Source organism: Halichoeres trimaculatus, unplaced genomic scaffold (genome assembly GCF_033239565.1).
Source record: "Halichoeres trimaculatus isolate MK-OKI-2021-1 unplaced genomic scaffold, fHalTri1.1 fHalTri1_scaffold_1, whole genome shotgun sequence".
Taxonomy (NCBI): domain Eukaryota; kingdom Metazoa; phylum Chordata; class Actinopteri; order Labriformes; family Labridae; genus Halichoeres; species Halichoeres trimaculatus.
The window spans coordinates 4,623,826-4,887,126 of record NW_027437179.1 but is presented as its reverse complement, the minus strand read 5'-3'; the positions used below and the strand labels follow the sequence as shown (position 1 = coordinate 4,887,126).

The window sequence follows — 263,301 nt, the reverse complement described above, 5'->3', positions numbered from 1 at the left end:
GGAAAAAAAAAAGAAAGTTGACACTGAAACCTGTAGAGCTACTTTTTGAACACAGAAAATTCACAGGTGGAATTGTTAGAGATCAGATAAAAAACCCAATCGATAAGCAAAATCGATAAAGGCACTGACCGGCTCCAGTCCTTATGCCTCTACAAGTGTCAGTAAAAAACACAAACATCTGCACTGAACATATAAATAAGAGCAGAGCTGATAAAATATGAACGCTGGAGTCTGTTTGTGAGGCAGTGGAAACGTACAAGGATGTGAGGGGTGAGCATTGTTATGACAACGTGACACGTCTTTGCGGAAAAGGTGTTTCCATGGCACTTTTGCGACAAAGTTCAGTACCAAAATTTCTGAAAAACCACCTCACGAGAGCATAAAAACTTTTCATTGCAATTTGAGAGGTTTTCCAAAATGTGATGTTTCCATTAGCATTTTTTTATTGCGATATTTAGGTTTTGCACAATTCTAGGTGTAATGGAAACCCAGCTAGTGGTTAATAAACAAATCATAATGATAGCTATCTAAGTGAACTTTGTGAAACTTGAAGTGATTTACATGGCTCTACTAATTTAGGCAGCTTGAATATATATATATATATATATATATATATATATATATATATATATATATATATATATATATATATATATATATATATATATATATATATATGTGTGTGTGTGTATTTAGCTATAGACTAAACAATAAAAGTTTGAAAGCTGATAAATGTCATTTATAAATTTTGTTTCACTTATTTTCATGCATGTTTGTCATATCACCTTCCGTGGCTTATCCAGGTCTGGGTTGCAGGGCAGAAATACCATCAGTGAAGACCAATGACCCCTGTCCCCAGCCACTCCCACCAGCTCTTCTGAGGGGATACAAAGGCGTTCCCAGGCCAGTCAAGAGATATAATCTCTCTACTGTATCTTGGGTCTACCCCTGGGTCAGCTGGACAAGCCCAAAACACCTCCCCAGGAAGGCGCCCAGGTGGCATCTTCACTAGATGCCTGAACTACCTCATCTGGCTCCTCTCGATTTGGAGGAGCAGCGTCTCCGAGCCTTATCTCCGAGGCTGAGCCCAGACACCCTGTGGAGAAAGCTAATTTCAGCCGCTTGAATCTGCAATCTTCTTCTTTCGGTCTCTACCTACAGATCGTGGCCATTGGTGAGGGTTGGAACGTTGGACAACAGACCAATATGGCGTCCACATCACTGCCGACGGAGCCTGATCTGTCTGTCAATCTCTCGCTCCATTTCCCCCTCACTCATGAACAAGGCCCCGAGATAATTGAACTCCTCCACATAGGGCATTTTCACCTTTGCAGTGTCATTTGAATTATGTCCAGTACTAAGCAGACCATTTCTTGAAACACAAACACCCTTTTCATTTTAAGATGGATAATGTTACATAAAGTATAGTCTTGAAGATGAAAAAGATAATTGGATATTTGACATTCAATTTTAATTTTGACTGAAATATTGCACCTACATTCCTGAAATAAAAACATATTTCCTGTATTGCATTTAATTTTCATGGTTGCATTTTCATTTGAATTTTGTACTTAATACACTTCAGCAGGCGTTGCAATAGTGTGCAGGAGTAGAAGAAACATGTGAAACTGCTGAGTTTTCTGAGGTGCTGCAGCCAACTCACTGGCTCGTGGTTTCCTCTTTACTTTGTTTCTATGACAAGTAAAGTAAGGCAGATTAATACGAGGAAACACCACAAGGTGGCACTGTAACACAACAGCAAGCTATGTTTTTAAACATGAGGGCTTAATGGGGTCTAATTATGTATGAATATGTATTAATTAACAGACATTCTACTTTTTTATTTCCACTCAGAAATCTATTCAAATTCATACTAATTACCTTTATCAGCATTATAGAGGTAAGTAACATGAGATGGCTTATAACGTAAAACTGATAGTCAATAACCAGTTTTTATTTTGAGATGTGTTGCATGTATTTCCTGGCTGGCCATGGAGACCATGCTCTTTAGAGGTCTGTAGAGGTTGGGGTCTGACAGTGAAGGTCTGTTGTTTTGACCGTCTCTAATTTTCTGCAAATAAATGTTGTGAATGTCAACATATTTATTTTTTTGTCTGGGGGGGGGGTCAGGGAAAAGTGATTATTATGTAGTGTCTCTTACATTTTTCAGAGCTGTATTTGGATAATTATATAATGTAATTGTATATAGACTGTCTTTTAAAATCAAAACTGCAGATGTGTTTATAAAAAGAAGTCTCAGTTTATAGGTGATATATCTACTTGTGCCACTTTTCTGTAGTTTTTTGCCTCACTTCCTGTCACTCTCCTGCTACAGTTATTTAATTAAAGGCCAAACTTAAACAACAATAACTTTTTTCTAATAAAAACAGACCCCCTGAAACCTTTGCAGCTCCCCTTATGTTGTAATGAAGGACTCTTTTTTAGTGTAAGATAGGACTCTCGAAACCTGATCCCACCACAAACCACCTCTACAAGGAAACACCAAACTGACTTATAAATGAAGACATTCACATGCGTCATGTTTACAGTAACAAAATTATTTGAGAATTTTATACACTTTTCACAAACCTTCAATAAAGCTTATTAAAAAATACTTTTTGACTCTGAAGAACAAAGAAAATCTGCTTCATTCAGAGCAGATGATGAGGTTTACCCCCAGAGTGTGGGTTACCATGTAAAGCTCCAAAGTCAGCTTAGGGGGAATCTAACACCACACTAAAACAGCTGAGTAAATCTTTCAGTTTCGAACAAACATGTGTTGTCAGCCTGATTTTGTGGTAAAATCCTTTTCCACATTCAGAGCAGCAGAAGGGTTTCTTGTCTGAGTGAACAAACATATGCCTAGTCAGAACAGGTTTTCTGCTGAATCCTTGACCACATTCAGAGCAGCAAAAAGGTTTTTCTTTTAGGTGAACAGACATATGTGCAGTCAGATTATATTTTCTGTTGAATCCTTTACCGCAATCAGAACAGCAAAAAGGTTTTTCTTTTGAGTGAACAACCATATGTGTCGTCAGATTTCCTTTTTGGTTAAATCTTTTCCCACATTCAGAGCAGCTGAAAGGTTTCTCTTTTGAGTGAATCATCATATGTGTCATCAGATTTCCTTTTTGGCGGAATCTTTTCCCACATTCAGAGCAGTGGAAAGGTTTCTCTTTTGAGTGAATCATCATATGTGTCATCAGATTTCCTTTTTGGCTAAATCTTTTACCACATTCAGAGCAGCTGAAAGATTTTTCTTTTAGGTGAACATACATGTGTTTGCCCAAATCTGCTTCAAGAGTGAAACCTTCTCCACACTCAGAGCAGATGAAAGGTCTCTGCTCTGTCGGGGAAACCACATGATTGGTTTCACCAAGATCAGAACTGTGTGACTCTACAGTCTCTGCTCTTTTATTTGTGGCAGATTTCAAAGTTTTAATACAGTCTCTGGTCTCCTTCCAGTCATCTTCCTCATCTTCAGTCCCTGATCCAGAATCTGAGGAGGCTTCGATCTTAACCTCAATCTCTGGTTGTAAATTTCTTTCTGGATCTGAGCTCCTTGCTGGTTCTGGTCTTCCACAGTCCTCTCCACCAGCTGCTGTTTCCATATGGTTAGTCAGTCTGTGATGAAGCAGTGAGGACTCAGGTTCCTCTTCATCATTTTCACTCTTCATATGGACTGAAGGAAACAGGACCTTGGTATCAGCCTCCTCCAGTCCTTGAAGCTGCTCTCTCCTCTGACCGATCCACACTTCCTCCTGTTCCTCTTTAATGAGTGGGGACTCATTCTCCTCCTGGTCTGGATAGGGGCTCCTCTCCTGCTGCTCAGGGGGAAGCTCCTCTTTCTTCACCATCAGTAGCTGAACATCTGCAGGACACAGAGAACAAATATTAATGATATATTAGATCATCAACAAGCAAAATTTGTTAGTTTGTAGTTTGGTCGCTGGCTATATTTGAGGCTACTGACAGTCCTGCCCTACCAATCAGAGCTAACGTAACCTCACTCTTTATTTTATTGATAGACTCTCAAGTTTGAACAGAGCACTGCAGAATAACTGGAGACTGTGGGTTGGAATGAACATTAGCACAATCAGTTTAGCTCCTGTGTTAGCCTTTAGCTCGTGCTCTATCTCTCTCCTGTTTATCTTTCTTCTGCTCTTCTCTCTTTTTTGTGTCTGTCAGTTAAGCTCCAGTGTCCACCATCACCACAAAATTAATCACAGAAATTGTTTTCATTAACTTGCATTTTGATGGATGGATGGATGCAGAAATACTAGCTTAACAGTTCATGAAGTCCACTTTATCTTGATGGTGTTAGCTTTTGTGCTCAACTTTGTTTCATGCAGCTGACAAGACGGGACTTTATTTCTACATCAGTCTCAAAAGACACAGTGTAACATGATACCCATTTTTTCACAGGAAGATTGATTTGATGGAGTCCACAGTCCATCACTCACCAGGACACCTGCTCTGTTCTGTGCTGGCTTTCCTCACACCTCAACTCCACTGCTCTCCTATGGCCGTTATTCCTTCTAATCCTGCCCTGTTCCCAGCCCCCATCTTCCCTAACAGACTCATAATTATAACCCTGAGGACCACCATATGGACAGGAATAATACAGATTTCCTCCCTCTTCATTGACAGGAATGACAGTCTGATCCATGTTTATTAATAGGGACATATCATGCTTGTTTCTCCTTTTCACTATGCCAGACTAGGATGCCTGTAAAGCATTTCTGCCCTCAGTACAAGTCATTTAGTTCCTTCATTTCCCCACAATAGCGTTCTCAATATCCTCATTTTAGGCCATTCTGAAGATCTCGTTGAAACGCTCTGTTTCCAGAATGACCTCCAGTAACCTCGCAACGTCACAGCTCTTTGTGCTCTGATTGGTCAGTTCTATCAGAGGGGCGGAGGGGGTAGAGCCAGGGGGCGGTTTTTGCAGCATGGCAGTATTTACAAAATCGCCACATTGGATGGAGCAGACCGAGCAAGTTTGCTGTTTGCCAAAACTTCACCGTAAGGCATTGATAGTAGGGCTGCAACGATTAGTCGACATAATCGACTACGTCGACGAAAAAAATTAATCGACGCAAATTTTAATAGTCGACGCGTCGTATTATTGTTTTTATTGTTGTTGTCACATGGTGAAATCAAATACCAGGGGGTAATACTCATTTGTAACTTCAGTTCACAGCATGAGGTGCTGTGTTATTGGACACTTTTATGGGAAAAGATCACTAAGTTCATACGTGAGGAATATTGATGAGGAAAAATCTCCACTCCCAGAGAGCGCTGTGCGCTGACGGAGGCTCTGCATCTCTGGTTTGGACAGCCTGACAGCTCCCGGAGTTTAGCGTCTGATAACGTGATTTAGAGAGTCTCCTTCACTCTCTGTTACCAACAATTTTTTAAGGTTCTAAGCGACAAACTAGTGTAAAAAATCCCCCTAACTTTTGAAAAGAGAGGAAATTTATCACTGTCAAGCTCACACTGCAGCGGTAACACTCAGCGGGGAGGAGGAGGGGCGGAGTGTGCATGAGCGAAGTGGAAGTCGCGCATGTAGAGAAACGAAACTTAACGCGTTGTCATGGAGAGTTGGGGGAGAGTCAGACGGGATCATACAGAGAGCAAAGCAAGCCCCAATGAGCAAATAAACATTAGAAAACGAGCCCAAAGTCACTAATAAGCGGTCTGTCCAACACTGCGTACAACAACTTAATTTCCCTGTTACCTGCTTCATTCAGTTTGAGATTTAGCCTATTTATTTTTTGTATAGCCTTGTACTTATATTTTTTCACGTCATCATGAATGAAATAAAGATAAACAAACAAACAAACGTGACACAGGGCTGACCAATCAGAGGTGAGAACCTAACTCTGGGTAAATGCAGTAAAAATGCAAAACACAGGTTGAATTATAAAGGTCTGCACCTTAAAGGCCAAATTAGGTTGAAACTCAAAATAATCGTGATTAATCGACTAATCGAAAAAATAATTGATAGATTAGTCGACACTAAAAATAATCGTTAGTTGCAGCCCTAATTGATAGCACTAATAAAATGGCAGAGTGTAGGATACGTCCTTTTGTATTGGACCCCGAGTCAGACCCGGACGGTTCTGCAGCTCAGGAGGAAGAAAATCCACCTCGACATAGATCATCTCAGGACGCTTCAGTGTGGTGAGTCAAACCGGTACTGTAACATCTATAGTTTATACTAGGGCTGGGACTCTAACCCGTTAATTAGATTAATTAATCACCGCACATTAACGCGTTATAAAAATCAACGCAAGATTAACTCATTAGATACCGACCATTTTCAGAGCATCTTGAACGATCTTTTAAGACCCAAATAATCTTGTTTTCTAAGACTATATAAACACCAAAGTTACTTAAGAAGAGTGGAATCTCTTCTTTTATGTCTCTCTTCCTATTTTTGGTCCAAAAAACAGACAAATCAAACTTTTTTGATCGCCTTCATCTCAGGTGCTCCATCCTTTGATCCTCTCCATGATCTCCGTCGTCTTTTCTCACGATGGCGCTGCTCTTTCTCTCTGAGCTACAGCAACACATCCTCAGTTGGAGCGTGAGCTGCCTGAACTTTTCTGACTTGCAGCGTCTCTCTGTGTCTCTGTCATCTCACATTTCTCCTCATATCCATGCTGAGCTCTCATCTGAAGAGCGCACCGCTGTCACCCACAGTAATTTACGAGCAGGATTTTGATTGGCAAGCTCTACCAGACTCTGCCTCCCTCCGCTGAAAAATATAATTTACTTCTATAAGCGTAGTAAACAGTAATCGAATGTCAATGGCAGGGAACACGGACATTTTAATTAATATTGTCCAGTTAAAAAAATAGGATTTACAAATCTTCTCTTTTTCGTGTATTCATTCGAATACATTCATTCGATCATTAGTCATGCACTATAATTTTGTAATGCCTTAGAATTCAAATTCTTTATGTGGGACCTTAAGCAAATATAAGATTAAAATGTGATTAATTAGATCAATTAATTACAAATCCTGTAATTAATAAGATTACTTTTTAAATCTCCTGACAGCACTATTTACCACATAACAGCTGATGAATGTACTTGAAAGTAGTGTCCTCAAAAAAACATCTTCAGAGCAAAATAAAAAGGATTTTGTGGTTTAAACTTATGTATGAGAATATTCAATGATTTAGTCTTCTACCAAAATCTGTTTGAATTGAAAAGTGTTGCTTCTAAAGTTGAATATTCATGTGATTAAAATGTGATTAATTACGATTAATTAATTACAAATGGCATAATTAATTTGATTAATTTTTTAATCAAGTCCCACCACTAGTTTATACGTTTACACTCAGTTCTTGGTGGGTGTATCCCTCGGTGGCGGTTGTGTGACTAACTGACATCACAGAGGAAGAGCTGCTTTATCAGATTACTCCAATAAAAAGAAAGGATCCTTGTGTCGTCACGACGGTCGAAATCTCGCGGCCAACTGGCAATGACCTATTTTCAGGGGCATCAAATATCGTTCTAGGATATCAGAAAAAATACAATATCTACTTTTTTGAAAATTCAGGGGGTGTAAGGTCTTGTTTTCAAATTTATTGTATTATATGGAAGTAAGTATTAAATCAGGGATCAGCATGATATGTCCCCTTTAATGTTAAACAGAGGGAGAAGCCGCTGGACTCCCCTCTGTGACCTCGCATTCAATTAACAGTTTTTAATGCAGAAGTAAAAAAATAAGCAATAAAATGCCTCCACAACACCCTGGGGTTTATTTATTTATTTAAACATTTTATTCAAAATATTGTGTTATTTTTATTTTTATTAATTTCTTAAGAGTTGTCTATGCATTATGCCCTTGAAGTAAGTGCTTATTTTTGCCTGATGTATGGTACGCAGTCTATTTCATTTGCTACTATTGTACTGTGTGAAGATTTGGGGTAACACTGAATATCTCCTGGGATTAACAAAGTAACAACGAAGGCCTGCCAGTAAAAATGACCCCATCAAAGGAACGGACAGACCGCCATCGTTGTTTTTAGCTCCACAGTTAGCCTGTTAGCATGGAGAATATTCAGCCTGTGCTGGTTTTATCGTCATGTATAGCTCTGCAGATGGATTTGTTGACACTTGAGACAAGACGAGCGCAAGTGACGAAGCCTTTACCGGATGAAGCCGTTTCCAGAAGTCAGAAACAGCTTCGATCGATGAAACACTGGACCGGTTTCCGCAGATGTGGGTTTTGCATGAATTAAATCGTACTGGGTCAAAGCTTATGTCTATAAACCTCTACTGGCTTTGACGGTTCCCTGAAACATTATCACACACGTGTTCAGAAACCAACCTGCTCTGTGCAGCTTTATCTCAGGGATTAAAACCACATCCAGTATTTCTCTTTGTCGCTGGAGCTCCTCTTCGTATCCACGTGTTGTCCTTTGGTCTACCATCCGCTGCTCGAAGAAATCTTTAAGATCCTGAAACCTGGACATCTCCTCACATCCAGGAATCAAAAAAGAAATTAGACTAAAGCCTAATGTCTTTCTCTGAGCGGATTTCCTCAGTTGATTGATGGGGAGTGTTCGTCTCTTCTTCTTGATGTATTTCCGGCAGTTCCGACGCTCCTGGGCGTATTACTGCCCTCCGCTGGTCAGACTAGTGCTGTGCTCCGCCGTCTTCTGCACTTACACTCACTTGATTTTCTCAGCTGGCGAACTCAACACAGTCAGACAGTTGGGTGGGGAACGCTGAACACTTCTCACACCCAGTGGTCACCATATAGGAATAACTGTTACCTGAAACTAGGAAACAAGAGAAAAGGTAGCTAAATATGCAGAAAATAATAGTACCCACAGTCCTGTTCTGAAATCCTGGCTTCATAAACATAACTATATTAGGAAGGGTTTTATTTTTAAAAATGGAGAGTCTACCAAGAGCTGTCTCTCCCACATTCACACAACAAATTTCAGACAAAATGATCCGACGGAGAAATAACATGAATCTTACTTTCATATAGGAATATAAATGCCACTAAGAAAAGCAGATGTTGTTTAAAGTGTTGCTCTGAATGTCGTATATTTTTCAGTTATGGTTGGAGCCATTAAATTAAAATGGTTAAAGTGCATGGTCAAACAAAGAAAGGAATTTTGGTTCAGCATCCCCAGAGCTGTCTTTAAATTTAAAACCTAGGAGGAATAGAATAGATTAAAACAACTCCTAGACTCGTGTGGATTTTGTGAGAAGGATATTGAAATTGTAGAGCATCTTTTCTTTCAGTATAAAATTGTAAATGATTTTAGGGTTGCATTTCAGGGGTGGCTCAGCTCTAAAGATACTGTTTTGCAACATTTAACAATGACGCCAATTAAAACAGCAGTATTTTAGAAGGATAAAATGTAGACTTTTTGGTAAATAATGTGATGTTGCTTGGAAATCATTTCATTCAGATTTACTTTCAGATTTAAAGATCACTTCAATGCATTCAGGAGAAGAATGGTTAAGAAATAAAACACACACACACACACACACAAATATATATATATATATATATATATGTGTGTGTGTGTGTGTGTGTGTGTGTGTGTGTGTGTGTGTGTGTGTGTGTGTGTGTGTGTGTGCAAGTGGTGGGACTTGATTACAAAAATTAATCAAATTAATTATGCCATTTGTAATTAATTAATCGTAATTAATCACATTTTAATTACATTAATATTCAACATCAGAAGCAACACTTTTCAATTCAAACAGATTTTGGTAGAAGACTAAATTATTGAATATTCTCATACACAAGTTTAAACCACAAAATCCTTTTTATTTTGTTCAGAAGATGTTTTTCTGAGGACACTACTTTCAAGTACATTCATTAGCAGTTATGTGGTAAATAGTGCTGTCAGGAGATTTAAAAAATAATCTTATTAATTACAGGATTTGTAATCAATTGATCTAATTAATCACATTTTAATCTTATATCTGCTTAAGGTCCCCACATAAAGGACTTGAATTGTAAGGCATTACAAAATTATAGTGCGTGACTAATGAGTGAATGTATTTGAATGAATTCACGAAAAAGAGAAGATTTGTAAATCCTTTTTTTTTCAACTGGACAATATTAATTAAAATGTCCGTGTTCCCTGCCATTGCCATCGTGACAAAAGACGACGGAGATCATGGAGAGGAGCAAAGGATGGAGCGCCTGAGATGAATGTGATCAAAAAAAGTAACTTAATATATATATATATATATATATAGACACACACACACATATGTGCTGGCCATGGAGATGATGCTCTTTAGAGGTCTGGAGAGGTTGGGGTCTGACTGTGGAGGTCTGCAGCCAGACTGTCTTGACAGCAATGTGAAAGACTGTTGGAGAGCAGCCAAGATTCATAGCTGTGATAAAAATCAGCTTTCTTCATGCAAATGTTGATACCTGAACTCATTTTCCTTGCACTATTTGAGTTCCAAAAGACTGCAAGTTTGTTTATTTTTTGGTTTGTATTTTATTGTTTGTTTTGATAATCTCTTATTTTCTGTTTATAAATGCTGTGAATGTCAATAATTTGGGGGGGGGGACTCGGGGAACAGTGATTATTCGGTAGTGTCTCTGAGGCCATGTCCACACTTAGCCGGGTATTTTTAAAAACGAGTGCCACCCCCGGCGGCTCGCAGCCCGAGGCATGTCAAACCTATAATGGGCAGTGTTTTCCAGGCGTGAAACCTGTGCCAGCCAATCAGAATGAGCCACTTTCCAAGATGCAGAGAAACTTGTCCATGCCTTTGTCTCCTCCAGGTTGGATTACTGTAAAGCTCTCTTTAAGGGGATCCAAAACAAGAGCCTCCAACTCACCCAAAACAGCACAGCTCGGATCCTGATGAGAGGTATGAGGAGAATGTGTAAATACCAACACATCGCACCCACCCACCTGCAGTCCCTACACTGGCACCTCACTAGGGATGTGTACCTTTCACATTTGAAACGATACGGTACCTGGTACCTGGCAATCGGTACCGGTACTCAATGCTACCAATTTTCGGTACTTTTTTGTGTTTATGTGGTAAAAAATATCAATTTGTTCAATAATAAAATATATAATTTTTACAATTTAAAAAACATATTCTTCAATATATAACCTTAAAATGCTGTGTTCATGTCCAGCATGGAAAATCACCTACTCTTCCACTCCCTCACAGTCACAAGGATGCATTTAGGTACCTAAACATGGTGCCTTTTGATTTTACATGAATCGGTGCCTGGTACTTCTGACAGAATTCGATCGGTACCTAAAAAAGTACCTAATTCGGTACCCATCCCTACTCCTCACTGACTTCAGAATTCAGTAAACAATCTTCCTCCTCACCCACAGCAATGCCCCACCCCATCCCAAGGAGCTGTTAACCACCAAAAGACACCTCTGATGCAGTAACTTGAACTGCCTCCTCATACCAAACACCAAGCTCCTCACAACGGGGGACCCTGCTTTCTGCTCCACTACACCCCGCCTCTGGAACACCGTCCTCGAACACAGAAAAGCCCCACAGACAGTCAATTCGTTCAAAAAACAACACATCTCTTCAACAAAAAATTTAACAAATAGCAGACACTGGACATTATGTCTCAAGCTGCCTCCCTCCCACAGCTTGGATCTGGCAGACCTTTGATGTCTTTTATCTCGCTGTTTTAAAATTGTTTTGTGTTGTACTGTACTGGTCCAGATTTAACTCTCAATAGATTTTACCCGTTATTGATTTTTACTGATTTTTAAGCTTCCAAATGTAGCACTTTGAGATTTCATTGACATGTAAGGTGCGTAATAAAAGTATTATTATTATATAAATGAAAATGTTCATATGCGTAATGTTTAAAGTAATACACATTTATTTGAGCATTTTATACACTTTTTACGTACTTTCAATGACAATCTTTAACAAATACTTCATTACTCTGAACACAAGTAGAATCTTATTCATTCAGAAGAGGTAAAGAGGTTTCCCCCACAACTATGGGTTTCTATGTAAAGCTCCAAAGTAAGCTAAAGGGGACTCTAACACCATACTCAAACAGCTGAGTCTACTTTTCAATTATGAACAATTATGTTTTGTCAGCCTGACTTTGTAGAGAAATCCTTTTCCACATTCAGAGCAGCAAAAAGGCTTTTTTTTCGAGTGAACATACATATGTGTAGTCAGAATACATTTTCTTTTGAATCCTTGACCGCATTCAGAGCAGCAAAACGGTTTTTCTTCTGAGTGAACAACCATATGGGTTCTCAAGCTGCCTTTGTTGTAAAATCCTTTACCACATTCAGAGCAGCGAAACCGTTTTTCTCCTGAGTGAACACCAACATGTGATTTAAAACTATCTTTACGGTGAAATCTTTTCCCACATTCAGAGCAGCTAAAGGGTTTAATTGTTGAATGGACAAGCATATGTTTTTTCAGATTTCTTTTGTAATTATATCTTTTCCCACATTTAGGACAGTTAAAAGTTTTTTCTTTTGAATGAACAAACATATGCGCAGTCAAATAACCTTTTCGGCTAAATCCTTTCCCACAATCAGAGCAGCTGAAGGGTTTTTCTTTAGAGTGAACAGTCAAATGTAGAGTCAGACTTACTTCTTGATTAAATCCTTTCCCACATTCAGAGCAGCTAAAAGGTTTTTCTTTTAAATGGATAACTGTATGTCTAGTCAGATTTCCTCTTTGGCTAAATCTTTTCCCACATTCAGAGCAGCTGAAAGGTTTTTCTTTCGAGTGAACAAACATATGTCTTGTCAGATTTTGTTTGTTGTATCTTTTCCCACATTCAGAGCAGCTAAAACATTTTTCTTTTGAATGGACAACTGTATGTGTAGTCAGACGCACTTTTTGGCTAAATCTTTTCCCACATTCAGAGCAGCTGAATGGTTTTTTATTTGAGTGGACTTTAATATGTCTATTCAGATGCACTTTTTGGCTAAATCTTTTCCCACATTCAGAGCAGCTGAAAGGTTTCTCTTTGGTGTGAACTAACATGTGTTTGCCTAAATATGCTTTAAGAGTGAATCCTTTTCCACACTCAGAGCAGCTGAAAGGTTTCTCTTTGGTGTGAACTAACATGTGTTTGCCTAAATATGCTTTAAAAGTGAATCCTTTTCCACACTCAGAGCAGATGAAAGGTTTCTGTTCTGTCAGAGCAACCACGTGATTGGTTTCTCCAGGATCAGGACAATTGTGCGACTTTACAGCTTCTTCTCTTTTATTTGTGGCAGAGTTCAATCTTTTAAGACAGTCTCTGGTCTCCTTCCAGTCATCTTCCTCATCTTCAGTCCCTGATCCATTATCTGAATCTGAGGAGGCTTCAATCTTAACCTCAATCTCTGCTTGTAAATTTCTCTCTGGATCTGAGCTCCTTGCTGGTTCTGGTCTTCCACAGTCCTCTCCACCAGCTGCTGTTTCCATATGGTCAGTCAGTCTGTGATGAAGCAGTGAGGACTCAGGTTCCTCTTCATCATTTTCACTCTTCATATGGACTGAAGGAAACAGGACCTTGGTATCAGCCTCCTCCAGTCCTTGAAGCTGCTCTCTCCTCTGACCGATCCACACTTCCTCCTGTTCCTCTTTAATGAGTGGGGACTCATTCTCCTCCTGGTCTGGATAGGGGCTCCTCTCCTGCTGCTCAGGGGGAAGCTCCTCTTTCTTCACCATTAGTAGCTGAACATCTGCAGGACACAGTGAACAAATATTAATGAGATATTAGATCATCTTCCTGATGGAGAATTTGAAAGAAAAAAACTCAGGGTCTTTATTTTCTGCTGCTGAACTGTAAGGACAATCTTATTTACTGAACAAATGATCACAGGAGCCTCCTGTTTGTTGACACATTGATCTGAAAGAAGAACTGAAGGTGGAGTTCACCTGTTTACACACATCTGTAAACCAAAGATATATTTCAATTAGAGCTGAAACAATACCTCGAATAATTCAAGGTACTAGAGTACAAAAAATGCTCGAGGGATTTTCTCCACCTCGAAGAATCGTTAATTTTTAAAAAAGATCAACGAGTGGTATTTCAAATAAAGCTGACGCTATATTTAGAGTTTTCATACCCCTAAAGCTACCTCTTTTTCAAAATAGCGACTGACAATAAATCTAGCTTCTTTTCTGGAGTTTGGAGACTGATATGAAAGCATATATTGATCTGCATCAGCTGCTTGTCAACCAGCCGCGCGTGCTGATCCCCTCCCCTACCCAAAATTGCTCACTCGTCAAAGACGGATATCTTGCTCGCAGCAGTCTCTCGTCACGGTCACACTGGCTATGTGAACTGTTTTCATGCACTCTTCAAAGTCCATTTTGTTTCACCAGTGTGACCCTATGTTACTAATCTAATTTCATGATGGGATGTCGTTTCTACATTGTTGGGTTCATATTAGGGCTGCACAATTATCGCAATCGCAATCGCAATTTCAGCACATGCAATTCAGATTTTTCTCCATGATAACCAAGAAAGCCTGTAGACTCATCATGACACTCCTTTTTTTATTAAATCGCAAGCACAATCGCAATCGCGATATTGTCCACCTAATCGCAAATCGCACCCTTTCCCCAAATCGTGCAGCACTAGTTCATATTTCTCCTCGCGAACTTTACAGTGAAAGAGCGTGTGATCTTTAGCGCACGGCGAAGTTCTGCTCCAACGCGTTCACAGACACACAAACACATGCGCACATTTACACACACAGACAAGTTCATTCCCTATAAAGGAAAAATAAACCACACCACCACAAGAAACATCTCCCAATGCTTTCTCCGTGAAGATGCCACACTCGTTCTCCTGCCCTCGCACCCCCCACGCCCCCTGCTGCCGACAACGTGGCCGCCCCCCCAAACTGTTAACCCAGGGGAAACACTGGTGTGATGTTATACGCTTCTGTCCCTCACAGTGTCCACAACCGTTACACACAAATGACTTGTTACGCAAATTAGTTGATTACTGATTTAGTGTTGTAGATAATCTACAAAACACAGCTCTGAAGAGTGAAGAGGATTAAAAAACAAAAACATAATAGAGCTAACTGGGCAGGTGTCAAGGGTAGAAGGGTACAAATATCAAGTAGTAATATATGCTATATGTGCTACAATACAGCAGGGATAATCATTTTAGTCTGAACACTGCAAAGACTCAAAATCTTTCAAAAATGTCTTATTCCTAGTTAAAATGTCACATATGTAGTCAGAATTTAAAATATATCACCCAAAGCGACTTGATTTTACACTTGCTTGAAACAAGTTTCCATGTGAAAAATAATTGGTGTTTAAGTATGCGAAAATGCGTATTATCCGAGTACTCGATGTAATTTTCAGTAGAATACTGGAATACTAAAATATTCGATAGCTGCAGCCCTAATTTCAATGTTACAAAGGACTCTCTCACTGGAGTCTAACTCTTAATTATTAATTATTTTTCTATTAATTTATTAATTGTATGTTCACATATGAAGTCTGCAACATGCTTTAACCTACCACAGAATATGGGACAATTTTATCAACATTGCATTAAATTTCATGTTTTAAAAAGTTTTCATAAAATAACTTGTTTGCTCTAGTCACATTTTGTAAAAGAAAAAAAGAAAAAAAAATTGAACAAATTGTTCAACACTTCTTTTGACTTTCAGCAAGCCCTGAATGATGGAAAACGTGTATGCATGCAATACAGCATGCTGAAATCACAGGCTGCCCTAAACCCATGAAGATGCCAGACTACAAACGTAAATATTAGACACCAAGGCTGCTGTCTCCTGTTACCACAGACCGTGCTGTTCAGCATCAGAGAAGCAGGCTGTTAAACCAATGACAGGACGTACCGTTTGTTTAAAGCCCAGAAACAGCAGTGCAGTCTTTTCTTGGTCATCGAGCTACGCTGAATGTTGTTTCAGGACGTTTTGGTCGTACTGAATGCCTCGTGAAAAGATCCTAGTGCATAAATATTGATTGTTTAATAGTTTGATGTATTTCAAAACTGCTGACGTTGAAGTCACAGAGTTGTAAATGCTAAGCTAACAGACTGTCCCTTGTTTGTTTGTGTTCATCTTTTCAGCCTTATGTCCCTGGGTATGTCTGTATGTCCCTGTAGAGTAATCATAGGGTGCTGCAAAGCAGATGCTATTGCTGTGATGTGTCTGATTGAGCACAAACAATTTTTTGAATAATTCGAGTAACTTGAATACAAAACATGATCAAGTTTTCTCCGCCTCGAGGAATTGTTGAATTTTAGAAAGAACCACTCAATCTCTGTCTCGTATTCGTTTAAACCACAGTATGACCCTTCCCTGAGTGTACATTCAGTCACAGAAGAACACAGACATATGATACGCCTGCAGAAAAAAACACATTTTCACCTGGCAGCGTCAGGTGCACCAGCGCGACCAAGAAAAAATACAAGTCGCACTCTTACCCCTAAATCCCACCATACGTGCCGCGCAGCGCCCTTGCGGAGCACTTAGGGTGAATCCGAATAGTCCTTCCTAAGTCCTTTCCTATCCACTTTACCTTAACCCCGATTAAAAAACGTCACAGGGTCAAGGGAAGGAGGGGAAAAGATGAGAGGAAAGGAGAACTGCAGCCAAAGAGGAATTCGACTGCAATTTCACTTTGATGTCACATTTATGTGACAACAATTACTTGTGACGTAGGTAAGCCACGACGAACTACAATGTTTCGAAAATGAACTACAAGAAGCGCATTTTTCCTCTGCCTTATCTCACAGGGTCGCTCCGTGTCTTCACCGGTTAACATCAACAATCCATGATCAGAGGGTTTACCTGTGATGGTGTTTTGTCTTTGGTCATGCAGTGTGTGTTTCCTGCTCACAGCTGTGAGCTTCGTGAGAGCATCTTTAATTGTTGACAGTCTGAAGCCTGATAACACAAGAGGACAGTGGATAATACAGCAGACTGTCAGTAACACTACACCCCCTGTTTTATTCACATCATTCATTATGAACATCATTTGAATTCATTATATTTGGGGTATTGTAAAAGTCCCTATTTTTCCTTCTTTTATTGATGTTAATAAACGTTATTACTTCTATCACTAGTGATCCATTGTTTCAGTTCGGAATTGCAACCAAACGTTTCGGGTTATAAATCTTTTTGACATTCATACATCGTGAACACAATAAACACATTCAGGCAGACACATGATGGGAAATGTTAGAAAAGCAACAGTCTCTCACATAATTTCCGCCCTTTCTCCACCGTAAGTTTCCGTAAACTTTCGGCAGGAGCCGTTTTTTTACACGTCACGTGCAGCAAGGCATTATTGGGCGTTTGCTTCTCCTTTCCTTTTGAAAAGGATGGTCCGGTGTTTCCTATGCTAAAGGAGATATTAAAGGAAGCAACGACCCTCCTTTCCTTAACTTTTAGAGAATTCGAACAGCACTTATCATGGCCGACGCTTAAATGCTTCCGGGTCATTTCTTCAGTTAGGAAGGTTCCTTGTCAAAAAAGGACTATTCCCGTCCCCCCCTTAGCTTCCATTGTAATCTATCAGGCAAATTCCACTGCCAGCGCTGCTGAAGCCCCGGCACACGCCCAGGCGCGACAAATACGCTTCAGGTCTATTTTCTGCACGGCCTCTTCCAAACCTCGTAAATTCACAGTCGATAAGAAAGCACTAGACAGGAAGTCGCTGTGTGAAGTACCCAGAAGATTCCAAATAAAACACAATGCACAAACTCTTGAACGTTAATTTCCCCAACATGTCATAATTACGTCACATCTGGACGCACGTGCATTATGGGAGTGGATGGTGATCCTGTGATATCACTATTCACACGAGAGCCTACGACTCTCCGCTGCGCTTGCGGTGGAATTTAGGGGTTAAAATTCTGGATTAATGAAGTATTTCTGGTTCTGATTCTAAAACAACAACGAAGGCCTTTCAGAAAAAATTACACAATCGAAGGAACAGACAGACCGCCATCTTTGTTTGTAGCACCACAGTTAGCCTGTTAGCATGGAGGATATTCAGTCTGTGCTGGTTTCATCGTCATTTATAGCTCTGCAGATGGATTTGCTGACACATGAGAGAACACAAGCGCATGTGACAAAGCCTTTACCGGAAGAAACCGTTTACAGAGGTCAGAAACAGCTTCGATCGACGAAACACCGGACCAGTTAAAGGCCTGACGCAAAGCTGATACATTTTTTGCATGAATTAAATAATGCTGGGTCAGAGCTTTCGTCTATGAACCTTGGGTACGGGTTCTATTTCCCGAAACATGATCACACACATGTTCAGAAACCAACCTGCTCTGTGCAGCTTTATCTCAGGGATTAAAACCACATCCAGTATTTCTCTTTGTCGCTGCAGCTCCTCTTTGTATCCACGTGTTGTCCTTTGTTCTCCCAGCCGCTGCTCGAATAAATCTTTAAGATCCTGAAATCTGGACATCTCCTCACATCCAAGAGCCAAAGATTATAAGGAACACTAGCTGATTTTCCGAGTTGGATGATGGCGCGTGGTCGTCCTTCTTCTTCTTCTTCTTCTGCTTCTTCTTCTTCTTCTTCTTCTTCTTCTTCTTCTTCTTCTTACCGCCACCTTCTGGCCCCGGAGTGGGCCAGGCTCCAATGACCCTACCTACTTATTTTCTTGTCCTACGTAAATAAATGGAAATTAACTACTAAATAACCAAAATAATATAATTGAATAAATAAACAAATAAAAAATACAAATAAATAAATAAATAGATAAACAAACAAAATAAATCTATTTAATTTGATAATAATATAATCAAATACATAGTAGTCACAATTAAAAATTTCCTAAACCCCTTATCCTTATAATCTATCATATATCCTTATCCTTCTTCTTCTTCTCTTCTTCTTCTTGTTTTACGGCGGTTGGCAACCGTTCCTTCGGTGCATTACCGCCACCTTCCGTTGGTTCTTGGCTCTGATCACTTCAGCTGCGTCTCAGAAAAAAAAAAAAAAAAGAAACTATACCTGAACCACACCTCTACCTCACATATATTCCTTAAATCCTATTATAGATACCCGTTTCCCTCAAATACTTTAGCAGGATTTTCCTCTGCTCCCTTCCTTCCTTGCTCAATAATCCTCCCAGTGTAATCTCCTCCACCCCACATTTCCTCAGCCTGTCCCTCATCACCCCTCTTTGCTCCTCATACTTCTGGCACCACTTTACTACATGTTCTATAGTTTCCTCCTCCTGACATCCTTCACATAGTCCGGTATCATGTTTTCCAACTAGTTTTGTTGTGCTATTCAATGAACAATGCCCCAATCTCAGCCTTACAATTACCACTTCATCTCTCTCTCTTCCTCCTTCACTTGACCCTTTCACACTAGGGTGACCATATTTTGATTTCCAAAAAAGAGGACAACGGCACTGGCCTCGAGGCACAAATTCAGACAGGCTTCTTATATTCTTAATATTTTCACCGCCCCGTGGTTACTCCCGTTTGTAGAAACACCACAGTACTGGATTTTTTTGAGTGCTTCATGAGTGACTTCAACTGAATGGGGGGCTATAACACCTAGAGATGGGTACCGAATCAGGTACTTCAAAAGGTACTGACCGAATTCTGTCAAAAGTACCAAGTACCGATTCATGTAAAATCAAAAGGTACCACGTTTAGGTACCTGAACACATCCTTGTGACTGTGAGGAAGTGAAAGAATAGTCGATTTTCCATGGTGGACATGAACACAGCATTGCAAGGGTATATACTGAAGGATATATATGTTAAATTGAAAATATATATAATATTGTTAAAAAAAATGATATTTTTTACTACATAACTACAAAAAAGTACCGAAAATTTGTACCGTTGAGTACCTGTACTGATTGCCAGGTACCAGGCATTGGTACCATATCGTTTCAAATGTGAAAGGTACCCATCCCTAATAACACCATTGACAATGGCGTCTGACTTGGTGCGAGCACTACTAAACTTTTTAGCAATGTCAGAGTCAGGAAATGTCTTTTTTTAGCAAGGCACTGGTGCAATCCATGGACCTGTAGCTGTTGTGGTGTTTAACAGTATGAAATGCCATTGCACCCTCCGCTGTATTTACAGTAACCTCTGTTTGCCCGGGTCTAACAAAGAACTCAGTCAACTTTGCAGAAGAACTCCACCTCGCACAGCTTTTTTATGTTTTTCGGTGTCCATGTGAGCTTTGAGATCTCCAGCACCTTTATTGGACACTGAGACATATGTGCCAGCTTTGCACACGGTTCACTCCGCCTCCTACTTGTCCGGGACGGTATGTCGGAATTTTTTTTGCAGTTCATCTGTGAAGCTGCACTTACGCTTAGGCATCTTCCGTGCAATACAGCTCCGCTGTCTAAAGATCCCCCTGTCTTCTCCGCTCTCCCTCTACGTCTCTCTCTCTCTCTCTCTCTCTCGCCTTCTCTCTGACCCTCTCACTCTCTATGTGTGTGTGCACGCGCAGAGCAGACCTGCCCACAAGGCAGCCTCTTGGTAAGTGATGCGCATCATAGTATTGTTTGCAAGCGCCGGTCAATTTACGTACGCGCGTAATGGTCCTATGAAAATCAGTGAACACCGGACATTTTCGTGAATTTAATTAAACCCGCCCGGACACCCCGGAAAGGACGTAAAAAGTGGACATGTCCGGGCAAAAGAGGATGCTTGGTCACCCTACACTATGCAGCTGAACTAGAGAATGGAATAGAATAGAATAGAATAGAATAGAATAGAATAGAATAGAATAGAATTTTCTTTTATTGATTCCCTGTAGGGGATTTTTTTTTGCCACAGCAGCTCACTGAAAAAGTGCAATAAATGCAACAACAATAAAAATAGAGTTGGAATATACTAAGAATAAGACATTAGAAATTTGAAGAAATATAGAAAAGTAGTACTAGTCATACAGTGGCAGATTTAAATCACTGCACCTTCTTTAAAAATTGAGAAAGAAAAGCATTCTTATTAAAACTATGCTTTGTGACTATGACTAACACAAATTACCTGTGAAACTCTCAGATTTTCACCTGCAAGCTCTTCTTTACTGGAACTTGTTGTACAAATCTAATGAGAGAAGCAGGGGAATTTCTAAACCTGCAAATGTTGATTTCTGAACTCTCCCCTTGCCAGTATTACTTCATTGATGAAAAAGTGAATATGAACTTCATTTCTTTGCATTATTTCAGACTAAAAGACTGCAAGTTTGTTTGTTTTTCACTTTTTAATTTTTGTTGTTTGTTCTTGTTTTGACCATGTCCAATTTTGCCTATCTTCTGTCAGTCCCCTGTTACAGTTATTTATTCAGAGGCCAGACTTTAATGAAAATAACTGTTTTCTAATAAAAACAGACCCCCTGAAACCTTTGGGCTCCCTTTATGTTGTTGTCCTTTCTGAGTCTCTTTCTCAATGATTGTTTTTGCACCTTTACATAAAATGAAGGAGTCTTTTCTAAAGTAAGATAGGACTCTAAAAACCTGACCCCTAAAACCACCTCTACAAGGAAACACCAAACTGACTTGTAAATGAAAATGCATCATGTTTAGGGTCACACATATTTATTTGACCATTTCATAAACTTTTCACAAACCTTCAATGAAGCTTATGAACAAATACTTTATAACTCTGAACACAAAGAAAATCTGCTTCATTCAGAAAGGATGATGAGATGATTTTAAGGTCAGTGAGTAGACATATGTCTTGAGAGATCCCTTTTTTGGGTAAAACTTTTCCCACATTCAGAGCAGCTAAAAGGTTTGTCTCCTGAATGAATCATCATGTGTGTTGCCAGACTTCCTTTTTGGTTAAATCTTTTCCCCAGTTAGAGCAGCTAAAAGGTTTGTCTCCTGAATGAATCATCATGTGTGTTGCCAGACTTCTTTTTTGGCTAAATCTTTTCCCACATTCAGAGCAGTTAAAAGGTTTGTCTCCTGAATGAATCATCATGTGTGTTGCCAGATTCCCTCTTTGATTAAATCTTTTCCCACATTCAGAGCAGCTAAAAGGTTTGTCTCCTGAATGAATCATCATGTGCGTTGCCAGACTTGTTTTTTGACTAAAACTTTTCCAACATTCAGAGCAACTAAAAGGTTTTTCTTTTGAGTGAACACTCATATGTCGTGTCAGATGTTCTTTTTGGCTAAAACTTTTCCCACATTCAGAGCAGCTAAAAGGTTTTTCTTTTGAGTGAACGCTCCTATGTAGTGTCAGACTTCCTTTTTGGGTAAATCTTTTCCCACATTCGGAGCAGCTAAAAGGTTTTTCTCCTGAATGAATCATCATGTGTGTTGCCAGACTTCCTTTTTGGGTAAATCTTTTCCCACATACAAAGCAGCTAAAAGGTTTTTCTCTTGAGTGAACAAACATATGTCTTGTCAGATGTCCTTTATGGTTAAATCTTTTCCCGCATTCAGAGCAGCTGAAAGGTTTTTCATTTGAGTGAATAATCATATGTATCTTAAGATATCCTTTATGGTTAAATCTCCTACCACATTCAGAGCAGCCAAACGGTTTGACTTTTTTGTGAGCTAACATGTGTTTGCCAAAATCTGCTTTAAGATTGAATCCTTTTCCACACTCTGAGCAGGTGAAAGGTTTCTTTTCTGTCAGAGAAACTACATGATTGGTTTCACCAGGCTCGGGACTATTGTGTGACTTTACAGTCTCTGCTCTTTTGATTTCAGCGGAGTTCAATCTTTTGGGACAGTCCCTGGTCTCTTTCCGGTCATCTTCTTCATCTTCAGTCCCTGATCCAGTATCTGAGGACGTGTCAGTCTGAACCTCAATCTCTGGTTGTGAATTTCTTTCTGGATCTGAGCTCCTTGCTGGTTCTGGTCTTCCACAGTCCTCTCCACCAGCTGCTGTTTCCATATGGTCAGTCAGTCTGTGATGAAGCAGTGAGGACTCAGGTTCCTCTTCATCATTTTCACTCTTCATATGGACTGAAGGAAACAGGACCTTGGTATCAGCCTCCTCCAGTCCTTGAAGCTGCTCTCTCCTCTGACCGATCCACACTTCCTCCTGTTCCTCTTTAATGAGTGGGGACTCATTCTCCTCCTGGTCTGGATAGGGGCTCCTCTCCTGCTGCTCAGGGGGAAGCTCCTCTTTCTTCACCATTAGGAACTGAACATCTGCAGGACACAGTGAAGAAATATTAATGAGATATTAGATCATCTTCCTGATGGAAAATCTGAAAGAAAAAATCTGGCAGGCTGTTTCTTCCAATCAAGCCCCTCTGGGTCACATCAGTGTTTCCCATCAATCAATGAGACTGTGGCGGCCTCTACAGTCTCATTTGGCCCTGCCACAGTCTCATATGGAGAAAAATACGATCCGTCACTCTGTTAGACCATTACACAGCTGCACCATAAAGAAGCGAGAACAAGAGCGTGCCCACTGGTCACGCTCATAGACGTCGCTCTTTACTTGATACGTTTGGCGCGAACCAGATTCCAGCAACAATGGAGTGGGACGTCTGACTCTGAGGTACGTGCAACTTCTTTTTTGGGCAATAGCGGCCATGCTAACTGCGGCCATGGACACAGTATCTCTCTAAGCTGTCTGCCCCCCTTCTCGGGAAAAGGAACGGCTGCACCGCGCACGTCTCGGTTCCAGAGTTTCAGTGACCAGAGCGGCCACACTGTTTCATTATCACCGCGCATTCAGAGTCAGAGCAGGCACACAGTACTATCACCTGTTACCATCCCAATGAGCTGATGCAGCTTATTATTTCATATTCTCCTCTCCTGGGGCCTCAATTTTTTACAGCATGTGAAAGTCCTCTCAAATTTCACTTACGACAAAAAGGCAAAACGTGCATACGACCAAATTATATACACTCTTTTCAGATCTATCAAACTCTCTATACACACGACTGCAGCTATTCCCCGTGATTAATCCCACCGTGCCGAGAAAAGTGTGAATGTGGTGACGCGAACACACCTCGTTTCCCGCCTTCAGCACGCCCGAACATGACCATATGTGGTCAATGCAAATCCGTATGTGCATATTAAGTAGCCATGTGTGCTCTGGGATTTTGTAGAGTGACGTCAGTGTAAGATGTGAACACAACAGACAGAGAGAGCATGGAAGAAGCTGAATTTCTCTCAAAGCCAGATACACAGCAATATCAGGAAATATCAGTAAGAAAATGATCTTGCATTGACTTAGGCTACATTTTGTGATGAAGTGGGCCTCAGCAAATTTAGGAATCTTTATTTATTTAGACTATTTTCTGCAGTCACTGTAGAAAAAAAAACAGAATGAAAACATAACGACGTTTGGAACGTGGGATCTATCTCCGGTGGGATGGACGAGCTAGCCGTGCTAGCCCAGCGGTAGAGGGGCTGCTGGAGGGCAGAGTGGCATCGTGCTGTTCACGGACGTGGCTGACGGAGCTGACATCGGACGCCGGCCCCACATTGGAGGAGCTTCACCTGCTGTGGGCAGACAGGATCCAGGAGACAGAGACTGAACAGACTGCTGGGGAGGCTCAGTCCTGGACCCTGTGGAGGTGGAGACTGGCTGGGCTGGAGAGTGGTGGACGGGATGTCGTCATCTATTTTCTTATGGACCATTTTGCTCTTTCTATACACTTTCTTACTTTTGTTTTCTTAAATGCTGCTGTGACTCCTGAATTTCCCCTTGGGGATAAATAAAGCATTTTCCATTCTATTCTATTCTATTCTATTCTATTCTATTCTAAATAGTGTAAATAACCTGTTGTTGAAATGTTGTTCAGTAAATTGTTCAAAATATTGTGAGTGAGTGAGTTTTTGGTTTTGTTTCTGAATTAAATTGAAAATATTTCTGATATGCCTTTGTAAGTTCTTATTTATTAACGTATGTTCATGCCCATGGTCCCAAACTGCACTTACTGTCAGGGGGAAACATCACGCTTAAAAACGTACACACACATTAAAACCACCGAGGGTCAGAGACTCTCTCACCACAGTCTCCTAAAATCCTGTGGGAAACACTGCTGTCATTGTCCACGTGAGTGTTTAAGTCCACTAGTAGCACAATGGAGTCCCCAGTTGGGCATTTCCAGCACCCGTCCTCCAAAAAGGGCGGATACTCTGAACTGCTGTTGGTGCGTAAGCACAAATAACATTCAGGACCTGTTCTCCAACCCAAAAAGGCAAAGAAGCAACCCTCTTCCCACCGGACAGAACAGCGACACATCAGCACAGAGCTATAAATAAGTCCCCACCTGCTCGCAGGGTTTGATAGAGAAGACATATAAACCAACACAGCCGCAGTCATTGCTGGTGTTTCAGTGTGACGTGTGACCCTGTTGTTGGGCTGAAGTTGCCAGTTAGTGAATAGACTTCAGAACGCTGGTAGCTCTGTAACGTTCAAAACTCCATAAACCGTACTGACTAGAGCCTGACCGATTAATCAACATATGCCAAAATGTAGCCGGTTATAAAAATTTTTGCTCCGTGGAGATTCTGTCACTCCTGCTCCTGTGTGTGTGTGTGTGCTGGGCTGCACGCTGCTCGAGTGCCCGGTCCCTCCTCCTCACACGCAGACCATGCTTTGCAGCCCCTCCTCTCCCCCACTCACACTCAGTCGGCTACAGAAGAGGTCAGCAACAATTTGATTTACTCCATCGTCAACTGTGACTTTGCAAAACAATGTAACTCTACTTTAAAGTGCTCCATGACAAAAAACACACTGTTAAGACATGCCAAGGAGTGCATACAAGTTTTTTTTCACGCAAGTTTTAAAGAGTGTGTAACAATGTTTAACGTTGTGTAAGTTGTACCTTTGTGAAATAAACAGTAAATTCACACGTCCATCATTATCTAATGTTAGACTTTAGAACGACTTTTTTAAGACGTGTAAGTTGCTCATTGTGTTGTTTACAGTTTGACATTTTCTTCTACTTACTGTGTTTAAAGTTTGACTTCTTTATTTATTATTGTGTTTACAGCTTGTTCTTATTTATCATTGGTTTACACTAAAGTTCTTATGTTGACAGTTTTATAGTTAAAGTTCCTTGTTTTAATTTAATAGTGTTCTGTCTCTATCTTGCATCATTAGGGTATTATAATAATTTGTGTTCACAAACAGTATATATCCTGTATGAATTTATTATTTATTATCATATAAATTGGTCGATATATCTGATATCGGATATCGTTTTTTCATGCCCCCAGTATCGGTATTGGCCCCAAAAATCCAATATCGGGCTCTAAATTGACCTGAATGTAGGATGACCCTGATAGTAAGGTCTTTTTGGACGTGTGGTCTTCTGACATTATGCTCCATAACTTCTCTTATTTTTGTCTGCCTGACAGCTGTTTGACTCCTCTGCTGTATTAATCATCGTTATCTTAAAATCAGCATCAAACTCTGCCTCAGTTTTCTCTTGACTTGCTAAACTTTTGGTCCACACTGCACCTCTCCGTTTCCCATATCCCGTCCATAGCTCCTGTCACTGTGTCTCTGCTGTGACTGACAGCTCACCACAGCCACAGTGAGGTCACTGGCTTTACTCCAAGCTGGTGCTCTCTGCTGTTGTGGTTGTGTGGTGACCAGAGACAACTTGTTGTTTTTGCTTGTAGTATGTTACGCAGTCTATTTTATTTCCTACTGCTGTGTTGTATGAACAGGAGGGGTAACACTGGATATTTCCTGAGATTAACAAAGTATTTCTGATTCTGATTCTACAACAACAGCAACGACGGACTTTCAGCAAAACTAACACCATCCATGGTAAAGATAAGCCTCCATCTTTGTTTGTAGCACCACAGTTAGCCTGTTAGCATGGAGGACATTCAGCCTGTGCTGGTTTTCATCGCAATTTATAGCTCTGCAGATGGATTTGCTGACACATGAGAGAACACAAGCGCATGTGACAAAGCCTTTACCGGAAGAAACCGTTTACAGAGGTCAGAAACAGCTTTGATCGACGAAACACCGGACCAGTTAAAGGCCTGACGCAAAGCTGATACATTTTATGCATAAATTAAATAATGCTGGGTCAGAGCTTACGTCTATCAACCTTGGGCACGGGCTCTATTCCCTGAAACATTATCACACACATGTTCAGAAACCAACCTGCTCGGTGCAGCTTTATCTCAGGCATTAAAACCACATCCAGTATTTCTCTTTGTCGCTGGAGCTCCTCTTCGTAGTGATGGTCCGCTGATACCCGAGGCTCCGACACATGCGCCGTAGCTCATGAAGCAAACGTTTCCAAGCACTGTGCCGGAGCGTGTATCGGTCACGTGCCGAGTGACGTATGAAAGAGTTGAGCGTATCGGACCACTGCTGTGGCTCGGACGTCAAAAGAAGCACCTGATTGACAGAGGTTCGGTTTGACAGTTACATTCAGTACTGAAGATCCAACATAACATGATAGACTACTCTGAGTAAAGTACAACAGTTATTGTAGGGCTAAGCACCATAATATGAGAATCATATATCACACAGAATCATGTCACATAAAGGTGCTTTGTAGTGAACTGCTACTATAATGGACTTGTCACTGGCATTTGTGAGTTCATTTCCTGTCCAAACATGCCATGATAATATATTTTAATTAAAAATATTAGACATCTGGCGTCAAAATCATCATCAAAATCTTTTAAGCTATGTGATATTTAAATTTGTTTTAGGATGTAATATGACTACTGTCAGGCTTAAGTATGGAGCTACTGAGAACTTCAATTAGACGTCACAATTAGGCTACATTGTCTTTATTTTTATTTTTCAAAATGTATTTTGTTGTGTGAGTGAGCGTTAAACCATTCATCCATGCAGTGTACGCAAACAAAAATGCATTAGCGGCTGAAATCCCAAATGACTCATGAAACAATGACTTCATCATCATTTCAATTGCACTTCATTTTATTGACCACTAGATGACCTATTCGAGCATTGTATCATTGAAGCCTCGAGCAATGAAGCATTTTTTGAATCAGGTGTCGGAGCCTCAACAAAGCCTCGAGCGCCCATCACTAGCTGGAGCTCCTCTTTGAATCCACATGTTGTTCTTTGTTCTCCCAGCTGCCGCTCGAAGAAATCTTTAAGATCCTGAAATCTGGACATCTCCTCACATCCAAGAGTCAGAGAAAAGGAAGAAAACTAAACGCTGATTTCCTTCTCTGATCTGATTTCCTGAATTGGCTGATGGCGCGCGTTCTTCTTTTCTTCTTCGTGTATTTCCGGCAGTTTCGACGCTAACAGGCGTATCACTGTCCTCTGCCGGACAGACTAGTGCTGTGCTCCAGATCGCGTTCTCATTCTCGTTCTCGTTCTCGTTCTTGTTCTCGTTCTCGTTCTCATTTCTGTTCTTGAAAGGCATAGGCGGCCAAATAAACCCAGACACCTTGTCCTCCCCGAGCCCAATGTCTGCGGTCGCGAGTTGTCTAATGTGTTGAAAAAAGTCAGACTGCTCCCCCTGAATAATAAATTCCCAACTATCAAAAGACACTATGCAGCTGAACTAGAGAATATAATATAATAGAGTAGAATTTTATTGATTCCCTGTTGGGGATTTTGTTTTGCCACAGCAGCTCACCGAAAAAGTGCAATAAATGCAATAACAATAAAAATAGAGTTGGAATATACTAAGAATAAGACATTAGAAATTTGAAGAAATATAGAAAAGTAGTACTAGTCATACAGTAGCAGATCTAAATCACTGCACCTTCTTTAAAAATTGAGAAAGAAAAGAATTCTTATAAAAGCAATGCTTTGTGACTATGACTTTCACAAATTACCTGTGAAACTCTCAGATTTTCACCTGCAAACTCTTCTTTACTGGAACTTGTTGTACAAATCTAATGACAGAAGCAGGGGAATTTCTAAACCATAGAGAATTTAACAAACATAATATGCAATGTTCTGTGAAAGAAACTGAAAAAGTGATAAAAGTCATCTCAGTTTCTGCTGAAACAAAGATTTCACAAACTTTAATTCACTCATGTAACTCATTTGAATTGAGACCGCTCTTTATTGAAGGTGTTAACCTGTGTAGCAAGCAGTTTACAAATAAGTTCACCAGAACGACTTTAACAGCAAATCATTTTCCTCCGCAGCTGAAAAGAAAATATGTTCTACAAGAATTCACAGCTGAAGAAGAAAAGAAAAAGGGGGAAAAGATTTTTGTCGTTTCAAAATCTACCTAAAGCCAAAGAAGTTATGTTTACAATTTTATATGACCTTTATCCTACCTTACAACTTCCTTCATGAGAAATTTAATTTTGAAAACAACTCGTGTGGTTTTTGTGAGAAGGATAATGAAACTGTAGAGCATCTTTTAGGGTTGCATTTCAGGAGTGGCTCAGCTCTAAAGATGTTGTTTTGCAACATTTAACAATGATGTTAATTAAAACAGGAGTATTTTTGAAGGAATGTTGTTTGGAAATCATTTTATTCACAGACGTCTCACTGACGTCACCCGTCTGTTACTGAAAAGGAAAATGACTTGCATCAGCTAAAGCGGCCGTATTGCTAGTGGCAAGGGCTTCGTCTACAGCCAGAGGGTGCCTGTCAGTCACATGACCCTCAGCTGTGCCTCTTATTGGGGGAGCTCGCAATCTTAATATCCTCTGAACGGCCAAGTTAGAAAAATATTTTGTATGTGAGTTCCAGTACTTCTAGGAGCCAGCTTCAAGCAGACACTCAAGAAATAGCAGATTTTGGCACTTCAGCATTGTCTCATATTCTTAGACCAGAGGTTGCCGCTTGATTTTAATACATAAAGATCAAACCAAATGAACTGAGACAGTTTGCAAAATTTAGTTCTTGTAGGCAGAGAAAATAGCCTTTGAATTTGGTACCGTCTCTCCCTGTTAGCGACTATTTCCTCGTCACCACTGATTACAGTTTGTGTCTTACTGGGGGAGAGGAGACAACTTTCTACTGTATCTAATGTCCTTAGTGGTCACATAGAGCTCATACAACCCCACTTCAAAAAAACTGAACTATCCCTTTAAGAGGAGTCTAACACCATGCTCAGTCTACCTTTCAGTTATGAACAAACATGTCTTGTCAGGCTTACTTTGTGGTAAAATCCTTTTCCACATGCAGAGCAGCAAAACCGTTTTTCTCTTGAGTGAATAAACATATGTGTTATCAGATTTTTTTTTTGACTATATTGTTTTCCACATTTAATGCAGCTGAAAAGTTTTTCCTCTGAATGAACAAACATATGGTCAGTCAGAATAGATTTTCGGCTGAAGCTTTTGCCACATTCAGAGCAGCAGAAAGGTTTTTCTTTTGAGTGAACAAACATATGTGAAGTCAGACTATCTTTCCGGCAATATCCTTTTCCACATTCAGAGCAGCAGAAAGGTTTTTCTTTTAAGTGAACAAACATATGTCTAGTCAGATTATCTTTTCGGCTCCATCTTTTCCCACATTCAGAGCAACCGAAAGGTTTCTCTTTGGTGTGAACAGACTTGTGTTTATTCAAAGATGCTTCAAGAGTGAATCGTTTTCCACACTCTGAGCAGGTGAAAGGTTTTTCTTTCGAGTGTACAAACATATGTCTGCCTAAATCTCTTCTACGGTTGAAGCCCTTTCCACACTCTGAGCAGATGAAAGATTTTTCTTTAGTGTGAACCAACATGTGTTTGTTCAAATGTGCTTTAAGAGTGAATCCTTTTCCACACTCTGAGCAGATGAAAGGTCTCTGTTCTGTCAGAGAAACCACATGATTGGTTTCACCAAGTTCAGAACAATTGTGTGACTTTACAGTCTCTGCTCTTTTGTTTTCAGCGGAGTTCAATCTTTTGGGACAGTCTCTGGTCTCCTTCCAGTCATCTTCCTCATCTTCAGTCCCTGATCCAGAATCTGAGGAGGCTTCGATCTTAACCTCAATCTCTGCTTGTAAATTTCTTTCTGGATCTGAGCTCCTTGCTGGTTCTGGTCTTCCACAGTCCTCTCCACCAGCTGCTGTTTCCATATGGTCAGTCAGTGTGTGATGAAGCAGTGAGGACTCAGGTTCCTCTTCATCATTTTCACTCTTTATATGGACTGAAGGAAACAGGACCTTGGTATCAGCCTCCTCCAGTCCTTGAAGCTGCTCTCTCCTCTGACCGATCCACACTTCCTCCTGTTCCTCTTTAATGAGTGGGGACTCATTCTCCTCCTGGTCTGGATAGGGGCTCCTCTCCTGCTGCTCAGGGGGAAGCTCCTCTTTCTTCACCATTAGTAGCTGAACATCTGCAGGACACAGTGAACAAATATTAATGAGATATTAGATCATCTTCCTGATGGAGAATCTGAAAGAAAAAAAAACTCAGGATCTTTATTTTCTGCTGCTGAACTGTGAGGACAATCTCATTTACTGGATGACCACAGGAGCCTCCTGTTTGTTGACACATTGATCTGAAAGAAGAAGTGAAGGTGGAGTTCACCTGTTTACACACATCTGTAAACCAAAGATATGGATTAGTATATTTCCATACCATATCAGTTTGATAGCTCTAACCTGGAATTTCCCATTGATGGAGATTTGATGCTGTGGTGCTGTTCTCATTGATGTTGGGCAGAAACTTTTTATCTCAGTCCAACAACTGATCACTGTTCTGGTTCAGATCTGGCAGACTGTTTCTCCCAATCAAGCCCCTCTGGGTCACATCAGTGTTTCCCATCAATCAATGAGACTGTGGCGGCCTCTACAGTCTCATTTGGACCGCTACAGTCTCATATGGAGAAAAAAATACAATCTGTCACTCTGTCTGACCATTACACAGCTGTACTTCCCTACCACCCATGAACAAGCGAGAACAAGAGTGCGCCCACTGGTCATGCTCATAGACGTCGCTCTTTACTTGGTCGATTGGGGTGAACCAGATTCCAGCGACACTGGAGCAGGACGTCTGACTCTGAGGTACGGGCAACTTCTTTTGTGGGCAATAGCGGCCATGGACACAGTATCTCACTGCGCTGTCTGCCCCCCTTCTCGGGCAGAGGAACAGCTGCACCGCGCACGTCTTGGTTCCAGAGTTTCAGTGACGAGAGCGGCCACACTGTTTCATTATCACCGTGCATTCAGAGTCAGAGCAGGCACACAGTACAATCACCTGTTACCATACCAACGAGCTGATGCGGCTTATTATTTCATATTCTCCTCTCCTGGGGCCTCATTTATTACAGCGTGTAAAAGTGCTTTTAAATTTCACTTACGACGAAAAGGCAAAACGTGCATACGACCAAACTATGTACACTCTTTTCAGATCTATCAAACTCTGTATACACACCACTGCAGCTAATCGCCGTGATAAATCACACTGTGCCGAGAAAAGTGTGAATGTGGTGATGTGAACACACCTCGTTTCCCACCTTCAGCACGCCCGAACATGACCATATATGGTCAATGCAAATCGGTATGTGCATATTAAGTAGCCATGTGCACTCTGGGATTTTGTAGAGTGACGTCAGTGTAAGATGTGAACACAACAGACACAGAAAGTGCGGATACTCTGAACTGCTGTTTGGTGCATAAGCACAAATAACATTCAGGACCTGTTCTCCAACCCAAAAGAGCAAAGAAGCAACCCTCTTCCCACCGGACAGAACAGCGACACATCAGCACAGAGCTATAAATAAGGCCCCACCTGCTCGCAGGGTTTGATAGAGAAGACATATAAACCAACACAGCCGCAGTCATTGCTGGTGTTTCAGTGTGAAGTGTGACCCTGTTGTTGGGCTGAAGTTGCCAGTTAGTGAATAGACTCCAGAACGCTGGTAGCTCTGTAACGTTTGAAACTCCATAAACTGTATTGACTAGAGCCTGACCGATTAATCAGGCCGATTATGCCATTTACTGATTGATCAACATTGGCCAAAATGTAGCCGGTTATACAATTTTTTGCCCACCCCGTGTGTGTAAATTCACACGTCCATCATTATCTTATGTAAGACTTTAGAACGACATTTTAACGATGTGTAAGTTGCTCATTGTGTTGTTTACAGTTTGACATTTTCTTCTACTACTGTGTTTACAGTTTGACTTCTTTATTTATTATTGTGTTTACAGCTTGTTCTTATTTATCATTGGTTTACACTAAAGTTCTTATGTTGACAGTTTTATAGTTAAAGTTCCTTGTTTTAATTTAATAGTGTTCTGTCTCTATCTTGCATCATTAGGGTATTATAATAATTTGTGTTCACAAACAGTATATATCCTGTATGAATTTATTATTTATTATCATATAAATTGGTCGATATATCTGATATCAGATATCGTTTTTTTATGCCCCCCGTTTGGTATTGGCCCCAAAAATCCCATATGGGGCTCTAAATTGACCTGAATGTAGGATGACCCTGATAGTAAGGTCTTTTTGGACGTGTGGTCTTCTGACATTATGCTCCATAACTTCTCTTATTTTTGTCTGTCTGACAGCTGTTTGACTCCTCTGCTGTATTAATCATCGTTATCTTAAAATCAGCATCAAACTCTGCCTCAGTTTTCTCTTAACTTGCTAAACTTTTGGTCAACACTGCACCTCTCCATTTCCCATATCCTGTCCATAGCTCCTGTCTCTGTGTCTCTGCTGTGACTGACAGCTCACCACAGCCACAGTGAGGTCACTGGCTTTACTCCAAGCTGGTGCTCTCTGCTGTTGTGGTTGTGTAGTGACCAGAGACAACCACCAGCATGTGTCAATGGTTAGACCCTGATCATAAGATTTTAGAACTGGCCTTGCTGCCTTCAGCCAGCCAATTTGAGGACCGCTGCCACCCGTAGCTTCATGAAAATATGAATAAAAAAACTTTGAGATATTAATATTAAAGAAGTTCATATTTGTTACCGTACAAACATACAAAAGTACCGACAATTGGTACCGTTGAGTATCGTATCGTTTTAAATGTGAAATGTAGCCATCTCTGCTCAAGTCCCTTTAAGTTAGTGCTTGTTTTTGCTTGAAGTATGTTACACAGTCTATTTTATTTCCTACTGTTGTGTTGTATGAACAGGAGGGGTAACACTGAATATCTCCTGAGATTAACAAAGTATTTCTGATTCTGAAACAACAACAACGAAGGATTTTCAGCAAAACTAACACCATCCATGGTAAAGATACGCCTCCATCTTTGTTTGTAGCACCACAGTTAGCCTGTTAGCATGGAGGATATTCGGCCTGTGCTGGTTTTGATCGCATTTTATAGCTCTGCAGATGGATTTGCTGACACATGAGAGAAGACAAGCGCATGTGACAAAGCCTTTACCGGAGGAAGCCGTTTTCAGAGGTCAGAAACAGCTTTGATCGACGAAACACTGGACCAGTTTGTGGCCTGACGCAAACCAGATACATTTTATGCATAAATTAAATAATGCTGGGTCAGAGCTGACGTCTATGAACCTTGGGTACGGGCTCTATTCCCTGAAACATTGTCACACACATGTTCAGCAACCAACCTGCTCTGTGCAGCTTTATCTCAGGAAATAAAACCACATCCAGTATTTCTCTTTGTCGCTGGAGCTCCTCTTCATCTTCTTCTTCTTCTTGTCAAATTTACGGCAGTTTTGACGCTGCTCGGCGTATTACTGCCATCCGCTGGACGAATTAGGTGTCACATTCTAGTCTCGTATTCTCGCGTACAGTCCTGTGTTTCGCAGGAACTGTAAAATCTACCATAATCTGCTGGTGGTTTTCATGGAGGCTAAATAGAGATTTAACAGAGAATGAATTTAATCCCAAGTCTGAAGCTTTTTTAAACAATTCTCTCCTCTCAACACTATATTTGCTGCATTCCATTAAAATATGCTTCACTGTCTCAGGGCTCCCACACTCACAAAGTCCTGAACTATGTTTCCCAATAATGTGTAAGTAACTTTTTAACCCACAGTGTCCCAGTCTTAATCTACAGATCTTTACTGAATCTTTTCAGTTTCCCTGATAGTAACTGATTCTTTTGACTCTTGGTTGAACAGAGAAATAGTGTCTTCCCCTGTTTTCCATTTCCCATTCTCTCTGCCATTCATTCTCCACACATTCTTTAATTTTTGCTCTTGCCTCAACTCTCCCCATAGGGATCTTCACGTCTATGGCTCTTTTCTTGAGAGCTGCTTTTGCTAACAGGTCTGCTTTTTCGTTTCCCTGTATCCCTGCATGCCCAGGAACCCAGCAAAACTTGATCTCACTGCCATACTTCACAACTCTGAACAGGACAGACAAGATTTCCAGTAATATTTCTGGACGAGCCTGTGATCTACCTCCTCTTATAGCCATAAGTGCAGCAGCAGAATCTGAACAAACCAGTGCTCTAGCCACTTTAGCATCCTCTATCCACCACAAGGCCCAGAGGATTGCCAGTAGCTCTGCAGTAAACACAGAGGTCTCATTAGAGATTCTATAATTAAATCCATGTCCAAGTTGGGCCACAAATATTCCAAATCCTGCCCTACCACTCTCTGGATCCAAAGAGCCATCTGTAAATATTTTTAGATAAGAACTTTCTTCTACATTCATCAGATATTCTAATTTAGGGCCTATCCCTTCACTTGGTTTATATTTTACAAAGGTCAGGTTGACATCTAAGTCTTGGATTAACCAGGGTGGCACAGGTGACCATCACAAATGTTGTGCTATGCTGTTGCTCCTTAGTCCCCGTGACTTTGCCCACTGACATATGACAAATAGAAATGGTCTGTACCGGACCCTGGGGTCAACATCAAAGGACTCCTGCAATGAGCACCTACATGGTGAGGATTGAGGGAAGCCATTAATTTTTGCCCAGTATTGCAGCCCCAGTTTGATGCGCCTTAATTGCAGGGGCATTTCCCCCATTTCCAGGAGCAGAGCAGGGACAGGGGAAGTTTTAAAAGCACCGCAACATAGCTGTAAAGCCTTAGCCTGAAGAACATCTAATTTATCAAGCACAGATTTAGAGGCTGATCCGTAAACAAAACATCCATAATCCAAAACAGATCTTATCATGGCTTGATAAATCAGCTGCATGGACCCTCTCTCTGCCCCCCAATCACACCCTGCTAAGCTTCTCATGACATTAATTACTCTTTCGCATTTAGTTACCATTTTTGCTATGTGAGTTGCCCAAGTTGTTCGTTCATCAAACCAAACACCCAGGAATTTAAAGTTTTTAACCCTCTCTAGAGGGTATCCATACAGAGATAAAATGACTGCCGACAGCTTCCTCTTAAAACCAAAAATCATGAATTTGGACTTGGATGGAGAGATCCTAAACCCCCATTTCTCTGCCCACACCTCCACAGTTTCTAGGACTCTTTGAACTTGTTTTGCAGTAAATTCTACATGTCTCCCTCTTCTCCATATTGCACCGTCATCTGCAAATAGAGACTGCCCAAATCCTCTTCCAACATTCATAAATATATCATTTATCATTATATTAAATAAAACAGGACTAATCACACTTCCTTGCGGGGTGCCGTTCATTATCTCAACAGTCTTTGAGGTTTTACCACCCACCCGCACTTGTATTGTTCTATGCATTAAAAAATCCTTGATCCAATTATACATCCGTCCTCTCACTCCCAAATCAAATAATCTTAATCATAAATCCTTCCTTCCACAAGGAATCATACGCCCTCTCAATATCCAAAAACACACTTACAACAACTTCTTTGTTATTGAAAGCTGCTTTGATGTCATGATCTAATACTGCCACAGACTCCATTGTTGATCTTTCATTTCTGAATCCATTTTGAGACTTCACAAGAAGCCCTTTACTTTCCAAAAAATATACTAACCTGTTGGTAACCATTCGTTCCATGATTTTACAGAGCACAGATGTTGAAGCTATAGGTCGATAAGACTCTGGATCCGATGCTTCTTTTCCTGGTTTAGGAATAGGAATAATGACAGCATGCTTCCACTCATATGGTAGATATCCCTCTGCCCACACAAAGTTGAACAAAGATAATATTTCCACTAGTACACAATAATCAAGGTGTTTAAACAATTCGTATGACAGCCCATCTCTCCCAGGATTGGTGTTAGCTCCTGAGCTAATGGCTTCCCTCAATTCCTTCATGATGAAAAACAAGTTTATTGGATTATCATTTTCTAAATTATTTTTCAGTTTCCACTGATTAATTAGCAACAATTCTGATTCAGTTCCCTGATTCTTAGAATTGTGGACTGCTTGAAAAACATCTATAAACATATCAGCCTTTTCTTGATTAGATACGGCCTCCACCCCCCCCCCCCCCCACCCCCCACCCCTTCTGTAAAACTGGGATTGAGCTTTTTTTATAAATTCCAGACATTTTCCTCACCGCTGTCCACAGGTGTTTTACAGGAGTCTCTGGTCCCAGGGTTTCACAAAACCCCCGCCAACTGAGTAATTTGGCAATTTTTATAACTCTCCTTACCACCACTCTTAACTTCTTGTATTCCATAGCATAACACAGCATTGGATACTTTCTTAACTTTCTAAATGCTTTATTTCTATTTCATTACATTACATTCTTGATTCCACCATGGAACCAACTTGTTCATTTTGAAATTCTGACTGAGAGGAATAGAGGCTTGAGCGGCCTTGTGGATCATTGAGCTAAGAGATTTATTCCACTCATCAATAGAGCCTTCAGAATTTATTTATTCTATTGAGTTACTAGATTCCTTCTGAAAATCATCCCATTTAGCAGAGGAAAATTTATACCTAGGCACCTTAACTTCTAATTCTATTCTCAGTTTTTGACCAAACCGACAAAGAAGTGGAAAATGATCACTACCTAGTGTGTATCTGTCAAGAACATCCCACTCTCCAGTTCTAGCTAGGCTTGAAGAAGCAATGGAAAGATCAATATGACTAGTCTTATTTCTACTAATATCAAACCTAGTCAGCCTTCCATCATTAATGACTGCCAATCCATGTTTTTCCAAAAACTCTTCCATGATCGTTCCATTGCTGTCTTTGTTGTCACTGCCCCATAGAGGATTGTGGGGGTTGAAGTCCCCTGCCCAGATAACAGGACCTTTAACACATTCCATTATTTTATCAAGTTCATGCACACTCAACTGTTTACATGGATTATAGAAATTAATAACTGTTATAGCTCTATTACCTGTCCAAACCTCCACACATATACACTCTAAATCAGTATTCATAATAATTCTCTTATACTGGATTCCTGATCTAATAAACGTTGCACAACCCCCGTCTGATCTATCAGACCTGTCTTTTCTCAGACTCACATAGCCTGGAATAACAAAGTCAAGGCATGGTTTTAGCCACGTCTCCTGGACACATATCAATTCTGGTTTTACCTTACATTCATCAACAAATCTTTTCAATTTCTGACCATTAGTAATCAAACTCCGGGCGTTCCACTGAAGAATGTAAAACATGAGGATGCTAGTCCACAGCATCATTGCTCTCGATCTGCGTCTCCATTCTATCAGACCTCATCATCTGAGAGCTATCAAGGTGCTGTTTCTGTCATGTATTCATGAAGCTTTTCTGGAGATAACTGACTTACACCAAAGAAACGTTCAGCTGCCCCAACTACAATCTTAATCATATCAGATCTCCTCGTAGTTGATTTAGCTCCAACCAAAACATCTGTGATAAAAGCCAGAAGGGCGTCTCTGCTCAGAACCAGCATATCAGAGGACATTACTGGCAGGGCTGGGAAAGCCTGCTGGCTCCTCAACACTGTGCCACTCATCTTAATGCTTTGAGCACAATCTCTCCGCTGCTGCGTTTAACTGCCTCCAAGTAAGAGACTTTATTTTGATCTCGATTGATCTGGATTTGCTTGGCTTGGATAAAATGTTCACATCCCCGAAATGCTGCCATATGGTCCCCCCCACAATTACAGCGCATGGAAGTCTCTGCCTTGCATTCCTTTATTTCATGCTCTTGTCCACACTTCGCACATCTGCGTTTGCCCCGGCAGGAGCTGGCTGTGTGTCCAAACCGCTGACAATTAAAACAGCGCAGGGGAGGCCGAATGTACTCTCTCACTCGGTAGGCCATACTTCCCAAATACACCACCTCTGGAAGAACACTACCCGAATAAGTCAGCAGCACTGGCGAGTCCCTTTCATCTCCCTCCTTACGTTTAAAGCGCATGACTCCGACCACACTTCCTCCTTTGATGTTGTCCAAGATCTCCTGCTCAGACAACCCAGAATACACACCATAAATCACACCTTTAGGACCTTTTTTCTCATTGGGAACTATTCTCTCCGCTCTCATCACTATTTTCCCAACTTCTTTTGTGCTGTCATATTGTTGTTGTTTTTTTTTTCCAACTTTATTTATGAAACATTTTTTAACCAAGGACAAACAGAGTGACAATCAGACATAGACATATATACAAAGAACATAATGTCCATCAGGCATCACATCTGCAAGTCAAAACAACCCCCCACCCCACCCTCCACCCTCCCAAGGCCTAACCCTTGAAAAAAAAAAAAAAAAAAAAAAAAAACACAATAAGTATAACAATAATAAAAGGAAGATAATAAAATAACAATAATAATAAGTATGAAAAATACATAAATGAAATAAAAAAATAAATAAATAAATAATAATGTTAATTAAAAAGAATAAATCAATCAATCAATCCTCAAGGTCAAAAGAAAAATCACTAGACAGTGCAAAGTTTATGAAGGGATCCCAAATTGCATGGAATGAGCTCACCGAGCCCTTCAATGAAAACCTGAGCTTCTCAAGCTTTAAATTGTATAGCACCTCAAGGACCCAACGAGAATGTGAAGGGGGGTTGGGGAGCTTCCAGTTAAGGAGGATCAGTCGACGAGCCAGCAAGGTAGAGAAAGCTAGAGCCTGTTTCAGTTTCTTGGGAGTATCTAAAGAAGGGGCAATACCAAAAATTCCAGATAGACTGTTAGGGGTAACCACATAGCCATATGCCCTGGATAGTGTATCAAATATAGCTTGCCAGAGCGGCTTTAATTTAACACAAGCCCAAAACATATGTACATGATCCGCAGGTGAAGAGTCACATCTACCGCAGGAGTTGCTAACGGTAGGATATATCTTAGCGAGTCTAGCATTTGTATAGTGTACCCTGAAGACAACCTTACATTGAATCAATCTGTGACGAGCAAAAATCGATGATTTATGGACGAGAGAGAGTATGGTGTCCCACTGTTGTTCAGTTAATTTAATATCAAGGTTCTCCTCCCATATGCTCTGGGTGGATGTGAAAGAGATCGAACAGGCTGACATGATAGAGCCATATATCGCGCATATATATATAGCGTTGCTAGGCGCTACCCAAGTAGCTGCCTGTTGCAGAAGCTCTCTCGTCTTTGTCCGTTTCTTGTAATTTCTTCGTCTCTTTTTCGTAATCTTTGTATTTGGAGTGGATCATCACCTTGTATGGTTCATTGTCGGTCACGGACACCAAACTTTTTGTGTCTTCAGTGATATTTTGACTACTTTTTCTCCTGTGTTTGTCTGGAGATCCTACATGGCTGCATTGTTTACATGCGAAATTAGCTGTTGGCAGCCTGTAGCATGTCAATGCTAACTAATGTAGGGCTTGATGATTTCCCTCGAGCTGAGGAGGAGGAGGTGAGGACGACGTGCTGGTTCTCGGATGTGAGCTGGGAGGTGACGACGTGGACCTGTCCTTCCATCCATCATTGTTGGGAACGTGGGATCTCGCTCCGGGGGATGGATGAGCTAGCTGTGCTGACCCAGCGGCATCGTGCTGTTCACGGACGTGGCTGACGGAGCTGACATCGGACGCCGCGACACATCAGAGGAGCTTCACCTGCTGTGAGCAGACAGGATCCAGGAGACAGAGACTGAACAGACTGCTGGGGAGGCTCAGTCCTGGACCCTGTGGAGGTGGAGACTGGCTGGGCTGGAAAGTGGTGGACGAATGGTGGACGGGATGTCGTCATCTAATTTCTTATGGACATTTTTGCACTTTCTATACTCTTTCTTACTTTTGTTTTCTTAAATGCTGCGGTGACTCCTGAATTTCCCCTCGGGGATAAATGAAGTATTTTCTATCTATCTATCTATAGAAGAGAGACAGAACGTTTGGCAGTAGGATCCATATTTAACAGAGTATCAACCAAGGTTTCTGGAGGGCGATTTGGAAAATAAGGGAACAGTTTTTTAACATAATCACGGACCTGAAAAAAACGAAAGAGATGATGACTTGGGAGACCATAAGTCGTCAGAAGATGTGTAAAAGAAGGGAAGGTATTTTCTACATAAAGATCCTTGATTGACTTTAAACCCTTACTATGCCAGACCTGGAATGCTGAGTCAGCTATAGAAGGCTCAAATGTACAGTTTCTGTATATAGAAGTTAAAGTAGATGGGGCTGGGAGGCCAAGAACTTTCCTAAACTGAGACCAGATTTTTAAAGAGGTTGTTACTATAGGGCTATTAGTTACACCCGACACAGGCAGAGGCAGTTGGGCACACAAAATGGAGCGCAGCGAAAACCGAGAATATCTATTCTCTAGATGTACCCATGCAGGAGGGGAAGTACATTTAAGGTTCATCCAAAATAAAAGCTTCTGGATATTGGCTGCCCAATAATAATATCTATACACTGGAAGGGCAAAACCACCTCTGTCTACTGGAGACTGCAGGACTGATTTGCGGATCTGTGCGGGTCCACCATTCCATAAAAAAGTTGAAATTTTCTTATCTAAATTGTCAAAGAAAAACTTAGTTAAAAAAACAGGGAGGTGTTGGAAAAAGTATAGAAATTTTGGGAGCACAACCATCTTAACCAAATTAATCCGTCCCACAAGGGACAGAGGCAATGCTGACCAGCGGGTAAAATCCCCCTCAGTTCTTTCAACCAGAGGAATTATATTGTAACGATAAAGATCCGAGAAAGAGGTTGTGATATGAATGCCTAGGTATTGTAGACCGCTACCTGACCATTTAAAAGGGACTATGGAATGAGGAAGCTGTTTAGCTAAATCATTAATGGGTAAAATAACACTTTTGGAATAGTTAATTTTGTAACTGGAGACACTACCATATTTGTCAAGAATGTTAAAAATTATGGGGAAAGAATTAACAGGGTCTGAGATATAAAGGAGGAGGTCGTCTGCATATAGGGACACCTTGTGTTCTGTGCCTAAACGGGTGATTCCTTGAAAACCACTTTCCGAACGCAACCAGATGGCCAAAGGCTCTATAACTAAAGTAAACAAGAGTGGGGAAAGGGGGCACCCCTGTCTTGTGCCACGACGCAAGGAGAATGATGAGGAAGAAATATTATTAGTTCGGACAGAAGCTTTAGGGGAGAAATATAAAATTTTAACCCAGTTAACAAAGGCCTCGCCAAGACCAAATCTAGCCAACACTTCATACAAAAAGCACCACTCAACCCTGTCGAAGGCCTTCTCCGCATCAAGGGAGACCACGACCTCAGGTGACGGACCACAGGGCAATGTTATTATATTTAACAAGCGTCTTGTGTTATAAAAGGACTGTTGACCTGTCATAAAGCCAGTCTGATCACTGTCAACAATGGATGACAGAACCGTCTGAAGGCGCAGAGCCAGCACTTTTGAGAGAATTTTAAAGTCTACATTTAAAAGAGATATCGGCCTATAACTACCACAAAGTAGAGGGTCTTTATCCATTTTAAGGAGCAGAGAGATGGAGGCCTCCGACAGGGTTCCAGGTAGATGACCTGAGGTGCATGCCTCATTATACATATCTGTTAAGTAGGGAGCCAGCAGGTTGGCAAAACATTTGTAATATTCAGCGGCCCAGGCGACTTGCCGTTTTGAAGTGATTTGATTGCGCTCAGGACCTCGGCAGTAGTGATAGGCGCACCTAACAATTGTGCCTCATTCTCAGAGACTCTGGGAAAAGCGATCTTATCCAGAATGTTATTTGGTGGGCAAGGGTTGTCTGACATATAAAGACAAGTATAATATTCAGAAAAGGTATCATTAATTGACTGCGGATCGGTAGATATATTGCCTGTGCTTAATTTAATAGCTCGAATTAGCCTAGAAGTTGCCTCTACCCTCCCCTGATGTGCGAGTAATTTTCCGGCTTTATCCCCCGATTCAAAAAATAATTGCCTAGCTTTAAAAGCAGTGAGGTACGAACTTCAGTAGTGGAAATAAGATCAAACTCGGTTTGTAGCCTAAGGTGTTCTTTAAACAAAAGTGGATCCTGAATAATAGCGTAATGCTCATCTACCTTTCTTAGATCCTGAAGCAGTCTGTCTGTTTGTAGATTTTCAATTTTCCTGGCATTTGAGATATAAGAAATAAGGAGGCCTCTAATGCAGGCCTTAGAGCCCTCCCACAGTATTCCTCTGCCTGTGTCGGATAAATCATTTAGTTCAAAAAACAAAGCGATCTGAGACTGTACAAATTGTTTATAATCATCTTCTGCAAGGAGAGCGGAGTTAAACCTCCAAGATCTAAATGGCTGGGGACAAGTAAACATATTCAAATCAAGTGAGGTTGGGGCATGATCAGATATAACAATGCTATGGTATACGTAATTACATTTGAAAGGAGCGGTACATCCAGTAAAAAAAATCTATTCGAGAATAGGTACGATGGACTGACGAAAAAAAGGAGTACTTTTTCGTCAAAGGGAATTTATGTCGCCATGGATCAGTAAGGCCGAACTGGTATGACAAGGTGGATAATGTTTTTGCAGATTTAGACAGCAAAGCAGTTTTATTAGAAGAACGATCAAGGCCTGTCTTGTACCAAATTAAAATTACCTCCTATGATTATGTGATGTCCTTCCAGGTCAGGAAAAGATGTAAATAGTCTAGTTATGAAAGCATTATCGTCCCAGTTAGGACCATAGACACATACAAACAGAATAGCAACATCGTGAAGTTTTCCAGACACCGTTACGTATCTCCCATTCGGATCCAAAACTGACTTATCAACTGAAAAAAGCACCCCCTTGCGAATAAGTATGGCGGTACCCCTAGCTTTACAATTAAACGTTGAGTGAAAGACATCGCAACCCAACCTACTTTCAGTCGGGCTGCCTCCTTATTAAGCGTGTGTGTTTCTTGGAGAAAATAAACATCCCCTTTAAGCTGCTTAAGATGTGACATCACCCTACCCCGCTTTATAATACTCCCCAAGCCCCTCACATTCCACGATATGAGCCTGAAAACATTATTTAACCTAGTAATTTTGTAAGACACCTAAAAGTTGTTAAGGATATGTAAACACAGTTAGGACCTGAGGTGCATAAAATTAATTTGGTGAGCATCTGCAAATGTAAAGAAAAAGAAAAATATAAAGTACAGAAAAAGAAAGGAAAACAAAAAGAGAAAAAGAAAGGCCTGTAGAACAACCCTATCCTCAATGGAAAAAACTTTGTGCCCATTGCACTGAGATGCATAATGCACCAGAGAACTTCCTTTGAACAAGAACAAAAAATAAAATAAGTCCTTCTCCCATATTAAGGCATAGCATTAAAAGAAGGTCATTTAGCAGCATTTTACAAGTATAAACGTCCATTATTAGTCCCATTTGCCATAAAGAAAAAGAATAAATAAAAAAAATTAAAAATAAAAAAACAAACACACAACAAAATAAAAGCAGTTACAGGTATCCTAAAAAGGCACCAAAATCTGATTAATCAGTAATAAAGATACGTGAACAGCGAGCTGAACTCAAGCAGTGACATGTCTCAACAAACTACGAACAAACTACGAACAAAGTTTTAACAGCTCCAGAGAAGCTAACCCGTCCATATTGAGCTAAGGCAACATTAGCATGGATAGCTAGAGGGCCTCCCTGGGCAACAGTAGGGAATATAACATTTCCAAGAACCAATTAAATCAAAAATCAGTCACCAACAGACTGTGTGTCCTGGAGACGGGATGAGACAAAGTCAGCGGCCTCCCTTAACGAGGAAAAAGGCTTCCTTGTTCCATCTTCAGCCACGATCGAGAGCCTGGCAGGGTAGCGAAGAGCAGGCTTAAGGCCCATGTTATACAGCTTCTTCATGATGTCCCGGTATTGAGCGCGCTGTTCTGCAACCTCAGAAGTAAAGTCCTCAAAGATGTGGATGGAAGAGTCTTTGTAGGTCAGCTTCCCTCGTAGTCTCCGAGCTGCACGTACCACACGTTCCCGAGTTTGAAACTGATGAAAGCAAATTAGCACAGCCCGCGGCCTGTTCGACGATCCCGGTTTAGCAGTTAGGGTACGGTGGGCTCGGTCTAGCTCCGGTGGGGACGTCAGAACTTCTTCACCCAGCACCTCCATCAGTAGTCGGGAGGAAAAAACGGTTGGTTGTGTCCCCTCGATACCCTCGGGGAGACCAACAATGCGTATATTGTTACTTCGGCTTCTCCCTTCCAGATCTGTTATCTTAGCTCGAAGCTTAGCATTCTCCGAAGCTCAGGCTGTCAGCCTGCCCTCCACGTCCCCCCGCCGAGTTTGCAAACTGTTCCAAATTACCGATACGTTGCTAGTGGTCATTCACGGTGGCTTGTATTGTGTCCAATCTGGCCTCATATTTCCCGTGAATGTCTTTTATCTCTACTAAAAGTACCTCCTTGTGTTCTGTTAGCTGCGCCGTTAGCAAGGCTGAGATCGTATTTGTGATATGCTCGTCTCGCTCCTGTTCCTCCTTCTTTGGCTTTTTTAAAGCAGTTTCTCTTGTGCTGTCATATTGTTTTTGATTTACACAGCAAACTCGGAATATCCCATTGGACAAAATCTTGGCTTGAAAGCCCTTCCCTATCTGGCTCGCTAAAGCCGCAGTCACTCTCAGGGGGTTTAACACTAAAAGACTGCAAGTTTGTTTTTTTTACTTTTAAATTTTTGTTGTTTGTTCTTGTTTTGACCATCTCTATTTTTGCCCATATTTCTGTCACTCTCCTGTTACAGTTATTTATTCAGAGGCCAGACTTTAATTAAAATAACTTTGTTTTTTAATAAAAACAGACCCCCTGAAACCTTTGGGCTCCCTTTATGTTGTTGTCCTTTCTGAGTCTCTTTCTCAATGATTGTTTTTGCACCTTAACATAAAATGAAGGAGTCTTTTCTAATGTAAGATAGGACTCTAAAACCTGATCCCTAAAACCACCTCTACAAGGAAACACCCAACTGACGTATAAATGAAGACGTGCATCATGTTTACAGTTACAAATTTATTTGACTATTTCATAAATTTTTCCAATACCTTCAGTGGAGCTCACTAACAAATAATTTATAACTGTGAACACTAAGGAAAAACCTGATTCATTCAGAGCAGCTCATGAGGTTTACCTCACAACTGTGGGTTGTCATGTAAAGCTCCATCGTCAGCTTAAGAGGAGTCTAACACCATGCTCAGTCTACCTTTCAGTTATGAACAAACATGTCTTGTCAGGCTTACTTTGTGGTAAAATCCTTTTCCACATGCAGAGCAGCAAAACCGTTTTTCTCTTGAGTGAACAAACATATGTGTTATCAGATTTTTTTTGAGTATATCGTTTTCCACATTAAATGCAGCAGAAAAGTTTTTCCTCTGAATGAACAAACATATGGTCAGTCAGAATAGATTTTCGGCTGAATCTTGTGCCACATTCAGAGCAGCCGAAAGGTTTTTCTTTCAAGTGAACAAACATATGTGAAGTCAGACTATCTTTCCGGCAATATCTTTTTCCACATTCAGAGCAGCAGAAAGGTTTTTCTTTTAAGTGAACAATCATATGTCTATTCAGATTATGTTTTCGGCTCCATCTTTTCCCACATTCAGAGCAGCCGAAAAGTTTCTCTTTGGTGTGAACAGACTTGTGTTTATTCAAAGATGCTTCAAGAGTGAATCGTTTTCCACATTCTGAGCAGGTGAAAGGTTTTTCTTTCGAGTGGACAAACATATGTCTGCCTAAATCTCTTCTACGATTGAAGCCCTTTCCACACTCTGAGCAGATTAAAGATTTCTCTTTAGTGTGAACTAACATGTGTTTGTTCAAATGTGCTTTAAGAGTGAATCCTTTTCCACACTCTGAGCAGATGAAAGGTTTCTGTTCTGTCAGAGAAACCACATGACTGGTTTCACCAAGTTCAGAACAATTGTGTGACTTTACAGTCTCTGCTCTTTTGTTTTCAGCGGAGTTCAATCTTTTGGGACAGTCTCTGGTCTCCTTCCAGTCATCTTCCTCATCTTCAGTCCCTGATCCAGAATCTGAGGCTTCGATCTTAACCTCAATCTCTGCTTGTAAATTTCTTTCTGGATCTGGGCTCCTTGCTGGTTCTGGTCTTCCACAGTCCTCTCCACCAGCTGCTGTTTCCATATGGTCAGTCAGTCTGTGATGAAGCAGTGAGGACTCAGGTTCCTCTTCATCATTTTCACTCTTCATATGGACTGAAGGAAACAGGACCTTGGTATCAGCCTCCTCCAGTCCTTGAAGCTGCTCTCTCCTCTGACCGATCCACACTTCCTCCTGTTCCTCTTTAATGAGTGGGGACTCATTCTCCTCCTGGTCTGGATAGGGGCTCCTCTCCTGCTGCTCAGGGGGAAGCTCCTCTTTCTTCACCATTAGTAGCTGAACATCTGCAGGACACAGTGAACAAATATTAATGAGATATTAGATCATCTTCCTGATGGAGAATCTGAAAGAAAAAAAAACTCAGGATCTTTATTTTCTGCTGCTGAACTGTGAGGACAATCTCATTTACTGGATGATCACAGGAGCCTCCTGTTTGTTGACACATTGATCTGAAAGAAAAAGTGAAGGAGGAGTTCACCTGTTTACACACATCTGTAAACCAAAGATATGGATTAGTATATTTCCATACCATAACAGTTTGATAGCTCTAACCTGGAATTTCCCATTGATGGAGATTTGATGCTGTGGTGCTGTTCTCATTGATGTTGGGCAGAAACTTTTTATCTCAGTCCAACAACTGATCACTGTTCTGGTTCAGATCTGGCAGGCTGTTTCTCCCAATCAAGCTCCTCTGGGTCACATCAGTGTTTCCCATCAATCAATGAGACTGTGGCGGCCTCTACAGTCTCGTTTGGACCGCTACAGTCTCATATGGAAAAAAAATACAATCTGTCACTCTGTCTGACCATTACACAGCTGTACTTCCCTACCACCCATGAACAAGCGAGAACAAGAGTGCGCCCACTGGTCATGCTCATAGACGTCGCTCTTTACTTGGTACGTTTGGCGTGAACCAGATTCCAGCGACACTGGAGCAGGACGTCTGACTCTGAGGTACGGGCAACTTCTTTTTTGGGCAATAGCGGCCATGGACACAGTATCTCACTGCGCTGTCTGCCCCCCTTCTCGGGCAGAGGAACAGCTGCACCGCGCACGTCTTGGTTCCAGAGTTTCAGTGACGAGAGCGGCCACACTGTTTCATTATCACCGCGCATTCAGAGTCAGAGCAGGCACACAGTACAATCACCTGTTACCATACCAACGAGCTGATGCGGCTTATTATTTCATATTCTCCTCTCCTGGGGCCTCATTTATTACAGCGTGTAAAAGTCCTCTCAAATTTCACTTACGACGAAAAGGCAAAACGTGCATACGACCAAACTATGTACACTCTTTTCAGATCTATCAAACTCTGTATACACACCACTGCAGCTAATCGCTGTGATAAATCACACTGTGCCTAGAAAAGTGTGAATGTGGTGATGTGAACACACCTCGTTTCCCACCTTCAGCACGCCCGAACATGACCATATATGGTCAATGCAAATCCGTATGTGCATATAAAGTAGCCATGTGCACTCTGGGATTTTGTAGAGTGACGTCAGTGTAAGATGGTGAACACAACAGACACAGAAAGTGCGGATACTCTGAACTGCTGTTTGGTGCATAAGCACAAATAACATTCAGGACCTGTTCTCCAACCCAAAAGAGCAAAGAAGCAACCCTCTCCCCACCGGACAGAACAGCGACACATCAGCACAGAGCTATAAATAAGGCCCCACCTGCCTGCAGGGTTTGATAGAGAAGACATATAAACCAACACAGCCGCAGTCATTGCTGGTGTTTCAGTGTGAAGTGTGACCCTGTTGTTGGGCTGAAGTTGCCAGTTAGTGAATAGACTCCAGAACGCTGGTAGCTCTGTAACGTTTGAAACTCCATAAACTGTATTGACTAGAGCCCGACCGATTAATCAGGCCGATTATGCCATTTACTGATTGATCAACATTGGCCAAAATGTAGCCGGTTATACAATTTTTTGCCCACCCCGTGTGTGTAAATTCACACGTCCATCATTATCTTATGTAAGACTTTAGAACGACATTTTAACGATGTGTAAGTTGCTCATTGTGTTGTTTACAGTTGGACATTTTCTTCTACTACTGTGTTTACAGTTTGACTTCTTTATTTATTATTGTGTTTACAGCTTGTTCTTATTTATCATTGGTTTACACTAAAGTTCTTATGTTGACAGTTTTATAGTTAAAGTTCCTTGTTTTAATTTAATAGTGTTCTGTCTCTATCTTGAATCATTAGGGTATTATAATAATTTGTGTTCACAAACAGTATATATCCTGTATGAATTTATTATTTATTATCATATAAATTGGTCGATATATCTGATATCAGATTTTTTTATGCCCCCCGTTTGGTATTGGCCCCAAAAATCCCATATGGGGCTCTAAATTGACCCTAATGTAGGATGACCCTGATAGTAAGGTCTTTTTGGACGTGTGGTCTTCTGACATTATGCTCCATAACTTCTCTTATTTTTGTCTGCCTGACAGCTGTTTGACTCCTCTGCTGTATTAATCATCGTTATCTTAAAATCAGCATCAAACTCTGACTCAGTTTTCTCTTAACTTGCTAAACTTTTGGTCCACACTGCACCTCTCCATTTCCCATATCCTGTCCATAGCTCCTGTCTCTGTGTCTCTGCTGTGACTGACAGCTCACCACAGCCACAGTGAGGTCACTGGCTTTACTCCAAGCTGGTGCTCTCTGCTGTTGTGGTTGTGTAGTGACCAGAGACAACCACCAGCATGTGTCAATGGTTAGACCCTGATCATAAGATTTTAGAACTGGCCTTGCTGCCTTCAGCCAGCCAACTTGAGGACCGCTGCCACCTGTAGCTTCATGAAAATATGAATGAAAAAACTATGAGATATTAATATTAAAGAAGTTCATATTTGTTACCATACAAACATACAAAAGTACCGACAATTGGTACCGTTGAGTATCGTATCGTTTTAAATGTGAAATGTAGCCATCTCTGCTCAAGTGCCTTTAAGTTAGTGCTTGTTTTTGCTTGAAGTATGTTACACAGTCTATTTTATTTCCTACTGCTGTGTTGTATGAACAGGAGGAGTAACACTGGATATCTCCTGAGATTAACAAAGTATTTCTGATTCTGAAACAACAACAACGAAGGATTTTCAGCAAAATTAACACCATCCATGGTAAAGATAAGCCTCCATCTTTGTTTGTAGCACCACAGTTAGCCTGTTAGCATGGAGGATATTCGGCCTGTGCTGGTTTTGATCGCATTTTATAGCTCTGCAGATGGATTTGCTGACACATGAGAGAACACAAGCGCATGTGACAAAGCCTTTACCGGAGGAAGCCGTTTTCAGAGGTCAGAAACAGCTTTGATTGACGAAACACTGGACCAGTTTGTGGCCTGACGCAAACCAGATACATTTTATGCATAAATTGAACAATTCTGGATCAAAGCTTACGTCCATCAACCTTGGGCACGGGCTCTATTCCCTGAAACATTATCACACACATGTTCAGAAACCAACCTGCTCTGTGGAGCTTTATCTCAGGGATTAAAACCACATCCAGTATTTCTCTTTGTCGCTGCAGCTCCTTTTTCATCTTCTTCTTCTTCTTGTCAAATTTACGGCAGTTTTGACGCTGCTCGGCGTATTACTGCCATCCGCTGGACGAATTAGGTGTCACATTCTAGTCTCGTATTCTCGCGTGCAGTCCTGTGTTTCGCAGGAACTGTAAAATCTACCATAATCTGCTGGTGGTTTTCATGGAGGCTAAATAGAGATTTAACAGAGAATGAATTTAATCCCAAGTCTGAAGCTTTTTTAAACAATTTTCTCCTCTCAACACTATATTTGCTGCATTCCATTAAAATATGCTTCACTGTCTCAGGGCTCCCACACTCACAAAGTCCTAAACTATGTTTCCCAATAATGTGAAAGTAACTTTTTAACCCACAGTGTCCCAGTCTTAATCTACAGATCTTTACTGAATCTTTTCAGTTTCCCTGATAGTAACTGATTCTTTTGACTCTTGGTTGAACAGAGAAATAGTGTCTTCCCCTGTTTTCCATTTCCCATTCTCTCTGCCATTCATTCTCCACACATTCTTTAATTTTTGCTCTTGCCTCAACTCTCCCCATAGGGATCTTCACGTCTATGGCTCTTTTCTTGAGAGCTGCTTTTGCTAACAGGTCTGCTTTTTCGTTTCCCTGTATCCCTGCATGCCCAGGAACCCAGCAAAACTTGATCTCACTGCCATACTTCACAACTCTGAACAGGACAGACAAGATTTCCAGTAATATTTCTGGACGAGCCTGTGATCTACCTCCTCTTATAGCCATAAGTGCAGCAGCAGAATCTGAACAAACCAGTGCTCTAGCCACTTTAGCATCCTCTATCCACCACAAGGCCCAGAGGGTTGCCAGTAGCTCTGCAGTAAACACAGAGGTCTCATTAGAGATTCTATAATTAAATCCATGTCCAAGTTGGGCCACAAATATTCCAAATCCTGCCCTACCACTCTCTGGATCCAAAGAGCCATCTGTAAATATTTTTAGATAAGAGCTTTCTTCTACATTCATCAGATATTCTAATTTAGGGCCTATCCCTTCACTTGGTTTATATTTTACAAAGGTCAGGTTGACATCTAAGTCTTGGATCAACCAGGGTGGCACAGGTGACCAGCACAAATGTTGTGCTATGCTGTTGCTTCTTAGTCACCGTGACTTTGCCCACTGACATATGACAAATAGAAATGGTCTGTACCGGATCCTGGGGTCAACTTCAAAGGACTCCTGCAATGAGCACCTACATGGTGAGGATTGAGGGAAGCCATTAATTTTTGCCCAGTATTGCAGCCCCAGTTTGATGCGCCTTAATTGCAGGGGCATTTCCAGGAGCAGAGCAGGGACAGGGGAAGTTTTAAAAGCACCGCAACATAGCTGTAAAGCCTTAGCCTGAAGAACATCTAATTTATCAAGCACAGATTTAGAGGCTGATCCGTAAACAAAACATCCATAATCCAAAACAGATCTTATCATGGCTTGATAAATCAGCTGCATGGACCATCTCTCTGCCCCCCAATCACACCCTGCTAAGCTTCTCATGACATTAATTACTCTTTCGCATTTAGTTACCATTTTTGCTATGTGAGTTGCCCAAGTTGTTCGTTCATCAAACCAAACACCCAGGAATTTAAAGATTTTAACCCTCTCTAGAGGGGATCCATACAGAGATAAATTGACTGCCGACAGCTTCCTCTTAAAACCAAAAATCGTGAATTTGGACTTGGATGGAGAGATCCTAAACCCCCATTTCTCTGCCCACACCTCCACAGTTTCTTGGACTCTTTGAACTTGTTTTGCAGTAAATTCTACATTTCTCCCTCTTCTCCATATTGCACCATCATCTGCAAATAGAGACTGCCCAAATCCTCTTCCAACATTCATAAATATATCATTTATCATTATATTAAATAAAACAGGACTAATCACACTTCCTTGCGGGGTGCCGTTCATTATCTCAACAGTCTTTGAGGTTTTACCACCCACCCGCACTTGTATTGTTCTATGCATTAAAAAATCCTTGATCCAATTATACATCCGTCCTCTCACTCCCAAATCAAATAATCTTAATCATAAATCCTTCCTTCCACAAGGAATCATAGGCCCTCTCAATATCCAAAAACACACAACAACTTCTTTGTTATTGAAAGCTGCTTTGATGTCATGATCTAATACTGCCACAGACTCCATTGTTGATCTTTCATTTTTGAATCCATTTTGAGACTTCACAAGAAGCCCTTTACTTTCCAAAAAATATACTAACCTGTTGGTAACCATTCGTTCCATGATTTTACAGAGCACAAATGTTAAAGCTATAGGTCGATAAGACTCTGGATCCAATGCTTCTTTTCCTGGTTTAGGAATAGGAATAATGACAGCATGCTTCCACTCATATGGTAGATATCCCTCTGCCCACACAAAGTTGAACAAAGATAATATTTCCACTAGTACACAATAATCAAGGTGTTTAAACAATTCGTATGACAGCCCATCTCTCCCAGGAGTGGTGTTAGCTCCTGAGCTAATGGCTTCCCTCAATTCCTTCATGATGAAAAACAAGTTTATTGGATTATCATTTTCTAAATTATTTTTCAGTTTCCACTGATTAATTAGCAACAATTCTGATTCAGTTCCCTGATTCTCAGAATTGTGGACTGCTTGAAAAACATCTATAAACATATCAGCCTTTTCTTGATTAGATACGGCCTCCATCCCCCCCCTTCTGTAAAACTGGGATTGAGCTTTTTTTTATAAATTCCGGACATTTTCCTCACCGCTGTCCACAGGTGTTTTACAGGAGCCTCTGGTCCCAGGGTTTCACAAAACCCCCGCCAACTGAGTAATTTGGCAATTTTTATAACTCTCCTTACCACCACTCTTAACTTCTTGTATTCCATAGCATAACACAGCATTGGATACTTTCTTAACTTTCTAAATGCTTTATTTCTATTTCATTACATTACATTCTTGATTCCACCATGGAACCAACTTGTTCATTTTGAAATTCTGACTGAGAGGAATAGAGGCTTGAGTGGCCTTGTGGATCATTGAGCTAAGAGATTTATTCCACTCATCAATAGAGCCTTCAGAATTTATTTCTTCTATTGAGTTACTAGATTCCTTCTGAAAATCGTCCCATTTAGCAGAGGAAAATTTATACCTAGGCACCTTAACTTCTAATTCTATTCTCAGTTTTTGACCAAACCGACAAAGAAGTGGAAAATGATCACTACCTAGTGTGTATCTGTCAAGAACATCCCACTCTCCAGTTCTAGCTAGGCTTGAAGAAGCAATGGAAAGATCAATATGACTAGTCTTATTTCTACTAATATCAAACCTAGTCAGCCTTCCATCATTAATGACTGCCAAACCATGTTTTTCCAAAAACTCTTCCATGATCGTTCCATTGCTGTCTTTGTTGTCACTGCCCCATAGAGGATTGTGGGGGTTGAAGTCCCCTGCCCAGATAACAGGACCTTTAACACATTCCATTATTTTATCAAGTTCATGCACACTCAACTGTTTACATGGATTATAGAAATTAATAACTGTTATAGCTCTATTACCTGTCCAAACATCCACACATATACACTCTAAATCAGTATTCATAATAATTCTCTCTGATCTATCAGACCTGTCTTTTCTCAGACTCACATAGCCTGGAATAACAAAGTCAAGGCATGGTTTTAGCCACGTCTCCTGGACACATATCAATTCTGGTTTTACCTTACATTCATCAACAAATCTTTTCAATTCCTGACCATTAGTAATCAAACTCCGGGCGTTCCACAGAAGAATGTAAAACATGAGGATGCTAGTCCACAGCATCATTGCTCTCGATCTGCGTCTCCATTCTATCAGACCTCATCATCTGAGAGCTATCAAGGTGCTGTTTCTCTGTCATGTATTCATGAAGCTTTTCTGGAGATAACTGACTTACACCAATGAAACGTTCAGCTGCCCCAACTACAATCTTAATCATATCAGATCTCCTCGTAGTCGATTTAGCTCCGACCAAAACATCTGTGACAAAAGCCAGAAAAGCATCTCTGCTCAGAACCAGCATATCGGAGGACATTACTGGCAGGGCTGGGAAAGCCTGCTGGCTCCTCAACACTGTGCCACTCATCTGAATGCTTTGAGCACAATCTCTCCGCCGCTGCGTTTAACTGCCTCCAAGTAAGAGACTTTATTTTGATCTCGATTGATCTGGATTTGCTTGGCTTGGATAAAATGTTCACATCCCCGAAATGCTGCCATATGGTCCCCCCCACAATTACAGCGCATGGAAGTCTCCGCCTTGCATTCCTTTATTTCATGCTTTTGTCCACACTTCGCACATCTGCGTTTGCCCCGGCAGGAGCTGGCTGTGTGTCCAAACCGCTGACAATTAAAACAGCGCAGGGGAGGCCAAATGTACTCTCTCACTCGGTAGGCCATACTTCCCAAATACACCACCTCTGGAAGAACACTACCCGCATAAGTCAGCAGCACTGGCGAGTCCCTTTCATCTCCCTCCTTACGTTTAAAGCGCATGACCCCGACCACACTTCCTCCTTTGATGTTGTCCAAGATCTCCTGCTCAGACAACCCAGAATACACACCATAAATCACACCTTTAGGACCTTTTTTCTCATTGGGAACTATTCTCTCCGCTCTCATCACTATTTTCCCAACTTCTTTTGTGCTGTCATATTGTTGTTGTTTTTTTTTTCCAACTTTATTTATGAAACATTTTTTAACCAAGGACAAACAGAGTGACAATCAGACATAGACATATATACAAAGAACATAATGTCCATCAGGCATCACATCTGCAAGTCAAAACAACCCCCCACCCTACCCTCCACCCTCCCAAGGCCTAACCCTTGAAAAAAAATAAAATAATAAAAAAAAAAAAAAACACAATAAGTATAACAATAATAAAAGGAAGATAATAAAATAACAATAATAATAAGTATGAAAAATACATAAATGAAATAAAAAATAAATAAATAAATAAATAAATAATAATGTTAATTAAAAAGAATAAATCAATCAATCAATCCTCAAGGTCAAAAGAAAAATCACTAGACAGTGCAAAGTTTATGAAGGGATCCCAAGTTGCATGGAATGAGCTCACCGAGCCCTTCAATGAAAACCTGAGCTTCTCAAGCTTTAAATTGTATAGCACCTCACGGACCCAACGAGAATGTGAAGGGGGGTTGGGGAGCTTCCAGTTAAGGAGGATCAGTCGACGAGCCAGCAAGGTAGAGAAAGCTAGAGCCTGTTTCAGTTTCTTGGGAGTATCTAAAGAAGGGGCAATACCGAAAATTCCAGATAGACTGTTAGGGGTAAACACATAGCCATATGCCCTGGATAGTGTATCAAATATAGCTTGCCAGAGCGGCTTTAATTTAACACAAGCCCAAAACATATGTACATGATCCGCAGGTGAAGAGTCACATCTACCGCAGGAGTTGCTAACGGTAGGATATATCTTAGCGAGTCTAGCATTTGTATAGTGTACCCTGAAGACAACCTTACATTGAATCAATCTGTGACGAGCACAAATCGATGATTTATGGACGAGAGAGAGTATGGTGTCCCACTGTTGTTCAGTTAATTTAATATCAAGGTTCTCCTCCCATATGCTCTGGGTGGATGTGAAAGAGATCGAACAGGCTGACATGATAGAGCCATATATCGCGCATATATATATAGCGTTGCTAGGCGCTACCCAAGTAGCTGCCTGTTGCAGAAGCTCTCTCGTCTTTGTCCGTTTCTTGTAATTTCTTCGTCTCTTTTTCGTAATCTTTGTATTTGGAGTGGATCATCACCTTGTATGGTTCATTGTCGGTCACGGACACCAAACTTTTTGTGTCTTCAGTGATATTTTGACTACTTTTTCTCCTGTGTTTGTCTGGAGATCCTACATGGCTGCATTGTTTACATGCGAAATTAGCTGTTAGCAGCCTGTAGCATGTCAATGCTAACTAATGTAGGGCTTGATGATTTCCCTCGAGCTGAGGAGGAGGAGGTGAGGACGACGTGCTGATTCTCGGATGTGAGCTGGGAGGTGACGACGTGGACCTGTCCTTCCATCCATCATTGTTGGGAACGTGGGATCTCGCTCCGGGGGATGGATGAGCTAGCTGTGCTGACCCAGCGGCATCGTGCTGTTCACGGACGTGGCTGACGGAGCTGACATCGGACGCCGCGACACATCAGAGAAGCTTCACCTGCTGTGAGCAGACAGGATCCAGGAGACAGAGACTGAACAGACTGCTGGGGAGGCTCAGTCCTGGACCCTGTGGAGGTGGAGGTGGAGACTGGCTGGGCTGGAAAGTGGTGGACGAATGGTGGACGGGATGTCGTCATCTAATTTCTTATGGACATTTTTGCACTTTCTATACACTTTCTTACTTTTGTTTTCTTAAATGCTGCGGTGACTCCTGAATTTCCCCTCGGGGATAAATAAAGTATTTTCTATCTATCTATCTATAGAAGAGAGACAGAACGTTTGGCAGTAGGATCCATATTTAACAGAGTATCAACCAAGGTTTCTGGAGGGTGATTTGGAAAATAAGGGAACAGTTTTTTAACATAATCACGGACCTGAAAAAAACGAAAGAGATGATGACTTGGGAGACCATAAGTCGTCAGAAGATGTGTAAAAGAAGGGAAGGTATTTTCTACATAAAGATCCTTAATTGACTTTAAACCCTTACTATGCCAGACCTGGAATGCTGAGTCAGCTATAGAAGGCTCAAATGTACAGTTTCTGTATATAGAAGTTAGAGTAGATGGGGCTGGGAGGCCAAGAACTTTCCTAAACTGAGACCAGATTTTTAAAGAGGTTGTTACTATAGGGCTATTAGTTACACCCGACACAGGCAGAGGCAGTTGGGCACACAAAATGGAGCGCAGCGAAAACCGAGAAGATCTATTCTCTAGATGTACCCATGCAGGAGGGGAAGTACATTTAAGGCTCATCCAAAATAAAAGCTTTTGGATATTGGCTGCCCAATAATAATATCTATACACTGGAAGGGCAAAACCACCTCTGTCTACTGGAGACTGCAGGACTGATTTGTGGATCTGTGCAGGTCCACCATTCCATAAAAAAGTTGAAATTTTCTTATCTAAATTGTCAAAGAAAGACTTAGTTAAAAAAATAGGGAGGTGTTGGAAAAAGTATAGAAATTTTGGGAGCACAACCATCTTAACCAAATTAATCCGTCCCACAAGGGACAGAGGCAATGCTGACCAGCGGGTAAAATCCCCCTCAGTTCTTTCAACCAGAGGAATTATATTGTAACGATAAAGATCCGAGAGAGATGTTGTGATATGAATGCCTTGGTATTGTAGACCGCTACCTGACCATTTAAAAGGGACTATGGAAAGAGGAAGCTGTTTAGCTAAATCATTAATGGGTAAAATAACACTTTTGGAATAGTTAATTTTGTAACCGGAGACACTACCATATTTGTCAAGAATGTTAAAAATTATGGGGAAAGAATTAACAGGGTCTGAGATATAAAGAAGGAGGTCGTCCGCATATAGGGACACCTTGTGTTCTGTGCCTAAACGGGTGATTCCTTAAAAAAACACTTTCCGAACGCAACCAGATGGCCAAAGGCTCTATAACTAAAGTAAATAAGAGTGGGGAAAGGGGGCACCCCTGTCTCGTGCCACGATGCAAGGAGAATGATGAGGAAGAAATATTATTAGTTCGGACAGAAGCTTTAGGGGAGAAATATAAAATTTTAACCCAGTTAACAAAGGCCTCGCCAAGACCAAATCTAGCCAACACTTCATACAAAAAGCACCACTCAACCCTGTCGAAGGCCTTCTCCGCATCAAGGGAGACCACGACCTCAGGTGACGGACCACAGGGCAATGTTATTATATTTAACAAGCGTCTTGTGTTATAAAAGGACTGTTGACCTGTCATAAAGCCAGTCTGATCACTGTCAACAATGGATGACAGAACCGTCTGAAGGCGCAGAGCCAGCACTTTTGAGAGAATTTTAAAGTCTACATTTAAAAGAGATATCGGCCTATAACTACCACAAAGTAGAGGGTCTTTATCCTTTTTAAGGAGCAGAGAGATGGAGGCCTCCGACAGGGTTCCAGGTAGATGACCTGAGGTGCGTGCCTCATTATACATATCTGTTAGGTAGGGAGCCAGCAGGTTGGCAAAACATTTGTAATATTCAGCCGTGAAGCCATCCGGCCCAGGCGACTTGCCGTTTTGAAGTGATTTGATTGCGCTCAGGACCTCGGCAGTAGTGATAGGCGCACCTAACATTTGTGCCTCATTCTCAGAGACTCTGGGAAAAGCGATCTTATCCAGAATGTTATTTGGTGGGCAAGGGTTGTCTGACATATAAAGACAAGTATAATATTCAGAAAAGGTATCATTAATTGAGTGCGGATCGGTAGATATATTGCCTGTGCTTAATTTAATAGCTCGAATTAGCCTAGAAGTTGCCTCTACCCTCCCCTGATGTGCGAGTAATTTTCCGGCTTTATCCCCCGATTCAAAAAATAATTGCCTAGCTTTAAAAGCAGTTAGGTACGAACTTCAGTAGTGGAAATAAGATCAAACTCGGTTTGTAGCCTAAGGTGTTCTTTAAACAAAAGTGGATCCTGAATAATAGCGTAATGTTCATCTACCTTTCTTAGATCCTGAAGCAGTCTGTCTGTTTGTAGATTTTCAATTTTCATGGCATTTGAGATATAAGAAATAAGGAGGCCTCTAATGCAGGCCTCCCACAGTATTCCTCTGCCTGTGTTGGATAAATCATTTAGTTCAAAAAACAAAGCGATCTGAGACTGTACAAATTGTTTATAACCATCTTCTGCAAGGAGAGCGGAGTTAAACCTCCAAGATCTAAATGGCTGGGGACAAGTAAACATATTCAAATCAAGTGAGGTTGGGGCATGATCAGATATAACAATGCTATGGTATACGTAATTACATTTGAAAGGAGCCGTACATCCAGTAAAAAAACATCTATTCGAGAATAGGTACGATGGACTGACGAAAAAAAGGAATACTTTTTCGTCAAAGGGAATTTATGTCGCCATGGATCAGTAAGGCCGAACTGGTATGACAAGGTGGATAATGTTTTTGCAGATTTAGACAGCAAAGCAGTTTTATTAGAAGAACGATCAAGGCATGTGTCTTGTACCAAATTAAAATCACCTCCTATGATTATGTGATGTCCTTCCAGGGCCCTGTTCTACGAAGCAAGTTCAGCCTAGCGAGATAGCCTTGGAGCCACCTCGCTGAACTGAGCGCGGTAGCCTGCGGTCTCGCTACACGGTTTTACGACGCTGGTTATCAACCTCATAAGTGGATCCAGCTAGGCAATGAGCGCGTGCACTCATATAAGGCGGAGCCCGCTGCATCTGACCAATCACGAACATGGAGCAGTCTGGAGTGTCAGAGCAGGCCGGAGAGAGAAGGAGCGCATACTTCACTCAGGAGGAGCAGGAGGTGATCATGAGGAAGTATGACGAGGTGAAACATGTAATATACGTTAAAAGCAACACTGTCGCCGCTGTTAAAGCACGGAAGGAGTGCTGGCAGAAAATTGCTGACAGCCTAAATGTGTAAGAGTAGTGGTGTAGTGCTAAACAAAAATCTATTGTGCCATTATCATACTGAAATTGCACTTTTACTGTAACATGCAACACACTTCTTGGATGAATTTATTTATTTGTTCATTCCTATCGTGTTAACATTTTTTTTGTGAGACAAGTAGCCCACACGAGCCCTACATGAATTCCTCTCACAATTTTAATACAGGCGATAAAATATTGTCATGGAACAGATGTGTTGGCAGTGAAGATCTTATTACGGCAATGAGAGTTCTTCATTCCCTTTAACTACCTGTAGAAAGTGTCATGTAGCCTACTACCAACCCCTCCCTGGAAAACCGGTAACTTTCATAAAGGTGGTCATCCGAAAAAGAGAGTGGGTCGGGCTCCGATGTCCACGGGATCCTCTAAGAACGGACAAGCCATTTTTTCATGAGGGCTCATTGGTCAGTGGGCGGGGTTTTTATAGTGCGCGAGTTCAATCTGGAACCTAACCTGCCCCAGAGCAGGTTAGCCGTTCAGCACATGTTGCCATGGAGACTCGCCTCGCTGAGGAGTGATCCTGTGTCGTAGAACAGGGAATCCTGAACCTATCCTCAAAGCTACCTCGCTAGGCAGTAATCCTGCTTCGTAGAACAGGGCCCAGGTCAGGAAAAGATGTAAATAGTCTATTTATGAAAGCATTATCGTCCCAGTTAGGACCATAGACACATACAAACAGAATAGCAACATCGTGAAGTTTTCCAGACACCATTACGTATCTCCCATTCGGATCCAAAACTGACTTATCAACTGAAAAAAGCACCCCCTTGCGAATAAGTATGGCGGTACCCCTAGCTTTACAATTAAACGTTGAGTGAAAGACATCGCAACCCAACCTACTTTCAGTCGGGCTGCCTCCTTATTAAGCATGTGTGTTTCTTGGAGAAAATAAACATCCCCTTTAAGCTGCTTAAGATGTGACATCACCCTACCCCGCTTTATAATACTCCCCTAGCCCCTCACATTCCACGATATGAGCCTGAAAACATTATTTAACCTAAAAGGCACCTAAAAGTTGTTAAGGATATGTAAACACAGTTAGGACCTGAGGTGCATAAAATTAATTTGGTGAGCATCTGCAAATGTAAAGAAAAAGAAAAATATAAAGTACATAAAAAGAAAGGAAAACAAAAAGAGAAAAAGAAAGGCCTGTAGAACAACCCTATCCTCAATGGAAAAAACTTTGTGCCCATTGCACTGAGATGCATAATGCACCAGAGAACTTCCTTTGAACAAGAACAAAAAATAAAATAAGTCCTTCTCCCATATTAAGGCATAGCATTAAAAGAAGGTCATTTAGCAGCATTTTACAAATATAAACGTCCATTATTAGTCCCATTTGCCATAAAGAAAAAGAATAAATAAAAAAAATTAAAAATAAAACAACAAACACACAACAAAATAAAAGCAGTTACAGGTATCCTAAAAAGGCACCAAAATCTGATTAATCAGTAATAAAGATACGTGAACAGCGAGCTGAACTCAAGCAGTGACATGTCTCAACAAACTACGAACAAAGTTTTAACAGCTCCAGAGAAGCTAACCCGTCCATATTGAGCTAAGGTAGGGTGACCAAGCATCCTCTTTTGCCCGGACATGTCCACTTTTTACGTCCTTTCCGGGGTGTCCGGGCGGGTTTAATTAAATTCACGAAAATGTCCGGTGTTCACTGATTTTCATAGGACCATTACGCGCGTACGTAAATTGACCGGCATTTGCAAACAATACTATGATGCGCATCACTTACCAAGAGGCTGCCTTGTGGGCAGGTCTGCTCAGCGCGTGCACACACACATAGAGAGTGAGAGGGTCAGAGAGAAGGCGAGAGAGAGAGAGAGAGACATAGAGGGAGAGCGGAGAAGACAGGGGGCTGTTTAGACAGCGGAGCTGTATTGCACGGAAGATGCCTAAGCGTAAGTGCAGCTTCACAGATGATCTGCAAAAAAAATTTCCGACATACCGTCCCGGTCGGGACAAGTGGGAGGCGGAGTGTACCGTGTGCAAAGCTGGCACATATGGCTCAGTGTCCAATAAAGGTGCTGGAGATCTCAAAGTTCACATGGACACCGAAAAACATAAAAAAGTTGTGCGAGGTGAGAGTTCTTCTGCAAAGTTGACTGAGTTCTTTGTTAGACCCGGGCAAACAGAGGTTACTGTAAATGCAGCAGAGGGTGCAATGGCATTTCATATTGTAAAACACCACAACAGCTACAGGTCCATGGATTGCACCAGTGCCTTGCTAAAAAAAAGACTCTGACATTGCTAAAAAGTTTAGTAGTGCTCGCACCAAGACTGAAGCCATTGTCAATGGTGTTATTAGGGATGGGTACCTTTCACATTTGAAACGATATGGTACCAATGCCCGGTACCTGGCAATCGGTACCGGTACTCAACGGTACAAATTTTCGGTACTTTTTTGTAGTTATGTAGTAAAAAATATCATTTTTTTTTAACAATATTATATATATTTCAATTTAACATATATATCCTTCAGTATATACCCTTGCAATGCTGTGTTCATGTCCACCATGGAAAATCGACTATTCTTTCACTTCCTCACAGTCACAAGGATGTGTTCAGGTACCTAAACGTGGTACCTTTTGATTTTACATGAATCGGTACTTGGTACTTTTGACAGAATTCGGTCAGTACCTTTTGAAGTACCTGATTCGGTACCCATCTCTAGGTGTTATAGCCCCCCATTCAGTTGAAGTCACTCATGAAGCACTCAAAAAAATCCAGTACTGTGGTGTTTCTACAAACGGGAGTAACCACGGGGCGGTGAAAATATTAAGAATATAAGAAGCCTGTCTGAATTTGTGCCTCGAGGCCAGTGCCGTTGTCCTCTTTTTTGGAAATCAAAATATGGTCACCCTAGCTAAGGCAACATTAGCATGGATAGCTAGAGGGCCTCCTTGGGCAACAGTAGGGAATATAACATTTCCAAGAACCAATTAAATCAAAAATCAGTCACCAACAGACTGTGTGTCCTGGAGACGCGATGAGACAAAGTCAGCGGCCTCCCTTACCGAGGAAAAAGGCTTCCTTGTTCCATCTTCAGCCACGATCGAGAGCCTGGCAGGGTAGCGAAGAGCAGGCTTAAGGCCCATGTTATACAGCTTCTTCATGATGTCCCGGTATTGAGCGCGCTATTCTGCAACCTCAGAAGGAAAGTCCTCTAAGATTTTGATGGAAGAGTCTTTGTAGGTCAGCTTCCCTCGTAGTCTCCGAGCTGCACGTACCACACGTTCCTGAGTTTGAAACTGATGAAAGCAAATTAGCACAGCCCGCGGCCTGTTCGACGGTCCCAGTTTAGCAGTTAGGGTACGGTGGGCTTGGTCTAGCTCCGGTGGGGACGTCAGAACTTCTTCACCCAGCACCTCCATCAGTAGTCGGGAGGAAAAAAAGGTTGGTTATGTCCCCTCGATACCCTCGGGGAGACCAACAATGCGTATATTGTTACGTCGGCTTCTCCCTTCCAGATCTGTTATCTTAGCTCGAAGCTTAGCATTCTCCGAAGCTCAGGCTTTCAGCCTGCCCTCCACGTCCCCCGCCGAGTTTGCAAACTGTTCCAAATTACCGATACTTTGCTGGTGGTCATTCACGGTGGCTTGTATTGTGTCCAATCTGGCCTCATATTTCCCGTGAATGTCTTTTATCTCTACTAAAAGTACCTCCTTGTGTTCTGTTAGCTGCGCCGTTAGCAAGGCTGAGATCGTATTTGTGATATGCTCGTCTCGCTCCTGTTCCTCCTTCTTTGGCTTTTTTAAAGCAGTTTCTCTTGTGCTGTCATATTGTTTTTGATTTACACAGCAAACTCGGAATATCCCATTGGACAAAATCTTGGCTTGAAAGCCCTTCCCTATCTGGCTCGCTAAAGCCGCAGTCACTCTCAGGGGGTTTAACACTAAAAGACCGCAAGTTTGTTTTTTTTACTTTAAAATTTTTGTTGTTTGTTCTTGTTTTGACCATCTCTAATTTTGCCCATATTTCTGTCACTCTCCTGTTACAGTTATTTATTCAGAGGTCAGACTTTAATTAAAATAACTTTGTTTTCTAATAAAAACAGACCCCCTGAAACCTTTGAGCTCCCTTTATGTTGTTGTCCTTTCTGAGTCTCTTTCTCAATGATTGTTTTTGCACCTTAACATAAAATGAAGGAGTCTTTTCTAATGTAAGATAGGACTCTAAAACCTGATCCCTAAAACCACCTCTACAAGGAAACACCCAACTGACGTATAAATGAAGACGTGCATCATGTTTACAGTCACAAATTTATTTGACTATTTCATAAATTTTTCCAATACCTTCAGTGGAGCTCACTAACAAATAATTTATAACTGTGAACAGTAAGGAAAAACTTGATTCATTCAGAGCAGCTGATGAGGTTTACCTCACAACTGTGGGTTGTCATGTAAAGCTCCATCGTCAGCTTAAGAGGAGTCTAACACCATGCTCAGTGTACCTTTCAGTTATGAACAAACATGTCTTGTCAGGCTTACTTTGTGGTAAAATCCTTTTCCACATGCAGAGCAGCAAAACCGTTTTTCTCTTGAGTGAACAAACATATGTGTTATCAGATTTTTTTTGAGTATATCGTTTTCCACATTAAATGCAGCTGAAAAGTTTTTCCTCTGAATGAACAAACATATGGTCAGTCAGAATAGATTTTCGGCTGAATCTTGTGCCACATTCAGAGCAGCTGAAAGGTTTTTCTTTCAAGTGAACAAACATATGTGAAGTCAGACTATCTTTCCGGCAATATCTTTTTCCACATTCAGAGCAGCAGAAAGGTTTTTCTTTTAAGTGAACAAACATATGTCTATTCAGATTATGTTTTCGGCTCCATCTTTTCCCACATTCAGAGCAGCCGAAAAGTTTCTCTTTGGTGTGAACAGACTTGTGTTTATTCAAAGATGCTTCAAGAGTGAATCGTTTTCCACACTCTGAGCAGGTGAAAGGTTTTTCTTTCGAGTGGACAAACATATGTCTGCCTAAATCTCTTCTACGATTGAAGCCCTTTCCACACTCTGAGCAGATTAAAGATTTCTCTTTAGTGTGAACTAACATGTGTTTGTTCAAATGTGCTTTAAGAGTGAATCCTTTTCCACACTCTGAGCAGATGAAAGGTCTCTGTTCTGTCAGAGAAACCACATGACTGGTTTCACCAAGTTCAGAACAATTGTGTGACTTTACAGTCTCTGCTCTTTTGTTTTCAGCGGAGTTCAATCTTTTGGGACAGTCTCTGGTCTCCTTCCAGTCATCTTCCTCATCTTCAGTCCCTGATCCAGAATCTGAGGAGGCTTCAATCTTAACCTCAATCTCTGCTTGTAAATTTCTTTCTGGATCTGAGCTCCTTGCTGGTTCTGGTCTTCCACAGTCCTCTCCACCAGCTGCTGTTTCCATATGGTCAGTCAGTGTGTGATGAAGCAGTGAGGACTCAGGTTCCTCTTCATCATTTTCACTCTTCATATGGACTGAAGGAAACAGGACCTTGGTATCAGCCTCCTCCAGTCCTTGAAGCTGCTCTCTCCTCTGACCGATCCACACTTCCTCCTGTTCCTCTTTAATGAGTGGGGACTCATTCTCCTCCTGGTCTGGATAGGGGCTCCTCTCCTGCTGCTCAGGGGGAAGCTCCTCTTTCTTCACCATCAGTAGCTGAACATCTGCAGGACACAGTGAATAAATATTAATGAGATATTAGATCATCTTCCTGATGGAGAATCTGAAAGAAAAAAAAACTCAGGATCTTTATTTTCTGCTGCTGAACTGTTAAGACAATCATTTACTGGATGATCACAGGAGCCTCCTGCTCGTTTACACATTGATCTGAAAGAAGAAGTGAAGGTGGAGTTCACCTGTTTACACACATCTGTAAACCAAAGATATGGATTAGTTTATTTCCATACCATATCAGTTTGATAGCTCTAACCTGGAATTTCCCATTGATGGAGATGCCGTGCTGTTCTCATTGATGTTGGGCAGGAACTTTTTATCTCAGTCCAACAACTGAGCACCGCTCTGGTTCAGATCTGGCAGGCTGTTTCTCCCAATCAAGCCCCTCTAAGTTACACTGTCATTGCCCTTGTGAGCATTAAAGTCCACTAGTAGCACAATGGAGTCCCCAATTGGGCATTTCCAGCACCCGTCCTCCAAAAAGGGCGGATACTCTCAACTGCTGTTTGGTGAGTAAGCACAAATAACATTCAGGACCTGTTCTCCAACCCAAAGACGCAAAGAAGCATTGGACAGAACTGCGACACATTAGCAGAGAGCTATAAATAAGGCCCCACCTGCACGCCACCTCTCACCAGGAGCAACGCCAGCAACCAAGTGAGTCCAACCCCTTTTGAGAGGGTTCATTCAAGAACCTAAGCTGGGTGTTGAGGTGAGCCCAACTTTATCTGGCCAGTATCCCTCTACCTCCCGCACCAGTTCAGGTTCCTTCCCTTCCAGAGAGGTGACATTCCATGTCTCAAATGCCAGTTTCCATTACTGGGGATCAGGCTGCCAAGGCCTCTGCCTTTGACCGCCGCCCAAATCCACGACGCACCATACCCCTATGGCTCCTCCTGCAGGTGGTGGGGGTAGTTTGGGATAAGGCTGATGAGGCTGATGAAGCCTCATGATTGAGAGAGAATCAATTTTCTATGCTCAGTTAGGCGCTGGCAATCATTTTTTTCAACATTTTTTGAGCCTTTTTTGTGTTGAGTCTAAGTAAACGACCAAACCAACAACATTTCTCATTTTACTAAGAACTGTTCAGCGATCTGCCGAGCTGGGCACCTACATTCAGGGAGGGCAGAATAGATTTCCATATCGGTATTATCAACAACTGTTTTTGAAGTGATTAACAGCCACGACATGAGGGACTGTCAGCAAGCACAGCTGCTGCTTATGTTTACATAATGTTATTGGGCTCACAGCACATTATTAGAAGTTGTAAGCTGTGGAAGGCTGGTAAGTTTGTTACAATTTCAGGAGACTCTGCTACCTTAACCTTGAAAACATATATCTGCTCCCTGTAGCTTTTGCCTCCTCTCCGGTGTGTGTGCGTGAGACAAAGCAGGCGAGACAGGGCATCCACAGCTTTGACTGCTTATTGGTTGTTGCCTGAGCCATGGCTCTGCTTGTAAATAATCAGATGGTACTGTGGGTGGGACATTGCTGCAGACAGAGTAGTGACTGCCGCCAGATTATAAAAAACACAATGACTCAAAGTGACGAATATCAGCCCGGATAATTGGCCTGGCCATAATCAGTCTGTCCCTGAACACAAATGATAAGAAGATAAGTTAAAACTCTGGATCACCAATACTTTGAATTCGCCAAAATCTGATACTGGAGATGGAGACATCCCTAATGTGTTCACTCTTTATTTCCTCTTCATAGTGAGTCTAAATTGGGCGTCATCTCGCCCTGAAACCAACTTTTTCTATTAAATTTACAAAGTGCAAACTGATTTTAGAATAACAGCAGTTAATATTGCTCATATATTTATATTTATATATATATATATATATATATACTTCTTTTCTTCGTCTTTTCTCTCCCTCTTTTCTTTGAATTAAATGAAATGAGAGAAGCCAGATATATACTCAGTATCAGATGCTAAAGGGATAGTTCCGTTTTTTTGAAGTGGGGTTGTATGAGCTCTATGTGATCACTAAGGACATTAGATACAGTAGAAAGGTGTCTCCTCTCCCTCAGTAAGACACAAACTTTAATCGATGGTGACAAGGAAATAGACGCTAACAGGGAGAGACGGTACCAGATTCAAAGGCTATTTTCTCTGCCTACAAAAACTAAAATCAAAAAGTAATACCACAGTTTAAGAGTATGATACATAAAATATTTTTTAAGTGCATTAAGTCTTCGGAAATATAAACATTTATCTGGACCTAACTAACTCATGTATCCTTACGCGCAGCGCTAGTGCGCTCCGTCCCCCCTCCTCCTTCCAGCTGCAGGGAATGTAAACAAGCTATGCTTCAAGCGCTGGCTTTAGCCTCGTGTAAGTTTGATCAAGTATCGTAATTCTTTTGTTTGTACTCTAAGGATTGTGAGGCAGCGTAGGAAATTCAAAATGAGTGACTATGACAGCGACGATGAAGTTTCATTCACTTTGGAACCAAAAGGATACCTGTATGAACCGGAGCACACAGAAGAGGAGCTGCTACAGATGGCGACTGAAAGGAATACAGAGGAAACATCCACAGACACTGGACATCGAGATGCTGAGTGTTACTGCTGCCATGACTGTTGTTGTTGTTGTTGCTGTTGCAGGACACTCCAGAATTCAGAAGAGCAGGGAAATCTGTGTGATGAGTTATACAGACGGCTTGAGAGTCAGCAGTGTCCTCTAACTCAGACAAATCCTGAAGAGTGTCTGTATCCAAGTTCCACTCGTGACAGCAGTAACACTCAGCATCCGTGGGCATTAAGTCACTGCTCAGACATTACACCACTGAGTATTTCCGACTCTATCTCGATGTCCAGTGTCCGCGGATGTTTCTTCTGTATTCCTTTCAGTCGCCATCTGTAGCAGCTCCGTGTAGCTACTTTGGTTCAAGCAGGTATCCTTTTGGTTCCAAAGTGAATGAAACTTCATCGTCGCTGTCATAGTCACTTATTTTGAATTTCCTACGCTGCCTCACAATCCTTAGAGTACAAACAAAAGAATTACGATACTTGATCAAACTTACACGAGGCTAAAACCAGCGCTTGAAGCGTAGCTTGTTTACATTCCCTACAGCTGAAAGGAGGAGGGGGGACGGAGCGCACTAGCGCTGCGCGTAAGGACACATGAGTTAGTTAGGTCCAGATAAATGTTTATATTTCCGAAGACTTAATGCACTTAAAAAATATTTTGTGTATCGTACTCTTAAACTGTGGTATTACTATATCAAATTTTCAGCTGCCGTCAGGTTAACTTTCCATTATGACAAACGGCTTTAATCTGACATCAGATGTGACGGGTCAGTTAATATAGATACAAATGTATATGCTGGTTCAGACAGTTATATTAAATAGTGATTGCTGTGATTGTTTATTTGATTGAGTTGATTGCCTCTGAGGCTTTGTTGATATGAGTGCACATGTGCGCCTGTCACCAAATTACAGCTGTGGAGCATGTGCTCCGCTTTGCGCCGAGAATAGACCAGGTTGGAGCTGGCAAGTTTTCAGCGCACTTTCTGCACTGTTTTTGGCCCGAAATTGTCACTGCGCCAACATGAATCTGCCAACACCTCCCCCTGGTGCGCCGTCAACCCCCCCTGGCGAGCGGTCACACCCATCTCTGCGCAGATGGTCTACCAAATAGTCAAATTGGCAGCGCATGGCGGTGCACCGCACGAAATTAACACAGCCCAGGTTGCACCAGGCTTGCGCCCCCTGCGCTGCGCCATGAAATTAGAGCCCATAATGTCTGAAAATGTCCTTTAATCCCTTTCCAAAAGTCCAGAATAACAGGACAGCCCCAGAACACGTGTTAGTGATTCGTATTTAAATGTCCACATTTTCTCCAGCAGGTTGCTGATATAATGAGATTTCTGGTAAGGTGTAATGAAATACCTTATTAAACATTTCCAGCCAAACTCCCTCCAATTTTGAGAACTAGTACATTGCAATGACACCTCCACATTTTTTTCCATTCTTCTTCAGATATGACAATCCCTCCTTCCTTCTCCCATTTTGACTTAATCTACATAGTTGAGTGTGGTTTGAAGTTCAGTAAACCTTTGTACAGAGAAGAAATAGTTTTACCTCCACTGTCTGAGTTGTATGCTTTCTTGATTAAATCCACTACAGTTGTATTTGATATCCATCTTTTTTTTTTTTTTTTTTACTTTTTTAGGACCGTAATGTCATCCTGCAGTTTATATTCTGTGATAACTGTTTTCCATATCTTGAGAGTCAATTTTACCCATGGATTTCCAATAACATGTATGTAGCCTTGTAAATTGCTGTCAGCTATGATTGCCTGTATGGGGATGGGGTGTATACTTTCCTCAATGCATTTCCACTGAGCATCATATGATGGGTTACACCAGCACACAATAGGTCTCAACTGTGTTGCCTGATAGTAGTCTTTAAAGCCGTGTTTCCACTAAGCAGAAAGGGTCGGTTCAGTACGGTTTGGTACAGTTTGGTTCAGTTAAGCCTGATCCCGTTTGCCGTTTACACAGCAAACTGTGCCCTCTTGTGGTAGGTGGCCTGTAAGCCGGATGCTAAAAGCCGCAGCTGTTAAATTATTGAGTGACGCCGTAGCAGCGCGACACAGTTTACCACGCTATAATAAATCCAACAAAGAAGAAAAACGTGACACAGTAAACAAAGAGCATAGATGGAAGACATGCAGCATTTCATCCTCCCTGTGATTGGCATGTAGCTCTTTGATGCAAAGCTTTGATTCAGGGACGTCTGTGAGGCGGCAGGAGAAATGCAATCAACAGTCTGCAGTGTTGTTGCTCCACCTTCAGAGAGTGGATCGGTTCAGTCTGGCACCCATACGAAAGGATCCCAAAAAGTGGAATGGCTCGTCTTAGTTATTTGGGGATCTGTCCCGGGATAGTTCAGTGGAAACCTACATAATGCGTGCCGAGACGAACTGAAACCATCTGCTCGGTGAAAACACAACTTAATACCCAGTACTGATTCTCTTTTATTAAAAGGTACCATGTTTAGGAACCTCAAAACATCCTTGTGACTGTGAGAGTGGAAGAGTAAGTGATTTTCCATTCTGGAAATGAACACAACATGTTAAAATTTAAAAACTATGATATGTTATTATTAACATAATTAATATTTATTGCCATATAAACACACAAAAGTACTGAAAATTGTGAAAAAAAGGACCCATCGCTATTCAAGTCCCTTTAAGTTAGTGCTTGTTTTTGCTCCTTTGTTTATTGTGTGATACACATTCTGTTTTATTTCCTACTGTTGTTTTGTATGAACAGGAGGGGTAACACTGGATATCTCCTGAGATTAACAAAGTATTTCTGACTGTGATTTTAATGACACCAGCGAAGGAACAGACAAGCCGCCATCTTTGTTTGTAGCACCACAGTTAGCCTGTTAGCATGGAGGATATTCAGTCTGTGTTGATTTTGATCGTCATTTATTGCTCTGAGATGAATTTGTTGACACTTGAGAGAAGACAAGCGCGAGTGAGAAAGCCTTTACTGGAAGAAGTCGTTAAAAAAACCCTGAAACAGCTTCAATAGACGAAATACTGGACCAGTGTGTGCCCTGACAAAAAAGCAGATACATTTTATGCATGAATTAAATAATGCTGGGTCAGAGCTTACGTCTATGAACCTATAGCTACTGGCTCTATTCCCTGAAACATTATCACACACATGTTCAGAAACCAACCTGCTCTGTGCAGCTTTATCTCAGGGATTAAAATCACATCCAGTATTTCTCTTTGTCGCTGCAGCTCCTCTTCGTATCCACATGTTGTCCTTTGTTCTCCCAGCCGCCGCTCGAAGAAATCTTTAAGATCCTGAAATCTGGACATCTCCTCACATCCAGGAGTTAAAGAAGAAAGAAAAGTACACAGTGATGTCTTTCTCTGAGCTGATTTTCTGGCTCAGTCCTAACTCACTTCCTGATCCGTCACTCCGTTCTGCTATCTCCTGTCCATTCACAGTACAGTCGTGCCAACCGCCGTCTCAACGTCCGCCTTCTCCTCTTTTTCCTTTTGTTTCCGTGACAGGAAGAGTAAGGTAGATGAATACAAGGAAACACCACAGGGTGGCACTGTAACACAACAACAAGCAACGTTTTTAAATTTGGGGCATAATTATAAATAAATATGTATTAATAAACATACATTTTGCTAATGTATTTATGCTCAAAAATCATTTGAAATCCCAATTTATTAGATTAATCTGCATTTTGGAGATAATTCCAGCAAATGTTGATATCTGACTGAACTCTTCCTAAGTCAAAACAGTATTACTTTATTGATGAAAAGTGAAAATGAACATAGTTTCTTTTGAAATGTTTTGCATGTTCTTCCTGGCTGGTCATGGAGACGATGCTCTTTAGAGGTCTGTAGACGTTGAGCTGTAATTGGGAAATTATCAAATAATGTAATTGTGTATAGACAGTCTCATGAAATCAAAGCTGCAGGTGTGTTTATTAAAAGAAGTCTCAGTTTACAGGCCATATTTCTTCTTGTGCCACTTTTCTACAGTTCATCACCTCGCTTCCTGTCACTCTCCTGGTATTAGAGGCCAGACTTTAATTAAAATAGATTTGTTTTAAGGAAAACAGACGCCCTGAAACCTTAGCAGCGGAGTCTCTCTTTCTTAACAGTTTTTTTTACACCTTAACATAAAATGAAGGACTCTTTCTAATGTAAGACAGGACTCCAAAAACCTGACCCCTAAAAACACCTCCACAAGGAAACACCAAACTGACTTATAAATGAAGACATTCACATGTATCATGTTTACAGTCACGCAAATGTATTATTTATATAAACTTTTTTATACACTTTTCACAAACTTTGAATGATGCTCACTAACAAATATAGCACTGACCCGAAATAAGACAAGGTTTTTTTTTAATAGTGTGAAAAGTGGGGGGTCTCCTTATAATCAGGGTCTAACCATTGACACATGCTGATAGTTGTCTAAGGATGCTACACGACTGTAACAGCAGAGAGCGCACGCTTTTTGTGAAGCCAGTGACCTCACTGTGGCTGTGGTGACCTGTCAGTCACAGCAGAGACGCAGAGACAGGAGCTGGGGACAGGAGATGGGAAATGGAGAGGTGCAGTGATTGTCCAGAGAAAAGTGGAACAAAAGTTGTGAGTTAACAAATAACTGAAGCAGAGATATGATGCTGATTTTAAGATAATGATGGTCAATACAGCAAAGATGTTCAACAACTGTCAGACAGACTAAAATATAGAGTTATGGAACACAGAGACATTCTGAAAAACGCAAACTGTAAAAGAAAAGCTTATTGTGGTCATCAAAGTGGCTGTAATCAGAGACAGACAGGAGTGTGTATGAGTTTATTACTGAGAAACCTAACAGAGCAGTTATTTGCTTTACATTTGAAACACTGTATTTATAGCCAGAAATGAAAGTAGTCTCTAAATGTTATTTCATGATTTTCTCAGAATTTCAATAAAAAATAATTACATAGTAATTTTTGGTTATCAGTCTTTTTCTGAAGATTGGTCTCGAAAAAACGGGGTTGTTTTATAATCAGGGTCGTCCTATATTTGAGTCAATACGTTACTTTATAAACTCTGAATACAAAGAAAATCTGCTTCATTCAGAGCAGCTGAGGAGGTTTACCCCCAACTGTGGGTTGTCATGTAGAGCTCCAACGTCAGCTTAAGGGGAATCTAAAGCCCTCACTCCACCAAATGATTCAGTTTGGTTTTTCTTGGTACGGCACACATTTTGTGGCTTTTCTACTTACTAACTGAGACAAGCCGTCCCACTTTTTTGGACCCATTCATGAGGGTACAAGACATACTGTTCTGACCCCAGTAGGTGGAGCTACAACTAGGAATGGGTATCTTTCACATTTGAAACGGTATGGTTTCGATGCCTGGTACCTAGCAATCTGTGTTGGTGCTCAACGGTACCAGTTTTCAGTGCTTTTTTGTTTTTATAATGGTAAAAAATATCATTTTGTTTAAAAATAATTTATATATTTTATCCATTTAACATATTTATTGTTCAGTATATAAACTTGCAATGCTGTTCTTCCTCACAGTCACAAGGATGCATTCAGGGACCTAAACATGGTACTGTTTGATTTTACATGAATCGGTCCCCAGAACTCTTAACAGAATTCAGTCGGTACCTATACAATAACCTAATTTACTCCCATTCCTAGTTACAACATTGCAGTCCGTTAATTGGTCACTTACCGTGCAACAGCCGCTGTATTTCTCCTGGTGGCACACAGACTTCTCTGAAACAAAACTTGACTGTTCTTTGTAACAAGGAGCCAAATACCCACCACAAAGAAGATGGTTGTCTCTCATTGTTGCTCTTTGTTTACTGTGTCGCGTTTTCATTCTTCATTGGATTTAACAGCAGGGTACACTGTGTCGCACTGCCGTAGTCATACTATTACACAACTAACGCAGCCATCCACATCCGGCTTACTAACCGCCTACAAAGAAGGGCACGGTTGGCTGTAGACACACAAAAAGGATCAGGCTTAACCAATCTAACCTAAAACCAAAATGTACTGATTTACCCCTGCTTGGTGGAAACAGGGTTTATCATCACACTCCAACAGCTGAGTAGTGCTTTTTATTAATGAACAATCATTTATTCTCAATCTTACTGTGTGTTAAAATCCGTTCCCCTATTCAGGAAAGCTGTATGGTTTTAATTTTGAGTAAATGAACATGTCTTGGCAGATTTCTTTTGTTACAAGATCTTTACCCACGTTCAGAGCAGCTGTAGGGTTTTCCATTTGAATGAACAACCATATGTGTGGTCAGATGTACTTTCTGGTTAAATGTTTTCCCACATTCTGAGCAGCTGAAAGGTTTTTCTTCTGAATGAATAACCATATGTTTAGTCAAATTTCTTTTTTGGTTAAATCTTTTCCCACATTTAGAACAGCTGAAAGGTTTTTCCTTTTTGTGACCGATCATGTGTTCAGTCAGACTTCTTTTGTGGTTAAAGCTTTTTTCACATTCAGAGCAGCTAAAAGATTTTTCATTTGAGTGAATCATCATATGTGAAGTCAGATTATCTTTACGGCTAAATCTTTTTCCACACTCTGAGCAGCTGAAAGGTTTTTCTTTTGAATGAACAATCATATGTGTCATCAGATTTCCTTTGCGGCTAAATCTTTTCCCACATTCAGAGCAGCTGAAAGGTTTTTCTTTTGAATGAATAGAAATATGATTTGTCAGAATTCTTTTTTGGTTAAATCTTTTTCCACATTCAGAGCAGCTGAAAAGTTTTTCCTTTTTGTGAACTAACATGTGTTTGCCCAAATATGCTTTGAGAGTGAATCCTTTTCCACACTCTGAGCAGATGAAAGGTCTCTCGTCTGTCAGATAAACCACATGATTAGTTTCACCAGGTTTAGGACAATTATGTGACTCTACAGTCTCCGTTCTTATGTTTATGGCAGAGTTCAATGTTTTAATACAGTCTCTGGTCTCCTTCCAGTCATCTTCCTCATCTTCAGTCCCTGATCCAGAATCTGAGGAGGCTTCGATCTTAACCTCAATCTCTGCTTGTAAATTTCTCTCTGGATCTGAGCTCCTTGCTGGTTCTGGTCTTCCACAGTCCTCTCCACCAGCTGCTGTTTCCATATGGTCAGTCAGTGTGTGATGAAGCAGTGAGGACTCAGCTTCCTCTTCATCATTTTCACTCTTCATATGGACTGAAGGAAACAGGACCTTGGTATCAGCCTCCTCCAGTCCTTGAAGCTGCTCTCTCCTCTGACCGATCCACACTTCCTCCTGTTCCTCTTTAATGAGTGGGGACTCATTCTCCTCCTGGTCTGGATAGGGGCTCCTCTCCTGCTGCTCAGGAGGAAGCTCCTCTTTCTTCACCATTAGTAGCTGAACATCTGCAGGACACAGTGAACAAATATTAATGAGATATTAGATCATCTTCCTGATGGAGAATCTGAAAAAAAAACTCAGGATCTTTATTTTCTGCTGCTGAACTGTAAGGACAATCTCATTTACTGGACAAATGATCACAGGAGCCTCCTGCTTGTTGACACATTGATCTGAAAGAAGTTTTATGTCAAGAACTATTGGAAAGTTTAATCAAGGTTAGCAGGTTGTATCAAGTGTTGCATTTCATCAGACAACAGTGAACAACTCTTTTATATAATAACCAGATTCCATTCCAGATTGAGAGCTCTGGCCTAGACTTTCCCATTGATGGAGATGTAATGCTGCAGTGCTGTACTTCATTGCTGATGGGCAGAAACTTTTTTTAATTCTGTAATTCAACTTTTTTTTTTTCATAAATTGCAATGTGAAATATATTAGAACATTAATATTTTTGTATTTTAAGATAACAATCAAGACTGGTTAACAGATTGATAATAAACCATAGTTTTATGTTGAACTTCAAATCTGTCTCTGTTAATCATAATTTATGGGTTTTATGGATGTCCCGGTCAGCTTTTTTTGCCCCGATCCTGGTTGTTTAATACTGTGTAGTGGCAGATACGGAGACCTGATCTGATTTTGGAGTTTGGAAACTTCCTGCCCTCTACGCGTTTGATGCACTCGGGGATGGCCCCCCTCCACCTCCTTCTATCTGATTGGTCACCTTCCATGCCAACGGTCAGAGGCAATCCCACACAACTCCAGTCACCATGATGACCTGCTACTCTGTGTTGATGCAGAAATAAAGTCCTGTCACAGAGTGACTTGCCAGACTCTTCTCCTCTGTTGTGCTGAAATGATGGAACGAATTACCTAACTCTATACGATCTGCAGAGTCCCTTAAGAGATGTCTGAAAACTCATCTGTTCAGGGAACACTTGTGCACTTAAGCTGACCCTTCTCCTCTTTTCCCTCCAGGGTAGAATGAGTCAGTAGGTCGAAGACTTGGCTCTTATGACTTTTCAGCACTACTACTTAATGTTGTTGAAGATTGAGGTATACCATTGCAGGTTTGTTGATTATTGCCCCCCCCCCCCCCCCCCCCCCAAAAAAAATGCACTTAATGGCAACACCTGCAGCCGAATAACTTGCAGCACTGTTGTCACACTAACTAGGTTTTCTTCTGTCTAAAATCTTGCTTATGTTGTACATCGCTTTGGACAAAAGTGTCTGCTAAATGAAACTGTAAACTGTAATGCATTTGAAAGGGTGTATTAAATTATGATGATCAATTATTTTTTTATTAGTGGTTAATTTGGTTTGAAAATAATATTGACTATAATTTAATGCAATAATTATTGGACAATATATTTTCCAGCAAAATTTGTTATCGGTCCAGGCCTAATTCTTGTTATAATTATGTAAGAAGAGCCAAATGATGATGAAGCTGAGGCTGTTGTCAAGGAGAAAGAGCCCACTGCTCCTGTAACTCCAGCAGCTCATTTAAATCAGCATAGCAGGGGATTTCTGGTATATTTAAACCTATTGTAGCGTCCCTCGCAACATAAACCTGTAATATAAGCTGGTTTCTCCATGCTTTATTAGTGAACAACCAGGTTCCTGTGGGTGGGCTGTAGCTAACACCAAAACAAGCTGAATAAATTCTGTTCTCGACAGTAGCTGACCAACTTTTAGCTGGAAGCTCTACTGCTGAGAGATTGACATGCTGCAACAAACCATCACTTTAAGAAAGTTAGGTGTATGTCAGCAAAAAATACTGACATTCATAATGTCAGAATGGTCATGTAAGAAACAATTACTTTAAAACATCTGTACCATTCTGTTACTAAAAGGTAATGCTAGTTATGGGTAGTTGTTTGTTAATTCTGTCAGATCCCTTTATACCAATCTTTAATCATTATTTAGTCTGTTTATTTTAATCAGTTTTGTTTTAAAAAGGTATTTTTATATCCTAAAAATCACGTTCTGCTGTCCTGTAAACTTTATTCAAACAGCATGCTTTGTTGTTAATGCAGTTTAGCTTAGTTTAGAGTCCCCTGGTGGTGTTAGCCTTCTTTGTACTCTCCTCTGTTCGCCTTGTCACATTAAGTTAGTGCTTATTTTATGAAACGCAGTCTATTTTATTCCCTAACGCTGCATTGTGCGAAGAGCAAGGATAACACTTGATAAATCCTGAGATTAACAAAGTATTTCTGATTCTAAAACAACAACAAGGGACAAAAATGACACCATCGAAGGAAAAGACAGGCCGCCATTTTTGTTTTTAGCACCACAGTTAGCCTGTTAGCATGGAGGATATTCATCCTGTACTGGTTTCGATCGTCAATATTGCTCTGCAGATGGATTTGTTGACACTTAAAAGGAGACACGCCCAAGTGGCAAAGCCTTTGCCGGACATAGCCGTTTCCAGGAGTCAGAAACAGCTTCGATCGACGAAACACTGGACAGTTTGTGGCCTGACACAAAGCGGATGAGGTTTTTGCATGAAATAAACACTACTGGTCAGATCTTACGTCTATGGACCTTAGCTACTGGCTCGGTTTCCTGAAACATTGTCGCACACATGTTCAGAAACCAACCTGCTCTGTGCAGCTTTATCTCAGGCATTAAAATCACATCCAGTATTTCTCTTTGTCGCTGGAGCTCCTCTTCGTATCCAGATACTGTTCTTCTTTCTCCCAGGTCTCTGGTGACCGCAGCGAGCAGCCGCCGCTCGAAGAAATCTTTAAGATCCTGAAATCTGGACATCTCCTGACATCCAAGACTCAAAGAAGAAAAAGAAAACTAAACGCTGATGTCTTTCCCTGAGTTGGCTGAAAGGGAGCGTTCATCTCGTCTTCTTTTTGTATTTTCGGCAGTTTTATCGCTACTGGGTGTACTACTGTCCTCTGCTGGCCGGACTAGGTATCACTCTCGATTTATATCTTCATGTGCAGCCACTTGTTTGGCAGGAACAGGAAAAAAACCGCTGCCATAATTTGACAGATTAAATAAAGAATGATTCTAAGCACAGTTCTGATAGTAATTTAAACAAATCCCCCTCAGTGCTATAGTTACTACAATCAAGCAGAACATGTTTCATTGTTTCAGGCTGACCATACCCACATAGCATTGTACTATGTTTCCCAATGAGATATCGATAATTATTTAATCCACAGCGCCCCAGTCTTAATCTGTATATATTAACAGGATCTATTCAGTTTCCTTGATTATTTATTTTTCGGGTGCAAAGATGAGTAGAGTCAAGAGACCCCTGTTTTCCTTTTCCCATTCTCTTTGCCATTCATGCTCCACACACTCTTTAATTTTTGCTCTCAACTCAACTCTTCCCATAGAGATCTTCATGTCCGTAGCTCTTTTCCTGACGACTGCTTTTGCCCTCCCAAAAAAAAAACAAAAAAACGCTCTTTCATTTCCCTTCATGCTCAGGAACCAGGGCTTTGCATTAACACCTGCCAACCCGCCAAATGCGGGTGACTCTCACCTGTGGCTGGTAGCCACTTTGACAGGTTGAATAACCCACCAAGCATTTTCCAGTCTAGAAGGCGTCTATTAGACGTCTAATGGTCCTTAGACATCCAGGTTAAAATCGGTCTACCAGCAGTCTAAAAATGAAAGTTTTTCAGCCATCGCTTAGACTAGACGTCCTATGAATGTCTAAAAGACGTTTACGTCTGTACGCCTCGCCTCATCTTAGAGTGTTTCAATAACCACTAATGAATGTCTATTTATAGACGTTTAAATTTAGCCGTTTTCCAGACTTTTACTTTTGTGCCAAATTTAAATCCCTTACAAAAACAACTCGTTTATAGATGTCGATGAAACGTATTATTAGGATATTCTAATAAAAATGCAGCCCATTACAATTTATTAAATTATTCACACACAAAAAAACATATATTGAAAGAAAAAGTTTAATCAAATGTTAAAACTTGTTATCTTCTTTTTGTACCATTAGTACTGTAATCTAAATCAATACATTTTTAATATCATCCAACCATCAAAAATATGAATGTACAAAAATATTTTTGATTTTCAATTTCAACTTCTTTTAATCTGCAATGTTTTATCCAAAGTCAAATCCGATAATTTGTGGTAAAAACGACCAACAATCATCTTAGCTTTGTTTCTGGTTTGTAATTTTAACAGAAAGTCCTCAATTGGAGTGGGCCCTAAGAATTTGTCCCATTCTTTATGTTTAGTCAAAACATCCTTCTCTGTAAATATCTAAAGAAATCTGTGTTATGACGTATGAATTCCCATTTTTCTGACCATTTTGAGTGAGCTGCTGGGAAATCAAAGCACACTGCGTTTTTCCATGGTGTTAGTGTGAAAACACTTATGCACACAAATTAGTGGGTGTAAATACAGAAGAACGCGGTTTGGGGTACAGCACTAGTCTGTCCAGCAGAGGGCAGTACTACGCTAATACGTAGCGTAGAAACTGCCGAAGAAAAGACGAAGAAAAGACGAAGAAAAGACGTAGAAAAGACGAACGCTCCCCATCCATAGACATTATAAAGAGGGTTAACCCTGGTTAACCCTAACCCTGGTTAACCCTAACCCTGGTTAATTTGGTTTGAAAATAATATTGACTATAATTTAATGCAATAATTATCGGACAATATATTTTCCAGCAAAATTTGTTATCGGCCCAGGCCTAGTTCTTGTTATCATTGTGTAAGAAGGAGCGTCAGTGAAATTATTTAGTCATCGTTGAGTGACTAAAAAACGTTTATCATTTTCATGTACCCTTTGGATGCACAAGGAGGCTTTTTTTTTTAAGATAAATGTTTTGAATGGTAATTTCATGACATATATCACCCATTGATTAATTCATTAAATTAGGTCTTCATTTCATTTCATATACTTTATTGTCCCCATGGGACATGAGTGTAGGAGTCGTTTCTAAGAACGAACAAAGAACGCCTCCAACAGCAACTGTTGCTCTGGAACTAGAGAACAAAAAACTTTCCCAACACAAACACAAAAAAACAGATGGTCACAAATAATCAAGAGTTTAAACCATGACAGTTTATTCATACATATTTTGGCACAGAGGGTCCAGTTCCAAACCAGAGTCAAGTTCCTTGTATTCTTCTGAAGAGAGTTGGCAAATCAAGGCATTGCTCTGTTATTGGTTTTAACCACAATATGATCCTTCCACAAGTGTGAGTTTTAGTCAATTTTGGTCGCATGTAAAAGAGCCCTGAACAGATTAATTCACATTTGAAACATATGGAAGACAAAGATCATAATTCTGAAGGCATGGCGGCTTTTATTTTGACATGGTGGTGCACCACGATCACTTCCATGTAGCGGAAACCCTAAATTGTATATAGACAGTCTCATAAAATCAAAACCACAGGTGCATTTATAAAAAGAAGTCTCAGTTAACAGGCGATATTTCCTCTTGTGCCACTTTTCTATAATTCTTTGCATCACTTTCTGTCACTCTCCTGTTACAGTTTTTTAATCAGAGGCCAGACTTTAATTAAAATAACTTTGTGTCCTAATAAAACAGACCCCCTGAAACCTTTGCAGCTCCCTTTATGTTATTGTCCTTTCTCAGTCTCTCTCTCAACAGTTGTTTTTGCACCTTAATGTAAAATGAAGGAGGTTTTTCTAATGTAAGACAGGACGCTAAAAACCTGACCCCTAAAAACCACCTCTACAAGGAAACACCAAACTGACTTATGAAAACGTTCATATGCTTCATGTTAACAGTCACACAAATTTGAGTATTTTATACTTTTCACAAACCTTCAATGACGTTCAATAAAGAATACTTTATAACTCTGAACACAAAGAGAATCTGCTTCATTCAGAACAGATGGTAAGGTGAAGAGCATGGCAACCCCATGGTATACCTTTCAGTTTTGAACAAACGTGTTGTCAGCCTGACTTTGTGGTAAAATCCTTTTCCACATTCAGAGCAGCAGAAGGGTTTTTCTTTTGAGTGATCAAACATGGTCGGACAGAAAAGATTTCCTGCTGAATCCTTTACCTCATTCAGAGCAGCTCAAAGGCTTGTTGTTTTTCATTTGAGTGAACCATCATGCAGTCAGCTGTGGTTATCAGGTAATTTCTTTTCCCACACATAGAGCAGCTGAATGGTTTTGCATTTGGGTGGACACTCATGTGTAGTCAGACTAATTTTATATTCAAACCTTTTCCTACATCCAGAACAGCTGAATAGTTTTTCCTTGGAGTGAACACTCATATGTGCAGCCAAATGTTATTTACAGTTAAATGTATTTACAAATTCAGAGCAGCTGAATGGTTTTTCTTTTGTGTGTACAAATAAATGTCTTTCCAGATGTGCTTTTTGGTTAAATCTTTTTCCACATACAGAGCAACTGAAGGGTTTTTCTTTTAGATGCACAAATAAATGTCTTTTCAGACTTACTTTTTGGCTAAATCTTTTCCCACATTCAGAGCAGCTGAAGGGTTTTTCTTTTGAGTGTACAAATAAATGTCTTTCCAGATTACTTTTATCATTAAATTTTTTCCCACATTCAGAGCAACTGAAGGGTTTTTCTTTTGAGTGAACACTCATATGTGAAGTCAGATGTGCTCTTTGGTTAAATCTTTTCCCACATTCAGAACAGCTGAATGGTTTTTCTTTTGAGTGCACAAATAAATGTCTTTCCAGACTACTTTTGTGGTTAAAACCTTTTCCACATTCAGAGCAGCTAAGAGGTTTTCCTTTTGGATGACCCATCATATGTGTAGTCAGATTTTTTTTATAGTTAAACCTTTTTCCACATTCAGAGCAGCCATAAGGTTTTTCTTTTGAGTGTGCAAATAAATGTCTTTTCAGACTTCCTTTTTGGCTAAATCTTATCCCACATGCAGAGCAGCTGAATGGTTTTTCTTTTGAGTGCACAAATAAATGTCTTTCCAGACTACTTTTGTGATTAAAACCTTTTCCACATTCAGAGCAGCTGAATTTTGTGGCCGAGTTTAATCTTTTGGGAAAGTCTCTGGTCTCCTTCCATTCATCTTCCTCATCGTCAGTCCCTGATCCAGAATCTGAGGAGGCTTCGATCTTAACCTCAATCTCTGCTTGTAAATTTCTTTCTGGATCTGAGCTCCTTGCTGGTTCTGGTCTTCCACAGTCCTCTCCACCAGCTGCTGTTTCCATATGGTCAGTCAGTCTGTGATGAAGCAGTGAGGACTCAGGTTCCTCTTCATCATTTTCACTCTTCATATGGACTGAAGGAAACAGGACCTTGGTATCAGCCTCCTCCAGTCCTTGAAGCTGCTCTCTCCTCTGACCGATCCACACTTCCTCCTGTTCCTCTTTAATGAGTGGGGACTCATTCTCCTCCTGGTCTGGATAGGGGCTCCTCTCCTGCTGCTCAGGGGGAAGCTCCTCTTTCTTCACCATCAGTAGCTGAACATCTGCAGGACACAGTGAACAAATATTAATGAGATATTAGATCATCTTCCTGATGGAGAATCTGAAAGAGAAAAAAACTCAGGGTCTTTATTTTCTGCTGCTGAACTGTGAGGACAATCTCATTTACTGGATGATCACAGGAGCCTCCTGCTCGTTTACACATTGATCTGTTAACACTCATCTGTGAACCAAAGATATGGATTAATACATTTCAAAGTTTCAAAGGACTCTTTCACTTGAGTCTAACTCTATAATATTAACCCCACCAATCCAAACAATACAGACATTAAATAAATCCAGTGGTGTAGTCTATGTAATACGCAGGTATACCCCTTTAGTCTTGGGGATGAAAATATCCATTTGTTTAAGTCACATTTTGGTCATTTCTATATTTGACAGTATTTGTCGTTGTAGTCGTCGAAACTCTTTTAGTTTTAGTATAAAAGAAAAGAAGGAGTCCTTGAACAAAATAATTTTATATCAATAAGTGTTGTAAATTTTATTCAAGGTTAGCAGGTTGTATCAAGTGTTGCATTTCATCAGACGACAGTGAACTAGGGCTGCCAAGATTAGTCGAGTAGTCACGACGACGTAGACGATCAAAATCGGCAACAACTTAGTGGTATCCTGGGTCACCCGTGATGTCACCAAAAGTGTTATGCCCAGCAGCATCATGGCAAGCTGGCTACGGAGCTCGAAAGTTTGGGAGCATTTTTCCAAAATAAAGGAGAAAAGTGTGCAATGGAAAATCTGCAAAGCAGAATTGGCCTTCCATGGCAGTGCGACGGCGATGCACGAGCATCTGAAAAGAAAGCACGCCGTGGCTGATTTATTTTCGGACAAAGAAGGACAATCTCGGTAAGCTAATTGGCTAGTTAGCTGCTAACATTAGCGTCAACAGTGAGCTACCTACTTAATAGCGATGTGTTTAAATAGAAAATGTGATGACGCTAATGTTTCATAACCCTACGTTGCAGTGCCAAAAAAACGTGTTCCTCTTCAATGGACAACTTTGTGACAAAGGCAACAACATGCACACCTTGGCAAGCAAATGTCCTGACTGAAGCAATCCTGAACATGTTGGTGACGGACATGAGACCCCTGTCCATGGTTGGTGATTCAGGTTTCAAAGATATGTTCAAGCAGTTCAACCCAGAATACCATGACAACTACCTACCAGGCCGAGCACACTTCACCGCAATGATGGAAGAGAAATATGTTACAACATTTGAGAAGGTCAGTTTTTTTTTTCTCTCTCTCTTTCTCTCAGCACAAAATAGCATTTTGTATTACAATTTAACACATTACATGATGAAATATTGAAGAATTTGCTGACTTAGCAATTAATTAATCTTTGTTAAAGCATAAAACAAAAGCAATGTAATGCATTTTTTTTACTGATATGTTGAATGTTTATTGTTACTGTATTTAATTTGATGTGACAACTGAATTGCTGAATTTTTAAATACATTCAAATCTCGATGCATAAACTGACAAATATTGTTAAAAAATAATATATGTACATAGAATTTCCCTCCGAATGCTAACTATTCCAAATCATCTCATATCTTTAAAGTGATACTCCGGGATGGAACAGGTTGGGTCCTATCACAAGGTTTAGGGCAGAAATTACCCCTACAGCAGTGTTTTTGTGCAGCAGAAGCCCAGAGCGCTCGCATCAAACACCCCCTCCCTGCTCCTCTGCTGGTTTCCTCTGCACTCAGACGGGGCCATATTTTACTTGACCAAAAACACAAATAAACGGACTCCAACCGAGAAAATCTGACATCAGTCTGCATTCACGCTTTATGTAGAGAATTTTCAGCGCGTCACTTTCACACAAAAACCCCACTAAATAAGGCTCTAGTTCTCATTGTGTCTCTTCGTCCTGGCAGACTACCTGCGTTTGTTTATATCTGGCACGCCGCGCGCAGACTGGTACACTAAGCGGCGAGCGCCTCGTAGCCAGCTGTGGCTCTGCAGCAGAGGTAGCGCCGTTTTACAACACAATGAGAACTAGAGCCTTATTTAGCGGTGATTTTGTGTGAAAGTGACGCGCTGAAAATTCTCTTAATAAAGCATGAATGCAGACCGATATCAGATTTTTTTCGGTGGGAGTCCGTTTATTTGTGTTTTTGGTCAAGTAAAAAATGGCCCCGTCTGAGTGCAGAGGAAACCGGTAGAGGAGCAGGGAGGGGGTGTTTGGTGCATGCGCCCTGGGCTTCTGCTGCACAAAATCACTGCTGTAGGGGTAATTTCTGCCCTAAACCTTGTGATAGGACCCAACTTGTTCCATCCCAGAATATCACTTCAAGGTAAAGCAGACCCTTCGAGGAGTCCAAAGTTTCCTCACCCTGACTGCTGATGTGTGGACCAGTCGTGCACAACAGAGGCGTACCTTGGTGTGTCTTGTCATTTTCTGAGTGAAGATTGGAAGATGAAGAGTTTCAACCTTGCCACCATGCCTCTTGAGGAAAGGCATGCTGGTGCAAATATAATGACATGGATGGAAGAGGTGTTAGCAAAATTTGACATCTTGCCCACCAAAATAAAGGCAGTACTTCACGACAGTGGGTCAAATATGGTGGCAGCAATGCGACTGCTTGAAGAAAAACATGGATGGGCTTCTATCCGCTGTGCTGGACACACTCTCCAGCTCATAGTCAACACCGCTCTCAAAGAAACCACCATCAGCAGAGCACTAGGTGCTGCTAGGCAGCTAGTGGAGCACTTTAAGAGAAGTGAGCTGGCTAGTTCAAAGCTAAAGATGAAACAGGAGCAAATGAATGTGAAGAAAGATGCTCTGATCCAAGATGTCAGTACAAGATGGAACAGTACATTTCACATGATTGAGAGACTCCTGGAACAGCGCTGGCCTCTCACTGCCACTCTCTCAGATCCTGAGGTAACTTCAAGGGGGAAGCATTACTTTGACTTGAAGCCAGAGCAGTGGGCTCTGCTTGAAGAACTCAAGCAAGGGTTGGCGCCTTTTGAGACAGCTACTGTTCACCTTAGTGGACAGCAGTACACAACCGTTTCGGGTCTTCCACAGGTGATCAAGGGACTGTCTCAGTCTGTACACCAAAGCCAGTTTGAGACAAGCTCAGGAAAGTCTTTCATTGCCACTGCGGAAAAAGGGATAACACAGAGATGGGAGAGTATTTTCGCTATCTCAGCAGAGAAAGAAAACCCAATTACTCTCTCAGCTGCACTGGACCCCAGATACAGAAAGCTGAAGTTTCTGGCTCCTGAAGATGGCATCAGAGTGCAGGGTACTATTGAAGTGCTTGCTGTCAAAGAGGCAAATGCTGGGACACGAGTGTGCACCAAGGTTATAATAGTTTTGGATTTGTCATTATAGTTTAGTATTTGTTAGTTTTAATTTCTTTTTTCCATTACAGTTCAGTTTTAATTAGTTTTAGAGCAGGCTAGTTTTTATTTAGTTTTGATTTTTGCATCAAGGCTTAGTTTTAGTTTTTTCATACCTTATTGACCAGGTGCAGGATTGAAAAAGGTCAGAGTAAATATTTTGTCATACTGTTTATTTTCAAGTCCAACATAGTGCTCACTGCTCAGTTAATGCTGATACTGAACTTTTGGCTGCTGCCTTAAACACAAGAAAATAATATAAATTTAATATAAAATATATATACATAAATTATATAAAAATAATGTTAACCTAAATTACATAAAATTAACATAAACTAAAGCTATATAAAACAATGTAATATGAACTTAAGTATTTAAAAACTTGGAATGTAACAAGAAAGGCAGACTTAAATACAATTATAGTCAGACTCACATGAAATTAAACTATTACAGATGCTCTGATTCATTGCTCCACTACGTTTCGTCGCAGCACAGCCAGTCAGTGCAGTAAACAAGCACGTCCCAGTACGTCCCTATGATGGTGCCGTACGGCGCTGACAACTGCCGAAAACTGTTGTAAAATTGGTTGGGAAAATGTGTCAGATTAATTTAAATCCTAAAGGCTATTAACATTAAAACTAAAACTAAGGACATTTTGTCTATCATTTTAGTTAGTTTCAGTTAGTTTTGTGAACACAAGATACAGTTTTAGTTTACTTATCGTTTTTGTTTTCTTTTCTAGTTTTTATTAGTTTGCGTTAACTGCAATGTATTTTAAATTTTAGTTTTCGTTTAGTTAACTATTATAACCTTGGTGTGCACAACAGCAGAGGGCCACTGGTTCAGGTAGAGGTGAAAAGACTGCTCCGGACTCCCTTCTTCAGTCTGACACAGACAGTCAGAGTGAAAATGATGAAGAAACTGTCCAGGGGGACCAAAAGGTCCAAGTTGTGGGAAGTGAAGTTCAGATTTACTTTGCAGAGGCCACACTCTCTAAAAAGGATGATCCTCTTAAATGGTGGAGTGAAAATGAGGGACACTCCCCCACGCTGTCAAAGCTAGCTAAATCTTTTCTGTGCATCCCTGCAACCTCCACCCTGTCAGAGCACATCGTCTCCACAGCAGGGAACATCTGCTCTCAAAAGAGAGCAGGCTCTTTTATGGGATTATGTAGAGTCAGATTGTAGTTAAGTTAAAAACAGTTGTGAGCACTGAACACAAAATGCACTTTTGCTGTACATGGGTGAGAGCAAAACTTGTCTTTGTGGATAATTTCTTTAGTTTTAGGTGCCTACCTCATTTGATTTTGTCGCACTTTCAGTACTTTAAATGTAGCTATGTCTAATACCAGGGACAAATGAAGCATAGAAAAACCTACACAAGTATTTTTTTTTTGTTTTCTCTCACCCAGTGCCTTGTTTACCTTCTTTAACTCAGCTGTTTGCACATTTAAAGATTTGTTTGATGTCAGAGTGAAATGTGTTTTTAGCTATTTCCTTTGGTTGATATTTTGTGTTCTTACTACTGCACAGTATTCATAGTGTACATACACAGTGCATAGTTTTGGGTCCATTCTTGACCAGAGTTGTGCCTTCATTTTATTTTGCACTATCACATTAAAAAAAATGTCAAAAATGCTGCTACAAGCTGCAAAGTTCATTAAAAGTTGAATGAACTATCATCTTAATTGTCTTCATTTTTTGTACATGCCTTAAATACTTGAAGCTGGAAACTAATGATGTTAGCTCTATGCTGTGTAAATAAGCTGCAATTTATGTATGATCCGATTGGTCGACTAATCACAAAAAATAATCAATGACTAGTTGACTATCAAAATAATCGTTTGTGGCAGCCCTACAGTGAACAACTCTTTTATATAATAACCAGATTCCATTCCAGATTGAGAGCTCTGGCCTAGACTTTCCCATTGATGGAGATGTAATGCTGCAGTGCTGTACTTCATTGCTGATGGGCAGAAACTTTTTCATCTCTATAATTCAACTTATTCAGTTAAATCGTTAATAATAAACCGTAGTTTTTTTGTTGAACTTAAAGTCTGTCACTTTTAGGGGTGGGCGATACGACCTGACATATATATCAGGGTATTTTTCCTTCATATTGTGATAACAGGATTATATCATGGTTTTCCTGCATGAAATAAGCAAAGGAAAAAAAGATGATTGTTAAGCCAAACGTCACAGGTCAAGTGTAGAAAAATGTAGCTTCATACTAAATGAGCGATGTCAGCCGATCAACACAGACGAGCCAGTGTGCAGCAACAGAAAAAGGCAACACAACAAACTCACACACCCACCAACAACACAACCACCCAAGCCAGTTTTCCCAGCTGGGGAATAAACTGAACCTATAGATGCAGAGCCTTCGTCCTGACGGTTAACACTCACTGAGTTTGATCGACAAAGTTAATACAAACAGGAAAACACAAAATGGTGTTGCAACGAACAGCAACGGATTTTTTTTCTGCAGGAATTCTCGACAGAAATTTGATGACAGACACAAACTACAAACAACAGCTGAAAACACTTTTTCAATGTTTTCTGAAGCACAACCAATACACCCACAGCCGCTTTGGGTGATGCTGCTTAGGAGATGGGACTGGGAGGAAGGAAACACGAGCTGCCAGATGATGATGAAGCTGAGGCTGTTGTCAAGGAGAAGGAGCCCACTGCTCCTGTAACTCCAGCAGCTCATTTAAACCAGCATAGCAGGGGATTTCTGGTATATTTAAACATATTGTAGCATCCCTCGCAACATAAACCTGTAATATCAGCTGGTTTCTCCATGCTTTATTTGTGAACAGCCAGGTTTTTGTGTGAGCTAACACCAAAACAAGCTGAATAAATTCTGTTCTCAACAGTAGCTGACCAACTTTTAGCTGGAAGCTCTGCTACTGCGAGATTGACATATGTCACAACGAACTAAACTAAAAGGCAATGCTAGTTATGAGTAGTTGTTTATTTATTCTGACAGACCCCTTCATACCACTCTTTAATCATTATTTAGTCTGTTTATTTTGATCAATTTTGTTTGTAAAAGCTGTTAACTTTATTCGAACAGCGTGCTTTGTTTTTAATGCAGTTTAGCTAATTTAATTAATAAACTGATATCCTGTGGTTAGAGTCCCCTGGTGGTGTTAGCCTTCTTTGTACTCTCCACTGCTCGCCTTGTCACATTAAGTTAGTGCTTATTTTATGAAACGCAGTCTATTTTATTTCCTACTGCTGCATTGTGCGAAGATTAAGGATAACACTTGATACATCCTGAGATTAACAAAGTATTTCTGACTCTAAAACAACAACGAAGGCCTTTCAGCAAAACTGACACCACAGAAGGAAAAAACAGGCCGCCATCTTTGTTTGTAGCACCACAGTTAGCCTGTTAGCATGGAGGATATTCAGCCTGTGTAGGTTTTGAATGTCTTTTGATTCTCTGTAGATCTGTAGATGGATTTGTTGACGGTTGATAGAAGACAAGCGCAAGAGACAAAGTTTTAGCAGAAGAAGTCTTTTTTCAGAAGTCAAACAGCTTCGGTCGACACCGGACCAGTTTGTGGCCTGACGCAAAGCAGGTGATTTTTTTTTTTTTTGCGTAAATTAAATAATGCTGGGTCAGAGCTTACGTCTATGAACCTTAGCTACTGGCTCTATTCCCAGAAACATTATCACACACATGTTCAGAAACCAACCTGATGTGTGCGGCTTTATCTCAGGCATTAAAATCACATCCAGTAGTTTAATCTGTCGCTGGAGCTCCTCTTTGTATCCACGTGTTGTTCTTTGTTCTCCCAGCCGCTGCTCGAAGAAATCTTTGAGATGCTGTAATCCGGACATCTCCTCACACCCAAGAGTCAGAGAAAAGAAAGAAAACTAAACGCTGATGTCTTTCTCTGGGCTGTTTTTCTGAATCTGTCTTTGTCAGGTGACGTCACATCCGCAAACGCGGCAGTGGAAGGATCAATATTGTTAATCGTTTTTTTCAAAATATCTTTCCCTGTCATCTGTCGTCAGCTTATTTCGATATGGTTTCCGCTCGTTTCGCTTTTGTTTTTTAGTTTTAACATTGTATAAAATCGTAGAGCTCCTCACTGCCTCTCCGTTTATCTCTATTGTTTACCCACCATAATGGCGGGAGGGGCTTGTAGATGACGTCACTGACAAAGACAGATTGGCTGATGGCGCGCGTGCGTCTTTTCTTCTTCGTGTATTTCCGGCAGTTTCGACGTTACTGGGCGTATCACTGCCCTCTGCTGGACGGACTGTGCTCCAGGTCGCGCTCTCGGTCTCGTTCTTGTTCCTGAAAGGCACAGGCGACCAAATAAACACAGACACTCTGTCTTATTCGAGCCCAATGTCTGCAGTGGCGAGTTGTCTAATGTGTTGAAACAAGTCAGACTGCTCCCCCTGAATAATAAATTCCCAACTATCTAGAGACACTATGCAGCTGATCTATACTTATATCCACTCAATTCACTCCAAGAATAGATCCCCAGCTCATTTCTTCTGATTCCCCCCATTACCACCAGCAAACTTTGAGAAGTTTTGCATGTTTTTCCTGGCTGGTCACGGAGACGATGCTCTTTAGAGGTCTGTAGATGTTGAACTGTATTTGGGCAATTAAATAATGTAATTGTATATAGACAGTCTCATAAAATTCAAAGCTGCAGGTGTGTTTATTAAAAGAAGTCTCAGTTTACAGGTGATATTTACTCTTGTGCCACTTTTCTATAGTTCTTTGCCTCGCTCCCTGTCCCTCTCCTGGTACAGTTATTTAATTAGAGGCCAGACTTTAATTAAAATAACTTTGTTTCCTAATAAAACAGACCCCCTGAAACCTTTGCAGCTCCCTTTATGTTATTGTCCTTTCTTGGTCTCTCTCAACAGTTGTTTTTGCACCTTAATGTAAAATGAAGGAGGTTTTTCTAAAGTACGACAGGACTCTAAAAACCTGACCCCTAAAAACACCTCAACAAGGAAACACCAAACTGACTTATGAAAACGTTCATATGCTTCATGTTAACAGTCACACAAATTTGAGTACTTTATACTTTTCACTAACCTTCAATGACGTTCAATAAAGAATACTTTATAACTCTGAACACCAAGAGAATCTGCTTCATTCAGAACAGCTGGTAAGGTGAAGAGCATGGCAACCCCCCAACTGTGGGTTGCCATGTAAAGCTCCAAAGTCAGATTAAGGGAATATCAAACCGCGTTTCCACCAAGCACACCGGTTTGGTTCGTCTTGGTACAGCATGCATTTTAAGGCGTTTCCACTGACTTATCCCGGGACAAATCCCCAAATAACCGAGACGAGCCGTCCCACCCCACTTTTTGGGACCCTTTCGTATGGGTGCCAGACTGAACCGATACGCTCTCAGAAACACACTGCAGACTGTTGATTGGTCAAAGAATCATAACTTACCCCAACGGCGGCTGTATTTCTCCTGGCGGCACACAGACTTCTCTGAATCAAAGCTTGATTGCACTTTGTATCAAAGGGCTACATGCCAATCACAGAGAGGATGAAATGCTGCATGTCTTCCATCTGTGCTATTTGTTCAGTGTGTCGTGTTTTTCTTTTTTGTTGGATTTATTAGCAGGGTAAACTGTGTCGCGCTGCTACAGCATCACGCCATTGTTTAACAGCTGCGGCTTTCAGCATCCGTCTTACACGCCGCCTACCACAAGAGGGCACAGTTCTGCTGTGGAAACGCAAACGGAATCAGGCTTAACTGTACCAAACCGTGCCAAATCATACTGAACCGAACTGGACTGCTTGGTGCTTGGTGGAAACGCGGCTTAACACCACACTCAAACAGCTGGGTATACCTTTCAGTTTCGAACAAACGTGTTGTCAGCCTGACTTTGTGGTTAAATCCTTTTCCATGTTCAGAGCAGCAGGAGGGTTTTTCTTTTGAGTGAACAAACATATGTTCAGTCAGAAAAGATTTCCTGATGAATCGTTTACCGCATTCGGAACAGCTCAAAGGCTTGTTGGTTTTCATTTGAGTGAACCATCATGCAGTCAGCTGTGGTTTTGGGGTCATTTCTTTTCCCACACATAGAGAAGCTGTAAGTTTTCATTTGGGTGAACACTCATGTGTAGTCAGACTACTTTTATATTTAAACCTTTTCCCACATTCAGAGCAGTTGAATAGTTTTTCCTTTGAGTGAACACTCATATGTGCAGTCAGATGTTCTTTACGGCTAAAACTATTTCCACATTCAGAGCAGCTGAAGGGTTTTTCTTTTGAGTGCACAAATAAATGTCTTTCCAGACTTCCTTTTTGGCTAAATCTTTTCCCACATTCAGAGCAGCTGAAGGGTTTTTCTTTTGAGTGAACACTCATATGTGTAGTCAGATGTGCTTTTTGGTTAAATCTTTTTCCACATTCAGAGCAGCTAAATGGTTTTTCTTTTGAGTGAACACTCATATGTGTAGTCAGATGAACTTTTTGGTTAAAGCTTTTTTCACATTCAGAGCAGCTGAAGGGTTTTTCTTTTGAGTGAACAAATAAATGTCTTTCCAGATTACTTTTGTCTTTAAATTTTTTACCACATTCAGAGCAGCTTAAAGGTTTTCCTTTTGAATGACCCATCATATGTGTAGCCAGATTTTTTTTGTGGTTAAATCTTTTTCCACATTCAGAGCAGCCAAAAGGTTTTTCCTTTGTGTGGACAAGTAAATGTCTTGTCAAATTACTTTTGTGGTTAAATCCTTTTCCGCATTCAGAGCAGCTGAAAGGTTTTTCTTTTGAGTGAACCACCATGTGTTTGGTCAAACTTTTTTTGTTGTTAAATCTTTTCCCACATTCAGAGCAGCCGAATGGTTTTTCTTTTGAGTGAACAAACATGTGTTTGCCCAAATCTGCTTTGACTATAAATCCTTTTCCACACTCTGAGCAGATGAAAAGTTTCTGTTTAGTCAGAGAAACCACACGATTAGTTTCACCAGGCTTAGGACAACTGTGTGACTTTACAGTCTCTGCACTTTTGATTGTGGCAGAGTTTAATCTTTTGGGACAGTCTCTGGTCTCCTTCCATTCAGCTTCCTCATCTTCAGTCCCTGATCCAGAATCTGAGGAGGCTTCGATCTTAACCTCAATCTCTGCTTGTAAATCGCTTTCTGGATCATAGCTCCTTGCTGGTTCTGGTCTTCCACAGTCCTCTCCACCAGCTGCTGTTTCCATATGGTCAGTCAGTCTGTGATGAAGCAGTGAGGACTCAGGTTCCTCTTCATCATTTTCACTCTTCATATGGACTGAAGGAAACAGGACCTTGGTATCAGCCTCCTCCAGTCCTTGAAGCTGCTCTCTCCTCTGACCGATCCACACTTCCTCTTGTTCCTCTTTAATGAGTGGGGACTCATTCTCCTCCTGGTCTGGATAGGGGCTCCTCTCCTGCTGCTCAGGGGGAAGCTCCTCTTTCTTCACCATTAGTAGCTGAACATCTGCAAGACACAGTGAATAAATATTAATGAGATATTAGATCATCTTCCTGATGGAGAATCTGAAAGAAAAAAAACTCAGGATCTTTATTTTCTGCTGCTGAACTGTAAGGACAATCTCATTTACTGGATGATCACAGGAGCCTCCTGTTTGTTGACATATTGATCTGTTTACACTCATCTGTGAACCAAAGATATGGATTAATACATTTCAAAGTTACAAAGGACTTCATCACTGGAGTCTCATTGGTGTAGGTATACCCCCTTAGTCTTGGGGATGAAAATATCCATTTGTTTTAGTCGCATTTCGGTCATTTCTATATTTGACAGTATTAATCGTCAAAAACTCAGAAAGATTTTCATCTAGTTTTAGTAAAAAAGAAAAGTAGTAGTCCTTTAACAAAATAATTTTATATCAATAAGTATTGTATACCATGCAGGTTAAATGGGACACCTGTGTATCTGCTCCCTTCAATGTCTGTAATGGTGTAAGACAGGGCAGTATTTTATCTCCTGCTGTCTTTAATTTTTATATGAATGACCGGTCTAAACAGTTGAGTATCTGCACAACTGGTTGTAAGGTTGGAGGTGCCTTAATTAATCACCTCATGTACGCTGATGACCTGGTGGTGTTTAGCCCTAGCTCAGCTGGACTCAAGCAGTTGTTGAATGTGTGTTCTGTGTATGATGAACAACATGATATACAATACAACCCTGCTAAAAGTGTCATCATGATTTGTCGAACTAAGGAGGACAAGACTTTAAAGTTTCCTGTTTTTACATTATCTGGGGCTTCTGTAAAAGTATGTGATACTGTCAAAAACCCAGGACACATCATAACTGATTGTCTATCGGATGATGAGGACATGTACCGCCAGTACCGGCTGTTATACGCTCAAGCAAACATTCTGGTGCGAAAATTCTCCTGTTGCTCTGTAGAGGTGAAATTGACTCTGTTTAGAGCATATTGTTCCTCTCTGTGCACGGCACGTCTGTGGGTGAGCTATCAAAAGGCCAGCTACAAAAGGCTTATGGTGGCATATAATGATGCACTCAGGCTTCTCCTAAAAAAGCCCAGATGGACCAGCACTAGTGACCTTTTTGTGTCTAGCTGGGTTAATACTTTGCCTGCTGTCCTGAGGAATTTGATGTTTAAATTCATGAATTGTCTGAATGACTCTGTTAATGTGGTGATTTTGTATCGTTCCAGTCCTGTATATAGCGATGTAAGATACTCATCTGTGTTTTGGAAGCACTGGTATGACTGCGTCTCAAAAGTTTAGAGGTTTTAATTATTTGTGTATTTGTTTTGTTTTGGTTTTTTTTCTTTTTAAGTTTCTGTAGTGTGGACCATGAGTCTGCAAAAAAGTTTATCTATCTCTCTATCTATCTCTCTATCTATCTATCTATCTATCTATCTATCTATCTATCTATCTATCTATCTATCTATCTATCTATCTATTGGAAATTTTAATCAAGGTTAGTAGGTTGTATCAAGTGTTGCATTTCATCAGACAACAGTGAACAACTCTTTTATATAATAACCAGATTCCATTCCAGATTGAGAGCTCTGGCCTAGACTTTCCCATTGATGGAGATGTAATGCTGCAGTGCTGTACTTCATTGCTGATGGGCAGAAACTTTTTCATCTCTATAATTCAACTTATTCAATTGAATTGTTGATAATAAACCATAGTTTTTTTGTTGAACTTAAAGTCTGTCACTTTTAGGGGTGGGCGATACGACTTAACATATATATCAGGGTATTTTTCCTTCATATTGTGATAACAGGATTATATCATGGTTTCCCTGCATGAAATAAGCAAAGGAAAAAAGATGATTATTAAGCCAAACGTCACAGGCCAAGTGTAGAAAAATGTAGCTTCATACTAAATGAGCGATGTCAGCCCATCAACACAGACGAGCCAGTGTGCAGCAACAGAGAAAGGCAACACAACAAACTCACACGCCCACCAACAACACAACCACCCAAGCCAGTTTTCCCAGCTGGGGAATAAACTGAACCTATAGATGCAGAGCCTTCGTCCTGACGGTTAACACTCAGTTAGGAGTTTGATCGACAAAGTTAATACAAACAGGAAAACGCAAAATGGTGTTGCAACGAACAGCAACTGATTTTTTTTCTGCAGGAATTCTCGACAGAAATTTGATGACAGACACAAACTGCAAACAACAGCTGAAAACACTTTTTCAATGTTTTCTGAAGCACAACCAATACACCCACAGCCGCTTTGGGTGATGCTGCTTAGGAGATGGGACTGGGAGGAAGGAAACACGAGCAGCCAGATGATGATGAAGCTGAGGCTATTGTCAAGGAGAAGGAGCCCACTGCTCCTGTAACTCCAGCAGCTCAGTGAAATCAGCATAGCAGGGGATTTCTGGTATATTTCAACCTATTGTAGCGTCCCTCGCAACATAAACCTGTAATATCAGCTGGTTTCTCCATGCTTTATTTGTGAACAGCCAGGTGTTTGTGGGTGGGCTGTAGCTAACACCAAAACAAGCTGAATAAATTCTGTTCTCGACAGAAGCTGACCAACTTTTCGCTGGAAGCTCTGCTACTGTGAGATCGACATGCTGCAACGAACTAAACTGAAAGGTAATGCTAGTTATGAGTAGTTGTTTATTTATCCCTTCATACCAATTTTTAATCGTTATTTAATCTGTTTATTTTGATCAATTTTGTTTTTAAAAACTATTTTTATAAAAAAAAAAAAATCAGGTCCTCCTGTCCTGTAAACTTTATTCAAACAGCGTGCTTTGTTGTTAATGCAGTTTAGCTTAGTTTAGAGTCCCCTGGTGGTGTTAGCCTTCTTTATACTCTCCACTGCTCGCCTTGTCACATTAAGCCAGGGCTTATTTTATGAAACGCAGTCTATTTTATTCCCTAATGCTGCATTGTGCGAAGAGCAAGGATAACACTTGATACATCCTGAGATTAACAAAGTATTTCTGATTCTAAAACAACAACGAAGGATTTTCAGCAAAACTGACACCACAGAAGGAAAAGACAGGCCGCCATCTTTGTTTGTAGCACCACAGTTAGCCTGTTAGCATGGAGGATATTCAGCCTGTACAGGTTTTGAATGTCTTTTAATTCTCTGCAGGTGTATTTGTTGACAGTTGACAGGAAACAAGCGCAAGTGGTAAAGCCTTTACCGGACGAAGCCGTTTCCGGAACTCTGAAGCAGCTTCGACCGGCGAAACACCGGACCAGTTTTTGGCCTGACGCGAAGCGGATGTGAAACCAACCTGCTCTGTGCAGCTTTATTTCGGGGATTAAAACCACATCCAGTAGTTTTCTTTGTCGCTGCAGCTCCTCTTTGTATCCACATGTTGTTCTTCTTTCTTCCATGTCTCTGGTGACCGCAGCGAGCAACCGCCGCTCGAATAAATCTTTAAGATCCTGAAATCTGGACATCTCCTCACATCCAAAAGTCAAAAAATGACAGAAAACTAAACGCTGATTTCTTTCTCTGAGCTGATTTACTCGGTTGAATGATGGGGAACGTTCGTCTTTTCTTCGTCTTCTGCTTCCGGCAGTTTCTACGCTACTATTAGCGAATTACTGCCCTCTGCTGGACAGACTAGTGCTGTGCCCCAAACCGCGTTCTTCTCTGTATTTACAGTCTATGATTAACACCCACTAATTTGTGTGCATAAGTGTTTTCACTAACCTGACACGCCAGATGGACAGTTTCAAATGTCCGCCACTGAAATATTTCTCAAGTCCATCTGGGTAGCAGCTCTTCAGATTTGCTTTATGAGGCGGGACCTTCAAAACAATCAGTAGCTGGCGATTGGACGACCGTTCGAACCAAAGAAGAAGAAGATTGGACGACCGTCCTGATTGACACGCTCACCACAGGCCAATCCACATCAAGCCACGGTATGACGTAGCTTATGCGCGCCGATGCTGAGAAGCAGTAGAGGAATTACAGAAGCCAGTGTTTAATAAAGTTACAAAAAAAAAAAAAAAATACTACAGGAACACTAGAAACAGCAGTGATAATGGCGATAGACGACTGCTGCCGTTTTTGTAAAGTTAACCTAAGAATAAAAGGAACACTCACAAGTACGAAAAAGGTATTTGAAGCAAGCAAAGCACTTAACGAGAAAACGGTCTTCGAACGGTTACAAGAACTGGGATTGACTGTAAAGAAGTGCAACTCGAGATCCAGTCGGATCTGTAGGACATGTCTCCGACTGATCAGCAGATTAGAAAGTGACTTGTCCGTATTAAGAAGATGGCAAGAAGAGGAAAGAGAAGACAGTGCCGTGGCAGCCACCTCAAGCGACGCTGTACCAGTGGCGTATCCAGGACATTTTTACCAGGGTGGCCAGGATGGGACACAAAGTTAGTCCAGGGTGGCCTTGGTATCACGGAGTTATACTCTCTCTCTCTCTCTCTCTCTCTCACTCACACACATATATACATATATATATATATGTAATATAAAATTCAGTAAATTGTTTATTTTACTATCAGTGTTTACTTAAACCAAGTTTTTTTTATTAAGTATAACATCTCTGTAAAATCATTCAATCCTCTCCAAAATTGCTTTATCCTCTACAACTTAACTCTGTTTTGGTCTTCAGTGTAAGATTAAGACATTTGATTGTTTATGCCATCACTTTTGTTACCCTTTTCAGCCATTTGCTTGTTAGTGTTAACAGTAATACTGAATACAGATTTTTGTTTGACTGTTAGATCATTTTCTCCCAAACCTCTGCCCTCCTATATGTATCAATTTAATGATTTTATCCCCCACCTTACACACACTCAAGCATTGTCACTACATCCTCACACTTAATTTGATTAATGTACTGCCACACAAATTGTTGGCTGTTGAAAAGTAGCTTGTTCGTGTTGACGTCGTATTCTACGGTTGACATGTGGTGGTTAGCTTAACTGCTGGTTCTGCATATTTGGTAGACCCCTGTATATGGGTTCTCAGATTTGTGTTTGAAGTTGTTGAAGTTGACAGAAAATTCCCCATGGGTTGGCTCAGTAGGCTTCTGAACACATAACTTTTCCCTGTTTTTTTTAAATTTTTTAAATTTTTTATTTTTTTTTTTACAAAGACTCATCTATTTAGACAGGTGACGGCTCTGGCTGCTCCTCTTCTCCTTCTTTTTTCTGCCATCTCTCAGTGAACTGAAGCGGGCATGTGTGTGTGTGTATGCAGTGAAGTCGCAGGCAGGGATTGTTGAGTGACGACATCAACAGTTCCTCCCCTTCTATTGGTTGACACAGACATAGCAGCGTTTGGAGATGGCGTCACAGTCTGATCCTTACAAGTGTGAGATGAGACTGCAGGAGAAAGCTCCGTTTGAAGCACATTTATAGGAATCATTTGAAAATATTTAATGTAACTTTTGCGTTCACTTCTGCGCTGCATTACCAAAAAATCAGCGAAGCTATTGAGACATTCTTTCTTTTTGTAAACAACGATGCTACCACGTCGTTACTAAAAAGTGTAGTTAAACAACTAACGATGCTATTTGATGATACTGCCCAACACTGTAAATTACCATACCTCTCAAAAGTCTGAATCTGTTTTATCCAGTTACAATGTGTGGGCGTGTGAGTTTGTTGTGTTGCCTTTTTTTGTTGCTGCACACTGGCTCGTCTGTGTTGATGGGCTGACATCGCTTATTTAGTATGGAGCTAAATTTTTCTACACTTGGCCTGTGACGTTTGGCTTAACAATCATCTTTTTTCCTCACTAATAATTCCTGTTAACCAGTACAGTGCACTTTAAGCTTGAAATGGGAAAATCTTCTCTTCCAAAAGCACACTGTGGGCAAAGGCCTTTTTCTATCACAGTAGTAGACATTTTCCCCCTACTAGGCTGGACGTGTACACTGATAACACAGAACAGAGTCAGAATCAGGTTTTGAAAAGACTTTGCTCATTTCATGCAGGAAAACCATGATATAATCCTGTTATCACAATATGAAGGAAAAATACCCTGATATATATGTTAGGTCGTATCGCCCACCCCTAAAAGTGACAGACTTTATGTTCAACGTAAAACTATGGTTTATTATCAACGATTTAATTGAATAAGTTGAATTATAGAGATGTAAAAGTTTCTGCCCATCAGCAATGAAGCACAGCACTGCAGCATTACATCTCCATCAATGGGAAAGTCTAGGCCAGAGCTCTCACTCTGGAATGGAATCTGGTTATTATATAAAAGAGTTGTTCACTGTTGTCTGATGAAATGCAGCACTTGATACAACCTGCTAACCTTGATTAAAATTTAAAATACTTATTGATATAAAATTAATTGGTTCAAGGACCACTTCTTTTCTTTTTTACTAAAACTAAACAAAAATATTTCTGGGTTTTCCACAACTAAAACGACTAATACTGTCAAATATAGAAATGACCAAAATGTGACTAAAACAAATGGATATTGTCATCCCCAAGACTAAAGGGGTATACCTGCATATTACATAGACTACACCTCTGGATTTATTTAATGTCCGTATTGTTTGGATTGGTGGAGTTAATATTATAGAGTTAGACTCCAGTGAAAGAGTCCTTTGTAACTTTGAAATGTATAAATCCATATCTTTGGTTCACAGATGAGTGTAAACAGATCAATGTGTCAACAAGCAGGAGGCTCCTGTGATCATTTGTCCAGTAAATGAGATTGTCCTCACAGTTCAGCAGCAGAATATAAAGATCCTGAGTTTTTTTCCTTCAGATTCTCCATCAGGAAGATGATCTAATATGTCATTAATATTTGTTCACTGTGTCCTGCAGATGTTCAGCTACTAATGGTGAAGAAAGAGGAGCTTCCCCCTGAGCAGCAGGAGAGGAGCCCCTATCCAGACCAGGAGGAGAATGAGTCCCCACTCATTAAAGAGGAACAGGAGGAAGTGTGGATCGGTCAGAGGAGAGAGCAGCTTCAAGGACTGGAGGAGGCTGATACCAAGGTCCTGTTTCCTTCAGTCCATATGAAGAGTGAAAATGATGAAGAGGAACCTGAGTCCTCACTGCTTCATCACAGACTGACTGACCATATGGAAACAGCAGCTGGTGGAGAGGACTGTGGAAGACCAGAACCAGCAAGGAGCTCAGATCCAGAAAGAAATTTACAAGCAGAGATTGAGGTTAAGATCGAAGCCTCCTCAGATTCTGGATCAGGGACTGAAGATGAGGAAGATGAATGGAAGGAGACCAGAGACTGTCCCAAAAGATTAAACTCTGCCACAAACAAAAGAGCAGAGACTGTAAAGTCACACAGTTTTCCTAAGCCTGGTGAAACTGATCGTGTGGTTTCTCTGACAAAACAGAAACCTTTAATCTGCTCAGAGTGTGGAAAAGGATTTTCTCGTAGAGGAGATGTAGGCAGACATATGTTTGTCCAAATGAAAGAGAAACCTTTCAGCTGCTCTGAATGTAGAAAAAGATTTAACAACAAAAGAAATCTGACAAGACATTTATATGTCCACACAAAGGAAAAAACATTCAGCTGCTCTGAATGTGAAAAAAAAATTAACCAAAAAGCACATCTGACTACACATATGAGTATTCACTCAAAAGAAAAACCCTTCAGCTGCTCTGAATGTGGGAAAAGATTTAGCCGCAAAGAACATCTGACTGCACATATGAGTGTTCACTCCAAGGAAAAACTATTCAGCTGCTCTGAATGTGGGAAAAGGTTTAAATATAAAAGTAGTCTGACTACACATGAGTGTTCACTCAAATGAAACCTTTCAGCTTCTCTATGTGTGGGAAAAGAAACTACCCAAAAACCACAGCTGACTGCATGATGGTTCACTCAAATGAAAAACAACAAGCCTTTGAGCTGCTCTGAATGCAGTAAAGGATTCAGCAGGAAATCTTTTCTGACTGAACATATGTTTATTCAAAAGAAAAACCCTTCTGCTGCTCTGAATGTGGAAAAGGATTTTACCACAAAGTCAGGCTGACAACACGTTTGTTCGAAACTGAAAGGTATACCATGGGGTTGCCATGCTCTCCACCTTACCATCTGTTCTGAATGAAGCAGATTCTCTTTGTGTTCAGAGTTATAAAGTATTTTTTATTGAACCTCATTAAAGGTTTGTGAAAAGTATAAAATACTCAAATTTGTGTGACTGTTAACATGAAACATATGAACATTTTCATAAGTCAGTTTGGTGTTTCCTTGTAGAGGTGGTTTTAGGGGTCAGGTTTTTAGAGTCCTGTCTTACATTAGAAAAACCTTCATTTTACATTAAGGTGTAAAAACAACTGTTGAGAGAGAGACTGAGAAAGAACAATAACATAAAGGGAGCTGCAAAGGTTTCAGGGGGTCTGTTTTATTAGGAAACAGAGTTATATTAATTAAAGTCTGGCCTCTGAATAAATAATTGTAACAGGGGAATGACAGGAAGTGATGCAAAGAATTATAGAAAAGTGGCACAAGAAGAAATATCACCTGTAAACTGAGACTTCTTTTTATAAATGCACCTGTGTTTTGGATTTTACGAGACAAATGTGAAATAATCTGTTCAGGACTCTTTTACATGCGACCAAAATTACCTTGACTAAAACTCACACTTGTGGAAGGATCATATTGTGCTTAAAACCAATAACAGAGCAATGCCTTGATTTGCCAACTCTCTTCAAAAGAATACAAGGAACTTGACTCTGGTTTGGAACTGGACCCTCTGTGCCAAAACATGTATGAATAAACTGTCATGGTTTAAACTCTTGATTATTTGTGACCATTTGTTTTTTTGTGTTTGTGTTGGGAAAGTTTTTTGTTCTCTAGTTCCAGAGCAACAGTTGTTGTTGGAGGCGTTCGTTGTGAGGAGACGCCGCTGTTCCTGATCAGCGGCAATCGGCAGCTGTTCTTAAACTCCAGCTCAGGCTCCTGCAAGCTGCCACTTCCTGTCAGGTCTAAAGGTGGGTACACACTCCAGGATAATCGGGCGGATTTTTGTCCCAATCTCCCCCTTATCGAAAGGGGATCAAAGCCAGCAAAGGCCCGATTGTCTGATGACATCATGTGTGATTTTCCTGTGGTGTGAGGTGTAGGGATGGGTACCTTTCACGTTTGAAATGATATGGTACCGATGCCCAATACCTGGCAATCGGTACTGGTACTCAGCCGTACCACTTTTCAGTACTTTTTTGTGGTTATGTGGTAAAAAATATTAATTTGTTTAATGATAAAATATTGAAATTTTATCAATTTAACATATTTGTTTCTTAAAATATAACCTTGCAATGCTGTGTTCATGTCCAGCATGGAAAATCACCTACTCTTCCACTCCCTCACAGTCACATGGATGCATTTAGGTACCTAAACATGGTACCTTTTGGTTTTAGATGAATCAGTACCCGGTACTTATTATAATTCTGTCGGTACCTATAAAAGTACCTAATTCGGTACCCATCCCTAGTGAGGTGTGTTCGGAGTGATTTTGTCCGGTTGGAGCCGCTCAGAAGGCCTCTAATTGACAGATTGTAGCTGACTGACCGAAGAGGAAGTAAGAAATCTATCTTGGATACTTCAAACCACTTTACTCACCTCCAACTCGCATTGTTATTCATATCCCTGCCACCTCCACAACTTTTTCCATCATCCTTTTTCTTTTGTGTGTGTTTTTTTTATCCTCAGTATGCTCAGTATATAACAATTGTTCCTGGAACATTTTACTTGATTTTCTGTGAGATGATGGTTGGGAATGATCAATATCCACCTCACGAACAGATGACAAGTGGAACAGGGTTGGTAGGTTGAACTTCCTGTGAGATATTTTAAAATAAAGCCCAGTAATATTTCTTAAATATGCTCAATATTAACTAATTATTTTTGGAACATTTTTACACGATTTTCTAGAAAATAATGATTGTGAAAGATCAGTGCTGACCTGAAAAACAGATATGAAGTGTTTTTTTGTTTTTTTTTTGCAGTTGGAAGGTTAGAAATCCTCAGGGTTATTTCAAGATAAAACTGAGAAATTTGCACGACTTTTGATGTAAAATAAGTTTAAAAACAGACCATATGTGTGTTGTTTTTATTTTCTGTCATTGTCCAAACTGAAAAATCAGAAATAGAAATTTTATGATGGTCCCTAAGCGCCCTGGCTGCTGCACTCTACTCCGACGGACATTCAGCGTTGTTTTTTGAAGTTTTTGCCACAACTGCAGAGGTTGGTGAGTTGATGAGACCTGGGAAATGTCTGTCGAACTTATCTGTTCAATATCAGACCAACCTGGCAGGAATTGGAAGGGTTTTCATGACGCAATTAAGTTTTGAAACAGAAAAAAACAGTGAATGTCAAATATGAAACCAATTTCACTCTGGTCTGATATTACAGGTTTATGTTGCGAGGGACGCTACAATGGGTTGAAATATACCAGAAATCCCCTGCTATGTTGATTTAAATGAGCTGCTGGAGTTACAGGAGCAGTGGGCTCCTTCTCCTTGACAACAGCCTCAGCTTCATCATCATCTGCTGGCCGTGTTTCCTTCCTCCCAGTCCCATCTCCTAAGCAGCATCACCCAAAGTGGTTGTGGGTGTAGTGGTGGTGCTTCAGAAAACATTGAAAAAGTGTTTTCAGCTGTTGTTTGCAGTTCGTGTCCGTCATCAACTTTCTGTCAAGAGTTCCTGCAGAAAAAAAAACTGTTGCTGTTTGTTGTAAGCAAAGACTCCTACACTTATGTGAACACAAAGTTAATTTAATGAATTAATCAATGGGTCAAATATGTCACAAAATTACCATTTAAAACATTTGTCTTTTAAAAAAAAAAGCCTCCTTGTGCATCCAGAGGGTACATGAAAATCATAAACGTTTTCTCGTTACAGTGTTGTTTTCACTCAACGATGACGAAATCATTTCACTGACGCTCCTTCTTACATAATAATAATGAGAATTAGGCCCGGGCCGATAAAAAATTTTGCTGGAAAATATATTGTCCAATAATTATTGCATTAAATTATAGTCAATATTATTTTCAAATCAAATTAACCACTAATATAAAAATAATATATCATCATAATGTAATACACCCTTTCAAATGCATTAAGCATTTATGTCTCATGAGTATATTTATGAAAGATAGATAGATAGATAGATAGATAGATAGATAGATAGATAGATAGATAGATAGATAGATAGATAGATAGATAGATAGATAGATAGATAGATAGATAGATAGATAGATAATTAGATAGAAAATACTTTATTTATCCCTGAGGGGAAATTTAGGAGTCACAGCAGCAATCAAGAAAACAAAAGTAAGAAAGAGTATACAAAGTGCAAAAAGGTCCATAAGAAAATAGATGACGACATCCCGTCCACCACTCTCCAGCCCAGCCAGTCTCCACCTCTACAGGGTCCAGGACTGAGCCTCCCCAGCAGTCTGTTCAGTCTCTGACTCCTGAATCCTGTCTGCCCACAGCAGGTGAAGCTCCTCCAATATGGCGCTGGCGTCCGATGTCAGCTCCATCAGCCACGTCTGTGAACAGCACAATGCCACTCTGCCCTCCAGCAGCCCCTCTACCGCTGGGCTAGCACGGCTAGCTCGTCCATCCCACCGGAGATAGATCCCACGTTCCCAACAACGATGGATGGAAGGACAGGTCCAAGTCGTCACCTCCCAGCTCACACCTTAGAACCAGCACGTCGTCCTCACCTCCACCTCCTCAGCTCGAGGGAATCATCAAGCCCTACACTAGTTAGCATTGACATGCTACAGGCTGCTAACAGCTAATTTCACATGTAAACAATGCAGCCATGGTTACATGTAGGATCTCCAGACAAACACAGGAGAAAAGTAGTAAAAATATCGCTGAAGCCACAAAAAGTTTGGTGTCCGTGACCAACAATGAACCATACAAAGTGATGATCCACTCCAAATACAAAGATGACGAAAAAGAGACGAAAAAAATTACAAGAAACGGACTAAGACGAGAGAGCTGCTGCAACAGGCAGCTACTTGGGCAGCGCCTAGCAACGAAGAAATATAAAGAATATATATATATATATATATATATATATATATATATATATATATATATATATATATATATATATATATATATATATATATATATATATATATATATATGAGTGAATAACAATTCATTTCAAATATCCCCCCAAAAAATTTGTGTTAGAGGGCAACATTTCTTTTGTGATGTAGTGAACTACACTTTCTGTGTCCATGTAAATTCTCTTCATCCAGGTCAGAATTATTCTGAACGCTCCAAACTAAAACAACTGGACAGTTCAGAGTTTGTGAAGACGTTTCTCCTCTCATCCATGAGGCCTCGTCATCTTCATCAGCTTCATCCTAAACTATAAACAGTCCAGTTGTCTAGGTTTAAAGTGTTCAGAATATACTTTTCTGTTTGTATTAACTGTGTTGATCAAACTCCTCAGTGAGTGTTACCTGTCAGGACGAAGGCTCTGCATCTATAGGTTCAGGTTCTTCCCCAGCTGGGAAAACTGGCTCAGGTGGTTGTGTTGTTGGTGGGCGTGTGAGTTAGTTGTGTTGCCTTTTTTTCTTGCTGCACACTGGCTCGTCTGTATCAATGAGCTCACCTCGCTCATTTGGTTTGAAGCGATTTTTTTTTACAGTTGGGCTGTGACGTTTCACTTTACAATCATCTTTTTTTCTCCTAATTATTACTACATTTACCTGCATTGCCCCTCACCAGCTCACAAGGTTCACCTGCTGCACTCTGTGTTTATGCTAGCCTGATGCTAGCAGCCCCATCTCCCCCCAGAGATAAAGATTTTGGATGACTGACAGGAAAGAAAACCTGCAGACTCTTGGCCCTCCATGGCACAGGTTTGAGATCCCTGCTCTACAGTTTCAATATCCTTCTTCCTAAATCCACAAGAGTTGTTTTCAAAATTAAATTTCATATTAAGGAAGTTGTTAGACAGATAAAAGTCATTAACATTTTTGACCATAACTTCTCTGGCTTTATGTAGAATTGGAAATGACAAAAACCTTTTCCTCATATTTTTTTCTTCTTCAGCTGGGAAGAAGCTGAAGGTTGCAGGTGAAAATCTGGGAGTTTCACAGGTAATTTGTGTCAGTCATAGTCACAAAGCATAGTCTTAATATGATTTCATTTCATACTCATTTTTTAAAGCTAGTGCAGGTAGAGCAGTGGGCAGATAGTGGGGCTTCAGGATCTCTACAGCTGAGATTAAGGTGATGGTTTCTAGCCTGAAGAGGAAGAGTCCTGATTTATATCTGCTTCTGTATGACTGTCACTTATAAAGGGTAAATGTGTTCAAAATTCTTGGAGTTTGGTTTGATGAGAGACTTACTTGGAAAAACCATGTTAAAAAATTATCTGTAAATGTGGGACAGTAAATAACATCCTCAGAAGCCAAGCAGGGAGTGGTTGGGGAGCTGAGAGGTGGACCTTGTATATTATTTATCAAGCTATCATAAGATCTACACTGAATTGTGGATGTGTTGAGTATAGGTCAGCTGCTGAAACAGTCCTAAGCAAGTTGGATAGAGTTCATGCGAAGGCCCTGAGAATTTGCCGTGGGCCCTTTAAAACAACATCCATTCTGGCTTTGCTGGTGGTAATGGGGGGAAATCAGAAGAAATGAGCTGGGGATCTATTCTTGGAGTGAATTGAGTGGATATAAGTATAGATCAGCTGCATCGTGTCTGTAGATAGTTGGGAATTTATTATTCAGGGGGAGCAGTCTGACTTTTTCAACACATTAGACAACTCGCCACTGCAGACATTGGGCTCGAATAAGACAGAGTGTCTGTGTTTATTTGGTCGCCTGTGCCTTTCAGGAACAAGAACGAGAGCGAGAGCGCGACCTGGAGCACAGTCCGTCCAGCAGAGGGCAGTGATACGCCCAGTAACGTCGAAACTGCCTGAAATAGACGAAGAAGAAAAGACGAACACGCGCCATCAGCCAATTCAGAAAAACAGCTCAGAGAAAGACATCAGCGCTTAGTTTTCTTCCCTTTCTCTGACTCTTGGATGTGAGGACATGTCCAGATTTCAGCATCTCAAAGATTTGTTCGAGCGGCGGCTGCTCGCTGCGGTCATCAGAGACATGGAAGAAAGAAGAACAGTATCTGGATACAAAGAGGAGCTGCAGCGACAAAGAGAAATACTGGATGTGGTTTTAATCCCTGAGATAAAGCTGCACAGAGCAGGTTGGTTTTCTGAACATGTGTGTGATAATGTTTCTGGGAATCGAGCCCGTACCCAAGGTTCAGAGACGTAAGATCTGACCCAGAATTATTTAATTTATGCACAAAAAAACCCCATCTGCTTTGCGTTAGGCCACAAACTGATCCGGTGTTTTGTCGATCGAAGCTGCGCTTGTTTCCTGTCAACTGTCAACAAATACACATGCAGAGAGTTAAAAGACATTCAAAACCTATACAGGCTGGATATCCTCCATGCTAACAGGCTAACTGTGGTGCTACAAACAAAGATGGCGGCCTGTCTTTTCCTTCTGTGGTGTCAGTTTTGCTGAAAATCCTTCGTTGTTGTTTTAGAATCAGAAATACTTTGTTAATCTCAGGATGTATCAAGTGTTATCCTTGCTCTTCGCACAATGCAGCAGAAGGGAATAAAATAGACTGCGTTTCATAAAATAAGCCCTGGCTTAATGTGACAAGACGAGCAGTGGAGAGTACAAAGAAGGCTAACACCACCAGGGGACTCCAATATATCAGTATATTAATTAAATTAGCTAAACTGCATTAACAACAAAGCATGCTGTTTGAATAAAGTTTACAGGAAAGGAGGACGTGATTTTTAGGATTTGAAAATACTTTTTAAAAACAAAACTGATAAAAATAAACAGACTAAATAATGATAAAAGATTGGTATAAAGGGATCTGTCAGAATTAGCATTACCCTTTAGTAACAGAATGGTCCAAATATTTCAAAACAATTGTTTCTTACATGACCATTCTGACATTATGAATGTCAGTATTTTTTGCTGACATACACCTAACTTTCTAAAAGTGGTGGTTCGTTGATGGGCTGACATCGCTCATTTAGTATGAAGCTAAATTGTTCTGCTCTTGGCCTGTGACGTTTGGCTTAACAATCATCTTTTTTCCTCACTAATAATTCCTGTTAACCAGTACAGTGCACTTTGAGCTTCAAATGGGAAAAGCTTCTCTTCTAAAAGCACACTGTGGGCAAAGGCCTTTTTCTACCACAGTAGTGGACATTTTCCACCTGCTAGGTAGGACGTGTACACTGATGAGACAGAACAGAGTCAGAATCAGGTTTTGAAAAGACTTTGCTCATTTCATGCAGGAAAACCATGATATAATCCTGTTATCACAATATGAAGGAAAAATACCCTGATATATATGTTAAGTCGTATCGCCCACCCCTAAAAGTGACAGACTTTAAGTTCAACATAAAACTATTGTTTATTATCAACAATTTAATTGAATAAGTTGAATTATAGAGATGAAAAAGTTTCTGCCCATCAGCAATGAAGTACAGCACTGCAGCGTTACATCTCCATCAATGGGAAAGTCTAGGCCAGAGCTCTCAATCTGGAATGGAATCTGATTATTATATAAAAGAGTTGTTCACTGTTGTCTGATGAAATGCAACACTTGATACAACCTGCTAACCTTGATTAAAATTTAAAATACTCATTGATATAAAATTAATTGGTTCAAGGACCACTTCTTTTCTTTTTTACTATAACTAGACTAAATCTTTCTGAGTTTTCTACGACTAAAACGACAAATACTGTCAAATATAGAAATGACCAAAATGTGACTAAAACTAATGGATATTTTTATCCCCATGACTAAAGGGGTATACGTGCGTATTACATAGGCTAAGTTCAGACTGCTGCCCTTAATGCTTAATTCCGATTTATTGCTCAAATCCGATATTTGTGTTGATCTGTTCAGATAGCACCTGTAATGTGATCTGACTGCAGACTGTGATGTGAACAGCTCACGCTTCAGAAGTGACACGCATGCTCAGTTTAACATTAATGACATTACGCACAGCACGTTGTGATGAGGAGAAACAAACACAGAGCAAAACTGTACTTCACAATGCTGGAAAGTTTGTTTCCATAACGCAAAACCTGATGTTACAGCAGCTCACCTTGAGTGAGCTCTTATTAAGTAATTATGGCTATATTTTATTTCTTATAAACCTTAAGGCAGACACTCTCTCCTGCTCTGGGCTCTTTCCCGCACCGGGGTCTCTCCTGCACCGGGGTCTCTCCCGCCGACCCTTCTGTATTGTCCTTACAGTTCAGCAGCAGAATATAAAGATCCTGAGTTTATTTTCTTTCAAATTCTCCATCAGGAAGATGATCTAATATTTCATTAATATTTCTTCACTGTGTCCTGCAGATGTTCAGCTACTAATGGTGAAGAAAGAGGAGCTTCCCCCTGAGCAGCAGGAGAGGAGCCCCTATCCAGACCAGGAGGAGAATGAGTCCCCACTCATTAAAGAGGAACAGGAGGAAGTGTGGATCGGTCAGAGGAGAGAGCAGCTTCAAGGACTGGAGGAGGCTGATACCAAGGTCCTGTTTCCTTCAGTCCATATGAAGAGTGAAAATGATGAAGAGGAACCTGAGTCCTCACTGCTTCATCACAGACTGACTGACCATATGGAAACAGCAGCTGGTGGAGAGGACTGTGGAAGACCAGAACCAGCGAGGAGCTCAGATCCAGAGAGAAATTTACAAGCAGAGATTGAGGTTAAGATCGAAGCCTCCTCAGATTCTGGATCAGGGACTGAAGATGAGGAAGATGAATGGAAGGAGACCAGAGACTGTCCCAAAAGATTAAACTCTGCCACAATCAAAAGTGCAGAGACTGTAAAGTCGCACAGTTTTCCTAAGCCTGGTGAAACTAATCGTGTGGTTTCTCTGACAAAACAGAAACCTTTCAGCTGCTCAGAGTGTGGAAAAGGATTTACTCGTAGAGGAGATGTAGGCAGACATATGTTTGTCCACATGAAAGAAAAACCTTTTAGCTGCTCTGAATGTGGAAAAAGATTTAACAACAAAAAAAGTTTGACAAAACACATGTTTGTTCACTTGCAAGAAAAACCTTTCAGCTGCTCTGAATGTGGAAAAGGATTTAACCACAAACGAAATCTGACAAGACATGTATATGTCCACACAAAGGAAAAACCATTCAGATGCTCTAAATGTGGGAAAAGATTTAGCCAAAAAGCACATCTGACTACACATATGAGTGTGCACTCAAAAGAAAAACCCTTCAGCTGCTCTGAATGTGGGAAAAGATTTAGCCATAAAGGACGTCTGGAAAGACATTTATTTGTACACTCAAAAGAAAAACCCTTCAGCTGCTCTGAATGTGAAAAAAGATTTAACCAAAAAGCACATCTGACTTCACATATGAGTGTTCACTCAAAAGAAAAACCGTTTAGCTGTTCTGAATGTGGGAAAAGATTTAGCCATAAAGGATGCCTAGAAAGACATTTATTTTTACACTCAAAAGAAAAACCCTTCAGCTGCTCTGAATGTGGGAAAAGATTTAACCAAAGAGCACATCTAACCTCACATATGTTTGTTCACTCAAAAGAAAAACCCTTTAGCTGCTCTGAATGTGGGACAGGATTTAGCCATAAAGGATGCCTGGAAAGACATTTATTTGCACACTCAAAAGAAAAACCCTTCAGCTGCTCTGAATGTGGGAAAAGATTTAGCCAAAAAGGGAGTCTGAAAAGACATTTATTTGCACACTTAAAAGAAAAACCCTTCAGCTGCTCTGAAAGTGGAAATAGATTGAGCCGTTAAGAACATCTGACTGCAAATATGAGTGTTTACTTAAAGACAAAACCTTCATCTGCTCTGAATGTGGGAAAAGGTTTAAATACAAAAGTAGCCTGACTACACATGAGTGTTCACTCAAATGAAAACTTACAGCTTCTCTATGTGTGTGAAAAGAAATTACCTGAAAACCACAGCTGACTTCATGATGGTTCACTCAAATGAAAACCAACAAGCCTTTGAGCTGCTCTGAATGTGGTAAAGGATTCAGCAGAATTTTTTTTCTGACAGAATATACGTTTGGTCACTCAAAAGAAAAACCCTTCTGCTGCTCTGAACATGGAAAAGGATTTTACCTCAAAGTCAAGCTGACAACACGTTTGTTCGAAACTGAAAGGTATACCCAGCTGTTTGAGTGTGGTGTTAAGCCGCGTTTCCACCAAGCAGTCCAGTTCGATTCAGTACGGTTTGGTACAGTTAAGCCTGATCCTGTTTGCGTTTCCACAGCAAACTGTGCCCTCTTGTGGTAGGCGGCGTGTAAGCCGGATGCTGAAAGCCGCAGCTGTTAAACAATGGCCGCATGCTGTAGCAGCACGACACAGTGTACCCCGCTAATAAATCCAACAAAAAAGAAAAATGCGTCACAGTAAACAAAGAGCATCGATGGAAGAGATGCAGCATTTCATCCTCTCATTCCTAGTTGTAGCTCCACCTACTGGGGTCAGAACAGTATGTCTTGTACCCTAACGGACAGGTCCAAAAAAGTGGGACGGCTTGTCTCAGTTAGTCAGTAGAAACGCCGCAAAATGTGTGCTGTACTAAGAGAAACTAAACTGAATCACTTGGTGGAGTGAGGGCTTTAGATTCCTCTTAAGCTGACGTTGGAGCTTTACATGACAACCCACAGTTGGGGGTAAACCTCCTCAGCTGTTCTGAATGAAGCAGATTTTCTTTGTGTTCAGAGTTATAAAGTACCGTATTGACCCAAATATAGGACGACCCTGATTATAAAATGACTCCCTTTTTTTCAAGACCAATCTTCAGAAAAAGACTGATAACCAAAAATTACTATGTAATTATTTTTTATTGAAATTCTGAGAAAATCATGAAATAACATTTAGAGACTACTTTCATTTTTGGCTATAAATACAGTGTTTCAAATGTAACGCAAATGACTGCTTTGTTAGGTTTCTCAGTAACAAACTCATACACACTCCTGTCTGTCTCTGATTACAGCCGCTTTGATGACCACAATAAGCTTTTCTTTTACAGTTTGCGTTTTTCAGAAGGTCTGTATGGACGTGCAATCCTTTGACCTTATGCTCCATAACTCCACTTATTTTTGTCTGTCTGACAGCTGTTTGATGTCTCTGCTGTATTGACCATCATTATCTTAAAATCAGCATCATAACTCTGCTTCAGTTATTTGTTAACTCACTAAACTTTTGTTCCACTTTTCTCTGGACAATCACTGCACCTCTCCATTTCCCATCTCCTGTCCCCAGCTCCTGTCTCTGCGTCTCTGCTGTGACTGACAGGTCACCACAGCCACAGTGAGGTCACTGGCTTCACAAAAAGCGTGCGCTCTCTGCTGTTACAGTCGTGTAGCATCCTTAGACAACTATCAGCATGTGTCAATGGCTAGACCCTGATTATAAGGAGACCCCCCACTTTTCACACTATTAAAAAAAAACCTTGTCTTATTTCGGGTCAGTGCTATATTTGTTAGTGAGTGTCATTCAAAGTTTGTGAAAAGTGTATGAAATAGTTTATATAAACAATAAATTTGTGTGACTGTAAACATGATACATGTGAATGTCTTCATTTATAAGTCAGTTTGGTTTTTCCTTGTGGAGGTGTTTTTAGGGGTCAGGTTTTTGGAGTCCTGTCTTACATTAGAAAGAATCCTTCATTTTATGTTAAGGCGTAAAAAAAACTGTTAAGAAAGAGAGACTCCGCTGCTAAGGTTTCAGGGCGTCTGTTTTCCTTAAAACAAATCTATTTTAATTAAAGTCTGGCCTCTAATACCAGGAGAGTGACAGGAAGCAAGGCAAAGAACTATAAAAAATGGCACAAGAAGAAATATCGCCTGTAAACTGAGACTTCTTTTAATAAACACACCTGCAGCTTTGATTTTATGAGACTGTCTATATACAATTATATCACATCTACAGACCTCTAAAGAGCATCGTCTCCATGGCCAGCCAGGAAAAACATGCAAAACATTTCAAAAGAAACTAAGTTCTGTTACGGTCCCGACCTCTAGTGTGACGTGTGTGTGTGTCTGAGTGTGTGTGCGGTTTTTCTTCCCTCATCCCAGGTGATTGGGGGTTACGGCAGCCACCAATCAGGAGCAGAGCGCGACCGAGAGGAAGATTACATAAGGCGGCTGGAGTTGGGAGCGGGGAGCGGCTGACCTGCAGTGGTCTGTCGCCCGCAAGGACCGTCTGAGCTCGGCTCTTTCAGATACCTACCTTGTCTGATTTGTCGCCTTCTAAGTTTTGTTGTAAAATTATCCGTTAACCTGATTTAATTTGTTAAATAAACTTCAGTTTGACTTCCCGTACTGCCATTCTTTCATTTAAACATTCCTTATTTGCCTTAACACCTGGCTTATGTTACTCCCGTTACCCTTTAAGAGCTCTGGCAGTAACAGTTCATTTTCACTTGTCATCAATATAGTAATGCTGTTTTGACTTAGGGAGAGTTCAGTCAGATATCAACATTTGCAGGAATTATCTCCAAAATGCCAATTATCTAATATATTGGGATTTCAATAGATTTTTGAGCATAAAATACATAAGCAAAATGTATGTTTATTAATACATATTTATTCATAATTATGCCCCAAATTTAAAAACATAGCTTGTTGTTGTGTTACAGTGCCACCTTGTGGTCTTTCCTTGTATTTGTCTACCTTACTTTTCCTGTCAGAAACTGAAGGTAACCATGAGCCAGTGAGTTGGCTGCAGCACTTTTGATAGTTTAACAGTTTCACATGTTTCTTCTACTCCTGCACGCTGTGAGTATATACCCTAACCTTTTCCGACTCAGGGCCCACTTTTAAGTATGAAACATTTTCACAGCCCACCCTGACTCTATCAGTACCGATTTTCAGCATGAAGGAGTTGAGGGAAGTCATTATCTCAGGAGCAAACGCCACTCCTGGAGGGATAGGTTATCAAATGAATTGTTTGAACATCTTGATGACTGTGCTCTAGTATTGTTTTTATTCAGCTGTGTGTGGGCAGAGGGAAACTCACCAGAAGAGTGGAAACACTCTACCATAGTTCCTATTCTCAAAGCAGGCAAGGATGCTTCAGATCCAGCTTCTTATAAACCCAAAGCTTTAACATCAGTGCTCTGTAAAATCATGGAAGGAATGTTCACCAACAGATCAGTACATTTCCTAGAAAACAGAGGGCTCTTTGCCAAGTATCAGAACGGATGTAGAAATGGAAGATCTGCTATGGAGTCAGTGGCAGTATTAGAGCATGACATTAAAAAAGCATTTAATAATAAAGAAGTAGTGGTTAGTGTATTTTTTTAGTTGGACTAAATATGTTTAATGAGAAGAACAATTCAGGGGCAGGTGGGAGGCAAAACTTCTAAGACTGTTGAAAGAGAGAAAGTCTCACTGCAAGGCAGGCAAAGCATGATGATCAACCATATATTTAAGAATACTGGGGGAGGATTTGGTCAGTCTCTGTTTGAAGATGATTGTGCTATCTGGTGAAGAGGAAGAAATGTAGAGTTTACTTTAAAACAAGTCCAAAGAGCCTTAGTTTTTGTGGAGGAGTGGGCAAACAAGTTTCAGATCTCACCCACATAGACTAAATGTATGATTTTTAGCTTCAAACGGAAGTCTCTGAGTGTTGAGTTGGCCCTGTGTGGATCCCATTTAGAGATGGTAAGAAACTTTGAATTCTTTGGTGTTTGGTTTGATGAATGTAAAAAATGTTATCCAAATGTGAAAAAGTGATAAATGTCATGAGAAGTTTAGTGTTGTGTGACTGGGAGCAAAGAGAGGGTCAGTGCACTTAATATATCAAGCAAAGATCAGATCTGCTCTCGACTACGGTTGCTCTGTGTATGCATCAGCTGCTGAGTCTGTGCTTGGTGAGTTAGATGTCCTCCAGGGGTTAAGGATATGTTGTGGAGCTTTAAAAACATCTCCTGTTCCTGCACTGCTCCTGGAAACAGGGGAAATGTCCTTTCACATAAGGCGCATCAAACTGGGGCTGCAGTGTTGGGCCAAACTTAATGGCTTCCTCCAATCCTTCCATTCTTGATGTCTGCTGTCTGTCAGGGGTCTGGTGATTCTGACCTCAGGGTCAGGTACAGACCATTCCTAGAGGACAGCACAGCCTAACATTTCAGTTGGTCACCTGTGTGTCCTTGGCTGTTTCAAGAGGCTGATGTTAACTTTTCCTTTTCAGTTTTACACATGGCTGTTCATGAGGATATGAGTAGAGAGTGAGATACCTATGCTTTGTCCTGAATGGTGTGTTTCTGTTAGTACGCTTACATGAAGTGCTCTGAATACACTCTGCACTTACTGGAACAGTGCACAAAACCTTACAGGGTGGTGTTGTCCCAAATCAAACACTGCAGCTTCGCACTTACTGGAAACTTGGAGCTCATTTCACAACCGTTCACAGGTGTTCTTCTGTTTTTCATTGATTACAGCCATGGATCTGTTCTCGACCCTTCCTCTACGTAGCCAAGATGGCAACCACTATGTTTTTTGTTGTTGTTGTTTTGTTATGTTTTGTTTTTTTTAAATAACTTTTTCTCACTACAAACATCAAGGCAAAAGTTCCTTTGACAGAGTCCATCTCCAGTGCTGATACAGAGCAAAGTAAACAAAAAAAATAATAAAAAGAATTAAAAAAATAGAAATTAAAGATATTGCTAGAGTCTTATTCTGATAACAAGTATAAATCCAGCAAGGCAGGGGGACTTTGAACATTCTTCTCGTGAAGGTATTGGAGGGATTTTGCAAACTGTTTTAGTTCATTTGGTTTGATCTTTATATATTAAAGTCTGTGAATGAAATGATTTTCAAACAACATTCCTTCAAAAATTAGAGGTGTCCCAGTCTGATATTGATATCGGTCCGATATCAGCAAAAAACAAATATCGGTATCGTATTGGAATGCATCTAAAATCTCTGATATAAGCAGTATGGGCTCTAATTTCGTGGCAAAGCGCAGGGGGCGCAAGCCTGGCGCACCCCGCACAGTGTTAATTTGGAGCTGCCGTGCGCTGCCTATTTGACAATTTGGTAGACCGTCTGCACAGAGATGGGTGTGACGGTGCACCAGGGGGAGGTGTCAGCAGATTCATGTTGGCGCAGTGACAATTTTGTGCCAAAAACAGCGCAGAAAGTGCGCTGAAATCTCACCAGCTCCAACCTGGTCTATTCTCAACGCAAGCGGAGCACACCCTCCACAGCTGTAATTTGGTGACAGGCGCACATGTGTGCACATGTCATCAAAGCCTCAGAGGCAGGTTTCCAGAGTGTCAGGCACATTTTAATGCAATAAACAATCACAGTAATCACTATTTAATGTAACTGTCTGAACCAGCATATACATTTATATCTCTATTAACTGTCCCGTCACATCTGATGTCAGATTAAAGCTGTTTGTCATAATGGAAAGTTAACCTGACGGCAGCTGGAAGTTTGATGCACATCTTACAGTTAAACAATAAACAGCCTTAACATCTGATACTGAGTATATATCTGGTTCTCTCATTTCATTTAATTCAAAGAAAAGAGGGAGAGAAAAGACGAAGAAAAAAGAGACAAAATAAATGTGTGTCACTCAGGATTTACCCGTGATTTCCCATATTTCTCTGTTTTAGTCTTTATTTTTAACCTGATCTAAAAAGATGGAGTACATTATTGTAAGGAGCATGAGGTGGAGACTCCAGGAGAGTATACAGTGTATCACTACAGGTTCTGCTATTTGGCGATGACAAACCAGGAGAGCAGGTGGATTAAAAGTATTCTGAATGGATAAGCCAGCTGTGCAACTGTCTCTTCATTTTGTTCTCCTACAAATGACAAAGGAACAGATTAAATCTGTCCCAGGAGCTGGCCCACAAGGTGACGCGCTTCGTGTCCTCCGGTGCGCCCCGCTGTCCATTCTCCTGCTGCAGGGACAGTGGCTCTGACCGTCTCCACTACCGGGTCTTTCCAGCACACTGTTTCCACGGTGCTGGGGATCAGTCAGACCAATCAGACGCTGCTCCTCGGCCGCAGAGCATTTAAAGGCGAGGAGAGGCGCTCATTTGATTGGTGAAAACAGCTCGGCTGTGTTAAACCCACTCACTGCTTTTCTCCTCCCTCTCTGCCATTTGCGTGGAGGGAGGCATGGAAGCGTACTCCTGCGCCTCTCTTGGCACTGCAGGAAAACTTGCAAAGTGTGCCGGTCATGCCCTGTCTGCGCGGCGAAGGCCAGCGCAGGGCAGGTGTGCCTGCGCTTGTGCATGGTCTACGAAATTAGAGCCCTTTGTGTTACCCATTGGTTATAATAAACGGGTCAGTTTTTCCACATACCTACTGTTGCTGACTACTGTTCTTTGTTTGAATAATATCACTTAATCAAGCCTTTTCTAACATGACTGACATACTACAAAACAAGTAATAAAAGTATGCACGTTTAATGCTGATATTGTATCGGATTAATATCGGTATCGGCCGATACTTAATGCTGCAGTATCGGTATCGTATCGGAAGTGAAAATGTAATATCAGGACATCTGAATTGTGGATGTCATCTGGGGTAAACGTTTGCAAAATATGTAGAAATTGTTTGTAATTTATACAAAGTAGTTGACTGATGTTGCTTTATCTGCGACCCACGAGTAAGCACTGCTTGTTATGGCTTCCTACTGATAAAGGAGAAACCATCCTATATACAGTTACATAACCCAGGACCTGAAAACCCTACATTAGATCAGGCGACTTTTTAAGGAAATAAATACTATAATCGACGTTTGCTAAAAGCTGCATTTTATGTGAAAGTCTATATGAATTGTTTCAAACGTGTAGTTCGCTTGCCGCTGTGACCGAACTCCCGCGAGACTGAGCGAGATCCAACATGGCAGCACGCTGCTAGACAGACAGTACACAAACTTTTGGGTTCCCTCTTTTTCTCCTCTTTTTCCACACACCTAACTACTCCCTTTATACCTCTGACTACTTCTGATTTCTGCCTCACTGGAGCGGATGTCGGACCTGGTCCAACTGGAGGACTTCATCCAAGATAAGTACGCCAATCTCTGCAACATGGGTCGCTCACAAAAATCTAAGAATCCCCGTACACAGGACTCACCCTGTTCATCTACCGACTCTTCGCCGGTCACAGCACCACCAACGCGCTGCTGCACCGAGGTGAGTGAAATACTTCTCTCAATCGATAGTAAGTTCACTAACCTGGATGCGAGAATCGGCATAATCGAGGCTCTCCACCAAGAATTCCAACACCTCCGCCACAGTCTGGAGTTCACACAGAACCAGATAGAGAAAATAACCCGGGAAAATAAGGACCTGCAGAACTCCGTGTCCACCATGGCCACTGAGCTCGTCACAGTCCAGACACAACTAGCAGCTGTTACAGCCGAAAATAAACAGATGAGAGAGAGCATCAAAAACATCACCTTTCATCGGGTGCACCGCATGAGACAGAAGCGTACGGACACCACTAGATCCCGGCCCATCGTAGCGAAATTTGAACATTTTAAACAAAAAGAACTGGTCCAGCGACAAGGCAGGCAGCTGAGAGGGACGGACCGCGGACTGAATGACCAGTATCCACCTGAGATCGTCCGCAGACGTAAGGCACTTCTCTCAATTCGCAAACAGAAGATCAGCGAAGGCAAGAGAGCGGCCCTCTCGGTTGATAAACTGTACATTGATGGTGAGTTGTTTAAAGATAGGGACGTCACCCCCTGGCTGTTCTGAACTTAGACCTCACTCTCAACACCACCCCCTCCACTAACCCCCCACACTCTCTTTTTTAAACACTTCCCTCTGAATGCTTCTGTATCTTAACTGTATCACAGTTTATTCATTCACAGACTAGATGCTCTCTCTCTCTCTCTCTCTCCCTCACTCTCTCTCTCTCCCTCTCTTTCACTCTCTCACACAATACCGATATACATACAGACCAAACTTGGTTTATCATATTTATTTATCTTGTTTGTTCACTAGTCTCAGTATCCTGCACCGTACTGTACCTCAATTCTGCTCTGCTGCTTGTTTTGTTGTTATTTGCCCCCCCCTCCAACTGTTTGTTTTGTTGTTTGTGTTTTTAATTTATCTGCTCCATCTTGTACTACAGGTCCTGCTGTGCACACCATACTAGGGCTGCACGATTATCGCAATCGCAATCGCAATCGCAATGTCAACACATGCAATTACGTAATCGCAAAAGAGGATATCGCAATCGCAATCGCAATGTCAGCATATGCAATTCAGATTTTTCTTTATGATAACCAAGCAAGTCTGTAGACTCATCATGACACAACCTTTTTTATTAAATTGCAAGCACAATCGCAATCGCAATATTTTCCACCTAATCGCAAATCGCACCTTTTCCCCAAATCGTGCAGCTCTACACCATACAGTATTGTCAAAGCTGTCCGCACTCACACACACACACACACAGAGTCATCACTCATATCACACAGCTACAGTCGTTAATGTGTACAACATGACATCATTAACATTTGTAACATGGAACATTAGGGGTATTGGCACTAGGGCTGAACGATTTGAAGAAAAGATTGAATTGCAATTTTTCTGGCAGATATTGTGATTTCAATTCGATTCACGATTTTCTTCAAATCAAGCTTTGGGATATTCACATGTAGGGCTGAACGATTTTAGGAAAAGATCTAATTTTTCTAGCACAGTGGTTCCCAACCTTTTCCAACTCAGTTCCCACTTTTAAGTCTCAGACATTTTCGCGGCCCACCCCCGACTGCTAAATACATAAAAACATACTACATCTTAAAACCTTTATAGATGAATTATCAATTTAACACAAACATAGTTTAGCCTTATCTAATGGCACAGTTTACTGTCAGCTCTATCTTTTTATCTGGGCTTAAAAAAAGTTTTTTTTTAATTTATTAGACAGGCTGATGCACAGTACATTTTATTCTAAAATCATACACTGGGTTATAATAGTTATACAACCATAGTTACTCATAGTTAAAGTAGTGAGTCAAGACAAATGGTAATAATTTATATGTTTGCGCCCCCCCCAGTCTGAAAGTCTGGACACGCCCCTGCTCAGAGGTACAGAGTGGCATGAAGGCTTTCAGGTTTGATCTCTGAAAGCTGGAGGAAAACTCCTCTGCTGATTTTTAAAGAATGAGAGGAAAACAGCAAAACTATAACTTCCATCCCAAAGAGAGCAGAAAGGTGACTCCTGGAGGAGCGGGAGAAGGAACAGCGATCAGCTGCAGTGTAATATGCACGAGTGAACTCAGCGTAAGCACCGCACTGATCATCATATCAGACTCCGCAAACTGATCAGGATGAAATTTAAAGCAAATATAAACCACAGAGTGACAGGGGCACTTCTGCTTGCGCTGACTTTATACACAGAAAATGTCCATCTGTAAACACTGATGAATGATCAGGCTGGGAATTGTTTTTCTCCAGTAACTGTGCGTCTTGTGCGTCTCGTGCGCATCGGAGCGGAACTCCGCCGTGCACGATGCTAAGAGCTGAGAGCTGTGAACGGCAAATACCCACCAGAGCTCTGTCTTTTATTATTTTAGAGCGTGATATGATCTAACCATGAGTGTGAGTTCACATGAGAACACAGAGAGATGATTCGCTTCTGAAAGATAACTGTTTGATTCCGGGCAGCGTCAAAAAATGTTTGTGGAATTCTGAAAGTTTTAGTTGTATACAAGAGCCATGTGCAATGTAATTTACGTCTGAAACATCGGAAAAAGAAAAGATCATAATTCTGAAGGCATGGCAGCTTTTACTTTGTTGTGGCGGTGTGCCACGATCCTATACATGTAGCGGAAACCCAGCCATACAATGCGTTCTGAGAGCACTTTTTTTAAAAATAAAGATTGAACATGAAGGGTTGAACTGAATACAAGAGAAACATGTTGGAGGCTCCACAGTCCTTAACACAGCATCTATAACATGCTGAAACGTTTTTATTTTTACATAATTACATGCCCACCTCCACAAAAATCAAACTATTTTGGAAAAGCTGTGGCGGCCCACTTGCAGTACCTCCGCGGCCCACCAGGGGGCCGCGTCCCACAGGTTGGGAATCACTGTTCTAGCAGATATTGCAATTCACGATTTTTTAATCATCAATAGTGATGATAAATAATCTGTTTTCATCAACTTCTACTCCTAAACAGAGGCTTTGTGTTGTTGACCTGCTTACCAGCACTTTTAACATATAGATTGTCAACAAATTTGTAAAACAGAATGTGTATAATACTTGACACAACAGATCCTGAGTCAGTCAGGAGCGCTGCAAAAAATTGCTGCTTTGGCGATCTCAAAATTGCATTGTCTAAAATTGCGATTTCGATCTGAAAACAATAAATTGTTCAGCCCTAATTGGCACCCAGACAAAAAGAACCAAAATATTTAATCACCTAAACGATCTTAAAGCAGATATTTGCCTACTACAGGAAACACACCTCTCGGACTCAGACCATGACAAATTAAAAACGGCACAGTTTTCTCAGTTTCTCAGCCCCTTATAACTCCAGACAAAGAGGTGTATGTATCTTGATAAATAAAAGAATTTCATTTGTCCATAACACAACCATCACAGACCCTGAAGGACGTTTTATAATCATCAATATATCCATTAACAATAATCCAGTAACAATTGGCAATATCTACGGCCCAAATAACGACGATCCTTCCTTTTTTTAAACTTCTTTGATTCCATATCAAATATTTCCAGTTGCCCAGTAATTATAGGAGGTGATTTTAACACAACTATGAACCCAACGCTTGATAAATCTAATAGAATAAAAAGGAACCATATCTGGCAATCTACTAATACCATAAAACAGTTCATGAATGATCTTGGTCTTGGCGATGGCTGGTGATTACAGCACCCATCTTCTACAGAGTACTCTTTCTACTCACCTGTTCACCACTCCTACTCACGCATTGACCTCTTTCTGACTCGCAACTCTAGCAACAATATCTCAGATCTCCAACTCAAAAATTCACCCTATAATCATTAGTGATCACGCTCCAGTAACCTTCAGATGGAACCCTATTAACCAACCCAAACGCTCCATGAAATGGCGATTTAACTCATCTCTTCTAAAAGACCCAGAATTTGACAGCTATCTCAGGAGAGAGTGGGCCTCCTTCCTGGAAATAAATGATCCCCCAGAGACATCATCCACCATTCTGTGGGAAACAGGTAAAGCAGTCCTACGAGGTTTTATATCATTTTCTGTCAATAAGAAAAAAAGGGAAAAGGAACACGAAATGAAATTAGAACAAAAAATAAAACTGTTAGATACGCAAAATGCAAGCAACCCAACAGAAGAAACACAGAAAGAGTTAAGAAAGTATCAGGCCCAACTAAATGAGATTTTAAATAAGAGAGCCCAATTTTTAATTCAGAGACTCAGACAGGAAAACTTTCATCATAGCAACAAATCTGGTAAATATTTAGCAAATCTAATTAAACAAAATAAAGAGAGAACAACAATCACAACTCTTATAGACCAGAGGAAATAAACAAAATATTCAAAACATTTTATGCAAACCTTAAGTCATCTACAAACGAACCTAGACAGGAAAACATCAACTTATTTCTCAACAACATTGAACTTCCAAAGATTGTTTCAGAACAATCTAAACCTTTAGATACTCCAATAACAGAAACAGAACTCTCTGCAGCCCTACACCTTATGCCAAATAACAAAGCACCAGGTCCGGATGGCTTCCCCGCTGAATTCTATAAACACTTCTGGCCTATTCTATCCCCTCTCTTCATGAGAGCAATACATGAAATAAAATTAAAGTCTAGATTTCCAACACACATGAACACAGCTCAAATTTCACTATGGGCCCATCTCTTTAATCAATGTAGATATAAAAATCATCAGTAAAGCTCTAGCACACAGGATAGAAAAAATAACTCATTTTTTAATCCACCACGATCAGACTGGTTTTTATCAAAGGTAGACAGTCATCCAGTAACACTCGTAGACTATTCGATTTAATCCATTACTCATCATTACAGCAGGTAGATACCATCATAGCAACATTAGATGCAGAAAAAGCTTTTGACAGAGTAAAGTGGAAAACTCTCTTTAGTATTCTAAAAAAATTTGGCTTCGGAGATGCATTTATTCACTGGATTAAGATTCTGTACACTGCCCCTTCAGCTGCTGTCACCACTAATGGCACTGCATAGGGGGACAAGGCAAGGATGCCCACTCTCTCCTTCACTATTCACCCTCTTTATAGAGCCTTTGGCAGCAGCTATACGACAGAATGATCGCATCAAGGGAATTCAAACATCCCAGGTTCAACATAAGATTAGTCTGTATGCGGACGACATTTTACTGTTTCTACAACACCCTCGCTCGTCTCTGCAAGAAACAGTGAATCTTATTGAATCATTCTCCAAGATCTCAGATAACTCAATAAACTGGAAAAAAAATCCTCTATTCTTCCACTACACAACACCAGATGGGATGCAACATGTCATTCATCACCTATTCCCCTATGTTCAGGCCACATCACTTACCTGGGCATTAATATTTCCTCCAAGCTGTCAGAGCTGATCGCACTGAATTTCACTCCCTTGCTTAAAAAAATAGAGAGCGACCTCCAGCGTTGGATGAACTTACCACTGTCCATATTAGGAAGAATTGCAACCATTAAAATGACAGTACTTCCAAAAATAAACTACCTTTTTTTAATGATTCCAATTCATTCAACTCTTCCTTGGTTCAAGGCTCTAGCTTCAATGTTCAGTAAATTCTATTGGAAAAGCAAAACACCAAGGATCAAACTTACAACTCTGCAAAAACCAAAATTGCAAGGCGGCTTAGATGCCCCACACATCCACCACTACTCTTTGGCAAATCAACTACAGTCTACCGGAGTCGTAGAAATTCGTTCTCGTGTAAAGCCCACCTCAGTCTCAATTTCTACGACTCCGGTAAAATAAACTATCGATCCGGTGATATTGACACACGGAGACGCGTATTTGTCCATGACTCCGCATCTTCTTTGAAAACGGGTCTACAGGTGGATTTCTGTGTATTTGTCTTCATGCCGTATTTGGTATAAACAGATAAGTCCGGAAAAGACGGTGACCTCATAGCACCCCTCCTACTCCCAGCCCCCCACCCACGTTGTCACACACAACAACAACAACGGTGACAGGCGGACTGATTCTGATATTGTTCCAGCAGCTACAAATATTGCTTCGACTATTATATCAACATTTTCTCAGAGAGCATTAACAACACTAGCTATGGCAACAATGACAACAAGTGCTCATGCAGAGACGCAGCATGTTACGCGTGCATGAGCACTTGTTCACTGCCTCGGACTGCCTTGGAATCTGCCTCGGAGCAGAACCAGATGGGCAACCCGATGACAGTTTTGCATTGTCATGTAAATGCACAAGTCTATGCACAATACGATGTGTAAACAGCGATACATGTTTTGATGCCGACGCCAAGACGATACGGGGCCGTCCTCGTGTGAGGAGGGCCTCAACCTCAGTCTCAAGCTGTGTCTCAATTCGGGGGCTGCAGCCTACGGAGGCTGGATATGAAGACCGATTACGTCACAGCGGTGCGTCGGAGGCTGTCCCAATACGGAGGCTCCTCCAAATTCGGCCGACGAATCCGTCCTCCGTTTCAGGGGCCACGAAGGACGGGTTCGGTGAATCCTTCATAGCCTCACATATCCCAAGATTCATTGCGTACAAACGCCGGACATGATGGACACGGCCGAACTCCAAAAGGAGTCCTGATTTATCCAGATATGAAGGATTTCTGGCAACAACTATGTGATTGTGTTTCTAAAACGTGAAAGAATATTTTGTTTTTCTGTTTGAAAATGTGCTGTTTGGGCTCTTTTCAAGTAATTTACTGTGGAAAAACAGTTCTTTATGAATCTTCTCATTATTATATAAAAATATGTCCATAAATGTAAATTCTCTTGGGAAAAAAAACTTACTTGGAGTTTTTTTTTATTTATTTATGTATTTTTTACAGGGAATTCACAAAAGACATTAAATCATTTCAGCAACTTTTATTTTATACTTATGTATTTATCATCCCCCCTGCACTTGATCAAATGTTGAAAATGTACGTTGTTGCCTTACTCTCATGTAAATGGTAGATCTATACTCTATCAATAGGGATAATAATGATACAAATGATGATAATAATAACGCAAAGTAATAAAAAGATAGTAAAAATCACCCTGTTTAAATGTGAGGTTTTGGGTTACGTGTGTTTAAAAGAAATGTAAGCCTGACAGGTGAGGGCGGTGCTGTGTGACGTCGAGGGTGACAAACAGGAAATGCCTCGTAGACCAGACTATAATATAAAGGCCGGGTCCTCCGAAGGCTACAGCCTCCGTAGGCTGCAGCCCCTGAATTGGGACACAGCAGCTGTGTCCCAATTCAGGGGCTGCAGCCTACGGAGGCTGTAGCCTTTGGAGGACCCAGCCTTCGTAGCCTGTGTGGACTGCAAAGGCCGAACTGAATTGAGACGGTCTGGTCTATGAAGCATTTCCTGTTTGTCACCCTCGACGTCACACAGGGCCGCCCTCACCTGTCAGGCTTACATTACCTTTAAACACACGAAAACAAAAACCTCACATTTAAACGGGATGATTTTCACTAACTTTTTATTAATTTGCGTTATTATTATTATTATTATTATTATTATTATTATTATTATTATTATTATTATTATTATCTTAATTGATAGAGTATAGAACCACCATTTACATGAGAGTACGGCACTAACGTACACTTTCAACATTTGATTGAGTGCTGGGGGGATGATAAATAAAAAAAGTATAAAATACAAGCTGCTGAAATGATTTAATGTCTTTTTTTAATTCCTTGTAAAAAATAAAAATAAAAAATAAAAAAACACCAAGTAAGTTTTTTTCCCAAAATAATTTACATTTATGAACATATTTTTATATAGCAATGAGAAGATTTATAAAGAACTGTTTTTCCTTAGTATATTACTTGAAAAGAGCCCAAACAACACATTTCACACAGAAAAACAAAATGTTCTTTGATGTTTTAGAAACACAATCACATAGTCGTTGCCGGATATCCTTCATATCTGAATAAAACAGGACTCCTTTTGGAGTTCGGCTGTGTCCATCATGTTCGGCATTCATGCGCAATGAATCTTGGGATATGTGAGGCTATGAAGGATTCACCGAACCTGTCCTTCGCGGCCCCCGAAACGGAGGACGGATTTGTCGGCCGCATTTGGAGGAGTCTCTGTATTGGGACAGCCTCCGACGCACCGCTGTGACGTATTCGGTCTACAAATCCAGCCTCCGTAGGCTGCAGCCCCTGAATTGGGACACAGCTAGCTTCTGTCTCCAGCCTGCCTCTCCATTGCTGCAGCCTAATCAGCCAGAACTCAACTCACCTGTGCTCATGCTCACACCTGCACTTTATCTGCTGCAATCAGCCACCTACTTAAACCCCAGCTCCACACACAGTCAGGGTCAGACTGTCTTCGCACTCATGTTGAGTACTCCAGACCTGTCTTTCGGACTGATTACCCGTTGCCAACAAGTTTTGTCCCAGTTTCTGTCGATCTTGCTTCCGTCTGTGACACTGAGTTCTATCTGTCCTGATCTGTGCTGGTCTGCCTGGTTACTGAACCCTCGCCTGCCCTCAACTACGTAAGCCTTCGCCTGTACGTCTCCTGTGTGGCTCAGTCAGGAGAGTGCTCGTCTCGAGATCCTGTTGCCGCGGATCCCCGCTCAAGCCGCAACTCCTCACATTCAAAGACTGTCTGAGCCTTTGTCCCAAACGTCTCCTGTGTGGCTCAACTGGAAAAACACTCACCCGTCATCCCAAAGTGTGCGGGTTCTGTTAATTATCTGCCAATGGAGACTGTTCATTGTTTGTCACCTACTACTTGCTTCTGGGTCCTAAATACAAACGTGTCACTGATAATCAATTGGGCTCTACTTGGTACAACCTGTTAACCTTGATTAAAATTTACAATACTTATTAACATAAAGTTAATTTGTAACAGGCTAACACTTTTCTTTTCTACTAAAACTAGACTAAAATCTTTCATCTACTAAAACGACAAATACTGTCAAATATAGAAATGACCAAAATGTGACTAAAACAAATGGATATTTTCATCCCCAAGACTAAAGGGGTATACCTGCGTATTACATAGACTACACCACTGGATTTATTTAATGTCCGTATTGTTTGGGTTGGTGGGGTTAATATTATAGAGTTAGACTCCAGTGAAAGAGTCCTTTGTAACTGGGAAATATATTAATCCATATCTTTGGTTTACAGATGTGTGTAAACAGGTGAACTCTACCTTCAGTTCTTCTTTCAGATCAATGTGTCAACAAGCAGGAGGCTCCTGTGATCATCCAGTAAATGAGATTGTCCTCACAGTTCAGCAACGGTGCTGAAAATAAAGACCCTGAGTTTTTTTCTCTTTCAGATTCTCAATCAGGAAGATGATCTAATATCTCATTAATATTTATTCACTGTGTCCTGCAGATGTTCAGCTACTAATGGTGAAGAAAGAGGAGCTTCCCCCTGAGCAGCAGGAGAGGAGCCCCTATCCAGACCAGGAGGAGAATGAGTCCCCACTCATTAAAGAGGAACAGGAGGAAGTGTGGATCGGTCAGAGGAGAGAGCAGCTTCAAGGACTGGAGGAGGCTGATACCAAGGTCCTGTTTCCTTCAGTCCATATGAAGAGTGAAAATGATGAAGAGGAACCTGAGTCCTCACTGCTTCATCACACACTGACTGACCATATGGAAACAGCAGCTGGTGGAGAGGACTGTGGAAGACCAGAACCAGCAAGGAGCTCAGATCCAGAAAGAAATTTACAAGCAGAGATTGAAGTTAAGATTGAAGCCTCCTCAGATTCTGGATCAGGGACTGAAGATGAGGAAGATGAATGGAAGGAGACCAGAGACTGTACCAAAAGATTAAACTGGGCCACAACCAAAGGAGCAGAGACTGTAAAGTCGCACAGTTGTCCTAAGCCTGGTGAAACTAATCGTGTGGTTTCTCTGACAAAACAGAAACCTTTCATCTGCTCAGAGTGTGGAAAAGGATTTACTCGTAGAGGAGATGTAGGCAGACATATGTTTGTCCACATGAAAGAAAAACCTTTCAGCTGCTCTGAATGTGGAAAAAGATTTAACCAAAAAGCACATCTGACTACACATATGAGTGTTCACTCAAAAGAAAAACCCTTTATCTGCTCCGAATGTGGGAAAAGGTTGAAATATAAAAGTAGTCTGAATACACATATGAGTGTTCACTCAAAAGAAAAACCTTTCAGCTGCTCTAAATGTGGGAAAAGATTTAGCCTTAAAGGACATCTGGAAAAACATTTATTTGTACACTCAAAGGAAAAACTATTCAGCTGCTCTGAATGTGAGACAAGGTTTAAATATAAAAGTAGTCTGACTACACATGAGTGTTTACCCAAATGAAAACCTTACAGCTGCTCTATATGTGGGAAAAGAAACTACCTGAAAACCACAGCTGACTGCATGATGGTTCACTCAAATGAAAAACAACAAGCCTTTGAGCTGTTCTGAATGCGGTAAAGGATTCAGCAGGAAATCTTTTCTGACTGAACATATGTTTGTTCACTCAAAAGAAAAACCCTTCTGCTGCTCTGAACATGGAAAAGGATTTTACCACAAAGTTAGGCTGACAACACGTTTGTTCGAAACTGAAAGGTATACCATGGGGTTGCCATGCTCTTCACCTTACCAGCTGTTCTGAATGAAGCAGATTCTCTTTGTGTTCAGAGTTATAAAGTATTCTTTATTGAATGCCATTGAAGGTTTGTGAAAAGTATAAAATACTCAAATTTGTGTGACTGTTAACATGAAGCATATGAACGTTTCATAAGTCAGTTTGGTGTTTCCTTGTAGAGGTGGTTTTAGGGGTCAGGTTTTTAGAGTCCTATCTTACAGGGTCCTTCGTTTTATGTTAAGGTGCAAAAACAACTGTTGGGACAATAACATAAAGGGAGCTGAAAAGGTTTCAGAGGGTCTGCTTTATTAGGAAACAAAGTTATTTTTTTAAGTCTGGCCTCTGATTAAAAAACTGTAACAGGGGACTGACAGGAAGTGATGCAAAGAATTATAGAAAAGTGGCACAAGAGGAAATATCACCTTTAAACTGAGACTTCTTTTATAAATGCACCTGTGGTTTTGATTTTATGAGACTGTCTATATACAATTTAGGGTTTCCACTACATGGAAGTGATCGTGGTGCACCGCCACGTCAAAATAAAAGCCGCCATGCCTTCAGAATTATAATCTTTGTCTTCCATATGTTTCAAATGTGAATTAATCTGTTCAGGGCTCTTTTACATGCGACCAAAATTGCCTTGACTAAAACTCACACTTGTGGAAGGATCATATTGTGGTTAAAACCAACAACAGAGCAATGCCTTGATTTGCCAACTCTCTTCAAAAGAATACAAGGAACTTGACTCTGGTTTGGAACTGGACCCTCTGTGCCAAAACACGTATGAATAAACTGTCATGGTTTAAACTCTTGATTATTTGTGACCATCTGTTTTTTTGTGTTTGTGTTGGGAAAGTTTTTTGTTTTCTAGTTCCAGAGCAACAGTTGTTGTTGGAGGCGTTCGTTGTGAGGAGACGCAACTGTTCCTGATCAGTGGCAATCAGCAGCTGTTCTTAAACTCCAGCTCAGGCTCCTGCAAGCTGCCACTTCCTGTCAGGTCTAAAGGTGGGTACACACTCCAGGATAATCTTTTTTTTTTTTTTTTTTGCAGTTGGAAGGTTAGAAATCCTCAGGGTTATTTCAAGATAAAACTGAGATTTTTGCACAACTTTTGATGTATAATAAGATGTATAATAAGTTTAAAAACAGACAGTGTTTGTGTGTTGATTTTATTTTCTGTCATTGTCCAAACTGAAAAATCAGAGATAGAAATTTTATGATGGTCCCAAAGTGCCCTGGCTGCCGCACGCTACTCCGACGGTCATTCAGCGTTGTTTTTTGGAGTTTTCGCTACAACTGCAGAGGTTGGTGAGTTGATGAGACCTGGGAAATGTCTGTCGTACTTATCTGTTCAATATCAGACCAACCTGGCTGGAATTGGAATGGTTTTCATGATGCTATTAAGATTTGAAACAGAAAAAAACAGTGAATGTCAAATATGAAACCAATTTCACTCTGGTCTGATATTACAGGTTTATGTTGCGAGGGACGCTACAATGGGTTGAAATATACCAGAAATCCCCTGCTATGCTGGTTTAAATGAGCTGCTGGAGTTACAGGAGCAGTGGGCGCCTTCTCTTTGACAACTGCCTCAGCTTCATCATCATCATCATCTGCTGCTCGTGTTTCCTTCCTCCCAGTCCCATCTCCTAAGCAGCATCACCCAAAGCGGCTGTGGGTGTAGTGGTGGTGAAAAAACATTGAAAAAGTGTTTTCAGCTGTTGTTTGCAGTTCGTGTCCGTCATCAACTTTCTGTCAAGAATTCCTGCAGAAAAAAAAACTGTTGCTGTTTGTTGTAAGCAACGGAAGCCTCCTAAACTTATGTGAACACAAAGTTAATTTAATGAATTAATCAAAGGGTAAAATATGTCACGAAATTACCATTTAAAACTTTTATCTTTTTAAAAAATGCCTCCTTGTGCATCCAGAGGGTACGTGAAAATCATTAACGTTTTCCAGTTACAGTGTTGTTTTCACTCAACGATGACGAAATCATTTCACTGACGCTCCTTCTTACATAATGATAACAAGAATTAGGCCTGGGCCAATAACAAATTTTGCTCGAAAATATATTGTCCAATAATTATTGCATTAATTGCAATTGCATTATTGTCAATATTATTTTCAAACCAAATTAACCACTAATATAAAAATAATATATCATCATAATGTAATACACCCTTTCAAATGCATTAAGCATTTATTTCTCATGAGTATATTTATACTTTATAGGAATAACACTAAATTTCAAATATCCTATGAAAAAAATTTGAGGGCAACATTTCTTTTGTGATGTAGTGAACTACACTTTCTGTGTCCATGTAAATTCTCTTCATTCAGGTCAGAGTTAATCTGAATGCTCCAAACTGAGACATCTTGACTGTTTAGAGTTTGTGAAGACGTTTCTCCTCTCATCCATGAGGCCTCGTCATCTTCATCAGCTTCATCCTAAACTGTAAACAGTCCAGTTGTCTCAGTTAAAAGTGTTCAGAATATACTTTTCTGTTTGTATTAATTTTGTCGATCAAACTCCTCAGTGAGTGTTGACTGTCAGGACAAAGGCTCTGCATCTATAGGTTCAGATTCTTCCCCAGCTGGGAAAACTGGCTCAGGTGGTTGTGTTGTTGGTGGGTGAGTGAGTTTGTTGTGTTGCCTTTTATTGTTGCTGCACACTGGCTCGTCTGTATTAATGAGCTCACCTCGCTCATTTGGTTTGAAGTGATTTTTTTCTACAGTTGGGCTGTGACGTTTCACTTTACAATCATCTTTTTTTCTCCTAATTATTACTGCATTAACCTGCATTGCCCCTCACGAGCTCACGAGGTTCACCTGCTGCACTCTGTGTTTATGCTAGCCTGATGCTAGCAGCCCCATCTCCCCCCAGAGATAAAGATTTTGGATGACTGACAGGAAAGAAAACCTGCAGACTCTTGGCCCTCCATGGCACGGGTTTGAGATCCCTACTCTACAGTTTCTATATCCTTCTTCCAAAATCCACAAGAGTTGTTTTCAAAATTAAATTTCATATTAAGGAAGTTGTTCGACAGATAAAAGTCATTACAAGTTTTGACCATAACTTATTTGGCTTTATGTAGAATTGGAAATGACAAAAACCTTTTCCTCATATTTTTTTCTTCTTCAGCTGAGAAGAAGCTGAAGGTTGCAGGTGAAAATCTGGGAGTTTCACAGGTAATTTGTGTCAGTCATAGTCACAAAGCATAGTCTTAATACGATTTCATTTCCTACTCATTTTTTAAAGCTAGTGCAGGTAGAGCAGTGGGCAGATAGTGGGGCTTCAGGATCTTTGCAGCTGAGATTAAGGTGATGGTTTTTAGCCTGAAGAGGAAGAGTCTTGATTTAAATCTGCTACTGTATGACTGTCACTTATAAAGGGTTAATGTGTTCAAAATTCTTGGAGTTTGGTTTGATGAGAGACTTACTTGGAAAAACCATGTTGAAAAAAAATATCTGTAAATGTGAGACAGTAAATAACATCCTCAGAAGCCAAGCAGGGAGTGGTTGGGGAGCTGAGAGGTGGACCTTGTATATTATTTATCAAGCTATCATAAGATCTACACTGAATTGTGGATGTGTTGAGTATAGGTCAGCTGCTGAAACAGTCCTAAGCAAGTTGGATAGAGTTCATACGAAGGCCCTGAGAATTTGCCGTGGGGCCTTTAAAACAACATCCATTCTGGCTTTGCTGGTGGTAATGGGGGAAACCAGAAGAAATGAGCTGGGGATCTATTCTTGGAGTGAATTGAGTGGATATAAGTATAGATCAGCTGCATCGTGTCTGTAGATAGTTGGGAATTTATTATTCAGGGGGAGCAGTCTGACTTTTTTCAACACATTAGACAACTCGCCACTGCAGACATTGGGCTCGAATAAGACAGAGTGTCTGTGTTTATTTGGTCGCCTGTGCCTTTCAGGAACAAGAACGAGACCGAGAGCGCGACCTGGAGCACAGTCCGTCCAGCAGAGGACAGTGATACGCCCAGCAACGTCGAAACTACCGGAAATAGACGAAGAAGAAAAGACGAACGCGCGCCACCAGCCAATTCAGAAAAACAGCTCAGAGAAAGACATCAGCGCTTAGTTTTCTTCCCTTTCTCTGACTTTTGGGTGTGAGGAGATGTCCGGATTTCAGCATCTTAAAGATTTGTTCGAGCGGCGGCTGGGAGAACAAAGGACAACACGTGGATACAAAGAGGAGCTGCAGCGACAAAGAGAAATACTGGATGTGGTTTTAATCCCTGAGATAAAGCTCCACAGAGCAGGTTGGTTTCTGAACATGTGTGTGATAATATTTCAGGGAATAGAGCCCGTACCCAAGGTTCATAGACCTACGTAGTGATGGCCCGCTGATACCCGAGGCTCCGACACATGCGCCGTAGCTCAAGAAGCAAACGTTTCGAAGCACTGTGCCGGAGCGTGTATCGGTCACGTGACAAGTGAAGTCCGAAACAGTTGAGTGACGTATGAAACAGTTGAGTGTATCGAACCACTGCTGTGGCTCGGACGTCAAAAGAAGCACCTGGTAGAGGTTCGGTTTGACAGTTACATTCAGTACTGAAGATCCAACATAACATGATAGACTACTCTGAGTAAAGTTAAACAGTTATTGTAGGGCTAAGCACCATAATATGAGAATTATATATCACACAGAATCATGTCACATAAAGGTGCTTTGTAGTGAACTGCTACTATAATGGACTCGTAACTGGCATTTGTGAGTTCAATTCCTGTCCAAACATGCCATGATAATATATTATAATTAAAAATATTAGACATCTGGCGTCAAAATCATCATTAAAATCTTTTAAGCTATGTGATATTTTAATTTGTTTTAGGGTGTAATATGACTACTGTCAGGCTTAAGTATGGAGCTACTGTGAACTTCAATTAGACGTCACAAATACATTGTCTTTATTTTTATTTTTTCAAAATGTATTTTATTAAGTGAGAGCGTGAAACCATTCATCCATGCAGTGTACGCAAACAAAAACGCATTAGCGGCTGAAATCCCAAATGACTCATGAAACAATGACTTCATCATAATTTCAATTGCACTTCATTTTATTGACCACAAGATGACCTATTCGAGCATTCTGTCATTGAAGCCTTGAGCAATGAAGCATTTTTTCGAATCAGGTGTCGGAGCCTCAACAGAGCCTCGGGCGCCCATCAGTAGACATAAGCTCTGACCCAGAATTTTTTAATTTATGCAAAAAAAAGAAATCATCTGCTTTGCGTCAGGCCACTAATGCTGCGTTTCCACCAAGCAGTACAGGTCGGTTCAGTACGGTTTGGGACAGTTTGGGACAGTTAAGTCTGATCCCGTGTGCGTTTCCACAGCAAACTGTGCCCTCTCGTGGTGGGCGGAGTGTAAGCCGGATGCTGGAAGCCACAGCTGGTAAACAATAGCGCGACGCCGTAGCAGCTTACCCCGCTATTAAATCCAACAAAGAAGAAAACGCGACACAGTAAACAAAGAGCACGGATGGAAGACATGCAGCATTTCGTCCTCTCTGTGATTTTCATGTAACTCTCTGTTATAAAGTGCAATCAAGCTTTGTTTCAGAGAAGTCTGTGAGCCGCCAGGAGAAATGCAGCCGCTGTCGGGGTGAGTGACGATTCTTTTGACCAATCAACGGTCTGCAGTGTGTTGCTCCACCTCCCGAGAGCGGATCGGTTCAGTCTGGCACCCATACGAAAGGGTCCCAAAAAAGTGGGACGGCTCGTCTTGGTTTTTAGGGATCCGTCCCGGGATGAGTCAGTGGAAACGCCGCTAAAAGCGTACCGTACCGAGGCGAACCGACTCGGACTGTTTGGTGGAAACGCGGCTAAACTGGTCCGGTGTTTCGTCGATTGACTTCTGAAAAATGGCTTCTTCCGGTAACGGCTTTGTCACTTTCGTTTGCAAATCCTTCTACAGAGCAATAAATGACGATCAAAACCAGTACAGGATGAATACCCTTCATGCTAACAGGCTAACTGTGGTGCTAAAAACAACGATGGTGGTGTTGCACCGAAATCTGTGACCATCGGAAAATGTGACCGCAGGGGGCGATGACGGGCATTGACTATGTGTGCGTTGTCCAAAAAAGAGGAGAAGAAGTTGAGTTATGTAAACTGCATACTCAAGGATTCATCTGGGGTAAACGTTTGCAAAATATGTAGAAATTGTTTGTAATTTATACAAAGTAGATGATTGATGTTGCTTTATCTGCGACCCACGAGTAAGCACCGCTTGTTATGGCTTCCTACTGATAAAGGAGAAACCATCCTATATACAGTTACATAACCCAGGACCTGAAAACCCTACATTAGATCAGGCGACTTTTTAAGTATATAGATATGCTATAATCTGCGTTTGCTGAAAGCTGCATTTTATGTGAAAGTCTTATGAATTGTTTCAAACATGTAGTTCGCTGTGCCTGCTCTCATGAGTTACATGTACAAAACCTTTTAAATTAACTTTTTAGTTTATTTATAATTGACTTCACGTTCTTTATATAATGTAATCCCTTTAAACATGTTTAATAAATAACATAAATTGAAAACAAGTGTTGTGTGTCTATCATTAAAAAAAAAAAAAACTATCCTTGCTGTAGGAAACAACAGCGTAGCCATCAGATAATGTGACCCTGTTTTACTCACATAATTTATTTAACCACCTACATAACTTTTCTGTGACTCTTTGTCATCCTCTCACATTGATCTGGGCTCTAGTATTCCTATTATTGATAATAAAACACCCAAATATTTTTTTTACTTACCTTACTGTGTCTGTTATGGTAAACATGGCATATCAAAGAGAAAATTTCCAGTCTTGACTCTATTTCAAATAATTATTGTTTAGTGAAATACTCATATGACGAACAATATAATTATAAAACAGGAACTTTTTACAATGCAATTACACAACAGGAACTATTTACAATGAATGAACTTTAGAGGGTTTATCAGTATCTATGAAACAAATTAGTGCCATTTACATAAGATTTCACATGGATGTTTTTCAGAAAAGTAAACGTGTCCTAGCCCTTTAAATATGTTCAAAATGGTTGCTCCAGACCGAGACCCAAAATGCTCAAAATATATCTAATAACAGTCATTGCCTGTTTACATGATTACTTATTGTAACCTGTTTAAAAGCTGAGCCAGGAATTCATGCAACTCTGTAAGAACATGTAACTCATGCTGAACGCCAAACCTGGTCTGGAGCAGGTTAAGTTCCAGGATCAGAGCTCACAGGGTGTGACAGACCTCCCGCTGACCAATCGGTTCTCTCGGGCGGGCATAAAAGACCGCTCAGTCACCAATTTGCTCAGCCGGAGTGAAGTCCTCCGGCGTGGGACCACCCCCTGTCTTTTTGGCCCAACATTTTTTCTTATGGGCTGTGAACAAACAATATCTTACTGATCATCATAACTGAGACATTGTCAGGGAAGAGTAGAAATGTGTGAAAATGGAATCGTTCATACTGACCACTTTGAAGGATGCTTTTATATTTATTTTTTATTTTTTACTCTTTCTATTATGAGGTGGGATATGATGCTGATCACACACACACACACACTGACTGACAACATGAATGAATAAGGACCTAACTGCCTGTGTCGTCACATGATGAGATAGGTCTATTTGCATTTTGCAAATTTACGCATTCACAGAGTCGGCGATTTTTTGCCAGCAATCCCTCTGGCTTCTCGCAGCCACAGTCGTGTTGCTCCTGGCCTGGACAATATTGCGGTATTCTTCGTACTTTTGCAGGATTATTTGCTGCTCCTCCGCCGTAAAATAGGCTGCTCTCTTTCCATTGTCCATTGAAAATGCTCCGGGGCCGCTAACCACGCCCATTTTATGTGTGCGCGCACAGATCCCAGCCAGATTCACTTATCGAGTTGATAACGAGCTTTGTAGTACAGCAGATCTGGATAACGGGGATCCGGTGAAGTTCAGCGAGGTGTCGCAGAGTTATCCTGGATGACTTAATCCAGCTTCGTAGTACAGGCCCCAGATCAATGTAAGAGGATGACAAACGCCCACAGAGAATAAAATATGAATAAAATAATAAACGATGATAAAATATAGGATGGTTTCTCCTTTATCAGTAGGAAGCCATAACAAGCAGTGCTTACTCGTGGGTCGCAGAGTAAGCAACATCAGTCGACTGCTTTGTATAAATTACACACAAGTTCTACATATTTTGCAAACATTTACCTCAGATGAATCTTTGAGTATGCAGTTTACGTAACTCAACTTCTTCTCCTCTTTTTTGGACAACGCACACATAGTCAATGCCTGTCATCGCCCCCTGCAGTCATATCGCTCATTTAGTATGAAGCTAAATTGTTCTACACTTGGTCTGTGACGTTTGGCTTAACAATCATCTTTTTTCCTCACTAATAATTCCTTTTAACCAGTACAGTGCACTTTAAGCTTGAAATGGGAAAAGCTTCTCTTCTAAAAGCACATTGTGGGCAAAGGCCTTTTTCTACCACAGTAGTGGACATTTTCCACCTGCTAGGTAGGACGTGTACACTGATAACACAGAACAGAGTCAGAATCAGGTTTTGAAAAGACTTTGCTTATTTCATGCAGGAAAACCATGATAATCCTGTTATCACAATATGAAGGAAAACTACCCTGATATATATGTTAAGTCGTATCGCCCACCCCTAAAAGTTACAGACTTTAAGTTCAACAAAAAAACTATGGTTTATCATCAACGATTTAATTGAATAAGTTGAATTATAGAGATGAAAAAGTTTCTGCCCATCAGCAATGAAGTACAGCACTGCAGCATTACATCTCCATCAATGGGAAAGTCTAGGCCAGAGCTCTCAATCTGGAATGGAATCTGGTTATTATATAAAAGAGTTGTTCACTGTTGTCTGATGAAATGCAACACTTGATATTAGAGCCCGACCGATATGGGATTTTTGGGGCCGATGCCGATAATGGGGGCAAAAAAAAGCCGATATCCAAAATATTGACCAATATCCAATATATTGGCGATATATATAATAAATTCATTGATATACACAGGATAGAACACAAACTATAATACCCATATGATGCAAGATAGAGACAGAACACTATTCAATTAAAACAAGGAACTTTAATTATAAAACTGTCAACATAAGAACTGTAGTTTAAACCAATGATAAATGAGAACAAGCTGTAAACACAATAATAAATTAAAAAGTCAAACTTAAAGCACATCAAGTAGAAAAAAAGTCAAACTGTAAACACACGATGATAAATAGGAAAAATTAAACTGTAAACAACACAATGATAAATAGGAAAAATTAAACTGTAAACAACACAATGATAAATAGGGCAAATTTGTGCAAACAGACTTGTGTAAACTGTATTTTAAGAATACAATGAAAATAAATATTCAAAAATCAAGTTTTCAAACTGTAAACATGTAAACAGTTGCAGAATGCATATATTGTTTCACAAAGATGAAACTTACATGACGTTCAAACACCGTATTATACTCTTACATTAGGTGATGGTGGACGCGTTAATTAACATTTGCATTTATCTCTGTTCATCTCACAAAAGATGCAACTAACACGATGTTAAAACGCCTCTCTTAAGTCTTACTTATGATTATGGTGGATGTGTAAATTTACTGTTACATACATCTTTGTTTATTTTTACAAAGGTACAACTTACACAACGTTGAAAATTGTTACACACTCTTACATGAAAAAAAACTTGTATGCTCTCCTTGGCATGTCTTAACAGTGTGTTTTTGAGCACTTAAAAGTAGAGTTACATTGTTTTGCAAAGTCACAGCTTACCTTGGAGTAAATCAAATTGTTGCTGACCTCTTCTGTAGCCAACTTAGTGTGGGAGAGGGGGGGCTGCAAAGCATGGTCTGCGTGTGAGGAGGAGGGACAGGGCACTCGAGCAGCGTGCAGCCCAACACAGACTCACAGGAGCAGGAGCGACAGAATCTCTGCGGAGCAAAAATTGTTATAATCGGCTACATTTTGGCCGATGTTGATTATTTTGTGACAGGCTATAATCGTCCTGATTAATCGATCGGGCTCTACTTGGTACAACCTGTTAACCTTGATTAAAATTTACAATACTTATTAACATAAAGTTAATTTGTAACAGGCCAACACTTTTCTTTTTTACTAAAACTAGACTAAAATCTTTCTGAGATTTCAACGACTAAAACGACAAATACTGTCAAATATGGAAATGACCAAAATGTGACTAAAACAAATGGATATTTTCATCCCCAAGACTAAAGGGGTATACCTGCGTATTACATAGACTACACCTCTGGATTTATCTAATGTCCGTATTGCTTGGATTGGTGGGGTTAATATTAAAGAGTTAGACTCCAGTGAAAGACTCCTTTGTAACTGAGAAATATACTAATCCATATCTTTGGTTTACAGATGAGTGTAAACAAGTGAACTCTACCTTCAGTTCTTCTTTCAGATCAATGTGTCAACGTGCAGGAGGCTCCTGTGATCATTTGTCCAGTAAATGAGATTGTCCTTACAGTTCAGCAGCAGAAAATAAAGATCCTGAGTTTTTTTTCTCTTTCAGATTCTCCATCAGGAAGATGATCGAATATCTCATTAATATTTCTTCACTGTGTCCTGCAGCTGTTCAGCTACTAATGGTGAAGAAAGAGGAGCTTCCCCCTGAGCAGCAGGAGAGGAGCCCCTATCCAGACCAGGAGGAGAATGAGTCCCCACTCATTAAAGAGGAACAGGAGGAAGTGTGGATCGGTCAGAGGAGAGAGCAGCTTCAAGGACTGGAGGAGGCTGATACCAAGGTCCTGTTTCCTTCAGTCCATATGAAGAGTGAAAATGTTGAAGAGGAACCTGAGTCCTCACTGCTTCATCACAGACTGACTGACCATATGGAAACAGCAGCTGGTGGAGAGGACTGTGGAAGACCAGAACCAGCAAGGAGCTCAGATCCAGAAAGAAATTTACAAGCAGAGATTGAGGTTAAGATCGAAGCCTCCTCAGATTCTGGATCAGGGACTGAGGATGAAGAAGATGACTGGAAGGAGACCAGAGACTGGTGTAAAACATTAAAGTCTGCCACAATCAAAAGAGCAGAGACTGTAAAGTCACACAGTTGTCCTAAGCCTGGTGAAACTGATCGTGTGGTTTCTCTGACAAAACAGAAACCTTTCAGCTGCTCAGAGTGTGGAAAAGGATTTACTCGTAGAGGAGATGTAGGCAGACATATGTTTGTCCACATGAAAGAAAAACCTTTCAGCTGCTCTGAATGTGGAAAAAGATTTAAAAACAAAAAAAGTTTGACTACACATATGAGTGTTCACTCGAAAGAAAAACCTTTCAGCTGCTCAGAATGTGGAAAAGGATTTAACCACAAAAGAAATCTGACAAGACATTTATTTGTCCACACAAAGGAAAAACCATTCATCTGCTCTGAATGTGAAAAAAGATTTAATCAAAAAGCACATCTGACTACACATATGAGTATTCACTCAAAAGAAAAACCCTTCATCTGCTCTGAATGTGGGGAAAGATTTAGCCTTAAAGGACGTCTGGAAAGACATTTATTTGTACACTCAATAGAAAAACCCTTCAGCTGCTCTGAATGTGGGAAAAGGTTGAAATATAAAAGTAGTCTGACTTCACATATGATTGTTCACTCAAAAGAAAAACCTTTCAGGTGCTCTAAATGTGGGAAAAGATTTAGCCATAAAGGACGTCTGGAAAGACATTTATTTGTACACTCAATAGAAAAACCCTTCAGCTGCTCTGAATGTGGGAAAAGGTTGAAATATAAAAGTAGTCTGACTTCACATATGATTGTTCACTCAAAAGAGAAAACCTTCAGCTGCTCTGCATGTGGGAAAAGGTTTAAATATAAAAGTAGTCTGACTACACATGAGTGTTCATCCAAATGAAAACCTTACAGCTGCTCTATGTGTGGGAAAAGAAATTACCTGATAACCACAGCTGACTGCATGATGGTTCACTGAAATGAAAACCAACAAGCCTTTGAGCTGCTCTGAATGAGGTAAAGGATTCAGCAGGAATTTTTTCTGACTGAACATGGTTTTTCACTGAAACGAAAAACCCTTCTGCTGCTCTGAATGTGGAAAAGGATTTTACCACAAAGTCAGGCTGACAACACGTTTGTTTCGAATCTGAAAGGTATATCATGGGGTTGCCATGCTTTTCACCTTACCATCTGTTCTGAATGAAGCAGATTCTCTTTGTGTTCAGAGTTATAAAGTATTCTTTATTGAACGTCATTGAAGGTTTGTGAAAAGTATAAAATACTCAAATTTGTGTGACTGTTAACATGAAGCATAAGAACGTTTTCATAAGTCAGTTTGGTGTTTCCTTGTAGAGGTGGTTTTAGGGGTCAGGTTTTTAGCGTCCTGTCTTACATTAGAAAAACCTCCTTCATTTTACATTAAGGTGCAAAAACAACTGTTGAGAGAGGGACTGAGAAAGGACAATAACATAAAGGGAGCTGCAAAGGTTTCAGGGGGTCTGTTTTATTAGGAAACAAAGTTATTTTAATTAAAGTCTGGCCTCTGATTAAAAAACTGTAACAGGAGAGTGGCAGGAAGTGATGCAAAGAATTATAGAAAAGTGGCATAAGAGGAAATATTATCTGTTAACTGAGACTTCTTTTTATAATCACACCTGTGGTTATGATTTTACGAGACTGTCTATATACAATTTAGGGTTTCCGCCACATGTAAGTGATCGTGGTGCACCGCCACGTCAAAATAAAAGCCGCCATGTCTTCAGAATTATGATCTTTGTCTTCCATATGTTTCAAATGTGAATTAATCTGTTCAGGGCTCTTTTACATGTGACCAAAATTGCCTTGACTAAAACTCACACTTGTGGAAGGATCATATTGTGGTTAAAACCAATAACAGAGCAATGCCTTGATTTGCCAACTCTCTTCAAAAGAATACAAGGAACTTGACTCTGGTTTGGAACTGGACCCTCTGTGCCAAAACATGTATGAATAAACTGTCATGGTTTAAACTCTTGATTATTTGTGACCATTTGTTTTTTTGTGTTTGTGTTGGGAAAGTTTTTTGTTTTCTAGTTCCAGAGCAACAGTTGTTGTTGGAGGCGTTCGTTGTGAGGAGACGCAGCTGTTCCTGATCAGCGGCAATCGGCAGCTGTTCTTAAACTCCAGCTCAGGCTCCTGCAAGCTGCCACTTCCTGTCAGGTCTAAAGGCGGGTACACACTCCAGGATAATCGGGCGGATTTTTGTCCCAATCTCCCCCTTATAGAAAGGGGATCAAAGCCAGCAAAGGCCCGATTGTCTGATGACATCATGTGTGATTTTCGTGTGGTGTGAGGTGTGTTCAGAGTGATTTTGTCTGGTTGGAGCCGCTCAGAATGCTTCTGATCGACAGATTGTAGCTGACTGACTGAAGAGGAAGTAAGAAATCTATCTGTGATACTTCAAACAACTTCACTCACCTCCAACTCGGATTGTTATTCATATCCCTGCCACCTCCACAACTTTTCCCATCATCCTTTTTCTTTTGTGTGTTTATTTTTTTTATCTTCGCAATGAAAACAGCCATCAATGCTTTTTGCTGTACATCTGCCATGTCTGTTGACACCGAAGTCACGCTTTACTATGCGAAATTTGGAATATTGAAGAATCTGAAGCTCTGTTGAAGAGTCTGTTAGTGTGTGGTGTCCTCAAAGTGCAGACCACACACTGTAAGATCAGGAGAGAAATCTTGTGTGATCTGTGTTTTGTTATCATCAAGTGTGTGCTCAGTGTGTGAAGTTTTGGAGAATCTTGTACTGTGTACCTGCCTTTACAGTGTGTCTCTTTTACTTCTGTGCAGAGGTGGAAAGAGTACGAAAAAATAAGAACTCAAGTACAAGAATTGTTACAGTGCTCAAAATGTACTTGATCACAAGTGAAAGTAGTGGTGTTAAAATAATACTTCAGTAAAAGTACAAACTACTCTTCTCAAAATCTCCCCAGAGTATTAATTACTTTTTAAACCAGGGATGTTTTATTGAGTTGTCAGATCAGTTTGACGAGATGTTACTGCCAAAGTGATGTCATGGTCCTGCAAAAAAAAATTTTTGTACACATTGTGTAATCTGTATCTGCAAAAAAAAAAAAAAGTAGTGATCATGCATGCACACATGGGCATTTCTGCAAGGAAAAAAAGTCAGCCTTACAGAAAATTCCAGTCATAATTTGTGACCCCAGAGCCTTTTGCATGATGCTCCAGTTGTGAGAGTTTGAGTTTGACAGCAAGATACAAGAAGAACACTCACATTAACAAGACATGAATGTCCAAAGATAAAGTGATTAAAAGGAATATAGAATAGAATATTCTTTTATTGATCCCCCATAGGGGATTTTTTTTACCCCAGCAGTTCACAGAAAAAGTGCAATAAATGCAATTAAAATAGCAACAGAATAGTAATAGAAGAAGGATATCAAAACAAATTAGACATTTAAAGAAATAAATACAAATAGAAAAATATTACTATTTATATATTACATAAAAACAAAAAAGTACAATACAAGATCAGTACAGTACTAGGATGATATGCAAAGTACTGGGATGATGTACAACAAAAAGCCAGTATATCTTTTTAATAATTGATGGCATAAGGTGAGAATTTGTTTTTTTAAGATGTGTTATAAAGTCTTGATTGACAGATGCAGAGAGTGAGACATCGATTTCCACACGTAACTTATTCCAACATGCAGGCTTAATAACAGCTCTTTCAACATCTCAGAAAATGGTGGTAAGATCTCAGATTAACTAATGATCTGGAGGCTGCCTTCTTTTCTCCTGCTGTACATGAAAAAATCCTCCAGGTTCAACCACGAGCACTCATCAAGTATCCGATCAGACAGCCTGATTGGCTAAAACATGCAGCTGAAAGTAAAAAAAAAAAGTAGTGAATTAGATTACATAGTGAAAATTATACTTGAGTATGAGTAAAATTACACACTTGAAAAGTGTACTCATAAAGTACAGGTACCCCAAAAATCTACTTAATTACAGTAACTTGAGTATTTGTAATTGGTTTCTTCTGCCCCTGTCACATATTGCTCTGCAGATGGATTTGCTGACACTGAGAGAAGATGAGCGCAAGTGGCAAAGCCTTTACTGGAAGAAGCCGTTTCCAGGAGTCAGAAACAGCTTCAATTGACGAAACACAGGACCAATTTGTGGCCTGACATAAAGCGGATGTGGTTTTAGCATGAATTGAATGGTACTGGGTCAGAGCTTCTGTCTATCAACCTTAGCTACTGTCTCAATTCCCTGAAACATTTTCACACACGTTCAGAAACCAGCCTGCTCTGTGCAGCTTTATCTCAGGGATTAAAATCACATCCAGTATTTCTCTTTGTCACTGGAGCTCCTCTTCGTATCCAGATACAGTTCTTCTTTCTCCCAGGTCTCTGATGACCGCAGCGAGCAGCCGCCGCTCGAACAAATCTTTAAGATCCTGAAATCTGGACATCTCCTCACATCAAAGAGTCAAAGAAGAAGAAACTAAACGCTGATTTCTTTCTCTAAGCTGGTTTTCTGAGTTCCTGGCGGGGAGTGTTTCCGAGACTCTCTGGGGGCACCTCATAGCTTTTTAATTTTTTATCATCTCTCTTTTTCTTTTCTTTTTTTTAAGAATTTATTTATAATCTTTTTGTGTTTGGCAATTCTGCTGAAAAGTGCGCTGTCACCATCTTCTGAACTGAAGTTTGGTTCTGGATTAGGTAGTTGAACTTCAATTCTGCTCATTAGTTTTTCTTTTAAGAAAACGTCATTGTTTGTAAGTTTATCGTAGTTCTTTTCCAACTATACATTTTAATGTAAAGCATAAATTCTGTTGCTAGAGTGAATCCCGAAGCCTTTGCCTTGATCCTGTGAATACTAGCTGCTCTTTACAATGCTAGACTGTACTGTTTTAAATTTATTTCAGGAGGAAAAAAGTTTAGGAGTGACAAGGGGATATTCAAGAAAGTTTAAGTTAGAAACATGTGTTTATTGTGTTCCTTATTTATTTACATACAAATTAAATATTTGCTTAAACAACGTCTGAAGGTTTATCATTATTACTGTAATTAATTGAATAGTATATTGAATATGAATATTATTATCATTATTTAACCTTTAATAATATATTCTCAATACAAACATCAAGACAAAAATTCCTTTGACAAAGTCCATCTTCAGTGCTGATACAGAGTCATGTGAACAAAAAACAAAAAATAATAAAATAAAAGATAAAATTAAAAAAAGAAATAAAAAAGAAATAGAACACACTGAACACAGAGTAAGAGTCTTATTCCAGTAACAATTATAAATCCAGTAAGGCAGATGGTCTTTGAGCATTCCTCTCCTGAATCCATTGGAGGGACTTTGCAAACTGTTTCAGTTCATTTGTCCATCTTTCAGTATGAGGTTCGATCTTAACATATTAAAATCTCGGAATGAAATGATTTCCAAACAACAAGTTATTTCCCAAAAATTCTAAATTCATATCCTTCAAAAATACTCCTGTTCTAATCTATATCATTGTTAAATGTTGCAAAACAATATTTTTTTGCGTGAAGCCACTCCTGAAATGCAACCCAAAAATCTTTTACAATTTTACACTAAAAGAAAAGATGCTCTACACTTTCAATATCCCTCTCACAAAATCCATAAGAGTTGTTTTCAAAATTAAAGCATATGAATGAAGTTGTTAAATCGATAAAAGTCGTTTAAAATTTTGTCACATTAAGGTGGATATATGTCAAAGTTATGATCTCCTTCTGTCCAGATGCACTCAGAGGACAGTGTGAGGAGACACACTGATCCAGAGTGTCCGTCCCACTACTTCCCTCATTGTGTCACCTTATGAAGCCCTCAGGGCAGATGCTAGGTGTCCCCGGCTGCTATGTTGTATTACAGATGACTTTCTCAGTAAAGCCTTTAACGCTGGGGCACTTTTTACAGACTCTTGGAACCGTTCCTGAAGTCCCAGGGGAACTCTCTGGCTCAGATGCACTTGGGACCTTAAGCCCAAGCCACATGCATCCAGAGGCAGCTCTTTGGATTCATAGATGGGCCTCTTCACAGTGGCTTTGTGTGCCATGGACATCCACGCTCTTTCAATTCCAGTAACCTCCTCCATAAGAACACCTCCATAGGATAGGTGGGCTTCGGCACGGTTTACTTCATGCACGAGCACAAGCACGCGACAGCACTCTCGACAATCTTTTTAAACGAAGCAGGGTGTTAGAGGGCTGTCAGTCCAAAACGACTTACCATAAGTCTAAAAGTGTAGCAGTGCTCTCTGTGTCTCATTGTGCTGACTGATGAGATCGTGCTTCATGTAAACAGATGCTTCATGATGACGTAGGCGGGCCGTACACGTGTGAGATACCTGCTGAAGTCTGGTTCGGGATGGCAATCATGCTTAAGCACGGCACGGTTCAGATGGTCAGTGCGACTGTGCCAAAGTCCAATTCCTAAAACCACATCTACAAGGGAACACCAAACTGCTTTATAAATGACGACGTTCACATGTATCATGTTACAGTCTCCCACATTTATTTACACATTTTACAGACCTCCCAAACTTTGAATAACATAACACACTTTATTACTCCAAACACAAAGAGAATCTGTTTCATTCAGACTGAGGTTTCCTCCCCCAGCCATGTGTTGCTGTGTGAAGCTCCAAAGCCAGCTTAAGAGAACTCTACAGTTGAATCTTAATGCCCCCTTGAATCCTTGAGCCCTTAGGAAGAAAACTGAGATCACCTTGAAAGTGGCTAGTGTATACGTCTGCAGGGGCTCAAAATGGTACAGCTCAGATTGGGACAGCACTTTGCCACTTCTCACACAGCCTGTATGTCATCATGTAGCTCACCTGAGCAGCAGTATGAACTGTTTTTAGTTTTATTAGTTGAAAATAAGTGAAAATTCTATCCATACAGTCAATCAATCAAAAGTCTTAATATGTTGCCCCAGTTAAACAGCATGACAGCTGGTGTAAAGATATCCAGATTTGGGCAGGTCCAGGCTGTTTTAGACATTCCTATTCTTAAAGACAGGCAGATTTATATTTCTGAATCATTAACGTTGGTTTTAATTTCTGTGATTTTTTGTTTAGCATCTCTTTTTAAATGTTCTTGTATGTGTTCGCTAACTTTGCTGTGTTCCCTTCCCTTGGGAACCTTGCGTTTCTATGATTTTATGTCACACTCCATTGAACTCCGGGTAATTTCCTCATGCAAAATCTGCAAACATGATCAATTACAGAAAGGGTGCATTGAGCCCTCAATGCACTTCATAATTTTACATTGAGACTGCCCTTAACCCTCACAGACTCTGAGTCAGTGAGTGTAGAGACTGAGATTGGGCAAAACACCAAACCCAAAAAGCTAAGTACTGCCATTCATACATGGGCAATCATGTGTTTGCAGTCTTCCTTCTTGTCAAATTATTTTTGACATTAAGAACAGCAAAAAGAGTTTTCTTTGAGTGACATACCATATTTCTCTTTTAGGGAAAATCCTCCACCATACTCAGAGCAGCTCAAATGTATTTCTCATTCGTGGACAATTATGACTTGTCAGATGTTTTTGACAAAAACTTTTCACACATTCATGACAACTGAGTGTTCTCTTTTGTGTGAACAAACATATGTCTTGTCAGATGACCTTTGTTGGTAAATCTTCTCCCACATTCAGAGCAGCTAAAAGGCTTTTCTTCATTGTGAGCTACCATATGACTTATCAGATGTGGTTTCTGGCGAAATCTTTTTCCACATTCAGAACAGCTAAAGGGCCTTTCTTTGCTGTGAATACTCATATGTTTTATCAAATTTGGTTTCTCGCTAAATTTTTTCCCACATTCAGGACAGCTAAAGGGCTTTTTTTCTTTTGTGTGAACATACTTATGTCTTGTCAGATTGCTTTTGTTGTTAAATCCTTTCCCACATTGAGAGCAGCTAAAAGGCTTTTCTTCAGTGTGAACTAACATATGACTTGTCAGGTGTGGTTTTCGGCTAAACTTTTTCCCACATGCAGAACAGCTAAAGGGTTTTTCTTCAGTGTGAACAAACATATGTCTTGCCAGATGCGATCTTTGGTTAAATCTTTTCCCGCATTCTGAGCAGCTGAAGGGTTTTTCATTTTTGTGGGCAAACATATGCCTTGCCACATTACCTTTGCTGTTAAATCTTTTCCCACATTCAGGACAGCTAAAGGGTTTTTCTTTGGTGTGAACAAACATATGACTTGTCAGATGTGGTTTTTGGCTAAACCTTTTCCCACATTCAGGGCAGCCAAAGGGCTTTTCTTTTGTGTGAACAAAGGAATGTGCAGTCAAACTTCCTTTATGGTTAAATCTTTTCCCACATTCAGAGCAGCTGTAAGGCCTTTCAGTTCTGTGCACAAGTCTATGTGCAATCAGACTTTGTTTATGGTTGTACCTTTTCCCACATTCAGAGCAACTGAAAGGTTTTAGGTTCATATGGGCAAACACATGTCTTGCCAGATATTTTTTGCTGTTAAATCTTTTCCCACATTCAGAGCAGCTGAAAGGTTTTTCTTTTTTGTGAATAAACATATTTCCACCCAAATCTGTTTCAAGAGTGAATCCTTCCCTGCACATTAAGCAGCTTAAATGTCTCTTTTCTGTCATAGAAAACACATGATTGGTGTTACCAGGCTCAGAAGAATTGTGTGACTCTACAGTCTCTTCACTTTTGATTGCGGCAGAACTTAATGTTTTACACCAGTCTCTGGTCTCCTTCCAGTCATCTTCCCCATCTTCAGTCCCTGATCCAGTGTCTGAGGAGGCTTCGATCTTTACCTCAATCTCTGCTTGTAAATCTCTTTCTGGATCTGAGCTCCTTGCTGGTTCTGGTCTTCCACAGTCCTCTCCACCAGCTGCTGTTTCCATATGGTCAGTCAGTCTGTGATGAAGCAGTGAGGACTCAGGTTCCTCTTCATCATTTTCACTCTTCACATGGACTGAAGGAAACAGGACCTTGGTATCAGCCTCCTCCAGTCCTTGAAGCTGCTCTCTCCTCTGACTGATCCACACTTCCTCCTGTTCCTCTTTAATGAGTGGGGACTCATTCTCCTCCTGGTCTGGATAGGGGCTCCTCTCCTGCTGCTCAGGGGGAAGCTCCTCTTTCGTCACCATTAGTAGCTGAACATCTGCAGGACACAGTGAACAAATATGAATGAGATATTAGATCATCTTCCTGATGGAGAATCTGTAAGAAAAAAACTCTGGGTCTTTATTTTCAGCCCTGATGCTGAAATGTGAGGACAATCTCATTTCCACCAAGCAGTACAGTTTGGTTTGTCTCAGTACAGCATGTATTTCATGGCGCTTCCATTGAGTACCAACAACAGGTCCCTAAATTACAGAACTGTACCATCCCACTATTTGGTACCTCTCAGTTTAGGTGCCAGACATACTGATCCGAACCCAGGAGTTGTAGCTACAACACTGCAGTCTCATTGATTGGCCGAGGGAGTCACATGCCAATCACAAAGAAGATAAAGTGCTGGATGTCTTCCATCATTGCCCTGTGTTTACAGTGCCACTTTTTTCTTCATTGGATTTATTGGTGGGGTACACTGTGCCGCACTACTATGGAGCCACAGTATTATGTAACTGATGCACCCGTTTGCATTGTACTTGCACACCGCTTACCAAGAGGGGGCATGGTTGACTGGAAACACTAACAGGATCAGGCTTCACCTATCCAACCCGTACCTAACTGTACTGATCCAAACCAGACCACTTGGTGGAAAAAGGGCTTGAGTTACCCCTTTTTGACAGAGCTGACGACACTGTCTGACTTAGCACTGGTTTATTGTGTTTCAGCTAACAAAGCTCTTACCCCAGGTGCTTAACACCCGTGCTTGGCAAGCACCAACTCTTTGCTGGAGTGAAGAACTGACAATAGCCACGTTTACATGGACCCATATATTCTGCTTGCATTCGGTTTATTTTCTCAAACGGAAAGAATTTAACCTTTGTATACACCTCATTCTGAAAGAAAAGAGCCAATCTGAATGGACATTTAATCGGTTTCACAGGGGTGGAATATTCCTTTCCCCAAACCGATTGAGGTGTCACGTATCCACTCAAACAGAAAGTTGTCAGGGTATGTTCTTTCAGTGCATGCTCAGATATGACGCAAGACGCAACTAGAGACGTTCCTCGACTTTAAAAATGGCGGCGAGCCGTCAGCACTGGACTGCTGCAGAAAGTTTGTTTTTGATCCAAACTTTGCAAGAAATGAACATAATTTCGAGACTGGGCGGACGACAAACTCGCAATATGGAGTATTGCAACACCGTGATAAACAAACTGTCGTCCTCCAGCTTTGATAAATCTCGTGATGTTTACGTTTTTCTGCGCATGCCCCATTGAGTATTCTGTTTGATTACAGCGACGCATGTAGACCAGAGGTTGGAATATTCCTTTCCATGTATACTATTGTTTTCAGAAAAGTCATTCGGAAAGATAAAAAACTCCACATGTAACCGTGGCCAGTGTCAGGGGCTGGCGGCGGGGCCACGGTGACCAGTTGGATGAAGCAGTGGAAAAAAAAACTGTCTGTCTTACAAAAAGACAGTTGCAGAGTTGTCTGTTTGGTTGGCCTGTCCTTATTAATAACTTGAACTGGAGGCAGTGTTTCCCCTAGGTTTGCAGCCTTTGAGGAGGGTGGCAGTGATGTTGTCAGCAGTGGGGTTGTGGGATGGGGTTAGGGATGCGAGCACAGGAGATGGAGTGTTGCAACTTCACAGAGAAAGTGTTGGGGGATGTTCCTTGTGGTGGTTTTCCCAGCTTTCTGTCCTCTGTACGTAATGATCCTGTCTGTGTGTGTTGGGGGAGGGGGGCTGCCAACATATTTTTTCGGAGATTGTTAAATATGTTGGCAGGTAGAGCCAAGATGTATGATTAGACTCATTCAAGAAAAAAATGTATATTTTTGTCACCAGGCTCCACTAAGATAAGAAGAGCAGCTGTCAATCATCATTAAATGTGACTTAAAACCTTGTTTTAGACCTTTTATAAAGAAAACAAAACTTTTCAGAAAAAAATGACTTACATACAAGGCAGCCAAATATTATCTTCAAATCACTACAGCAACCGGATGTGAGAAACATTTCTACAAGGTGCATTAATTTTTCAAGGTTTGACCACAGCCCACCTGGAATGACTGGGGAGCTGGATTTTTTTTTCTATACTTAAGCCAGCCACCGGGATGGGGGGGTGGGGGGTGGGGGGGGTGGGGGGTGGGGGGTGGGGGGGGTGTTTGCTGCGACCTCACTTCAAGCCGAGCAAGATGACGTCAATTTCTTTGTGCAGTCTATGATTACAACCATACCTGGTCCCCCCTACAACATCCACTGCACATTGTACTGGTCAGAAAACAGGAGTACATTCAGTTCAAGACTAAATTCCCCATGATGCACCGCAGAACGACACAGAGGGTCATTCCTGTCTGTAGCCATCAGACGTCTTAACCCCTGCCTTTAAATCACACACCCCGACACCAGATTGCCAACATGGTCTTACTTGTTTAACTCATGACTGTTCAAACTGTCTGCCAACTGGTAAATGCACTGTGCATGATCTTCACAACTATACAAAATGCAACATCTGTAAAACAGAGTTCAGCGCGTCACATTCGTGATGTAAACATTGCTCCTTATGTTGCTTATTGTATTATGAGAGCAAGGTAAATTTTTCCCGAGCTTGAAAAAGTATTTTTAATTCTGGTTCTAAAACAACAGCGAAGGCCTTTCAGCAAAACTGACACCATAGAGGAAAAAGACAGGCCGCCATCTTGTGTAGCACCACGGTTAGCCTGTTAGCATGGAGGATATTCAACCTGTGCTGGTTTTGATCGTCATTTATTGTTCTGCAGATGGATTTATTAGAACTTTAGAGAAGACAAGTGCAAGTTGCAAAGCCTTTATCGGACGAAGCGTTTATAATAGTCTTATACAGCTTCGACTGGCGAAACACTGGACCAGTTTGTGGCCTGACGCAAAGCAGATGCTGTTTTAGCATGAATTAAATCATACTGGGACATATCTTACGTCTATGAACTTTCACTTCTGGTCCGATTCCCCGAGACATTATCACACACATTTATAGAAACCAACCTGCTCTGTGCAGCTTTATCTCAGGGATTAAAACCACATCCAGTATTTCTCTTTGTCGCTGCAGCTCCTCTTCGTATCCACATGTTGTTCTTTGTTCTCCCAGCCGCTGCTCGAAGAAATCTTTAAGATCCTGAAACCTGGACATCTCCTCACATCCAAGAGCCAAAGAAGAGGAAAGCTAAACGCTGGTCTGTTCTGAGTTTTCATGTACTCTGAGCTGGTTTACTGAGTTGCCTGACTGGGAGCGTCTCTGCGACTCTGTAAAATGGGAGGGGGCACCTTATGTTCTTCCGTGTAGGTTTAAGGTCGTTGGCATCCGCGATCGTTGCACTACCGCCACCTACTGGATGATATCAGTTTCCCAGCACGAAGATGTTTGCATCGTTCAGTTTAAGTACACCTGTTCATTAACCGTGCAGAGCAGATGGACCTGGCTGATTCAGAGTCTGACATCCTGCAGATCTATCTTGCCAGGCTCCATTGACCTACGATAAATTCTGACCAGCCCAATCAGGGAAGAGAGGCCGGAGCTGCGGGAGCGGAAGTGACGAGATACGTGACGTCAGCTGACTTTCATACTGGTCAGTGTTCCTTTGATTCTTAAGTTCACTTTACAAGAACAGCAGCAGCCGATTAACGCTATTATCACCGCTGCTTCTCGTGCTCCTGTCGTTGTCCTTCTTCCCCTTTATTGAATAAGTACTGCAAGTTGAGTACTGCAAACCAGAACATATATATATACTCATAAGTAACAATCCAACATCGGAATTTAGGGGTTATCGTACCTTATAGAAACAATAACAACATTATAGTTCAAAACTGTAGTTTAATTTTTGAAATAATGAACAAGGAGAAAATGAAAGAAATAAACATTAAACAGAAATTGGACAGATAAAAGAATATATAAAAAAAATAATAATTATAGAACAAATTGACAATGGGTCAGGATAACTCAAGATTTTCTAAAGCCATATATAGTTTATTAGCTTGGGGGCAGTCAACTTGCTGAAGGGAACAACGTTTTTAAAGCAGACTACAAAGGTGGGGGACTTTGCAAAGCAACACTTATGTATGAAGTATTTTGTAAGATATCAGATTGTTGACTATTAATTCAAATCTCTTTTCTTTCAAAATTACACCAACTTGAATATTTCGATATGACCAGAAGTCGATATTCATGGAGTCAGATGAAATTAAGTTATATAGAGATTTCCATAGATTTTTAATAGGTTCACATATAAAGAACAGGTGTTCTGTTGTTTCTACGTTTGTTTGGCAAATATAGCATTTTTCTACCACTAGTTTAAATCTTTTATTAATGAATTAATTAGAGGGGTAAATGTTATTTAGCGTCTTGAAATGTACTTTCTTGCACTTCTATCATACTTTCTAAGGGAGAGTGTATTTTTAACTACATTTGGATTAAAGATGTTAACTAAGCACTGTCTTAAAAATGTATTATTACAGTTTTTAGTAATCAGGTCCAAGTTCTCAATTTTAATTTTGTGGACTGATCTGGAGTATGAACTTTAAGTAAATTATTCTGATCAATTGAATAAGGGCTTCTGGAAAATTTTGTGTAACTTTTCTATAGAGTTCATCAGAGCAATTAATGTTATATTTCCACAATATATAATATATTATTATTCCACAATGGAACACTGTGGGGGCTGAAGTTATGTTAAAACATCATTTTCTACTGTAATAAATTTTGGTGATGAGAGTTTGATATTTTAATTGGTAATTTTGATAATTCATAGTCACTAATAAAAATTCAATGGCTTCAACTTTATCAAAAATAAGGGTGGGTAAGCAGAACAACATCTCATCTGCATTTTTAAGACAGGATTTAAGCCAGTTAATTTTTAACAATACATTCATAATTTCAAAATTAATAGCATTTCTACCATCGTCCTCATGGTTCTTTCCCAAATCTCCATTTCTGATGTCGTGATGTCTGTTTTTTCACATGAAATTGAAATTCATTCGATTAATTTTTTTTTATGATCCTTGCTGGGATTGCTAGGGAGTATGCTGGATAGATTAACCTGGATAATGACTCAGTCTTGGTTTGTAGTGATCTTCCAAACAGTGTTAAGTCCCTTTGCAGCCAATTACTTAAAGGATAAGTTCGGTTTATACAGCTTTTACATTGTTTATAGAATGAAGTAGAACAAAATACTCACCCAGAAGGCTTTCCTGATCCAAGCAGTGCTTCGGGAGATATTTAGATCCTAAATCGTGCAGCGGACGTCCGTATAATGGGATTCATTGGGGCATAGACAGCGCCGCTCCTAAAACTGCATTTATCATCCAAAAACTCGTGTTTTACACCAATATTCCATCATGGTCCACAGACCTCTGAACCGACGAAGACTTTAAGTTTACGCTTGCCCCTCTGGAGAGCTGACTCCTTTCTTTGAGGGACAAAGGTATAAACTGAACTTATCCTTTAAGGTTTTTTTTTTTGCATTTCTCAAACTTGAAGTTTAATCAAGCTTTAATCAAGTAACAGTATCCTACATTTTTTAATAGTTGCAAGTTGAATTTCCAGTATTCTTTAGACTTACTGCTCTTTTCATTTTTTTCTTTTTAAGTTAAAATTAATAATACCATGATCACTCGACACCAAAATTTTTGTGGCTTCAATAATATTTTTACTACTTTCCTCCTGTGTTTGTCTGGAGATCCTACATGTAACCATGGCTGCATTGTTTACATGTGAAATTAGCTGTTAGCAGCCTGTAGCATGTCAATGCTAACTAGTGTAGGGCTTGATGATTTCCCTCGAGGTGAGGAGGAGGAGGTGAGGACGACGTGCTGGTTCTCAGGTGTGAGCTGGGAGGTGACGACATGGACCTGTCCTTCCATCCATCATTGTTGGGAAAGTGGGATCTATCGCCAATGGGATGGACGAGCTAGCTGTGCTAACCCAGCAGCAGAGGGGCTGCTGGAGGGCAGAGTGGCATCGTGCTGTTCACGGACGTGGCTGATGGAGCTGACATCGGACGCCGGCCCCACATTGGAGGAGCTTCACCTGCTGTGAGCAGACAGGATCCAGGAGACAGAGACTGAACAGACTGCTGGGGAGGCTCAGTCCTGGACCCTGTGGAGGTGGAGACTGGCTGGGCTGGAGAGTGGTGGACGAGCTATTGTCATCTATTTTCTTATGGACCTTTTTGCACTTTCTATACATTTTCTTACTTTTGTTTTCTTGATTGCTGCTGTGACTCCTGAATTTCCCCTTGGGGATAAATAAAGTATTTTCTATTCTATTTCTTTTCTATTCTAAAGGGGCATTAGAGAGTTGACTCTGCAACGTGGTCTGAAATTGAACTTGAGATCAACCAGAAAGCAATACGTGATCTAATATGATCATTAGGTTTATACCAAGTTTATTGTTTGGTGTCTCTATTTAAAGTATATCGATTCAATGATGGTTGATCATGAAGTTTCCCAATAATAGGTTTCTATGTTTCCTTGACAGTCTTGGAGGCCATCTATCCATCGCTTCATCAGGAGAAATGTTGAAATCACCACCGATGACAATGTGATCAGGGGGAATTTGGCTCTAAGTTCTTCTATAATCGAAGATATCTGCAGTAATAAGCATTTATTCTTATGCTAATTATTATACCCATAAATGTTAATCAAAATAATAAAATTGCTGTCAAAGTTTAAAACTCCAGCCACCCAGTGTCCGTCTTTATCTGCCGTATCATATAAAATTTTTCCAGGACATCTGTTAAAGCAAATGGCAACTTCGAACGATTTGAACCAGGGCTGAAAAAGATTTCATCCCTCCCAGAGTCATTGGAGTGAGTTTCCTGAAGAAACACACAGTTTGCTTGTTGTCCCTTGCAAATGAAGAAAAACAGCTTTACGCTTAACTGATTCTTTGAGTCCCCTTGTATTAAAGGAAAGAAAAGAAATATCTGTATTTAACTGGAATGTTGAACACATAGGTCTGAAGAAGTTTAGTTGAGGTGGAGTAGAAAAACCTTGAGTTAAGGTCCCATTTTCAGAAATGTGTTATTATGTAATCGTGGACAAAATCTGAAAACAGTCTAAAGCTGGAATTTATTCAACAATACGCCTGCACTTGATGTATCTAAATGGGTCTTTGAAGCTCGCAGCCTTGCCCTCTTTTCTTGCCTGGTCGATTTTTGGCCATAGTGCTTGTCTGGATTGCCAGTCCTCCTGGATCAAATCCTCAGCAAAGCGGATCCCCTTTCTCTCTGCATACCAATGATGCTTTTGTGCGTCTCCAGATGTCGTCCCTGACGGTACCTCTTGTAAACAGGATGATGATTTGTCGTTGTTTATTCTCCACCACTCGACCGACACTGTTTACCACATCAATCTCTTCATTAATTTTATCCTTCAGGTCCGGTGCGATTCTTCCCAGAAGTTCTACCACCTTTTCTCTGATGTTTTCATTGACTTCTTCCCTCCAGCCTTTAATGCAGAGGCACCATCTTCGTTTGTATCTTTCTTGATTTAATAAATTTAAGAAGAGGCGCCTCCTGCTGTTTGCCTCAGACTCAGAGTCAGACTCAGATAGTGAAGTGAAGCCAAATAAGGCCCTGAGCCTCTATAAAGCAGAGCCCACCATCAGCGAGACAGACTGCCCACTGCAGTGGTGGTCAACTCATGTAGAGGCCCATCCATAGCTGTCTGTCCTGGCCCGCAAATATTTGGCTAGCCCTGCTAGTTCAGTCCTATGTGAGAGGCTCTTCTCACTTGCAGGTAATACAGTTCAAAAGAAGAGAGCAGCCTTAAGCTCTGAAAATGTTAACAGGCTAGTTTGTCTCAGCAACTGGCTGAAAGATAAGAGAGGAGAAGAATCGGGTTGTTGTTACTGTCAAGTCATATTAAGATATTGTTCAAACTGTTATAACAGATGTTAGCTCAGGATTCAGGAAGGAGAAGAGCGACAGAGGTCACTTAAGGGACAATTTTTGTTCCTGTTTTTTTCCTCCCTTTCTTTACCATTTTAATTGGTATGGCACTTTATGTTGGACTCTTGGTCTCTTTATTATCATTTTTTATTAAGATATTTATTTGCCACATACGACTGATAAATGTACTTGAAAGTACTGTGTCCACAAAAAAAAATCTTCTGAACAAAATAAACAGGATTTTGTTGTTTAAACTTGTGTCTGAGAATATTCAATGATTTAGTCTTCTACCAAAATCTGTTTGAATTGAATAGTGTTGCCTCTGATGTGGAATATTGATGGGATTAAAATGTGATTAATTACGATTAATTTATTACAAATGGCATAATTAATTCAATTAATTTTTTAAATCAAGTCCCACCACTAATATATATGTGTGTATATATAAATATATATATATTTATATATATATATACACACACACACACACACACACACACACACACACACACACACACACACACACACATTTAGTTCAGGACAATAGATTTTATTTTCTTTTTTAATGTTTCATTCTTCACGGTAATGTTGATGGCAATGACAGTGGGGCGACGCTCCAGCGCCCTCTATTGGCCAACAGCCACTGGGCGGCGCTGTGTGACACCAAGAGTTACAAACAGGAAATGCTCCATAGACCAGACAGTCTCAATTCAGATAGCCCTTTGTGGTCTATGAAGACGACGAAGGCTGGGTCCTCCGCCTCTCATCAATAGAGGGCTTCTTCTGTGCCCTGCGTGACTTCAGGCCAGATTCAATGCGTCGGTTTCAAACTGTCCTTGCTGAAAAAGTGACATTTCTGGACAGTGCCTTCTCATTTCTAAGGTCCCTGAGGTCTGACAACAGTTCCTGACACAGGAGTGTCAGGTCATCTCATGGGGTAGAAAGATGTTTCCTGCCTCGACCACCTAGCAATTTGGTATGTCCATGTCTGGCTTGTGTTTCTTGGTATAATGAACGGCTGTCTTGGAGATCTTTCATTTTTTGGCTACCTGTCTCTCACTCATGCCAGCCTCCAGCAGTGCCAAGATGGCTGCCTTTGTGGCTTCACACAATTCTTCGGTTTTAGGCATAATGTGAGAGCTGACAAGTTCTGAGATATGCTGCAGCTTGAATGCAAGCAGGAAACCAGTCTTGGCTTATGAGCTGCTTATGACATGAAATGGCCTCTCATATACCCTGGGAATAGAATAAAGATTAAGCATGTCAAATAGGACATACAATATTATGTAATCAGCTGCATTTGTGTCACGTTCATTTTAATCTTCAGGTAATATACCTTTAGTGGTACCAGATGTTAAAATGAACTAGAAATAAAAAAAAAACAGAGGTGGTCTAATATTTTTTTCCATAGCTGTACAAGTAGCAAAAGACTCCATAAGACAGCAAATGCAAATTTTGATATCTAGACTCTTTCGAAGTCAAAACAGTACTATTTTATTCATTAAAAGTGAATATGAACTTATTTTTTTTATTATTTAGGTTCTAAAAAGATTGCAAAGTGGTTGTTGTGGGTGTTTTATCTTTTGGCCATTTTGAATTTTCTACAAAAAAAATGCTGCAAATGATTGTTTTTATTTAAAATTAGGGGTAAAGCCAGGGAAAATGATAATTATACAGTGGTCTCTTTTGCAGAGATGTTTTTGGATTATCATATCATTAAATTTTATTCAGAGTCTTAAACCACCTCTGCAAGACGTTCAAATTTATTAAATAATGATTTTATTTTCTACTTTTAACCTTCATTTAAACAGGTTGGTCCAACTAAGACTGAAAACCTCTTTTTCAAGAGAGACTAGGCAAAGACAGGCAGCAACAAAAACACAAAGTAACAGACAGAAAACATAAAGAGACAAAGTAAACAAAACACAAGACAGTGAATTAAAACCTAGGAGTCATTCTGGAAATCAGTTTTTCAAACAGCAGCGCTAAAACATTATTATCGTAGAGAATGTGCCTCCATGTCTTTCATTTTAGATTTGAAAATATCCTTAAAATTGAGAATCCAAAGGCTTTTCATGTACATTAAAGGACGCTCAATAGCATGTACTCCATAACTCTGAACACAAACAGAATCTGCTTCATTCAGAGCAGCAGAGGGGTTTTCCCCCTACTGTGGGTTGTCTTGTGGAGCTCCAAAGCCAGCTATTGGGGGATCTCTAACAGCACACTCTAAAAGCTGAGCAGTGCCCTTCACTGATGAACAATCATGTGTACCGAGCCTGATTTTGTGATGAAACCCTTTTCCACATTCAGGGCAGTGGTAAGGTTTTTCCTTTGAATGAACAAACATATGTGTATTTAGGTTACCAATACGCTTAAACTTTTTCCCACATTCAGAGCAGCAAAAAGGTCTTTTTCTTGAGTGACAAACCATGTGTCTTGTCAGTTGTCTGTTAAGACTAAATCTTTTACCACATTCAGAGCAGCAGAAAGGTTTATGGTTTGAGTGAACACTTATATGCCTTGTGAGGTTTCCTTTATGGTTAAATCTTTTCCCACATTCAGAGCAGCTGAAGGGTTTTTCTTTAGTGTGAACAAATATATGTTCAATCAGACGCACCTTATAGTTAAATTCTTTCCCACATTCAGAGCAGCGAAAAGGTCTTTCTTCTGCGTGAACAACCATATGCCTTATCAGACTTCTTTTACGGTTAAATACTTTTCCACATTGAGAACAGCTGACTGGTTTCTCATTTGGGTGAACCCTCAAATGTCTTGTAAGATTCCCTTTATGGTTGAATGTTTTCCCACATTCAGAGCAGCTGAAGGGTTTTTCTTTGGTGTGAACAAACATATGTTCAGACAGACGTAATTTATGGGTAAATCCTTTCCCACATTCAGAGCAGCTGAAAGGTTTCTCTTCAAAATGCGCAATCATATGAGCAGTCAGACTTCCTTTATAGTTAAATCTTTTACCACACACGGAGCAGCTGAATGGTGTTTCATCTGAGTGAACAAATCTGTGTCTAGCCAGACTTCCTTTTTGGTTAAACCTTTTCCCACATTCAGAACAGCTGAAAGGTTTCTCTTTGGTGTGAACAATCATGTGTCTACCCAAATCTGTTTTGCGAGTAAATCCTTTTCCACACATTGAGCAGAAGAATCGTCTCTGTTCTGTCAGAGAATCCACATGATTGGTTTCACCAGGTTCAGGACAAATGTGTGACTCTACTGCCTCTTCTCTTGTGATTGTGGCAGAGTTTGAACTTTTAATACAGTCTCTGGTCTCCTTCCAGTCATCTGCCTCATCTTTAGTCCACAATCCAGTATCTGAGGAGGTTTGGGTCCAAACCTCAATCTCTGGTTGTAAATTACCTTCTGGATCTGAGCTCCTTGCTGGTTCTGGTCTTCCACAGTCCTCTCCACCAGCTGCTGTTTCCATATGGTCAGTCAGTGTGTGATGAAGCAGTGAGGACTCAGGTTCCTCTTCATCATTTTCACTCTTCATATGGACTGAAGGAAACAGGACCTTGGTATCAGCCTCCTCCAGTCCTTGAAGCTGCTCTCTCCTCTGACCGATCCACACTTCCTCCTGTTCCTCTTTAATGAGTGGGGACTCATTCTCCTCCTGGTCTGGATAGGGGCTCCTCTCCTGCTGCTCAGGGGGAAGCTCCTCTTTCTTCACCATTAGTAGCTGAACATCTGCAGGACACAGTGAATAAATATTAATGAGATATTAGATCATCTTCCTGATGGAGAATCTGAAAGAAAAAAAAAACTCAGGGTCTTTATTTTCAGCTGCTGAACTGTAAGGACAATCTCATTTACTGGACAAATGATCACAGGAGCCTCCTGCTTGTCGAGACATTGATTTAAAAGAAGAACTGAAGGTGGAGTTTACCTGTTTACACACATCTGTGAACCAAAGACATGGATTAATATATTTCAAAGTTAGAGAGAACTCTCACTGGAGTCTAACTCTATAATATTAAACCCACAAATCCACCCAAACAATATGGACATTAGATTAATTAGTTATCAGCAGGACTGGGATGATATTCTATTCGGATTTTTTGGAAAGCCAATTTGATTTAAATTGTGATTCTTCGATGTTTACAATTTTTGCGATTTTTAGTTTGTTTAACACCAGACCATGTGAAAGTGAATGATGATGATGATGATGATGATGATGATGATGATGATGATGATGATGATATCTACAGACTTTATCAAGAGCCATATTTCCCCATAAAATGCACATCACATGAGTCAGAGAGAAACATTTCACCCTCTGCTGGAGAAAAGTGGGAACTTTTTTCCAATCCAGGTTATGAACAAAGACTGAAATTTGTAATATGAATTTGGAAAAAAAAAGATCTTTCTCAAAGACTCTCAATTTTTATATTATCAAATAAAATACTGAGAAATATCGATTTTTGATTTTTCAGCCCTAGTTATCAGGTAGATGCTACTGAGTCTAGCGGTGGCTAACCTGTTGCTGCTAGCAAAAAAAAACACTCAGAGACTACCTGGAACTACATTTCACCACTGCTTCTGCCACCGCCCCTGACAGCCTGGACTCAGCCTTTCCCTGCTATTGTGAAGTCCACCACGGAATCCTGAAAGCGCTGTTCGCTACCAATTAAATAGTCTGGGCATCTCCATGGTGACACCTCTCAGTGAGCTGAGTGGAAAACATGGAGTGGACTCCAATCTGCTAAAAACTCATATCACTCCCTCCAAACATTTGACACAGTTGACCATGGCGTTTTACTCAACAGGCCCCACCTCACCACTGGACTCAATGATACTGTCTTCAGTCTGTTCAAATCATACCTCACATACAAGACAAAGTATATCCCTCTCGGCCACTCCAAATCAAATTCAGATACAGTCGCTTACGGTGTCCCCCAGGGGTCAGACTCTATCTCATTCCCCTTGACTAAGTGGTCAGTCGCCATAGAATTTCATTCCATTGTCATGCTGAATACAAACAGCCAGGACAGGAAGTGATGCGATAGATTTCAAAACAAAAGCAGGTTGACACTTTTGGCTTCACTTTGAAAAGTATTAATCATTTTTAACATTTCACAGATTCTTGACATTATCATAAGAAAACATATTAAAAAAAACATATAGGTTTTATTTTTTAACAATTAGGGCAGCATAGCTGTGTCTCTATTTGTAAGTTCATTCTGTAAAACAGTAAAACAAATGGGAGAGTTGTCATAAAAAAGTAACAAGTTATATTTGCTACCTTCCCAAAAAAGTGATTAAATTAGTGATTAAATTAGTGAATGAATTATAAAACTAGTTACCAGGGAAAATAATTTTAGCGTTACTTTGTTTTTTTTAAAAAAGCTTCAATTTGCAAAGGAACTCAGGTTTTGCTCTGGGACATAACGTTCACATGTCTGTCCTTGCCTTTCACATCCATGACATTGAAGTAGTGTCTGTTTATTCCCAGTTTTAATCCCAAAGACTGCTCTGGATGCATAGATATTAAATCTACAGCTCCTGTCCTGCGTCTGGGTGAGTGAGCGAGGTCACATAAACCTGCCAACACTCCTGATTTAGGAGGGATTCCCCATCTTTTTAACCCTGTCTCCCACTCAACTCCTGACCTGTAATTTCTCCTGAATACCCCCTAGTTTTTAAGTCTGGTCCTGTCATCTATAATATTTTTCAAGTTAAAACAAGTCTGCTACTTGTGCCTGACAATCAAACCAGGAACCACCCCCCCCCCCCCCCCCCCCCCCCCAGAGTTGGTTTGATCCAAAGATGCTACACAAAAATAGCTGTTAGAGCTGACTGACAGATGATCCAGAGGTGATCAGCTGACGCCCTCATCTCTAAGGCCATGTCCATACGTAGCCAGGTATCTGGGAAACTGTATGTATTTTCATACCTTTTGGCTTGTTGTCCACACGAAACCGCAGGTTTTGGGTCACTAAAAACAATGTTTTCTGAACACTCAACTATATAGCAAAGATTTTGGAAAATTCCAGGTTTTGTGGTTTCTTGTAGGCGCTGGGAAACAGTGTTTTTGGTTTTTAAACATCACAGCTGAATGACAGGGTTCATCCTGCTTGGGTGGCATAGGTTTCACACCTAAAAAACACTGGCAAATATGGGTTTGGCGTGCTTTGAGCTGCACTCACTTGCAGAGTATTTTCAAAAACAAATGAGGAGGGAGACATAAATACACACAGGAATATACCCAGCTAAGTGTGTACAAGGCCTCAAACACGTTGCTTCATGTGCTGCTCTGGAAATGTCAAATTTTTTATACTGGATATTTTTTGAGAAGATGTTTTTTTTTTCTTTACCATGATTAACTTTAAAAACTAAATATCTTATGACATCTTTTTAAATCACTGAATTCATTTCAACATAAAAATGGGTGGTAGGAATTTGATGGATTTTATAATTGAAAGTCTGATTTTGATGCTTAAAAAAAAAAATAGTGACACAAATTAATATCCAAACTCGGGCGACACAGAAATACTGTCATACCCATCATTTGTTTAATAACGTACGTCACAATCACAGTGTAAATGGTACTTATCTTGTTTGAATATGGCTTCACTTATTGTTTATGGTTATGCTTACTGTATTGTACGCATTCTATTTGATTTCCTACTGCTGTATTGTGTGGAACAGGGATAACACCAAACTCCCTCAGGATTAACAAAGTATTTCTGATTCTAAAACAACAACAAAGGCATTTCAGTAAAAATGACCCCATCGAAGGAAAAAACGGGCCGCCATCTTTGTTTGTAGCACCACAGTTAGCCTGTTAGCATGGAGGATAGTGAGCCTGTGCTGGTTTTGATCGTCATTTATTGCTCTGTTGATGGATGTGTTACTCGAAAAGAGACAAGCGCAAATGGCAAAACCTTTCCAGCACGACGCCGATTGATCAGTGAAACACTGGACCAGTTTGTGGCCTGACGCAAAGCGGATGTGGTTTCAACATGAATTGAATGGAACTGGGTCAGATCTTCCATCTATGAACCTTAACTACTGGCTCGATTCCCTGAGATATTATCACACACATGTCCAGAAACCAACCTGCTCTGTGCAGCTTTATCTCAGGCATTAAAATCACATCCAGTATTTCTCTTTGTCGCTGGAGCTCCTCTTCGTATCCAGATACTGTTCTTCTTTCTCCCAGCCGCCGCTCGAATAAATCTTTAAGATGCTGAAACCTGGACATTTCCACTCATCCAGGATCAAAGAAGAAGAAAACTAAACGCTGATGTCTTTCTCTGAGCTGATTGTCTCAGTTGCTTGACAGGGAGCGTCTCAGGCTCTGTAATAAGGTAAACATCGTCTACTTCTGTGGGGTTTTGGAGTAGATGCCATCTGCGATCGTTGCATTACCGCCACCTACTGGATTATATTAGATTGCCACCACATAGGTTTTCACGGTTTTTGCTTAAAGTGATCCTTGTCATTAGATTTCATTGCAGGACAGCAAATTAATGTGGAAACAGATCAAACATTTTCATGTTTTTACGTTTCCTTTTTTTGTTGTTGCTGTTTTTCTTTGTTCCCTCTTGTTTTCTCAAAAATGTATTCCACTTTGGGGACCACTGATTAAAAAAATCTGTAGATCAGACAGGGAGAGTGGCAAAGAAGATGATAAAAACTCAGTGTGATGTTGGGGAAAAAAAATAAAATTGAAAAAATTTGAAAAATCATTGTCATGGAATGAAGACTCATCAATTAACATCAAAGAGCAGGAATGAGAAAGTGTTTGTGCTAAGCTCACACAGTGTCTAAATAGTCACTTATAATATTACATTTTGAATGGCTGATGTGTATCTATATTACACCTGTAAAACTAAACAAATACAATAAGAATATTCCAGACATATGTGTAAAATGTACTGAATTCAAAGGAGCATTTGCACATTGTGTGTGGGAATGCAGGGAAATAAAAATATTTTGGGAGGAATTTAAAAATATCATTGTTAAGATCATCAAACAGATAATACCACAGGGTATGCATGGGACGTCACAGGAAGTGGAAGTCGCTGCGGTACGACATCTGAGTGGCAGAAAGAGGGAGATGAGTGGCAGCGTTGGTTTGAATACCCTCTAAACTTAAAATCTGTATAAAAAAATAGGTGCAAAGCAGCACAAAGCAGCTGTAACTGTTACGCATTAAGTACTTGATATTAACTACACTTAAATACCATGGGGGAGACTATACATTGATAGATTATTTAGTTAATTGTAAATATTGCCAATGCTGATAATAATACTGATGATAGCATGTGCTCATGGCAATGGAACTGAATGTTCATAGGTTAAAGGTCAAGCTTCTGCCTTATAAATCGATATGTTTTCAAGATGCATTGTAATCAGGTTCATATAAATGTCAGGATACAATTTCTGGCCACATGCTGATGCTCATGGACCCCTTGTTCTTTGGTAGCCTTAACAGATCAATATCAAGTCCAACCAGCCTTAGTTTCATGTCACATTCCACATTTTTACCAGTCTCACTGTGTTTACTGCCACACTGTGCAATGTTAAATGAGCTTTGTTCTGCCACTCTGTTCAGTTGAGCTGTGGTGTACCCTGGAGGGGTAGTGACATAGAAGAATATCCTCTATTTTTTTTGTTAGCAACATATCATGAAAATAGTCTTACGCTATTTATATAGTACAAAATTGGAAAGAAGTGAACAGACCAAGCACTACCCAATGGTTGAATCAGGTGATGTCAGAAAATGACATACATCTAGACAGCCAACCCAACTTTGCAGTCACAAAACCTATGTGGAGATGCAGACCTTTTTGTATTTTTCTTAATTTAAAAAAAAAAAATTAACCACAGTTTGTTTGATCATCATGTTTGTTCATTTGGTTTAGTTATTTTGTTGTTTGTCTATTTGTTGAATCTTGCTAGCCATGCAGCCATGGAAGTGAAATTTGATTTATGATAAAGTTGTGTCATAAAATTCAATAAAAACATTATGACAAATTTGAGATCCCTGAACTTTCAGTGATGTGTTACAACTGCCAGCTGCCTGGAGGCATTTACTTCTTTTTTGCTTCCTTTTTGATATCTTAACTCAAGTCTTTGAGCTTCTTCAGTTATTTAGCAGAACACTGTTTTTCTGATTTACTTTGAACCTTCACAAATGTTTTACAGACTACCAAACTTCACATAATACATAAGGGAGAAACTCCCCAGGAAGTCTCAACAGCTGTCCAAAGATGAGTTTTGCAGATGAAGATTGGAGGTCCTCTTTAGTGGCAGAATGCAAGCTGGCAGTCAACCCAGTTACTGTTCTTGATGGCCTGTGGATTATATGCAGTCAAACAATGGAGCTTCACCGCTAAGTTCTCAGCCACAGAGTCCCAGAGCGCAGAGGTGAACTGTGCCCCCCTGTCAGAGGTGACATTAGACGGCGCACGCAGAGATGAATGCTAGAACTACCTCTGCAGCCCTGGGTGAGAAAGGGACAGCCTCTGGCCACCCAGTGGTTCTGTCCACCACAGTGAGAAGATGAGTGAACCCCTGGGACCAGGGGACTGGACCCTAGGGGAAAAAATAAATAAATAAATTAAAAAAAAGACTGCAATTTTATGTTTATCATCTTGACCATTTCCATTGCTGTGAGTGAAAGTGACAGTATTTTTATTTCAGGTTTGGGAGAAAATAAGGGAAAATGATAATCATATAGTGGTTTCTTACTCTTTTCAAAGCTTTATTTGGGTAATCATATAATTTAATTATATATAGAGTCAAAAACCACCACTGCAATGGAACACTAAACTGTCTTATAAATGAAGACGTCGATGTATCATGTTAACAGCCACACAAATTTATTTAAATACTTAATACACTTTTCATAAACTTTACATGACGTTCAATAACAAATACTTTATAACTCTAAACATAGAGAACCTGCTTCATTCAGGGTAGCTAAGGATGTTCCCCCTAACTCTGGGTTCCCATGTGAAGCTCCTAAGTCAGCTAAGGGGAAGCTAACACCGCACTCAAACAGCTGAGTAGTGTCCTCCATTAATGAACACTCATGTGTTCTCAGTCTGACTTTGTGGTAAAATCCTTTTCCACATTCAGTGCATCTGTAAGGTTTTTCTTTTGTGTGAACTAACATATGTGAAGACAGGTTTTCAATACGCTTGAACCCTTTCCCACATTCAGAACAGCAAAAAGGTCTTTCTTTTGAGTGTACAACCATATGTCTTGCAACTTCTCTTTTAGAGACAAATCTTTTACCACATTCAAAGCAGCTAAAAGGTTTCTTTTGTGTATGAATAACCACATGTCTCGCTAGAATTTGTTCGTTGTTAAATCGTTTACCACATTTCGGGCAGCTGACTGGTTTATCATTTGAGTGAATAATCATATGTCTCAACAGACCTCCTTTCTGGTAAAATTTTTTCCCACATTCAGAGCAGCTGAAAGGTTTTTCATTTGTGTGAATAACCATATGTCTTGTTAGGCTTCCTCGTTGGCTAAATCTCCTTCCACATTCAGAGCAGCTGAACGGTTTTTCATTTAAGTGAACAAGCATATGGCTTTTCAGATTTTTTTGGTGTTTTAATGTTTTCCCACATTCAGGGCAGCTGAAACATCCCTTTCCCTTCTTGTGAACAATCATGTGTCTGCCCAAATCTGCTTCAAGAGTGAATCCTTTTCCACACTCTGAGCAGATGAAAGGTCTCTGTTCTGTCAGAGAAACCACACGATTGGTTTCACCAGGTTCGGGACAAATGTGTGACTCTACTGCCTCTTCTCTTGTGATTGTGGCAGGGTTTAATATTTTACACCAGTCTTTGGTGTCCTTCCATTCATCTTCCCAAACCTCAGTCCCTGATCCAGTATTTGTGGACTTGTCAGTCTGAAACTCATTCTCTGATGGTAAATTTATTTCTGGATCTGAGCTCCTTGCTGGTTCTGGTCTACTGAAAGGTTTCTTTTTAGTGTGAACAATCATGTGTCTACCCAAATCTGTTTTGCGAGTAAATCCTTTTCCACACATTGAGCAGAAGAATCGTCTCTGTTCTGTCAGAGAATCCACATGATTGGTTTCACCAGGCTCAGAACAATTATGTGACTCTACAGTCTCTTCACCTTTGATTGTGGCAGAGTTTGAACTTTTAATACAGTCTCTGGTCTCCTTCCAGTCATCTGCCCCATCTTTAGTCCACAATCCAGTGTCTGAGGAGGTTTGGGCCCAAACCTCAATCTGTGGTTGTAAATTTCTCTCTGGATCTGAGCTCCTTGCTGGTTCTGGTCTTCCACAGTCCTCTCCACCAGCTGCTGTTTCCATATGGTCAGTCAGTGTGTGATGAAGCAGTGAGGACTCAGGTTCCTCTTCATCATTTTCACTCTTCATATGGACTGAAGGAAACAGGACCTTGGTATCAGCCTCCTCCAGTCCTTGAAGCTGCTCTCTCCTCTGACCGATCCACACTTCCTCCTGTTCCTCTTTAATGAGTGGGGACTCATTCTCCTCCTGGTCTGGATAGGGGCTCCTCTCCTGCTGCTCAGGGGGAAGCTCCTCTTTCGTCACCTTCAGTAGCTGAACACCTGCAGGACACAGTGAACAAATATTAATGAGATATTAGATCATCGTCCAGAAGGCGATCAAAAATTTTCAGAGCGCGACTTTTATTTTTTTCTCAGTGCACCTGACGCCGCCAGATAAAAAAGTTTTTTTTTTTTTTTAACTGCATCATATGTCTTTCTTCTCCTGTGTTCTCCCCCTCTCAGTTCACTCTCAGGGAAGGATCATACCGTGGTCCAAACCAATAAGACACAGAGTGTGGCTGTGGCCCAAGTTTTAAGCGTGTTTACAGTTCCCAGCTCTGCACAGCACACGGTGAAGTTCGACCTGCTGTACGCACATAAGACACACAATTACTGGAAAAATCGATGCCACTCTTACTATGATCATTTACCAGTGTTTACTGACGTGTTTTCATTTAAGTGTAGGTTTGAAATAATGTGATGATGCACATGTCGCAATGTAAATCGATAAAAACTTTTTATGACACCGGCAGGCAGTTTTTAAGCCCAGATGTAAAAGATAAATCTTTAAACAACAACAAAAACCGACAAAGCCCTAGGAAAACACTGATGATGAGTGAAATATTGCCAAAGAGGAGTTGCTGTTTACCAAGTTTAAGTCCGAAATTAATCTCATAAAAAAATGGATTACTGTCAGTTCAGTTCAGTGAAGCATAGGGATGGAAGAGTTTATGAAAAAAAAAAAACTGTGTGGTTTTCCTCGCTCCATCTGCTTTGTGTTTTTCTTTTTTTCTTTGTTTTACAGCTCAGTTCAAAGCGAGTATGTGGCTCCAATTTTAGGCATGGTGATCAGCGGAACTGTTGTAGCGAAGCGTGTGTGTTGTTTACATGACGAGTGGAGAAGACAGAGTTAGAGGGTGTTCCTGAGGCGTTGAGTTGTTCTGTTGTCAGGGGGAATTTTAGATTAGATTTCAGATCCCTCTGGCAAGTTTTTTCGAGGACAACAATTCTTGCGAGTCTTGGAGTCTGAGGTTAAAGCGTGTTTTAATCCCCTGAATGAGCAGCGTGTGCTATCGTGAGCCCCTCCCCTATCCAAAACACAGACAGTCCTCCTCACTCGCAGCAGATGAAACCATCCAAGTGTGTGTCTCATTATGGTCACTTCTGCTGGTCCCCAGCCCAAATAAAGGAGGAGGGTTGATATTTAGAAGTTAAAAAAAAGAATGGAAGAATTTATTATAGATGAATGATGTTGTGTTTTACCTGCTTTCTGTCTCTCCCACATTATTTCTCTCTCCCACAGACTCCATGACAGTCACATATAAATGGATTATTATGAAAATTAAACAGCAGCATCATTTAGTGGCTTTTAGTGACTTCAGGGACAGCCAATAGTGACTTTCCTTACTGAAGAGTTGGCATGTTGAAACTACCAATGTTTCACTCAGCTTTAATGATGTTTGAAATGGGAAACAGCCTCATTCTTTTAGGTTTTTCATGATACATGACATGGTTGAAAAAAATAATCTGTTAGTCGTGGAAAATAAGGGTTATATGGTAAAAATAAAGGTATTAAAAACAACAATGTACACCTAACCAAACCAAAAACTGTGACCACATGAAACGAACCGTGGATTTTGTGAACCTTTCCATCCCCAGTGAAGCACTTTAGGAAAAGGCTCTTTCTTTTAGAATTTTTTTTTCATGTTTGGGTTTGAAATGTTTAATTTCAGCTCAGTGAAGCACTCTAAACACTTTATACGTTTTCTTTTCTTATGTAATTGTGCTTCAAACAAATACGAAAATCTCTTTACATCTTATTCTTGTTTACAAATGATTAACATTATGAACTTCATGGAAAGCAATAAAAGGTGACGTGATAGCATTTAAGGTAGCACAACTAAATATTTGGGTGCACCTTGATTTCGTGCGGGTGTACCTATAAAAAAAAGGTAGGTGCACTGGTGCAACCAATGCAAAAGTTAACCTGTTTACAAAAATCTGTGAACCAAAGATATGGATTAATATAGTTCAGCATTACCAAGGACTTGCTTACTTGGGTCCAACTTAAGAATGGCATCCAAGCGAGACAGGGACAGGTCAAATATAATGTATCTTTTCTTATTTTTATCGGCACAGTTTAATCACTTTTTTTTTTAAATCAGACTATTTTGCATGTTATTCAACAGTATTAAAACAACTGACCTATTTAAAACTAAAGTTCTGAATTTTTTCATTGAGGTTAACAATTTGGTAAACTTGTGCCAAGCAAAATTAAAATTTAACAAAAATGTTGATGCAGGCAATGATATGGTCTTTATTCATAGTCTTTTTGTTTTGCTTAATGTAAAAAGAAAATCAGTTTGAACACAACATTAAAGTAAGGTGCACACTTGCTACATATCAGCTAGCTTATCACAGCATATTAGTTGAGTGGCTTCAACTTGTTTTTGGTGGTAGCACGTTCGTGTTATTAAAATCCAATTAATATCAAAATCATAATAAACAGAACCAAACACCAAGAAAACTAAGTTTTAAACAACACTTGTCAAATACAAACGTCACCTCTTGCTATAATGCTCTTCGGCTGTGTAAACGTAACTTCAATTCAGCCAATTTTCATTTAAAGTTGTGCAAAAGATTTAACTTTCACAAAAAAATAATAAAAGTCAGCATAATGAAAACCATAAAAATTTAGATTTAAACTTAATTTACTGCTTTCATCAAGTAATCATGATCTGATGATGCCCCCTGGGACATCACATGTAATGTTACCTGCTGTAACATTACACGCGGTAGTGTTGTCACGATATCAAATTTTTGATTCAATAAGATACCTGCCTAAAATATCTTGATATCGATACTTAATAGATACCATGTCAAAACCTAAAACATCAGAAAATGAATAGAACAGGCAGCTTGAAGGGAAGGCTGCCTTACAGTGATACTCCGGGATGGAACAAGTTGGGTCCTATCACAAGGTTTAGGGCAGAAATTACCCCTACAGCAGTGATTTTGTGCAGCAGAAGCCCAGGGGCGAACGCATCAAACACCCCCTCCCTGCTCGTCAGCTGGTTTCCTCTGCACTCAGACGGGGCCATATTTTACTTGACCAAAAACACAAATAAACGGACTCCCACCGAAGATATGTGATATCGGTCTGCGTTCATGCTTTATTTAGAGAATTTTCAGCGCGTTACTTTCACACAAAAACACCGCTACATATGGCTCTAGTTCTCATCGTGTCGAAAAACAGTGCTACCTGCAGAGCCACAGCTGGCTACAAGGCGCTTGCCGCTTAGTGTATCAGTCCGCGTGCGCTCGGCGTGTCAGATATAAACAAACGCAGGTAGTCTGCCAGGACGAAGAGACACGATGAGAACTAGAGCCTTATTTAGCGGTGTTTTTGTGTGAAAGTAATGCGCTGAAAATTCTCTATATAAAGTGTGAATACAGACCGATATCAGACTTTTTCGGTGGGAGTCCATTTATTTGTGTTTTTAGTCAAATAAAAAATGGCCCCGTCTGAGTGCAGAGGAAACCTGCAGAGGAGCAGGGAGGGGGTGTTTGATGCGTTCGCCCTGGGCTTCTGCTGCACAAAAACACTGCTGTAGGGGTCATTTCTGCCCTAAACCTCGTGATAGGACCCAACTTGTTCCTTCCCGGAGTATCACTTTAAGTGGGTCAGTGTTGATTTCCGTTTGCCAAAACGGTGGGGCCAAGGGAGATTTGTAAATTGTGCTAATAATTCACAAACACACATATAGAATGTCGGTCGGTGTCATAAAAGAAGAAAAGTACTCAGCACTAGACACAAGGAGCTTTACTATACATTTTGTACAAAATGTAATGCAGAGTAACGACACCCCCAGAATCAGCACGAGAAAAGGCGCGTGGCTCTTCTACTTTCACACTCTGCCCAGCATCCGTTCCCAAACTGCAGGAGGCAGTGTTTTGCAAATGCACATCTACCACAGTACCAGCGTAGAAGAAGGTGTTCAAGCTGTATATCTTTTTTTTCCAATTTCTTTTCTTGGACAAAATTGCTGTTATCATGATAATATCTGTGTGATACATCACATAAATTCCATTTTTTTCTGTGGTTCGGACACAGTGGGCGAAGCCCCAAAATTATCCGCGAGAAAAGGACCACGCCAGATGGCAAGGCTGCTAATGCTGACATGTGTCCACACGAAGCCAAGCGGAAATGTTTCGTTGAACATGTCAATTTCACGATGTAAACAGTGCTTATCTTGTCTAGTTATTGCTTATTTATGTGCTTCTAGTTCTGTACTGAGTCAATTTTATTTCTGACTGCTGTGTTGTGTGAATAGCAAAGCTAACACCAAATCTTCACTGGGATTAATGAAGTATTGCTGATTCGGATTCTAAAACAACAACGAAGGCAAGACGCCATCTTTGTTTGTAGCACCACAGTTAGCCTGTTAGCATGGAGGATATCCAGCCTGTGCTGGTTTCGATCGTCATTATTGCTCTGGATTTGTTGACACTTGAGACAGGACAAGCGCAAGTGGCAAAGCCTTTACTGGATGAAGCTGTTTTCAAAAGTCAGACACAGCTTCAACCGGCGAAACACAGGACCAGTTTGTGGCCTGACGCAAGGCGTATGTGGTTTTTGCATATACACTGGGTCAAACTTAACGTCTAGACATACATTTCCAGAAACCAACCTGCTCTGTGCAGCTTGATTGCAAGTATTAAAATCTGATCCAGTAGTTTTCTTTGGCGCTGGAGCTCCTCTTCGTATCCAGATGTTGTCCTTTGTTCTCCCAGATCTCTGCTAACCGCAGCGAGCAGCCGCCGCTCGGGTAAATCTTTCAGATCCTGAAATACTGACATCTCCTCACATCCAAGAACCAACGAAGAAAACAAAACCAAACGCTGATGTCTTTCTCTAAACTGATTTGCTCAGTTGGCTGACGATGAGCGTCTGCTCCAGGTCTGCTCTCAAAAGGTGAACCGCATCTTCTTCTCTGGGGTTTCAAAGTAGTTGTCATCCGCCATTGTTGGATTACCGCCACCTACTGGTTGATGCCAGTTTACCAGCACTAAGGTGTTCGTGTTTTTCGCTTGAAGTACTCCTGGTCACAACATCGTGCGGAAACTCAACCATTGCTTAGATTTTATTGCAGGGCAGTAACGAAATGTCGAAACAGATCAAACATTTTCATTTGAACATTTTTTTATTATTATTTCAATTTCATTTTACATTTTGGTAAAAAGTTTTACCAACTTTGTGAACCACTGACATAAACAATCAGTAGATCGTAGTGTCCTCTAGTCTGTAAGTCAGGACTTAACTTTGGTTTCTCTGTAATCTTGGGTTGATTACATTAGTGAGTTATCAGGGCAGCAAGACCAGCACTGATTTCTCAACTACTGCAAAAACTAGATTTACAGTTATCTTTTTTTTTTTTTTTAATTAATTTCTTCAGTGTTTTGTCATTTATTCACCTGATTCAACTAGTTCTTGTCCACCATATCAAATCAAAAAGTTAATCATATGTCCTGGTGTGTTGGAATATTATGGCTTCTTTACATCATGCAATATTCATGTGCACATGAGTATGTCTTCTTTAAATGATCCGAAGGACCACGGTAAGTATCAAGATGACAAGCTGAAAAGGATGACGAGACACAGCTGAAGACTAAAAAGGTCTGCAGCAGCAGGTGTGTCTCAAAGCTTCAAAGTTCCACCCTTCCTTCCTCCACTTGCATTTTAGTCCCTCCCACTAGAGATGATGGAGAGACACGAGGAAATGAAGAGAGGAGAGAGGATGGAGGAGATTAGTTTTAAGAGCAATGAAAAGTCCTTTCCTTTGCTGCGTCACATGAAGCGATGGGTTTTAGTGATAATGGCTTCATCTGTCAGTCAGCTCTAACAGCTGTTTGTGTGTCTGCACAGGTGCGCTGCAATAACTCTGATAAAATAGAAACAGTAACAGAGCTTTGTTTCTGTTTAAGAAAAACGTTCACATGAAGAAAACCGGTACACTTTTTATTCTGTGCTGTTTAGAAGCACACCAATCACTTTACTGGTAAATGTGTCATTTTTTGATTATTTATTATTTATTTAACCTTTATCTGGAGCCTATGTGGTGGTGAACTCTAAAATGTATTAATTTAACCCTGTTTATTGTGTCTCAGGTAGATATTAGTTATTTATTAGATGTCAGGGAAAATAGAAATCGTGATAGTTTAAACTCTCTGCTTACCTCATGTCATGAACTTTAGCTCAGAAGGTGGACACAAATGCAGGACACCCAAAATCAGACTTCAAATGCAAAAGGTTTAATCAGAGTCCAAACAAGTTCGACACACAGTTAAGAAATCCGAAACAGGCAGAGGTACAGACAGACATGAGGCAACAAGCGAGGTTCAAAAAGGCAGGCAGGAGAAAGTTAAATACAAACGTGGAAGTAGACCGTATGCTCAAGCGGCTACAAATATTGTCATGGCTTGCCACTTTTGTATGCTTTTTGCTTTTTCATTGTCACATCATTGACCCCAACACAGTCGAGACTGATGTCTGTCTAACATGAGTCTGGTTCTGTCCGAGGTTTCTGCCATCTCCCATTAAATGTGGAATCGAAAGAAAGATGGTTTTTAGAGGAGCAGGTTTGACTCTTCATGCAGGTTTTGTGGTATCTGCTCACCACAAAGTTTTTCCTTGCCATTGTAACTTGATAAATGCTGCAAAGTCCTGTACTCATGGTGGATTAAGATAAGATAAGACTCCTTATCTTGTCTTGATGTTGGGTTTCTGCTAATAAAATTTTATTAACATTTACGGGTCTAGACCTGTAAATGTTTTTGTTAAGTGTCTTGAAATAACATTTGTTATGATTTGGCGCTATATAAATAAAGATTGATTAATTGATAACTCCCACCTTTATGCTGATGATACAGTTTTGTACTGTTTTGCCAACACTGCCCAATCAGCCATTCAAACCCTTCAGCAAAATTTCTGAACATGCTCTGTTTGACTTAAGACTGGTTCTCAATCCAAGTAAAACTAAATACATGTTATTCTCCAGAGCCACAGACATCACCGACAGTAGTTTTCATATAACCACGCTCACAGGACACAGCATTGACAGAGTAACTGAGTATAAATACCTTGGCATTTGGTTAGATCAAAAACTCACCTTTAAATTTCATATTGATTCCCTGGCCCACAAACCAAAACAAAAAAAATGTGTTTTTCTACAGGAACAAAACTGACTTTGCACTGCAAAGTAGAAAGCGTGTTAGTGAAGCTGTTTTTTTAATCTGTTTTAGATTATGGTGATGTTTATAGAAATGCCTCTGCCTCTACTCTTAAACCCCTGGACTCCATTTATCACTCAGCCCTCAGATTCATCACTGGTGAAGGTTATTCCACCCACCATTGCACTTTATATGAAGAAGTGGGCTGGGCACCCCTGAATGTAAGACGTGACAGGCACTGGTTCTTATTCGTTTATAAAGCCTTACTTGGTAAAATGCCATCATACATAACATCTCTGTCAAAAAAATCTCATAATCAATATCCAACAAGATCCAGTGGCCTTCCGATGCTGAAAGTTCCACGGGTAAACACTTTATTTGGAAGAAGTGCTTTCAGCTTTTTTGCTGCTTTCACCTGGAACATCTTACAACAAACATTTACACTGCAAGAACTTGTTTCTTTTGGTCAGTTTAGAACACTGATAATGAATAATGCTGCTTTTGAATGTAACTGTTTTTAACTGTGTTGTTCTATTGTTGTTCTCTGCACTCTCGACGTCATTGAAATGAGGGAACACACCTCAATGATTTTTTTGAGATTAAATAAAGGTTAAATAAATGAATAACTTATTTTATGTGGAGTCAAAAACAACCACTGCAATGATACAGTTAACAGTCTTATAAATGAAGACGTACAGATGTATCGTGTTAGCAGCCACACAAATTTATTTAAATACTTAATACACTTTTCATAAACTTTACATGACGTTCAATAACAAATACTTTATAACTCTAAACATAGAGAACCTGCTTCATTCAGGGTAGCTAAGGATGTTTCCCCTAACTCTGGGTTCCCATGTGAAGCTCCAAAGTCAGCTAAAGGGAAGCTAACACCGCATTCAAACAGCTGAGAAGTGTCCTCCATTAATGAACACTCATGTGTTCTCAGTCTGACTTTGTGGTAAAATCCTTTTCCACATTCAGTGCATCTGTAAGGTTTTTCTTTTGTGTGAACTAACATATGTGAAGACAGGTTTTCAATACGCTTAAACCCTTTCCCACATTCAGAACAGCAAAAAGGTCTTTCTTTTGAGTGTACAACCATATGTCTTGCAACTTCTCTTTTAGAGCAAAACCCTTTGCCACATTCAGAGCAGCTAAACGGTTTTTCTTTTGAGTGGAAAACCATGTGAGCAGTCAGATTTCCTTTATAATTAAATCTTTTACCACATTCAAAGCAACTGAACGGTTTCTCTTGTGAATGAACAACCATATGCCTCGCAAGAATTTGTTCATTATTAAATTGTTTACCGCACACTGAGCAACTGACTGGTTTATCATTTGAGTGAATAACCATATGTCTTATCAGACCGACTTTCTGGTTAAATTTTTTCTCACATTCAGAGCAGCTAAAAGGTTTTTCATTTGTGTGAATAACCATATGTCTTGTGAGACTTCCTCTTTGGCTAAATCTACTTCCACATTCAGAGCAGCTGAATGGTTTTTCATTTGAATGAACAAGCATATGGCTTTTCAGGTTTTTTTGGTGTTTTAATATTTTCCCACATTCAGGGCAGCTGAAACATCCCTTTCCTTCCTTGTGAACAAGCTTGTGTCTGCTCAAATCTGCTTCAAGAGTGAATCCTAGTCCACACTCTGAGCAGATGAAAGGTCTCTGTTCTGTCAGAAAAACCACATGATTGGTTTCACCAGGTTCGGGACATATGTGTGACTCTACTGCCTCTTCTCTTGTGATTGTGGCAGAGTTTAATGCTTTACACCAGTCTCTGGATTCCTTCCATTCATCTTCCTCATCTTCAGTCCCTGATCCAGAATCGGAGAAGGCGTCAATCTGAACCTCACACTCTGCTTTTAAATCTCTTTCTGGATCTGAGCTCCTTGCTGGTTCTGGTCTTCCACAGTCCTCTCCACCAGCTGCTGTTTCCATATGGTCAGTCAGTCTGTGATGAAGCAGTGAGGACTCAGGTTCCTCTTCATCATTTTCACTCTTCATATGGACTGAAGGAAACAGGACCTTGGTATCAGCCTCCTCCAGTCCTTGAAGCTGCTCTCTCCTCTGACCGATCCACACTTCCTCCTGTTCCTCTTTAATGAGTGGGGACTCATTCTCCTCCTGGTCTGGATAGGGGCTCCTCTCCTGCTGCTCAGGGGGAAGCTCCTCTTTCTTCACCTTTAGCAGCTGAACACCTGCAGGACACAGTGAACAAATAATAATGAGATATTAGATCATCTTCCTCATGGAGAATCTGAAAGAAAAAAAAACTCAGGATCTTAATTTTCAGCTCTGCTGCTGAACTGTAAGGACAATCTCATTTACTGAGCAGATGTTTACATGAGCCTCCTGTTGTTGAAAAGTTGTTCTGAAAGGAGTACTTAAGGTGGAGTTCACCTGTTTACACACATCTGTGAACCAAAGATATGGATCAATACACTGCCTGGCCAAAAAAAGTCGCCAACTGGACTTAACTTAGCAAATAGTTACATGAGCCTCCTATTGGTTAAATTCTGCATGGGTGATTATCTTTCAGCTGGCAACAAGTTATTTAACCACAACTGGTGCAATGAGTTGCTTCTCATTTCTTCAACAACCATGTGAAAAAACACATTTTGTGGTGGTGAAAAGATGTTTGTCTGTTTGAGAAGGGTCAAATCATTGGCATGCATCCAGCAGTAAAAACCTCTAAGGGGATTGCAGAATCAATAAAATTTGGGTTAAGAACTGTTCAACGCAATACTAAAAAACTAGGAGGATAGTGGGGACCCATTGTCTTCTGGGAAGAAATGTGGTTGCCGATCACTGAAACTTTTGGTGAAATCAAATGGGAAAAAAACAACAGTAGAACTCAGGGTTGTGTTTAATAGTAAAAGTAAGACCAGTTCCACACACACAATGAGAAGGAAACTCAAGGGATTTGAACTGAACAGCTGTGAAGCCTTAAAACCACAAATCAGTGAGGCTAACCAGGAAAAAAGGTTTACATTTGCCAGGGAGCATAAAGATGGACTCCGGAGCACTGGAAGAAGCTCATGTGGGCTGATGAGTCCACTCATGGATTGGCCACCTCAGAGTCCAGACCTTAACCCCATTGAGAATATTTGGGATGTGCTGGAGGAGGCTTTGCACAGCGGTCAGACTCTACCAACATCAGTGAAGATCTCGGTGAAAAATTAATCCAACACTGGATGAAAATAAATCTTTTGACATTGAAGAAGCATGTCCAAACAATATCACAGCAATGTGTGCCATAATCAAAGCTAAAAGTGGCCCAACAAAATATTAGAGTTTGTGACTCTTTTTTATGGTGGCAACTTTTTTTTGGCCAGGCAGTGTATATTTCAAAGTTACAGAGGACTCACTTGGGTTCAACTTTTAAATATAAACTCCACCTATCCACCCAAACAATGTGGAAATCAAATTTATAGTGTTGCTGTCAATGAGCTTCAAAACTCAAAGTTCAAGCCACAAGAGCCTTTTGACTTCACCCACCAACTGAATGGCGGATTTTGTGCCGTTGCTCTGACAGCGTCAGAATAGTGTCCAAGTTAGACGCAGACAGTTGGGTTGAGTTGTGGATCAGAATTTGTCTACTCTTATGTTGCTTGGGAGTGAGTTCGTGTGCAGCTTTATGGTAGATATGTATTCATTATCTTTGTTATGGTAATAGATAGCTTGTGTCTGCAATTTCCTCTCATAGGGTTCTAACTAAATTACAAGCCCTCTGCTCTACTTAAAACTAGTGCTGCACGATTTGGGGAAAAGGTGCGATTTGCGATTAGGTGGACAATATTGCGATTGCGATTGTGCTTGCGATTTGATTGAAAAAGTTGTGTCATGATGAGTCTATAGACTTGCTTGGTTATCATGGAGAAAAATTTGAATTGCATGTGCTGACATTGCGATTGCAATTGCGATATCCTCTTTTGCGATTACATAATTGCATGTGCTGACATTGCGATTGCGATAATCGTGCAGCCCTACTTAAAACACACGCAGACGCATACACACAAACGTCTCACAGCACATTCCTGAAATCTGACAATAGTTGTGGTTGGATCAGAGGTAGGGGTGGACGATATGGAAAAATTTTCATATCAAGATTTCATTTCTGCAAAATCACAATCACGATTTTATCACTTCTTTTAAAATTCAGACTATTTTACAGCATAAAATCAATTTACCTATTGAAAACGAAAGTTCTAAATGGAAAAAGGATAAAATATCATTTAAGATGATATTGTTCCTACACTTTTTTTATTAAAGCAAGGGTATATTAATACCAGGGTAGAAAGAGCTGTTAAAACTGAATGCATTTTTTTGCCAATTCCTGGCCTGATGTCTTCCCATGAGGTGAGGAGAAGGGGGTGAAGATGACGTACTGGTAGTCAGGTAAGCGCTAAGAAGTGATGACATTGACCTGTCCTTTCATCCATCGTTATTGGGAACGTAAGATCTATCTCCAATAAGATGGATGAGCTAGCTGTGCTAACCTAGCATCAGAGGGAATACCAGAAGGCAGAGTAGCATCATGCTATTCACAGACATGGCTACACCAGACACCAGCGCCACATTGGAGGAACTTCACCTGCTGTGCGCAGACAGTAGTCTGAGACTGAACAGACTGCTGAAGAAGCTCAGTCCTGGACCCTGTGGAGGTGGAGGCTGGCTGAACTGGACAATGATGGACAAGCTGTCATAACTTAGCTTGTTATGGACCATTTTGCACTTTCGATACACATATTTATTTTTGTTTTCTTGATGTCTGCTGTGACTCCTCCCGAATTTCCCCTCGGGGATACATGAAGTATTTTCTTATCTATTCTATTTTCTTGAACAAAACACAGTGTGCGACGCACAAAAATTTTCCGTGTGAAAAGGACCACGCGACGAGGCAAGGCTGCTATAATGACGTCATCTGTCCACAAAGCCACGCGGACATGTTAAACACATTTCAACATGTCACATACACGATGTGAACACTGCTTGTCTTGCCTAATTATTGCTTGTTTCTGAGCTTATCGTTTTATACAGAGTAAACTTTATTTCATACTGCGGTATTATGTGAATGCAAAGCTAACACAAAATTTTCCCTGGGATTAACAAAGTATTTCTGATTCTGGTTCTAACATCAACAGAGGCCTTTCGACAAAAATGACACCACAGTAAGAAACGGCAAGACGCCATCTTTGTTTGTATCACCCCAGTTAGCCTGTTAGCATGGAGGATAATCAGCCTATGCTGGTTTTGGTCGTCATTATTGCTCTGGATTTGTTGACACTTGAGACGAGACAAACGCAAGTGGTGAAGCCTTTACTGGATAAAGCCGTTTTCTAAAGTCAGAAACAGCTTCAACCGGCGAAACACAGGACCAGTTTGTGGCCTGACGTAAAGCAGATGTGGTTTTTGCATAAATAAATCATTCTGGGTCAAACTTTACGTCTTTACATACATTTTCAGAAACCAACCTGCTCTGTGCAGCTTGATTGCAAGTATTAAAATCTGATCCAGTCGTTCTCTTTGTCGTTGGAGCTCCTCTTCGTATCCAGATACTATTCTTCTTTCTCCCAGGTCTCTGATAACCGCAGCGAGCAGCCGCCGCTCGGGTAAATCTTTGAGATTCTGAAATACGGACATCTCCTTACATCCAGGATTCAAAGAAGAATGGAAAACTGGCCGCTGATGTCTTTATCCGTGTTTCTCTGTTGGCTGATGGGAGCGGACTTCTTCTGTGAGGGTTGAAAGTACTTGTCATCCGCGATCGTTGCATCACCGCCTCCTACTGGACGAAATTAGGTATAAGCATTGAGATATATTTAAAAAAAAAAAAAAAAGGAAAACTTGTGCATTCTACTTTATTATGATACACTGTCTAACCAAAACCAAACCATACAACAACAACAAAAAAACATTAGGTAGTGACATTTCTTTTGGATGGACAGTGTATTAGGTATATACAGAAAAATGTTAAAATATGACCACAGACTCATAAGCATCCCGTCTAGTAGTTGTATTTTTGTGCTTTTACAATCATAAAAGATATGCAGACAAGATATACAAAAAATAAATTATCATAAAGAGAAGTGAATTTAAATCTTTTTCAATGAACTCACAAGTGAGTGTGAGTGCAATTTGTATTAAAAGTAAAATATTCCATGATTTGTGATGTTAATTTTAAGTCTTATCACCCAGCCATTCCTTTTAATACACAACTATGACAATGATGTGCACTGTAGACAACTTAAAATGTTTCTCTTTTTTTGGAAATGATTAAACAAAGTGTGTAAATAAAACATAAAAGGAAATGTTTACCTTGTTAGGCTTGTGATCTATCCCAGCATTTATGTCAGCCCTGTTTTGTTGGCATACAGTGCATTCTGATACCTGTGAATGGTCACATATGGATTTGATTTGAAACTTGTGAGGTAAAACTATGTCATTGTTTGCTGCTACGCCACAAAAGGAGATATATTTCGCACATATATATATATATATATATATATATATATATATATATATATATATATATATATATATATATATATATATATATATATATATATATATATGGGTCTTGAGGTGTGCACTTTTTCCCTGTGCTTTTTCATGCCATACAAAAAAACATCAAACAAACAACAACAACAACAACAACAGTCATGAAGACCAAGAAGAAAAAATCCTACCCATCTGTCAATGTCTGTTGTCATGGAAGGCTAATTATGTCTCTTACTTATTGTATCTCTAGTTTTTATTTACCTACAGTGTGCATCAATGTCACTTGCATGAAATTCTCTGAAAATCATTTTGGTGTAAGTTGCTCCACTAACCACTTTTACTCTAACTTCTTGAAGTAGTGGTCATCTAGGAGAGAGATTTAAAATGATATTTGCCAATTTAAATTGGAACACATTCAAGTAAGGCCTGTAAAAACACTTTTTAATAGCAATAACAGCTCACCTTCTGCACTTCTCTGGATGTTGAGAAAGTCCACTAATTTGTTGAATCGTTAGGGTTCCATCGTTTGCGATTAAATTTCAATTCACCAAAGAAAAATTCAATATTAAAGTCCACAAATAAATGGCGAAAAGACAGATGGTTATCACCCAGGATAGCCAAAATGTTTCACCTGGTTATTGACAGCTAAAAGAAGACCTGTGATTGGCCAAGAGTAAATGCCTGTGTTCTAATTGGAGCCTATTAGTAAGGGGAGGTGACCCCTGTGTTTCTGACTATGTGATGATCCAAAATAAAAATACTTGAGTCCAGATCAGTGTGAGAGGATGGCAAATACCCACAGAAAAGTTATCAAGGTGAATTAATAAGTTATTATATGAGTAAAGCAGGGTCACATTATCTGATGGCTACACTGTTGTCTCTTTACAACATGGTTTCTCCTTTATAGGTAGGAAGCCATTTCAAACGGTGCAACAACAATCCAAGGCTTTGGATAAATGACACACAATTTCTACAGAATTTGCAAACGTTTACCCCCAAATAATCTTTGAGTACGCTGTTTACGTAACTCAACTTCTTCTCCTCTTTTTTGAACAATGCACACACAGTCAGCGCCCGACATCGCCCCCTGCAGGCACATATTCCGATGGTCACAGATTTTAGTGAAACACCGGCACCATATGTTGAAAAATGCTAAAATCTAATTTTCTTGTAAATTTATATGTTTGAACTCCTGAGCATGGACCAGAGAGGGGGAAATTCAGCTGCTTGTAACATAAATGAAGATCTATTTAAGCTGTAATGATAATGTCAGCTGAAATACCTTGGTTTATTTATTTTTTAAAAGTTTAAGTCTTTTGAAGTGTTGATCACCGCTGTGTCCTTAGTTCAAAATTCACATGATTTCACTTCCGTAAGTCTAACCTGTGTGATAGATATCCTTTCTTTTTCTTCCACTTTCTTTTATTTAACATTCAGGGGGGTCAAAACTGTAATTACCAAATGTTTCAATGGGTTCACAATCAAATTTATACGTTACCGTAAAGCGGCATAAGTATGATAAAACAGGTTCAAAGTGGCAGAATTGTATCACTTTTTATTTAATGTTAATGTGTTCGAGCATTGCACTGATAGGTTTAAAAATAAAAAGACAACATTAATCCGTACACATGGATATCATCTGGTTTGTAAAAGAAGTATGATTTATCCATTGGTTGTAGTGTCAGTCTGCTCAAGTTAGCTGATCTCGATGACCTGGTTGAGTGTTTAAATCATCAAAAAATGCTGCAGTACTTTTTATCTTTTCTTCGTTTTTCTTTTCTTTGTCAGACTGTGGAACCAAAAGATGATCATACACAATACTTTTCCAGTTCAAACTTGTTGTATCGGGTGATTTAAGGGTCAGACTTGTAGGACAGCTCTGCCTCTGGTGAGCTTTTTGTATTAATTAAACATTTGTCTAACATTAAATCAACATTTATGTTCTTGCATTTAGGATTTCTTTTGACCACAATAACTTGTTAAATTACTTGTTTTACAACACAAAATAAAGTGAGAAAATGATGGAATATACTGTTTTAGAGTGGCTGATGCAACAGTTTCAAAAATAACTAAAATGAAATAAAGCAGGAAACTGAATGGTGAGACTTCTGTAACTGTTACTGTAGCTGTATCATTGTGACATTTCAAGTCATTTGGAGTTTGTTGTTTACATATGACATTTTCATGTTAACTGCTGGATTAGAATATCTGTTTGGACATGTGTACCTGTATGTTCATTTGTCAGGAGTGCTGGGATGAAACTCAGGGCTGCTTTAGCTTTCTTTTAAAAGGGTCGAAAAACACTCATGCTCTGTAGCAAGATGAAATTACAACATTTAACATATTGAATATTTGCCAATCCACAAAATATAATGATTTCAGAAAAGGAACAGTTCAGATACAGTGTGGTTAATCATGTTTCAAATACTATAAAAATGGCTGTACCTGAGCCCCTGCAGAGGAGCCCCGACAGACCAGAAAAGGACTATGGATCAGTGACTATCCCTTACAAAAAAGAAGTTTATTAAAGTATACTATTTGTATACTTATTTTCAAGACAGTACACTTTGCGTTTACTTACAATGTACTTATCCCAGGTATACTTAACAAAGTAATGCGTAAGCATACTTAGATTATACTTAAAAGTATATTTAAAAGTCTAAGTATACTTAGCTTATAGTTAAAAGTATAAAGAAAGTCTAAGTATACTTGGCTTTCACTGAGAAGTATTAGGAAAAGTCTGTGTATTTGGCATATACTTTACCTTTTGATCAAGACATGCAAAGGAAAAGCATAGTAAGTACTCAAACTTACATGCCTAATGTTCAAGTGAATTTGGGTTGTAGCTGTGCCTATTCTATTCTGTGCTTATTCTATTCTTTTATTTTTAGGTTTGAAAACAATTTAAAAAAAACTCAAATATAAGTATGGTGTTAAGTTCACTTAAGAAGAACTTCAGCGTATACTTGTGGTGATCCTTGCTGCAGTGTGGCTGCTCTCTCCTCTATGGGAGGCCGTTCCCATACTCCTCTCCCCCTCCCCTTCCTGAGCAGCTGAGCTAATTCCCCTGTGGCACCACCTCACACACCTGCAGCGAGTTTGGTGATTAGGAGCGCCGGCACTTAAGCTCTGCTGAAAGGATGGGCCGGCGCCAGTAGATTCCTGCTCTCTCAGTGTGCCTCAGAAGATTACTCCTGCTGCAGCCTACCGACAGCCACTCTCTCTCTCACCAACCGAAACTCAACTTGACACTAATATCCCTCAAACCTGCTTTTGCCACCGACTCCTCTTGGGTCCTAGAAAACCCTGCTGGTTACAAACCGTCACAATACTTACAGCTTAAAAACTATTTAACTAGCAGCGTATTGTTTTTTATTTTTTTTTTTATTTTTTTTTTTTTTTACTATATTGAGACTTGAAATATACTTAAGAGTTCACTTTCATAGACTACAAAGTGGTTTGGAAGTTTATAAGTTGTATACTTGCAGAATACTTGTAGTATTGTTGCAGTAGGGGAGACTGGGGACAGTTGCAACAAGGGACGGTTGCAACAAGCCTCATTTTTCCAATCAGAAACATGCTAGAGTGATGACACTCACACTGCACATGCTCAGTTAGACCCTCTACCCACCAAGAAGAGAGAGGCCATAGTGAGCATCTGGTCCTGCTTCTATCAAGTAAAGTTGTTTTGGAGGAATGAAAGTAGCTTTTTTCATGAGCTGTTTTTTGTGTCATACTGTCCTGACCTTATGTATGAATGAATCCAAACCTATCCAGTTTGAAACACTGTTTGTTGACTATTAAATGACATGGTGAGCATGTGTCAATGTCAATGTGGCTAGCTAGCACATGGCGTTTTGTCCTGACTGGTACCATGGGGACAGTTGCAACTGTTGCAACTGTCCCCATGCTATTAGGATAGTCATATTAGAAGAGACCACACAACCATATTTTTTAAGATTTTTAGTTCAAAATAGGCAAAATTGATATATTTATTGCTCATGATGAACAGAACAGGCAATCATATGGAGAAATTAACGCTAATGATAAACAGAATAATTTCACAAATAACTTGTTTAGCAAAAATGAGCAATAAGTTATTGTTGTATGTTGTATGTGTCATATAAACTTGTCATAGGGTGAATGAATCATCTAAATAGACAAATTGTATTTTGTTTATTTTCAGTATGCCAAGAGTGAGAAAGAGAGTCACTAACAGAGGGGTCCCCCTCAGTATTTTCGAACAAGCCTCAGATTTTATTGCAGATGAGGGCAAATCAGTGAGGGCAGTGGCCAAGGCCTTTGACATATGCCACATCACATTGTCCAGGTTCCTCAAGAAAAAAAAGAATCTTGAAAGCACGGCATCAAAAAATAAGCTGCTTGCAGGGTACTGGACCAGCAGAAAAGTATTCTCGGAGGACCAAGAGAAGAGCCTCAATGAATATTTACAAAGGGCAGCTGATTTGTACTATGGGTTGAGTCCCAGAGAGGCAAGATTAATTTATTAAAAAAAAATATCTTTTAACAAGATAATGATGCATATCAGACAGAGAGAGAGAGGGTGAGAGTGAGGGAGAGAGGGAGCAAGAGAGAGAAAGAATATAACAATTTATAGTTTACATTTTGTTTTATTTTATTTAAGGTTCAGAAGTTTGCCTTTCAGCTGGCTTCTCACCACAACTGCAAATTTCCCCCAAAGTGGAGTGAGACCGGTATGGCTGGTGTGGACTGGTTCACTGGTTTCCTAAAGAGGAACCCCAATCTCTCGATCAGGCGTCCCCAGGCCACAAGCCTTTCGAGAGCAACCAGCTTTAATAGAGCTAATGTTGACAAGTTCTTTGACAACCTGCGCAAGGTTTTGGAAAAGCACAAGTTTGAACCACAAAAAGGACAGCAGGTTGGTGCAGTCACCTCAGCAGAAAGGGGCACGCTTGTCACACTGGCCTGTTCAATCAATGCACTGGGAAACACCATCCCACCTATGTTTGTTTTCCCCCGTGTGCATTTTAAATCACATTTCATCCGAGATGGCCCACCTGGATGCATTGGGACAGCCAACCCATCAGGGTGGATGCATGAGGCTGATTTCTGGCATATCTGAAGCACTTCCAGCTTCATACAAAAAGCCCCCCAGAGTCTAAAGTTCTTTTAATTTTGGACAACCACCCCTCGCACCTCTCCTTGGAAGGCATCAACTTCTGCCGCAGCCATGGCATTTTCCTATTATCTTTTCCTCCCCACTGCTCTCACAAGTTACAGCCACTTGACAGAAGTGTGTTTGGGCCTCTTAAATGACTTGTCAACCCTGCCTGCGACTCCTGGTTGAAAACTCATCCAGGGACCACAATGTCAATTTACGACATTCCAAGCATTGTGAAGGCTTCTCTGCCACTAGCAGCAACACCCACAAATGGGCAAGCAGGGTTTAAATGCACAGGGATTTGGCCATTTAATAGGGAGATATTTCAGGAAAGTGACTTTGCACCAACCCTGGTCACTGACCGTCCTCTTCCACCTTCCAGTGTGCCTCCTCCAACAGGACCTTTGTCTTCATCTCCTGCTACTCCTCCACCAGGGCCAACTTCAAGTCTGCCCCCTCCAACAGAGTCACCATAGAGGGAGGCAAAAAAGCAAATAGAAGTGAAGCAAACCACGAAGAAAAGTGTACAGAAAAAACAAAAAAGAAGAGAAAAGAATCAGACTCTGAAGAGGAAGATGTCTGCATCGTCTGCCTGGAAAGTTTCTCCAAATCCAGGGATTGTGGCTGCAGTGCTGGATGTGTAAGTCCTGGGCACATAAAGATTGCATACCTGAGGCTGATATCTACACATGTTCACAAGGCAGCATATTGGTTGGGGAGGGGCGAGTGTTGCTCTCTTATTTAAAAAAACAAACATGTGTGTGCCTTTAATAAAAATTAAAGTCAAAGTGTGTAGGATATTCTCTAGAGTTGTAAAACAATGTAAATTTTGTTCACTAAAGAAAGTTCACTGTTCACGTTTAATAAATGTTCTTTGTATTGCAAATTATTGCATTCTTTTTGTCCCAAAATGTAATATTGAGGTTTTATACCTTCAGTAACATCTGCACATTGACTCAAGATAGGCCCATGTTTTAAACAAAACAAAACTACCTACTAGCTGTACAGAAAAGAAAATTGAATTTGAGCCCACTCTGGGTCATAACATTAGTATTTGTCCTATTTAGACAAAACACTGAGGATAATTAGTGAAAAATTAATGTTTTTTTTTTTTTATATATATGTTGCAACCGTCCCTGATCTGTGTTGCAACTGTCCCCAGGTTTGGGGTCAGTTGCAACATCTGAATTCCTCTATTCAAATGAATATTGTGATTAATATGTTATATGTAGCCATCTTTAAATGGTATGGGCATTTATCAGACAGATGTAGGTTTAATATGTAAAGATTTGGTGAGAGTAGTCCAAATATTCTCTGAGTAACTGAGAGTAGTGTAAAAAGTGTTGCAACTGTCCCCAGTCTCCCCTACCAAATAAAACTTTAATACAACCTAGCTGTGTACTCAAAGTTTACTACTCTTAACTTGACAACATACTTTTAGTATTCTCTTAGTATACTTTTATGAACTAAAAGTAGACTACTATCATATAATAACTGGACTTAAAGTGTACCAGCAGTACACCTCACAGGATACTTTCATAAACTGAAAAGTGTGCTAGAAGAACATAACTAGTAAATTTAAAGTATACATGTAAGTTCGTTGTAGTATACTTGCAGTACAAATCAAACTTGAATACAAACTAGTAGTGTACTCAAGGTCAAAGTTGACTTCTTTTAACCTAAAAAAAAAAACTTATAGTATACTTTTTTTTTTTTTTTTAAATATGATGGGCCAATTTAGTCCCAAAATGTATTAACAAGGACGCTGGTAAGTAAACTACTGGTGTATTAATATTAGTACACTTTCTGTAAAAAGTGTACTTGAAAAATACACTTTATGAACTTGAAGTATGCTTCTTTTTTGTAAGGGACTTTAAAATCTTAATTATTCATTTTAAACCTATCACAGAAAGCACTGTTGAGAGAAACCTTGATTAATTTGCAATCTTTGGATTAAACACACACACGCGCGCGCGCACACGTGCGTGCCTTGTTGCCATGGCAACTACAAAACTTATATCCAGATCTTTGTGGTGATGTGAATTTTGTTAAGACAAAATAAAAACTTAAGCTACAGCTTTTTATGTTCCCACTAAAAGGGATGTGAAAATAGCATACCGAATTTACAAACAAAAATATAAAATCAAATAAATAAGCTGAAAAAAAAACAAAGTACAGAAAATGAATTTGTTGTTTTTTGGATACACAGAACCGTGCGTGCCCTGTTGCAATGGAAACTACAAAACTTATATCCAGAACTTTGTGATGTCATTTTTTACGAAGACAAAATAAAAACTAAAGCTACAGCTGTTTGTGTTCTTACAAAAAGAGATGTGATAATAGCACACCTAACCCACAAGCAATAATAAAAAAAAAAAAAAAGACAGCAAAAAAAAAAAAATAAAACAAAAAAGAATTATTTTTTTTTGGAGACGCAGATGCACGTTCGTGCGTGCGTCTTTGCCATGGAAACAGAAACGTCATAAAGGGCGTGCTGACGTTCTTCACCCTCTTCCGCCTTTGACTTTGGTAGTGACCTGCTGCAAATCTTGGCTGCGAGAAAATAACTTTTGGAAAGCAACGGAAAAAACTCATCTTCACTTTTGGAAATCAATTCCGGAACGATCTTCGACTGTGGAAACCTGAGGAGTCTGAAAAATGGCCTTTAGAAGACCACTGGACCTGGACAACCTGCTGCCGGGAGCCGAGAGGGAGCACAGCCTTGCAGGTAAGACTACCTTCTACTACCTGGATAAATAAAGTTTAAGGTTTTCTTCTACACAAGTGTATGTAACCTTTCTGAAACTAAGACTTTAACCCGTGTGTAGCTACTGTAAGTCCGTCCAATCGCCCCGAGATAGCTGCTGTGGCTTCGTTAGCCTCATAGCATAATTTCCCAAGTCATATATCTCATACGTTTAAATGATCATTTGGTGAGCCTGCGTATTTACCTTAGTCAAAGAAATTGAAAAGAATTGTAACAGTAATGATGTATTCAAAACAGACGTTGTATCAGAAAGAGTAAAAACGTTGAAATATGCCTTAGGCAACTATGCTATGAGATTCGCGGTTAGCTTGTGTCATTCTGTCAATCTCCCCGAGCTAGCTACTTCCCAAGTCATATGTCGCTAAGTTTAAAGCATCATTTGTGAGCCTACGTAATTACCTTAGTCAAAGAAATTGATACGAGTTAACAATGATACTATAGATGATAAAGACATTATAGTATAAGGAGTAAAATACTTTTAAACATGACTTGGGCAGTTATGCTATGAGGCTAACAGTTAACTACTGTAACTCGGTTACCCTAATCTGTCTTCTGTAGTTTCATTGGCTTCATTGCAGGTTAGCATTTTTTAGCGTGAAATGTTTCATTTTGGTGATTAAGTGACTAAAACACCACTGGACAAAGAAGAAAGGTGCTTATAGTCAGTGTAGAGGTTTAAAGCGCTTTCATTTTGGTTTGAGGACGATGACATTTTTGACACATTTTGATGGAATGATTTGAAAAAAAATTGATCAGTGAATTTTTTTTGATGCACATTTTGTGCACAGCTTCTTAATGTAGCAGAGCATCCCTTGGCATTCTTTATTATAACCTTTTAAACACACACTCTCTCGCTAGAGGTCAGTGTAAACTCAGTTTAAGGTCCTTTTTTTCCTAGAAAAAGTGGAATCTGTCTGAGTGAAAGTAGTTTCTTAGTCATTTTAGATTGTCTTGATGTGTGTCAGCTCAGAGCAGTCGGCGGGTCAGTGAACTTTAACAGCACTGAGTCTGCAGCTGGTTCTGCAGCTCTGCCTGCGCTGGCCCTGTCACAGCTGACGAGGAGTTTCTCAATGGTGCCATGGTGTTTCTGTGGATAGAGATGTTCTCAGTTCTTCTCAGATTTTCTTGATCTGTTACAAATATTAAGTGTTTAACAAGTCTGAGTTTTAAATCCTGCTCCCCGACGCTCTGACTCTTTCTCTTCAGATGGTGTGGGCTTGATCTTGGAGCATCCTGAGGACAACGTGGTCCCTGATATGGCAGTCTTGGACTACAACCCAGATGATCCTTTACCAGACGACGTCTCCTCCTCTGAGCAAGAGGAGGAAGATGAGGGGGAGGATGAATGGGTATTTGTCCCAGGTGCAGGTCTGTTTAATCCCCGACTCCTCATCGAGGACGGTATGAGGATTATTCAACAAGTGATGGCGCCTGATGAGTGGGACGACGAGGACTCTGACCAAGAGGGCTCTGACAGATGGGACAGTGACGACTCCGACGACGAGGACTCCGAAGACGCTGACTCCGAGGACGCTGACTCCGAGAACGCTGACTCCGAGGACGAGGACCCTGACTCGGAGGACACTGACAGAGAGGACACCGACGACAGCGATGACTGGGCAGAGGAGAGCGACGACTCTGGCTACATCGAGACTGATGATGAGGAGGATGAAGAGGATGGTGACATCAGACCTCACTCACCTCTCAACCAGGAGCTAGCACCAGAGGACTTCTGGCAGGGATGGCGCAAAATGGTCCGTCCCGTTTCTTCTGTTGGTGCCAGTCCTCCTCTCAGTCCCCCAGGCCCCTCCTGGAACCCTCAGAGTCCTGAGGATCTTGCCCCCTCCACCTCTGGCCTGGGCTCCTCTTTGAAAAGGAGCAGGGAGGAAAGCAGCACGGAGCAGGTAAGTAGCAAGAGGCCCAGGACGAGCGACCAAGACCCTGCCCCCTCCACGTCCTCGGGCCTCAGATTCAGCCCAAACAGAAGGAACTGGCACGTTCCGTCTCACCACACGGGATGGAGCGATGACAGTGACTCTGACTGAGACAGAGACTCTGTTTGAGGCTGGAAGGGGAAGTATACACACACACTGACACGCACACAGACATGAACAGGATAATAACAAAGCTTGATGTCTTTTCTTTTTTTAATGAAATGTAGACAGGTGAGGTGAGTAACTCTTCAAGTCTGGGTCAAACTGACTCTAAAACCTGAAGCCATCATCTCTCTGACTCCGTTGTCCTTTCTTTATTTCCACAGAGAGCAGAAGAGACCACGAGGAGAAGAAGTCGGAGCAGAGAGACGACCATTCCGGACCAGACCAGGAGGATGGATGAGCACCGACCAGCTGCAGAGCGGTGGTGGCCTGCCTTTCAGCGCTCGGTGAGCGTTCCCTATCAGACCACAGCAGTGGCGGTAGAGTCACAGAGCAGCCGTTGACTTAATTTGAAACTCTGAGTTTACGGTGGGAGCAAGTTCAGAAAATCCTCGGTCCGTTTGTAGGATACCATTTAGGCCACCTCAGGGGGAAACTTGGGGCTAAAGCTGTGACTGAACTCATCCTGGTTTGTTTTTCTTTTGCTGCTCAGAGCGGAGGTGAACCGATGGATGGACACAGGGAGACCATTGACTCACCGCAGAGACCCACCAGCCCCCTCACGCCACCGTCTGCAGCTGCCAGCCCAGAGGAGGAGGAGCGCCCCCTCCTGACCAGCACAGAGGACGCTGTTTGCTTCCGCTTCCTCTGAGCCGGACGGTTGGGGACGCTCTTCACCCACACACACTCTTACAGTGGACGCAATGTGGCAACAAAAGGAAGACAACTCTGTGATGTGTTCCAGAAATCTGATCAAACTATCTGTTTGAATGAAATAAACACAGTTTACATGCACCACCCACTGGATTCTGGTTTGCTTCACCAAGAAGGTTCTGTCAGCTCTTAGGTTCAAGTGTTTGAGATGGTGAATTGTTTGTCAGGAGTAACGGCAGGGAGGAGGAGGAAGAGGTGGAAGAGGAAGAGGAAGAGGAGGAGGAGGTGGAGGAGGATGAATCCAACTCAGTCCAAAACAGTACAAACAAAGTGTCTGTAAAACCAGGTGAGAAAAAAAACAAAAAAAAACTGTCGTCTGCACCGTATTGTTGACATGATGTTTGTCATTTTAACACCTGCACCAGCTTGAGTTTCTGCTGTAAAGATGATGGATTATACTGAAGTGCTGAGGAGGAACACACGGACACGCAGACTTTAATAATAACCTTCTGGTTATTGATATGTTAATAAAAAGTTTTCTAACCACTTAATATCATACTTGTTATCTTTTTTCTCACCAAAAATTAACTGTGTCCATTTATTAAACCTCTGCGTTTCACTGAGCAAAGAGTTTTTCTCTGTCTCATCATGACGTTTCAAGTCATGTGGAGTTTGGTGTTTACATGTGACATTTTTATTTTAACAGCTGGATTAAAGAAACTGGTTGGGCATGTGTTAGTGTATTTTAAATTTTCAGGAGTGCTGGGATGAAACTTTGGGGTTCTATAGCACTCCTTTAAAATGGTCTAAAACACCCATGCTCTGTAGCAACATGACACATATACATTAAACATATTGTACATGTGCCTATCCATAAAATAAAATACTTTTAGAATATCAAGAGGAACAGTTTAGACACATTTAGTCAATAATGATTCTAATACAAAAATGGGCTGATAAATTACCCACACATGCAAATGTTTGAAAAAAACTTCCACAGCACTTTAGATGATCAGTGGCAAAACTCACAAGATAAGCATTTTTTTTTCTTAGTTCCCCAGATCACTTGAGACAAGTTAACACCAGGCTTGACCACCTTTGTGACACCTGCAAACCTCTTGGGAACCAGAAATAAGGCCTGAAAGCCAGAAATTCATCATCAGTTTCCAGCTGGGAAGGGAAGATTTTTGTACCTGAACCCCTGCAAAGGAGCCTCTACGGACCATAAAGGGACTATGGATCAATGATGGTTTTCAGTAGGACACACACACACACACACGTTAATGTTATTAATTATTTTTTTGCGAATTAAGACTGCTTATTCTGTGGGACAGTTAAGTTCAGTTGTGTGATTGGAGCAAAATAAGGAATTCTAGATGCTATGGATGGTGTGAATAAAGGACAAATTGTTTAAGAAATGAAATATGTAGGGATAGTTTTATTGCTTTTATGTTGTGTGACCTGATGCTGAGTGATATGTCAAAACATAAAAAGAACCTTGAATCAAGTCAAACTTGAAAGTACAAAAACTTGAAGAAAAGAAAGAAGAAAAGATTTTTTTTTAATTTTTTTTAAGTCATTCTAATGTGTTCATGTAAAACTGATGTGGAATGATAAAAGGTAAGTAAATTTAAGTCATACTGATGATAACTGCTGAAACACAGTTGGTTTGAGTTGGGTTGATTGAAGTTCACTTAAGGTGCTTTGGCTACCCCTGTTGCCAAACATGGCTGACCATGTTTTGGGGTGCTGTTGCAGTTGCTGGATCTCAGGTATAGCCCTTTGCTGGCTGCATTCCTGAGGCCAACTGCAACAGCTGCTTTGGCTACCCGTCTGAGGGGACCATGTTTTGGGGTGCTGTTGCAGTTGCTGGATCTCAGGTATAGCCCTTTGCTGGCTGCATTCCTGAGGCCAACTGCAACAGCTGCTTTGGCTACCCGTCTGAGGGGAACATGTTTTGGGGTGCTGTTGCAGTTGCTGGATCTCAGGTATAGCCCTTTGCTGGCTGCATTCCTGAGGCCAACTGCAACAGCTGCTTTGGCTACCCGTCTGAGGGGACCATGTTTTGGGGTGCTGTTGCAGTTGCTGGATCTCAGGTATAGCCCGTTGCTGGCTGCATTCCTGAGGCCAACTGCAACAGCTGCTTTGGCTACCCGTCTGAGGGGACCATGTTTTGGGGTGCTGTTGCAGTTGCAGGATCTCAGGTATAGCCCTTTGCTGGCTGCATTCCTGAGGCCAACTGCAACAGCTGCTTTGGCTACCCGTCTGAGGGGACCATGTTTTGGGGTGCTGTTGCAGTTGCTGGATCTCAGGTATAGCCCTTTGCTGGCTGCATTCCTGAGGCCAACTGCAACAGCTGCTTTGGCTACCCGTCTGAGGGGACCATGTTTTGGGGTGCTGTTGCAGTTGCTGGATCTCAGGTATAGCCCTTTGCTGGCTGCATTCCTGAGGCCAACTGCAACAGCTGCTTTGGCTACCCGTCTGAGGGGACCATGTTTTTGGGTGCTGTTGCAGTTGCAGGATCTCAGGTATAGCCCTTTGCTGGCTGCATTCCTGAGGCCAACTGCAACAGCTGCTTTGGCTACCCGTCTGAGGGGACCATGTTTTGGGGTGCTGTTGCAGTTGCTGGATCTCAGGTATAGCCCTTTGCTGGCTGCATTCCTGAGGCCAACTGCAACAGCTGCTTTGGCTACCCGTCTGAGGGGACCATGTTTTGGGGTGCTGTTGCAGTTGCTGGATCTCAGGTATAGCCCTTTGCTGGCTGCATTCCTGAGGCCAACTGCAACAGCTGCTTTGGCTACCCGTCTGAGGGGACCATGTTTTTGGGTGCTGTGGCAGTTGCTGGATGTCAGGTATAGCCCTTTGCTGGCTGCATTCCTGAGGCCAACTGCAACAGCTGCTTTGGCTACCCGTCTGAGGGGACCATGTTTTGGGGTGCTGTTGCAGTTGCTGGATCTCAGGTATAGCCCTTTGCTGGCTGCATTCCTGAGGCCAACTGCAACAGCTGCTTTGGCTACCCGTCTGAGGGGACCATGTTTTGGGGTGCTGTTGCAGTTGCTGGATCTCAGGTATAGCCCTTTGCTGGCTGCATTCCTGAGGCCAACTGCAACAGCTGCTTTGGCTACCCGTCTGAGGGGACCATGTTTTGGGGTGCTGTTGCAGTTGCTGGATCTCAGGTATAGCCCTTTGCTGGCTGCATTCCTGAGGCCAACTGCAACAGCTGCTTTGGCTACCTGTCTGAGGGGAACATGTTTTGGGGTGCTGTTGCAGTTGCTGGATCTCAGGTATAGCCCTTTGCTGGCTGCATTCCTGAGGCCAACTGCAACAGCTGCTTTGGCTACCCGTCTGAGGGGACCATGTTTTTGGGTGCTGTTGCAGTTGCTGGATCTCAGGTATAGCCCTTTGCTGGCTGCATTCCTGAGGCCAACTGCAACAGCTGCTTTGGCTACCCGTCTGAGGGGACCATGTTTTGGGGTGCTGTTGCAGTTGCTGGATCTCAGGTATAGCCCTTTGCTGGCTGCATTCCTGAGGCCAACTGCAACAGCTGCTTTGGCTACCCGTCTGAGGGGACCATGTTTTGGGGTGCTGTTGCAGTTGCTGGATCTCAGGTATAGCCCTTTGCTGGCTGCATTCCTGAGGCCAACTGCAACAGCTGCTTTGGCTACCCGTCTGAGGGGACCATGTTTTGGGGTGCTTTTGCAGTTGCTGGATCTCAGGTATAGCCCTTTGCTGGCTGCATTCCTGAGGCCAACTGCAACAGCTGCTTTGGCTACCCGTCTGAGGGGACCATGTTTTGGGGTGCTGTTGCAGTTGCTGGATCTCAGGTATAGCCCTTTGCTGGCTGCATTCCTGAGGCCAACTGCAACAGCTGCTTTGGCTACCCGTCTGAGGGGACCATGTTTTGGGGTGCTGTTGCAGTTGCTGGATCTCAGGTATAGCCCTTTGCTGGCTGCATTCCTGAGGCCAACTGCAACAGCTGCTTTGGCTACCCGTCTGAGGGGACCATGTTTTGGGGTGCTGTTGCAGTTGCTGGATCTCAGGTATAGCCCTTTGCTGGCTGCATTCCTGAGGCCAACTGCAACACTGCTTTGGCTACCCGTCTGAGGGGACCATGTTTTGGGGTGCTGTTGCAGTTGCTGGATCTCAGGTATAGCCCTTTGCTGGCTGCATTCCTGAGGCCAACTGCAACAGCTGCTTTGGCTACCCGTCTGAGGGGACCATGTTTTGGGGTGCTGTTGCAGTTGCTGGATCTCAGGTATAGCCCTTTGCTGGCTGCATTCCTGAGGCCAACTGCAACAGCTGCTTTGGCTACCCGTCTGAGGGGACCATGTTTTGGGGTGCTGTTGCAGTTGCTCACACAAAGAAAAGTGAAAAAAATAGCATCCATATATCTAGGACTTAAAAAAAAAAAAAAAAGCATATAATTTGCTTTGTTGCATTTATAGGAGATGCACACCACTTGCGTGCGTACAGAAATGTTGTGAAGGGCATGTTGACTGTTCTTCATATGTAAGTGAGATTATAGCTGTATAAATTTTCCTTCCAAAGTAAGGGTATAAAAAGTAACTGAGATAGTATCTGTAAAACTCTGTTCCTTCCATAGGTAGGGTATAAAATGTAAGTGAGATAGTAGCTGTAAAACTTTATACTACCACTGGTAGGGTATAATTGGCAAGTGAGATAATAGCTGTATAACTCTGTTTCTCCCACAGGTAGGGTATAAATGTTAAGTGAGATAAGCGCTGTGTAAAATTTTCCTTTGACAGGTAGGGTTTAAAAAGTAAATGAGATAATAGTTGTGTAACTCTGTTTCTTCCACAGGTAGGGTATAAATGGCGAGTGAGATAAAAGCTGTATAACTCTTTTTTTTCCACTGGAAGGGTATAAATGGCAAGTGAGATAATAGCTGTATAACGCTGGGTTACAGTGTAACCTTGGTTCTCTGAGTGAAGAGACTATCTCTCCACAGCTACATATTCCATATGTACGGGGAACTGACCCACTTGGGCAGTCGACGTGGATATTTCTTTAAGACACACCACTACGTGGCCCATGCGCAGGTATAAAAGCCCCAGGTGCGCATGATGTCACTGATTTACATTGATTGGAACAGTATCCGAGCGGCCTTGACCTGGAGAGATAGTCTCTTCACTCAGAGAACCAAGGTTACACTGTAACCCAGCGTTCTCTATCGTATCGAGACTATCTCTCCACAGCTACATATTCCATATGTACGGGGACACTGTAAGACACCCCGCGAGGAGACAAGGGAGACGGAGCAGATATCACGCCTCAGAAAGCCTCCCCCAGGGTTTGTCACTCTGGTTATCGAATGAGACGTCCCCGCCACCAGAGTGCAATAAACAGTGTTCAATAAAACTGTCACCATGTGAAGTGCTATTTACAAATATACCAATATATTAAAAACACACACCCCCACATCAAGTAGCTAGTGACACCGCCAGCCGCTAATGTCACTGCAAAGTACTTCGGAGCCCGATGCAGCCGAAAGCACCCTCAACCCCGCAAGACGCTAGAGCTGTGTGTGGGAGGTGATACTGTCACTCAGTAGCCAAAGCTCATTGGCTAACCGGCTAGTCATCCTGTCATCCCCTGAGGCTGTGCTAAGGCCAGCATGCTGCCTCAGGGGCAGAAGTTTCTGGTCTAATCAGTGGTGGCTCCAAGCACCCGATCCCCAAAGGACAGGCTTGCAGCCACATTCAGGTTGTAAAATCTGGCGAAGGTGGATGAACGTGACCATGTTGCAGCCGCACAAATTTCAGGTAGGCCAGCACCCCGCCATAGGGCCCAGGAGGTTGCCACGCCTCTAGTAGAGTGAGCTCTCACTCCTGCAGGTACTGGAACACCAGCCTATCTATAAGCCTGCTGGATCGTTTCCACAATCCAATGAGACAGCCGAGGTCGAGAGACTGGCTGGCCCAAACGTTGGGGCTTAAAACAGACAAACAATTGGTCTGTTTTCCTAGACCCCTGTGTTCGTCGGATATAGATCCGCAAGGCCCTGACTGGGCACAGGAGTAGTTCATCAACGTCCAGTCCACCCTCTTTTTGTTCTTGGTGGAAAGAGCGCAGTTCCACCTTGTCATTTAGATGAAAATCAGAGAGCACCTTTGGTAGAAATGCAGGGTTTGGTCGTAGGATGACCCCTGCATTGTCAGGCAAGAACCTACAACACCCTTCGTGCATTGAGAGGGCCTGAAGTTCAGACACCCTCTTAGCTGACGTAACTGCTATGAGGAATGCCACTTTAAATGATAGCCACTTCATCTCAATTTGATCTAATGGCTCAAAAGGCTCTCGTCGTAGAGCGGCCAGCACAAGGCCTAAGTCCCATTCAGGAATGGTCAATCTCCTGCGTGGCCTGAGCCTTTGGGCACCTCTCAGGAACTGAGAGATAAGGCTGCACTCCTCTTCTGGTAGCCTAAACCTGCCTGCACAAGCAGCTTTGACTGCTGCAACCATGCCTCTCAAGGTTGCTGGTGACTTATTGGCATCAAGGAGCTCTTGAAGATACCTGAGGATATCCCGGGCTGAACATGACAGTGGGTCGACCTGGTTCACCCCACACCATGACCTGAAGAGCCCCCATCGGTAGGAATAAACTGCCCTCGTAGATGGTGCTCGAGCACTCTGGATGGTTTGCACCACCGGGTCCGAAAGCCCCAGGTTTAGTAAGCTGGCCCTCTCAGGGGCCAGGCCCAGAGTTTCAGGCCCTGTGGGAAGGGATGGAGCAGAGCTCCCTCCCCCTGGCTCAGGAGATCCCTGCGAGCTGGAAGTTCCCACGGTGACCCGTCCAGCAGAGGTGTCAGTCCTGAAAACCATGCCATGTGGGGCCAGTTTGGGGCCACCAGAACCAGCCTCACATCTTCCTCTTGGACTCTCTGCAGCAGAGATGGAAGGAGACTGAATGGGGGAAAAGCATACAGTAGGCCTTGTGGCCAATCGTGTGCCATGGCATCTATGCCCAGAGGGGGGTCATCCCTCCCCAGAGAGAAGAACAGCGGGCATTGCGTGTTGTTCCTGGACGCAAAAAGGTCCACCCGTGCCTCGCCGAAGTGATCCCAGATGTCTCTGATCACTTCTGGGTGAAGACTCCATTCCCCTGGGCTCGGGCCCCCTCTGGAGAGCAGATCTGCACCCTGATTCATCTGTCCAGGCACATGTCTGGCTCTCAGGGACAGAAATTTTGTGATTGCCCATTCCCACAGCCGGAGTGCTATTTTGCAGAGGCGTGGTGAGCTCAGGCCCCCCTGCCTGTTGATATATGCTGCAGCTGTAATGCTGTCCGTTCTCACCAGCACATGACGGTCCTGCAGCTTCCATGCGAAGTGCTGAAGCGCCAGAAAAACTGCCTGCATTTCCAGGATGTTGATGTGCTGACCAACCCATGGGGCGCACCATTCTCCTCCTGTGCCCTCCCCATTGTGGACTGCTCCCCATCCTGTCAAGGATGCATCCGCAGAGACCACTTCGCGGCGAAGAACTGGCCCAAGTCTGCTGCCCTTTGCAATATTGGTCGGGTTTTTCCACCATCTGAGTGCCACACACAGCCTTTTGGTGACCTTTACCCTGGCTTGAAGGTGTTTTTGCGGGCATAGCCCCAAGCACCAAAAGCACCTCTGAACTGGGCGCATGTGCAGAAGTGCTAGCGGAACCACTTGCACTGACGCTGCCATCAGACCTAGGAGGCGGAGGCAAAGCCGCCAGGTCACACTGGCTCCCAACTGAAACTGTGAAAGGCACTGGAGTAGAACATCTTGTCTCTCCTGCGTCAGTGTCACAGTCCCAGCTCTGGTGTCCAGCTGCATACCCAGAAACTGTGTCATCTGTGAGGGTTGCAGCCTGCACTTCTTTTTGTTGATTCGTAGCCCCAAGCTCTGTATGTGTGACAACAAAATTGCCATATGGCTGTTGCACACTGCCTCTGTTCGTGCACATAGCAACCAGTCGTCGAGGTAATTCAGAATTCTGAGACCCCTGCGACGTAGAGGCCCCAGGACTGCGTCCATGCATCTGGTGAAAGTCCGCGGAGCCAGAGAGATGCCAAAGGGTAGAACGCGGAACTCGAATGTCCTGCCTTCGAAGGCAAACCGGAGAAATCTCATGTGGCCTTCCCATATTGGTATTTGGAAGTAGGCATCCTGAAGGTCGATGGTTGCGAACCAGTCCCCAACAAGAACTGCCTGTTTCACTCTCGGCACTGTCAGCATTTTGCATTTCAGTGGTCTGAGAAATTTGTTCAACCCCCTGAGGTCTAGAACGGGTCTGAGAGTCTTGTCCTTTTTCGGTACAAGAAAATAGCGGGAGTAAAATCCTGCCTGTCGAATTGGTGGGTGCACCTCCCTGATGGCTGATTTTGCGAGGAGGGCTACCACCTCCGAGCGCAGGGCCTCTCTGTGCTGCTGATTTGCCATGGTTGTAAACACGGGCACCTTTGTTACTGGAGGGGTGCTCATGAACTGTATCCGATACCCCTTGGTCATCGTTGAAAGAACCCAGGGACCTGCCCCCAAAGCCTGCCATGATGCACAAGGGTCTCTCGGGCAGCAGCAGGCCCGGGGTGACATACTGTCAGGACCGGTGCGGGGGCTGGCGTGGCGCCTGGCCACTTCTACCCCTTCCACCTCGACTAGCCCGACCTCTTCGGGATGACTCGAGGTAAGCCCTAAGGTCTTCATGGCTTCTGGCAGGCTGAGGATGGCTGGGCTGAGGAGGTTGCTTTTCTCCTAGCTTACGCCAGTCCCTGTTTCGCCTCAGGGTGCTTGATACTTCACGGGCACACCGTCGGCCTTCCTGTGCCTGCTGCAACATTCTGGAGGCATCTGGTCCAAACATAGCAGATGGCTCCACCGGCAATTTAAGCAGGCAGGCCCTGTCTTCCTGCTGCAGCATTGACTGTGACAGCCAAAGGTGGCGCCTAACCGCCCATAAGCCTGTCATGGCCTTACCCGCTGCTACTGCTTGTTCTTTTGACAGCTTGGGGAGGAGTGAGGAGACCTGTTGTATCTCCGACAGCAGCTCAGTATCCCACTCACCCTTTAACTGTTGAATCAGCTGGCGTTGGTACAAGGCTAGTATGGCTCCTGTATTAGTCAGCTGAGTCTGGACTGCCATAGCCGCATGCATTTTAGTTAGCAATGCGTCCATCGTCCTGCAGTTTTTGCTTGGGCAGCCTCCCTGGCCAAGCACTGACTTGGATGATGAAAACAGGGCCGCCAAAGCCTGATCTATGGGAGGCAACGACCCACAGCATATTTTCTCCCTGTTGTCAACTGCAGCTAGGCGTCGACAGAGTGAGGACCAACGACTAGTGCCTGCGGAAGACTGAAACTGACGTTTCATTATGTCTTCAAAATCTGGGAGGAGAGGTATCTTGGGGCGTTTCGACTGACTCCCTGCTTCGTCGTCGAAGCGAGAAGGCCCCGGCCCTTGATCTGGCTCCATCTCAATGTTCAGAGCTGCTGCTGCTCTACCTATAATCTCATGGGTAAGAGGAGTTAGCAACTCATGTTCCCCCAGGTTTGTTTCCTGCTGTCCTAATGGAAGCATATCCTCATCGTCAGATGGTTCCAAACTGAGGATGTCAACCTCCCTGTCTGAATCAGGGGAGAGACAGGCTGTAACCGCCCTCTGGCCCCTAACTGAGCCCCTGGCTGGGGCCACAGGGGGAGGCATGAGTGATGGTTCACATATCACAGTATGCCCATGACTGTCCCCACAATATTTTTTGGCCTCATTTAGGCTCCCTACAGCAGTGGAAAGCAGTGGAGTTGCTCTACCTGCAAACTCCTGAACTGCTGTAGCAGCAGATCTAGCACGCTTGGCTGGCTGCAGCGCCTCCACAGTGGGGGATGGCCTCTTCCCAAAAGCATGACACCGTGCCTCTCTCTGTCTTGCTGTCATACAGAAGCAGCTCATGCACAGAGAGGGCTCATCTCTAGCTCTTAATGCGTGTTCTATGCCGAGACACAGCACACAATAGTCATGGCCATCCTCCATGGGCATTTTACTGCCGCAGCCCAAGCACGGAGGTCCTTCCTGACTCGTCATACTGACGTCACCGGGAAGACCTGGAAGTAAGCGGCCGCACGCGCCTGTGTTTTTAGCACCAGCGGCTAGCTGCTTCGTCCTTTCCTCGTGCTGTATTTTCCCCCCCGCTATGTCCACTGTCAGCGACAGTATCAATAGCAGCCTGATGTGTCGTTTAGCTTGCTTACGTACACAAGGAAGAATGTAGGATGCGGAAACCGGTAACCCGGCAATACGCCCCACAAAGCTCCCGAGAGGAACGCCACACTGCACCGACCGGCACCGGCTTCGGCAGTGGACTGTACCTGGGCGCGTTAGCAGAGCTACTCGTGCAATACGCCGTGAGGTACACCTCTCTCCAGTTATTCTAAGATGAAACGAGATAAAACAGCAATCCGGAGAGGGGCCCGGAGACCAGCTCTCTCTTCCTACACACACGGTAAGTGGATATTATGCCGTTTTCACTCAAGATTCTGTCTTCGATCTCACGTCTCACTCCACAGTGGAAATCAATGAATCAGTGACATCATGCGCACCTGGGGCTTTTATACCTGCGCATGGGCCACGTAGTGGTGTGTCTTAAAGAAATATCCACGTCGACTGCCCAAGTGGGTCAGTTCCCCGTACATATGGAATATGTAGCTGTGGAGAGACAGTCTCGATACGATAGAGAACTCTGTTTCTTCCACAGGTAGGGTATAAATGGCAAGTGAGATAAAAGCTGTATCACTTTTTTTTTTTTCCACTGGTAGGGTTTTAAAATTAAGTGAGATAATAGCTGTATAACTTTTTTTCTTCCACAGGTAGGGTATAAGAGGTAAGTGAGATAATAGCTGTATAACTCTTTTTCTTCCACAGGAAGGGTATATAAGATGATTACTGTGTAACTCTTTTTCTTCTACAGGTAGGGTATAAAAGGTAAGTGAGATAAAAGCTGTATAACTTTGTTTATTCCAAAGGTAGGGCAGATTAGACATTTACTGTGTAACTCTCTTTCTTCTACAGGTAGGGTATAAATGGTCAATGAGATAATAGCTGTTTTGCTCTACATCTTTTACAGACAGGTTATAAAAGGCAAGTGAGACATTAGCTGTATAACTTTCTTTCTTCCACAGGATGTGCAAACAAGGTAAGTGAGATAATGGCTGTATGACTCTGTTTCTTCCACAGGGAGGGTATAAAAAATAGGTGAGAAAATAGCTCTATAATTTTTTTCTTCCACAAGTAGGGTAAAAAAGGTAAGTGAGATTATAGCTGCATAACACTTCTTCTTCCACAGGTAGGGTTTAAATTGTAAGTGAGAAAGTAGCTATATTTTTAAAAATTAATAGCTGTATTACTTTGTTTCTTCCACAGGAAAGGCATATTACATAATAACTGTATATCTCTGTTTCTTCCACAGGAAGTGTATAAAAGGTAAGTGAGATAAAAGCTGTTTAACTCAATTTCTTCCACAGGTAGGGCATATTAGATAATAACTGTTTATCTCTATTTCTTCCACAGGTAGGGTATAAAAGGTAAGTGAGATAAAAGCTGTATTACTCATTTTCTTCCACAGGTAGGGCACCTTAGATTATAACTGTTTATCTCTGTTTTTCCACAGGTAGGGTATAAAAGGTAAGTGAGATAAACCCTGTATAACTCTTTTTCTTTTACAGGTAGGGCATATTAGATATTTACTGTATAACTCTCTTTCTTCTACAGGTAGGGTATGAATGGTCAATTAGATAATAGCTGTTCAACTCTGCATCTTACACAGACAGGGTATAAAAGGCAAGTTAGACATTAGCTGTATAACTTTCTTTCTTCCACAGGTTGGGTAAACAAGGTAAGTGAGATAATAGCTGTATGACTCTGTTTCTTCCACAGGTCGGATATAAAGCGTAGGTGAGATAATAGTTCTTTAACTTTTTTCTTGTTGTTGTTCATGATGATGATTGTTTCATTCTTAATATTTATATCAGTGTTTTCTGTTCTGTTTCTCCTCTTCTGACACTATACTTTAATCCAGAACTTTGTGATATTGTGAGTGTGGTGAAAACAAAATAAAAACTGAAGCTACAGCTGTTACTGCCCTTGCAGAAATAGATGTGAATATAACATAACTTTACTGAAAATTAGAAAAACATGGAGAAAAATGAATTTGTTTCTCTTTCTCATGCACATGCACGTGTGTGCATCCTTTTCATGGAAATAGGAGCCAAGTTTGCTGACCCCTTCAGTACCCTTTGCGCTTGAACTTGAAAACGAGCAGCTGTACAGCTCCCCCTACTGATGGAAACAGGAAGTGCTGGATAACAGCAAAACCCAGATAGAAACCAATGGAGCTGTTTATCATTTTGATATAACAAAAAAAAAACATTTAAAGATTTGATGGATTTAGACGCATTGCAAAAACAATTTAAAGCGTTTTTCTCTTTGATGTATGATGTTCTGACCTAAAAACTAAAATTGTTTTCAGATGTGTTTTCAACACTTTATGAACTAAATTATTCATTTTACACCTACCACACAGAGCACTGTTGAGAAAAACCTTGATTAATTTGCAATCTTTGAATTACACAAACACACGCAGACACACACACGCACGCACGCACGCACGCACGCACGCGCACGCATGCAGGTGCGGGCCTTGTTGCCATGGAAACTTATATCAGCTCTTTGTGATGATGTGAATTTTGTGAGACAAAATAAAATTAAAAAGACAGCTGTTTGTGTTCTTACAAAAAGAGAAATGAGAACAGCACACCTAACCCACGGCTAATTAAATAAAATAAAAAACACTACAAAATAAAGAAAAATGAATTTGTTGCTTTTCAGAGACGCACATGACCCTGCGTGCCTTGTTGCCATGGAAACTTCAAAACTCATAACCAGATCTTTGTTTAGTGTGAATTTTGTGAAGACAAAATAGAAAATAAAGCTACAGCTGTTTGGTTTCTTAACGAAAGAAAAGTGGGAAAAAAATAGCATACATAAATCCACAACTTAAAATTACCAAGAATAAACTAAAAAAAATGATAATGGATAAAATTGATATTTTTCTTTTTGTATTTTCGGAGATGCACCGTACTTGCGTGCGTCGTTGCCATGGAAACAGAAACGTCATAAAGGGCGTGCTGACGTTCTTCACCCTCTTCCGCCTTTGACTTTGGTAGCGACCTGCTGCAAATCTTGGCTGCGAGAAAATAACTTTTGCAAAACAACGGAAAAAACTCATCTTCACTTTTGGAAATCAATTCCGGAACGATCTTCGACTGTGGAAACCTGAGGAGTCTGAAAAATGGCCTTTAGAAGACCACTGGACCTGGACAACCTGCTGCCGGGAGCCGAGAGGGAGCACAGCCCTGCAGGTAAGACTACCTTCTACTACCTGGATAAATAAAGTTTAAGGTTTTCTTCTACACAAGTGTATGTAACCTTTCTGAAACTAAGACTTTAACCCGTGTGTAGCTACTGTAAGTCCGTCCAATCGCCCCGAGATAGCTGCTGTGGCTTCGTTAGCCTCATAGCATAATTTCCCAAGTCATATATCTCATACGTTTAAATGATCATTTGGTGAGCCTGCGTATTTACCTTAGTCAAAGAAATTGAAAAGAATTAACAGTAATGATGCATTCAAAACAGACGTTGTATTAGAAAGAGTAAAAACGTTGAAATATGCCTTAGGCAACTATGCTATGAGATTCGCGGTTAGCTTGTGTCATTCTGTCAATCTCCCCGAGCTAGCTACTTCCCAAGTCATATGTCGCTAAGTTTGAAGCATCATTTGTGAGCCTACGTAATTACCTTAGTCAAAGAAATTGATACGAGTTAACAATGATACTATAGATGATAAAGACATTATAGTATAAGGAGTAAAATACTTTTAAACATGACTTGGGCAGTTATGCTATGAGGCTAACAGTTAACTACTGTAACTCGGTTCCCCTAATCTGTCTTCTGTAGTTTCATTGGCTTCATTGCGGGTTAGCATTTTTTAGCGTGAAATGTTTCATTTTGGTGATTAAGTGACTAAAACACCACTGGACAAAGAAGAAAGGTGCTTATAGTCAGTGTAGAGGTTTAAAACGCTTTCATTTTGGTTTGAGGACGATGACATTTTTGACACATTTTGATGGAATGATTTGAAAAAAAATTGATCAGGGAATTTTTTTTGATGCACATTTTGTGCACAGCTTCTTAATGTAGCAGAGCATCCCTTGGCATTCTTTATTACAACCTTTTAAACACACACTCTCTCGCTAGAGGTCAGTGTAAACTCAGTTTAAGGTCCTTTTTTTCCTAGAAAAAGTGGAATCTGTCTGAGTGAAAATAGTTTCTTAGTCATTTTAGATTGTCTTGATGTGTGTCAGCTCAGAGCAGCCGGCGGGTCAGTGAACTTTAACAGCACTGAGTCTGCAGCTGGTTCTGCAGCTCTGCCTGCGCTGGCCCTGTCACAGCTGACGAGGAGTTTCTCAATGGTGCCATGGTGTTTCTGTGGATAGAGATGTTCTCAGTTCTTCTCAGATTTTCTTGATCTGTTACAAATATTAAGTGTTTAACAAGTCTGAGTTTTAAATCCTGCTCCCCGACGCTCTGACTCTTTCTCTTCAGATGATGTGGGCTTGATCTTGGAGCATCCTGAGGACAACGTGGTCCCTGATGTGGCAGTCTTGGACTACAACCCAGATGATCCTTTACCAGACGACGTCTCCTCCTCTGAGCAAGAGGAGGAAGATGAGGGGGAGGATGAATGGGTATTTGTCCCAGGTGCAGGTCTGTTTAGTCCCCGACTCCTCATCGAGGACGGTATGAGGATTATTCAACAAGTGATGGCGCCTTATGAGTGGGACGACGAGGACTCTGACCAAGAGGGCTCTGACAGATGGGACAGTGACGACTCCGACGACGAGGACTCCGAAGACGCTGACTCCGAGGACGCTGACTCCGAGGACGAGGACCCTGACTCGGAGGACCCTGACTCGGAGGACACTGACAGAGAGGACACCGACGACAGCGATGACTGGGCAGAGGAGAGCGACGACTCTGGCTACATCGAGACTGATGATGAAGAGGATGAAGAGGATGGTGACATCAGACCTCACTCACCTCTCAACCAGGAGCTAGCACCAGAGGACTTCTGGCAGGGATGGCGCCAAATGGTCCGTCCCGTTTCTTCTGTTGGTGCCAGTCCTCCTCTCAGTCCCCCAGGCCCCTCCTGGAACCCTCAGAGTCCTGAGGATCTTGCCCCCTCCACCTCTGGCCTGGGCTCCTCTTTGAAAAGGAGCAGGGAGGAAAGCAGCACGGAGCAGGTAAGTAGCAAGAGGCCCAGGACGAGCGACCAAGACCCTGCCCCCTCCACGTCCTCGGGCCTCAGATTCAGCCCAAACAGAAGGAACTGGCACGTTCCGTCTCACCACACGGGATGGAGCGATGACAGTGACTCTGACTGAGACAGAGACTCTGTTTGAGGCTGGAAGGGGAAGTATACACACACACTGACACGCACACACACTGACACGCACACACACGTGAACAGGATAATAACAAAGCTTGATGTCTTTTCTTTTTTTAATGAAATGTAGACAGGTGAGGTGAGTAACTCTTCAAGTCTGGGTCAAACTGACTCTAAAACCTGAAGCCATCATCTCTCTGACTCTGTTGTCCTTTCTTTATTTCCACAGAGAGCAGAAGAGACCACGAGGAGAAGAAGTCGGAGCAGAGAGACGACCATTCCGGACCAGACCAGGAGGATGGATGAGCACCGACCAGCTGCAGAGCGGTGGTGGCCTGCCTTTCAGCGCTCGGTGAGCGTTCCCTATCAGACCACAGCAGTGGCGGTAGAGTCACAGAGCAGCCGTTGACTTAATTTGAAACTCTGAGTTTACGGTGGGAGCAAGTTCAGAAAATCCTCGGTCCGTTTGTAGGATACCATTTAGGCCACCTCAGGGGGAAACTTGGGGCTAAAGCTGTGACTGAACTCATCCTGGTTTGTTTTTCTTTTGCTGCTCAGAGCGGAGGTGAACCGATGGATGGTCACAGGGAGACCATTGACTCACCGCAGAGACCCACCAGCCCCCTCACGCCACCGTCTGCAGCTGCCAGCCAGGAGGAGGAGGAGCGCCCCCTCCTGACCAGCACAGAGGACGCTGTTTGCTTCCGCTTCCTCTGAGCCGGACGGTTGGGGACGCTCTTCACCCACACACACTCTTACAGTGGACGCAATGTGGCAACAAAAGGAAGACAACTCTGTGATGTGTTCCAGAAATCTGATCAAACTATCGGTGACACCATGAATGAAATAAACACAGTTTACATGCACCACCCACTGGATTCTGGTTTGCTTCACCAAGAAGGTTCTGTCAGCTCTTAGGTTCAAGTGTTTGAGATGTTGAATTGTTTGTCAGGAGTAACGGCAGGGAGGAGGAGGAAGAGGTGGAAGAGGAAGAGGAGGAGGTGGAGGTGGAGGAGGATGAATCCAACTCAGTCCAAAACAGTACAAAGTGTCTGTAAAACCAGGTGAGAAAAAAACAAAAAAAAACTGTCGTCTGCACCGTATTGTTGACATGATGTTTGTCATTTTAACACCTGCACCAGCTTGAGTTTCTGCTGTAAAGATGATGGATTATACTGAAGTGCTGAGGAGGAACACACGGACACGCAGACTTTAATAATAACCTTCTGGTTATTGATATGTTAATAAAAAGTTTTCTAACCACTTAATATCATACTTGTTATCTTTTTTTCTCACCAAAAATTAACTGTGTACATTTATTAAACCTCTGCATTTCACTGAGCAAAGAGTTTTTCTCTGTCTCATCATGACTTTTCAAGTCATGTGGAGTTTGGTGTTTACATGTGACATTTTTATTTTAACAGCTGGATTAAAAAAACTGGTTGGGCATGTGTTAGTGTATTTTAAATTTTCAGGAGTGCTGGGATGAAACTTTGGGGTTCTATAGCACTCCTTTAAAATGGTCTAAAACACCCATGCTCTGTAGCAACATGACACATATACATTAAACATATTGTACATGTGCCTATCCATAAAATAAAATACTTTTAGAATATCAAGAGGAACAGTTTAGACACATTTAGTCAATAATGGTTCCAATACAAAAATGGGCTGATAAATTACCCACACATGCAAATGTTTGAAAAAAACTTCCACAGCACTTTAGATGATCAGTGGCAAAACTCACAAGATAGGCATTTTTTTTTCTTAGTTCCCCAGATCACTTGAGACAAGTTAACACCAGGCTTGACCACCTTTGTGACACCTGCAAACCTCTTGGGAACCAGAAATAAGGCCTGAAAGCCAGAAATTCATCATCAGTTTCCAGCTGGGAAGGGAAGATTTTTTGTACCTGAACCCCTGCAAAGGAGCCTCTACGGACCATAAAGGGACTATGGATCAATGATGGTTTTCAGTAGGACACACACACACACACACACATACACACACACACACACACACACACACACACACACACACACACACACACACACACGTTAATGTTATGAATTATTTTTTTGCGAATTAAGACTGCTTATTCTGTGGGACAGTTAAGTTAAGTTGTGTGATTAGAGTAAAATAAGGAATTCTAGATGCTATGGATGGTGTGAATAAAGGACAAAGTTGTTTAAGAAATGAAATATGTGGTGATAGTTTTATTGCTTTTATGTTGTGTGACCTGATGCTAAGTGATATGTCAAAACATAAAAAGAACCTTGAATCAAGTCAAACTTGAAAGTACAAAAACTTGAAGAAAAGAAAGAAGAAAAGGTTTTTTTAAAATTTATTTTTTAAGTCATTCTAATGTGTTCATGTAATACTGATGTGGAATATTAAAAGGTACGTAAATTAAAGTCAAACTGATGATAACTGCTGAAACACAGTTGGTTTCAGTTGGGTTGATTGAAGTTCACTTAAGGTGCTTTGGCTACCTGTCTGAGGGGACCATGTTTTGGGGTGCTGTTGCAGTTGCTGGATCTCAGGTATAGCCCTTTGCTGGCTGCATTCCTGAGGCCAACAGCAACAGTTGCTTTGGCTACCCGTCTGAGGGGACCATGTTTTGGGGTGCTGTTGCAGTTGCTGGATCTCAGGTATAGCCCTTTGCTGGCTGCATTCCTGAGGCCAACTGCAACAGCTGCTTTGGCTACCCGTCTGAGGGGACCATGTTTTGGGGTGCTGTTGCAGTTGCTGGATCTCAGGTATAGCCCTTTGCTGGCTCCATTCCTGAGGCCAACTGCAACAGCTGCTTTGGCTACCCGTCTGAGGGGACCATGTTTTGGGGTGCTGTTGCAGTTGCTGGATCTCAGGTATAGCCCTTTGCTGGCTGCATTCCTGAGGCCAACTGCAACAGCTGCTTTGGCTACCCGTCTGAGGGGACCATGTTTTGGGGTGCTGTTGCAGTTGCTGGATCTCAGGTATAGCCCTTTGCTGGCTGCATTCCTGAGGCCAACTGCAACAGCTGCTTTGGCTACCCGTCTGAGGGGACCATGTTTTGGGGTGCTGTTGCAGTTGCTGGATCTCAGGTATAGCCCTTTGCTGGCTGCATTCCTGAGGCCAACTGCAACAGCTGCTTTGGCTACCCGTCTGAGGGGACCATGTTTTGGGGTGCTGTTGCAGTTGCTGGATCTCAGGTATAGCCCTTTGCTGGCTGCATTCCTGAGGCCAACTGCAACAGCTGCTTTGGCTACCCGTCTGAGGGGACCATGTTTTGGGGTGCTGTTGCAGTTGCTGGATCTCAGGTATAGCCCTTTGCTGGCTGCATTCCTGAGGCCAACTGCAACAGCTGCTTTGGCTACCCGTCTGAGGGGACCATGTTTTGGGGTGCTGTTGCAGTTGCTGGATCTCAGGTATAGCCCTTTGCTGGCTGCATTCCTGAGGCCAACTGCAACAGCTGCTTTGGCTACCCGTCTGAGGGGACCATGTTTTGGGGTGCTGTTGCAGTTGCTGGATCTCAGGTATAGCCCTTTGCTGGCTGCATTCCTGAGGCCAACTGCAACAGCTGCTTTGGCTACCCGTCTGAGGGGACCATGTTTTGGGGTGCTGTTGCAGTTGCTGGATCTCAGGTATAGCCCTTTGCTGGCTGCATTCCTGAGGCCAACTGCAACAGCTGCTTTGGCTACCCGTCTGAGGGGACCATGTTTTGGGGTGCTGTTGCAGTTGCTGGATCTCAGGTATAGCCCTTTGCTGGCTGCATTCCTGAGGCCAACTGCAACAGCTGCTTTGGCTACCCGTCTGAGGGGACCATGTTTTGGGGTGCTGTTGCAGTTGCTGGATCTCAGGTATAGCCCTTTGCTGGCTGCATTCCTGAGGCCAACTGCAACAGCTGCTTTGGCTACCCGTCTGAGGGGACCATGTTTTGGGGTGCTGTTGCAGTTGCTGGATCTCAGGTATAGCCCTTTGCTGGCTGCATTCCTGAGGCCAACTGCAACAGCTGCTTTGGCTACCCGTCTGAGGGGACCATGTTTTGGGGTGCTGTTGCAGTTGCTGGATCTCAGGTATAGCCCTTTGCTGGCTGCATTCCTGAGGCCAACTGCAACAGCTGCTTTGGCTACCCGTCTGAGGGGACCATGTTTTGGGGTGCTGTTGCAGTTGCTGGATCTCAGGTATAGCCCTTTGCTGGCTGCATTCCTGAGGCCAACTGCAACAGCTGCTTTGGCTACCCGTCTGAGGGGACCATGTTTTGGGGTGCTGTTGCAGTTGCTGGATCTCAGGTATAGCCCTTTGCTGGCTGCATTCCTGAGGCCAACTGCAACAGCTGCTTTGGCTACCCGTCTGAGGGGACCATGTTTTGGGGTGCTGTTGCAGTTGCTGGATCTCAGGTATAGCCCTTTGCTGGCTGCATTCCTGAGGCCAACTGCAACAGCTGCTTTGGCTACCCGTCTGAGGGGACCATGTTTTGGGGTGCTGTTGCAGTTGCTGGATCTCAGGTATAGCCCTTTGCTGGCTGCATTCCTGAGGCCAAGTGCAACAGCTGCTTTGGCTACCCGTCTGAGGGGACCATGTTTTGGGGTGCTGTTGCAGTTGCTGGATCTCAGGTATAGCCCTTTGCTGGCTGCATTCCTGAGGCCAAGTGCAACAGCTGCTTTGGCTACCCGTCTGAGGGGACCATGTTTTGGGGTGCTGTTGCAGTTGCTGGATCTCAGGTATAGCCCTTTGCTGGCTGCATTCCTGAGGCCAACTGCAACAGCTGCTTTGGCTACCCGTCTGAGGGGACCATGTTTTGGGGTGCTGTTGCAGTTGCTGGATCTCAGGTATAGCCCTTTGCTGGCTGCATTCCTGAGGCCAACTGCAACAGCTGCTTTGGCTACCCGTCTGAGGGGACCGTGTTTTGGGGTGCTGTTGCAGTTGCTGGATCTCAGGTATAGCCCTTTGCTGGCTGCATTCCTGAGGCCAACTGCAACAGCTGCTTTGGCTACCCGTCTGAGGGGACCGTGTTTTGGGGTGCTGTTGCAGTTGCTGGATCTCAGGTATAGCCCTTTGCTGGCTGCATTCCTGAGGCCAACTGCAACAGCTGCTTTGGCTACCCGTCTGAGGGGACCGTGTTTTGGGGTGCTGTTGCAGTTGCTGGATCTCAGGTATAGCCCTTTGCTGGCTGCATTCCTGAGGCCAACTGCAACAGCTGCTTTGGCTACCCGTCTGAGGGGACCATGTTTTGGGGTGCTGTTGCAGTTGCTGGATCTCAGGTATAGCCCTTTGCTGGCTGCATTCCTGAGGCCAACTGCAACAGCTGCTTTGGCTACCCGTCTGAGGGGACAATGTTTTGGGGTGCTGTTGCAGTTGCTGGATCTCAGGTATAGCCCTTTGCTGGCTGCATTCCTGAGGCCAACTGCAACAGCTGCTTTGGCTACCCGTCTGAGGGGACCATGTTTTGGGGTGCTGTTGCAGTTGCTGGATCTCAGGTATAGCCCTTTGCTGGCTGCATTCCTGAGGCCAACTGCAACAGCTGCTTTGGCTACCCGTCTGAGGGGACCATGTTTTGGGGTGCTGTTGCAGTTGCTGGATCTCAGGTATAGCCCTTTGCTGGCTGCATTCCTGAGGCCAACTGCAACAGCTGCTTTGGCTACCCGTCTGAGGGGACCATGTTTTGGGGTGCTGTTGCAGTTGCTGGATCTCAGGTATAGCCCTTTGCTGGCTGCATTCCTGAGGCCAACTGCAACAGCTGCTTTGGCTACCCGTCTGAGGGGACCATGTTTTGGGGTGCTGTTGCAGTTGCTGGATCTCAGGTATAGCCCTTTGCTGGCTGCATTCCTGAGGCCAACTGCAACAGCTGCTTTGGCTACCCGTCTGAGGGGACCGTGTTTTGGGGTGCTGTTGCAGTTGCTGGATCTCAGGTATAGCCCTTTGCTGGCTGCATTCCTGAGGCCAACTGCAACAGCTGCTTTGGCTACCCGTCTGAGGGGACCATGTTTTGGGGTGCTGTTGCAGTTGCTGGATCTCAGGTATAGCCCTTTGCTGGCTGCATTCCTGAGGCAAACTGCAACAGCTGCTTTGGCTACCCATCTGAGGGGACCATGTTTTGGGGTGCTGTTGCAGTTGCTGGATCTCAGGTATAGCCCTTTGCTGGCTGCATTCCTGAGGCCAACTGCAACAGCTGCTTTGGCTACCCGTCTGAGGGGACCATGTTTTGGGGTGCTGTTGCAGTAGCTCACATAAAGAAAAGTGAAAAATATAGCATTCATATATCTTGGACTTAAAAAAAAAAAAAAAAAAAAAAGCCTATAATTGACTTTGTTGCATTTATAGGAGATGCACACCACTTGCGTGCGTACAGAAATGTTATGAAGGGCATGCTGACTTTTCTTCATATGTAAGTGAGATTATAGCTGTATAAATTTTCCTTCCAAAGTAAGGGTATAACAAGTAACTGAGATAGTCGCTATAAAACTCTGTTCCTTTCATAGGTAGGGTATAAAATGTAAGTGAGATAGTAGTTGTAAAACTTTATTCAACCACTGGCAGGGTATAATTGGCAAGTGAGATAATAGCTGTATAACTCTGTTTCTCCCACAGGTAGGGTATAAATGTTAAGTGAGATAAGCGCTGTGTAAAATTCTCCTTTGACAGGTAGGGTTTAAAAAGTAAATGAGATAATAGTTGTGTAACTCTCTTTCTTCCCCAGGTAGCGTATAAATGGCAAGTGAGATAAAAGCTGTATAACTCTTTTTTTTCCCGCTGGAAGGGTATAAATGGCAAGTGAGATAATAGCTCTATAATTTTTTTCTTCCACAGGTAGGGTAAAAAAGGTAAGTGAGATTATAGCTGCATAAAACACTTCTTCTTCCACAGGTAGGGTTTAAATTGTAAGTGAGAAAGTAGCTATATTTTTAAAAAATAATAGCTGTATTACTCTGTTTCTTCCACAGGAAAGGCATATTAGATAATAACTGTATATCTCTGTTTCTTCCACAGGAAGGGTATAAAAGGTAAGTGAGATAAAAGCTGTTTAACTCAATTTCTTCCACAGGTAGGGCATATTAGATAATAACTGTATATCTCTATTTCTTCCACAGGTAGGGTATAAAAGGTTAGTGAGATAAAAGCTGTATTTCTCATTTTCTTCCACAGGTAGGGCACCTTAGATTATAACTGTTTATCTCTGTTTTTCCACAGGTAGGGTATAAAAGGTAAGTGAGATAAACCCTGTATAACTCTGTTTCTTTTACAGGTAGGGCCTATTAGATATTTACTGTATAACTCTCTTTCTTCTACAGGTAGGGTATGAATGGTCAATTAGATAATAGCTGTTTAACTCTGCATCTTACACAGACAGGGTATAAAAGGCAAGTTAGACATTAGCTGTATAACTTTCTTTCTTCCACAGGTTGGGTAAACAAGGTAAGTGAGATAATAGCTGTATGACTCTGTTTCTTCCACAGGTCGGATATAAAGCGTAGGTGAGATAATAGTTCTTTAACTTTTTTCTTGTTGTTGTTCATGATGATGATTGTTTCATTCTTAATATTTGTATCAGTGTTTTCTGTTCTGTTTCTTCTCTTCTGACACTATACTTTAATCCAGAACTTTGTGATATTGTGAGTGTGGTGAAAACAAAATAAAAACTGAAGCTACAGCTGTTACTGCCCTTGCAGAAATAGATGTGAATATAACATAACTTTACTGAAAATTAGAAAAACATGGAGAAAAATGAATTTGTTTCTCTTTCTCATGCACATGCACGTGTGTGCATCCTTTTCATGGAAATAGGAGCCAAGTTTGCTGACCCCTTCAGTACCCTTTGCGCTTGAACTTGAAAACGAGCAGCTGTACAGCTCCCCCTACTGATGGAAACAGGAAGTGCTGGATAACAGAAAAACCCAGGTAGAAACCAATGGAGCTGTTTATCATTTTGATATAACAAAAAAAAAAAAAACATTTAAATATTTGATGGATTTAGACGCATTGCAAATACAATTTAAAGCGTTTTTCTCTTTGATGTATGATGTTCTGACCTAAAAACTAAAATTGTTTTCAGATGTGTTTTCAACACTTTATGAACTTAATTATTCATTTTACACCTACCACACAGAGCACTGTTGAGAAAAACCTTGATTAATTTGCAATCTTTGAATTACACAAACACACGCAGACACACGCACGCACGCACGCACGCACGCACGCGCACGCATGCAGGTGCGGGCCTTGTTGCCATGGAAACTACTAAACTTATATCAGCTCTTTGTGATGATGTGAATTTTGTGAGACAAAATAAAAATTAAAACTACAGCTGTTTGTGTTCTTACAAAAAGAGATGTGAAAACAGCACACCTAACCCACGGCTAAAAAATTAAATAAAATAAAAAACACAACAAAATAAAGAAAAATGAATTTGTTGCTTTTCAGAGACGCACATGAACGTGCGTGCCTTGTTGCCATGGAAACTTCAAAACTCATATCCAGATCTTTGTTTAGTGTGAATTTTGTGAAGACAAAATAAAAAATAAAGCTACAGCTGTTTGGTTTCTTAACGAAAGAAAAGTGGGAAAAAAATAGCATACATAAATCCACAACTTAAAATTACCAAGAATAAACTAAAAAAAAATGATAATGGATAAAATTGATATTTTTCTTTTTGTATTTTCGGAGATGCACCGTACTTGCGTGCGTCGTTGTCATGGAAACAGAAACGCCATAAAGGGCGTGCTGACGTTCTTCACCCTCTTCCGCCTTTGACTTTGGTAGCGACCTGCTGCAAATCTTGGCTGCGAGAAAATAACTTTTGCAAAACAACGGAAAAAACTCATCTTCACTTTTGGAAATCAATTCCGGAACGATCTTCGACTGTGGAAACCTGAGGAGTCTGAAAAATGGCCTTTAGAAGACCACTGGACCTGGACAACCTGCTGCCGGGAGCCGAGAGGGAGCACAGCCCTGCAGGTAAGACTACCTTCTACTACCTGGATAAATAAAGTTTAAGGTTTTCTTCTACACAAGTGTATGTAACCTTTCTGAAACTAAGACTTTAACCCGTGTGTAGCTACTGTAAGTCCGTCCAATCGCCCCGAGATAGCTGCTGTGGCTTCGTTAGCCTCATAGCATAATTTCCCAAGTCATATATCTCATACGTTTAAATGATCATTTGGTGAGCCTGCGTATTTACCATAGTCAAAGAAATTGAAAAGAATTAACAGTAATGATGCATTCAAAACAGACGTTGTATCAGAAAGAGTAAAAACGTTGAAATATGCCTTAGGCAACTATGCTATGAGATTCGCGGTTAGCTTGTGTCATTCTGTCAATCTCCCCGAGCTAGCTACTTCCCAAGTCATATGTCGCTAAGTTTAAAGCATCATTTGTGAGCCTACGTAATTACCTTAGTCAAAGAAATTGATACGAGTTAACAATGATACTATAGATGATAAAGACATTATAGTATAAGGAGTAAAATACTTTTAAACATGACTTGGGCAGTTATGCTATGAGGCTAACAGTTAACTACTGTAACTCTGTTACCCTAATCCGTCTTCTGTAGTTTCATTAGCTTCATTGCGGGTTAGCATTTTTTAGCGTGAAATGTTTCATTTTGGTGATTAAGTGACTAAAACACCACTGGACAAAGAAGAAAGGTGCTTATAGTCAGTGTAGAGGTTTAAAACGCTTTCATTTTGGTTTGAGGACGATGACATTTTTGACACATTTTGATGGAATGATTTGAAAAAAAATTGATGAGTGAATTTTTTTTGATGCACATTTTGTGCACAGCTTCTTAATGTAGCAGAGCATCCCTTGGCATTCTTTATTACAACCTTTTAAACACACACTCTCTCGCTAGAGGTCAGTGTAAACTCAGTTTAAGGTCCTTTTTTTCCTAGAAAAAGTGGAATCTGTCTGAGTGAAAATAGTTTCTTAGTCATTTTAGATTGTCTTGATGTGTGTCAGCTCAGAGCAGCCGGCGGGTCAGTGAACTTTAACAGCACTGAGCCTGCAGCTGGTTCTGCAGCTCTGCCTGCGCTGGCCCTGTCACAGCTGACGAGGAGTTTCTCAATGGTGCCATGGTGTTTCTGTGGATAGAGATGTTCTCAGTTCTTCTCAGATTTTCTTGATCTGTTACAAATATTAAGTGTTTAACAAGTCTGAGTTTTAAATCCTGCTCCCCGACGCTCTGACTCTTTCTCTTCAGATGATGTGGGCTTGATCTTGGAGCATCCTGAGGACAACGTGGTCCCTGATGTGGCAGTCTTGGACTACAACCCAGATGATCCTTTACCAGACGACGTCTCCTCCTCTGAGCAAGAGGAGGAAGATGAGGGGGAGGATGAATGGGTATTTGTCCCAGGTGCAGGTCTGTTTAATCCCCGACTCCTCATCGAGGACGGTATGAGGATTATTCAACAAGTGATGGCGCCTTATGAGTGGGACGACGAGGACTCTGACCAAGAGGGCTCTGACAGATGGGACAGTGACGACTCCGACGACGAGGACTCCGAAGACGCTGACTCCGAGGACGCTGACTCCGAGGATGAGGACCCTGACTCGGAGGACACTGACAGAGAGGACACCGACGACAGCGATGACTGGGCAGAGGAGAGCGACGACTCTGGCTACATCGAGACTGATGATGAAGAGGATGAAGAGGATGGTGACATCAGACCTCACTCACCTCTCAACCAGGAGCTAGCACCAGAGGACTTCTGGCAGGGATGGCGCCAAATAGTCCGTCCCGTTTCTTCTGTTGGTGCCAGTCCTCCTCTCAGTCCCCCAAGCCCCTCCTGGAACCCTCAGAGTCCTGAGGATCTTGCCCCCTCCACCTCTGGCCTGGGCTCCTCTTTGAAAAGGAGCAGGGAGGAAAGCAGCACGGAGCAGGTAAGTAGCAAGAGGCCCAGGACGAGCGACCAAGACCCTGCCCCCTCCACGTCCTCAGGCCTCAGATTCAGCCCAAACAGAAGGAACTGGCACGTTCCGTCTCACCACATGGGATGGAGCGATGACAGTGACTCTGACTGAGACAGAGACTCTGTTTGAGGCTGGAAGGGGGAGTATACACACACACTGACACGCACACACACTGACACGCACACACACGTGAACAGGATAATAACAAAGCTTGATGTCTTTTCTTTTTTTAATGAAATGTAGACAGGTGAGGTGAGTAACTCTTCAAGTCTGGGTCAAACTGACTCTAAAACCTGAAGCCATCATCACTCTGACTCCGTTGTCCTTTCTTTATTTCCACAGAGAGCAGAAGAGACCACGAGGAGAAGAAGTCGGAGCAGAGAGACGACCATTCCGGACCAGACCAGGAGGATGGATGAGCACCGACCAGCTGCAGAGCGGTGGTGGCCTGCCTTTCAGCGCTCGGTGAGCGTTCCCTATCAGACCACAGCAGTGGCGGTAGAGTCACAGAGCAGCCGTTGACTTAATTTGAAACTCTGAGTTTATGGTGGGAGCAAGTTCAGAAAATCCTCGGTCCGTTTGTAGGATACCATTTAGGCCACCTCAGGGGGAAACTTGGGGCTAAAGCTGTGACTGAACTCATCCTGGTTTGTTTTTCTTTTGCTGCTCAGAGCGGAGGTGAACCGATGGATGGTCACAGGGAGACCATTGACTCACCGCAGAGACCCACCAGCCCCCTCACGCCACCGTCTGCAGCTTCCAGCCCAGAGGAGGAGGAGCGCCCCCTCCTGACCAGCACAGAGGACGCTGTTTGCTTCCGCTTCCTCTGAGCCGGACGGTTGGGGACGCTCTTCACCCACACACACTCTTACAGTGGACGCAATGTGGCAACAAAAGGAAGACAACTCTGTGATGTGTTCCAGAAATCTGATCAAACTATCGGTGACACCATGAATGAAATAAACACAGTTTACATGCACCACCCACTGGATTCTGGTTTGCTTCACCAAGAAGGTTCTGTCAGCTCTTAGGTTCAAGTGTTTGAGATGTTGAATTGTTTGTCAGGAGTAACGGCAGGGAGGAGGAGGAAGAGGTGGAAGAGGAAGAGGAGGAGGTGGAGGTGGAGGAGGATGAATCCAACTCAGTCCAAAACAGTACACACAAAGTGTCTGTAAAACCAGGTGAGAAAAAAAACAAAAAAAAACTGTCGTCTGCACCGTATTGTTGACATGATGTTTGTCATTTTAACACCTGCACCAGCTTGAGTTTCTGCTGTAAAGATGATGGATTATACTGAAGTGGTGAGGAGGAACACACGGACACGCAGACTTTAATAATAACCTTCTGGTTATTGATATGTTAATAAAAAGTTTTCTAACCACTTAATATCATACTTGTTATCTTTTTTCTCACCAAAAATTAACTGTGTACATTTATTAAACCTCTGCGTTTCCCTGAGCATGACGTTTCAAGTCATGTGGAGTTTGGTGTTTACATGTGACATTTTTATTTTAACAGCTGGATTAAAAAAACTGGTTGGACATGTGTTAGTGTATTTTAAATTTTCAGGAGTGCTGGGATGAACTTTGGGGTTCTATAGCACTCCTTTAAAATGGTCTAAAACACCCACGCTCTGTAGCAACATGACACATATACATTAAACATATTGTACATGTGCCTATCCATAAAATAAAATACTTTTAGAATATCAAGAGGAACAGTTTAGACACATTTAGTCAATAATGATTCTAATAAAAAAATGGGCTGATAAATTACCCACACATGCAAATGTTTGAAAAAAACTTCCACAGCACTTTAGATGATCAGTGGCAAAACTCACAAGATAGGCATTTTTTTTTCTTAGTTCCCCAGATCACTTGAGACAAGTTAACACCAGGCTTGACCACCTTTGTGACACCTGCAAACCTCTTGGGAACCAGAAATAAGGCCTGAAAGCCAGAAATTCATAATCAGTTTCCAGCTGGGAAGGGAAGATTTTTTGTACCTGAACCCCTGCAAAGGAGCCTCTACGGACCATAAAAGGACTATGGATCAATGATGGTTTTCAGTAGGACACACACACACACACACACACACATACACACACACACACACATACACACACACACACACACACACACACACACACACACACACACACACGTTAATGTTCTTAATTATTTTTTTGCGAATTAAGACTGCTTATTCTGTGGGACAGTTAAGTTAAGTTGTGTGATTAGAGCAAAATAAGGAATTCTAGACGCTATGGATGGTGTGAATAAAGGACAAAGTTGTTTAAGAAATGAAATATGTGGTGATAGTTTTATTGCTTTTATGTTGTGTGACCTGATGCTAAGTGATACGTCAAAACATAAAAAGAACCTTAAATCAAGTCAAACTTGAAAGTACAAAAACTTGAAGAAAAGAAAGAAGAAAAGTTTTTTTTAAATTTATTTTTTAAGTCATTCTTATGTGTTCATATAATACTGATGTGGAATGTTAAAAGGTAAGTAAATTTAAGTCAAACTGATGATAACTGCTGAAACACAGTTGGTTTGAGTTGGGTTGATTGAAGTTCACTTAAGGTGCTTTGGCTACCCGTCTGAGGGGACCATGTTTTGGGGTGCTGTTGCAGTTGCTGGATCTCAGGTATAGCCCTTTGCTGGCTGCATTCCTGAGGCCAACTGCAACAGCTGCTTTGGCTACCCGTCTGAGGGGACCATGTATTGGGGTGCTGTTGCAGTTGCTGGATCTCAGGTATAGCCCTTTGCTGGCTGCATTCCTGAGGCCAACTGCAACAGCTGCTTTGGCTACCCGTCTGAGGGGACCATGTTTTGGGGTGCTGTTGCAGTTGCTGGATCTCAGGTATAGCCCTTTGCTGGCTGCATTCCTGAGGCCAACTGCAACAGCTGCTTTGGCTACCCGTCTGAGGGGACCATGTTTTGGGGTGCTGTTGCAGTTGCTGGATCTCAGGTATAGCCCTTTGCTGGCTGCATTCCTGAGGCCAACTGCAACAGCTGCTTTGGCTACCCGTCTGAGGGGACCATGTTTTGGGGTGCTGTTGCAGTTGCTGGATCTCAGGTATAGCCCTTTGCTGGCTGCATTCCTGAGGCCAACTGCAACAGCTGCTTTGGCTACCCGTCTGAGGGGACCATGTTTTGGGGTGCTGTTGCAGTTGCTGGATCTCAGGTATAGCCCTTTGCTGGCTGCATTCCTGAGGCCAACTGCAACAGCTGCTTTGGCTACCCGTCTGAGGGGACCATGTTTTGGGGTGCTGTTGCAGTTGCTGGATCTCAGGTATAGCCCTTTGCTGGCTGCATTCCTGAGGCCAACTGCAACAGCTGCTTTGGCTACCCGTCTGAGGGGACCATGTTTTGGGGTGCTGTTGCAGTTGCTGGATCTCAGGTATAGCCCTTTGCTGGCTGCATTCCTGAGGCCAACTGCAACAGCTGCTTTGGCTACCCGTCTGAGGGGACCATGTTTTGGGGTGCTGTTGCAGTTGCTGGATCTCAGGTATAGCCCTTTGCTGGCTGCATTCCTGAGGCCAACTGCAACAGCTGCTTTGGCTACCCGTCTGAGGGGACCATGTTTTGGGGTGCTGTTGCAGTTGCTGGATCTCAGGTATAGCCCTTTGCTGGCTGCATTCCTGAGGCCAACTGCAACAGCTGCTTTGGCTACCCGTCTGAGGGGACCATGTATTGGGGTGCTGTTGCAGTTGCTGGATCTCAGGTATAGCCCTTTGCTGGCTGCATTCCTGAGGCCAACTGCAACAGCTGCTTTGGCTACCCGTCTGAGGGGACCATGTTTTGGGGTGCTGTTGCAGTTGCTGGATCTCAGGTATAGCCCTTTGCTGGCTGCATTCCTTAGGCCAACTGCAACAGCTGCTTTGGCTACCCGTCTGAGGGGACCATGTTTTGGGGTGCTGTTGCAGTTGCTGGATCTCAGGTATAGCCCTTTGCTGGCTGCATTCCTGAGGCCAACTGCAACAGCTGCTTTGGCTACCCGTCTGAGGGGACCATGTTTTGGGGTGCTGTTGCAGTTGCTGGATCTCAGGTATAGCCCTTTGCTGGCTGCATTCCTGAGGCCAACTGCAACAGCTGCTTTGGCTACCCGTCTGAGGGGACCATGTTTTGGGGTGCTGTTGCAGTTGCTGGATCTCAGGTATAGCCCTTTGCTGGCTGCATTCCTGAGGCCAACTGCAACAGCTGCTTTGGCTACCCGTCTGAGGGGACCATGTTTTGGGGTGCTGTTGCAGTTGCTGGATCTCAGGTATAGCCCTTTGCTGGCTGCATTCCTGAGGCCAACTGCAACAGCTGCTTTGGCTACCCGTCTGAGGGGACCATGTTTTGGGGTGCTGTTGCAGTTGCTGGATCTCAGGTATAGCCCTTTGCTGGCTGCATTCCTGAGGCCAACTGCAACAGCTGCTTTGGCTACCCGTCTGAGGGGACCATGTTTTGGGGTGCTGTTGCAGTAGCTCACATAAAGAAAAGTGAAAAATATAGCATTCATATATCTTGGACTTAAAATAAAAAAAAAAAAAGCCTATAATTGACTTTGTTGCATTTATAGGAGATGCACACCACTTGCGTGCGTACAGAAATGTTATGAAGGGCATGCTGACTTTTCTTCATATGTAAGTGAGATTATAGCTGTATAAATTTTCCTTCCAAAGTAAGGGTATAACAAGTAACTGAGATAGTCGCTGTAAAACTCTGTTCCTTTCATAGGTAGGGTATAAAATGTAAGTGAGATAGTAGTTGTAAAACTTTATTCAACCACTGGCAGGGTATAATTGGCAAGTGAGATAATAGCTGTATAACTCTGTTTCTCCCACAGGTAGGGTATAAATGTTAAGTGAGATAAGCGCTGTGTAAAATTCTCCTTTGACAGGTAGGGTTTAAAAAGTAAATGAGATAATAGTTGTGTAACTCTCTTTCTTCCCCAGGTAGCGTATAAATGGCAAGTGAGATAAAAGCTGTATAACTCTTTTTTTTCCCGCTGGAAGGGTATAAATGGCAAGTGAGATAATAGCTCTATAATTTTTTTCTTCCACAGGTAGGGTAAAAAAGGTAAGTGAGATTATAGCTGCATAACACTTCTTCTTCCACAGGTAGGGTTTAAATTGTAAGTGAGAAAGTAGCTATATTTTTAAAAAATAATAGCTGTATTACTCTGTTTCTTCCACAGGAAAGGCATATTAGATAATAACTGTATATCTCTGTTTCTTCCACACGAAGTGTATAAAAGGTAAGTGAGATAAAAGCTGTATTACTCATTTTCTTCCACAGGTAGGGCATATTAGATAATAACTGTATATCTCTATTTCTTCCACAGGTAGGGTATAAAAGGTAAGTGAGATAAACCCTGTATAACTCTGTTTCTTTTACAGGTAGGGCATATTAGATATTTACTGTATAACTCTCTTTCTTCTACAGGTAGGGTATGAATGGTCAATTAGATAATAGCTGTTTAACTCTGCATCTTACACAGACAGGGTATAAAAGGCAAGTTAGACATTAGCTGTATAACTTTCTTTCTTCCACAGGTTGGGTAAACAAGGTAAGTGAGATAATAGCTGTATGACTCTGTTTCTTCCACAGGTCGGATATAAAGCGTAGGTGAGATAATAGTTCTTTAACTTTTTTCTTGTTGTTGTTCATGATGATGATTGTTTCATTCTTAATATTTGTATCAGTGTTTTCTGTTCTGTTTCTTCTCTTCTGACACTATACTTTAATCCAGAACTTTGTGATATTGTGAGTGTGGTGAAAACAAAATAAAAACTGAAGCTACAGCTGTTACTGCCCTTGCAGAAATAGATGTGAATATAACATAACTTTACTGAAAATTAGAAAAACATGGAGAAAAATGAATTTGTTTCTCTTTCTCATGCACATGCACGTGTGTGCATCCTTTTCATGGAAATAGGAGCCAAGTTTGCTGACCCCTTCAGTACCCTTTGCGCTTGAACTTGAAAACGAGCAGCTGTACAGCTCCCCCTACTGATGGAAACAGGAAGTGCTGGATAACAGAAAAACCCAGGTAGAAACCAATGGAGCTGTTTATCATTTTGATATAACAAAAAAAAAAAAACATTTAAATATTTGATGGATTTAGACGCATTGCAAATACAATTTAAAGCGTTTTTCTCTTTGATGTATGATGTTCTGACCTAAAAACTAAAATTGTTTTCAGATGTGTTTTCAACACTTTATGAACTTAATTATTCATTTTACACCTACCACACAGAGCACTGTTGAGAAAAACCTTGATTAATTTGCAATCTTTGAATTACACAAACACACGCAGACACACGCACGCACGCACGCACGCACGCGCACGCATGCAGGTGCGGGCCTTGTTGCCATGGAAACTACTAAACTTATATCAGCTCTTTGTGATGATGTGAATTTTGTGAGACAAAATAAAAATTAAAACTACAGCTGTTTGTGTTCTTACAAAAAGAGATGTGAAAACAGCACACCTAACCCACGGCTAAAAAATTAAATAAAATAAAAAACACAACAAAATAAAGAAAAATGAATTTGTTGCTTTTCAGAGACGCACATGAACGTGCGTGCCTTGTTGCCATGGAAACTTCAAAACTCATATCCAGATCTTTGTTTAGTGTGAATTTTGTGAAGACAAAATAAAAAATAAAGCTACAGCTGTTTGGTTTCTTAACGAAAGAAAAGTGGGAAAAAAATAGCATACATAAATCCACAACTTAAAATTACCAAGAATAAACTAAAAAAAAATGATAATGGATAAAATTGATATTTTTCTTTTTGTATTTTCGGAGATGCACCGTACTTGCGTGCGTCGTTGTCATGGAAACAGAAACGCCATAAAGGGCGTGCTGACGTTCTTCACCCTCTTCCGCCTTTGACTTTGGTAGCGACCTGCTGCAAATCTTGGCTGCGAGAAAATAACTTTTGCAAAACAACGGAAAAAACTCATCTTCACTTTTGGAAATCAATTCCGGAACGATCTTCGACTGTGGAAACCTGAGGAGTCTGAAAAATGGCCTTTAGAAGACCACTGGACCTGGACAACCTGCTGCCGGGAGCCGAGAGGGAGCACAGCCCTGCAGGTAAGACTACCTTCTACTACCTGGATAAATAAAGTTTAAGGTTTTCTTCTACACAAGTGTATGTAACCTTTCTGAAACTAAGACTTTAACCCGTGTGTAGCTACTGTAAGTCCGTCCAATCGCCCCGAGATAGCTGCTGTGGCTTCGTTAGCCTCATAGCATAATTTCCCAAGTCATATATCTCATACGTTTAAATGATCATTTGGTGAGCCTGCGTATTTACCATAGTCAAAGAAATTGAAAAGAATTAACAGTAATGATGCATTCAAAACAGACGTTGTATCAGAAAGAGTAAAAACGTTGAAATATGCCTTAGGCAACTATGCTATGAGATTCGCGGTTAGCTTGTGTCATTCTGTCAATCTCCCCGAGCTAGCTACTTCCCAAGTCATATGTCGCTAAGTTTAAAGCATCATTTGTGAGCCTACGTAATTACCTTAGTCAAAGAAATTGATACGAGTTAACAATGATACTATAGATGATAAAGACATTATAGTATAAGGAGTAAAATACTTTTAAACATGACTTGGGCAGTTATGCTATGAGGCTAACAGTTAACTACTGTAACTCTGTTACCCTAATCCGTCTTCTGTAGTTTCATTAGCTTCATTGCGGGTTAGCATTTTTTAGCGTGAAATGTTTCATTTTGGTGATTAAGTGACTAAAACACCACTGGACAAAGAAGAAAGGTGCTTATAGTCAGTGTAGAGGTTTAAAACGCTTTCATTTTGGTTTGAGGACGATGACATTTTTGACACATTTTGATGGAATGATTTGAAAAAAAATTGATGAGTGAATTTTTTTTGATGCACATTTTGTGCACAGCTTCTTAATGTAGCAGAGCATCCCTTGGCATTCTTTATTACAACCTTTTAAACACACACTCTCTCGCTAGAGGTCAGTGTAAACTCAGTTTAAGGTCCTTTTTTTCCTAGAAAAAGTGGAATCTGTCTGAGTGAAAATAGTTTCTTAGTCATTTTAGATTGTCTTGATGTGTGTCAGCTCAGAGCAGCCGGCGGGTCAGTGAACTTTAACAGCACTGAGCCTGCAGCTGGTTCTGCAGCTCTGCCTGCGCTGGCCCTGTCACAGCTGACGAGGAGTTTCTCAATGGTGCCATGGTGTTTCTGTGGATAGAGATGTTCTCAGTTCTTCTCAGATTTTCTTGATCTGTTACAAATATTAAGTGTTTAACAAGTCTGAGTTTTAAATCCTGCTCCCCGACGCTCTGACTCTTTCTCTTCAGATGGTGTGGGCTTGATCTTGGAGCATCCTGAGGACAACGTGGTCCTTGATGTGGCAGTCTTGGACTACAACCCAGATGATCCTTTACCAGACGACGTCTCCTCCTCTGAGCAAGAGGAGGAAGATGAGGGGGAGGATGAATGGGTATTTGTCCCAGGTGCAGGTCTGTTTAATCCCCGACTCCTCATCGAGGACGGTATGAGGATTATTCAACAAGTGATGGCGCCTTATGAGTGGGACGACGAGGACTCTGACCAAGAGGGCTCTGACAGATGGGACAGTGACGACTCCGACGACGAGGACTCCGAAGACGCTGACTCCGAGGACGCTGACTCCGAGGATGAGGACCCTGACTCGGAGGACACTGACAGAGAGGACACCGACGACAGTGATGACTGGGCAGAGGAGAGCGACGACTCTGGCTACATCGAGACTGATGATGAAGAGGATGAAGAGGATGGTGACATCAGACCTCACTCACCTCTCAACCAGGAGCTAGCACCAGAGGACTTCTGGCAGGGATGGCGCCAAATGGTCCGTCCCGTTTCTTCTGTTGGTGCCAGTCCTCCTCTCAGTCCCCCAAGCCCCTCCTGGAACCCTCAGAGTCCTGAGGATCTTGCCCCCTCCACCTCTGGCCTGGGCTCCTCTTTGAAAAGGAGCAGGGAGGAAAGCAGCACGGAGCAGGTAAGTAGCAAGAGGCCCAGGACGAGCGACCAAGACCCTGCCCCCTCCACGTCCTCGGGCCTCAGATTCAGCCCAAACAGAAGGAACTGGCACGTTCCGTCTCACCACATGGGATGGAGCGATGACAGTGACTCTGACTGAGACAGAGACTCTGTTTGAGGCTGGAAGGGGGAGTATACACACACACTGACACGCACACACACTGACACGCACACACACGTGAACAGGATAATAACAAAGCTTGATGTCTTTTCTTTTTTTAATGAAATGTAGACAGGTGAGGTGAGTAACTCTTCAAGTCTGGGTCAAACTGACTCTAAAACCTGAAGCCATCATCTCTCTGACTCCGTTGTCCTTTCTTTATTTCCACAGAGAGCAGAAGAGACCACGAGGAGAAGAAGTCGGAGCAGAGAGACGACCATTCCGGACCAGACCAGGAGGATGGATGAGCACCGACCAGCTGCAGAGCGGTGGTGGCCTGCCTTTCAGCGCTCGGTGAGCGTTCCCTATCAGACCACAGCAGTGGCGGTAGAGTCACAGAGCAGCCGTTGACTTAATTTGAAACTCTGAGTTTATGGTGGGAGCAAGTTCAGAAAATCCTCGGTCCGTTTGTAGGATACCATTTAGGCCACCTCAGGGGGAAACTTGGGGCTAAAGCTGTGACTGAACTCATCCTGGTTTGTTTTTCTTTTGCTGCTCAGAGCGGAGGTGAACCGATGGATGGTCACAGGGAGACCATTGACTCACCGCAGAGACCCACCAGCCCCCTCACGCCACCGTCTGCAGCTTCCAGCCCAGAGGAGGAGGAGCGCCCCCTCCTGACCAGCACAGAGGACGCTGTTTGCTTCCGCTTCCTCTGAGCCGGACGGTTGGGGACGCTCTTCACCCACACACACTCTTACAGTGGACGCAATGTGGCAACAAAAGGAAGACAACTCTGTGATGTGTTCCAGAAATCTGATCAAACTATCGGTGACACCATGAATGAAATAAACACAGTTTACATGCACCACCCACTGGATTCTGGTTTGCTTCACCAAGAAGGTTCTGTCAGCTCTTAGGTTCAAGTGTTTGAGATGTTGAATTGTTTGTCAGGAGTAACGGCAGGGAGGAGGAGGAAGAGGTGGAAGAGGAAGAGGAGGAGGTGGAGGTGGAGGAGGATGAATCCAACTCAGTCCAAAACAGTACAAACAAAGTGTCTGTAAAACCAGGTGAGAAAAAAAACAAAAAAAAACTGTCGTCTGCACCGTATTGTTGACATGATGTTTGTCATTTTAACACCTGCACCAGCTTGAGTTTCTGCTGTAAAGATGATGGATTATACTGAAGTGGTGAGGAGGAACACACGGACACGCAGACTTTAATAATAACCTTCTGGTTATTGATATGTTAATAAAAAGTTTTCTAACCACTTAATATCATACTTGTTATCTTTTTTCTCACCAAAAATTAACTGTGTACATTTATTAAACCTCTGCGTTTCCCTGAGCATGACGTTTCAAGTCATGTGGAGTTTGGTGTTTACATGTGACATTTTTATTTTAACAGCTGGATTAAAAAAACTGGTTGGGCATGTGTTAGTGTATTTTAAATTTTCAGGAGTGCTGGGATGAACTTTGGGGTTCTATAGCACTCCTTTAAAATGGTCTAAAACACCCACGCTCTGTAGCAACATGACACATATACATTAAACATATTGTACATGTGCCTATCCATAAAATAAAATACTTTTAGAATATCAAGAGGAACAGTTTAGACACATTTAGTCAATAATGATTCTAATACAAAAATGGGCTGATAAATTACCCACACATGCAAATGTTTGAAAAAAACTTCCACAGCACTTTAGATGATCAGTGGCAAAACTCACAAGATAGGCATTTTTTTTTCTTAGTTCCCCAGATCACTTGAGACAAGTTTACACCAGGCTTGACCACCTTTGTGACACCTGCAAACCTCTTGGGAACCAGAAATAAGGCCTGAAAGCCAGAAATTCATCATCAGTTTCCAGCTGGGAAGGGAAGATTTTTTGTACCTGAACCCCTGCAAAGGAGCCTCTACGGACCATAAAAGGACTATGGATCAATGATGGTTTTCAGTAGGACACACACACACACACACACACACATACACACACACACACACACACACACACACACACACACACACACACACACACGTTAATGTTCTTAATTATTTTTTTGCGAATTAAGACTGCTTATTCTGTGGGACAGTTAAGTTAAGTTGTGTGATTAGAGCAAAATAAGGAATTCTAGACGCTATGGATGGTGTGAATAAAGGACAAAGTTGTTTAAGAAATGAAATATGTGGTGATAGTTTTATTGCTTTTATGTTGTGTGACCTGATGCTAAGTGATACGTCAAAACATAAAAAGAACCTTGAATCAAGTCAAACTTGAAAGTACAAAAACTTGAAGAAAAGAAAGAAGAAAAGTTTTTTTTAAATTTATTTTTTAAGTCATTCTTATGTGTTCATATAATACTGATGTGGAATGTTAAAAGGTAAGTAAATTTAAGTCAAACTGATGATAACTGCTGAAACACAGTTGGTTTGAGTTGGGTTGATTGAAGTTCACTTAAGGTGCTTTGGCTACCCGTCTGAGGGGACCATGTTTTGGGGTGCTGTTGCAGTTGCTGGATCTCAGGTATAGCCCTTTGCTGGCTGCATTCCTGAGGCCAACTGCAACAGCTGCTTTGGCTACCCGTCTGAGGGGACCATGTTTTGGGGTGCTGTTGCAGTTGCTGGATCTCAGGTATAGCCCTTTGCTGGCTGCATTCCTGAGGCCAACTGCAACAGCTGCTTTGGCTACCCGTCTGAGGGGACCATGTATTGGGGTGCTGTTGCAGTTGCTGGATCTCAGGTATAGCCCTTTGCTGGCTGCATTCCTGAGGCCAACTGCAACAGCTGCTTTGGCTACCCGTCTGAGGGGACCATGTTTTGGGGTGCTGTTGCAGTTGCTGGATCTCAGGTATAGCCCTTTGCTGGCTGCATTCCTGAGGCCAACTGCAACAGCTGCTTTGGCTACCCGTCTGAGGGGACCATGTTTTGGGGTGCTGTTGCAGTTGCTGGATCTCAGGTATAGCCCTTTGCTGGCTGCATTCCTGAGGCCAACTGCAACAGCTGCTTTGGCTACCCGTCTGAGGGGACCATGTTTTGGGGTGCTGTTGCAGTTGCTGGATCTCAGGTATAGCCCTTTGCTGGCTGCATTCCTGAGGCCAACAGCAACAGCTGCTTTGGCTACCCGTCTGAGGGGACCATGTTTTGGGGTGCTGTTGCAGTTGCTGGATCTCAGGTATAGCCCTTTGCTGGCTGCATTCCTGAGGCCAACTGCAACAGCTGCTTTGGCTACCCGTCTGAGGGGACCATGTTTTGGGGTGCTGTTGCAGTTGCTGGATCTCAGGTATAGCCCTTTGCTGGCTGCATTCCTGAGGCCAACTGCAACAGCTGCTTTGGCTACCCGTCTGAGGGGACCATGTTTTGGGGTGCTGTTGCAGTTGCTGGATCTCAGGTATAGCCCTTTGCTGGCTGCATTCCTGAGGCCAACTGCAACAGCTGCTTTGGCTACCCGTCTGAGGGGACCATGTTTTGGGGTGCTGTTGCAGTTGCTGGATCTCAGGTATAGCCCTTTGCTGGCTGCATTCCTGAGGCCAACTGCAACAGCTGCTTTGGCTACCCGTCTGAGGGGACCATGTTTTGGGGTGCTGTTGCAGTTGCTGGATCTCAGGTATAGCCCTTTGCTGGCTGCATTCCTGAGGCCAACTGCAACAGCTGCTTTGGCTACCCGTCTGAGGGGACCATGTTTTGGGGTGCTGTTGCAGTTGCTGGATCTCAGGTATAGCCCTTTGCTGGCTGCATTCCTGAGGCCAAGTGCAACAGCTGCTTTGGCTACCCGTCTGAGGGGACCATGTTTTGGGGTGCTGTTGCAGTTGCTGGATCTCAGGTATAGCCCTTTGCTGGCTGCATTCCTGAGGCCAAGTGCAACAGCTGCTTTGGCTACCCGTCTGAGGGGACCATGTTTTGGGGTGCTGTTGCAGTTGCTGGATCTCAGGTATAGCCCTTTGCTGGCTGCATTCCTGAGGCCAACTGCAACAGCTGCTTTGGCTACCCGTCTGAGGGGACCGTGTTTTGGGGTGCTGTTGCAGTTGCTGGATCTCAGGTATAGCCCTTTGCTGGCTGCATTCCTGAGGCCAACTGCAACAGCTGCTTTGGCTACCCGTCTGAGGGGACCATGTTTTGGGGTGCTGTTGCAGTTGCTGGATCTCAGGTATAGCCCTTTGCTGGCTGCATTCCTGAGGCCAACTGCAACAGCTGCTTTGGCTACCCGTCTGAGGGGACCATGTTTTGGGGTGCTGTTGCAGTTGCTGGATCTCAGGTATAGCCCTTTGCTGGCTGCATTCCTGAGGCCAACTGCAACAGCTGCTTTGGCTACCCGTCTGAGGGGACCATGTTTTGGGGTGCTGTTGCAGTTGCTGGATCTCAGGTATAGCCCTTTGCTGGCTGCATTCCTGAGTTCAACTGCAACAGCTGCTTTGGCTACCCGTCTGAGGGGACCATGTTTTGGGGTGCTGTTGCAGTAGCTCACATAAAGAAAAGTGAATAATATAGCATTCATATATCTTGGACTTAAAATAAAAAAAAAAAAAAAAGCCTATAATTGACTTTGTTGCATTTATAGGAGATGCACACCACTTGCGTGCGTACAGAAATGTTATGAAGGGCATGCTGACTTTTCTTCATATGTAAGTGAGATTATAGCTGTATAAATTTTCCTTCCAAAGTAAGGGTATAACAAGTAACTGAGATAGTCGCTTTAAAACTCTGTTCCTTTCATAGGTAGGGTATAAAATGTAAGTGAGATAGTAGTTGTAAAACTTTATTCAACCACTGGCAGGGTATAATTGGCAAGTGAGATAATAGCTGTATAACTCTGTTTCTCCCACAGGTAGGGTATAAATGTTAAGTGAGATAAGCGCTGTGTAAAATTCTCCTTTGACAGGTAGGGTTTAAAAAGTAAATGAGATAATAGTTGTGTAACTCTCTTTCTTCCCCAGGTAGCGTATAAATGGCAAGTGAGATAAAAGCTGTATAACTCTTTTTTTTCCCGCTGGAAGGGTATAAATGGCAAGTGAGATAATAGCTCTATAATTTTTTTCTTCCACAGGTAGGGTAAAAAAGGTAAGTGAGATTATAGCTGCATAACACTTCTTCTTCCACAGGTAGGGTTTAAATTGTAAGTGAGAAAGTAGCTATATTTTTAAAAAATAATAGCTGTATTACTCTGTTTCTTCCACAGGAAAGGCATATTAGATAATAACTGTATATCTCTGTTTCTTCCACGCGAAGTGTATAAAAGGTAAGTGAGATAAAAGCTGTATTACTCATTTTCTTCCACAGGTAGGGCATATTAGATAATAACTGTATATCTCTATTTCTTCCACAGGTAGGGTATAAAAGGTAAGTGAGATAAACCCTGTATAACTCTGTTTCTTTTACAGGTAGGGCATATTAGATATTTACTGTATAACTCTCTTTCTTCTACAGGTAGGGTATGAATGGTCAATTAGATAATAGCTGTTTAACTCTGCATCTTACACAGACAGGGTATAAAAGGCAAGTTAGACATTAGCTGTATAACTTTCTTTCTTCCACAGGTTGGGTAAACAAGGTAAGTGAGATAATAGCTGTATGACTCTGTTTCTTCCACAGGTCGGATATAAAGCGTAGGTGAGATAATAGTTCTTTAACTTTTTTCTTGTTGTTGTTCATGATGATGATTGTTCATTCTTAATATTTGTATCAGTGTTTTCTGTTCTGTTTCTTCTCTTCTGACACTATACTTTAATCCAGAACTTTGTGATATTGTGAGTGTGGTGAAAACAAAATAAAAACTGAAGCTACAGCTGTTACTGCCCTTGCAGAAATAGATGTGAATATAACATAACTTTACTGAAAATTAGAAAAACATGGAGAAAAATGAATTTGTTTCTCTTTCTCATGCACATGCACGTGTGTGCATCCTTTTCATGGAAATAGGAGCCAAGTTTGCTGACCCCTTCAGTACCCTTTGCGCTTGAACTTGAAAACGAGCAGCTGTACAGCTCCCCCTACTGATGGAAACAGGAAGTGCTGGATAACAGAAAAACCCAGGTAGAAACCAATGGAGCTGTTTATCATTTTGATATAACAAAAAAAAAAAACATTTAAATATTTGATGGATTTAGACGCATTGCAAATACAATTTAAAGCGTTTTTCTCTTTGATGTATGATGTTCTGACCTAAAAACTAAAATTGTTTTCAGATGTGTTTTCAACACTTTATGAACTTAATTATTCATTTTACACCTACCACACAGAGCACTGTTGAGAAAAACCTTGATTAATTTGCAATCTTTGAATTACACAAACACACGCAGACACACGCACGCACGCACGCACGCGCACGCATGCAGGTGCGGGCCTTGTTGCCATGGAAACTACTAAACTTATATCAGCTCTTTGTGATGATGTGAATTTTGTGAGACAAAATAAAAATTAAAACTACAGCTGTTTGTGTTCTTACAAAAAGAGATGTGAAAACAGCACACCTAACCCACGGCTAAAAAATTAAATAAAATAAAAAACACAACAAAATAAAGAAAAATGAATTTGTTGCTTTTCAGAGACGCACATGAACGTGCGTGCCTTGTTGCCATGGAAACTTCAAAACTCATATCCAGATCTTTGTTTAGTGTGAATTTTGTGAAGACAAAATAAAAAATAAAGCTACAGCTGTTTGGTTTCTTAACGAAAGAAAAGTGGGAAAAAAATAGCATACATAAATCCACAACTTAAAATTACCAAGAATAAACTAAAAAAAAATGATAATGGATAAAATTGATATTTTTCTTTTTGTATTTTCGGAGATGCACCGTACTTGCGTGCGTCGTTGTCATGGAAACAGAAACGCCATAAAGGGCGTGCTGACGTTCTTCACCCTCTTCCGCCTTTGACTTTGGTAGCGACCTGCTGCAAATCTTGGCTGCGAGAAAATAACTTTTGCAAAACAACGGAAAAAACTCATCTTCACTTTTGGAAATCAATTCCGGAACGATCTTCGACTGTGGAAACCTGAGGAGTCTGAAAAATGGCCTTTAGAAGACCACTGGACCTGGACAACCTGCTGCCGGGAGCCGAGAGGGAGCACAGCCCTGCAGGTAAGACTACCTTCTACTACCTGGATAAATAAAGTTTAAGGTTTTCTTCTACACAAGTGTATGTAACCTTTCTGAAACTAAGACTTTAACCCGTGTGTAGCTACTGTAAGTCCGTCCAATCGCCCCGAGATAGCTGCTGTGGCTTCGTTAGCCTCATAGCATAATTTCCCAAGTCATATATCTCATACGTTTAAATGATCATTTGGTGAGCCTGCGTATTTACCATAGTCAAAGAAATTGAAAAGAATTAACAGTAATGATGCATTCAAAACAGACGTTGTATCAGAAAGAGTAAAAACGTTGAAATATGCCTTAGGCAACTATGCTATGAGATTCGCGGTTAGCTTGTGTCATTCTGTCAATCTCCCCGAGCTAGCTACTTCCCAAGTCATATGTCGCTAAGTTTAAAGCATCATTTGTGAGCCTACGTAATTACCTTAGTCAAAGAAATTGATACGAGTTAACAATGATACTATAGATGATAAAGACATTATAGTATAAGGAGTAAAATACTTTTAAACATGACTTGGGCAGTTATGCTATGAGGCTAACAGTTAACTACTGTAACTCTGTTACCCTAATCCGTCTTCTGTAGTTTCATTAGCTTCATTGCGGGTTAGCATTTTTTAGCGTGAAATGTTTCATTTTGGTGATTAAGTGACTAAAACACCACTGGACAAAGAAGAAAGGTGCTTATAGTCAGTGTAGAGGTTTAAAACGCTTTCATTTTGGTTTGAGGACGATGACATTTTTGACACATTTTGATGGAATGATTTGAAAAAAAATTGATGAGTGAATTTTTTTTGATGCACATTTTGTGCACAGCTTCTTAATGTAGCAGAGCATCCCTTGGCATTCTTTATTACAACCTTTTAAACACACACTCTCTCGCTAGAGGTCAGTGTAAACTCAGTTTAAGGTCCTTTTTTTCCTAGAAAAAGTGGAATCTGTCTGAGTGAAAATAGTTTCTTAGTCATTTTAGATTGTCTTGATGTGTGTCAGCTCAGAGCAGCCGGCGGGTCAGTGAACTTTAACAGCACTGAGCCTGCAGCTGGTTCTGCAGCTCTGCCTGCGCTGGCCCTGTCACAGCTGACGAGGAGTTTCTCAATGGTGCCATGGTGTTTCTGTGGATAGAGATGTTCTCAGTTCTTCTCAGATTTTCTTGATCTGTTACAAATATTAAGTGTTTAACAAGTCTGAGTTTTAAATCCTGCTCCCCGACGCTCTGACTCTTTCTCTTCAGATGGTGTGGGCTTGATCTTGGAGCATCCTGAGGACAACGTGGTCCTTGATGTGGCAGTCTTGGACTACAACCCAGATGATCCTTTACCAGACGACGTCTCCTCCTCTGAGCAAGAGGAGGAAGATGAGGGGGAGGATGAATGGGTATTTGTCCCAGGTGCAGGTCTGTTTAATCCCCGACTCCTCATCGAGGACGGTATGAGGATTATTCAACAAGTGATGGCGCCTTATGAGTGGGACGACGAGGACTCTGACCAAGAGGGCTCTGACAGATGGGACAGTGACGACTCCGACGACGAGGACTCCGAAGACGCTGACTCCGAGGACGCTGACTCCGAGGATGAGGACCCTGACTCGGAGGACACTGACAGAGAGGACACCGACGACAGTGATGACTGGGCAGAGGAGAGCGACGACTCTGGCTACATCGAGACTGATGATGAAGAGGATGAAGAGGATGGTGACATCAGACCTCACTCACCTCTCAACCAGGAGCTAGCACCAGAGGACTTCTGGCAGGGATGGCGCCAAATGGTCCGTCCCGTTTCTTCTGTTGGTGCCAGTCCTCCTCTCAGTCCCCCAAGCCCCTCCTGGAACCCTCAGAGTCCTGAGGATCTTGCCCCCTCCACCTCTGGCCTGGGCTCCTCTTTGAAAAGGAGCAGGGAGGAAAGCAGCACGGAGCAGGTAAGTAGCAAGAGGCCCAGGACGAGCGACCAAGACCCTGCCCCCTCCACGTCCTCGGGCCTCAGATTCAGCCCAAACAGAAGGAACTGGCACGTTCCGTCTCACCACATGGGATGGAGCGATGACAGTGACTCTGACTGAGACAGAGACTCTGTTTGAGGCTGGAAGGGGGAGTATACACACACACTGACACGCACACACACTGACACGCACACACACGTGAACAGGATAATAACAAAGCTTGATGTCTTTTCTTTTTTTAATGAAATGTAGACAGGTGAGGTGAGTAACTCTTCAAGTCTGGGTCAAACTGACTCTAAAACCTGAAGCCATCATCTCTCTGACTCCGTTGTCCTTTCTTTATTTCCACAGAGAGCAGAAGAGACCACGAGGAGAAGAAGTCGGAGCAGAGAGACGACCATTCCGGACCAGACCAGGAGGATGGATGAGCACCGACCAGCTGCAGAGCGGTGGTGGCCTGCCTTTCAGCGCTCGGTGAGCGTTCCCTATCAGACCACAGCAGTGGCGGTAGAGTCACAGAGCAGCCGTTGACTTAATTTGAAACTCTGAGTTTATGGTGGGAGCAAGTTCAGAAAATCCTCGGTCCGTTTGTAGGATACCATTTAGGCCACCTCAGGGGGAAACTTGGGGCTAAAGCTGTGACTGAACTCATCCTGGTTTGTTTTTCTTTTGCTGCTCAGAGCGGAGGTGAACCGATGGATGGTCACAGGGAGACCATTGACTCACCGCAGAGACCCACCAGCCCCCTCACGCCACCGTCTGCAGCTTCCAGCCCAGAGGAGGAGGAGCGCCCCCTCCTGACCAGCACAGAGGACGCTGTTTGCTTCCGCTTCCTCTGAGCCGGACGGTTGGGGACGCTCTTCACCCACACACACTCTTACAGTGGACGCAATGTGGCAACAAAAGGAAGACAACTCTGTGATGTGTTCCAGAAATCTGATCAAACTATCGGTGACACCATGAATGAAATAAACACAGTTTACATGCACCACCCACTGGATTCTGGTTTGCTTCACCAAGAAGGTTCTGTCAGCTCTTAGGTTCAAGTGTTTGAGATGTTGAATTGTTTGTCAGGAGTAACGGCAGGGAGGAGGAGGAAGAGGTGGAAGAGGAAGAGGAGGAGGTGGAGGTGGAGGAGGATGAATCCAACTCAGTCCAAAACAGTACAAACAAAGTGTCTGTAAAACCAGGTGAGAAAAAAAACAAAAAAAAACTGTCGTCTGCACCGTATTGTTGACATGATGTTTGTCATTTTAACACCTGCACCAGCTTGAGTTTCTGCTGTAAAGATGATGGATTATACTGAAGTGGTGAGGAGGAACACACGGACACGCAGACTTTAATAATAACCTTCTGGTTATTGATATGTTAATAAAAAGTTTTCTAACCACTTAATATCATACTTGTTATCTTTTTTCTCACCAAAAATTAACTGTGTACATTTATTAAACCTCTGCGTTTCCCTGAGCATGACGTTTCAAGTCATGTGGAGTTTGGTGTTTACATGTGACATTTTTATTTTAACAGCTGGATTAAAAAAACTGGTTGGGCATGTGTTAGTGTATTTTAAATTTTCAGGAGTGCTGGGATGAACTTTGGGGTTCTATAGCACTCCTTTAAAATGGTCTAAAACACCCACGCTCTGTAGCAACATGACACATATACATTAAACATATTGTACATGTGCCTATCCATAAAATAAAATACTTTTAGAATATCAAGAGGAACAGTTTAGACACATTTAGTCAATAATGATTCTAATACAAAAATGGGCTGATAAATTACCCACACATGCAAATGTTTGAAAAAAACTTCCACAGCACTTTAGATGATCAGTGGCAAAACTCACAAGATAGGCATTTTTTTTTCTTAGTTCCCCAGATCACTTGAGACAAGTTTACACCAGGCTTGACCACCTTTGTGACACCTGCAAACCTCTTGGGAACCAGAAATAAGGCCTGAAAGCCAGAAATTCATCATCAGTTTCCAGCTGGGAAGGGAAGATTTTTTGTACCTGAACCCCTGCAAAGGAGCCTCTACGGACCATAAAAGGACTATGGATCAATGATGGTTTTCAGTAGGACACACACACACACACACACACACATACACACACACACACACACACACACACACACACACACACACACACGTTAATGTTCTTAATTATTTTTTTGCGAATTAAGACTGCTTATTCTGTGGGACAGTTAAGTTAAGTTGTGTGATTAGAGCAAAATAAGGAATTCTAGACGCTATGGATGGTGTGAATAAAGGACAAAGTTGTTTAAGAAATGAAATATGTGGTGATAGTTTTATTGCTTTTATGTTGTGTGACCTGATGCTAAGTGATACGTCAAAACATAAAAAGAACCTTGAATCAAGTCAAACTTGAAAGTACAAAAACTTGAAGAAAAGAAAGAAGAAAAGTTTTTTTTAAATTTATTTTTTAAGTCATTCTTATGTGTTCATATAATACTGATGTGGAATGTTAAAAGGTAAGTAAATTTAAGTCAAACTGATGATAACTGCTGAAACACAGTTGGTTTGAGTTGGGTTGATTGAAGTTCACTTAAGGTGCTTTGGCTACCCGTCTGAGGGGACCATGTTTTGGGGTGCTGTTGCAGTTGCTGGATCTCAGGTATAGCCCTTTGCTGGCTGCATTCCTGAGGCCAACTGCAACAGCTGCTTTGGCTACCCGTCTGAGGGGACCATGTTTTGGGGTGCTGTTGCAGTTGCTGGATCTCAGGTATAGCCCTTTGCTGGCTGCATTCCTGAGGCCAACTGCAACAGCTGCTTTGGCTACCCGTCTGAGGGGACCATGTATTGGGGTGCTGTTGCAGTTGCTGGATCTCAGGTATAGCCCTTTGCTGGCTGCATTCCTGAGGCCAACTGCAACAGCTGCTTTGGCTACCCGTCTGAGGGGACCATGTTTTGGGGTGCTGTTGCAGTTGCTGGATCTCAGGTATAGCCCTTTGCTGGCTGCATTCCTGAGGCCAACTGCAACAGCTGCTTTGGCTACCCGTCTGAGGGGACCATGTTTTGGGGTGCTGTTGCAGTTGCTGGATCTCAGGTATAGCCCTTTGCTGGCTGCATTCCTGAGGCCAACTGCAACAGCTGCTTTGGCTACCCGTCTGAGGGGACCATGTTTTGGGGTGCTGTTGCAGTTGCTGGATCTCAGGTATAGCCCTTTGCTGGCTGCATTCCTGAGGCCAACTGCAACAGCTGCTTTGGCTACCCGTCTGAGGGGACCATGTTTTGGGGTGCTGTTGCAGTTGCTGGATCTCAGGTATAGCCCTTTGCTGGCTGCATTCCTGAGGCCAACTGCAACAGCTGCTTTGGCTACCCGTCTGAGGGGACCATGTTTTGGGGTGCTGTTGCAGTTGCTGGATCTCAGGTATAGCCCTTTGCTGGCTGCATTCCTGAGGCCAACTGCAACAGCTGCTTTGGCTACCCGTCTGAGGGGACCATGTTTTGGGGTGCTGTTGCAGTTGCTGGATCTCAGGTATAGCCCTTTGCTGGCTGCATTCCTGAGGCCAAGTGCAACAGCTGCTTTGGCTACCCGTCTGAGGGGACCATGTTTTGGGGTGCTGTTGCAGTTGCTGGATCTCAGGTATAGCCCTTTGCTGGCTGCATTCCTGAGGCCAACTGCAACAGCTGCTTTGGCTACCCGTCTGAGGGGACCATGTTTTGGGGTGCTGTTGCAGTTGCTGGATCTCAGGTATAGCCCTTTGCTGGCTGCATTCCTGAGGCCAACTGCAACAGCTGCTTTGGCTACCCGTCTGAGGGGACCATGTTTTGGGGTGCTGTTGCAGTTGCTGGATCTCAGGTATAGCCCTTTGCTGGCTGCATTCCTGAGGCCAAGTGCAACAGCTGCTTTGGCTACCCGTCTGAGGGGACCATGTTTTGGGGTGCTGTTGCAGTTGCTGGATCTCAGGTATAGCCCTTTGCTGGCTGCATTCCTGAGGCCAAGTGCAACAGCTGCTTTGGCTACCCGTCTGAGGGGACCATGTTTTGGGGTGCTGTTGCAGTTGCTGGATCTCAGGTATAGCCCTTTGCTGGCTGCATTCCTGAGGCCAACTGCAACAGCTGCTTTGGCTACCCGTCTGAGGGGACCGTGTTTTGGGGTGCTGTTGCAGTTGCTGGATCTCAGGTATAGCCCTTTGCTGGCTGCATTCCTGAGGCCAACTGCAACAGCTGCTTTGGCTACCCGTCTGAGGGGACCATGTTTTGGGGTGCTGTTGCAGTTGCTGGATCTCAGGTATAGCCCTTTGCTGGCTGCATTCCTGAGGCCAACTGCAACAGCTGCTTTGGCTACCCGTCTGAGGGGACCATGTTTTGGGGTGCTGTTGCAGTTGCTGGATCTCAGGTATAGCCCTTTGCTGGCTGCATTCCTGAGGCCAACTGCAACAGCTGCTTTGGCTACCCGTCTGAGGGGACCATGTTTTGGGGTGCTGTTGCAGTTGCTGGATCTCAGGTATAGCCCTTTGCTGGCTGCATTCCTGAGTTCAACTGCAACAGCTGCTTTGGCTACCCGTCTGAGGGGACCATGTTTTGGGGTGCTGTTGCAGTAGCTCACATAAAGAAAAGTGAATAATATAGCATTCATATATCTTGGACTTAAAATAAAAAAAAAAAAAAAAGCCTATAATTGACTTTGTTGCATTTATAGGAGATGCACACCACTTGCGTGCGTACAGAAATGTTATGAAGGGCATGCTGACTTTTCTTCATATGTAAGTGAGATTATAGCTGTATAAATTTTCCTTCCAAAGTAAGGGTATAACAAGTAACTGAGATAGTCGCTTTAAAACTCTGTTCCTTTCATAGGTAGGGTATAAAATGTAAGTGAGATAGTAGTTGTAAAACTTTATTCAACCACTGGCAGGGTATAATTGGCAAGTGAGATAATAGCTGTATAACTCTGTTTCTCCCACAGGTAGGGTATAAATGTTAAGTGAGATAAGCGCTGTGTAAAATTCTCCTTTGACAGGTAGGGTTTAAAAAGTAAATGAGATAATAGTTGTGTAACTCTCTTTCTTCCCCAGGTAGCGTATAAATGGCAAGTGAGATAAAAGCTGTATAACTCTTTTTTTTCCCGCTGGAAGGGTATAAATGGCAAGTGAGATAATAGCTCTATAATTTTTTTCTTCCACAGGTAGGGTAAAAAAGGTAAGTGAGATTATAGCTGCATAACACTTCTTCTTCCACAGGTAGGGTTTAAATTGTAAGTGAGAAAGTAGCTATATTTTTAAAAAATAATAGCTGTATTACTCTGTTTCTTCCACAGGAAAGGCATATTAGATAATAACTGTATATCTCTGTTTCTTCCACGCGAAGTGTATAAAAGGTAAGTGAGATAAAAGCTGTATTACTCATTTTCTTCCACAGGTAGGGCATATTAGATAATAACTGTATATCTCTATTTCTTCCACAGGTAGGGTATAAAAGGTAAGTGAGATAAACCCTGTATAACTCTGTTTCTTTTACAGGTAGGGCATATTAGATATTTACTGTATAACTCTCTTTCTTCTACAGGTAGGGTATGAATGGTCAATTAGATAATAGCTGTTTAACTCTGCATCTTACACAGACAGGGTATAAAAGGCAAGTTAGACATTAGCTGTATAACTTTCTTTCTTCCACAGGTTGGGTAAACAAGGTAAGTGAGATAATAGCTGTATGACTCTGTTTCTTCCACAGGTCGGATATAAAGCGTAGGTGAGATAATAGTTCTTTAACTTTTTTCTTGTTGTTGTTCATGATGATGATTGTTCATTCTTAATATTTGTATCAGTGTTTTCTGTTCTGTTTCTTCTCTTCTGACACTATACTTTAATCCAGAACTTTGTGATATTGTGAGTGTGGTGAAAACAAAATAAAAACTGAAGCTACAGCTGTTACTGCCCTTGCAGAAATAGATGTGAATATAACATAACTTTACTGAAAATTAGAAAAACATGGAGAAAAATGAATTTGTTTCTCTTTCTCATGCACATGCACGTGTGTGCATCCTTTTCATGGAAATAGGAGCCAAGTTTGCTGACCCCTTCAGTACCCTTTGCGCTTGAACTTGAAAACGAGCAGCTGTACAGCTCCCCCTACTGATGGAAACAGGAAGTGCTGGATAACAGAAAAACCCAGGTAGAAACCAATGGAGCTGTTTATCATTTTGATATAACAAAAAAAAAAAACATTTAAATATTTGATGGATTTAGACGCATTGCAAATACAATTTAAAGCGTTTTTCTCTTTGATGTATGATGTTCTGACCTAAAAACTAAAATTGTTTTCAGATGTGTTTTCAACACTTTATGAACTTAATTATTCATTTTACACCTACCACACAGAGCACTGTTGAGAAAAACCTTGATTAATTTGCAATCTTTGAATTACACAAACACACGCAGACACACGCACGCACGCACGCACGCGCACGCATGCAGGTGCGGGCCTTGTTGCCATGGAAACTACTAAACTTATATCAGCTCTTTGTGATGATGTGAATTTTGTGAGACAAAATAAAAATTAAAACTACAGCTGTTTGTGTTCTTACAAAAAGAGATGTGAAAACAGCACACCTAACCCACGGCTAAAAAATTAAATAAAATAAAAAACACAACAAAATAAAGAAAAATGAATTTGTTGCTTTTCAGAGACGCACATGAACGTGCGTGCCTTGTTGCCATGGAAACTTCAAAACTCATATCCAGATCTTTGTTTAGTGTGAATTTTGTGAAGACAAAATAAAAAATAAAGCTACAGCTGTTTGGTTTCTTAACGAAAGAAAAGTGGGAAAAAAATAGCATACATAAATCCACAACTTAAAATTACCAAGAATAAACTAAAAAAAAATGATAATGGATAAAATTGATATTTTTCTTTTTGTATTTTCGGAGATGCACCGTACTTGCGTGCGTCGTTGTCATGGAAACAGAAACGCCATAAAGGGCGTGCTGACGTTCTTCACCCTCTTCCGCCTTTGACTTTGGTAGCGACCTGCTGCAAATCTTGGCTGCGAGAAAATAACTTTTGCAAAACAACGGAAAAAACTCATCTTCACTTTTGGAAATCAATTCCGGAACGATCTTCGACTGTGGAAACCTGAGGAGTCTGAAAAATGGCCTTTAGAAGACCACTGGACCTGGACAACCTGCTGCCGGGAGCCGAGAGGGAGCACAGCCCTGCAGGTAAGACTACCTTCTACTACCTGGATAAATAAAGTTTAAGGTTTTCTTCTACACAAGTGTATGTAACCTTTCTGAAACTAAGACTTTAACCCGTGTGTAGCTACTGTAAGTCCGTCCAATCGCCCCGAGATAGCTGCTGTGGCTTCGTTAGCCTCATAGCATAATTTCCCAAGTCATATATCTCATACGTTTAAATGATCATTTGGTGAGCCTGCGTATTTACCATAGTCAAAGAAATTGAAAAGAATTAACAGTAATGATGCATTCAAAACAGACGTTGTATCAGAAAGAGTAAAAACGTTGAAATATGCCTTAGGCAACTATGCTATGAGATTCGCGGTTAGCTTGTGTCATTCTGTCAATCTCCCCGAGCTAGCTACTTCCCAAGTCATATGTCGCTAAGTTTAAAGCATCATTTGTGAGCCTACGTAATTACCTTAGTCAAAGAAATTGATACGAGTTAACAATGATACTATAGATGATAAAGACATTATAGTATAAGGAGTAAAATACTTTTAAACATGACTTGGGCAGTTATGCTATGAGGCTAACAGTTAACTACTGTAACTCTGTTACCCTAATCCGTCTTCTGTAGTTTCATTAGCTTCATTGCGGGTTAGCATTTTTTAGCGTGAAATGTTTCATTTTGGTGATTAAGTGACTAAAACACCACTGGACAAAGAAGAAAGGTGCTTATAGTCAGTGTAGAGGTTTAAAACGCTTTCATTTTGGTTTGAGGACGATGACATTTTTGACACATTTTGATGGAATGATTTGAAAAAAAATTGATGAGTGAATTTTTTTTGATGCACATTTTGTGCACAGCTTCTTAATGTAGCAGAGCATCCCTTGGCATTCTTTATTACAACCTTTTAAACACACACTCTCTCGCTAGAGGTCAGTGTAAACTCAGTTTAAGGTCCTTTTTTTCCTAGAAAAAGTGGAATCTGTCTGAGTGAAAATAGTTTCTTAGTCATTTTAGATTGTCTTGATGTGTGTCAGCTCAGAGCAGCCGGCGGGTCAGTGAACTTTAACAGCACTGAGCCTGCAGCTGGTTCTGCAGCTCTGCCTGCGCTGGCCCTGTCACAGCTGACGAGGAGTTTCTCAATGGTGCCATGGTGTTTCTGTGGATAGAGATGTTCTCAGTTCTTCTCAGATTTTCTTGATCTGTTACAAATATTAAGTGTTTAACAAGTCTGAGTTTTAAATCCTGCTCCCCGACGCTCTGACTCTTTCTCTTCAGATGATGTGGGCTTGATCTTGGAGCATCCTGAGGACAACGTGGTCCTTGATGTGGCAGTCTTGGACTACAACCCAGATGATCCTTTACCAGACGACGTCTCCTCCTCTGAGCAAGAGGAGGAAGATGAGGGGGAGGATGAATGGGTATTTGTCCCAGGTGCAGGTCTGTTTAATCCCCGACTCCTCATCGAGGACGGTATGAGGATTATTCAACAAGTGATGGCGCCTTATGAGTGGGACGACGAGGACTCTGACCAAGAGGGCTCTGACAGATGGGACAGTGACGACTCCGACGACGAGGACTCCGAAGACGCTGACTCCGAGGACGCTGACTCCGAGGATGAGGACCCTGACTCGGAGGACACTGACAGAGAGGACACCGACGACAGTGATGACTGGGCAGAGGAGAGCGACGACTCTGGCTACATCGAGACTGATGATGAAGAGGATGAAGAGGATGGTGACATCAGACCTCACTCACCTCTCAACCAGGAGCTAGCACCAGAGGACTTCTGGCAGGGATGGCGCCAAATGGTCCGTCCCGTTTCTTCTGTTGGTGCCAGTCCTCCTCTCAGTCCCCCAAGCCCCTCCTGGAACCCTCAGAGTCCTGAGGATCTTGCCCCCTCCACCTCTGGCCTGGGCTCCTCTTTGAAAAGGAGCAGGGAGGAAAGCAGCACGGAGCAGGTAAGTAGCAAGAGGCCCAGGACGAGCGACCAAGACCCTGCCCCCTCCACGTCCTCGGGCCTCAGATTCAGCCCAAACAGAAGGAACTGGCACGTTCCGTCTCACCACATGGGATGGAGCGATGACAGTGACTCTGACTGAGACAGAGACTCTGTTTGAGGCTGGAAGGGGGAGTATACACACACACTGACACGCACACACACGTGAACAGGATAATAACAAAGCTTGATGTCTTTTCTTTTTTTAATGAAATGTAGACAGGTGAGGTGAGTAACTCTTCAAGTCTGGGTCAAACTGACTCTAAAACCTGAAGCCATCATCTCTCTGACTCCGTTGTCCTTTCTTTATTTCCACAGAGAGCAGAAGAGACCACGAGGAGAAGAAGTCGGAGCAGAGAGACGACCATTCCGGACCAGACCAGGAGGATGGATGAGCACCGACCAGCTGCAGAGCGGTGGTGGCCTGCCTTTCAGCGCTCGGTGAGCGTTCCCTATCAGACCACAGCAGTGGCGGTAGAGTCACAGAGCAGCCGTTGACTTAATTTGAAACTCTGAGTTTATGGTGGGAGCAAGTTCAGAAAATCCTCGGTCCGTTTGTAGGATACCATTTAGGCCACCTCAGGGGGAAACTTGGGGCTAAAGCTGTGACTGAACTCATCCTGGTTTGTTTTTCTTTTGCTGCTCAGAGCGGAGGTGAACCGATGGATGGTCACAGGGAGACCATTGACTCACCGCAGAGACCCACCAGCCCCCTCACGCCACCGTCTGCAGCTGCCAGCCCAGAGGAGGAGGAGCGCCCCCTCCTGACCAGCACAGAGGACGCTGTTTGCTTCCGCTTCCTCTGAGCCGGACGGTTGGGGACGCTCTTCACCCACACACACTCTTACAGTGGACGCAATGTGGCAACAAAAGGAAGACAACTCTGTGATGTGTTCCAGAAATCTGATCAAACTATCGGTGACACCATGAATGAAATAAACACAGTTTACATGCACCACCCACTGGATTCTGGTTTGCTTCACCAAGAAGGTTCTGTCAGCTCTTAGGTTCAAGTGTTTGAGATGTTGAATTGTTTGTCAGGAGTAACGGCAGGGAGGAGGAGGAAGAGGTGGAAGAGGAAGAGGAGGAGGTGGAGGTGGAGGAGGATGAATCCAACTCAGTCCAAAACAGTACAAACAAAGTGTCTGTAAAACCAGGTGAGAAAAAAAACAAAAAAAAACTGTCGTCTGCACCGTATTGTTGACATGATGTTTGTCATTTTAACACCTGCACCAGCTTGAGTTTCTGCTGTAAAGATGATGGATTATACTGAAGTGGTGAGGAGGAACACACGGACACGCAGACTTTAATAATAACCTTCTGGTTATTGATATGTTAATAAAAAGTTTTCTAACCACTTAATATCATACTTGTTATCTTTTTTCTCACCAAAAATTAACTGTGTACATTTATTAAACCTCTGCGTTTCCCTGAGCATGACGTTTCAAGTCATGTGGAGTTTGGTGTTTACATGTGACATTTTTATTTTAACAGCTGGATTAAAAAAACTGGTTGGGCATGTGTTAGTGTATTTTAAATTTTCAGGAATGCTGGGATGAACTTTGGGGTTCTATAGCACTCCTTTAAAATGGTCTAAAACACCCACGCTCTGTAGCAACATGACACATATACATTAAACATATTGTACATGTGCCTATCCATAAAATAAAATACTTTTAGAATATCAAGAGGAACAGTTTAGACACATTTAGTCAATAATGATTCTAATAAAAAAATGGGCTGATAAATTACCCACACATGCAAATGTTTGAAAAAAACTTCCACAGCACTTTAGATGATCAGTGGCAAAACTCACAAGATAGGCATTTTTTTTTCTTAGTTCCCCAGATCACTTGAGACAAGTTAACACCAGGCTTGACCACCTTTGTGACACCTGCAAACCTCTTGGGAACCAGAAATAAGGCCTGAAAGCCAGAAATTCATCATCAGTTTCCAGCTGGGAAGGGAAGATTTTTTGTACCTGAACCCCTGCAAAGGAGCCTCTACGGACCATAAAAGGACTATGGATCAATGATGGTTTTCAGTAGGACACACACACACACACACACACACATACACACACACACACACACACACACACACACACACACACGTTAATGTTCTTAATTATTTTTTTGCGAATTAAGACTGCTTATTCTGTGGGACAGTTAAGTTAAGTTGTGTGATTAGAGCAAAATAAGGAATTCTAGACGCTATGGATGGTGTGAATAAAGGACAAAGTTGTTTAAGAAATGAAATATGTGGTGATAGTTTTATTGCTTTTATGTTGTGTGACCTGATGCTAAGTGATACGTCAAAACATAAAAAGAACCTTGAATCAAGTCAAACTTGAAAGTACAAAAACTTGAAGAAAAGAAAGAAGAAAAGTTTTTTTTAAATTTATTTTTTAAGTCATTCTTATGTGTTCATATAATACTGATGTGGAATGTTAAAAGGTAAGTAAATTTAAGTCAAACTGATGATAACTGCTGAAACACAGTTGGTTTGAGTTGGGTTGATTGAAGTTCACTTAAGGTGCTTTGGCTACCCGTCTGAGGGGACCATGTTTTGGGGTGCTGTTGCAGTTGCTGGATCTCAGGTATAGCCCTTTGCTGGCTGCATTCCTGAGGCCAACTGCAACAGCTGCTTTGGCTACCCGTCTGAGGGGACCATGTTTTGGGGTGCTGTTGCAGTTGCTGGATCTCAGGTATAGCCCTTTGCTGGCTGCATTCCTGAGGCCAACTGCAACAGCTGCTTTGGCTACCCGTCTGAGGGGACCATGTATTGGGGTGCTGTTGCAGTTGCTGGATCTCAGGTATAGCCCTTTGCTGGCTGCATTCCTGAGGCCAACTGCAACAGCTGCTTTGGCTACCCGTCTGAGGGGACCATGTTTTGGGGTGCTGTTGCAGTTGCTGGATCTCAGGTATAGCCCTTTGCTGGCTGCATTCCTGAGGCCAACTGCAACAGCTGCTTTGGCTACCCGTCTGAGGGGACCATGTTTTGGGGTGCTGTTGCAGTTGCTGGATCTCAGGTATAGCCCTTTGCTGGCTGCATTCCTGAGGCCAAGTGCAACAGCTGCTTTGGCTACCCGTCTGAGGGGACCATGTTTTGGGGTGCTGTTGCAGTTGCTGGATCTCAGGTATAGCCCTTTGCTGGCTGCATTCCTGAGGCCAACTGCAACAGCTGCTTTGGCTACCCGTCTGAGGGGACCATGTTTTGGGGTGCTGTTGCAGTTGCTGGATCTCAGGTATAGCCCTTTGCTGGCTGCATTCCTGAGGCCAACTGCAACAGCTGCTTTGGCTACCCGTCTGAGGGGACCATGTTTTGGGGTGCTGTTGCAGTTGCTGGATCTCAGGTATAGCCCTTTGCTGGCTGCATTCCTGAGGCCAACTGCAACAGCTGCTTTGGCTACCCGTCTGAGGGGACCATGTTTTGGGGTGCTGTTGCAGTTGCTGGATCTCAGGTATAGCCCTTTGCTGGCTGCATTCCTGAGGCCAACTGCAACAGCTGCTTTGGCTACCCGTCTGAGGGGACCATGTTTTGGGGTGCTGTTGCAGTTGCTGGATCTCAGGTATAGCCCTTTGCTGGCTGCATTCCTGAGGCCAACTGCAACAGCTGCTTTGGCTACCCGTCTGAGGGGACCATGTTTTGGGGTGCTGTTGCAGTTGCTGGATCTCAGGTATAGCCCTTTGCTGGCTGCATTCCTGAGGCCAAGTGCAACAGCTGCTTTGGCTACCCGTCTGAGGGGACCATGTTTTGGGGTGCTGTTGCAGTTGCTGGATCTCAGGTATAGCCCTTTGCTGGCTGCATTCCTGAGGCCAACTGCAACAGCTGCTTTGGCTACCCGTCTGAGGGGACCATGTTTTGGGGTGCTGTTGCAGTTGCTGGATCTCAGGTATAGCCCTTTGCTGGCTGCATTCCTGAGGCCAACTGCAACAGCTGCTTTGGCTACCCGTCTGAGGGGACCATGTTTTGGGGTGCTGTTGCAGTTGCTGGATCTCAGGTATAGCCCTTTGCTGGCTGCATTCCTGAGGCCAACTGCAACAGCTGCTTTGGCTACCCGTCTGAGGGGACCATGTTTTGGGGTGCTGTTGCAGTTGCTGGATCTCAGGTATAGCCCTTTGCTGGCTGCATTCCTGAGGCCAACTGCAACAGCTGCTTTGGCTACCCGTCTGAGGGGACCATGTTTTGGGGTGCTGTTGCAGTTGCTGGATCTCAGGTATAGCCCTTTGCTGGCTGCATTCCTGAGGCCAACTGCAACAGCTGCTTTGGCTACCCGTCTGAGGGGACCATGTTTTGGGGTGCTGTTGCAGTTGCTGGATCTCAGGTATAGCCCTTTGCTGGCTGCATTCCTGAGGCCAACTGCAACAGCTGCTTTGGCTACCCGTCTGAGGGGACCATGTTTTGGGGTGCTGTTGCAGTTGCTGGATCTCAGGTATAGCCCTTTGCTGGCTGCATTCCTGAGGCCAACTGCAACAGCTGCTTTGGCTACCCGTCTGAGGGGACCATGTTTTGGGGTGCTGTTGCAGTTGCTGGATCTCAGGTATAGCCCTTTGCTGGCTGCATTCCTGAGGCCAAGTGCAACAGCTGCTTTGGCTACCCGTCTGAGGGGACCATGTTTTGGGGTGCTGTTGCAGTTGCTGGATCTCAGGTATAGCCCTTTGCTGGCTGCATTCCTGAGGCCAACTGCAACAGCTGCTTTGGCTACCCGTCTGAGGGGACCGTGTTTTGGGGTGCTGTTGCAGTTGCTGGATCTCAGGTATAGCCCTTTGCTGGCTGCATTCCTGAGGCCAACTGCAACAGCTGCTTTGGCTACCCGTCTGAGGGGACCATGTTTTGGGGTGCTGTTGCAGTTGCTGGATCTCAGGTATAGCCCTTTGCTGGCTGCATTCCTGAGGCCAACTGCAACAGCTGCTTTGGCTACCCGTCTGAGGGGACCATGTTTTGGGGTGCTGTTGCAGTTGCTGGATCTCAGGTATAGCCCTTTGCTGGCTGCATTCCTGAGGCCAACTGCAACAGCTGCTTTGGCTACCCGTCTGAGGGGACCATGTTTTGGGGTGCTGTTGCAGTTGCTGGATCTCAGGTATAGCCCTTTGCTGGCTGCATTCCTGAGGCCAACTGCAACAGCTGCTTTGGCTACCCGTCTGAGGGGACCATGTTTTGGGGTGCTGTTGCAGTAGCTCACATAAAGAAAAGTGAATAATATAGCATTCATATATCTTGGACTTAAAATAAAAAAAAAAAAAAAGCCTATAATTGACTTTGTTGCATTTATAGGAGATGCACACCACTTGCGTGCGTACAGAAATGTTATGAAGGGCATGCTGACTTTTCTTCATATGTAAGTGAGATTATAGCTGTATAAATTTTCCTTCCAAAGTAAGGGTATAACAAGTAACTGAGATAGTCGCTTTAAAACTCTGTTCCTTTCATAGGTAGGGTATAAAATGTAAGTGAGATAGTAGTTGTAAAACTTTATTCAACCACTGGCAGGGTATAATTGGCAAGTGAGATAATAGCTGTATAACTCTGTTTCTCCCACAGGTAGGGTATAAATGTTAAGTGAGATAAGCGCTGTGTAAAATTCTCCTTTGACAGGTAGGGTTTAAAAAGTAAATGAGATAATAGTTGTGTAACTCTCTTTCTTCCCCAGGTAGCGTATAAATGGCAAGTGAGATAAAAGCTGTATAACTCTTTTTTTTCCCGCTGGAAGGGTATAAATGGCAAGTGAGATAATAGCTCTATAATTTTTTTCTTCCACAGGTAGGGTAAAAAAGGTAAGTGAGATTATAGCTGCATAACACTTCTTCTTCCACAGGTAGGGTTTAAATTGTAAGTGAGAAAGTAGCTATATTTTTAAAAAATAATAGCTGTATTACTCTGTTTCTTCCACAGGAAAGGCATATTAGATAATAACTGTATATCTCTGTTTCTTCCACGCGAAGTGTATAAAAGGTAAGTGAGATAAAAGCTGTATTACTCATTTTCTTCCACAGGTAGGGCATATTAGATAATAACTGTATATCTCTATTTCTTCCACAGGTAGGGTATAAAAGGTAAGTGAGATAAACCCTGTATAACTCTGTTTCTTTTACAGGTAGGGCATATTAGATATTTACTGTATAACTCTCTTTCTTCTACAGGTAGGGTATGAATGGTCAATTAGATAATAGCTGTTTAACTCTGCATCTTACACAGACAGGGTATAAAAGGCAAGTTAGACATTAGCTGTATAACTTTCTTTCTTCCACAGGTTGGGTAAACAAGGTAAGTGAGATAATAGCTGTATGACTCTGTTTCTTCCACAGGTCGGATATAAAGCGTAGGTGAGATAATAGTTCTTTAACTTTTTTCTTGTTGTTGTTCATGATGATGATTGTTTCATTCTTAATATTTGTATCAGTGTTTTCTGTTCTGTTTCTTCTCTTCTGACACTATACTTTAATCCAGAACTTTGTGATATTGTGAGTGTGGTGAAAACAAAATAAAAACTGAAGCTACAGCTGTTACTGCCCTTGCAGAAATAGATGTGAATATAACATAACTTTACTGAAAATTAGAAAAACATGGAGAAAAATGAATTTGTTTCTCTTTCTCATGCACATGCACGTGTGTGCATCCTTTTCATGGAAATAGGAGCCAAGTTTGCTGACCCCTTCAGTACCCTTTGCGCTTGAACTTGAAAACGAGCAGCTGTACAGCTCCCCCTACTGATGGAAACAGGAAGTGCTGGATAACAGAAAAACCCAGGTAGAAACCAATGGAGCTGTTTATCATTTTGATATAACAAAAAAAAAAAACATTTAAATATTTGATGGATTTAGACGCATTGCAAATACAATTTAAAGCGTTTTTCTCTTTGATGTATGATGTTCTGACCTAAAAACTAAAATTGTTTTCAGATGTGTTTTCAACACTTTATGAACTTAATTATTCATTTTACACCTACCACACAGAGCACTGTTGAGAAAAACCTTGATTAATTTGCAATCTTTGAATTACACAAACACACGCAGACACACGCACGCACGCACGCACGCGCACGCATGCAGGTGCGGGCCTTGTTGCCATGGAAACTACTAAACTTATATCAGCTCTTTGTGATGATGTGAATTTTGTGAGACAAAATAAAAATTAAAACTACAGCTGTTTGTGTTCTTACAAAAAGAGATGTGAAAACAGCACACCTAACCCACGGCTAAAAAATTAAATAAAATAAAAAACACAACAAAATAAAGAAAAATGAATTTGTTGCTTTTCAGAGACGCACATGAACGTGCGTGCCTTGTTGCCATGGAAACTTCAAAACTCATATCCAGATCTTTGTTTAGTGTGAATTTTGTGAAGACAAAATAAAAAATAAAGCTACAGCTGTTTGGTTTCTTAACGAAAGAAAAGTGGGAAAAAAATAGCATACATAAATCCACAACTTAAAATTACCAAGAATAAACTAAAAAAAAATGATAATGGATAAAATTGATATTTTTCTTTTTGTATTTTCGGAGATGCACCGTACTTGCGTGCGTCGTTGTCATGGAAACAGAAACGCCATAAAGGGCGTGCTGACGTTCTTCACCCTCTTCCGCCTTTGACTTTGGTAGCGACCTGCTGCAAATCTTGGCTGCGAGAAAATAACTTTTGCAAAACAACGGAAAAAACTCATCTTCACTTTTGGAAATCAATTCCGGAACGATCTTCGACTGTGGAAACCTGAGGAGTCTGAAAAATGGCCTTTAGAAGACCACTGGACCTGGACAACCTGCTGCCGGGAGCCGAGAGGGAGCACAGCCCTGCAGGTAAGACTACCTTCTACTACCTGGATAAATAAAGTTTAAGGTTTTCTTCTACACAAGTGTATGTAACCTTTCTGAAACTAAGACTTTAACCCGTGTGTAGCTACTGTAAGTCCGTCCAATCGCCCCGAGATAGCTGCTGTGGCTTCGTTAGCCTCATAGCATAATTTCCCAAGTCATATATCTCATACGTTTAAATGATCATTTGGTGAGCCTGCGTATTTACCATAGTCAAAGAAATTGAAAAGAATTAACAGTAATGATGCATTCAAAACAGACGTTGTATCAGAAAGAGTAAAAACGTTGAAATATGCCTTAGGCAACTATGCTATGAGATTCGCGGTTAGCTTGTGTCATTCTGTCAATCTCCCCGAGCTAGCTACTTCCCAAGTCATATGTCGCTAAGTTTAAAGCATCATTTGTGAGCCTACGTAATTACCTTAGTCAAAGAAATTGATACGAGTTAACAATGATACTATAGATGATAAAGACATTATAGTATAAGGAGTAAAATACTTTTAAACATGACTTGGGCAGTTATGCTATGAGGCTAACAGTTAACTACTGTAACTCTGTTACCCTAATCCGTCTTCTGTAGTTTCATTAGCTTCATTGCGGGTTAGCATTTTTTAGCGTGAAATGTTTCATTTTGGTGATTAAGTGACTAAAACACCACTGGACAAAGAAGAAAGGTGCTTATAGTCAGTGTAGAGGTTTAAAACGCTTTCATTTTGGTTTGAGGACGATGACATTTTTGACACATTTTGATGGAATGATTTGAAAAAAAATTGATGAGTGAATTTTTTTTGATGCACATTTTGTGCACAGCTTCTTAATGTAGCAGAGCATCCCTTGGCATTCTTTATTACAACCTTTTAAACACACACTCTCTCGCTAGAGGTCAGTGTAAACTCAGTTTAAGGTCCTTTTTTTCCTAGAAAAAGTGGAATCTGTCTGAGTGAAAATAGTTTCTTAGTCATTTTAGATTGTCTTGATGTGTGTCAGCTCAGAGCAGCCGGCGGGTCAGTGAACTTTAACAGCACTGAGCCTGCAGCTGGTTCTGCAGCTCTGCCTGCGCTGGCCCTGTCACAGCTGACGAGGAGTTTCTCAATGGTGCCATGGTGTTTCTGTGGATAGAGATGTTCTCAGTTCTTCTCAGATTTTCTTGATCTGTTACAAATATTAAGTGTTTAACAAGTCTGAGTTTTAAATCCTGCTCCCCGACGCTCTGACTCTTTCTCTTCAGATGATGTGGGCTTGATCTTGGAGCATCCTGAGGACAACGTGGTCCTTGATGTGGCAGTCTTGGACTACAACCCAGATGATCCTTTACCAGACGACGTCTCCTCCTCTGAGCAAGAGGAGGAAGATGAGGGGGAGGATGAATGGGTATTTGTCCCAGGTGCAGGTCTGTTTAATCCCCGACTCCTCATCGAGGACGGTATGAGGATTATTCAACAAGTGATGGCGCCTTATGAGTGGGACGACGAGGACTCTGACCAAGAGGGCTCTGACAGATGGGACAGTGACGACTCCGACGACGAGGACTCCGAAGACGCTGACTCCGAGGACGCTGACTCCGAGGATGAGGACCCTGACTCGGAGGACACTGACAGAGAGGACACCGACGACAGTGATGACTGGGCAGAGGAGAGCGACGACTCTGGCTACATCGAGACTGATGATGAAGAGGATGAAGAGGATGGTGACATCAGACCTCACTCACCTCTCAACCAGGAGCTAGCACCAGAGGACTTCTGGCAGGGATGGCGCCAAATGGTCCGTCCCGTTTCTTCTGTTGGTGCCAGTCCTCCTCTCAGTCCCCCAAGCCCCTCCTGGAACCCTCAGAGTCCTGAGGATCTTGCCCCCTCCACCTCTGGCCTGGGCTCCTCTTTGAAAAGGAGCAGGGAGGAAAGCAGCACGGAGCAGGTAAGTAGCAAGAGGCCCAGGACGAGCGACCAAGACCCTGCCCCCTCCACGTCCTCGGGCCTCAGATTCAGCCCAAACAGAAGGAACTGGCACGTTCCGTCTCACCACATGGGATGGAGCGATGACAGTGACTCTGACTGAGACAGAGACTCTGTTTGAGGCTGGAAGGGGGAGTATACACACACACTGACACGCACACACACGTGAACAGGATAATAACAAAGCTTGATGTCTTTTCTTTTTTTAATGAAATGTAGACAGGTGAGGTGAGTAACTCTTCAAGTCTGGGTCAAACTGACTCTAAAACCTGAAGCCATCATCTCTCTGACTCCGTTGTCCTTTCTTTATTTCCACAGAGAGCAGAAGAGACCACGAGGAGAAGAAGTCGGAGCAGAGAGACGACCATTCCGGACCAGACCAGGAGGATGGATGAGCACCGACCAGCTGCAGAGCGGTGGTGGCCTGCCTTTCAGCGCTCGGTGAGCGTTCCCTATCAGACCACAGCAGTGGCGGTAGAGTCACAGAGCAGCCGTTGACTTAATTTGAAACTCTGAGTTTATGGTGGGAGCAAGTTCAGAAAATCCTCGGTCCGTTTGTAGGATACCATTTAGGCCACCTCAGGGGGAAACTTGGGGCTAAAGCTGTGACTGAACTCATCCTGGTTTGTTTTTCTTTTGCTGCTCAGAGCGGAGGTGAACCGATGGATGGTCACAGGGAGACCATTGACTCACCGCAGAGACCCACCAGCCCCCTCACGCCACCGTCTGCAGCTGCCAGCCCAGAGGAGGAGGAGCGCCCCCTCCTGACCAGCACAGAGGACGCTGTTTGCTTCCGCTTCCTCTGAGCCGGACGGTTGGGGACGCTCTTCACCCACACACACTCTTACAGTGGACGCAATGTGGCAACAAAAGGAAGACAACTCTGTGATGTGTTCCAGAAATCTGATCAAACTATCGGTGACACCATGAATGAAATAAACACAGTTTACATGCACCACCCACTGGATTCTGGTTTGCTTCACCAAGAAGGTTCTGTCAGCTCTTAGGTTCAAGTGTTTGAGATGTTGAATTGTTTGTCAGGAGTAACGGCAGGGAGGAGGAGGAAGAGGTGGAAGAGGAAGAGGAGGAGGTGGAGGTGGAGGAGGATGAATCCAACTCAGTCCAAAACAGTACAAACAAAGTGTCTGTAAAACCAGGTGAGAAAAAAAACAAAAAAAAACTGTCGTCTGCACCGTATTGTTGACATGATGTTTGTCATTTTAACACCTGCACCAGCTTGAGTTTCTGCTGTAAAGATGATGGATTATACTGAAGTGGTGAGGAGGAACACACGGACACGCAGACTTTAATAATAACCTTCTGGTTATTGATATGTTAATAAAAAGTTTTCTAACCACTTAATATCATACTTGTTATCTTTTTTCTCACCAAAAATTAACTGTGTACATTTATTAAACCTCTGCGTTTCCCTGAGCATGACGTTTCAAGTCATGTGGAGTTTGGTGTTTACATGTGACATTTTTATTTTAACAGCTGGATTAAAAAAACTGGTTGGGCATGTGTTAGTGTATTTTAAATTTTCAGGAATGCTGGGATGAACTTTGGGGTTCTATAGCACTCCTTTAAAATGGTCTAAAACACCCACGCTCTGTAGCAACATGACACATATACATTAAACATATTGTACATGTGCCTATCCATAAAATAAAATACTTTTAGAATATCAAGAGGAACAGTTTAGACACATTTAGTCAATAATGATTCTAATAAAAAAATGGGCTGATAAATTACCCACACATGCAAATGTTTGAAAAAAACTTCCACAGCACTTTAGATGATCAGTGGCAAAACTCACAAGATAGGCATTTTTTTTTCTTAGTTCCCCAGATCACTTGAGACAAGTTAACACCAGGCTTGACCACCTTTGTGACACCTGCAAACCTCTTGGGAACCAGAAATAAGGCCTGAAAGCCAGAAATTCATCATCAGTTTCCAGCTGGGAAGGGAAGATTTTTTGTACCTGAACCCCTGCAAAGGAGCCTCTACGGACCATAAAAGGACTATGGATCAATGATGGTTTTCAGTAGGACACACACACACACACACACACACATACACACACACACACACACACACACACACACACACACACACGTTAATGTTCTTAATTATTTTTTTGCGAATTAAGACTGCTTATTCTGTGGGACAGTTAAGTTAAGTTGTGTGATTAGAGCAAAATAAGGAATTCTAGACGCTATGGATGGTGTGAATAAAGGACAAAGTTGTTTAAGAAATGAAATATGTGGTGATAGTTTTATTGCTTTTATGTTGTGTGACCTGATGCTAAGTGATACGTCAAAACATAAAAAGAACCTTGAATCAAGTCAAACTTGAAAGTACAAAAACTTGAAGAAAAGAAAGAAGAAAAGTTTTTTTTAAATTTATTTTTTAAGTCATTCTTATGTGTTCATATAATACTGATGTGGAATGTTAAAAGGTAAGTAAATTTAAGTCAAACTGATGATAACTGCTGAAACACAGTTGGTTTGAGTTGGGTTGATTGAAGTTCACTTAAGGTGCTTTGGCTACCCGTCTGAGGGGACCATGTTTTGGGGTGCTGTTGCAGTTGCTGGATCTCAGGTATAGCCCTTTGCTGGCTGCATTCCTGAGGCCAACTGCAACAGCTGCTTTGGCTACCCGTCTGAGGGGACCATGTTTTGGGGTGCTGTTGCAGTTGCTGGATCTCAGGTATAGCCCTTTGCTGGCTGCATTCCTGAGGCCAACTGCAACAGCTGCTTTGGCTACCCGTCTGAGGGGACCATGTATTGGGGTGCTGTTGCAGTTGCTGGATCTCAGGTATAGCCCTTTGCTGGCTGCATTCCTGAGGCCAACTGCAACAGCTGCTTTGGCTACCCGTCTGAGGGGACCATGTTTTGGGGTGCTGTTGCAGTTGCTGGATCTCAGGTATAGCCCTTTGCTGGCTGCATTCCTGAGGCCAACTGCAACAGCTGCTTTGGCTACCCGTCTGAGGGGACCATGTTTTGGGGTGCTGTTGCAGTTGCTGGATCTCAGGTATAGCCCTTTGCTGGCTGCATTCCTGAGGCCAAGTGCAACAGCTGCTTTGGCTACCCGTCTGAGGGGACCATGTTTTGGGGTGCTGTTGCAGTTGCTGGATCTCAGGTATAGCCCTTTGCTGGCTGCATTCCTGAGGCCAACTGCAACAGCTGCTTTGGCTACCCGTCTGAGGGGACCATGTTTTGGGGTGCTGTTGCAGTTGCTGGATCTCAGGTAAAGCCCTTTGCTGGCTGCATTCCTGAGGCCAACTGCAACAGCAGCTTGGGCTACCCGTCTGAGGGGACCATGTTTTGGGGTGCTGTTGCAGTTGCTGGATCTCAGGTATAGCCCTTTGCTGGCTGCATTCCTGAGGCCAACTGCAACAGCTGAGGGGACCATGTTTTGGGGTGCTGTTGCAGTTGCTGGATCTCAGGTATAGCCCTTTTCTGGCTGCATTCCTGAGGCCAACTGCAACAGCTGCTTTGGCTACCCGTCTGAGGGGACCATGTTTTGGGGTGCTCTTGCAGTTGCTGGATCTCAGGTATAGCCCTTTGCTGACTACATTCCTGAGGCCAACTGCAACAGCTGCTTTGGCTACCTGTCTGAGGGGACCATGTTTTGGGGTGCTGTTGCAGTTGCTGGATCTCAGGTATAGCCCTTTGCTGGCTGCATTCCTGAGGCCAACTGCAACAGCTGCTTTGGCTACCGGTATGAGGGGACCATGTTTTGGGGTGCTGTTGCAGTTGTTGGATCTCAGGTATAGCCCTTTGCTGGCTGCATTCCTGAGGCCAACTGCAACAGCTGCTTTGGCTACCCGTCTGAGGGGACCATGTTTTGGGGTGCTGTTACAGTTGCTGAATCTCAGGTATAGCCCTTTGCTGGCTGCATTCCTGAGGCCAACTGCAACAGCTGAGGGGACCATGTTTTGGGGTGCTGTTGCAGTTGCTGGATCTCAGGTATAGCCCTTTGCTGGCTGCATTCCTGAGGCCAACTGCAACAGCTGCTTTGGCTACCCGTCTGAGGGGACCATGTTTTGGGGTGCTGTTGCAGTTGCTGGATCTCAGGTATAGCCCTTTGCTGGCTGCATTCCTGAGGCCAACTGCAACAGCTGCTTTGGCTACCCGTCTGAGGGGACCATGTTTTGGGGTGCTGTTGCAGTTGCTGGATCTCAGGTCTAGCCCTTTGCTGGCTGCATTCCTGAGGTCAACTGCAACAGCTGAGGGGACCATGTTTTGGGGTTCTGTTGCAGTTGCTGAATCTCAGGTATAGCCTTTTGCTGGCTGCATTCCTGAGGCCAACTGCAACAGCTGCTTTGGCTACCCGTCTGAGGGGACCATGTTTTGGGGTGCTGTTGCAGTTGCTGGATCTCAGGTATAGCCCTTTGCTGGCTGCATTCCTGAGGCCAAGTGCAACAGCTGCTTTGGCTACCCGTCTGAGGGGACCATGTTTTGGGGTGCTGTTGCAGTTGCTGGATCTCAGGTATAGCCCTTTGCTGGCTGCATTCCTGAGGCCAACTGCAACAGCTGAGGGGACCATGTTTTGGGGTGGTGTTGCAGTTGCTGGAGCTCAGGTATAGCCCTTTGCTGGCTGCATTCCTGAGGCCAACTGCAACAGCTGCTTTGGCTACCCGTCTGAGGGGACCATGTTTTGGGGTGCTGTTGTAGTTGCTGGATCTCAGGTATAGCCCTTTGCTTGCTGCATTCCTGAGGCCAACTGCAACAGCTGCTTTGTCTACCCGTCTGAGGGGACCATGTTTTGGGGTGCTGTTGCAGTTGCTGGATCTCAGGTATAGCCCTTTGCTGGCTGCATTCCTGAGGCCATCTGCAACAGCTGAGGGGACCATGTTTTGGGGTGCTGTTGCAGCTGCTGGATCTCAGGTATAGCCCTTTGCTGGCTGCATTCCTGAGGCCAACTGCAACAGCTGCTTAGGCTACCCGTCTGAGGGGACCATGTTTTGGGGTGCTGTTGCAGTTGCTTGTTCTCAGGTATAGCCCTTTGCTGGCTCCATTCCTGAGGCCAACTGCAACAGCTGCTTTGGCTACCCGTCTGAGGGGACCATGTTTTGGGGTGCTGTGGCAGTTGCTGGATCTCAGGTCTAGCCCTTTGCTGGCTGCATTCCTGAGGCCAACTGCAACAGCTGCTTTGGCTACCCGTCTGAGGGGACCATGTTTTGGGGTGCTGTTGCAGTTGCTGGATCTCAGGTATAGCCCTTTGCTGGCTGCATTCCTGAGGCCAACTGCAACAGCTGCTTTGGCTACCCGTCTGAGGGGACCATGTTTTGGTGTGCTGTTGCAGTTGCTGGATCTCAGGTATAGCCCTTTGCTGGCCGCATTCCTGAGGCCATCTGCAACAGCTAAGGGGACCATGTTTTGGGGTGCTGTTGCAGTTGCTGGATCTCAGGTATAGCCCTTTGCTGGCTGCATTCCTGAGGCCAACTGCAACAGCTGCTTTGGCTACCCGTCTGAGGGGACCATGTTTTGGGGTGCTGTTGCAGTTGCTGGATCTCAGGTATAGCCCTTTGCTGGCTGCATTCCTGAGGCCAACTGCAACAGCTGCTTTGTCTACTCGTCTGAGGGGACCATGTTTTGGGGTGCTGTTGCAGTTGCTGGATCTCAGGTCTAGCCCTTTGCTGGCTGCATTCCTGAGGCCATCTGCAACAGCTGAGGGGACCATGTTTTGGGGTGCTTTTGCAGTTGCTGGATCTCAGGTATAGCCCTTTGCTGGCTGCATTCCTGAGGTCAACTGCAACAGCTGCTTTGGCTACCCGTCTGAGGGGACCATGTTTTTGGGTGCTGTTGCAGTTGCTTGTTCTCAGGTATAGCCCTTTGCTTGCTCCATTCCTGAGGCCAACTGCAACAGCTGCTTTGGCTACCCGTCTGAG

The 263,301-nt window shown here is 41.8% G+C and overlaps 15 protein-coding genes across 21 annotated transcripts; 6 read left to right on the top strand and 9 right to left on the bottom strand.

Annotated features, from left to right (window-relative positions):
• Window positions 1-1,495: 1,495 nt before the first annotated feature.
• Window positions 1,496-8,675, bottom strand: LOC141791860 (uncharacterized). The gene is made up of 2 exons (XM_074672536.1): window positions 8,348-8,675; window positions 1,496-3,871 (listed from the first exon to the last, which is right to left on the bottom strand). The coding sequence occupies exons 1-2, from the start codon at window positions 8,490-8,492 to the stop codon at window positions 2,715-2,717; spliced, it is 1,302 nt and encodes a 433-aa protein (XP_074528637.1). The 5' UTR covers window positions 8,493-8,675; the 3' UTR covers window positions 1,496-2,714.
• A 3,001-nt stretch (window positions 8,676-11,676) lies between these two features.
• LOC141791752 (uncharacterized) lies at window positions 11,677-18,580 on the bottom strand. Of its 2 annotated transcripts, none has more exons than XM_074672403.1 (2): window positions 18,288-18,580; window positions 11,677-13,697 (listed from the first exon to the last, which is right to left on the bottom strand). In XM_074672403.1, exons 1-2 carry the CDS (start codon window positions 18,430-18,432, stop codon window positions 12,079-12,081), a joined length of 1,764 nt encoding a protein of 587 aa, XP_074528504.1. In that variant the 5' UTR covers window positions 18,433-18,580; the 3' UTR covers window positions 11,677-12,078. The 2 variants fall into 2 exon arrangements, with proteins under 2 accessions (XP_074528504.1, XP_074528511.1); XM_074672410.1 differs by lacking the exon at window positions 18,288-18,580 and adding an exon at window positions 16,800-16,870.
• A 2,503-nt stretch (window positions 18,581-21,083) lies between these two features.
• LOC141791824 (uncharacterized) lies at window positions 21,084-27,200 on the bottom strand. The gene is made up of 2 exons (XM_074672485.1): window positions 27,055-27,200; window positions 21,084-23,117 (listed from the first exon to the last, which is right to left on the bottom strand). The coding sequence occupies exons 1-2, from the start codon at window positions 27,080-27,082 to the stop codon at window positions 21,763-21,765; spliced, it is 1,383 nt and encodes a 460-aa protein (XP_074528586.1). The 5' UTR covers window positions 27,083-27,200; the 3' UTR covers window positions 21,084-21,762.
• Window positions 27,201-29,879: 2,679 nt separating this feature from the next.
• LOC141791867 (uncharacterized) lies at window positions 29,880-34,473 on the bottom strand. The gene is made up of 2 exons (XM_074672565.1): window positions 34,373-34,473; window positions 29,880-31,170 (listed from the first exon to the last, which is right to left on the bottom strand). Exon 2 carries the CDS (start codon window positions 31,154-31,156, stop codon window positions 29,975-29,977), a length of 1,182 nt encoding a protein of 393 aa, XP_074528666.1. The 5' UTR covers window positions 31,157-31,170; window positions 34,373-34,473; the 3' UTR covers window positions 29,880-29,974.
• Window positions 34,474-44,815: 10,342 nt separating this feature from the next.
• LOC141791834 (uncharacterized) lies at window positions 44,816-90,797 on the bottom strand. Of its 5 annotated transcripts, XR_012598337.1 has the most exons (3): window positions 78,477-78,663; window positions 63,332-65,968; window positions 47,296-47,433 (listed from the first exon to the last, which is right to left on the bottom strand). XR_012598337.1 is itself a non-coding variant. In XM_074672522.1 (2 exons), exons 1-2 carry the CDS (start codon window positions 90,520-90,522, stop codon window positions 46,379-46,381), a joined length of 1,200 nt encoding a protein of 399 aa, XP_074528623.1. In that variant the 5' UTR covers window positions 90,523-90,797; the 3' UTR covers window positions 44,816-46,378. The 5 variants fall into 5 exon arrangements, 4 of the variants coding, with proteins under 4 accessions (XP_074528623.1, XP_074528613.1, XP_074528598.1 ...); XM_074672522.1 differs by lacking the exons at window positions 63,332-65,968; window positions 78,477-78,663 and adding an exon at window positions 90,378-90,797 and having other exon boundaries at window positions 44,816-47,433; XM_074672512.1 differs by lacking the exons at window positions 47,296-47,433; window positions 63,332-65,968; window positions 78,477-78,663 and adding exons at window positions 72,839-75,881; window positions 90,378-90,797.
• A 596-nt stretch (window positions 90,798-91,393) lies between these two features.
• On the bottom strand, window positions 91,394-97,937 carry LOC141791877 (uncharacterized). Its single transcript, XM_074672577.1, has 2 exons — window positions 97,412-97,937; window positions 91,394-94,141 (listed from the first exon to the last, which is right to left on the bottom strand). The coding sequence occupies exons 1-2, from the start codon at window positions 97,578-97,580 to the stop codon at window positions 92,772-92,774; spliced, it is 1,539 nt and encodes a 512-aa protein (XP_074528678.1). The 5' UTR covers window positions 97,581-97,937; the 3' UTR covers window positions 91,394-92,771.
• A 177-nt stretch (window positions 97,938-98,114) lies between these two features.
• On the top strand, window positions 98,115-102,851 carry LOC141791863 (uncharacterized). Its single transcript, XM_074672552.1, has 2 exons — window positions 98,115-98,516; window positions 100,938-102,851. The coding sequence occupies exons 1-2, from the start codon at window positions 98,171-98,173 to the stop codon at window positions 101,885-101,887; spliced, it is 1,296 nt and encodes a 431-aa protein (XP_074528653.1). The 5' UTR covers window positions 98,115-98,170; the 3' UTR covers window positions 101,888-102,851.
• A 5,183-nt stretch (window positions 102,852-108,034) lies between these two features.
• LOC141791804 (uncharacterized) lies at window positions 108,035-113,717 on the top strand. The gene is made up of 2 exons (XM_074672461.1): window positions 108,035-108,324; window positions 110,521-113,717. Exons 1-2 carry the CDS (start codon window positions 108,156-108,158, stop codon window positions 111,936-111,938), a joined length of 1,587 nt encoding a protein of 528 aa, XP_074528562.1. The 5' UTR covers window positions 108,035-108,155; the 3' UTR covers window positions 111,939-113,717.
• Window positions 113,718-119,004: 5,287 nt separating this feature from the next.
• Window positions 119,005-130,152, top strand: LOC141791795 (uncharacterized). Its single transcript, XM_074672450.1, has 2 exons — window positions 119,005-119,841; window positions 128,707-130,152. Exons 1-2 carry the CDS (start codon window positions 119,151-119,153, stop codon window positions 129,654-129,656), a joined length of 1,641 nt encoding a protein of 546 aa, XP_074528551.1. The 5' UTR covers window positions 119,005-119,150; the 3' UTR covers window positions 129,657-130,152.
• A 3,729-nt stretch (window positions 130,153-133,881) lies between these two features.
• Window positions 133,882-142,934, top strand: LOC141791814 (uncharacterized). The gene is made up of 2 exons (XM_074672473.1): window positions 133,882-134,207; window positions 140,577-142,934. Exons 1-2 carry the CDS (start codon window positions 134,063-134,065, stop codon window positions 141,860-141,862), a joined length of 1,431 nt encoding a protein of 476 aa, XP_074528574.1. The 5' UTR covers window positions 133,882-134,062; the 3' UTR covers window positions 141,863-142,934.
• Window positions 142,935-147,496: 4,562 nt separating this feature from the next.
• Window positions 147,497-153,601, bottom strand: LOC141791769 (uncharacterized). Its single transcript, XM_074672419.1, has 2 exons — window positions 153,116-153,601; window positions 147,497-150,139 (listed from the first exon to the last, which is right to left on the bottom strand). The coding sequence occupies exons 1-2, from the start codon at window positions 153,258-153,260 to the stop codon at window positions 148,578-148,580; spliced, it is 1,707 nt and encodes a 568-aa protein (XP_074528520.1). The 5' UTR covers window positions 153,261-153,601; the 3' UTR covers window positions 147,497-148,577.
• Window positions 153,602-158,589: 4,988 nt separating this feature from the next.
• LOC141791780 (uncharacterized) lies at window positions 158,590-165,373 on the bottom strand. 2 transcript variants are annotated; one of them, XM_074672439.1, is made up of 3 exons: window positions 165,091-165,373; window positions 160,637-161,718; window positions 158,590-159,252 (listed from the first exon to the last, which is right to left on the bottom strand). In XM_074672439.1, exons 1-3 carry the CDS (start codon window positions 165,233-165,235, stop codon window positions 159,244-159,246), a joined length of 1,236 nt encoding a protein of 411 aa, XP_074528540.1. In that variant the 5' UTR covers window positions 165,236-165,373; the 3' UTR covers window positions 158,590-159,243. The 2 variants fall into 2 exon arrangements, with proteins under 2 accessions (XP_074528540.1, XP_074528532.1); XM_074672431.1 differs by having other exon boundaries at window positions 158,590-161,718.
• Window positions 165,374-175,895: 10,522 nt separating this feature from the next.
• Window positions 175,896-182,551, bottom strand: LOC141796488 (uncharacterized). The gene is made up of 2 exons (XM_074677649.1): window positions 182,251-182,551; window positions 175,896-178,974 (listed from the first exon to the last, which is right to left on the bottom strand). The coding sequence occupies exons 1-2, from the start codon at window positions 182,417-182,419 to the stop codon at window positions 177,551-177,553; spliced, it is 1,593 nt and encodes a 530-aa protein (XP_074533750.1). The 5' UTR covers window positions 182,420-182,551; the 3' UTR covers window positions 175,896-177,550.
• A 26,239-nt stretch (window positions 182,552-208,790) lies between these two features.
• Window positions 208,791-210,068, top strand: LOC141796907 (uncharacterized). The gene is made up of 2 exons (XM_074678239.1): window positions 208,791-209,776; window positions 209,983-210,068. The coding sequence occupies exon 1, from the start codon at window positions 208,802-208,804 to the stop codon at window positions 209,420-209,422; it is 621 nt and encodes a 206-aa protein (XP_074534340.1). The 5' UTR covers window positions 208,791-208,801; the 3' UTR covers window positions 209,423-209,776; window positions 209,983-210,068.
• An 8,087-nt stretch (window positions 210,069-218,155) lies between these two features.
• Window positions 218,156-220,425, top strand: LOC141806836 (uncharacterized). The gene is made up of 2 exons (XM_074692556.1): window positions 218,156-218,358; window positions 219,602-220,425. Exons 1-2 carry the CDS (start codon window positions 218,289-218,291, stop codon window positions 220,423-220,425), a joined length of 894 nt encoding a protein of 297 aa, XP_074548657.1. The 5' UTR covers window positions 218,156-218,288.
• Window positions 220,426-263,301: the final 42,876 nt, after the last annotated feature.

What these genes read in the sequence shown, in the direction of transcription:
- LOC141791860 (XM_074672536.1), bottom strand. Translation starts at nt 8,492, where the DNA reads ATGTCCAGGTTTCAGGATCTTAAAGATTTCTTCGAGCAGCGGATGGTA. An exon ending in GATAAAGCTGCACAGAGCAG is followed by an intron (nt 3,872 to 8,347) that starts GTTGGTTTCTGA and finishes TGTGTCCTGCAG; the next exon opens with ATGTTCAGCTACTGATGGTG.
- LOC141791752 (XM_074672403.1), bottom strand. Translation starts at nt 18,432, where the DNA reads ATGTCCAGATTTCAGGATCTTAAAGATTTATTCGAGCAGCGGCTGGGA. An exon ending in GATAAAGCTGCACAGAGCAG is followed by an intron (nt 13,698 to 18,287) that starts GTTGGTTTCTGA and finishes TGTGTCCTGCAG; the next exon opens with ATGTTCAGCTACTAATGGTG.
- LOC141791824 (XM_074672485.1), bottom strand. Translation starts at nt 27,082, where the DNA reads ATGCCTGAGATAAAGCTGCACCGAGCAG. An exon ending in GATAAAGCTGCACCGAGCAG is followed by an intron (nt 23,118 to 27,054) that starts GTTGGTTTCTGA and finishes TGTGTCCTGCAG; the next exon opens with ATGTTCAGTTCCTAATGGTG.
- LOC141791867 (XM_074672565.1), bottom strand. Translation starts at nt 31,156, where the DNA reads ATGGTGAAGAAAGAGGAGCTTCCCCCTGAGCAGCAGGAGAGGAGCCCC.
- LOC141791834 (XM_074672497.1), bottom strand. Translation starts at nt 78,645, where the DNA reads ATGTCCAGATTTCAGGATCTTAAAGATTTCTTCGAGCGGCGGCTGCTC. An exon ending in GATAAAGCTGCACAGAGCAG is followed by an intron (nt 75,882 to 78,476) that starts GTTGGTTTCTGA and finishes TGTGTCCTGCAG; the next exon opens with ATGTTCAGCTACTAATGGTG.
- LOC141791877 (XM_074672577.1), bottom strand. Translation starts at nt 97,580, where the DNA reads ATGTCCAGATTTCAGGATCTTAAAGATTTATTCGAGCGGCGGTTGCTC. An exon ending in AATAAAGCTGCACAGAGCAG is followed by an intron (nt 94,142 to 97,411) that starts GTTGGTTTCACA and finishes TGTGTCTTGCAG; the next exon opens with ATGTTCAGCTACTAATGGTG.
- LOC141791863 (XM_074672552.1), top strand. Translation starts at nt 98,171, where the DNA reads ATGGCGATAGACGACTGCTGCCGTTTTTGTAAAGTTAACCTAAGAATA. An exon ending in TGGCCAGGATGGGACACAAA is followed by an intron (nt 98,517 to 100,937) that starts GTTAGTCCAGGG and finishes TGTGTCCTGCAG; the next exon opens with ATGTTCAGCTACTAATGGTG.
- LOC141791804 (XM_074672461.1), top strand. Translation starts at nt 108,156, where the DNA reads ATGTCCAGATTTCAGCATCTCAAAGATTTGTTCGAGCGGCGGCTGCTC. An exon ending in GATAAAGCTGCACAGAGCAG is followed by an intron (nt 108,325 to 110,520) that starts GTTGGTTTTCTG and finishes TGTGTCCTGCAG; the next exon opens with ATGTTCAGCTACTAATGGTG.
- LOC141791795 (XM_074672450.1), top strand. Translation starts at nt 119,151, where the DNA reads ATGTCGGACCTGGTCCAACTGGAGGACTTCATCCAAGATAAGTACGCC. An exon ending in TGATAAACTGTACATTGATG is followed by an intron (nt 119,842 to 128,706) that starts GTGAGTTGTTTA and finishes TGTGTCCTGCAG; the next exon opens with ATGTTCAGCTACTAATGGTG.
- LOC141791814 (XM_074672473.1), top strand. Translation starts at nt 134,063, where the DNA reads ATGTCCGGATTTCAGCATCTTAAAGATTTGTTCGAGCGGCGGCTGGGA. An exon ending in GATAAAGCTCCACAGAGCAG is followed by an intron (nt 134,208 to 140,576) that starts GTTGGTTTCTGA and finishes TGTGTCCTGCAG; the next exon opens with CTGTTCAGCTACTAATGGTG.
- LOC141791769 (XM_074672419.1), bottom strand. Translation starts at nt 153,260, where the DNA reads ATGTCCAGGTTTCAGGATCTTAAAGATTTCTTCGAGCAGCGGCTGGGA. An exon ending in GATAAAGCTGCACAGAGCAG is followed by an intron (nt 150,140 to 153,115) that starts GTTGGTTTCTAT and finishes TGTGTCCTGCAG; the next exon opens with ATGTTCAGCTACTAATGGTG.
- LOC141791780 (XM_074672431.1), bottom strand. Translation starts at nt 165,235, where the DNA reads ATGTCCAGGTTTCAGCATCTTAAAGATTTATTCGAGCGGCGGCTGGGA. An exon ending in GATAAAGCTGCACAGAGCAG is followed by an intron (nt 161,719 to 165,090) that starts GTTGGTTTCTGG and finishes TGTGTCCTGCAG; the next exon opens with ATGTTCAGCTACTAATGGTG.
- LOC141796488 (XM_074677649.1), bottom strand. Translation starts at nt 182,419, where the DNA reads ATGTCCGTATTTCAGAATCTCAAAGATTTACCCGAGCGGCGGCTGCTC. An exon ending in AATCAAGCTGCACAGAGCAG is followed by an intron (nt 178,975 to 182,250) that starts GTTGGTTTCTGA and finishes TGTGTCCTGCAG; the next exon opens with GTGTTCAGCTGCTAAAGGTG.
- LOC141796907 (XM_074678239.1), top strand. Translation starts at nt 208,802, where the DNA reads ATGGCGCCTTATGAGTGGGACGACGAGGACTCTGACCAAGAGGGCTCT.
- LOC141806836 (XM_074692556.1), top strand. Translation starts at nt 218,289, where the DNA reads ATGGCCTTTAGAAGACCACTGGACCTGGACAACCTGCTGCCGGGAGCC. An exon ending in GAGGGAGCACAGCCCTGCAG is followed by an intron (nt 218,359 to 219,601) that starts GTAAGACTACCT and finishes CTTTCTCTTCAG; the next exon opens with ATGATGTGGGCTTGATCTTG.